This window comes from Astyanax mexicanus, chromosome 7, assembly GCF_023375975.1.
Source record: "Astyanax mexicanus isolate ESR-SI-001 chromosome 7, AstMex3_surface, whole genome shotgun sequence".
Taxonomy (NCBI): domain Eukaryota; kingdom Metazoa; phylum Chordata; class Actinopteri; order Characiformes; family Acestrorhamphidae; genus Astyanax; species Astyanax mexicanus.
The window spans coordinates 44,911,984-45,159,022 of record NC_064414.1 but is presented as its reverse complement, the minus strand read 5'-3'; the positions used below and the strand labels follow the sequence as shown (position 1 = coordinate 45,159,022).

The 247,039-nt window shown below is 38.4% G+C and overlaps 3 protein-coding genes across 3 annotated transcripts; 1 reads left to right on the top strand and 2 right to left on the bottom strand.

Annotated features, from left to right (window-relative positions):
* Window positions 1-8,719: 8,719 nt before the first annotated feature.
* On the bottom strand, window positions 8,720-107,554 carry tbck (TBC1 domain containing kinase). The gene is made up of 26 exons (XM_022684516.2): window positions 107,431-107,554; window positions 104,690-104,914; window positions 100,038-100,110; window positions 98,945-99,059; window positions 97,740-97,813; window positions 95,425-95,566; window positions 95,179-95,239; window positions 93,089-93,150; window positions 92,889-92,950; window positions 91,796-91,944; window positions 90,453-90,591; window positions 89,095-89,194; window positions 88,938-88,987; window positions 88,680-88,809; window positions 87,380-87,478; window positions 80,915-80,977; window positions 80,459-80,585; window positions 78,799-78,849; window positions 78,599-78,682; window positions 78,112-78,197; window positions 71,167-71,203; window positions 66,260-66,421; window positions 38,061-38,242; window positions 19,945-20,120; window positions 13,593-13,752; window positions 8,720-11,391 (listed from the first exon to the last, which is right to left on the bottom strand). The coding sequence occupies exons 2-26, from the start codon at window positions 104,880-104,882 to the stop codon at window positions 11,281-11,283; spliced, it is 2,688 nt and encodes an 895-aa protein (XP_022540237.1). The 5' UTR covers window positions 104,883-104,914; window positions 107,431-107,554; the 3' UTR covers window positions 8,720-11,280.
* An 888-nt stretch (window positions 107,555-108,442) lies between these two features.
* On the top strand, window positions 108,443-137,473 carry aimp1a (aminoacyl tRNA synthetase complex interacting multifunctional protein 1a). Its single transcript, XM_007234304.4, has 7 exons — window positions 108,443-108,524; window positions 117,281-117,414; window positions 117,649-117,762; window positions 124,534-124,701; window positions 129,704-129,909; window positions 133,359-133,527; window positions 137,146-137,473. Coding segments are annotated over exons 1-7 (960 nt in total). The 5' UTR covers window positions 108,443-108,522; the 3' UTR covers window positions 137,313-137,473.
* A 50,601-nt stretch (window positions 137,474-188,074) lies between these two features.
* dkk2 (dickkopf WNT signaling pathway inhibitor 2) lies at window positions 188,075-210,466 on the bottom strand. Its single transcript, XM_007234305.4, has 4 exons — window positions 209,735-210,466; window positions 195,615-195,765; window positions 194,914-195,045; window positions 188,075-191,494 (listed from the first exon to the last, which is right to left on the bottom strand). The coding sequence occupies exons 1-4, from the start codon at window positions 209,960-209,962 to the stop codon at window positions 191,244-191,246; spliced, it is 762 nt and encodes a 253-aa protein (XP_007234367.1). The 5' UTR covers window positions 209,963-210,466; the 3' UTR covers window positions 188,075-191,243.
* Between the last annotated feature and the right edge of the window lie 36,573 nt (window positions 210,467-247,039).

The window sequence follows — 247,039 nt, the reverse complement described above, 5'->3', positions numbered from 1 at the left end:
CAATGTTGTATCTAGCTTAAGGCTGGTAAAGTTCTTAAAGTTCCCAGTTCTTGGGGAATTAAAGTGTGTATGACAGTGCAGCGTAACAGTAGTGCAGGTATTGGGTGTGTAGTGCAGGTCCTTTTACAAAAGTTACAGTACTGTGTGTGTTCTAGTGCAGAGTTTCAGTACTGTGTTGGTGGGAGGATGTGGGGTAAGGATGATGAGAGTGTGTGTGCTGTGGGCAGGATTGGGATGGGGGTAGAGCAGGAAGAGAGTTCAGCATCCTCACAGCCTGATGGATGGGGCTGTCTCGCAGTCTGCTGGTCCTAGACCCGAGACTCCGCAGTCTTCTCCCTGATGGCAGCAGGCTGAAGAAGCTGTGTAGTGGGTGGGAGGGATCTCCTGCCAGACGGAGGGCTTTCCGCGTGAGGCGGGAGCTGTACAGGTCCTGAAGGGAGGGGAGAGAGGTGCCAACGATCTTCTCAGCTGTATATAATGTATATAATAATGCATATTTTCAGATCCAGCAGCTCCCAGTGGTGTATAATAACATCGCATTTGGTTTGTATTTGGTTTGTAAGCGCTGCATCGTTGCTAGGTTACCTGTATGTGGCGGAGTAATACATGGAGAGCTTCGGTTACAGTGCATTACTGACTAATAATGTCACTCATAAAACTCCTCTCAGCCAATCACATTGCAGGGCTGGAACTAACTGTGGTATATATATATATATATATATTTTTTTACATTTTACTAGCTTGGATCCAGCCCTGGCTTCTATGTATGGCAAGATCTGCGATGGTCCAGATGCTACAGACTTTGGAATAATTAGAGAATGAAGTAGCTGAAGAAGGAGAAGAACAAAGAACTTCTAATTGGTAAAGATATTGTTAATTGGTGAATGTTCTATAAATATTTACAATGTTCTTCACGTTCACACATCTCTTAAAACATCCTGGCTCTATGAAATCAAAAGTGATTATTCTAAGGCGTCGTTACAAGGACCATCTGTAGTGTGTTTCACTTCACATGTAAGACAAACAGGTCAGAATAATTAGCATTTCCTCATCTACACAGTACAGATGCCTGACCATACTGCAGAACACAGAAGCAAGACAAGGAACTTAAAATAAAATAAAACAGCTGATACATTGTTTCCAGCTTGATCCTTGATCCTTCTGCAAACACCCTCCTTCTCCACAGTGAAAGTGAAGTGCAGTTTACACATCCTGCCCACATCCTGTCAAACACTTCAACAACTACATTTAAAAGATATGCAAAGTGGGTACGGTAAACTAAATTCCTCGGTACATAATGGCTCTGCTAACAAAGGCGTGCAAATCTCAGTTAAAAAGACTAAATTTGTTTTGATTGCTTCTGTTTTCCTTTTCTGACATATTTTAGCCAACCGCAAACCATTTATATGGACAAATAAAGCCACAGAACAGTGCCTATAACTAATTTCACTAACTGGGACATTTACAATACTTTAATATACTAATACTTTTGCTCATAGTATTGGAATTATGGTTCATTTTTACAAGAATTTACAAAGAAAAACACTTTCAGGTCAAGGTGAAAACATCGTAATGTGAATTAAATAAAAAAGATTTGACTGGTGGCTGACTTCACATGTGTCGGAGGAGGCATGTGCTAGTCTTCACCCTCCTGGTGTTGGAGCATCACTAATGATGGAGGGAGTCCTAATAAGTTGGGTAATTGACAATGTAATGTTTGGAGAAAATGGGCTAAAAAAAAAAAAGCAATCTACCATTCAAAACAAATTAGAAGGTAGATTTTCTTTATATAATATGAAAATACGGATTAAATTGTATTAACTCTTACTCTCTTTTCCCTCCCTCCTCTCTGCTTTCCTCTCTCTCTCTCTGGTTATTCTACATTCCTGGTCACAAATACAGCAGGAGGACAAATAAACTCCCAAAAAAAAAAAAGAGTAGGGAATAGATACAAAAAAACCCCAGTGTCATTCCACCCTCTGGAATTCAGTTAAAATCTATTCTAAAGTAATAAAGAGCATGGCATGTATGTAAATCTGCAATTCACAGCCATCCTCACAAAGAAAGTGACCATACAAAACACAGACTAGTCTTTTTTTGTGTGTGTATGTTTAAAAAAAGCCAAATAATATTGAGCATGATTCCATTTATGAAAGCAATAACAGTGGAAATCATCCCCTGGGTGATCTCAGAACATTACATTACATTACATTACATTTGGCAGACGCTTTTGTCCAAAGCGACTTACAATAGAACAGGAGGAATGTATTCAGAATAAACCTGGACATCATCCAAAACACCAAACCCAGAATAGCACTTCCACAACATCTCTGTTTAGAGCAGGAAACAGGCCATTATCAGCTGTTAAAATCTAAATCGCGTGTCTGTGTGTCACCTGGAGACCTGCAGCCACTGTAACTCCATCCCAGTCAAATTCCACACAGAGTGCCTGTTATTCCTGGATCTCAGCACTCAGATTAGATTTCAGAGCAGAAGGCCAAAGTCTGAGAACCCCTGCAGAACAGAGAGTGAATACTCATCTCCATCAGACTGACACTTATCACACTGACACTGACCACCAGGACAGCAGCTGCAGGAGGAAGAAGAGGTCAAATCTAAGAAGAGTAAAAAGACAATAACTATTGAGAAAAAGACAGATAAGAAGAAAAAGACTAATACACAAAAGAACGATATGGACAAAAATATGATGTAAAATAACACTAGTGCTCTCAATGTGTCAAGGAGACAAAAAAAAAGAGAGAATGCAAAGAGAGAGTGAGTGTTAGTTACCAGATTTAATTCACAGTTCAGCATAAACAAAGAGTAATATACCTTCTAAAATCAGCAGTAATGCTAAATAAAACTGCTAATACATCACTACCCTGATGAAAGAAATATATATGCTTAATTGTACTTAAAACCTATTGAGAAACGTCTAAGTATGCCAGATTTATGTACTTACCTAAAACATATTATAAGTACATTAGTATTATGCTTTTATCAAATGTTTGAAAGTAAACTTTGATCATACTTTTTAAAAGTACAATATAGTGTATTTAAAATAAATAGACTACTATGAAGTACAGTTTTAGTTTAATGTAATGCAGTGTACTTTTAAAATACTTATTTCCAAATATACTTTTGTACATTTTTAGCAAAGTCTGTTAAAAACAACAAAAGTTACCGTAGTTCACTTAAAGTACAATGTATCATGTGATTTTTTAGAAAGTAAATCAAATTACTACATTGGTAAAATGTTTTAAAAATATATTTAGATATTACATTAATATATAATTAAAATGTTTTTCAAAACTCTGTAATCATAATTAGGAAAATATAAATATAGGTAAATTATAGGATACATTGTTAAGTAACATTTGTCAAATGTCAAATAAAAAAATATAGTAAATTTGTAACGCTAAAAAGTGTAGTACAGTGCATTAAAAATATACTAGAAGAGTGCTTCTTACAAAAGACAGGAACAAAAATCATGTTTGTACTGTAATGTAAATATATTTACTATCAATTCTTAGTACATTTCTAATTTACCTGGTGTATAATAGTGATGCAGTTGTAATACTCATTAAATGTATTATAATTTTACTGTAAGCATATTTAAAATATGGGGTTACATACATGAAGTAGTTTAAATGTTTATTAAGTATATTTAAAATAGTTCTATTTTAGTACAGTTAAGTACACTTAGCACAATTTAAGTAAGACTTTTGTACTATTTTTATACAATTAAAGTATAATAAGTACAAAAAAAAAAGTTGTTCCATTTTAGCACTTTTTAAATATACTGATTAATTTAGTGCACTATAGCATAATAATGCTATAAAAAAATATGGTGTATTTCCAGATTAATTTTGTTGGTTTATCACTGACAGCTTTCGATTAAATTAATATACTGTTTTTTTCTTGTCCACCTGTTTAACCTACCTGAGGATTTCACCAACACAGTGAACACGATTCATCAGAGATGACCCACATCTGATTTTTCTTTCTCTCTCTCTCTCTCTCTCTCTCTCTCTCTCCATTTCTACATGTTCATTTGTCACTCCTCCTCTCTCATCCACCTGTTCAGCCCACAGGCGAGCATGATGCTGCCAGCGCTGGTTGGGATGAGTGATAGCGTGAGAGAAGCAGCGGCTTTATCCTGCAGACACGTCCTGCTCTAATGACTAGCAGATGACAATCAGTGCCACCACTCCTTCCATCATTTACCACCCAACACACACACACACACACACACACACACAAAACACACACACACACACACAAAACACACTACCTCTGCGGGAAACAAATCTCTTGGGTTTATATTTTTAGTAAGAAACACAAAATTTCAGCAGTTGACAGGAGGTTCTTTGGGTTTGCATGTCAATCAACTGTTTTTTTATCAGGTCTACTGAATGTGGAACTGACAATATTCCTGTAATATCTGGTGTGAATCGCTCTCTTGAGGTCATGATGCCACAGTATCTCAATTGGGTTGGGGTCAGGAGGACTCTCTAGAGGCATATGTTCTTCTTTTGAAGCCATTCAGTTGTTGATTTACTTCTATGTTTTGGGTCGTTGTCCTGTTGCATCATCCGTCCTCTGTTGAGCTTTAGTTGGTGGACAGATGGTCTTAGGTTTTCCTGCAGAATGTCTTGGTAAACTTGGCATCACAAAAAAATACAGCAGTTATACGGGATTAATATTGTATATTAGCTATAATAAAACATCAATATTTTGAAACTCTAATCTATAAGTATAGTTAAGATGATGAACACAGCTCACCTTAACCTACCAACACATCTGATTACTAAATATTGTAATTCGTATATTGTACTTGTATTTTCACATTGGAAAATATGGACTATGTTCCATTTTCCCCCTTGGCGCATTTATTTGGACAGGAGTGGATAAAAAAAACACACACTGAGACCCTTTAGAGTAGGTGGTCTCAGTTTGGTTCCAAATGAACTCTGAAGCAATATCTTTTTGATGCGACCAAACTGTCAAATGCACTCCACACAGTGTTCTACAGTTGTAGTTTAATCTTGTACATTACCCAGATAATTACTACAGATATGATGAACAAATATCATCTCCGGGGGGCGCCGAGTGGTCCGGCGGGCTAAAGTGCCGCCACTATTAGCGGGAGGTTGCAGGTTCGAACCCCCACTTATGCAGCTTTGCCAGAGCAGGCAAAATTGGCCTCGCTCCCTCCAGGTGGGTAGATGGCGCTCTCTCTCCACATCACTCCAAAGGGTGATGTTGATCAGAACAGGTGTCTGTGAGCTGATGTATTGGAACCGAGTTGCTGCGCTTTCCTCCAAGCGTGCTGTGGTTCTACTTGACAATACTGCATCAGCAGCAGTTCGAAAAAAAAAACAGTGACTGACTTTACAAGTATAAGAGCAAGCATGTGTTAGTCTTCAGCCTCCTAGTGTGCTGGGGCATCACTAGTGATGTAATTAGTGGGTAATTGGCTGTGCAAAATTGGGGAGAAAATGGGGGAAAAAAATAGAAATAAAATTATAAATAAATACCATCTCCAATTTAAAGTGTGCAGAAACACTAGTCCAGAACACAGGATTTTCTTCTTGTATTTACTTTCTTGCTCCCAACCCAGACAGATCTGACCAATCAGCAGACAGAATGTAACTGTCATTATTCTAATGTATAAAATGGACATTTGTAAACATTACTAAATTTTAATGATTAAAGACGTCTTAACTATTGTCAATTTATAATCTCTTGAGACTAATCGTAATCAAACCTCTCAAATCACATTTGGATTTATTTAAAGACACATAGGACCTTATGGACATTGGACCACATTATTATAGTAGTGTTCACACCAAAGCTTGTCAATTAGCGTTTTTCCACAGGCATGGACCGGGACTGATCTGGTTTGCGAACCTAACTTTGAACCAATTTGTTGTGTTTCCACCAACAAAAGTAGGTTCTGGAAGTGAAAAATACTAGGTTCTTCAGCAGGAACCCCTCTGTTGATAACATATGGGATGTTTTGATTGTTTCACTAAAACTGGTGAAAACAGTTTTTTTGGTGCTGGTTTGCTAAAAACCACCACGAATCTTATAAGCTCGAACTGAGCTGGTTAAAGAACCAGAGTTCTTTTGGTGAATAAAAAGCGCTTATTGTGTCCACGATAGAAATGCACCACCCATATTAGCGGTTATACTGCCCCTGCTGGACCATACATAATAACCACAAGACCACACTTGAAAGAGGTAGCGAACAAAACTAGCTGCCTTATATCACTTTGACTTGAGGACTCTGTCCAAAGAAAACTGTAAGACTCTTACTGTTCCCAGCTCCACCGCCAGTGGAAAAGACGTGTATGTCATATTTAATTCCAGATGTGAAAAATGCCAAAACTAGAGAAGTCCTGAAGTTTTTAAACATTATATTTTATAGAAAAACTTGAAGGAATCTTTAGCACTTTCCTCAGTTTTTCACTGCAGAACACACGGCAGCCTCTGCTCCGCTCTCGGCACAAAGCCAATGTATATTTCAGAAGCTTTGATAAGTGCTTATACTTTTCTTTAGTGGAAACCTTTGAGAAGGGTCCGAGGGGTAAGAGCTTGTTTGAGTTTGAGACAGAAACTTCACTGAAGGTCACTGAAGGCCTTTTACTATGTGTTACACACTCTCCAGCAGTGTATTTTAACTTACATGTAATGTTTCAACACATTTAGATCCATTTTCTTTTTTTATTTATCAATATGATTGATTTTATCATACCTGTATTTTAGTAACTCCACACATACTATAAATAGTTCAGTGTCTGTAGATAAAAAGACCTAGACCTTTACTTATAGAGTTTTTTAGTGAAATCACAGTTTTCATGCATCACAGGCATGTTCTCCCCCACCAGTCTTACACACTACTTTTGAATATTTTGCCACTCCTGGTGCAAAAATTCAAGCAGTTCAGCTTGGTTTGATGGCTTGTGATCATCCATCTTCCTCTTGATTATATTCAAGAGGTTTTCAATTTGTTAAAATATATTTTTTTAAATAATCGTTTTTAAGTGGTCTCAAGGAATAGGCCTATCATATTTCTATTGACTCTGATGAATAGGTAAGTTTATTTTTTTAAAGCTAACACTAGTATTAGTAGGTAAATGTCACACTGAAGTTAATCAGGTGAGCATTAAACATTGACATTTAGATGCAGTTGCTGTCCAAAGAAAGTATAATGATCATGGCCTGATTTCTCTGAGAACTGTAACAGCTGAAAGATAATAAGAACGGTAAGTGTATCTTTTATTTTTTCAAATAACTTGGTCCAGATGTGCTAAACTAAAACAAACACTACATACAGTAATTATCTTGGGCACTTACAGTAAATACCACTTTATATCTGTTAAATAGAATACAGCTTCACCAAAGACAAATGGACATTTTTAGCACTGGAATATAATTGATTTCATTATTCGATATTATAATAACTCAAAATAAACTCATGAGTTTTGATAAACTCATTTAAAGATTTATAGAGTGGTTGGGCAATGAAACTGAAACACCTGTCATTTTAGTGTAGGAGGTTTTATGGCTAAATTGGTGCAACCTGGTGGTCAATCTTCATTAATTGCACATTGCACCAGTAAGAGCAGAGTGTGAAGGTTCAGTTAGCAGAGTAAGAGCACAGTTTTGCTCAAAAGAGGATAGATAAATTGTTGGTGCACGTCTTGCTGGTGCATCTGTGACCAAGACAGCAAGTCTTTATGATGTATCAAGAGCCACGGTATCCAGGGTAATGTCAGCATACCACCAAGAAGGACCAACCACATCCAACAGGATTAACTGTGGATGCTGTAAGAGGAAGCTGTCTGAAAGGGATGTTCGGGTGCTAACCCGGATTGTATCCAAAAAACATAAAACCACGGCTGATCAAATCACGGCAGAATTCAATGTGCCCCTCAACTCTCCTGTTTCCACCAGAACTGTCCGTCACCACAATAAATTATTGTGATCTAAAACCAGGTGTTTCAGTTTCATTGTCCAACCCCTGTATTTCACACTATAGCCAATCAGGTAAGCACTGATTACAACAGCTTTAAATATAAAATGTTAACATACACTAACATGCCAAAAGTCACAGGATGGGCACTAGTAATGTGTCCCGTGACTTTTGCCATGTCCAATGAAAGATAAAGAATATTGCACTGACCTGTGGGATATGAGAGTGAGGTATCCTGCACTGAATGTGGATGTGATGATTTCTGCCAGACACTGCCGGTCACTATCATCTTCACCCACTGCGCTGCGCTGTCCACTGTGGGTGGTAATGCCTTCTATAACATTTTTCTGGTGCACATGTGACACTATGGACTAAGGAAGTTCTGCCAAAATTCAGAAATAGACTATTCCATCTATCTGTCCTTGCTCAAATGGATAGTGTTCAACTTCACTTATAAGATAATCTCACAACCTATACAGGTTATAAATGTATCATAATAAATTTGCATGCCACTGTTTTCATGGTTTTTTGAGTACAATGCTGAACAACCATCAAAGATTTGGGTTTATAGCAAAAATATAACTTGCCAGATTCTGCTCAGACTCTGGTCATTTTATTGCCTTCCAGAAGCATTCATAACTGGTGCCCCTCTGATAAACGAATGCAATCTGAATAGGTCCTGAAAAACAGGGTCTAAACATCTTTTTCAGCTGAATAAATGCACACAGTGAAATGAAAAGAATTCATCACAGCTGTTTTATAACTGTACAGAGCGCTTAGCTGTAATAAAAAAAAAAAAAAATCACATGAAAAAGTCAATTAGAGATGCGCATGAAAAGGGCAGTTTAACCAAGCAAAGCTACTCTGTGGCTAACAGACTGTGAAAACTGCAGATTCCATTTAGCACTGTAGTCACATTAGTCACGTTAGCATTGTTCGGCCGGAGCGTCCCTTTAATAACATAAAATTAGTTGTTCCATGTCAGAATAGAAGTTCTCACACATCAATTTCCAGCGGAAACGCTGCGACAAAAAACTCAAACAGTAATGGAAACATCACACTTCAGAAATGAAAAGCTGAAGGTGCCAGACTCACTGAGCCTGAGCCTAAACTCTGCCCTGAACTTCAGAAAATGACTGATGTTAAAGCTGTCAGAACGCTCGTCTCCTCTTCAGAGCTGCTGCTGCTGCGGAATAGAAAGAGAAAACACATCTACAGCACGAGCATGACAAGCTACACACACTTCACACACCTGCACCTGCTTTCATATTCATCCTTCAAAGCACGAAGTGACAAAGCAGAGGAATTCTCTCAGGACAGATTTGATCATAAAGAGACTGCAGAATGAAACTCCTATCCTAGTCATTATCATTCATACTGACGTGCCACAAGTCATGGAACAGCAGTATGTAAACGGATCATGAAGTGTTACCTTATGGGACAGAGGTGGCTTGGAAACGTTCACACCTGTATACGTTGTGAGGTGTTATCTTGTAAGTCTTGTGAGTCTAAAAACTGGCCAGCATAGGAGAGGACTGCTGTATTTTTCACACTATAAGGAGCACCGGATCATAAGGCGCTCTATTAATGAACGTTTTTTTTTTTGGTCTATTTTCATACATAAGGCGCACTGGACTTTAAAGCACATTATGTGACACTAGTAAGGAACAAGGGTTTTCCTTCAAGGAGGTAACAAAACTCTTAATAATTCTTTAAAAAACATTTTCTTTTACAGTCAAACGAGCGCTGGATGATAATCTATACAGATTTCTCTCCTGAATAAAGGTTTATTTGGGTGAGTAAAGCACAGCAGGTTGTAGGCCAATAATAATCACCTCTGAACGGTGAAAGAGCTAGCGCTTAGTGGCTAATGCTAAAGCTGCTCAAGCAGTGCTAGACGGGGTTAGCAGCAAGCTACAGGGTGAAAATACTCACCTCTGAATGGCGAAAGTGCTAGCGCTTAGCGTGGTTAGCCATTAATGCTAATGCTGCTCTAACAGTGCTAGCCAGACTTATCAGAAGGCTACAGGCTGACATACTTGCCTCTGAACGCCAAAAGAGTTAGCGCTTTTTTATTAAAAATTCATACATAAAAATGTAAGTAAAATTCACACATAAGGCACACTGACAATTTTTGGGGAAATTAAATGATTTTAAGTGTGCCTTATAGTGCGAAAAACACACTATGTGAATTAGTGATTGGAGTTGAAGTGAGGCCTGATAGTGGGGGTCAGATGATGGGACTTTCCATTTCCAAAGATTTACAGGTGGGCTTTTAACATTCCTCAAACCACAGAGTCACGTGTGTACCAGGAATACATCACAGAATGCATTACCTCCCACAGTGGACAGCACAGTGTGTGGTAATGATCATGACTGACGTGGACACATCAACATTCAATGCAGAAGATGCCACACATATCCCACAGGTCAGTGCAGCATTCTGTAGTCATGGTTTACGGCACTCTTTCCTGTTCCATGATTTTTGGCATATCAGTGTATTTATTCAAACACAAATACATACATTCCCTTTGGCACAAAAAATAAAGTAAAAAACAAAAAAAAAAGTTCACATTTTCCATCAATAGAAGAATACAAGTGGAGGTTCAAGTTAAGGAATGGCCAAAATAATAATAAAAAAAATAATAAAAAATTAGTTCCAACATAAAAAATAACAATGTACTGTATACAGACATATGCTAAGTTAATTAACTTATGCACAGTTCATTATTGTAGCTGAAAATAAGAGAACAAGTATTCTATTGGTGACGTATTTACAGTTTTCACAGAATTTCACTTCTCTGACAGTCTGGCAATTGTTCAAAATATCAAGAAGAATGGAATAATGTAAACTGTTGTTTTATACTGAGAACTGTGGAGAACCTTAAAACTGTGGAACAAATTTTAGTGCACCTTTTTTATTAATGCATTTTTATGTTTTATATTTATTATGTATTATTTAACATTAATTTATGGATTTTCTTAATTGAAGTAATATATTACATATGAAATGTGACATAACACATTGTACATGCTATGATTAAACTCCTAATATGTTAAATTAAGCTAAAAAAACAGTAATTGTGCATTGAAATGTGCAGACGTGTTTTGTGTCGAAATTAAGTTGTGATTTTTTTTCATTGTGAACTTTTGCACATGACTGTAAACTCAAACTTTTCCTCAAATGCAACATTAATCATGTTACAAACAGGGGTTTTACAACGAAATACAAGAAACAGTGCTTTTCGGCTGACTTTTCCCAAACACACACAAACAGATACAGATTGTACTGTACATATTTAAATCTGTGGTGAGGGCACGGTAAGGAGACCAGTGGGCTTCATCTTGTTCATGCCGCCATCGAGGACACACACGCGAGGGAAGTTCACTTTTACCAGGTGAGCAGCAAACTGTGGAAAAAAGGTAAAAACTGCTGTTGTAAAAACTGCTGTATCAAAGCAGACAGTTAAAATGATGCATGTTTAAAAGCAAATCCACTAATTCCTTAGGTTTTCTCTCAAGAAAGTCTTTCTTTTAAAGAAATGGTTTACTGCATGTTCAAATAATTGATATTTATGACAAAAAAAAATCACTTCTGTTACTGGCACTCATTCCTGTTACTGGCACTCATTCCTGTTACTGGAACTCACTCCTGTTACTGGAACTCACTCCTGTTACTGGCACTCATTCCTGTTACTGGAACTCACTCCTGTTACTGGAACTCACTCCTGTTACTGGAACTCACTCCTGTTACTGGCACTCATTCCTGTTACTGGAACTCACTCCTGTTACTGGAACTCACTCCTGTTACTGGAACTCACTCCTGTTACTGGCACTCATTCCTGTTACTGGAACTCACTCCTGTTACTGGAACTCACTCCTTTTACTGGAACTCACTCCAGTTACTGGAACTCACTCCTGTTACTGGCACTCATTCCTGTTACTGGCACTCATTCCTGTTACTGGAACTCACTCCTGTTACTGGCACTCATTCCTGTTACTTTTTATGTTTTGTGTAACAGGAATTAAAGTAACAAGAATGAGTTTTTTGCATAGAATTAGCAAAAACATGAAAAATAGCTAAATTATAGTTATGCTAATAGCAGGAGGACACTGAGCACATTCTAGTGATTTACAAAAAATACAATTTGTATTTTATAAATAAACTAATAAGATCTAAGAATTAATTTAGGTAACAGGACAGAGTGCTGAGATTGACCTCCTCAGTCACAGTTACAATAAATACAATCAATTTTGGTTTTCCCGTGATCTTCAGATGAACCAGCTGATGTCACTTCCTGTTGTAGATGTGACTTTTCTAGAATGTTCCACATTTTTTTCATATGGGGTATTGTTTTATGGTAACAGGAATGAGTGAAGTACAGGGGCACAACTAAAATGTGTATTTTCATTTAAATATTATTGATTTATTATGAAAAGAATATTCACACAACAATGCAAAAAAAAGATTACACCTTTGAAGGATTTTAATATTTATATTTCAGGGTAAAGTTTATAGTTAGAGAGTGGGGACAGGTAACAAATGCTATTTTTTAATTATTAAAAAAAAATACATATCTTACTTTCGCAATTACATCAATGTACAAAATACTATGCTTAATAATAAAATGAATTTTTAAAGTTTTTTTGTGTGCACATTTATACATGTCATTTCCTGGGGACAGAAATGGCACCTATTTGACGGATATGCCACAAGGTTGTGTGTTATTGTGAATAATCACTGCTTTTATGTCAGTGTTACTCAGCTCTTGTCCTAGAAACACTCTGCCCTGCAGTTTTTTGGTGGCTTTCCTTCTTTCAACACACCTGATTCAACTAATTAGGTTCTTAATGCATCCTTTCAGAGTTATAGGGGTGTGAGAAAGCAGGCCATCCTCTAAAATCTGTGGGGCAGGGTGCTTTTAGTACTAGAGAAGAGAAACACTGATGTATGGCTGATGCCTTTGACTTGTGCCAGCAATTTAACTGCATCCGTGATGTTACTCACAATAACACACACATTTTCTGATTAATGGACCAATAGAAATGCTCGAAATTTGACATTGACTCCATTAAAAGAAAAGAATCACTTTTCTACTTCTGTAACATCAGTCTAATAAAACAACAGGGGTTTCCAAGCCTTTAAAATGTTCCTTTCACTCATTATCTCTAATATCACACATTTCTTTTCAAGTATAGTTATTTACAGAGAGAGAGGACTGGATCTTCTACAGCATCGCTAAGAAGAACCCTTCATTTGAAGAGCGTACTCGAGTCCACGATTTGATGACTCACTCTCAGAACTACACAGCTTACACACTATTCTCATGGTCATAGTAATAATATGACTTCATATTATTACTGAGTAAAAAAGGTCTGATGGGTCTGAAGCTATGCTATGTAGAATTTGAACTGAAATCTTTCCCTATTCATCAACATCTGACCCGTCAAACACAGCCGGAGGGGAACCTCCTATCTGTCTGATTCTGTGCTCTATTGAAGGGGTTGCACAGGGTCAGGGCCAGAATTAGTGAACGCTGATTCAGTAAGAGGGCAAATACCACAAATGTCACAGAGAGAGAGAGAGAGAGAGAGAGAGAGCAATACTCACAGTAGCTGCGGTCTTCATGATGTTGCTGAGCACCACGATGACTCTGCCCTTGTATCCGGTCAGTGTGTTGGTCACAGGGCACTGAAGCACCTCCCCGTCCGGCCCGAACACTGAACTGTACGGGATATTGATGCTGCCAGGGATGTGACCACGACTGAAGCTACAACACATGCAGTCAAGGGTCAAACCAACACAGTCTACAGTTTACACTAGCTCAAAATAAAAAAAACAAAGTAAGTTTAAATCTGAATAAAGGGCCCTATTTGCACTTTTCCACCAAAAGAACTCTGGTTCTTGAACCACTTCTGTCCAGGCCTATGAGAACTGTGGTGCTTTTCAGCGAACCAGCCCACATTTCCACCAGTTTTAGTCAAACTGTCAAAACGTTACATGATACGTCATCACAGCGGTGTTCCTGTACCTGAGGTCTGATCAGAAAAACTGATTCAGAAACAGAAGTGGCCCCTTAATTTTTTCCAGATATGTATATGACTGTGGTTTGGGTTTCTACTCATTTGTACCTATTTAGCCTATTATAAATGAAGTTAGCACACCACTCTCAATACTGGAAACATGTCTTACAGCCTCCTGACTGTATGTAAAAGTCTACAGAGAAACGACAGCCTCCTGACAGACTGACAGAACTTCCGGAAAGTTTCCAGCTCTACTGTAAAGTAATGGTGGCATGAGAATGAATGCATGGAGGACAGCGGCAAACCAAGATGGAGACAAATGAAAGCAATAAGATAGCCTCTTGGGACGAGGGAGAAGCAGCCAGGATGGGATTGTGCAAAATTTGACATAATAAGGGAGGGAGCTGTCCTAAAGACAGGAGAAAAGAGGAGGAGGAGGAGAAGAGCAGCAGAGCAACGTGCTGAATCACTCAAAAAAATCAAAAAGAGGGGGAAAAAAAAGAGAGAGAGAGAGAGAGAGAGAGAGAGAGAGAGTCTGGTATATCGGGATAATCCTTCTTTTTAACTACCCTGTCTCTGCAGAAGAACTTTAATCACTAGCAATTTCTACTACATCCATTAACAATGGCGCTGTGGAGCGTCATCTCCGAGACCCACTGTCGCTCACTCAGAAGCACAAAGATCTAATAACTGCATTAATATTTCACATCTAGAAAGCACAAGAGCCGAGCCCTGTCTAACACGAAGGCTTATGGATTATGAAATAATGATATATTTAATTATAAGCCGAGATTTATGAATGAAAAATGATGATTGTGTTTTACAGAAGCGCAGTACTGCTATAGAGAGTTAATGCACTTTCTACAGGGCAGGCCTGTCCAATAAAAGAAGTAGAGTTTATATCACTGTACTCTCTACTAGAGAGGCTTTCTATTCACTGACTTCTATACTTTTATAATGTACTTCTTTAAAACTTACTGAAGATGCTTCTGAAGTAGTTGGTCTACATTACTAGAACAATACTATTCTAAAGTCTGGACACACCTTCTCATTTAAAGTTTTTATTTTTTTCCTTCATTTTAAATGAATACTGAAGTCATATAATAACTATAAAGGAACACATAAGGAATCATGTAGTAACTTAAAACTTAGTGTTAAACACTAAACCACAATACTCTGAAAGGTATTTAGGTTTATCTCTTATCTGGGGTAACTCTTGCTCTTCCTTTCCTGGGTCGGTCCTGATGAGAGCCAGTTTCATCATGTCACTGCAATCAGGGATACTTTCAAAGATCCTGAAATGTTTCGGATTGACCTTCATTTCTTAAAGTAATATTTATTTCTTTATTTAGTTGAGTAGTTCCTGCCATAATATGGATTAGAGCTATTCACTGTATACCAACTCTACCTCTTCACAACTTCACAACTGATGCTCTCAAACACATTAAGAGGCAAGATATTCAAGTAATTAACTCTTGATGAGTTCAGTACAGCTGTTAACTGAGAGCCTGAATTCCAGGTGACTGTACCTCACAGTTTTGCTCAAAATATTGCAATGCACACAGCATTATGTGTGACATACCAGAGTTCAAAAGAGGACAAATTGTTGGTGCACGTCTTGCTGGCACATCTGTGACCAAGACAGCAAGTCTAGCAAGTCTTTGTGATGTATCAAGAGCCACGGTATCCAGGGTAATGTCAGCGTACCACCATCAAGAAGGACGACCCACATCCAACAGGATTAACTGTGGACGCAAGAGGAAGCTGTCTGAAAGGGATGTTCGGGTGCTAACCCGGATTGTATCCAAAAAACATAAAACCACGGCTGATCAAATCACGGCAGAATTCAATGTGCACCTCAACTCTCCTGTTTCCACCAGAACTGTCCGTCAGGACATTAAATTATTGTGGTCTAAAACCAGGTGTTTCTGTTTCATTGTCCAACCCCTGTATATGCCACTATATTTGCACTACTGTTATACAGGCTCTGTTTATACTTTTGTACTTTTTTGTACTGTCATTCCCTCTTTAATCAATCCCCCCCTCCCGCATCACTATTGCACTATTGTCTTGTGTCTCTTGTCTCACGTACGTCTATATCTGTGTCCATGCTGTATTGTAGATTTAATGTCTCCCATTCTTTTATATTTATAATCTTATTTTCTGTACTATCTGTAACTTTTGAGAAGGAGAGTAACATAATTCTTATTCCCTGTATGTCCTGTAAATATGCAGAACTGACAATAAAACTACTGGACTTGACTTCACACCACACTCAGAGGCAGTCGGATACACATAAGACATGAATTAGAACATAGACCACATTCTTAAAATAGTGTGAACGCAACAGCATCTGTACACATCCTGACAGCGCAACACTGTTGGTTTCAATTGAACTAACAAGCCTCAGCTGGATATATAAAGCAGACACCTCATACTGAACAAAAAGGACGGCGAGTGAAAAAGCAGAGAGGGAAACGGACAGAAAAGATCACAGTGTGCAAGTAATAGAGGACGTTCTCGTGAGCGTGAGGGATCATTGTGTAACCCTCCTGTTATGTTCTCGGTCAAATTGACCCGTTTTAAAGTTTAAAGATCTAGGAAAAATAGTTGTTTTTTTTTCTAGTATGAAAATTCTTCTGCTTGTCTTAATTAGAGTAATCAACATGAAATTAATATGAAATTAGTTTTTCTCACATGTTTGCAACCACTCCTCAAAATCTAAATCTAAAACAAAATTGCAATGTTATGTTTAAATGTTTTAATGTTTAACTATTGTTTTATATGTTGGTCTTTCAAAAGTAATAAAGAAGTGAAACATTAGTATTATATAAGATTGAACATATTTTTTTTCATGAAAAAAGAGTAAATTATCCTAATTAAACCATTGCCTGTTATAGGTGAGGAACACCACTGCACTAAATAATGACTATATTGATTTATATTATTAGTAATGGAGTTAGTGATAAAATAGTTCCACTGCTTGTTAGGATTTTTTTTTTCCAGATATCTTTTGGATAATTAAACATGCACCAGGTCAAATTGACCCGGGAACACCATTGTTGTTCCTGAAAAATGAACATAATAGGAGGGTTAAGCTAAATTGGGGAGAAAGTTGGGTAACAAAAAAAAAAAAAGTGAAAATAACCCACTGTACATTAAATTCAATAAATTATTAGAATTGTGTTGTAAAAAAAATGTAGAAATGTAGAAAATGCTAAATTTAAGTTTAAGTCTATACACGTATACAACTTTCTTCACCAATTGAGACAAACTTTTTCCGAACTCTTGCATAAGACTGTAAAAAAAGAAAAAAAAAAAAGAAAATTAATTAGCCTATTCATTAAAAGCCATCAGAAAAGAGGACATAGCTGCATAATAACGAGAGTCTGCAGCAAGGACGTCTGGTGCGCTGTCCGGCAGCACTGTCCAGCAGGGTGAGTAAGCTGCTGTGTAGGTGTTTTGCGTAGGGGCCGGGTCCTTCCATACCTCCTTAAGGTGAAGCTGAGAAAGCTGGTGGTGCGTGACAGCAGTACACACATCTCACGGCCCACTGGCTTCTGTCTGAACTGCTCAAGCCAGCCTGTTCTCCGGGGAACGGCTATGTCTCAAGCAAACTTCTCACTTTATACAAACACCTGACTTTAAAGCTAGTGGCTCTTATCATGACTGGTGTGCTGTGTTAGAAGTGATATACTGTACATGAGTCATAAGTCTATTTGTTCAAATCTCAGACCTCACATTTATATACCTGAGCTGAACTACCAATATTTATCTGTTTGATTATACAGACGTTGTTGTAATGGAATGAAATATATGTAAAAATGTTTGAGGGGAAATTGTACAACTGTTAAGGTACAAGAACCATATCAGGAGGCTCTAGTTCCCTGCTGGGCTGCATTTAGCCTGGACACAAGATGAGATACTGCTGGGCATGAATCCTCTGTATGGCATCCTATAGCATTTTTGCCCACAAATGTTGCAGCAGTGCCTGTAGATCCTGCACACTATTAAGCTGGCATCACAGCTGGTTCCATAAACTGTCAATCACTAAAACTGGTCAAAGAAGTGTTTAGGCTTTTAGGACATCTCTAGCAGCAGTCAATGATCTCTCATCATGAGGTACACTATCCAAAAGAGAGCCTTTATACAGGGCAGCAGAGGAAACCTTTTACAAGGTGTGTCGCAAAGCTTGTTGCTATCTTACACCCCTTAAACAGTCTATTTTCACACCTAAAGCCAACGCAGTTAAAACATCGTCTGAGTTTAGAAATAAATCTATATTGATGGCCATGGTGGTCTGGAAGTGTGTTCAGGTCAATTTTGGCGTGTTTTGCTTCACTGACTGAAATGAACCTAGACAACAGTTAATCGTCAAAGTCCATTCCTATCTCAGTGCAGACGCGCTGCAGTGCACAAACATGACTTTTAACTCAACAATAAACAGAATAAAGAAAAAAGTAACATTGCTGCCGTATCATCACAGCGTGAACACGCAGGTCAGTATCCTCTGCTGAGACGCACAAAGCACTGCACTGTTAAGATACGAACACGCCAAAGTCAGAGCTCCCCTGGCTCTTATAGGGAATGGCAAGTGAAACGCTGATTGGTTTATTTTATGTTACACGCAAAACACACCCATGATTAACTAAGAGAATTAGTTCATGCCTTTTGCGTGTTTCAAGCACAGTAAGGCGTATTTTTTCCCTTACAAAATAAAAGTAGTCTTGGGTGATTTTAACAATTGATTCAGTTCATACAGATTGCAGTTGTTATGCGATTTTCAAAATGGACTAATCGCGATTTTACATACAGAGGTTTTATATTTTTAATCTAAAATATCCAAAAGCGCTCCTCATTTCTGAAGTGTTTATCCGTCTCACCTTGGTTACTGGCGTCTTCCATAGACTAACGCGCATATTTTTGAAACATTCCGCTCAGTCCGAAGAGTGAGCTCAGCTGAAAAAAGTTCCAGCACTGTTCCAGCACTTTCAACACAAACACCCAGTGGGATAAAACATAGACTTAGCTAAAAACATATATTTAGCTCTGTGACTTGTTTAGTGTGTTATTTTTCAATAACCAGCGTTCTGAAATCTAATCCAGCGTCTGTCAGTGTGTGCGATTCTCTGCAGCTGTGTAGACATGAGGTCAGCGTGTGATACGAATGCATGGGCTTGTAAACAATGTTTTAAATCATTGATTCACTCAATGAGTCGACTCATACAGTTGACTTATACAGGGGTAAGACAATGAAACTGAAACACCTGTCATTTTAGTGTGGGAGGTTTCTAGGCTAAATTGGAGCAGCCTGGTGGTCAATCTTCATTAATTGCACATTGCACCAGTAAGAGCAGAGTGTGAAGGTTCAGTTAGCAGAGTAAGAGCACAGTTTTGCTCAAAATATTGCAATGCACACAACATTATGGGTGACATACCAGAGTTCAAAAGAGGACAAATTGTTGGTGCGCGTGTTGCTGGAGCATCTGTGACCAAGACAGCAAGTCTTTGTGATTATCAAGAGCCACGGTATCGAGGGTAATGTCAGATTAACACCAAGAAGGACCAACCACATCCTACAGGATTAACTGTGGACGCTGTAAGAGGAAGCTGTCTGAAAGGGATGTTCGGGTGCTAACCCGGATTGTATCCAAAAAACATAAAACCACGGCTGATCAAATCACGGCAGAATTCAATGTGCACCTCAACTCTCCTGTTTCCACCAGAACTGTCTGTCAGGACATTAAATTATTGTGGTCTAAAAACAGGTGTTTCAGTTTCATTGTCCAACCCCTGTATATATAATGGAAAATCTGATCAGTTGAATGGGATGTGTTCATTTGGGATGTAACCTTCTGGATGGTGAGTGTATCTTAAAAGTAGAATCAGTAAAAGTCAGAGAGAGACAGGAAGTTTAAATAGAACTGCTTAAAGGATACTCCTCAGAGCTTCGGATGTCCACGGCTACGATCTTGGTTTTGACGGGTTTGGGCCTCTTTACTGGAGTCTTAAAATGAGCTGGTCCGGTCAGCTCACACAGGTCAATCAGATCCTCCGCGGAGATACGAGGAGAAACCTCGGCCTTCAGCTCAGACAACTTTAGCGGTTCACGAGCCTGAGAGAGAGAGAGAGAGAGAGAGAGAGAGAGAGAGAGAGAGAGAGAGAAAAAATGAGAGAATGAGAGAGAGAGAGAGAGAGAGAGAATGAGAGAGAGAGAATATGAGAGAGAGAGAGAGAAAATGAGAGATAAAGAGAATGAGAGAGAGAGAGAGAGAGAGAGAGAAAATAAGAGAGAGAGAGAAAAGAAGAGAGAGAGAGAGAGAGAGAAAATAAGAGAGAGAGAGAGAATGAGAGAGAGAGAGAGAGAAAGCTTACAGATAGTACTCAACGAAATACAATCAAAACACAGCACAAAAACATGCAAAGTTGTAATTTACATCAACTAATAAAAACAATTATTAACCGCACAGCAGAACACAATAATCACCATCAAGCAAAGCATCCCACCCCCTGTAGCCCCCTCAAACAGACTGTGACCTTTATATTTCCTTCAGTTTTTTTTTTCTTTTTTAAGATGCTTCACTCAATACACAACATCTCACATCTTCCTAGATGTGAAACAACACCAATTCCAGCCAAGCTGATCTCAGAACCTTCACCACAGTGCAGCAGCGCTCAGCACAGTGTGAGAAGGCCATTGGGCATCGCTGAGGCAGGTCAGCTGGGCATGCTCGGTGGAGACGCTCGCGGGAGTCTGCTGGCTGCCTAATGGTGTTTATATGACAGTCAGCAGTGCCACAATTGGCCAACACCACAGTAGCCTGGGAGGAAGAACCCAGAGGGCAGCAGGGACAGGTGTGCCCTCTCTTTAGCACTGGGATCTGAACCTGCTAACACAACACCTGGCCCAACTACACAACATTGTAACATCTGAAAAAAAGTCTACAGGATAAAGACTGTGTTCAAAAGAAATTGTGCAACTGTTACAATTATAATGTTTATACTATTTATAATAACTGCTCATTATATCCACTTCATACACAGCTCTAGAAAAAAATAAGAGAGCACTTAAAAATGATGAGTTTCTTTGATTTTATCGAATTGAAAACATGTGAAATATAACCAAGAGGAAGATGGATGATCACAAGCCATCAAACCAAACTGAACTGCTTGAATATTTGCAGCAGGAGTGGCATAAAGTTATCCAAAAGCAGTGTGTAAGACTGGTGGAGGAGAACATGCCAAGATGCACAAACACTGTGATTAAAATCCAGCGATATTCCACCAAATATTGAATTCTGAACTCTTAAAACTTTATTAATATGAACTTGTTTTCTTTGCATTATTTGAGCTTTGTAAGCTCGGCATCTTTTTTTGCTATTTCAGCCATTTCTCATTTTCTGCAAATAAATGCTCTAACTGACAATAATTTTATTTGGAATTTGGGAGAAATGTAGTTCATAGTTTATAGAATAAAACAACAATGTTCATTTTACTTAAACATATACCTATAAATAGTACAATCAGAGAAACTGATTCAGAAACTGAAGTGGTCTCTTAACATTAATTTGGTGTTAAATTTACATCAAGAATTACAATATGTACATGGTTACAGTAATATATGATATGGACATTATTTACAAGTAACAGTAAGAACTTACACAAACGTGCAAAAGGTTCAGTAGTGAAATTATTAACATAATTGCACTACTAATAGTGGTGCACGGATAGTGCACGGATTTAGACATGTTATATGTGGGATTTCATTGCATAAAGAATCTGAACATTAGGCTTCCTGAAAGAAACTAAGGGGGTTTAAACTAAATAAATAAATTATGGGTACCCCATGTTTGGTAGGGTGCATTGTGTGTACATAACTAAATATTTATGGTGAACTGTGAACAGTGCATTAAAAATACTGATTGTGCAGTATGAGTGGGGTAGTGAGTAGGGCTGTGAGTAGGGAACAGTTTGAGACAGTTTGAGTTTTGTTCCTTCTTTAACAGCTTCAAAGAAATGAAAAATGATTCGGATTTTCTCTGTGGCAAAAGCTACCTGTAGGTCCCATGATGGCATTAAAGGACTGTTATGTAATCTTTTGATCTGCTCTTGATTGGGCAACCTGATCTGGTCATTTTTTTAGTTGTTTCAGCTGACTTCTGATTGTTCTGAGACCTTTCCAGACCACTCTCTTCTTTAAAAGAAAAAGGCCTTAGAGAGCTCTTTGGATCTGGCCATGGTGATCAGCACACTTCAAAAACCAATCAAGAACAAACCAAAATACATTTCTGAGGTTTAAATAATACAGGCTCTTCCGAAAACCTCTATAATAATTTTCTAATTCTAAGATATCTTAAGTAGTAATAAATGTCCTAGATAGATAAATTGATCGAAAGAGAGAGATAGGGGAGAGATAGAGAGAGTGAGAGGGAGGGAGAGAAAGTGAGAGAGAGAGAGTAAGAGCGAGAGAGAGAGATGGACGTATAGGGTGTAATTGTGTCTCAGGGCTGGCTGGCTTGGGGACAGGTGAATTTATAGGCACGCCACACACTGCATCATCAGTGGGCCAGGTGATGCCAGCTAGCTGGAGAGAAAGAGAAAGAAAGAGAGAGAGAGAGAGAGAGAGAGAGAGAGAGAGAGAGAAAGAGAGAGAGAGAGAGAGAGAGAGAGAGAGAGAGAGAGAGAGAGAGAGAGAGAGAAGGTGCTAAAGAAGGAAAATGAAAAGCTGCTGAGGGACATCAACAACATGAAGAAGCACTTTCCTATCATGTATCACATCACCTGTGAACTCCAGCAGTGAAGGAAAAACCCATACTCTGCTGTTGATCTATACTGAATATTCAGGGCAGCCGGGTAGTGAACTGACCGTCACACCGTCTTAAAGCAGCACATTTTAAATGGATTACTAAGCAGTTTAAAATCCATTTACGCAGTGGAACTGGCTTATATACTGAAATGACTGCATATGAGTAAGTTTTATGTACAGAAGAAGCTGCTTTATAATATATGTAGGCTGCAATTAGTCAGAGGTTTAGAGTTCAAGCAAAAAGTAAATAATTCTAGTTTATTAATTACACCAATACAGAGAGTAACATATAAATTAATAATGTAAATTAAGGTCATTGAGGAAGGAATGAGTATGCCAACTCTTGTAATAACTGAGTAAGTACCGTGTAATAACCAGTATAATCAACCTGAATGGCTGATTATAGCGCCCTGGATTACCGAAACACTCAGGGTTTCTATCAGGTGGCATTTACTAGTGCTAAGTGCTGCTAAAATACTGGACATCTAAGCTAACTGTAATTAAACGGAAGCACTTTACTCACTCAAATAAACATTTTTTGAATATTTGAATGATTGGCGGCCTGTCCAGGGTGTATCCTGCCTTCCGCCCGATGCCTGCTGGGATAGGCTCCAGCCCCCCGCCCCCCCCGCGACCCTTCGCGGATAAAGCGGTTGACAATGAGATGAGCTGAATATTTGAATATTTGAATATGAATATTTGGGAATCCCACAATTCAAATCAAAACTGATTCTTGGTGTCACAATTCCATTTTTTCCAATTCTTTCAAAATCAGTTGGATTTCTTTTTCTTCTTTTTAACAACAAACACTGTAACACGACACTACACGGCCCTCTGTAGCTTAATAAGGAGAGGCAGTAAAAGCAAAAACTTTCCCTGTCCTGTTGCTGCTGTCTCACAACACTCACCTACTGTCCCGCGGAGCTCAGCTACTGTTGCATGGAGCTTTTAACTGTCGCGCTGTGCTTTTTAGCTGTACCACAGAGCTCTTTAACTGTCCTTCGGAGCTCAACTACTGTCCTGCGGAGCTCTTTAACTGTTAAAGAGCTCCGCAGGACAGTAGATGAACTCTGCGAGACAGTTACAAAGCTCCGCGAGACAGTTAAAGAGCTCCGCAGTACAGTAGCTGAGCTCTGCGGTACAGTAGCTGAGCTCCGCGAGACAGTTAAAGAGCTTCGTCGTACAGTTAAAAAGCTCCGCACAACAGTTAAAAAGCTTCGCGCGACAGTTAAAAAGCTCTGCGCGACAGTTAAAAAGCTCCGCGTGACAGTAGCTGCACCCGCAAAAAAAAAAAAAAAAAAAAAATTGAAAATGAGAATCGATTCTGAATCGTTCAATGTTAGGAACGCGATTCAAGCTTGAATCGATTTTCCTGCACCCCTAACCCGCTGCATTGAATGAATTAACTCATGACACCATTAGGAACCTCTACAACTGAGACCATACTGAGACGTCTGGTATGTTGCATCTGGTATTATGCATACACTACACTCGAATTACACAGTACTTCTGTACATGTAGCTCAATAAATACAAATAATTTATTGTCCCTGGAATACTTTTTCTTTCTACGCATTAGCATTGCAATCCAACACTTCCTTTAGTGCACCTTAGCAATAAGCATAACTCTGTATATACACTGAAATAAACAAGCGAGCAAAAAAAAACACATCTCATCTATCCACCCACAAACTTCCCGTATTGCTGCAGAGAATCCAGGTAGTCTTTAGCAAACCATCTTCTTCTGTCTTTCTTTCTTTCTTTCTCTCTTTCTTGTTTGGAGGAGAGCAGCTCTTGCCTCTAGGGTAACCTCTCATGAACACCACTACGGTTCAGAGTTTGTCTTTCGGGAGCCGTATAAACGCAGACATTATCAAGCGAGATAACAATGATAAAAGATGCCTATATGCTTAGCTGTCACCCCAGGGTTTACCGTTTCTTATTTGAAGATTCGACAGTGTGTCCTTGCACTGATCTTTATAGGACGCCCACTCACAAAGAGAGAACCACCGCTGCTGAAAGACTTCTGTTTGTAAACTTCTTGGCTGGAGCAACTTTTTCTTTTAATGTCTCTAAGACTCACTCTTTAACTTAGTCCACCTGGATTCTACTGTGAAATCTATGTAACCAAAGCTGCGTAATTATCCTTATTTTAACTGATCAGGACCATTGAAGATGAATCAACATTCTCTATCTACCTTGACTGTTTAAACAATACTATCTAAACAAAATATAGAGTTAAATAAGATGTTAGATTTTAGATAAATATCATACATAATTTTACAGTTCATGTCTCGCAGAAGGTTTTTATTTTAAAGCATTTTACCCATTTTAATTAGTCTTAGGACATCAAAGAGTCAATGCATATGCTCATAATAAAAAAAAATTGCACCAAGACCAAAGTGGGACTCGTCACTGAAAATGACCCACTGCCATTTGACAGTTTTTTTGGTGTCCAGAAGGCTTGGTATTATGTGGTCCTATCTTACACCCTGAACAAGGTGCGTTGCGATACTAATTGCTATCTTACACCCGGTGAACAGTCTATTTTCACGCCTTACACCTGCATTGTTAAAATAGCGATAAAATAGAGTTTAGGAATATATCTACGTCGATGGGTCTATAAATGAGGTGTGTTCAGGTAAATTTCTGGCGTATTGCTATCTTGGCAACAGAAAACACAGGTGCTCCACTGGCTGAAAACAACCTAGAACACAGTGAACTGTCAGATGTTCATTGCAGTTTTGGCAATGCAGGTGCCCTGCACGCTCTCAATGCATGTTTAAACAAGCAGGTCAGTTTCCTGTGATCAGAATCGCAGAAGCACCAATCTGCCAAAAAAAAAAAAAAAAAAAAAAAAAAACAATCTGCCTAAGTCAGAGCTCACCTGGCTCTTAAAGGGAATAGCAAATGTCACGCTGATATGATAAGAGAGATAAATGCCTTTTGCACGTTTTGAGCCACGCAAAGTTGTACTTTTCTCGTCGTTACGATAGCAAAGACACACTTAAATGCCCTGAATCAAGCTGCCAAGGTTCATGGATGAACTAAAGTTGGGTTCATTGTGTGGGATGTCATTTTGTTTAGTGGTATATCACCTTTGGTTTTCCTACACTTTTTGACGCTTCAGTCCAGAGTTACTGTATGTCCTGCAACCACTGGCCCTACATTTCCTTACTCCCTAATTTACTCACTCACAAGACAACATACTGTAACCCACGTAAGAATACATACCTAAAATATAAAAAACATACAAAGCACACAAAATATGTCTGTATATCAACAAATATGATAATATTAATCATCAAAGAACCAACACATTTATGTATACATGACAATATGTTTACTTCATAAAGACATTAAACTTCTGAAGCAGTGTCGCTCTGACCGTATTCATGGCCATCTGTGAAATATTAAAACATCTGTGAAAATGACGTCCACGATTTTCCTCCTTGTTGCTGGTCAATAAACTTGTCACCTAATTGGACATGAGCAGCTCCTAATCCCCCCCACCCCCCCCCCGCCCCCGTCCGGCCTGCAGGAGACGCCTGAGTGCATATCAGAATGTTAGTCAGGATATCAGGATGAATAGAGGAGACATGCCCCTTGGGAAGTGCTGACTCATGAACCTCGCTCTGATATAAATCAATTACTCACAGCACGGCTGCAATTCTGATTAACAGACAGCTTTCTAAAGAGTGACTGCTCTGCAGGTTTAAGGACACCTTAGTGTGCAATCACACGAACAGCAGAAAAATAAGCTCCTTTTGAAAGAGAAAAGGCCTTGGCTGCTCTAGATGACAAAGAATCCACTCAATCAGTAAACTGGGGGTCTTTCAGGCACTGGACTACACTGAACTGAACTGCATTTGCCAGTTTGCCAGTGATGACAAAACACAACCCACCTTAGTAACTGGCAGTGTTGTCCGGTCCACTTTCAACAGTGAGGAGACACTGTATTCCAATTAAAGCCTGTGAGAAAACCTTAGGATTCCTCCTAATTGTGTACTAATTGCTAATACCAAGTAGTTTTTTAGCATAAAGTATGTAGTCCAGATAAAACTGTCCAAGTTTCTGCTCCAAGTGGTCCAGCAGGCTAAGCGCTGACACTATGATAAGAGATTGCTGGTCCGAATCCCGCTCATGTAGCTTGCCATCAGCTGCTGGAGCCCTGAGAGAGCACAACTGGCTTTGCTCCCCCTCTGGGTAGGTAGATGGTGCTCTCTCTCCCCTCATCACTCCAAAGGGGGGGGGGGGGGGGGGGGGGGATGTTCAATACAAGGCATCTGCGAGCTGATGTATCAGAACCGAGTCACTGTGCGATGCTACTCGGCAATGCTGCATCTGGGTGACTTCACATGTATCAGAGGAGGCATGTGCTAGTCTTCACCCTCCTAGTGTTGGGGCATCACTAATGATAAGGGGAGTCCTAATGAGTGGGTTGGGTAATTGGCTTTGTAAATTGGAAAGAAAATGGTATAAAAATGATAGCTTGTGCTGTGTCATTCTATCTTTTAAGCAACCACCAGTATTTTTTCCTCATCACCAAAAGTGACAAATTAATTACAACTTGATGACACCACATTCTACACCAATTGGCAGAACAAGGGGTCGGATTTCTCCAGCTTTCTCTCTGTGAACGTTTGACACCTGCTGTCCATCGTTTATATCCCCAACAGTGTGGTATTGAACACGACAGAGGGGATTATAACCACTGTTTTAGCTGTTTCTGTTTTGTATAATTCAGTTTTGCACAAATTCAGGGGCAATTAATGAAAAATTAAGTAGTGGAAATGGAAGAAAGTAGCGATAGCTCGAATAGCAGCTTGCTAGCAAGCAAACCGTCCACGCTGACACAAGCCAACCCACAACAGCGCGAACAACCTCGAACACACCCATGAGCGACAGACACGGGGCGACGCAAACAGCTTGTCACCTGCCAGTGTGAACACAGGGTTACACAGTTCTTGGGAGAGTCTTGTGTAGATCCACTGAAGTTACATGGTACAGAAGCAGCATTCCAGCACGGACTGGGAAACATGCTGGTGCTACTCTCCTTATTATAAGTGTGCATAGCATCAAAATGTCTCTATTTCATTAAAATAGAATGGAAAGTAATACATTTTTAGATAATACATATTTTTTTTCCATTTGTCTCACTGCAAACAGAACAGTAAAAGATAAAGAATAAACAAAGAACAGAAACCTGAAAAAAACTTAAACAGTTCTCCATGGAGAACGAGGACTAGGAGGACTAAGAAATTTAGCAAACACTGCAAAAGCCAATGTTGTGATATATAATAATGAACAAGCCTAAATCAATGCTTCTATCCAGCCTAAATCCACTGGCTACTGGTTGCTACTTGCATTAAATTCAAGACCCTTACCCTGTGTTCACACTAAAACACAACGAGTCGCTCGTGTCGCCCTGCATTGAATAGTGGCTTCACTTATGGGTGTGGCAAAGCTCAACGAGCGCGTGTATCATAGTCCAGCTTCCAACAAGAAAAAAGGCACAACATTTTTTTTTTGCTTCAACAGCCCTAAAAAAATTATTTATGAAATGTGTGTTTGTATTAAATAGGTATTTGTTAACAAAATTAAGATTGCTAACATGGTTAAAAGTAAATTGTTCTTAATTAAGACATTAAGACATGGTGAATGTTTTTTTAATATATAAATATAACATTTACCATGCAGTCGTTTTTATTCCCGCTTGCAAAATATACCTTTTGGAGGGAAAATATGGTATAAATATGAGGAATCGCTCGGCCACTTTATTCTGCAGCTATGACTCCCGAGCTTGCTAGACTCTTGGCCCTTTCTGTGTGGTAGGAAGGAAATGCGAAAGAAACCAAAAGTTCAGAGAGCAGAAGCTTGAGTGAGATAGGTCCAAAGAAATGCTAGAAGCCAATCGGGTTAGAATGTTGTTTCACCGCGTCATATTTCATTTGCATAAAGTTGAGAAAATTTCAACTCTGTGTCGCTCTGCCGCTTTGTCACTTGTCGCTTCTCGCGTGTTTTGCTGACAAATCACGCCCTGCTATAGGAAATGAATGGTCACCTGTCGTGTTGTCGCTTTCCAGTGTGAACGCAGGGTTATGATCGCCTACAAGGTGATGACAGAGCAGGATCCCTCCTACCTGTTCTCACTCCTATAGGCTTACGTTCCCTCCTGGATACTGCGTAGAGGTAAGACCAGGCCCAAAAAATCCGACCCGACCCAGCCCGAGCCTGTGCATGTTCTGCCCGAGCCCGACCCAACCCAAACCATAAACTGCCATTATGAGCCCGAGCCCGACCCGCCCCACCCCATAAACTGCTTCGGGCTGTTTGAATGAGCGAAATATGATCAGAATTATGTTATTTAACACTGTAACATATAAGCATAGAACTATTATTTAATTAAAATGATTTTTAAGAACAGCTAAACACAATGCTGCAAGTCAAACGCGAAGGAGTTCATGTGCGAGAGAGAAAGAGAGAGAGAGAGAGATTTGCGTGTTCTGGTGTATGAGCTACTCATAGGTAAAGGTTTTCACATACTGTATCTCCTATTTCTCTTTTATCTCCTCGCGCTCATTTTCTAGTACCATACATAATTCTGCAGCTCCCTCAGACTAGCGCTTACAACTAACACCGCGGACCGCGAGGTGCCGCCGCGCTGCCGCTGTTGTGCCGAATACGACTCCCTGCTGAATCCGACTCCCGCTTTGCAGACAGAATCGGCACAAATAAACAGCGATTATGAATAAATTATTTTTCTCACCTTCAGTTTTCGTTATTTGGTTCGTTTTCATTAACAATAATAATTGGTTATTTAGCAACATTGTGATTATCACACCAGAGCTTTATATAAAATAAAAATTGAATCAAAAAACAGATGCCTACATCTCAGACTATTTTCTGGAGCCCGACCCGACCCGGCCCGAGGAATGTGGTGGGAAATCTCGGCCCGGGTCAGGTCGGGTTCGGGCAGAAAATCTAAGCTCTAATACTGCGCTTCTCCAGTGAACATTGCCTAGCTTTGCCAAACATTCACACAAAGCAATCCAGACTGTTCTTATACAGAGTTCCCCAATGGTGGAACAAACTACCTTAAACTACCAGATCAGGAGCGTCCCTCACTAACTTTAATAAAATCCTGAAGACAGAGCTTTTCAAAGAGCACTTACTCTCCTAACACCTCTAACTAACTACCTTCTACTACCAGATCAGGAGAATATCTCACTATCTTTAATAAACTCCTGAAGACAGAGCTCTTAAAAGAGCACTTACTCTCCTAACACCTCTAACACACTAACTACCTTCTACTACCAGATCAGGAGAATCTCTCGCTATCTTTAATAAACTCCTGAAGACAGAGCTCTTCAAAGAGCACTTACTCTCCTAACACCTCTAACTAACTACCTTCTACTACCAGATCAGGAGAATCTCTCACTATCTTTAATAAACTCCTGAAGACAGAGCTCTTCAAAGAGCCCTTATTCTCCAATATTCCTCTCCATTTTCTTCATTTAGCTTCCTTTAGGCTCTATTAAAAAACATTTTTGCCTTGACCTTATATGTCCTTTATTGCTAAATGTACAGCATTATTTGTTCCACTTTGGATAAAAGCATCTGCTAAATGTACTGTAATGTAAATCCATGCTACTGTATCCACCAGAACACAGTATGTAACATACAAAGCTGCTTCAATATCAGCAATACTGCTATGATAAGTTTGATAAGCATAACATTTTAGGGTTCACTAGTTCTATGAGTGTGTACTTTAGAGCAGTTGAGTGGGTGGCACATTGTGGGCAAATCTCCTCCATGTGACTGACGTTTCAAAGCTCTCTAAAAGATGGAAGTGGCCATGGATGACTGCCGCAGTGCAATTCCAGCCATCAGGCTGCGTTCAACCACAGAATGGCAGAAGATTAGGCCAATCACTTCAGCACACATTAGATGACCAGACAAGGGTGTTTGTGCAGCGCAGAGTGAGGCTGGGGAGGACACCTACGGTAGGCAAACAGCAGCACTGCAAACCAGGCACACAGATAAAAGCATTCTCTGTCTCTGGAACATCAAATGAGTCTGGAAATTGGAGTCACATTCTCCCGGTATAGAGCTCCTGTAACTAGATACTGCAATTCTCAGAGCTGATTTCTTGAGAATTGCACAAGCAATTGAACAAATGTTTCCAATTGATTCAGTGGGATTACTATTCGGATTACACCATAGCAAAAGGTAAGAGCACAGTATTACCTACACACCCCAACCACCAAAGCGATACAGTGCTGGTAGAGCAAGAACTGAGGTCTATAGTGTGAGTAAATCGTACAGACTAGACAGAGACAAAAAGGCATGCTTAGTGTAACGGTACTAGAATTATTAAATGTATAATGCATTTTCACTGAAAACCATTAAATTGTAAGAACAGCTGAGCCTGTACGTAAATTTTCAAGATCAATTTCACTGACATATTACTTTATATGCTTACATCAGCAAGAATAACTAAGGTTTTTTGGGGTGTATGTTGATATGGGGGGAAATATGAGAGTTTAGGCTTCTAGAGTTTCAATGAAATCTGTGTGATCAGAGTTGAGTTGGGGTTGAATGGGGTTTCAGTAGAGTTTAAATACAGTTTGAATTGAGTTACCAGAGTCTGCATAGATATTAAATATAATTTGAGCTTATTATTTAATTTGGTGGAGTCTGAATAGAAATTGAGTAGATTTTAATGAGGTTAAAATAGAGTTTGTGGAGAGTCTGGTAGATTTTAGTTTATTGTCTGAATAAAGTTTAGATAGAGTTTTGATGATTTTAGTAGTTTTGTTATACAGCTCCATGTTTGAGTAAAATGAACATTGTTGTTTTATTCTATAAACTACAGACAACATTTCTCCAAAATTCCAAAAAATATATTGTCATATTTAGAGCATTTATTTGCAGAAAATGAGAAATGGCTAATATAACCAAAAAGATGCAGAGCTTTCAGACCTCAAACAATGCAAAGAAAACAAGTTCATATTCAAGTTTTAAGAGTTCAGAAATCTGAAATATTTGGTGGAATAACTCTGGTTTTTAATCACAGTTTTCATGCATATTGGCATGTTCTCCTCCACCAGTCTTACACCATGCTTTTAGATAACTTCATGACACTCCTGGTAAAAAAATTCTATTCAAGCAGTTCAGCTTGGTTTGATTTGATTCCAGAGGTTTTTAATTTGGTAAAATCAAAGAAACTCATCATTTTCAGGTGGTCTCTTATTTTTTTCCAGAGCTATAGTTTAGATAATGCTTGGTAGAGTCTAATTTGAACATGAGCAGAGTTCGAATGGGGTTTTAGAGTAGAGTTTGAATGGAGTAGAGTTTAAACACAGCTTGGCAGAATCTGTATACAGTCTGAGGAGAGTTTAAATAGATATTCTGTAGAGTTTAGGTGAAGTCTGGCTGAAGTTTGGATAGAGTTTGGATATAGTTCACTTCCCTTTTTTTCATTAGACCTTGGATGAAGTTTAACTGGAGTTTGGCAGGGTCTGTATAGAGATTAAGTATAGAGATTAAGTGTGACTATCTTGACCAGAGCTTGACAGAGTCTGAATAGTGTTTGATAAAGTTCAATAGTGTTTATAAACAGCTTGTGCAGAGTCTGATAAGGGTTTGGCAGGTTTTAAGTGGGACTTGAGCAGAACTTGGCTTGAGTTTGGGCAGAGTTTAATTAAAAATTTAGTTGGGTCTGGGCACAGCTTGGCAGATTTTGGGTAGAGTTATTGGGTAGATTAACGGAGCTCAAAAAATGTTGGAATCCACCAAAAAGTGGCTGGCCAAGCACAGAGTTCAAGAAGGGTCTGAGAGAAGGATTTGAGCAAAGCCTGGTAGACAGTCTGAGTAAAGTATGACAGACAGACTTGATGGAGGCTGGGTAGGCGACGAGGTTCTGGACATGTTTATGAGGGAGGTCTAGGCCCTGTGAGTAAATGTTAACAAGCTTCTGAGCCCTGCTTCCATCTGCGAAGCCTCCTCCAACTCCTCCATAAATTAAGACTTTCTCCAGCAGATTAATGGCGGTAGTCTAGCACACCGAGGCTGAACAGCACTGAAAATATATAGCAGCAACTGCTAAAGAGCAGCAGAGATCACCAGCACTGGAAAAGGCTCCGACTTTAGTGTGTAATAACACCAAGGCTAGTCTGTCACTGACGGATGTATCCACACGAAGGCTTAACCCTCTTTTACTCATCCAACAAAGTTTGACGGGAGATTTATGGCCGTGAAATACGGCCCAGTTTGACCACGCTGACCCCCACGTAGTTCTGAGAAGTCACACCTCATTAACGGATACACTTGGCCTGAGATTTCATTAGCAAGAACCGGATGGTGTTCCACAAGGGTCATATTTGGATCAGTAATTACCTTTGAACCACATCAAGGTTGTGCAAGCGCATTAGTAATTTACAGGTCTGCTTCTGCTTCAGAGAAATATTAAATGAAAACATCCAAATCCAACCCGAGTCAGATCTATGAAACCCTCATAAAACATTTCTTTGAAAAAGAACTTCTTCAAACGTTAAAATGGTCAAATTTCTCAGTGCCTGTTTTAAACACACATTTGCAGCTGTAACCTACAGAATCCTCTGTATCCTAAGCAAAGTCTTCAGCAAACCTTTTTAGAAATTTAGTGTTAAACTCCTCCTGCATACTCTTCAAACCTGTATAAGCGTTGAGGTGTTATCTTATGAGTGAGACTAACGGCGCGTGTCCACTGTTACTTAAGCCCAGACGCATCCCATTAATTTCAATGGAGAGAGCCGCAGAATGCCGCGGTGCATGCTGGGTTGCGTTGCGTTGAGTGCAGCCCCGCCCTCCGACAAGAATTTGATTTCAACTTTATTCAAATGAATCCGGCCGCCGCGCTGCGTCCAGCCAATCAGAGAACAGCAGGCTGCCATGCCACACATATATGAGCCTCCCACACACAGAACAGGCCCCTTTTAAACACAGAAGAGAGGCTAAAAATGGCAGAATATGGATTTATACAACTGTAGATCACAGTGAAGTTTACTTAAAATGAAAATCTTAAACTTATGATTGACTACATCTGTTGCTTCATTTGAATTCAAAAACGTCACGGACACGCCCACACGCAGCGAGCTGAGAGATCCAGCACGGCGACCTGCGTTGAAGAAAAGTCCTAGTGGACGCGCATCGTAATCTAGGGCTGCAACTAATAAGTATTTTGGTAGTCAACTAATTTGATGATTTTTGTTTTTTCAAATAGTCGATTAGTTAATTAATCAACGATTATTTCTGCCATGTCCTCCATCTCCAAAACGATAGAAACAGCTGATCATGGAATTTAAAATGTATTTAAATGTCAAAATGTTGTTTAAACATGGAAAGTACTGATATTTAGTGAGTAAATAGGTAATCTGTTGTGTTTGGGCACTTTTGGAGACACAGATTAAGTTTAATATAAACTGTGTGAGTGAACCATTTACCCATCTCCCACTGCACTTCTGTCTCTAGCACTTTGTGTAATGCAGTACTGTTACAAATTAACGATAACAAAATTAACAATAAAATTTGTAGTCGACACATTTAAATAATTGGCATTGTAGATTATATCGACTAATCTTTGCAATCCTAGACTGAACCCTGTTGAATATGCTCATGGCAAGGTGAGGTGAACTACTAAAGCTGGAATGAGGTCTGATAGCGTGTCATTCATTAGACATTCAACATTTCTCGACCCCTAAGTGTCACTCGAATCTTGCTGGAATTGTTAATGCAACAGACAAGCGAAATCATATTCCTCTTTAGCTTCCATGAGACATCAACTTGTCCCATGACTTATGGCATGTGTGTATACAAGTGTATACAAGATAAAAAGAATAGGACCAAACAAAAAATCATAACATTCTGGATCATTGATTTCTGTTACAAATCTTAATAAAATTATTGTATCTCAGTTAAGGGTGTGCCATATCATATCATTTACAATAATTTAATTTTCCTTTTTTTGCAGTATTGTATTCTTAAAACAATTTTTGTCATTTAACATTTTGTTATATCACCAAGAGAATCGCCATCGCGAAAATACCATGAAATATTGTGATATTATTTCAGGCCCATATCGCCCACCCTTTGGGTAAATTAAGGGTCACTGGGGCATAAAGTTAAATGGGACAGTTTTGCTATAGAAGGTTTATTTTCCTGCAAAAAGGTAAAAAACAAATGTGTTTGCAAAATTAATGTTCAATATTACAGAAATAGATCATTTGTTCTATTTGTTCAAATTTGTTCTATTAATGCCAATATGACATAATTCTAATTCCTATTTATATAAATGTATATTCCCTTGTGAGTAATTTTTAGGACACCCCCACCTTTATTACTACTTAAAAGATAGGATTAGAGAGGATTTTGGGAGGAGCCTGTTTTATTTAAATCTCAGACTTTAGCTTGCTTTGCTTTGCTATTGATTGTTGAGCTGAGTGGATCACCATGGCCAGATCTAAAGAGATTTCTGATGCCCTCAGAAAGAAGATTGTAAAGTTTGAAGATACATATGAGTCTGGGAAAGCTTTTTTTTAAGATCTCAGAGTAATCAGTTGAAGACAAATGTTTTCATGGGTTGAAGTATATTTATTTTCCTGTATATTCAATTTCTATTACACATATATCTGCAACAAGTGCTGTAACCTGTTGATATGAACTTAAAATATTAAAAAAGTGTGTGGTTCAGATGATCCCTGTGGGGATATTAAGGGGCATGGTTTACCAGTGCCTGATAACACTTTTATAATTGCAAATTTCACACCACCCCTCTTAGGGACGCTTCTCTAGACACTGATGGAGCCTAGTCATGGGCTAAATTAGATTTTCTGCTGTGAACCTGAGTGAGCTGGATGGCAATTTAGTTGAGCACTAGTCTTAATTTGTGTCCAGAAAACCAGGCTTTTATTGACTGTGGGTAATAGCCTCAATAAGCGTCTTATTAAACCCCTTAACAAGGTCCACAATAAACTCCAGCGTAAACTCCTTAACAAGCTTTACTCTCTCAGTATGGAGCTGGAGCCAAAGAGGTGGTCTGAGGCATGGTGCTACATACCACACATACCCATTTCTTTGGTTGGTATGGTGGTGGGAGAGCCCATTAAAGACCCCTAGTAAAGTGTTTCTCCAATTTTTCTCACTGTGTTTTTCGAACTATAAGGCGCACCGGATTATAAGGTGAACTATCAATAAATGTCTATTTTCTGGTCTATTTTTATACATAAGGTGCATCATTAGAATTTCCCCTCGGGGATCAATAAACTATCTATCTATCTATCTATCTATCTATCTATCTATCTATCTATCTATCTATCTATCTATCTATCTATCTATCTATCAGATTATAAGGTGCATTAGGTGACACTAGTAAAGAACAGGGGTTTCTCCATGCTTTCATGTTTTCATTCTAATTTAGCAGGTCCCTCCAATGGGTGGCAAGACCGGTAAAGCTAAGCTAAGTACATATAGCTGTAATTCTTAAAAAAAACATTTTCTTTTAAAGCCAACCGAGCACTGAATGTTAATCTACACAGAAGTTATTTAGGCATTTAGCATTCCTCGATCCACAGTTTTATAGGTGTACATAGAATATATCACATATAAAATCAAAAAAGTCAAATGAGCTCTGGATGTTAATCTACACAGTTTTCTCTCCTGTTTTTTGTGAGTATAGCACTTCCATTTATTTACAGTAAGCTTAAATTTCCAATATTTTGTCTAAGGGTGAGTTTTCAGTGAATTTTCCTCAGCATTAGCATTTGCCGCTAACTGCAGCACTAACAGGATGTAAATGATGCCTGATAGCACTAGACTGAGAAACCATGAGTATTACAGTAAGTCAGGGCGCTATCAGCTAGCGGTTTGACCCATGTAGCTTGTTTTAATGGCTAATGCTAATGCTGCTGCACCCAGCCTTAGTGCTGGAGAAACTTCACTGAAAACTCACCCTTATAACACTGTACTTCAGCAGAGTGGCTTTACTGCTCCTTAATAACTGACTGGTTGAATTCATATATAAGATGCACTGTTGATTTTTGGGAAAATTAAAGGATTTTAAAGTAGGTCTTAAAGTCTGGAAAATACGATACTCTGGTAGAAATCACATACACATTCATTACAGGAGATCCCACACACATATCCAACTGGTTATTCCAGTATTGGCCTCGACTTCAGCATGGGACATGACATAAGTAATGATACTAGTCCTATGTCCCATGATTTTGGCATATGTATATTAACTCATTTACTGTTCCTCATGCTTATGCTGTCCCAGTTTAGAGAGAATAGTAGAAAAAGAGACAAAGTTTTATCACTCAGACCCAGCAAATAGTAAAAGCAACTGTCGTTCAGCAGGAAGTGTTAAATATGGATACAATTTAGCAGAAAAAAACATGGTAAATAGCAGCAGTTTGTAATATTTTTTTTTCCACAGTGCACACCATGCTTGCTGGAAAATCATTGAGATGTGAATACCTGCTGAACTGAAATGACGGGGGTGCTGATGAGCTTGGTGAAAAACAGTAGGCAATTTAGCCTGTAATTTAAGCTGAATTCATCTCACTTTTAAACAGCAAACACGGCCAACCAGACAACAACAAAATCAAACGATAGAACCTGCAAAAAAAAAAATCACCCCTGGACACCGCGGAAATTGGTGCTGAAAATTGCTGTACAAATGCCTCAGACTCTGACTCTGACATATATCCTAATGAGGAACAAAATCCACTTTCCTAACAAGATATCTGCAAACTTTTAGTGCATTTTTAAAAACCTGACTTGCATTTGCCTTTCTTGGTCCTAATTACCTCTACTGTAATTATATTTCCAATTTAATGTGAGTTTCTTTGTTTTCTGAAACACTACTACACTACTAAACACTACTGTGTACATTACCTCAGCTGTCAGCATTAAACAATACTAAACAGCCTAAAAACTGGCACCTTCCAGTGACAGGGTCATTGGCATCTATGGCTCTTTGATGTGATAAATGCAGGACTTGCTCTTGTTCTTGCTAATGTCTTGGTGTCAGATGCCACATGACACCACAGAAAGCTTACAGGGTTCACTCATTTCACAGTGTGGATTGGTGGGCACTCTAGATAGCAGAACCACTAAAAAGTACATTTTTAAAGATATGTTCCATTGATATATGAATTTTGAGATTTTTTGAAGCATCTTGTTTATAGTTTGAGAGGTACACACTCACCAGGTCTGTGTTGGGTAGGTCCTGGTACTCTGATGAGTAGAAGGCAGAGGATTTTCCAAAGCTGCTGCTGCTGCTGTCTCCTGCTAGTTTTGGTGGTTGGGCATGCTGCCGATACGTAGCGCTCTTGGGGGTCCAGCAGAACAGGTTGATGGATTCTCGGACACAGCGCTCTATATCAATCTCTACAAAAAGACAAAATATAAGAAAAATGTAAGCTTAAGCATATACAAAATAGTAAAAGGTTCAAAACAACAAGTCCTGCTGCACAAGCCTCCAGTTGTTCTGCAGGTTTAGGTTCAGCAACAGTATGTGCTGAAAGATTGAGGTCAGCTGACTTCCTGAATATACTGAATATAGACCAGGTTATTCCATCAATGGATTTTTTCTTTCCTGATGGAACGGGCATATTACAAGGTGACAATGTCAGGATTCATGGGGCTGGAATTGTGAAAGAGTGATTCAGGAAGCATGAGATCATCATTTTCACACATGGATTGAGAGAGTTCACCACAGAGTCCAGAGCTTAACATCATTGAGAATCTTTGGGATGTGCTGGAGAAGCGTTGCTTTGTGCAGTGGTCAGACTCTACCATCATCAATGCTGCTGCAAGATCTTGGTGAAAAATAAATCCAGCAACACTGGATTTAAATGAATCTTGTGACATTGCAGAAGCTTTTGGTAACAATGCCACAGTGAATGTGTGCCGCAATTAGGGCTAAAGGCATCCAACGAAATATTAGAGTGTGTGACCTTTTGACCTTTTTTATTTGGGCCAGGCATGGTTACTTAAACAAATAAAACAGATAAAATAAAAATACTAAGTCTGCATACTGGCTAATAATATTCACATTAATGTTCTTGTTTTGCTAATTCAACATAAATCGGCAAATTGAGGTCAATTCCATATAATATTTAGAATTTTGATATCCCTTTCTACTTTTGCGTGTCTTGCCATTCCTTTTTCTCGTGTAACATACGTGTAATGAGTGGTCCGGCAGTCTAAAGCGCTGCCACTATGAGCGGGAGGTCGCAGGTTCGAACCTCCGCTCATGCAGCTTTGCCATCAAGCTGCCGGCGCTCAGAGGGAGCAAAATTGGCCCTGCTCCCTCCGGGTGGGTAGATGGCGCTCTCTCCCCACATCACTCCTACGGTGATGTCCACAGCACAGGGCGTCTGTGAGCTGATGTACTGGAACCGAGCCGCTGTGGGACTAATAAAGTATTATCTTATCATATCTTGTACAATATATCGATAATAAGTCAATAAGTCAGTAATTATTGTCATATCAGGACTAATGGAGCATTTTGTCAAAGCAAAGAAAACTTTAAATCCAACTGCACACAATCTGAACATCTGAAAACTCAAAAGTTTCTTATGAACCAGCAGAGAAAAGCTTGCTCACAGAGACAGCAAGTTTTATTCACAGAAACAAACAAAAACAAAATAACAAAGACTTTCTCAGTTTGCCTTTCATAAACCAGGATCCCCAGTGGAGCGAGCGACACTAATAAAAAGCCTATAAAGAAGTATTGTCTGTGCCGAAGTGCCTCACACTTTCCTCCGAGCTTGCCCAGACTATTGGCAGCACTGTGCTGCTGACTGGTGGAGCTGGAAAGATGCAGCGACAGACTGTCTCTTGCTAAACGGGGTGAAAAGAAAGAATACAATCAAAGTTTATTTATTTTTAATTGCCACTTAAAAAGTCCCACGCCTACAGAGGAAGTCACTGCGGAGAAATCTGTTGAGGTGCTGCCAACTACCTCTGTTTGACCTGCAGAGAGCATTCCTCAGGAAGCTCAATCCCAACAGTCTACACACAGCTTTTTCAAAAAGATAGACTGGCAAAAAGCTCCCAGTCAGCAACACTTACACGCTCTTACAATGGGGGATTATTCGGGACAGGGGGAGATTAGCTGCTTCCTCCAAACACATCATGACCCCTCGCAAGTCATGCGCTTTAAACGGCGGCTTAGAATAAGAGATTCATTGGATTAGAGGCGGATATAAACAAAATAGGAATTCCAATCCTTCTCAGTCACTCTGATTCATTCGCTTTCTCACCAGTTAATGACAAGTATGGCTAATGAGTTGCTTCGGCATGACTCGACTGCTATTTGAATTATACCAGTAATTTAGACGTTCAAGCTGTTCAATTCGTTAAGGGGAGATTGTGAAGAGACAATCTCATTTTTTGGGTCACACCAGACTTCACTTTACAAACTTCACTTCTACCTTTACTGGCTTAAGAGACAGAGAAAGAAATAAAAGTACACAAAAACTCAATTCCAAAATATAGTCGCAAATAGTGATTCTTAGGGTCCAAGCACATATCAGCCATATATGACGCTAAATAAATCAACATGGGACCATTCCTGAGACAGAAGCCACAATATGTCTACTATGTCTAATATGTGAACAGGCAGTGCAAAAACGTTGTTTCCTGATATTGTGCCATTCATCAGTGTGGAGATAGAGATATACGATTGTGGAGCTGATCATTAGGGGACCATCTGCAGCAGGGATATGAATGTAGGGGCTAAGTGGAACTATGAGAGTTGACTCAAAGTTCCTTAGTTCAAAATTGTAAAAGCTTTCAAATATTCCATCGTGTACAACAAACAATATCTTGACAAGTTTCTGAACAATCTGGAGAAATCTCTGTGTGTATGGCACAAGGCTGATGGTTAGTATTTGATGCTGGTGATCTTCAGGTCCTCAGGTGGCACTACATAAAAACAGGTATGATTCTCTACTGGATGTTGGTGATCTTCAGGCCCTCAAGTGGCACTACTTTAAAAAAACAGGCATGATTCTCTACTGGATGCTGGTGATCTTCAGGCCCTCAAGTGGCACTACATTAAACACAGGCATGATTCTCTACTGGAACTCACTGCATGGGATCGGGAAACCTCTAGAATTATTTTCTATGAACACCGTTCACCATGCAATCCACAAACGCAGAACAGTTAAAGCTGAATTATGTAAAGTTGCTGATTGGTTATCCTCTGACCATCTTTGTTTCTGAGAGACACAAGAGAAACTTTCCTGCATTTTGTTGGTTTCGTCCCAAATATTTAGATTTTTCTCGCTGTCATTGTTTTTTATTACATTTTGTGCAACTGAAATTCGTTCTACTGTCTAATGTGGTAAAATATAGGCAGATGATAGAGTTTTCAAACCAGTGCATTCTTTTTTAATGTACATTTATTTATATTTCACAAAGCATCCCAATTTTCCAGAATTGGGGTTGCAGCAAAGCTAGAGTTGAGAACATGAGACGGTTTGCAGACTCGGCCTGAGAGGGGGCGGAGAGAGAGTGAAAGAGAGAGAAAGAGAGGGCGAGAATGACACAGGGTAGAGTGTCACTGAGACAGAGACATAAAAGTGTCGAGAAGAGAACGAGTGGAGACAGAAGAAGACATTCCGACTCCCCTGACTCATGAATGTTGCATGCAATCACTCTCCCCGGCCCGACGCGCCAGCGCTGCCAATGCGGCTCCAACAGATGCCATCCAATCAGCCCACAGATCCAGCTATGCATCCCACGTCAGATTAAAAACGAGCCTGTTAAATGGTATTAGTTTGAGACATTATTCAGCGGCTGTCACTGCCAAGCTGAAAGCGGTGGAATGGAAGAAAGAAAAAAATGCCTACTAAGAATTTGCTTTCTGAAAAACTACTCAATTCAGCTCATACCTTCAGTTAGAGCCAGAAATGATGACCCAAGTGCCAGAAAAAAAGTTCCAGCCAAGAGCAAAGCTCCCAAAAGCATCATATTGTTACTACCATAATGAATATAAAGATCAAGTCATGCTTTGTCTCCTACGTCTCAATGATCTCAGCGATATGATGCTTTTGGGAGAAGCAGCTAGAGTCTGAAACAGATACAGCAAAAACTGAGAGGAATCATAAACACACGACCTGGCAAAAGTTTGGGAACATGAAGTATTTTAACTCTGAGTCCACTGTTTTATATGTGCTCTGCTTTAAAGTAAAAGTTTCTTCGGCATTCTGGTCTTTTTATTTCAACATATGAAACATAAAATTAAGTACATCTGTGGACATCTGTAGGGTATGTTTACCAAAACAAATTCAATATGCTAACATTTACATTTCACTTTAAATACTACTTAAAACTTTGCTGTCTTGTGTTTCTTGTCCAGAAATGACATCAACTTTTCTGGGCTCTGGGGTACCTGTGAATATGCACTGCAGTCAGTGTTCCGAATCAGTATTCCGACCTCCATGATTTCCTAAACAAAGATCAATAACCAAAGATCATCCAGACTGTTATCAGTCCAATAATCAGGGTCTGTCTTCCATCCATACATTTTTCAGCAAAACAATGCAAAAGCACATGCTGCACACATCACAGAGGCATGGCTGCACTGGACTGAATTGCCTACAGTCCTGACCTGCCCCCAACTATAGAGAATGTGTAGAAAATTTTTGAAGGAAAACAGGTGGAAATACCAACAACATTGTACTATTAAATACCGTAAAACATGTTAAAGTCCTGTACAATTATAGCTAGGCATACACTGTAAATACTTTCACTGTAACTTAACAGTAAAACATTAGCAGAAGAGATGCTACAAAGTCATTGCATTTTAATTCTGGATGTTGATCTACATGTTTCTCTCCTGAAAACTGTTTATTTGGGTGGGTAAATCGCTTCTGTTTATTTACAGTAAACTTAGATCACAATATTTTTCTAAGGGTGAGTTTTCAGCGAAGTTTCTCCAGCACTAAGGCTAGGTGCAGCAGCATTATAATTAGTCGCTAACTGCAGCACTAGCCGGACGTAAATGCTGCCTGATAGTCCTAGACTGAGGAACCCTGAGTGTTCAGGTAACCCAGGGGCACTTTCAGTTAGTGGTTTGTCCCACGTAGCTTGTTTTAACACGGTAAACACGCAGACTACAGTCCAATATACTTACCACTGAATTGTAAAAGAGCTATTGCTGCTGGAACCGGTTAATGCCAATGCTATTCAGGGGCCAATATGAAAGATGTTTTTTTGTAGGTCACAGGTGTTTAATTTAGGTAATATTTTTACTCAAAGTATGGGTAAACTCTAGCCAAACAAAGTAAGTATAAATTCTTGCTACAAATCTATTTCAAAGTTACTTTTTACAGTCTATAATTGTGTAAAAATAAGAACGCTTTTGCATGTGGCAGATTTTATGCAGAAAATTCTTTATGCAGGGAAACTTCTTTAATCTAACCATGTTTTTTTCCTCAAATGTTACAAATATATTTACATATGGCATCTGTTTTCATAGGGCATCCAAAGATGCATTGCATTTTACAACAGAACATCATTAAACATTTATTTACTCTATGAATTAACAGTAAAAAAAACAGCAATTGGTTACAGTGTGCATTTCAAAGCACAATTTCATGCTACAATAATAATTTAGATAGGCTTTAGAATTTGATTTTAGATGGGACTTTTAATTAATCATCAGTAGGTGTTCTGACTTCTCCCCAAAAACAAACACCTCATCATCAGACGGCAGTGAGGTTCTGGGCATGACTCTATATTACCGTGTTCACAGCCAGAATTCCACTCCGTCTGAAGCTAACAGCGCATGAAGGCCAGCGCCACTGAATCATCCACAAACACCAAACACGCCGCTGCTCCCGGCACAAGAGCGGCCATTAAAACCGGAGGTGCCGGGCAGCCCAAAGACACAAGGGCGGCCTTATATCAGGAGCCTGAACTGTGCAAATGGAATAAAATAATACACTGAAACTCACAGCAATTCAGCACACAAATGACAGCATAATTGGAGCCATACCGAAGAACAGAGACAGTCATTGAGAAAACTGGTCATTAGCCTGACCAATTGTAGGGAAAAAAGAGCAAAAACACCAGGCATCACACAAACCCTGAACAATTGCTGTAATCTCGGTTTATAAATAAGCTAAATAAGTGGTACAGCAATGTTATTTCCTCCTAACATCGCTTTTATGAACCTGGCCCAGGACAATTTATATTTAACTGAAAATATAGTAATAATTGTTAGTTCATGTCCCAAGTTATAGTAAGCAGGAGTCACCATATCATTTAAATACATTCATTCATTGCCATCCTTGTGCTTTAATTACTATGGAAAGCAAATGCATATACAGTCCAATACCAGTCAAAAATGTGGACACACCTTCTCATTCAATGTTTTTCTTTTTTCTTTTTTTAATTTATTTTCTCTACATTGTAGATCAATATTAAATACTTAAAAACAGTTAACAGACACATATGGCATTACATAGTAAACAAAAGAAAAATGGTTAGTCCTCCACATTAATCCCCTGATCTAAACCTGATGAACTGAGATGGTGACTTGAGGTGATTTGGGATGAGCTGGAGCTTCACAGTGTGAAGGAAAAGCAGCAACTACTGTTCAGCACCTCCAGAAACTCCTTCAAGATGCTGAAAAAACTATTCCAGGTGACTCTCCCTCATGAAGACACTGAGATTAAAATACCAAGAGAGAGCAGCTCTGTCTTCAAAGATAAATGTGCTACTTAGAATAATCTAAAATATAAAACATATTCTGGCTTGTTTAACACATTTTGTTTACATAATAATTCTGCATGTGTTTCTGTAGAGCTTTTATGTTTGAATATTAAATTTACAAAATTAAAAATCATAAAAAAAAGAAAACACATTGAATAAGAAGAGATGTGTCCAAACGTATTGGTACTATAATTGCAGTACACATGAATCTTCTTCTTATTATTATTTCTAAACCTTTGCTGGGGATCTCATTTATGATATTTGCCAACACTTTTTAATTTTTTTTGAGGATGGAAGCAGACAGTGTGGCAATGAAACTGTTTAAACCTATTTTTTTTTCTTTTTTATGTTTGTCCTGGTGTTGTTTACTGATTTATTTGTATTTAGCTATTGCTGTCTTCTGCATTATGTGTGTGTGATGTTTTTGGTGTTACGAGAGTTGGTGAATAGGAAATGTGTTTGTCTTTTGGGTGTATTGTGAAAAATGTTACTTTTGCTAATCAAGCAAACTAATACACTTATATCTACTATAAAGAAAAGGAAAAGACGACAGCCAACCCTGTGTGTGTTTTGGGCGTAGTGTGAATTAAACCAATCAGTGTGCCAGTTGCCATTCCTTTTAAGAGCCAGGTGAGCTCTGACTTTGGCGTGTTCGTATCTTAACAGCGCGGCACTTTGTATATCTTAGCAGAGACAGATACTGACCTGCTTGTTTACGCTGTGAAGATACACCAGTACCTTATTTAAGGGGACAGTAATTATAGTTATTTAATTCTTTATTCTGTTCATTGTTGAGTTAAAAGTCGGGTTTGCTCTATGCAGAGTGTCTATGTGTGTGTTTAATGAGCGGGGGTGTACGAGTGTTGGGAGCACCTATAGGAAAGGATTCTGATGATTGACTGTTGTCTAGGTTTATTTCAGTCAGTAGCGCACCTGTGTTTTCCACCGCCAAAATAGAAACACACCAGAAATTTATCTAAACACACCTCACTTCCAGACCACCACACCCATCTGTGTAAATTTATTCCTAAAGTCTAACACAAAAGTCTGATTTTAACAGTGTGGGTGCAAGGTGTGAAAATAGACTGTTAACGGGGTGTAAGGTAGCAAAGAGCTTGTCGACGTTCCTTGTGTAGGGTGTTCTCTGGACAGTAGAAACACTCCAAAAAGAAAAAGCAGGATAAAAGGTCTAAATGCCATTGATTTAGAAAGAAACGATGACTGAGCAGTAGGGGTGGGCGATATGGCTCTAAAATAATATAGTATAAGAGTATAACAGCATAATCATAATAATAATAATAATAATAATAATAATAATGTGGCAAAATAAATAATATAGCATAAAATAATATAATGCAGCAAAAAATATTGCAGAATATTTAGTGCATGCATATAAACTGCAAACTAAAACAATTATACAATAAATACACCTAAAGCTTCACAGTAAATAATGGACTACTTTTAAGACAGAACATCTCTATATCACAATATGGATTTTTAATATCACGATATTTCTGTGTCACGATATATTGTATACGATATAATATTGCCCACCCCTACTGAGCAGGTGCTTTTGTTCCTATAGTGTATTTCTGGATATTTTAAGGACTATACTTTAGTCACCAGCTTTGTTTTAAAATGTGTAAGAAGCACAGGATTTACATTGATGGTTTGTCCTTTACAGATCTTCACCCCAATGGAAATCAGTGGATCTGTACAACACAAATTGGAATACCTCTGATTTAGATGGAACAGTAGTAATTGGATAATAAGTGTAAAAAGCTAGAATGCAAAAAAAAAAAGATCTAACATAAAATATAATATAGTCTACAGCGTAATACAGACACTGTAAACTCCCAGTGTAGAAGATTAAGCATGAAATCATCAGGCAGGAGTCCAAATGCAAATCAGGCACTAGGGATCATCCTGCGTTAATGCAAATTTCAATTAATCAGATAATTATCTGATTTACTCAGAGCAGGGAACTCAGCAAACTGCAGCCACAGTACTGTAGGTAAAGCTGGACTGTCCCAAACCAGACAGAAGGAGCTGCTCAGTATGTGGCTGGCCTCCTCGGGTCGTATCTGTGGCCAGTGTCCGTTTCACTCTGCGCTTCGTTCCTGACAGAGGGCCGGGATTTGCATGAGCGGGAGCACTCCCGACGCCCCGAGAGTTCCCTACCTGAGCTCTGACTGTAATAGGCCTGTCAGTGGGGATTAGCGTCAGCGCCTCCATTCCAAAGTTCACAAAGCATGCAGAAAAAGAGGCTAAAAAGAGAAAAGAATGCCCGGGTCATTTACCAAAAAACTGCTTTCACGGCTTCATCCCAGCCTTCCATTCGCTTTATTCCAATCATTTTCAGCCAGTAAATCTCCTCTTAGAGGAAGAAGAAAAGAAGAAAAAGAAAGGATGGGTTTATGGAAATGGTGAGCTAAACCTTTTCCCAATGCTTCACATTTTACACCCTAAAGAAAGCGGCCAGTCAAAAGCATAGTGGAGCAGAAGCCTGACCTGAGATTCAGGGCTGAACATCAGCTGTTGAATTTTATCTCCACAAATAATTGGGAATTATGGCATTTACATTCATAGATGAGAGTTTACTCCAAAAACGTTCCCCTTTAGACAGTAGTTTAACCCAAAATTAGCCCATTAAAACGTCCACTCTTTTCCCTCTGACGACAGTTCACTCAAGGTTTCAAATTTAGTTTCCCCTTTCAAATATACAAATTTTCCTATTAGATAGATAGATAGATAGATAGATACTTTATTGATCCCCGGGGGGAAATTCTTGGCATCCAGCAGCAGGTTACACAATACACAAAGTTAAAAAAGATAAAATATAAAATATAAAGATACATATAAATACAATCAAATAAGAAATAGAATATACAGTGTAAATGTACAGTCTTCGTGTGTGTGTGTGTGTAATGGAGATGGAGAATGGAGGTAGTGCAGTTGAACACAATAGACAGTGAACACCAGTTGATGTGCATAATGTGAGGATAACTGATGTCAGCCAAACAGAAAGTGCAAATACACAGTTATTAGACAATAGGTTAGCTCTAGTTTCCTAGTTTTAGATTTAGAGCAGTGTTCAGGGTCGTTGTCTTGCTGAAGTATCCAGCCTCTACACAACTTTCTCACTGATTTTTTTAACACTGTTCTCAAGAATCTGCTGATATTGACTGAAATCCATTCGACCATCAACTTTAACAAGATTCCCAGTACCTGCCCTGGCCACACAGCCCCACAGCATGATGAACCACCACCCAATTTTACTGTGTTGGGCAGTTAAGTGTTTGTCTTGGAATGCTTTGTTCTTTTTCCGCCATGCATACCGCCTCTTCCAAATAATTCAATTTTAGTTTCATCAGTCCACACACAGCACCTTACTCCAAAATGAAGCTTTAGCATATATCATACCTGATCTTCCATTTCCCCACTGTGTTCCTCACAGTGGAAACTCTGAGATTTGAGCTTTTTGTATCCTTCCCCTAAACCATGATGTTGAACAGTCTTTGTTTTAAGGTCATTTGAGAGTTTTGTTTTCAGGCTCCCATGTTTTTATTTTTCAGAGAAAATGCAAAGAGGAGAAAAACCTGCAATTGGTCACCTTAACCCTTTCTCATAATTATATTAACCTGTGTATGTGGGTCAAGGTTAAATAATTACAATAATTGCAATAATTTGTGCTAAAGGTATTCAAATCAATAAAACAACAAGAATGCCCAAATGTATGCACCAGGCTAATTTAGTTTAAAGAATTATTGCACCCGTTTTGTAAATCCTTTAAACTTAATTTCACTTCTAATATCTTTCAAATATCACCGTGTTCGTCTGCTATATGTCATTTTTAACTGAAATTTCTGATCAGAACAACCAATGATTTATAAAGAAAAATCATGACAATTATCACAGGTGCCCAAACGTTTTATACCACTGTAGTTTCCCTTTACATGGGTACTTCACCCTAAATATCATCTTCAAAGCATGATAGTCTAGCATGATGTACAGTTCAGTTATCATCATATCAATACCTGGTTTGGTAAATAAATTAATTTAAAAATACTCTTTTATTGCACATTTCCAATAATCAAGGACACAATCTGTACAATCTGTTCTAATGTGATATGTTTCTCTTCCACCTTAAAAAAATGGTACTGCTTAGAGAAATATATATATATAAACAATGTTCTTAGGTGGCAAACATGTCTGCACAGTAGTATATAACTCTGGAAGAGTTGGCATGACAAATATTAAATCTGTGATTGGCAAATATAGTCATGATATCCATATTGTTACCATTTTTATTTTTTGTATTGCATTATAAGCATATCTTGGCTGACTTGTAGAGTAAGATGAAAACTGTGTAAATTATTCCGATTTTGTTTTGTAAAACAACTTTTTTTAAGCAGGAATTAAAAACAACGCATGGAGTAATAAAAATACTTTCCACCTTAAAAGACCCATATTGACTGAGTTCCAGCTTTCACAATTAAATCGGTAACCTGAGGGAAATGGAAAAAACAGCTAGGTTAATTGCTATTGGCAAGCAGTGAGCATTTGCTTAGAGTTGATGAGATTTACTTGGCACTCGTAGAATCAGATGATAAGAGTGCCACCTGGAGCTGCAGCACTTTAGAAGTTTGTGCATATGAGCTTAACATCTCTGCATGATACTCATACGAAGAGAACACACACACACACACATACACACATCAAGTGATTAAAATATATTAAGTAAAGTCAATAATCTGTCACAGTGAAGTTCTAAGCGAGATGAAGAGAATGAATAAAGTTGAAGATAACACATTCTAACTTCTAACATTCTATCTTTAATAATTTAAAGTATGGTTTCTTTGTATTTCCAATAGTTACAGTTTCAAATGAAGCCTTTGGGCACTCTGCATGGTCAATACTTCGCTACACCTGCTTTGGCAAGATTTTCACTTATTTTTCTTTGTATACAGTGCTCTTATGAGGCCTATCCACAGATTTTTTTTTTTGGATTTTGGATGAGGTTTAGGTTAGGAGACTTCAGTTTGTGCTTCTTGAGGTAGCCATCTGTGGATTTTGTGGTGTGTAAGGACCAAATCTAACAAGTATGACTAATTCAATCCATTCCTACCTCTACCAGTAACATATTTCCCATGCACTGGCTGCAACATAGCCAAAAGCATGATCAACCCCCCCCCCCACCCCCCCCCATGCTTAACAGCTGAATTTTTAATCATTTTTTTTAAACAAACATAATCATGCTCACTGCAAATACAATGTCTAGTATTGACTTAACTTTACAAGTCTAGAGGTGTTGAGTGGTGCAGCAGTCTAAAGCGCTGCCACTATGATTGGTTTCCGGTCGAATTCTGGTCTTGCAGCTTGCCGTCAGCTGCCGGAGCCCTGAGAGAGCACAATTGGCCTTGCTCTCTCATTAGTCTACAGAACTTGTTTCCAAAGTGCATTCAGCCTGTTTAGATGTCCCTTTTAAATACTGGACATAACAATTTTGTGGTCAGAAGGAAGTTTCAGATATTAATACTGTTTGAAGTGGTAGAGGTGAAGTGTTGATGGCACGTCAAGAAGCATGCCACACATGTTTAAGACAAAATCTTAGCAAAGCAGCAGAATGTGTGTGGATGATCTTAGTCCTGTTGGAATAGTGCACTGAAGTGGTCGTTATCAAAAGTGTTAATTTTACACTTACAGAGTTGATTTAACACTGGTAAATTTACTGTGTACTGGTAACTGACCCTCCAGGTCTAGAACAGAACAGCAAAACCCTAGTATAGATGCTTCTTCAAACTCTGATTAATATATGCATATTTTTCAATGCTGGAAAGACTCCAGACTTCTGCAGAGCACAGGAAAAATCCATCCTTCAGCAAGCTGCTGCAAAAGCATTTGTGGAGCATATATATTAAAACAGTGTTCTTTTTTTCAACTGTGGTTTATGCCAGTCTACTCTATTGACTTAACAGCATCTCAGTATAGATCTATTCCAGCAAGCAATCACAACAATCACTGGAGAATGACTGGAGGTATAAAGCACCCAGAACTATGCCTGTTCTCTTTCACTGTGAGTGTGTGAGAGAGCGAGAAAGCGAGAAAGCGTGCGAGCGAGAGAGAGAGAGAGAGAGAGAGAGAAAGAACAAGAGTGAGTGGGAGTGCACAACGGCCAAGCAAACATATTTTACCTTTATAAGGAGCTCTCTCACTTTCTCTCTCTCTCTCTCTTTCTCTCTCTCACAGTCCTGCTGAACTTCTCCAGTAAAAACAACACAAACGAACACTGCCTAGATGCTGACTGCAACGCAGCGCCCCCGTTTGGACACAGCACCGCCACCATCTGCTCATGTTCTCAAACTTTAAAGCTACTTAGCCCCCCAACCACCACCACCACCACCACCAATCTAGTCTACACCCCAACCCCCATGAAAGTGTAATAAGTGTTTGGGAAGGCCTGGAGAAGGGGGATTTAAACAGAACACGATTGAAACGTTCCCCAGATGGCAGATGATGGTCATATATTATGGATGTCCCTTAAGCCTGCTGTCAGTGATACTGTGCTGAAGCAAGCGCAGCGCAACAGGGCGACCTAGCAGCAGCAGGAGCATAGAGAGGGAAGAGAGGGAGGGAAGAGAGGGAGGGAAGAGAGGGAGGGAAGGGGGGTGATTGTGAAGGAATCCCAAATACGCATCAGGGGCCGCTGAAGACCGACGCTGTGTGTGGTATATGAGAAGACAGCCAGGGCCTCTCAGACACACAAGTGCATCTTCTCCTGTGTTTCCCCTCAGACGGCAGCCTCCCGCGGAGTCAATTACAGCAGTCACAGCGCGGGGAGGCCGCCGAGCTGACAGGCCGTGGAAAGACGCTACGCGCCCCTACAGAGCGTACGGCCAGAGCGCCTCAGCGCAAAACAGAGCCAACAGAGTCATCCACCCTTCAGCTCCCAGTCTAAAACACCGCACATATTACCATTTAGTGTCGTGACAGCCAGAGGCAAAGAGAGAAGAACAGAAGCACAGAAAATAAGAAAAGACTGCCATGACCCCTGTACGTTTCCCCACGCAGTGACTAGATACAAGCACGGCGCGTATACACGCTACTCTTCTGCTGCTCTACTGCTCTACTATGCATGAAGCTATGCACCCTTAGGGAGACAACCTCTTACACTGCAGGCTTATTACTAATTCATTCAATTCATTTTAAAGCGTATTATTCTGTAAGTCATATAAATTATTTCTGAACTGCCATGAAGCTAATCCGTAAGCGATGTAAGCAGTTGTACGAGTGAGGAGTGAGGAGAGAGGAACTACGCCAAATATGGATCCACATGTGGGCCCATGCACTCGAGACACTACAAGCAAAAAAAAAGTGTATTATTTTTAAACAATGCAAATTACAATGATGTCTCTGCTGTTGATATAACTGAGGATGCACCCTACAGATATTTTTCATATTTTTTATATTCTTTTGCACTAGAAAAGAAAAAAACAAAAATGCTACAAAATCAGCAGCAAAATATCTGTAATATAGGATATTAGTAATGCATCAAATATGTGGCAAATGAAATTATTCAGCTGAAAATGGCCAAAAAAAGTAGAAAAACTAAACTTTCGTTGTAAAAAGTGCTATATAAATAAAATTAAATTTAATTGAATTGTATACTAAACACTACCAGAACAGAAGCGTCCCTCGCTACCATTAAGAAACTCCTGAAGACAGAGCTCTTCAAAGAGCACTTACTCTCCTAACAACTCTAACTAACTACCTTCCACTACCAGATCAGGAGAATCTCTCACTATCTTTAATAAACTCCTGAAGACAGAGCTCTTCAAAGAGCACTTACTCTCTTAACACCTCTAACTAACTACCTTCTACTACCAGATCAGGAGAATCTCTCACTATCTTTAATAAACTCCTGAAGACAGAGCTCTTCAAAGAGCACTTACTCTCCTAACACCTCTAACTAACCAAATAACTCCGTCTAATCTCATTTCCTTCTTGCCCTCCTTTCCTCCTCGATCCCACTATTTCCCTTTCTTTTTTTTTTACCTTGACATTCTATGTCCTCTATTGCTAAATGTTCATCATTATTTGTAAAGACACTTGGATAAAGTATATGCCAAATGTAGTGTAACAATACAAAGAAAGAAAAACAAATTAGCATAAGTGTGCTGTATTGTTGACCGATGCACAGTGACACCATCTGCAGCAAGATGACGCTGCAGCTCTTTGGAGGTGGTCTGTGGATTGTCCTTGACTGTTCTCATCATTCTTCTTCTCTGCCCTTCTGATATTTTTCTTGGCCTGCCACTTCTGGGCTTAACAAGAACTGTCCCTGTTCTCTTCCATTTCCTTACTATGTTCCTCACAGTGGAAACTGACAGGTTAAATCTCAAGACAACTTTTTGTATCCTTCCCCTGAACAACTATGTTGAACAATCTTTGTTTTTAGATCATTTGAGAGTTGTTTTGATGAGCCCATGATGCTACTCTTCAGAGGAGATTCAAATAGGAGAACAACTTGCAATTGGCCACCTTAAATACCTTTTCTCATGATTGGATACACCTGGCTATGAAGTTCAAAGCTCACTGAGGTTACCAAACCAATTTTGTGCTTCAGTAAGTCAGTAAAAAGTAGTTTTCAAATGAATAAAATGATAAGGGTGCCCGTACTTTTGCACCGGTCAAATTTTGGTTTAATGCATATTGCACATTTTCTGTTAGTACAATAAACCTCATTTCAATCCTGAAATATTACTGTGTCCATCAGTTATTAGATATATTAAACTGTTGCAAACACCCAAATATGTAGAATTAAAAATGATTAAGATTAATAGGGGTGCCCAATACTGCACACTCTGCAATGATACTGTTAATTACGATGCTGAAATTATGTATTATGCTCCCTTACTGAGTACTATGTGGCTGAAGGGGTTTAACAGGGATCAGGCTGGGGTTTTCTCTCACTCCACTGACAGGGACTGAGAGAAGTAATGAGAGTAAAAATGAGGGACAACAAGCCACAATCTCGTCTGCTGCCTCACTGCAGTTCAAACCAGGACGTAGATCTATTGCTCAATAAATCAAACGGAATGGGGAGATTAAGATCTGTCACTTTGCTCTGACGGACATTTTTTATCTCTGCGTCTCTCTCTCTCTCTCTCTGATGCATATGCATTCTTTAAAAAAGCCTTTCTGCTTATCAGGCGCTTGTCCACAGCCATGATATAATAAAAGCTTTTTGATTTACAGAAATGCATTATGAGAATTCATTTCTGCATTTAAAGAGTGTGAACTTATTTCCATATTTTATTTTATTTTATTTCTTTTTGGCCGTTAGCTGTAGACTCTTTCTTTTTTAACAGCAGAGTCCAGTGTGTTCAAGAAGCTGCTCCACTTTTATGATTCTCTCCTGGACTTGAGTAGCACAGTAAGAAGGAGCTGACAATAGGATTTTCCGTTTAACCAGAATGAGGCCACATTTCATCATTTTCAGTAAGTGTGCCGTGGTGCAAGAGATGTTCACAACTGTGTTTCCACTAAAAACACACACCCTGGAGGTAAGCTGCTTTTCTCTAAATTCCAGCAATTCTGTCAGTATGTGAAGAAATATGTTTGTACTGAGAAATCTCTAACTCCTTTTTGTTTTCTTCTGTTGCTAGTAGTAAAAAATGGGGTTTGATTTACAAGCTATCTTACGATATAATGTTATCAGGATACATTGCCCATCATAATCATGGTATTGTAATATTGTGATTCTGCGATACCTGATACCTGATCACAAGACAATTCTCTAAAATACTTCACAGCATCTGAGTAATTAAAGAGGATAAAATACCAGTAATTATAGATTTATTTATTTCAGTTTTGTATAATTTAATAACCAATATTCTTGACTGCAAGTGTTCCCTTTTCATTTAATTATAGCGCCACCATGAGAAGTAATGAAGTAATAACTTTAGTATGTCAAATTTGAGAAGTCTTAGAGCTCCTATGTTTTAATAATCAATAATAATCAATATCCACATATTGATAACAAATCACAACCAAAAAAAATATGATATAGCGCTAGACTGATAATATCAGCAGTCTGTAAAACTAATTTTATTGAAACTTGACCATATCATCCAGTCCAAAGATGAACTAGTCCAGAGAAACAGTTTATTTCTGTAAGATCAAGTTTTTGGCATGTTTTGAGGTGAATTAAAATGAATTAACTCAACTAAGTTGTACTGACTGATTAATTAAAGAACTGATTCAGCTGATTGTTTTAATAAAATAATTTAATTAAAATATGTTTGCCGGCATTGACTTTCCCATTGGTTCCTCCTATTTGCATACTGACATGTCTTTACCCTCACCTTTTACCATCAGTGTATAGAGATTCCCCCAGATTACCTTTCCCTAATATTTGCAAAAAAAATGTTGGTATGCAATTGTATAGACTTAATGTTAAAAAGCTGTAAGAGCAGTTTAAAACTTCCTCGGCTAGTAAGTGTGGCCTTATGTTGGCTAAACGTTAAAGTGATTCACATATAATAATGCAGATTTATTAATGCAGAATGAATGCCATCAGCATTTGTTATTTTAGCGAGTACCGGTACATAAAAGTATATGATATGAGTATTCATTATAAACACATTAAAAGAGCTGCAATAACGTAATTAAGTAACAGCAAACTTTTAAGGTAACAAGTTTCCTCTGTTTATTTGAGGGGACTGAACTTATTTGGGTTATTAGTAGGGGTGTGCCATGTCATATTGTACACAATAATGTCATATATATTGAAATATTGTAAATGATATTATACCCTGAAATATTGTGACATATCACCCACCCCTAATTATCACATCATGGTACTTTTTTTTTTTTTTGCTGTTTTTATAAAAAGTGAAAATGCACACTGTTCTCATTTCCCATTATATATATACTAGAAACAGATTACATAAGTCCATTATCATTCATTTATTTTACTTTAATCCTGGATATATGGAGATATTTGCAGTGCATTATTAGTATCATGACATTCTGGATTACTGACTTCTGTTAGGAGTGTTCCATATCATATTGTATGTAATAATATGATAATTAATTTTTATTTTGTTGCAATGGTGTATTCTTGACATTTTTTTTCAATGTTTTTAATGTTTTATATAGTATAGTTATCGCAAAAATACCATGCAATATCATGATATTATTGTAGGGCCATGTTGCCCACCCCTAGTTGACATCGCACATGGCTTAACTCTTAATTTGCATTTGGGTAAACTCAAAACTCCATTCAAATCTGTTGTGTCACCGGCAGTACACACTTCACATTGCCAATGTTCACGCAGTCTTTCATCAGCAGAAAACACCGGCTGGCTGTGTTGCGTTGTGAGTTTAGTTGCTTGGAATATGAAATGCAATGTCAGAACATCAGTTGTGATGGTAACCTGAGGGGCAAAGCAGATAATTAATAAATGAAGGGGGCACTGTGAGTGCATAGCAGCTAATATGATACTAATACACTGATAAAAATGTCGGTTTGCATCTACATAATTAAAATGTGACAAGTGTCTGCATGTAAATAAAGTGTCATATATATATATATATATATATACTCTGGCGGGGGGAGCATATGCTGATGCAAATGCTGTTTAGTCAACAGCATAACCAATAAAAAAAAGGACTGGGTGGATAACATCCCCTTGCACCCCCTAGCACCGTCTAATTGTGCTAGCTAATTTAGCAATTTAGCAAGCGAAGATGTTTGCATAATATGTTAGCTTTTATGCAGTTATTTATTTACATGGCTGTGGCGCCACACATTCGCCATCACATTCTTAGCCTACACTTGGTTTAAATTATAGAGAAGGATATACATTAGTAATATAGAATTAGCTCCTAGAGACAGCCCCATTTATATAATAATATGATAACAAAATAAATAAATACAGCTATATGTTTTCTGCTAACCAGCATAACCAATGCATAACCAATAAAAAGCAAAAGCATTTTTTTATTTGCACTGGGTGGATAACATCCCCTTGCATCCTCTGGCACTGTCTAATTGTGCTAGCTAATTTAGCAATTTAGCAAGCGAAGATGTTTGCATAATATGTTAGCTCTTATGCAGTTATTTATTTAAATGGCTGTGGCGCCACCGCCATTATCAATCACATTCTTAGCCTACACTTGGTTTAAATTATAGAGAAGGCTATATAGTATTAATGTAGAATTAGCCATCGAGCTGACAGCCCCTTTATATAATAATATGATAGCAAAATAAATAAATACAGCTATATGTTTTTGGCTAATGCCTCAGTGCTGAAAGCTTAAGCTTGAAGTGTCACAGCAACACTGTGTCATCTTTTTTCTACAGCTCTCTTCCCCGAGCCTACACTCCATCAGAGCTGCCCTCCAGTCCAGCATTCTCTCAGTTAATTCCCCGGCATTAGGCTCAATCATCATCCATCTCTTCAGCCGCGGCTCTAACTGCATGCTAATACACCGTGCTCACAGCCCCCTGTGTGAATCACGGGGGAGGCCGCGGTGTTCGGCAGGGTCTGGCGGACCTCCAGTCAGCTACCACTCTCCTGCCCGTGACACCGCCAGCTGTCGCTCTCAGCGTGCGCCGCAGACACCGCCCTCAGACCCGTCACTCACAGACTCACAGACTGGAGAGATGTGCAGCCTGTAACAGAGCCTCCGCCCGCCGACACCCGGCTCGAACCGCGCACCAGCGCTGAGCTCCAGCTTCTTCACAGGGATCAAACGCTCAGATGCTGAGGGAGTCTGACAGCCGGCTTTAAGGACATCAGGAAGAAAGCTACTGCACCGCTCATCCCTTCACAGATGCTGTTTTGTAACGGCTGCCGGGGCTGTCACGGACGATTGCGGCTGGAACGCGTGCCGTCACAATATGAAAATAACCTCACGGCTTCGTAGCAGTCTTCATAGTGAGGAGTATAGAATAAGTACAGAAGTACAGTTTGGATAAATGGGCCAAGCACAATCACTGAAACATAGCTTGAAACAAAGAACTGTACAGTACATACACACAGGAAACGCAGCAACTTGGTCTTGATACATAAGCTCACATCACCCTTTGGAAAGAGCACCACCTACTTTACCCACCCAGAAAGAGCAAAGCCAATTGTGCCCTCTCTGGGTTCCGGCAGCTGATGGCAAGCTGCATGAGCAGGATTCGAACCAGCAATCTACCGATCCTAGTGGCAGCTAACTGACTTTAGACTGCTAGACCACTCAGAGCCCATACACTCCATATTTATTGCAACAGAACATTTTCCAATAATGGTGATATAATTATCACATTTTCAGATATAATTACTTCAATATCACTCAGAACCCAGCCAAGGTACGCATTAAGCCAGCAACAAAATAACTGAAGACCTGAGTAACACATACAAAGACATCACACACATATCATATCAAACAGCAGAACTTTTTCTGCATATCATATCTAACTAGCCATCAATCTGTTTTTAAAATTCAGCAAATAATCCAGCTTGGAAAAACAGTTAGCCATTAGCCAGCTCTATTGATAAAAAAATATGATCAAATATCTAAATACATCTAATATCTGCCTCAGAATTGTAAGCATTTTAAGCAGGGCTGGTTTATTTTATTATTACAGAGCAACATATAGTATTTCATCTATTAATGTAAAAAAAAATGTAAAGACTTTACATTAATGATACCTGGCATGTTTGAACCTCAAATAAATTATGTCTTCTTTTAGGTGAATAAAGCTAGATCAAATAATAAAAACTGGTATAGAGCTGTAAGAGAAATACACTATTCATATAATCTGACTACTGGCATTAATCATATTTACATTCAGTGCAGGAGGCCCTATTCGCATCTCCCGCAGGTCTTTGCAATATTCTTTAATTTTGTGGGACACTGCTAAAGTCATGGGTCACTATTAGTCCCATAATATTTGGCATGCCAGTGTACTGCTTTAAATCAAAACCTAAGTTTGCCTGTAAGCTTACTGACAAGATACTGCCATTTGTTTTTTATGCATGCAGAATTAGTTAAGATTGCCATAGGGTAATCAGGAGATTGCCAGGAGATTTGAATCCTGTTCATGTAGCTTGCCATCAGCTGCCGGAGCCCTGAGAGAGCAAAATTAGCCTTGCTGTCGCTGGGTGGGTAGATGGTGCTCAAAGGGTGATGTCGATCAGTACAAGGCCTCTGTGAGCTGATGTATAGGAACCGAATCCCTGCGCTTTTCTTTCGAGCGTGCTGTGATGCTACTCAGTAATGCTGCATCAGCAGTAGTTCAAAAAGATGAGGTGGCTGACTTCACATGCATCGAAGGAGGCATGTGCTAGTCTTCACCCTCCTGGTGTTAGGGCGTTACTAGTGACGGAGGTAGGACTAATGAGTGGGTTGGGTAATTGGTGTGAATTGGGGAGGAAAGGGGATAAAAATTTAAAAATGAAGAAGAAAAAAAAAAAAGTATTGTCATAGGGCAGACATATGCAAACTGTACACCCATATATTATCCATCACTACAAGCATAAACCATTATTATTGTTTGGACAGTTTTCTCATGATCTTCCATCACTTTTTTAGATGTAAAACTTATAAATTCAGCTTCTGCTCTATAATCCTAAAACTTGACGTTAGCCCTAATCACAATTTACAGCTTCTCACACAAGCTGGGTAGTTCAAATTTCTTCCTTTGCATTCGTAAAGTCTTTTTCTCATCTCTCATAAAGAAGACAGCAGCTCCGCAGGGCTGTCCTGAGGCTGTGCCCCCTCTTCTTCATGCCTAGCAAAGAGTAACAAGCAGCAGCAATGAACTGACTTATCAAATACATAGGCAGAATGGCCCTGCCGCACCCCATAAGGAAGAACAGGCCCTGAGCTCATATATCAATTATGTAGACAAGCTGACCCTTAGACCGAGGAGAGCTCCTCAGGCACCAGAGTCGAGCAAAGGAGTAGCCAGACCCGGCAGATGACAGGCAGTTCAACCTTCTGAATATTATAAGGTGGACTTAAGGGGAGTGATTTTATGTATTTATAAATGACGTGTTTTAAGGTCGTATTGTCAAAAACACTGGCTAGATGGATATTCTTAGGCCCAATACCATTTCACTCCTTGCCCCTAACATTTTTAATCCAGCTCAAATCTTGTTGGAATAGAGAGTTAGGGTGAAGTGTTAGAGATACATGTCCCTTCAAATGGAGGGTTACAAGAAAAGACTGGCAAGACAAATGCAGTATTTTCTTTGTTAAAAATTACAATAACTGTATAATCTCAGTTTAATGTAGTTTCAACGTACTATGACCCTTGTCTTAATAACAAGCATTAAAAAAATCTCAAGAGAGCTAGCTAGCTAAATTCCACCTTAAACAGAGCAGCAGTTACATTTTGTTACCTGAGGCTGCCCTTTGATTTAAGGTGGAATTAGGGAAAAAGCTAATGTCAGCTCCCTATCATAGCATGAATTCAGGGTGGAAGATAATCAATAACTAATCAATCTCATCTCTAGAGCTGTGACAAAATATCGATATGGTGATATAACCTTTTTTACTTGCAAAATACTTTTTATTTATTTATTTTTTGTTTAATTATTATGATTTTTTTCATTAGGTGTTTAAAGTGAAAGTCCACTTTTCTGAATGGAGAATGAACAAAATATTGTGTTAGCAGTGTGCTGGAACGACCATTGCTTTTTATTCTAAAAACTGGGGTGTTGAGTCACTTTCTGCAAAAGTTCCTCTGGCCACGTATTTACGTCCCATGTACAGCCTCTAAAATAGGATCCGGCTCAGTTTTACTGTACGCGAGCTGCTGGTGAAGCAATGGAGCCTTCAGAAGGGGACACTCAGACCTCAGTAGCTCATTCACTCATAGTAAAAACAAAGAAACGAAGGAGTGAAGTTTCAGACTGAGCGTGCTCTCTCTCTCTCTCTCTCTCTCTCTCTCTCTCTCTGACTGAACATAACCTGGAATCGGATTCATCCGTTTTGAAAGGAGACCACATCACACCCGCCCAGTTTAAAATGATTCTTCTGCATGCTGGTTGCAATTACCTATTCTCACCAGAGAGGGTCCTAAATCCCAAAACTTACAAACATCAGCTTTAACAGGAGAAGAACTGTTCTAATGTATAATAGTTTATGGCTATTTTACAACATTGGAATAAAAAGGCCACACTTAGAAGAGTTACACTCAGTGTGTGTGTGTGTGTGTGTGTGTTTAAGAGACACAAGAAAGCTAAGTCATGCACTTTATTGTATACTGTTTCATATTGGTTGTCAAATTCTAGGAAACTCATCTCATCTCATTGTCAACCGCTTTATCCGTGAAGGGTCGCCGGGGGGGGGGGGGGGGGGTTGGGGGGGCTGGAGCCCATCCCAGCAGGCATCGGGCGGAAGGCAGGATACACCCTGGACAGGCCGCCAATCCATCGCAGGGCAGACAGACACAGACAGACACACAGACACATTCACTCACACACTCACACCTAGGGGGCAATTTCTATCTGGCATCCAATTAGCCTGAACGTGCCGTCTTTGGACTGTGGGAGGAAAACCCGGAGGAAACCCACGCACACACGGGGAGAACGTGCAAACTCCACACAGAAAGACCCGGGTTGCCCCAGCCGGGAATCAAACCGTCTTGCTGTGAGGCGGAAGTGCTACCCACTGCGCCACCGTGCCGCCCATTCTAGGAAACTGACATCAATAATTTCATAATTCCTGGTATTTGCTTATTTAGGGGTCCAAATAAAAAAAAGAGATTAAGCCTTTGAGTAAAAGAAATATCAGAAGTAAAGAAGCAGCTTTTTATTTTGTGAGCTTTAAAGCTCAGGGGTGCCAACTCAAATCCATCAACCAACTTCAGCTGACAGCCCAGGACCCAGAGCTTTCAATTAGGTTGTCTTTTTATGACTTTTGTTATTAGGGATGCACAAATGCATCAATGCAGAGTAATACATCAAGTTGAAGATGGCAGTTTAAGTGCATTAATCATGGAATGCCAGGGCTGATTATAATTAATTACAATGAATAATTATTAACTACTTTGCTGGTCAAAATAAAATGTTCTGGCTATCTTTTAACACATAAACAAGGCTGAATACATCATGTTAAAATTCTACAGTACAGTATATAAAAGCCTTTATTTTTATTTTTTTAGGTGTACCAAAGGGTTCCATAGAAAGTCCAGTCTGATTTTTCTTATACTTGTTATACGAGGTGAGACACAACTGTAATTCTATCCTCATTATCTAATATGAAAGAGCAATGTTTATGAAAGTTATGAAACTATTAGAAATGTGTTATTGTATAAAATTATTACTGTTGCATTTAATCAACAGCACAAATCAGTCAAGCCTAATTTTGCTGGACTGCCATCAACTGCGTGGCTATTGTGTCATGAAAGTTTCAGGAAACAGGCACCTCAAACACAGTTCAATCAGAAATAATATCCTGATTTTTACGTTGTTTAATGTCAATTTAACGACATTCATACTGATTTTTATATTTAATGTCAAAGACTGCGATAAACATGGACACTGAGGTTACATTTCCATTAAAAAAGGCAGAAACTGTGTGTCCCGTTAACAAGCTTTAAATAGAATTAGACCGGAGGCGGAGCCAGAATCACATACTTATTTTGTAGGCCCGTTTTGTCTTAGACCTCCTTCACTGAGTTTACAACACAACTTAAAGAGCAGAAGAAAAGCGGGTATTTACTGTACACTGAATACCCAGAAAACAGGCTGGAGACTATCCCAGCCGGCATCGGGCGGAAGGCAGTATAGACCCTGGAAAGGCCGCCAATCCATCCACAGGTCAGTGTAGTGTTCTGTAGTTTCCATGGAGCATGGCATAAATCAATAGACACAATATTAGGTCCTGTCCCATGACTTTTGGCATGTCAGTGTATTGTTAACTACTACAGTATATTGTATAGGTTGGTTTGGTGTAACTTGGCCTGTCACAATAATTGCAATATCGATTTATCGTACAATAAATAAACATGACCTCAATCATTTTTGCTAATCGTGATATTGTCTATTATTGTGTTTATTTGTATGTTTTTTCACATATATAAAATATATGAACAGTATTTTAGCCAGTCATGCTTTAATAAGTGTGACTCCATACAAACTTTGTAGCCTAAGGTAGGTGAAGAAATAAGTATATAATTCCCAAACTATTAATATTAATAAATGATTAATTTCAATTTATAAATTTTGTTGTCTTTAAGACATGTATAATTGCTTTTTTTATACAATTCTGTTATCATTATGCCAGTGGCATTTAATAGTCTTAAAATTTAAAAAATATTGCGTATCGCAATAATTTCTGGGACAATATATCGTCCACAAAAAATCTTATTGTGACAGGCCTAGGTGTAACAAGTAAAACTGGGGTTTTTTTCTCCACCAGTAACACTTTGCTATATTGATTGTTGATTGTATTGATTGCACATTTGATTGCTTCTACAATAAGGATTTATTTGTTCGCAAAAGGCCAGAAATACAAATGTAAGCCCTTCAGCCAATGAGCTTTCACATCCCAGCAACATCTATCTTGTCAAACATGTCAAAAACTAGATAAAGCTGGTAAGGATCACCGGCCAAGCGAACAGAATGACCAGCACCATCACCAGCCCGAGAGATCAGAACACTGCACACAATCAGTCAGCAGGACGGTCGCTCTCATTCACTCTGAATTACATCCCCATCACAACCTAATCCACTGTTACCATCCACACGCCACAGAGACCCTTCCTGAAGAAAAATTACCTTTACACACACACACACACACACAATCAAAAAATCCTTCACTCCTTTAGTAATAACCATTACAAACAAGTAATAATGGACAATCTGCCTCCTCTCACTGCACCCGCCACTGCAGTACTTGATCAAAACATATGTTTGTGCCCACATGTCTGTTTCTGAGCAGCGTCAGCCTTTAATCACAAGCCCACAGCTGGTCAAAAGCAATTTTCTATCTATTGCAAGGCATATAGCTTATAATAGCGTCTGAATATGTGTCTGCTCCATCTACATCAACAGCACATTATGTTCTATTATGTCACACACTGTAAAACATGAAAGGCAGGCCAACTTCAAATAATAAAGTTCTACACTAAAGTGATTACAGACAGTTCTTTCTAGAGTCCACAGCCTAATTTATAGTATATAAGTTCTCCTAATTTACATTTTTTAGATCTAAATCTCAGTTTGGCCAACTATGACTTTTAAGACGAGCCTTAAAACATTAGTAAATGAGCTGCATCTGAAATAACTTAGAAATTCTGCAAGATGTTTAGTCTGAATTCCCCCCTTTAATTTGTTAACTGTTTATTATCTGTAGGTTATGACTAGGGGTGGGCGATATGGCTCTAAAATAATATCACGATATTTCAGGGTATTTTTGTGATAACGATATACTTGGTGATATAGGAAAACTAAAATAATTCATTCATTTCAGGAATAGAGTATAATAGTATAACAGAATAATCATAATGTGGCAAAATAAATAATATAGCATAAAATAATAGAATGCAGCAAAAAATATTGCAGAATATTTAATGCATGCATATAAACTGCAAATTAATACAATTATACAATAAATACACTTAAAGCTTCATAGTAAATAATAGACTACTTTTAATACAGAACATCCCTGTTATCACGATATGGATTTTTTATATTATTATATTTCTGTATCACGATATATATTGTATACGATATAATATTGCCCACCCCTAGTTATGACTACTACTACTGTCAAAGTTAAAACTCTGGTTTAAAGTATTTTGAGTCTAAACTGAAAGCAGAAGCATTTCTGAGTGGAGAAGAATATGGATAAAATATAGTGTTTAATGGTATCAGTGTGCTGGAACGACCATCCCTGCTTAAGTCTAATTTATTTATTCTTAAAACTGGGGTGTCGGGTCACTTTTTGCGAGAGTTCTTCTTCTGGCCACGTCATGCATCTTTACGTACTTACGTCAAACGCACAGCCTCTAAAAGAGGATCCAGCTCAGTTTTACTGAACGCGAGCGGCTGGTGGAGCATTGGAGACTTCAGAAGGGGAACTCAGAGCTCAGTAGCTCATTCACTCATAGTAAAAACAAAGAAACGAAGGAGCAAAGTTTCTGACTGAGCGCTTACTCTCTCTGACTGATTCATCCGCTCTGAAAGGAGACCGCATCACACCCGCCCAGTTTAAAATGATTCTTCCGCATACTCGGTGCAATTACCCATTCTCACCAGAGAGTGCCCTCAATCCCCCACATCCCAAAACGTATAGACAACAGCTTTAAATGTATACCACATCTTTGACCAGCGTGTACTTGTGTATAAAACACAGGGTGATAAAAATGCATGAACTCATCAGTATTAAGGCAGGCAGGCAGGTGGTCAACTGCATTGATTGTAGTTTCGACCCCCTGATGGCTTTACATTCTGATAAGGCTGAAGTACACAATCTAAGTACACAACTAGATGAGCACTGAAGAGAAAGCTGCTCCGCACCAACACAAAAAAGCTCATCAAAACTGTGAAGCATGATGGAGGGAGCATCATAATTTGGGTTTGCGGATGCTTTGCTGCTTCAGGGCCTGGATGTCTTACAGTTAAATCAATGAATTCAAAAGTGTTCAAAACAAATAAATGATAAGAGCTTCTATGATGCAAGGAGAAAAATTACCCAAAAACACACAAATAAATAAACCGAAAATGGTTTTAAATGAGTAGAAAAATTGCATTTTGGAACGGCTTAACTTCACCATTATCAAGACGCTGTGGAATTACCTGAAGAGGGCATTACCTGCAAGGAATTTTACTATAAATAAAGAGGACAATGTGCTCCAGTTTTGAGTCATTTGAGTTTTTTTGCAAAAACTGATAAAGGCATGCTTAAAGAATAGAACTTATCCGTTTTTGCAAATAAACTGAAATATTAAAATATTTAAATATTGATGAACTGGAACACATTTGCTGGGAGCATTTGTTGGAGGAAGTCATAGGTCTTATTTTTAGATACAGTAAATATTTGAAAAAGTTAATAGCTGCTAAAGGGGAATCTACAGGTTATTAAAATACAAGCATTTACTTACTTTTTCTAGCCTGCAGCATGGATGTTAAAAATATAAAATGAGTTTCACTGTTATACTGTGTGTTATAACATTAATAAAGCTGCTTTTTGTCTTTAACTGTGACTTAGATAAGAGCCAATCACAATTTTTAAGTAATCAATGTTGAAATCCCCCCATAAAATTCCCAAAGAATTTACTTACTGTTCTAAAAAATTATAGGTTTTGTAGTTTGTGTATTCTAGGTAAGGCTGCGCAATTATTTGAAACTGATTTTAAATTAACATTCATAACCTTTTAATTCATAGTTTATCATTTGAGACACCCAGAATTGTTTCTTAAAGGATCTGCAGTGCAGTTAAACTGCAAGCTCAGAGATTTACACCCTTAGTTAAAACATCACCATCAGCAAAGCGCTTTAAGATTCACTAGTTGGGAAGCATTCTGTCACACCTTTGGCAGAGCTTTTAAAACTGCACTGGCAGAGACAGCGCTACCGCATCACTGACAGAGCCAGATAGCAGATTGAGTGTTTTTAATAGCCGTCTTTCAGTGGAATATCGCAGAGGTATAGAGCACTTTACCTGGCAGGTCAGAGAACAGCAGGATGCACTCGTTAAAGCCGTTGGCCAGAAGCCTGTCGCGAAGCTGCTGCAGAATCGCCACTCCAATACAGAACGGAAAAGAGGAGTTCCCCAATAACAGAGTGTCCCACAGGTGAAAGATTTTATGCAGGGGAAACACGTCTGCAGAGAAAACAGAAAATGTAAAATTCATTTCATTTTCATAAACTCATATCTCACAGCACTGTAAAATAAAATGCAGGTCAACTAGAAGCAACAATAAATGATAAAGTAACAGATTTAACAGTATTTAAAATTTCCTTCCCCTATCACTACTAATACCCCAACACACCAGGAGGGTGAAGACTAGCACATGCCTCCTCCAATACATGTGAAGTCAGCCACTGCTTCTTTTCAAATTGCTGCTGATGTAGCTATGCCGAGTAGCATCACAGCGCACTCGGAGTAAAGCGCAGCGACTCGGTTCTGATACATCAGCTCACAGATGCCCTTTGCTGCAGACATCACCCTTTTAACGATGTGGGGAGAGAGCGATTGATTTTTTTTTCATTGATCAAATAAATAATAATGTAATGGGAGTGTGTTTGCTGATCTGAAGCTGGTATGAGTTCGGTGGGCAGTGAAGAACTGCAGCAGCTTCAGTTTCCATTAAACAGGCCTCTGGCCGCTCCGCCCGCTGTCTCTGAACTGTTAGAGCTGCTGCAGAGCTCAACTGAAAACAGGGCAGACAAAACTGCTCTCAAGACTAAAGCTAATAAATGTTTGAGCTCTTTCTTTGAACGCTGCAGGAACAGTAATGGAGACTGCAGGTTCACGCGGCGAGCAACAGCATCTTCAGTAAAACAGAACATGGTAGCTGATGAAAACATGTCTGGACTCAGTGAGCATGTTTAGTTGAGGGTAGCGCTGATTAATTGGATTCATTCAAATTACAGTATTAATGTGATTTTCAAAATGGAGTAATTGTGACTTTACATAGTCATTTTATCTTTTTAATATAAAATATCTGAAAAACCCTACTCATTTCTGAAGTGTTTATCCATCATACCTTGATTACCGGCGCCTCTCCCAGACCAACATGCATATATCGTCGCTGTCCTTATCCTTATCTCCATTTTTGTCGATTTTTATTTTACTACATAATTTGAACAGACAAACTGTCCCTTACACTGTGCCAAAATTTCTTGATGAACGGAACAATGGAATCTCTTCAAAATGACCTGAAATAAACTCTTTTTACATTGACTTCCATTGAAAGTTTACAAGGTTTTTTCTCTTTCCTGTAAAGTTGCTGGTTTGGAGATAAGTGTTTTTTATTGGACAGTGACAATATTTTTTTTACCATTCAGTCCGTGGACTGAGCTTGTACCGATAGAATTTCCAGCACTTTCGACCCAGTGGGATAAAACACCCAGTGGGATAAAGCTTATATTTAGCTAGAAATAAATCCTACTGCAGCATCATTGCTTTCTGGTAGATCCACGATTAATTGTGAAAAAACAATAATAATCTATATAATTGTTTTTTTTTTTTACAGGTAAACCTAGTTTTAAACCATTTCTCTGTCATCTATATTTCGATTATAATTGAAAAATCTGATTTTTTGTGAAAAAATCTAAGATATTTTTAGGCCATTATCTCCTAGCACCAGTTGAGGGTAAAACTGTATTTCAGTAGCATTTTTTTCTTTTTTTTCAACTACGCTCTGTGAATTCATGGTTCAGGAAAGAAGAGCAAAGCAATGGGAATGATGTTTTAACTAAACTTTATGGCCTGTTGCCGAGAACTCAAAAGTTTGTAAATGGAACCGGAAAGCTGAAGTCTATAGCCGAGTGCTGCTTCCCTGGACTGCAAAGCCGGATCAGTCAGGGAGTCTCAGGAGTATTCGGCCCCACACTGAGTGGAAAGTGGGGGTCACAGGGCCAGTTTCACACCGCGAGGCCTAGAAAGGCGAGTAATAAGCCGGCACTCTTCTCATTCCGCTCACGAAAAGCAATGCGAGGAGGGTGTTATTCCACAATTTCACTGAGACGTCCAATCGGGGCTGGTCACAGAACCAAATCGAAAGAGATTAGACGACATTTTTCTCACTGAATGAGACATTTCAAAAATCAATGCGAGGGTCTGAAATAGATTTTTTTTCACACTATATGGTCACGGGGTAAGCGCCTATTTAACAATTTTCAGCATAATGGAAACTATGCCTGATGAAACAATTGGTCATGATGGCCCATTAGTGAGGATTGTTTTGGAAATACACATTCTGAGAAGCAGCACTTCATACAAAAAGATCCCACGACATCTTATTGTTACTGACGATTGCGACACACAAAGAAAAGACACGGAGCTACTTATCCTCTTTTCTTTAAACAGATTGGACAAAATTTTCATACATCATCAAATGAATTGGGGGGAGGGGGGGATTAGGCAAGACGTCCTGATTAGCTGAGCAGATTTTCGATAGCCATGAGAGCTCTGTGAGCTTTCTACAACTTTATTTCCATTCAGAACAAATGGCTTAATAGGCTTGTTTTAGTTCCCAGAGTCCTAAACACAGAGAGGGCATTAAAAAATCATAACTATCAAACATGAAAATTAAGTTCAGCAGCTCATAACAAGATAACTGAGCTCCATATTTGTTTTATAAATATTTCAACAGCTCAAACAGCTCAGAGTTGAAGTTATGCATGTTAATACAATTTTTTTAATTCGCCCGACTTTCATTCTGATATGAATAAAAAGCCTGTAGTTGAGTATGAGTTTCTCTGTATACTTTATTATCCTCTTTTCACTCTGTTCTTCTATGCTCAGGATCCCACAGTATAGAAAACCACCACAGAGCAGCTATTATTATTATTATTACTATTTGGATGGTGGGTCATTATTCTCAGCACTGCAGTGGTAAGAGTGTGTTGTGCCATATAGAAATGAGTGGATCAGATACAGCAGTGCTGCTGGAGTTTTTAAACACTGTGTTTTAAACACTTACTGTTCCCCACTCTATTACACATTTCTAACTACAGTAGCTGCTCCACCTTGTGGATAAAGTAAAATTAGAGGAAAAAAAGCTCTAAATCAGTGATCACAGGATGGTGCCCACAGGATCCTGCCGATGGACTATTCTCAGTAGAGTAGTGAAAGTGAGATGTTTAAAAACTCCAGCAGCACTGCTGTGTCTGATTTACTCATACCAGCACACACTAACTCCTCATACACCCCCACCATGCCAGTGTCACTGCAAAAATTAAAATAATACATGCTCTGTGGGCGTCCTGTGGGCTCCTGACCATTGAAGAATAGGGTGAAAGGAGTATAATAAAGAATGATAATGGGTGTAGAAACAAAAAGTTTCTGCCAGTCTTCAGCAGTCCACTCGCCGTGTTCTTTGGCCCACTTCAGCCGTTTCTCCATTTGTTTCTTGTTCAGCATCGTTTTTACTGCTGGAACGCGAGATTTGAAGCCGAGTTCGCGCAGACGACGGTAAGTGGTTGATCTGGAGACGTCAGCGCCGGTTTGCTTGTTCCACAAGTCGGTGAGCTCGGAAGTGGACTTGAACCGGTTGCTGACTGCGATCTTTCTCAGCTGCTTGTTGTCGCGAGCAGAAGTTTTTCGGACGCCGGAACAGTTGGTGCGCTTGCTGCAGTTTTTCTTGAGAGCTTTGCAGACGGAAGACTGGCTGATGCCGAGCTGCTCAGCAATTTTAGTTTGGGTCAAGCCTTGTTGGCGAAGGGCTTGAATTTGAGCCACTATTCCGGTTGAGAGGTCGCGCTGCTTACCCATGATTGATTTTACAACTTAGAAATTCTACTCAACCCTGACTTTATACTGCACAGTGAACACTCTTCACAGAAAACAAAAATTCGAGCATTTATTCTAATTCAATGAAACGGTTTCTCCATTATTCTAATTCAATAAAACAACAGTGTCACAGTTAAATGGCCTAAATGGGCCTTTTGGAAAGCTCAGCTGAGCAAATTTTTTTCCAGGTAACGAGTTCTGTGATTAGTCTAACGAGTAGGACAGGTGCGGTGAACACCTGATTTGCTTTCTGCACAAAAAATGCATTCAAAGAATTTCATGATTGCACTATTTCAAATTATTCTAATTCGTTGACCAGCACCTGTAGTATTTAGAGGTAAAATATTAAAGAAAGAATTAAAAGCAGGCAGGGAGAAGAGAAAAAAAAGAAAAGTGAAAATTTAGATCTCTAAAAAAAAAATAAGAGACCACTTTAAAAAAAGTTGAGTTTCTTTGATTTTACCAAATTGAAAACATCTGGAATAAAATCAAGAGGAAGATGGATGATCACAAGCCATCAAAGCAAACTGAACTGCTTGAATTTTTGCACCAGGAGTAAAGGCATAAAGTTATCCAAAAGCAGTGTGTAAGACTGGTGGAGGAGAAGTAAATATTGATTTCTGAACTCTTAAAACTCTTATATGAATATAAACTTTTTATTATTATTATTTGCATTATTTGAGGTCTGAAAGCTCTGCATATTTTTTGTTATTTCAGACATTTTTTTTTATTTTCTGCAAATAAATGCTCTAAATGACAATATTTTTATTTGGAATTTGGGAGAAATGTTGTCTGTAGAATAAAAAAACAATGTTCCGTTTACTTAAATATATACATATAAATAGCAAAATCAGAGAAACTGATTCAGAAACTGAAGTGAGCTTTATATGAGAGCTATGGAGTTTCTAAGCCCCATTTACCAATCAATAAAGCTAAAAAATAAGTCGGTCTCGTCGATAATGTTCCACACAATGAAAATCACCTCTGTTTATGTGTTAAAAATTGTGCTTGGTGTGAAGGGCCTTAAGATGCCATAAACAAATGCAACTCATTACAACCTGAGGCTTGTAGCACTGCGGGTATGAACAAGTGAGTACGAGTGTACTTACGCGTGAACATGGTGAGGAACCAGGGAATGGCGTAAAGCTGTGGAGGCAAATGAGGAATTTGATTAAGTGCAGAAATGCTTTAATTCTGAATATAACCTCAGAAGGAGTAAATACAAACATGCAAGCGCCTGCAAACAGAAACAAATTGTACATGCAAATGCTATGGCTCGGAAAAGGCTGTTTCTAAGGGCTTCATCAGTCAGAGTGGCAGTCAATTACAGCTCTGTAACTGGGGACCAGAATCCAGGCTGAGTACCAAAGATATTAACCCAGAAATGAAAGGCTGAACGATCAAGCCTCTTCCACAGCGCACACTGCCATCATCTTCATCTGCAACATAATTAAAGTGCTGCCGTCACACAAAACAGATCAATTTTCCATGTTTCTTAAAGACGAAAGCTGCAAACATTGTTGAAGTTTCAAACTGTCCATGCACTGCCCCACAAGACAAATTTCTTACTAGGAAGCCGGGAGAGCTTCACCAACCAAGGTCAGAATCCAAGATGACTGCACCACTCATCAACAGGACTAAAAGCAGTACAATTATACAGTTTATTTGAACTTGTATCTATTTATGTCTGATTAAATCATGATTACATCTGAATAAGTCTTGTCCAATTGCTATCTGTGAACATGTTTCCTTGGTGTTCGGCAAAATACTGTGTTGTTATCAACTGGTATAGCTAACAATGCTAATCTGGATTAATGCTAGCAATGTTCACATAAAAAGTGAGACCTGCAGTTCTTTCAATGTTATTTTGGGTTCTTCTGTGATCTCCTGGATAAGTTGTCCTTGCCCTTTTGAAGTAATTTTGGTCGGTTACCCACTCCTGGGAAGGTTCACCACTGTTCCATGTTTTCATTTTTGAATAATAGCTTTTACTGTGGTTCGCTGGAGTCCCAAAGCCTTAGAAATGACTTTGTAGCCTTTTCCAGACTAACAGGTGATCAATGACTTTGTTTTTTTCATCTATTTCTTCAGATCGCGACATAAAGTGTTGCTTCTTAAGATCTTTTATCTGCTTCATGTTGTCAGACAGGTTGTATTTAAGTGATTTCTTGATCTATTTGTCTGTCAGTAATCAGGCCTGGTTGTGGTTAGTAAAAATTAAACTCAGCTTTTTAAAAAGTGTGATTAATCCCATTTTTTAGGGGCAAACACTATTTCAAAAAGGGCTAGACTGAATTGGATAGTTTTTGTATTTGCTTGGGTTATTTGTCTGATATTAAAGTTTGTTTGATAATCTGAAAATTTAAAGTATGACAAAAATGCAAAAACTAATGGTGGATGACATTTTAAATAAACAAAACTAAATTTAACTGCTAAAGTTTGGAAGTACAACCGTACTACAAGGTACTATAATGTATTTCTGACATTGGCTTAATTTTTAAAAAATACACTCCCATCCATTACATGAAATATGTTTTATTTTATATAAGTAGCTTTTAAGGAGACTAGGCAACTAAAGGGGAAAAAATGTGTATTTATAAAAAATAAAAAGCAAAAAACTCTTAAAAGTCTTTAAAAACTTAAATAACGCACAGGTACTAGAACCACACAAGTTCACAAAAGTTCAAAAACACAGCCTGTCCATTGTAGCCTTGCCACAAAATGCAACACTGCAGGTCTAGAAAGGAGCAAAGACTGTGGCTCAGTGGCCCTGCTGGGCATAAATAAAGGATAATAAAATACTACCCTTTTATAACCCGGGAGGTCTACCTCTTTACTCAGCACCTCTCCTTACCCCAGCCCTGCACTGGCTGTTTCAGCAGGGAGGCAGGGGCAGGGGTGGATTCAGTCCCAGCAGTTAATTGGTGGTTGTTGAAGCTGGCGTTCTCTCTCGGCGAGGCTCCGAGGGGCCGGGAGTAATGAGAGAGAGAGAGCTGAAGCATTTATAGTCTTGCCAGTGCAGCTCAACACGGCCCAGCTACTTCCCACAGCAGCTCACAGCTTTATTAACCAGCATCACCCTGATGGGTTTAGCCTGCAATGGCCAACTTCAAATTAAGAGCCTAATAGCAGGAACCAATCAGAGGATGCACTTCAGATGCAATGTCTCGAGTCTCAGTTTCTCTCAGGGTTTCTTTCTCTCGTTCTGAGGGAGATGTTTCTTGCTCTGTCGCCATTGTTTCAGTCACTTGTGGTTTGGACTTTGCAGCAATGCTGACTTAAAAATGCTACATAAACAAACTTGACTTGGGAAAACTCATAAAAAACGCCATGCTGAGCCTCTTTATATTACTCTAATACTGAGTACATGGGGACTAGTGTGATTGCTTCCAACCGCTTAAAGAGGTGGCACGGTTTACTTGGACTCGCAGTGTGAGTGCGATCCGTGCCTGAACACTGAACAAGAAGACATCAGAGATGCGACATTCCTGTAAACGATGTAAAAGATGGCTGTGTTGTGCCGAATTAAGCATCCCTGCCAGAAAAAGCTCCCCCTCTCGGGAATACATGCTGTGCTGCAATATAACTATGACTGAGATAATTGTGACTTTTGCTCCCGAGAGAGGGTGCTTTTCATGTTGGGGGTGTTGAATTTAGCACAACACCGGCAAGCCGTGTTGCAGTGAGTAATGATATAAGCACGCTCGGGCACGGATTGTTTAAACGCAGTGTGAGTGCAGGCCAGTGGGGGAGTGGGTAGGGGGCAGAACCCTTTGTGTTTCTATATAAAATACACAGCTAGTAGTAGCTTTGGTTCCTCTTAGCATCAAAAGGAGTAGACAAAGCTAAGCTACAGTAATACAATTTGTTGGAAATGCTTGAGTAGGTGTCTTTGATTCAACTTTTTTTCTCTAATTCACACCACTTTTTGTAAATTGGACAACATATCAGACAATCTTTGCTTAGTTTCTATAAAACAGAAGGAAATGGAACTACTGCATCCATGTGTTTTTACAATTACTGACAAAAAAAAATCCCAATAATCTTCTGTGCACCTTTTAATCCAGTGCGCTTTATGTATAATGTATGTATGTTTTACCAGTCGGTTAAGCCACATACAGAAGAACAGCGTTATACAGGATTTTCAGTTTAGTTCTCCAGCACCGCGGCTGGAGTAGCATTTGCATTAGCCTCTAACCGCTATTTCCCTGTTAAGAGGTGAGAATGATTTGCCTGTAGCCTGTTGCTAACCCCAGTTAGCACTGCTGGAGCAGCATTAGCATTAGCCACTGACCACGCTCACTCTTTCATTGTTCAGAGGGAGAGTATATTGGGGGACAAACCGCTAGCTAATATTGCACTGGCTTACCAGAACACTCAGGGTTCCTCTGAGCAGTGCTGTCGGGCGACATTAACCGCTAATGCTTATGCTTCAGCCTTAGTGCTGGAGAAATTCAGGAATCTAAGCTTACTGCAATAAACAGAAGTACTTCTTAGGAAAGAAATCTGTGTAGACTAACATCCAGTACTTTAAAAGGAAGTTTTTTTTATTTTAATTGTTTTGTTTATTTAGCTTAGCATTACTTAACTTAGTTACCTACCCCACACCACCACCCAGTGGAGAGACCTGATGACTTAAAAGTTCCTTATAGTGTCTCTTAAAACCTTATAATTATGTGTGTCTTATGTATGAACATAGACCAGAAAATAGACGTTTATTAATAGTGCGCCTTATAATCTGGTGCGCCTTATAGTGTAAAAATGAGGTATTGTTAGAGCAGCCGGAGCTAAAACCAATGATGGACTGGAGGTGTACTGTTTAAATCCACACTGAAATTAATGACCTCTTGCATGGCTTCTAAAACGTTCTCACAGCCTCAGCCTGACACAATATTATTATTTTTCAAGCGGTTCACTGTGTAGCTCTAAAACAGACACAAATAAAAAGGTAGTTAACATTGGCCATCTCAGCTCGATCTAAAGGCCAATGTTAGCGAAACCACATAAAAGCAGCTCATCTCCCAGGGAATCTTAGCATTTACACAGCCTGAAAAAAGACCAGTGCTTTGTGAAACCACCGTGAACTTAAAACATCAGTGGGAATGTATTCATGCTTTATAAACGATTCAATGAGACGGCGACTGAACGGGACTACATCAAATATTATCCAAGCCAGACTGGGAAAATAAAGCTCAGCTGCCTTTGAAAACGGGAGGCTGTTGTTTTTGAAACATGTACTATGTGTCTAGTGGGATGAGCAACTGAAGCAGAAAGACACAAATGTCTCCAAGGTGGATTTCTCTTAGAATAAAAAGAAAGAATCGATTGAAATCTATGTAAGATTCATGGAATTGTGTGAAAAGAGCGCAGAGCGAACAGAGCCGGCACATTACACATGCTCGTACAGTACAGTCTGGCTTCGTTTTTCGCATTGTGTTGAGGACAATGACGGCTGTTCAGGGACGGAAAAAGAACATCGGCTCAATGTCCCACTTCAGGCAATCACTCATTGTTAATTCCCTCCCTTCATCTTTTAAAAGGCCTTTCCCCAGCTCCTCGGATTTGACAGACCCTGGACAAGGCTGCAAGGTCGTGGATCTTTGCCATTTTTGCTCCGGTGAGGATTTCAGGAACTGGCGAGGTTACTACGTCTACTGTCCCCCAGGGAGGACAACCTGTAGAGGTCATCCATCCATCAGTGTAGGACAGGCTGGGCTGCTGAAGTCTCAGAAGCTTTAACCTTGGAAGGACTCGGAGGAAGAACCAAGGGCAGAGAGGAAAGAGGGAAGAGAAAAAAAGAAAAAAAAAAAGAAAAAAAGGGAAGGAAAAGGTAGCGAAAAAGAAGGAAACAGACTCAGACAGACAGACAAAAAGAGAGAGAGAGAAAGAGTGAGAGAGAGCTCACCGGGGAGTCCCAGAATGAGATGAGCCCAGTCTTCATTACACTGAAATGAATTATCAGCTTGTGGTGGTGGACTGTGTGTGAGCGCACTGATGTTTGCTCATGGAAAACTTGCCCGGCTTGGCTGAAATCTCACAATCTCAGGGTCAGATGCGTGCTAGAGATGCATCAGTGACAATGCCTGCTGCTGACTGCAGTGCCAAACCTATTTAATTCATCCTTTTTCAGGGTGAAAGAGTGAACTTACTTTAAAAGCAATGAAGCTTCATAAAAAATAAAGTATGTATCAATACTGATATTGCTGTAATATGCAAATACAGATTGCACTTAAATTAGTGGAGCCCTTTTGGGTAATTATATAACCATTGCCTTCAAGAAAGCTATGTTTGATTGATGCCAAACAGTTTATTTTCTTTACATTTTTGTACATTTTATTTTAAAATTCTCCCGTTTTTCTCCCAATTTAGGTAGGCCAATTGTCACACCCATTCAGCTGCTAGCCAGCTGTATATCCCCCATTACTAGTAATGCCTGAGCACACGCCTCTTTTTTAACTGCTGCTGATGTAGCATTACTGAGTAGCATCATAGCATGCTCGGAGGAAAGCGCAGTGACTCGGTTCCGATACATCAGCTCACAGGCGCCTTGTGCTGATCTACATCACCCTTTGGAGTGATGTGGGGAGAGAGAACGTCATTTACCCACCCAGAGAGAGAAAGGCCAATTGTGCTCTCTCAGGGCTTCGGAAGTTGATGGCAAGCTGCATGACCAGGATTCTAACCAGCACAGTGGCAGCCCACCAAACAGTTTTTTAGCCTGTTATATGCCTTAGCCTGCAAGACGGCCTGCAGGTAATAGAAGTGTAGATAATAAATGACAATTAAATTAAATAAGTTTTGAATAGGTTAGGAGACTTTGTAGACTCCAAAAAGAGCTGCCTGTTCACTCTCTACTCCAGCTTGAATAACTTCAGATCAGTTAGAGAAACCACAAAACATAGGACCAAAGTGACACAGATGTCAACAGTTGAACGTGTTGGATAACATGTGCTCTTTTGCTTGTGTTAAATTTATTTATATCTAGATTACAAATGTAAATTCATGAAAGCCCTTATTTTTCACAGTTTTTATCATATTTTGATCATCATAAGCCGTATCCTGACGGGATAGTTTCTCAGAGGGACGTCTGTGAAAAATATTTCATACTTCTACTCAGTGATAAAACTCTTGCATACGGACTGCAGTTGAAAAAACAGGAGGACCAGTGAGTTTTTTGGCTTTTTTAGTCACTTGACATTGCGTTCAGTAGCTCCTCCATTTCCACTCACTGTTGTGTTTACATGGAAACGTGTAAACAAGTAATTTTATTAAACAAGAGGAGACAAAACTCAGAGATGTGCGTCCGGATTAAAAAAAAAAAATTAGCAGAGGACCACAGGGTTCAGCGAAAAACAATAGGTGATTCAGCCTGTAATTTTCTCAGAGGATGTCTGACAAATACACATACATGGCTGTTCTAGATGGGAATCCCACATAAAAGAGAAAAATACCCCAGGACCCCCTGAGAAAATAACCCCGTCTACATAGGGCTATAGAATAATTTAATTTTATTAACATTAGTTAATGAAACTGACCCTGGTTTATATAATGCTTGAGCAAAAAAAAAATGAGATTTGTGAGAATAATAATAATTGTAGGCTTTTTAGGCTGGAATGTTAAATGGTTAAAGTGACACCTTCAGAACTTTTAGCAGGCTACACTGGACAGCTCTTTTATACGTTTTATATATCTTATAAGAAATAACCAGTAGCAAACTACTGGTTTTACTACTACCACAGGCTTCTACTTTAAAAAATAATCCACTTGCTGTATAATCAAGACTGAAAGGCCACCACAGTAGTGGAGTTAACAGTAAAGTTAAATTGTCTATTGTCTGTATTCAGTGTACAGTACTTTCCAACACTGGAGAGTGTTTTTTAAAGACACTCATTCAGCACCTCCAGCAGACTATGCTGGAAAGTGCTTGCGCCTGTGCAAGATCTATGGATAAATAAACCAGTAGCTGCAACAAGAATCCACGAACTGTATGAACAAGAGCCAGGAACTACAATCACAGAGGAGATCAAACATTCATCAAATCGAAGAGCACTCACATCTGGAATGAAGCCGATCTCATTCAGGTGGTTGCTGAGCTCGGGGTCGTGGAAGGCTATCATCTGAGAGAAGACGGTCAGGTACTCTGAAACAGGGAGCAGGAAAGGAAGGTATTGGCTTTGCTGAAGCGAACTCAATATTTTCTTTAACAGGGTCGTATAAACATGTGCAGACAAGGTCAGCAGACACTAACGAACGGGAAACCTTTAGCGGACATTAGTCAGCCAGACAGCTGACAGAATAAACGAGGTCAGCAGTAAAAATAAACCAAACAGCAGTGAAAACTCTTCAAAAAGAGTCTCTGAGAAGACCACAAACTCACTTAACAGCACAGCAACACCTACTGTGGTAAAAGTTCATCCTTTGCATTTGACTGGCATGTCGCGAAACGACAGCAAAAAACGTCCTGAGGCGAGCAGAGTTCATGAAATTTTAAGAGTTTACTGCAGGTTCACGAGTTTTAGTGCACAGAGACTCACGCCTCACCTTGGATGACGTGTGAGTTGTCCTTCAGGAAGAAGTTGTAGAGGTATTTAGGGATGAAGGCAGACATGCAGGCGTAAGCCAGAGCTGTAGAATAGAACAAAAACATCTCAGATTAATTGAGGGCGTTTAAAAATCAGCTCACATTGAATGAGCTACGTACTTGTACGGAAAGTCTTCTTTCAGAAGAAATAAAATCCTACCTTCATTGTTGAAGTTCAGGTACAGAAAAGGAGCACAAAGTGAATCCAAGCCTGAAGAGAAAAGCAATTAAAATGTCTATTATCTTTCTAATTTTAAATTGAGAGAACAAAAAGAGCCATTACCCATTTCAGAATGAAAGCGTCTTCACATTGTGCACATCACATTTCCTGTAACTTTGTTGTAACTTATTACATTGTGAGACATCAATGCACTTTAAACTCCACTAAATCTGAAGAACCATCAATATTGTGTATGAACTATGTCTAACAATGGTCAGGGGACATTTTACTCTTCTTTTTCTTTTAAGTAAAAAAAATACAAAGATATGTCAAAGTGTCCACATTTAAACTTAAGCCAGTGGTGGGGACATGAGTCTGAAACAGTCTGTGAATAAACCAACTGAAAGCTGGTTACATTACATTTTGCAGACGCTTTTGTCTAAAGCAACTTACAAGAATGATGTACATATAGTAATATAAGTTCAAGGTAGAAAAAAAACATCTTTAGATAGGGCCTAAAGGAGGTCAAAGGGAAATAATGGGATAGAGGAGTAAAGGAGGTGAAGAAGGAAATAAAGTTAGAGGTGTTAGGAGAGTAAGTGCTGTTTGAAGAGCTCTGTCTTCAGGAGTTTATTAAAGATAGTGAGAGATTCTCCTGATCTGGTAGTGGAAGGTAGTTTGTTCCACCATTGGGGAACTCTGTATGAGAACAGTCTGGATTGCTTTCTGTGAATGTTTGGTAAAGCGAGGTGACGTTCATTGGAGGAGCGCAGCGGCCGGGAGGTAGCGGAAGCCTTCAGGAGGAAGAAGCCTGTTCTGTCATCACCTTGTAGGCGATTGTAAGAGCTTTGAATTTGATGCGAGCATCAACTGGTAGCCAATGGAGCTCAATGAGCAGTGGGGTGACATGTGCCCGTTGGTTTTGGCTGGTTGAAGACCAGACGTGCTGCTGCATTCTGGATCATCTGGAGTGGTTTTACTACACAGGCCGGGAGACCTGTTAGTATGGCATTGCACTAATCGATATATAATAGTTTATATATAATATGGATTCAGTCATGGCACAGGACGAATATCGCAGAATGGGACCGGCCACATTACCCAAAGTTTATACATCTCCTTTTACATTTTCTGACCCATAAAAAAAACATTTATTCTTGTATCCTAGGGTCATGCTGCTTCCTATCAGCTCTCAGAATGAATGTTGGTAATGACATCAAATGACAAAGTTTTTTTTTTACAGAGCCATTTCTTTCAGGAATTTACACTGAGTATCAGAGACGGAAATTACTGCAATAAATACGTTTTTTAAAGGTTAGGAAATGTTATAAAAAATTATTCAGGACTGGTATATTTCATTACATCAAAGGAACACATTTCAGCTATTTGGTTTAGGGTTTAGAGGCTCTTTAATAAGGAAAAACACAAATCTCTGCAGAAATCCAGCCCTCCAGGATTGAAGCTTCCCACCCCAGGCTAAAGTCTTAAGGTCTTAAGGGGTTAAAAGCTCTGGCCTCTGGTTCTTCATTCATTAATGAGAATCTTTGCCTCAGCAGATCCAGGCAGATCCTGCAGATATCCACCAACCTACTGAAGAATCACTGTGTGAGGCTAGAGAGCCATCTAGTGGTGTATTAATGACTCTGCACTAAATACTCACCCTGCCAGTAGACCAGATCTGGATGGGACACCACCCAGGCCTTCAGAACCCTCCGAAACTTGATGTGTCCCTGGGGTGAAGACAGGAGTTCATCGTATTGGTGACAGCGGGGGATGTCCACTTCGATCTGAGCAAAATAAAAAAATAATAAAAAAACAGAGAGAGCTTTCATAAATCTCTGCATGCTTTAAAGATGAAGCTCACACTGTGTTTGATTTCAACAAAGCTAAATCTACAGTAATGCACACTCTACACTTCTTACAGCTTTAAATATTCAACGTCTGGCAGTGTTAGAGAGAGGCTGGCAATCACACTAAGCGCTATAAATAATTAAACAGTGCTATGAATAATACAAGACCAATAATAACCTTAAATCAGTAAGGTGACCGCTAAAGACTCTAAAGACTAACAATTATAACAACAGCAAACACCACAACAACACCAGAGTGGCTGTACCTGTCTGTCTGTGGGGATGGGCGTGTCCTTGTCAATGCCATCATACTTTGCTTGAATATCCCCCTAAAAAAACAACAGTAAAGTAATTACTTAATAAAAACACACCTGCAAAATTAGAAAAAAAGTGAGTACAGACACACTATATTACCGTAAAAGAAAATTCTGCTTAATTTTAATGTTAAGCTGCAAGTAAAGACAATCTGAAGTGGCTTGGTGTGAAATAATGCATTTAACAGAAAGAACTGTTAGAGTCTGACCTTTTCACAGTGGTGGTGAATGATAAGACATATCTGTAAAATAGCCTCTAAAAGCTACATCACAGAAGGCCACTGCACTAACTGCTTAAAAATAACATGCCTAGTGCCGAGGACACAGTGCAAAATTAACATTATAGCAAGTTAATCTAAAAATCTTAAATCTAATTAAAATTTTAAGACTATAATAAGACTTTTATTCAAATATTTACCCTAACTTATATTTATTTGTTTTAAGCCATTTAAAGCATCTACTAAAGAGTGCCTTATTCCTTTGGCAGATAATCTCGCTGGTTTTATTTTTATCTATTATTTCTTGACAAAAACTAAACGATCACATATTTCCTGATTGATTCCTGAATTAATCAAAATGATCTACCTATATAATAAGACACTTTCAGTAAATTAAATCACTTAAAAACCAAATACAATAGCGTTACGTATATGTTATTAATTTTTATAATAATATCTTAATCATCTCAAAATGATTAAGGAATATTATATAGATATTTAGACTAAATTTAAGAGGATTTCACTTGTTAAGATACACTTTTTGCAGTGCAGCACATAAAATTTTTTCAGTAGTTTTAAGATTATGTATTTAAGGAGGGAAACAGTTATTAAGGAAAATACAGATTTATATTCAGAAGTCAATTAGGCATATTTTAACATATTTTAAATATGTATTTACGTATTTATTGAAGGGTTGACACTGCATTGCCTCACCTAACATTATGAAACAAATAGGAAATTTAAAAAAATCTGATATATATATGATAGCTACATTTTTTATTCCTGGTTCCATTCACCATCGCTGTAAATCCCTGTCCAAATGTTTAGAGTCACTAAACCCTAAATATTTTTTTTTTTCATTAATAGCTTAAATGTTTCTTTGAACTGTGCTATAGGTGTGGATGATGTGTTCATGTACTTTGGTACACAGACACATCAGAATATGCAATTAGTCAATCAATCATTTATAATAATTTAATAATCAGTTGTGATTTTTCTTTTTACGAACAACCTTATATAACATTAGGATAAATACAAAGAGAATGCCTTACATCACTGTGTTCATTAAAACAACAACACTAGCTGGGCCATCTGGATTATCTAGATTATTTACTGTTTTTGTGTTAAGAGGTCTTTTGCTTTTTACAAGCAAAAATCCTCTTTTAACAGAGATAAATGCTTCTGTAAATGTACAGTAAATACACACAGACTATACCCAGACTCTATTGGTCATAGAGCTGGGCGATATGGGAAAAAATCTTATCACGATATAGTTTTCCATATCAGTCGATATCGATATGTATCACGATATAAATCAAATCACTTTGTGTCACACTTAAAGGTTTGTTTTTATTAGTGAGAGAATAAGGGAGTGATGGAAGTTTTATCACAATATTTTTTTCTGTATCTCCATAATTATTAGGGCTGGCCCGAATAGCATTTTTTGAGCTCCGGATATTTGGCAGTAATTGGTAGCGAATATTCCAATATTAGTTTTTAAAAAAAACAAATTAATCATGAACGCGAGCCAGAACCCGAGCTTGAACGTCAGCCTGACTCAGGCGCTGCATGAACTCGGGCTTTTTTCCAATTTTTTCCAATTTTCCATGACTGAAAAAAAAAACTTGGGCTATAAGCTCAATATTAAATATTTCGTTTGTTTAGAAATTATTTTATATTCTTAAACCATGTTAAATTATATTAGATTAGTAGGGCTGGCCCGAATAGCGTTTTTTGAGCTCAGAATATTGGGCACTGATTGGCAGCCAATATTGGAATATTTGTTTTTAAAAAGACGGATTAAAAACTGATTAAAGTAAAACAAAAATTGCAACTCGGCCCCTTTAATTCACCACAAAGTTTTCCAAGACCCAGCCGGAAAAAAAAAGATTTCCCACCTTTTCCTCAGCTGGGTCGGGCTCAAAAAATGATTTGTGATAGGCTGTTTTTTGGTTTGTTTGTTTAAGCACTTAGGCTTTTGTACTGCTGCAGTGCAATATTTAGATTTTATATTCTGAAATTCGTTAGGTTTTATTTCTTTTAGCATTTTGAACTTTTTTTCCAATTTCAAATTTATTTTTTTCTGTTCGTTATGTTCTATCGGTCCTTGCGTTTTTTGTAGTTGAAGTTGAATTTAATATTGAAGTTCAATATTTCTAATTTATATTTTGAAATTCGTTAGATTATATTTATTATTGTATTTTGAGCTCACTTTAGTTGGTTATTTTCCAAATTCATATCTATTTTTCTGTTATTATTAAATGTTATTAGCTTATTAGCTTAGCTTGTCATTTAGCATACAGAACTTCTCACGGATTTTTAATGAATGTTGATTTATTAATTTAAAAGCTTTACCTTATTAAAAGTATTTTAAGCCAGACAGACACTGTGTGATTTTTTAATGAGTTTATCTGCACTTTTAAATGGTTTGTCCTGTAGGAAACGCACACGATTTGTATGCTGACACTGTTGTCTGACTGAGGAGCTGCTTTCCGTCAAATGCAGCCTGTAGGCAGGAAAAAATCCAGCCAGAACCGACCATATCATGAGCCAGTTTTAAAGCCAGTAATTTAGTAGAGCATTAAACTACAAATCTGAGATGTACCTGCTGTACTTCTTAATCTCTGCCCCCAAAACGGTCCATTAACTTGCTTGACAGACGCGTCAAATCCCCCGCGAGCACGCGCGGCGCGCAGCGCACCGATTAATTCATGCGTTGAGCTTTAAACGCGCAGCTGAGCTGTAATTGGGGAAATATCACAAAAATCACAGTGTGATTTGTTACATTAAAAAAAAGACCATTTTCTTCCGCCTAATCTGAGAGGAAAGCGGTGTTCTCGACCGGCCCGAGTTCATGCAGCGCCTGAGTCAGGCTGGCGTTCAAGCTCGGGTTCGGGCTCGCGTTCAGGCAGATAATCTAAATGATAAATGATTTTGTGTTTTTGCACTTGGGCCATAAGCTCAATATTAAAAAGTTCGTTTGTTTAGAAATTATTTTATATCCTTAAACCATGTTAAATTATATTAGATTAGAGGAAAGTCATTTAGACATCATTCTTAAGGTGTTTTTGTCCTGTTACCGCTCCGCAAAAAAACCTCTTCCTTTAATCCGCGCCCCACATACACATTTTTGCAGCACCTGCCCCGAGGTCCTAATATAAATTGAATTAATTACATTTAGTGCTTAAAATTTACTTAAAATTTATTTAAAACGTGCTGAACAGTGCGGCCGTTTATTCCCAAAGTCCAAACACTATGGTTGTTTGCGTGTGTCGGGCCATACTCCACTATTCTTTAGGGTTTTTTGTTGCATGCATGAGAATAACTATTACAATTTTCTTAACTATTTATTAATTTGCTCCAGCGTCTTCTGGATTGATTACACGTTGTGTTTTCGTTGTTTGCCGCGCCACTTAGACGGAAATGGAAATGAATGTTTATCGAATTCTATTGCACAGGCTTATCATCGTCATCGAGGGAAAAATTATCGCGAAACAAATCGATATCGTTATATCGCCCAGCACTAATTGGTCACAGTCATTACAATACACTGCACTGCAAGGCAGGTCTCAGCCTCACTCACAAGATAAGACCTCTAGTGTTGGCACTCCCAAGTTGCCCTTAATGAGGCAATGAGCTAATGATCAACAAACAAAGTGGAGGAGATCTGTGGATTCTCTTATTTCAGCATATTTTGTGTATATTTAGTATATTTCTGCATATTTCACATATAAATGTTGTATATTAATGCTATTCTGATGGATATTAATTACCTAAGCCTTACCACTAACATTTAAACACATACATGTCATGACATGAAGCAAATGATAAATAAAAACCTTATCATTTTTAATTTTTATTTTGTGCAGACATTTTCACATATGAGTAAACATAACCTTATTTAGTTCAGAAGGCTAACTGGATTAGATTTGATTAACTTTACTTTTTTATTGATTGATTATTAATTTTTATTATTAATGGTCATTAAATTTAATGTTCAATAATCTCAAAAGAGACAAGGCCTTCTGACCAGACTCAGCTACTCTCTAAGGGTGTACTCACACTAGGCCCGTTTTGGTTGAATCGTGCCGGAGCACGGTTCGGCCCCCTCCCCACTCCCCCGCAGGCCTGCACTCACACTGCGCTAAACGATCCGTGCCCGAGCACGCTTTCGTCAACAGGTGACTTTTGTTTTGAAGAACAGTATGGGCGCGCAAAACAATGGAGTTCAGGATTGTACTGTTGTTTTTGTTTCTCTGGAGTCGTTTTGGGCGTGCAAATACGCAACTGAACCAGAGATTCATTGATTGTGCAACACAGCGATTTACTGCTAATCGTGCTGCACGTGTAAGAAGGTTTTTACACAAGCAGCAGACGTCCAGGGAGAAATTTGCAGCTTTACTCGCGGACTACAATTCACGTTCATCAGTAAGGTAGACGTACTTGCTATATACATAAATAGTGACCAAAGGAGCGAAACATAAAACTCAAGTAATAATAAAATGTGTCACTGACGTCATCTTGATCCGTGCCCGGGCACGGTTTGCGCTCACACTGCATCTGTACCAGTTCGGAGCGATCACACTACCCAAACGAACCGTGCTTTGGGAGGTAACCGTGCCCGGGCACGGTTCGGATTGCCTAGTGTCAGTACACCCTAATATATCCAGCCCCATGCAAACACCCTGAAAGCTCCAACCTTTCCATTTACTTAGTTCAGTTTCTCTCTAAACCTCATCTGCTCCAGTCGCTGGGCATATACGCTCTGCCAGTTAGAGATCAATATTGCTTTGATGATGACATATGACCCACTGCTGCTGTTTCCACATTGCATTACAGCTTTATGTTCTCGATTTTCTACGGTGATCCATGAGATACCAGAAGGCAAGTAAGCAAAAAATATATAATCAAATAAAGAATGAAAGCCCAAACATTTTATGCAGCACTTCGAGGCAAAGTATTACACAAATAACCCAAAAGCAAAAGTCAATAAGCTGGAAATTGCCTCTAAAAAAGATATTGGCTACTGTAAACGCTGGATGGGAATTTTAATTGGTAAATTTGTAAAACACAGCCTAAAGAAAGTTCTATCTGCTCTCATTCCTTTTAAGCCGATCGAATATTGCTGAAACGGTAAACTCTGAGCTGAAACACCCAGCTAAAGGAAAGAAAAAAAAAAAACGAAAACAAGCTCAGCTATTACTGTCTGAGGTTACTGAAGATGGAAATGGAATTGTCGATACTTCTTGATGGGCATAACACTGCTGTTCCAGCAAAGTACCAATCAATACACTATATAAATACTGCTCTGATAAAGAGAAGCTGGCAGGAGGTGAAGCTGTAGAGAGGGCACTGAGGCCAGAAAGGTAGTGAAGATGGGAAATAAGTTGTGAATACCTGTTTACAGCTTCTGCCATGTCATAAAAAAACTTGAGAGCTTGTTTAAAATGGCATAATTTACCAATTACTACAGTTTTATACTGTGGTCCTGTCACACCTGGGGCAAAAGGTCTACTGAAGCTTCTGTCTCTCTCACACTCGACCTGTTATCTCTAGGTTCCGGACTACAATACCCAGAATGCACAGCACACTGACATCACTCCCGCACACGACTGTATGACACGACACACGGCTACACCAAGAAGCTCATCACCGGAATATTGACAACACCTGTTTCACCCACTATATATACACCTGCATATCACTCAATTTAGTTAAACTGATCAGTACTGATCAATTTGTGTTTGTGGACATGTTATTATTGTGATTGGATGCACAAAATACCATAAAGCATTTGTTATCAACTGGTATTGCTAACAGTGATAATTTGGGACATAAAAATTGGGACATATGTTTTGACTTAAAAAACGATCCCAATATCAGCTGTGGGAAAATTGAAAGACATTTTGGAAATTATGTAAAATTATTTGAATGTTTAATTGAAACATAGTCAATTCTGGTGTGATGTTATTCCCAGCTCTAACAACAATATTCCAAATTCCAAAACCAAAAGTTGCATTAGACGCATTTAAACACAAATCCTTTTATCTCTGTTTTTGCTTTTTTTTTTTTACTTTTCAGTTGTTGTTTTTACATTTTACACTTTAACAGTTGCAGTTTTAGAGACGTAAGTTTATGGGGAATCAACTTTGGAGATACAACAGAAAAGATATACAGTAAATACTGTTATTTTACTCACCTCAACTCCCAGTAAAGCAGCCCAGGCCAGTCCCCTGAGCAGTGGGGGAATGTCTACTCTGGCTTCCTTCCAGACCTGGTTCTTTTTGTATGGATATGCCTGGAGAACAGAACACAATAATCACATTCTGTTCAGCTTCAGGGCAAAGCAAAATATTCCATGAAGATGTAACGGAGATGTGTGAATGTGAAGAAGCATTAAAGCCCCATTGAGCACATTTTTATATTCGGTAGTATACGTAAACTTGGGTTTTAAGTGAATTGTTTATCAAAGAAAACACAAAAGCACATATATATATATATATATGTATATATATATATATGTATATATATACATATATATATATATATATACATATATATATATATATATACATACATATATATATATATATATATATATATATATATATATATATATATATATATATATATATATATAGAATTTACTAAAGGCGATATTGGTATGCTTCTAATATTCTAATAAAGAGAAGACACGGCCACAAGAGGAGAAGACAAGGCCATAGGCTCGCACATTCTACATTTTAATAATTGTTAATAACCCTAAATAGAGTAAACTAAATTTAAAAAAAGCAAAAATAAATTCTTTGATTAAATAAACATGCACGCCCCTATTTATGGATATTACATTACATTACATTAACGCCAATGCCTGACAAATCGAAAAGAAGTGTTATTATTACTTGTTTTAAAGTTTTTAAACTTATCTTACTGTATTTGCAAAGGATGACACCTCTCCGAAACATTTCCACACTTAAAGTCAATTAAAAACTTAAAAATTAAAGGCTCCCTCAAACTGTGAGGTAAATAAGTCAGCAATGAGACCAAATCTGATCATAGTAAATATCACTTTTTTTTTAATCCTTCCTGTTAGTTTTTTCTAGGGGGTAAAACTATAAAAACTATCTTCCTGGAGCTTTAAACCAGAATGCTTCTAGAGAAGAGAAGGTAAATGGCCTTGGTGGAAAGCAAATCTTGGTATTGAACCCACAACCATGTAATCAATATCCTCAACAATAAACGCTAAGCCACCACAGCAGAATTGTTGTTTGTACTGGTTACAGCTTTTTTTCCCTATGTTTCTCTTTATAGAACATAAAGCATGCTTAATAAAAATGAAGTGTGGCAATAGAACAAATGTGCATTTAAAAATTGGTGTTCATGACAAACCAGTTATGCCATCATTAAAATGCAGTGTGTGTTTCCTGGACTTTTTGTGTGAGTGAGTGTGTGCATGTATGAGTTTTGTGTGTGTGTGTGTGTGAGCGTGTGTTCCTCACCTTGAGCAGCCTGTCGAAGAGGACGATGCGTGTAAGCTGGTACTCGGTGTCTCTCTCGCGGATAATGAGCGGCAGGCTGACAGCAGCGGACAGCTCGTTATTGCTGTTGGACTGGGGCAGCGAGCTCTGCCTGCGGGACACACAGGGTTCCAGTTAGATATCGGAGCAACACTCACCGGTGTCAAGCGCTTCAGTGTTAAAATAAGGGGAAATTTGGGCAATTATTACGCTCAGGAGAGAAAGAAAAGCGCAGCTTACTCGTCCTCCAGCAGCGGGTAGTACGCCTCTCCTGCCACGTCCTTCAGCCTCTGAGAGGGGGCGTTAATAACGTCTCAGTACACACGCTTTAACAAGACTACATTATCTGATAGGGACTCATTCACATTCATGCACATTCAGACACAGACACACTCACATTTTTCAGCTGACAAAGAGAGAGCGTCACAGTGGTGTCGTCCAGGAGGAAGCTTCGGTCCCTGCTTTGACCAAACCACTCTCCATCTTCTAGAATGAAGCTAGAGTGAGGAGAACAGCTTGTGTTATCAAAGAGAGCTGGAACAAGATTCACGTTAGACACACACAGACACTTATAGCCACAAAATAGCATAGAACAGGAATTATTACTGTGTATTACTGGTCAAATTGGCCCGTTTTAAAGTTTGAAGATCTAGGAAAAATAAATTAAGTATTTTTTTCAGTATGAAACTTCTTCTTCTTATCTTATTAGTGTAATCAAAATATAATATGAAACTGGTTCATCTCACATATTTGCAACCACCCCCTGCTAAAACACATACTAAAGCATAATCACTGTTATGTTTTAATGTTATGTAAAACTATTGTGTTTTATTTGTTGGTCTTTAAAAAGTAATAAAGTAGTAAAACATAAAAAAAAAATTCTGAACGTGTGGTAAGGAACAACACTGCACTAAATATTGATAGAATAATTAGTGATGGAGTTAGTAATGAAACATTCATACTGCTTGCTATGATTGTTTTGTTGTTTTAGACATATTTTGGATAATTAAATATGAGTCAAATTGACTCAGGAACACTGTTGCTGTTCCAAAAAAAATTAACATACCAGAAGGGTTAACACATGCAGAGTGTTTGAAAGAGTGTAAATTGGCTTTTGTTGTTTGTGTGACCAAATGGAAAATGTATTAAAAACAATGAGAACAATAAAACATTTTTATTTTATTTTTTTATTTAGGTTATTTAGGTGACTTATTAAAGAGTTGTTCACCAAGTAAAATCTCAAAAAGGACACATTTATTGCAAGTATAAAAAGCCCTTTTAAGACATCTAGGGGCAAATACCCAGTCAAAGGTTAAGCCTGGTCAGGGATTAAGGAAAGACTACACAGCACTTTAAGCACTAAGATATCCCACTGAAAGGAAAACATACAGTAGACTAGGTCTAGGCTTAATCCCTGTCCAGAAATCCGACCCTCAGTCCCCCTAGTGGCCATTTTTACTGGTTTAAACAAGTATTATGTGAGAATTGGTCTTTTTTTGGTCCTGGGTTCCTCCACAGTTAGAACATGTAGCCTCGCAGGCTCCCATTTAAAGGGATTAATGCTGTGTTTATGTGGTGTTAGAATTAAAAAATAAATATGACCTTTTTGAAAATTTCCACTAGTTCTGCATTGTATCTAGCTGGACCTCTGTGGTTAGTGAACAGTGTCAGTGAGATGTAGATACATATTAACATGCAGTCAGAGTGTGTTTGGAAGTGTGTGTGTGTGTGTGTGTGTGTGTGTGCAGTACATACTTGGGCAGGGTGCACACTGGAGGTTTGGACTGGATGATGCCTTTATTGGTCAGTTCTTTCTCCAGGTCTCCTCCTGCCAGACACCACAGGTAATACACCTCATCCACAGATCTCTCCGACAGAAAGTCCTCCCCATCAACTGCACAGATCACAGACAGACAACAGAAACAGCCTTTATAAAATGTTAAAATCTAAATATATATTTTATATTTTATAGAGAATGGATGTTTATTTATAATAAACAGGATGTTTTAGTCATCACAGGATTTATAACATACTGTTGTTTATTTTCTAAGAGGACGTTTTATCTGCTTTGAGAGAAATCAGGCATTATAAATATAATTTTTTTTGTCATTTTAAAAACATGTTATATTATACAGTTAATATCTATTAATTTAATTATTTTTTTTGTACTATGGATTTTTAACTCATTTAGATTTTCTTTTACTATTGCTATTATTATTTGTATTTTTTAGTTTTTTTTATTTATTTAATAATTTTTTATTGTATTATGTCGGTTTTAGCATAATTTAACAGTTCTTTGTTGTATTAATCGTATCTTTTTATTTTTATTTCTTATCAATTAAACCAATTATTATTATTATTATTATTATTATTATTATTATTATTATTATTATTATTATTATTATTATTATTATTATTATTAATTTATTTTAATTCAATTTTTATTTTTGTCTAATTGTATCTTTTAATTACTGTTATTTTAAAATGATTAAATCTTGTTATTATTTTCTTTGTCATGTCAATCCCTGTATTTTTAAATGCTTGGCTACACAGAAAATAAGGGTTACCCTCAATGTTCTTCCGAGTCAAAATAAAGGTTGATTGATTGATTGATTGATATTTATATTTGTAGATATTTTTTCATAGTATTCAATATTAGTAAGTACAACATTTGCTTATATTATCATTTTAAAAGCCATTGAAAACTATGGTTAATGGCTTATTTGTAATATAATACATCGACATATTTATTATGAAGACTAGCAACTGTATATAAAATAAAATGAAAAAAATTGCATTATAACGGTCCAGCAAATGTCCCAAGAGTGTATATTTTCCTGGTTTACCATAAATTTTGAGATGTAGTAACTGTTTAAAGTTAATGCTTCTGTTACTAATACTAGATAATATTAATAACACTAATTCTAACAGTAATAATACTAGATATAGAACAATACTTATTATATTAATATTAAAACAGTATAGTTTGCATTTTTTCAAGAACAGTATTACAGTACTATGGCTACAGTGTTATGACAGGCTTTATAAAGGTTAAAGAGAAGACACTCTATAGTGAAAGTGTTTTAGTGCTGAAAGACCTTTGCAGAGTTCATTGATGTCCTCGGGCAGTTCCAGGTGGGCACAGCGCAGAGAGGAGGAGAACAGATGAACTGGACTCTGATAGGGCGTGTAGAGGCAGGACACGCCCTCAAACACTGCATCCTTCAACAGCTCTGCTGGAGTGGGCCTGGGACAGAGGGCAATATCAACACATTTTACTGCTATTCTTTAAGCTGTTTACTGTTACTCTCATTTATTACGTTTTACTATGGTTGTCAGCATTAAAGTGCTAATGCACGAGGTTAATTTGTTCATATTCATAAAGTTTTAAGAGTTCAAAAATCTATATTTGGTGGAATAACCCTGGTTTTTCATCACAGTTTTCATGTATCTTTGCATGTTTTCCTCCACCAGTCTTACACGCTGCTTTTGGATAACTTTATGTCACTCCTGGTACAAAAATTTAAGCAGTTTAGCTTGGTTTGATGGCTTGTGATCATCCATCGTCCTCTTGATTATATTCCAGAGGTTTTCAATTTGGAAAAATCAAAGAAGCTCATCATTTTTAAGTGGTCTCTTATTTTTTCCAGAGCTGTATTTCCCCCAGGCCATTTAAATGCTCATCCCCCCATTGTGAGCAAGTGTATAATACCAAAAACTGGTACTTCCTGAGATTTTTATACTCAGCAAATTAAGTTCTAATTCAGAAACCAAGCTGAGATGTTTAGAATAACGTAAAAAAACAAATTCCAGTGCCCCACGCTGACTTTATCTCCCCTCAAACATATAGGTATATACTAGTATTTTAATTAACACCACTAATACAAATATAATTGCATTTTACATTTCTCATAAATCACAGAATTTTGTCGTGATTAATCAGATTAATTTTTTTAATCGATTCACACCACATTTTCCATATTGTGGATATCTGTTTTTTTTTCCTATAGCTTTGGTACTGGTACTTGGATTGAATACTATTGAAACTACTGTATTTTAAACTACTGTATTCTCCCTCATGAATAGTAACCCACAATGTCCGTTCCACTCAACAGCGTGACAAATGGAGCTTTAGCAACAGAGGAGAAGACTCTACTGAAAGGAAATGATGGACTGTTTCAAGTCGGTCACCTTTTTGAGGGCAGAAAAGTCAGGCATTTCCTCAATAAGGCCAGCACATTCTCCGGAAGCTCCTGTAATACACACAGTTTATCACATTAGTAACACTGAGGGTTATTACTCTATAAACAGCACAAAGGACAAGCAGGGTGCAGACACACTGTGTGGAACTGAGGAACAGTTATGCATGAACACAAATACATCAGATTTACCTTAATAGTGTCCAGACACCCGTGTTCCTCAGCAAGGACAGTAACTATGTCATCCATACAACCTGCAGAACAAAAGAGAAATAACTGGAATTCACTTCACAGTGCAGGCTAGAAAAAAATTAAAATATATCTTTTTTATAAAACAGATAAGTGGGAAAAATGTCTTAGTAAAGAAAATCACAAATATAACAAATATATGTTATTTTCAAAACAGGTTACAGAGACACACAATGCTGGAAAAAGGCTACAGGAGTGCAGTTAAAGACCAACAATCATGGAATGGTGTTGATATGGTTCTGCTAGATGGTTCTAGATGGCTCTGGTATCCTAGGTGGCTGCTATGGTATTGCCTTGGTGGTTATTGGGGCATCCCAGGTAATTTCTTTATCCTATTGTGTTGCTAAGGCATCCCAGCATGTTGCAATGGTGTTGTTAAGTCTTTGTATGAGGTTACAATGGTGTTGATAAATGGTTGTTATGGTGTTGCTGCTAGACAGCTGCTAAGTGTTTGCAATTTAAGCTTTGCTATATGCTATGAAGCTAAAAAGTTGTTTGCTAGGTGACTGTTTTTTTATGAAAATAATAGAGCAATACTAATTGCTTTGGTGTTGCTAGATGTTTGCTAAGGTGTTAAAATGGTTTTGCTAGGTGGTTGCTCTGGTATCCCAGGTGGCTGCTATGGTATTGCCTAGACAGATGCTGTAGTTTCCCAGGTGGCCGCTATTGTGTTGCTGAGTGGTTGCCATGTTGCTTGGTCACTGCTAAGGTATCCCAGCTTGTTGTGTGATAGGTTGGTGGTGACAATGGTGTTGATAAATGGTTGCTATGGTGTTACTAGACAGTTGCTAACTGTTTGCAATGTAAGCTTGGCTAGATGCTATGAAGTTACAAAGTGACTGCTAAGCGACAAAGGAAATTAACTGAACAATAATACTTGCTACAGTGTTGCTAAGTAAATTGCTAGATGTTTGCTATGGTGATGATATGGTGTTTCTAGATGGCTCTAGATGCCTCTGGTATCCCAGGTGGCTACTAGGGTATTGTATTGGTGGTTGTTGTTGTTTCCCAGGTGATTTTTTTATCCTACTGTGTTGCTAAGTGGTTGCAAAGTTGCTTGGTCACTGTTAAGGCATCCCAGCTTGTTGCGTTATCCTCCTAAGACCCAAACTCTTTTTCTATTTGTTATTTGGGCTAATTGGTGTTGAGAACTAAGAATGATCTTTTTACATGATTTAGTTACTGAGAAAAATTATGTCCACATATGAGGACTTTAGTTTAATATTTAGATAGAACAATGTGATAATTAGTAATGATGTGCAAAACATTTATTATGTGCCTGAACACAGTGCAACACAAAAGTAGAAACTACAATTTGAGCCCCTTTGAGAAACATGGCTCATTTGAGGTGCTGCTTCAACACGAAGACATAACAAACAATACATAAATGATTTACTGTTCATTTAAATTTCTGAACAAACTCGAAACTGTAACGTGTTAAACTCTTCTGCCACCACTAGGTGACAGTATAATGGCCTCATAAAAGGACACCGGGCCCTTGTAAAGCAAAATTGAGTGTTGTGGTCTAGACAACCCAAAATGTGATGTCCACACATGTAGATGCCAGGTCCTAGGAGGTCAAAGGTAGGTGGTTACAAAGGTGATGTTAAATGGTTGCTATGGTGTTGCTAAACGGTTGCTAAGTGGTCGCGATATAAGCTAGGTCATTTGTTTTAACTGAAAATAATAGAGCAATAATAATTGCTGTGGTGTTGCTATTAACAATTTCTAGATGTTTGCAATGATGGTGCTACGTGGTTGCTAGTTTTTTGGTAGATGGTTGCTATGGTATCCCAGGTGATTGTAAGGTGTTGCAAATTGGTTGCAATGGAATCCCAGGTGTATTATATAATACTGCAAGTGGTTAATTAGTTGTTGCTAAGAGTTTGCATTGTGGTTGCTATGAAGTTGCTAAGTGTATGCTATGTGGTTGCATTCAAAGCACAATAATTGACCAATAATAAATCCATGCCATAATGCCATGCCATGCCAAATGCCATAAGTAACTATAAGATTATGCAATATATACTTACCTAAAGTAATAATGAACTTCAGCCTCTCACTGATCTCAATATTCTGTAAAAGTTGCCTCCCCTGGTGGCCAAAAGAAATTACACAATATTTAGTACACTTCTACTAATACCTACAAAAATGTTGCTTACTGGTAAAGTGACTATGGCCAATGACATCATACATAAAGGACAATTTATTAATAAACGTATCTATCTCAGCTATGACCTTCATCTTGCAATAACTGCAGTATAGAAATGAGTACATACAGCGCACAGCTCAAACAGCAGCACCCCCAGAGACCACACATCCGTCTTAGGTCCGGAGCGAAGCGGGGGATCTGCGAGAGAACCTTCAGACGAGTGGAAGGAACCCTGAGCGATCACCTCTGGAGCCAGATAAGATGGGTATCTGCAGACACAGAAAGAGCAGGGAGGGAGAAAAGTGAGGGTCAGAATCACTCAGAGGAGACAGGAGGACAGAGGGCTACTGGAGATTAATCTACTTTAAGGACATAAAACTCACTGCAGTTTACTGCTCTTCCCTCTGACTCAGCCTGTCTGCTAATGCTGAAGGTCTGATTATTAGCTGAGCAGAGATCTTCTAACACTGATAATGTCACTTTACAGACAGCATCGCTCCTCCAGACAGAACTAGACAATGACTTTGTGACTTCTTTATACACTGTACAAGTCTTTCCACAGTTCCACAGCAACCATATCATTAGCTCTAATTAAAACTGTAGACTGCTGAGCACTCATTATTACTGAGTGTAACAGTGCACGACCATTCTATTACCCATCCAAAAAACTGACCTCGGGTTCCAATCACTTCCATGACCACAGGTGTATAAAAAGCACCAAGACATGCAGACTGCTTCCATATTATTCCACAACATTAGTGAAAGAATGGGTCTCTCTCACTAGCTTAGTGAACTTCAGTGTGGTACTGTAACAGGATGCAGCTCCAGTCGTGAAATTTCCTCAATACTGAATATTCCACAGTCAACTGTCAGTGATATAATAACACAGTGGAAGTGACTGGGAACAACATCAGCTCACTCTGTCAAGATAAAATAACAGAGAAGGGTTGAGCAGCTCAATCCTTGCTCACATTAGAGCTTAGATCGGGTCCAAAAAAATCTAGCCCGTCCCGACCCATCCCATAAACTGTCATTATGAGCCCGAGCCCATATTAAATCCGACATTTTTCAGTAAGTAGAGCGTTAAAACTGAAATTTTTAAAAACTTTCCATGCTGTTTAAATGAGCAAAATCTGTTCAGAATGATGCTAAATAACATTGCAACACTAAAGAAGCGTAGACCTATTATTTAAGAAAAAAAAATCTACTATTATTTCTAAATACTTTGCTATAATGTGATTAACACTCCATAGCTTTATATAAAATAAACATAGCTTTAAAAAACAGACGCCTACGTCACAGACCATTTTCTTGAGCCTGACCCAACTTGAGGAAAGCGGTGGGAAATCTCGGCCTGACCGGGAGCGAGTTCGGCTCGTGCATCAGGTTGTACTTAGGCAAAGAATTTAAATTCTACCTCGCATCTCTAAATGCAAGGGCAAAATGGCACAATAAAACAATGTAAAAATACTCCAAGTCATTCTGAATCTTTTAGCTTGATTCATTCTTCACTGAATTTTGACACAATGTAAAGATGTATTTTACACTTCATTACACATTCTGACTGGCTCTTACTGAGGTTAAATGTAAAAATACCAGTAGCAGCAAGGAAAGTGCAAATTGCTAAGAATCATGCTGTAACATTATGAACAGTATTTAAATATTTTGCTGAACATTTTGCATAATGCAGTGCTGTGTTTTCAGTCACCACTTCATGAGAATTAATTACTGCAGGATATTTAAAATCATTAAGAAGCTACAACTAAGAAAAAAAAAACAGCAAAATCACATCCTACAGCTCATATTGTTCACAGAACTGTCCACAAGCTGTCTACAGGCCAAGCGCAGAGAATCACTGCAGTGGCATCAAAGTCAGAATCAGATAAGCTTATTACATTTCTGGGCAGATGTGGCCGAGCAGCCAAAGCTGAAGGAAAAGGACACGCGGGGTCAGAAGCATCCACTCCCTGCATCCATCATCCTCCCTGAAAAAAGGCAATCTCCAGCCGGATATTAGGAGGCAGACCCTCGAGCACGGGCCCTGCCGCAGAGCCCCGTTATTTACGACTGCCTAAGAGGAAGTTTGCTTTGATATCTGAGACACGTTTTTGATCAAAATGAAGATGGACCATGATGACACACGTCTCATATTAGCTCATCTTGTTTCATTATGGGAGCGCAGCACACACCATTGATCTTTCCTTTTCATGAAACGCTGACGTTTCAGATCAGAGCCGTGATGCATCTTTAGTGAGATCCATGCCGAGTTTAAAGATTCCCTCGAGCTTTTTACATAATGGGAATATGAATGGGATTCCATCTGCATCCATAAAAAAGAGCCATGTCCCTAGAGCAGCTGAAAATCATACGGGTTGAATTTTGCAGAATGCATCCCGAGCGTGTGACGAGGAGAAAAGCATTATAGAGCAGAAAACTGCTTACCCGACAGGGAAATCCACATCTGCTCCGTGATCCGTCATATGATAAAGACCAAACTTGGCCAGTTTAACTCTGCCCTGTTCACAATGTAAAACAGAAGAAATATCGTGCAATGAAAACTATAACCATCAGCTCTGCACAAAACAATCATCATTTATGAGGACGTGACTCAAATCTGATTTTTTCCTCAATGTGGCTCAGATCTGATTATTTTTAATGGCTGTGTGAATGTGCCAAATCCGTTTTTTTTTTTCTTTAAATCACATTTTAGTCACTTTTTATATGTGGTCCAAAATCGGATATGTATCAGATCCGTGGACATCCAACATGAATGTGAACGCTCCATCAGAATTCATGCGTATTTTGCTAATATGCTGGGCTACCTGCTTCTCTCTCGTACTCACACTGCATCTCTTGGTGCAGCTGTGCAGCTATAGCTGCAAAAACAGCAAAAGCAAACCGCCTGGCCTTTTTTCTCCTCCTCAATCTGAGCATGAACTTCACACCAGCTTCATACCAAATATGAGTTTTTTTTTTTGTTGTTGGTGAAGAAGGCGATAATTATACACGTATCAATGTTCGCATGTGAGGCGTTACAGGGACAGATTCGTTCACATTACACACAGATACAGATCTCTTACATTTGTAAAAGTGAATCATCAAGACAGCCAAATCCAATCTGAGCAAAAAATCTGATTTGAGCAACATGGCTTGTAATAGTAACGTAGCCAAAGTAACAGATTACAGAGTGTTTTTTTAGTTAAATCAACTGTTAAATACAGTTATCTAAAGAGATCCGATTGATAATAACTGAATACCAATACATTTCCAATACATTATGTTTTTTATTGGCTAACTTTTACAAATATATATGTATTAAGCAATATTCAAAATTCATATATTAAGGTTACATTAAAGCACAGTTCAGTGTTTAAATCAGCATTATGTGGGAAATGGTTCTTCCTGCTTCTGGGCACCACTTAAATGTCGAACCACCACTATAGGACATGGTTTTCACATGCATTTCTGGACAAGCTTAACACAAAAAAACAGGATTGATGCATTTAAACTAAGAAAGGAGATTATTAACGCAGGATTTTACACAAACATGAGTTGATCTATGCAGTTCTGCACCCCTCTGAGTGCTCTCCTGTACTAAAAGATAAATACACTATTAAATCCAGCATTTCAGCCGAGGTGTACAGTACCTTGCAGTCTAGGAGCACATTATGCTGGCCCAGGGCTCGATGCACCAGTCCATGTTTGTTCATGAAGGCCAGTCCCTCCAAAACCTCATAGGCAATCTGCAGCACCCTGTCTGAGCTAAAACACACACACACACATCTCATGGTTTATGAGGGAAGCAGGAAGCATTACACATCAGTAAATAATCTTACAAAATGAGCATTAATTTCTTTATCATAAATAAATATTGAACGACCAATACACGCTGCTCATTTAATATATCAGTGCTGTTTTTATGAGCAATCTGATCCTGACCTGACATCCTGACCAATCTCAGTTCAGAAAGGGTTACTCCTATCTTCTTAATAATTAAATTAAGTATGCATTGTTTTTATAAGATTTATTTAATTGGTTTATGATACACATAAACAAAATCAAACATGCTTAGAAACATTAATACAATTAATTATGCAATTGTACATAACCAATTGGAATTGGCTTGTTAAATCCCCCCCAATGTTGTGATCTTTGTAATCTACACATATGGCCTGATATATTAAGGATTATAATAGAGATATGAAAGACATTTACAGGGAGCTAATTATTCCTTCAGTCAGGCTATTTGGACTTAGTAACAAAGACTCAATACAAACATTAAGCTGTGAACCAGTTTAGCTAGCGGTAAAAATATAACAAATCACCTGTGACCAAATATTATACTTGTGCATCTCAAAAAAATTGAATATCAATAAGAAAGTTATTTTAATTCAGTTCAAAATGTGAAACTCATATATTATACAGATATATAACTGCTGGTGTTGGTCCACTGGGTTACATCAAGTCTTACAGCACTTCATGCTTTCCTCTGCTGACAACTTTTATGCAGATTTGGATTTCATTTTCCAGCAGGACTTGGCACACTGCCCACACTGCCAAAAGTACCAATTGGTCTCATATAATATTCTAATTTTCTGAGACACTTAAAATAGTTCACTCTGTGTGTAATACATCTATTTAATATAATGAGTTTCATATTTTGGACTGGATTACTGAAATAAAGCAACTTTTCATTGATATTCTAAGTTGCGCTGAGATGCACTAGTATATATAGATTACCTGATTGGTTTATCTTGCTTGAGAAGGTCCTTGAGGTTGCGTTCATAGTGCTCAGCCACTACAACCAGCCTCTCTGCAACAAAAATACAATAAACTATGGAAAGATTCAGTAAAGAGTCAATAAGGAGCCAACATTCTAAATCTTTGCAGGTTTCCATTTCAAGACCAACACCAGTTAATTTAAAATGTATTATATGCAATATAATAATGGTAAAAATAACATGAACATAAAAAACATTTGAATTTATTAATATTCTATTATTACATAATTTCAACATATGGGCATTTAATCACATTTAAACAACCCTGTGAGATGGAGGTAACATAACTAAACACACTTAACTAATGCATTTTAAAAACATATGTACAAAATAACGAATAGAAATGCAAACATTTGCTTGTGAGGTTAAGTTTAGGACATGCCCACATTTGTTACTACTTAAAATGTGTCAAATTACAATATGGTGCAGAACATCAGCTGCAGATAATCAGAACCTGGTTAAAATAAATAGCAAAAAGAGATTTACTTTTTAAAAATAAAAAAAAGGAGAAATAGGTGCAATAAATATTCTTCTTAAATTTAACATCTCTTTCTGTAAAATAACTGCAAACGCAGTAAACAGAGAGATAAAATGGACAGGCGATATAAATCAGTGGGTAAGAAAACACGGTCTATAACGAAACTCCATCCCTTATTATAAATTAATTAATTTAGATTTTATAAATAAATATAAACACCTAAAAAATAAACTGGATTACTGAAACAAATAAGGATATATATAAAATAAAACAAGAAGCAGATTATGGTGCAATTGTTAGTTATATAGGATTAAATATTTTAGAAACCAAAAAACTGTAAACAATCTTATGAACTCATTTGTTAAGTTGTTACTCAACTTATTTTTTTTATGAAAAAATCTTTAATGTTAAAGTAACTCGATCTAAAAGCCATAAAATTTGAAATCTTTAAAGAAAACCTCTTGAGATGCCAAAATAGATTTTGTGTGGCTATGGATATGTATAGTTAAAAATAAAATGTGGAAAACTCACTGTAAAATTGCTATTGCTAACTGTGTAATTCCAGGTTTCTGTGTTTTTAAACAAGCTCTTGTTGTTTTCAAAAAAAGAAGAAAAGATTTAGAAAAATACTTGAATGATGTTTGTAATATATCCGTTTTATTTAAAAATGTTTTGAATTTTGTAACAGAAAAGAGTATGAAAATGTAACATTTTTTTTTTACTTTTACTTTCACTATTGAATGTAACAGCGATGCGATGATGAAACATGACTGTAATATTTTTTGTATGTGCTGGTTTCTTGTAAATTGACTTGTTAAAAAACTTCAATAAAATTTATATAAAAGAACCTGGTTAAAGAAGAACGTCTTATTTTAACATAAGAAATTAATTTGATTGATAAAATGAGTGGGTTATCCATGACCAGATCAAAACTCTCTAAATTTAAATATGCATATATAAAATAATACTTAATGCTTTTATTGGGGTGTCCAAATGTTTTCAAACATTTAGAAAGTTAGAACATCAAAATTATTATTGTAATTTAAAATATGTATCTTGTTTAAGTGTGCATCCTGCAATTTAAAGGTATTATATCAAAACTAGACCTGAGGACTAGAACACTGCAGTTGAATCAGCACATTGATATTGACAAACCACAATACGTATTATTGTGTACTTCTATTTCCCCAGTTATTATTCAATAAAACATTATTTAAACCTGGGAAACAGTCACCAGAATGGAAATTTAATATCTTTGAAAAAGTGAAGCATGCTGTGCATCTTAGTAATGTTTTGTCTCTAAAAAGGGAGTTGAAATCATTTTCATGTGTTCAAGTGAGGATTAAAGCATTTTCAGTAAATGAAGTTAAAACAAACATACAGCTCTGGAAAAACAAGAGACCACTTAAAATAATAAGTTTCTTTGATTTTATCAAATTGAAAACCTCTGGAATATAATCAAGAGGAAGATGGATGATCACAAGCCATCAAAGCAAACTGAACTGCTTGAATTTTTGCACCAGGAGTGGCATAAAGTTACCCAAAAGCAGTGTGTAAGACTGGTGGAGGAGAACATGCCTAGATACATGAAAACTGTGATTAAAAAACAGGGTTATTCCACCAAATATTGATTTCTGAACTCTTAAAACTTTATGAATATGAACTAGTTTTCTTTGCATTATTTGAGGTCTGAAAACTTTAGCATATTTTTTGTTATTTCAGTCATTTCTACTTTTGTGCAAATAAATACTCCAAATGACAATATTTTTATTTAGGATTTTGGAGAAATGTCTGTTTATTTTACTCAAACATAAACCTATAAATAGCAAAATCAGAGAAATTGATTTAGAAACTGGAGTGGTCTCTTAATTTTCTCCAGACCTGTAGGTACCATCTGCATTTGAGGCGTGTTGACCACTACACTACAGCAACCACAGGAGCTCAATCACAACCGCTACTTAATAAGGTTTGACCTACAGTGTGGTCAGAAAGTCATCTGGCTGGTCATTATGTTCTATACATACCCACGTAATCAGTGCAAAAGTCGGCCATTATTTAAACCTAAAAGTCTGTTCCGATGTCCATACCAAAGTTCATGCGTTTGTTACATTTGGTCCGGTTTGGACCCGTTTTGTCTATTGCGTTGTAAGACACACATATGCATGTTTCGGTCAGAGAGAAATTAGGGTCCTAACCATGGTCCCTGGCTATTGTTACACCTGTTATTTTGGTTTGGACAAAACTGAAAAGACCAGGGGTATTTAATTAGAATTTAGTTCGGTCCAGTTAGAGAAAAAGGTCTGGACCGTCGCCATTTTTAACTTGTGTTATGATTCAGAATTATATACTGTATACTGAAGAAACCTATTAGCCCTGTCAGTTTTTATGTTTTATGTCATTATCAATCTATCATAAAATAAATGGAAACACCCTGAACTTATCGAGTCTATTAATGTGCATCTGTATGTTAACTTTGTTTCAAAATGCTATATTTATTCTATTTATTTATATTAGATTTAGGCCTGCCTGTCATGATAATTACATGAATGACAAATCATACTATATATGGAGAAATATTTGCTGAACTTGGCCAACATATCAGCTTTGTTTAAAAACAGCAGTTTTATTTTATTTAATATTATTATTCTATCAGACTTTATTATGTTGTGGGTAAAACTGATGGGGGAAGTTGCCAATGCTTTTTGTCCCCTGGGGGTTGCCTTAGTTTTGAGGTAGGGTTGTTTTGGGAGTAGAGAGAGCGCGCCTGCAAACGAGGGAGTTTTTTTTTTTTCTTGCTGAGGAGTTCTGATCAGGTGGAGTAAAGTGGAATATTTTGCACTCTTGTCTCTTGTTGTTTCTTTTTAATTCCTCCAAGTTACACTAGTACTAGTATGTTTTTTAAAGGTAGTATTTAAATTTCTTTTTCTGGTGCGCACCATCTGTACTAGTTTTTCTCGCTTTATTCTCCGACTTCTCACCGCCTGCTTCGCCTGTGTGGCTCTGTGCTCTCGCATCTGCACAGATCTGATTGGTAGAGGAGAGCGTTTGGTGATCTTAAAGCACACGTGATTGGTCTGAATTTACTCCGCTGCAAAGCACGTAAACCATAAAGACAATAAAAGTTCAGCCGCTTTAAATAAATCCTTCTCTGTAGTTTATCGGTTTGGGTCCGGATTGGACAGCGTCTGGGACCGGATCCGGAGCGCGGTCAGCCTATTAGTGAACTCTGGTCTAGACGAAACAAGGTAGATGTAAAAAAGGGTCTTCATTCCAGATTTCTACTTGATGCCTCCGGCCACAGTATGGTTCAAATGCGCCAGCAGCACACCTGCTATAACTGTAAGTTGAATCAGTACAGTACAGTACAGTGAAGGACGAGGAAACTACAAACAGTACTGAGATATTAGTATTTTTTTGGGCATGCATTGAAATTCGTATGCAGGCAAATAATCCCTGGAATCTGGAACCCACTGACATCACCAAACGCTGGGTTTCTTCATTTAGAATGCTTTGTCAGGCCTACTGCAGCTGTCTTCAGTTGATGCTGGTTTTGAGGGTCTTTCTACCTTTAGTTTTGTCTTAAGTGAGTAAAATGCTGCTTGATCAGGTTCAGATCTAATGATTTACTCAGAACATGCACAGCTGTACAAGCTGGTATCTTGTGAGTGAAGCTAAAAACACTGGCCAGCATGCTCAGGGAAAGGCAACATGGATTAAGAATTACCAAAGACAGTGAACAGACAATGGACTGCTTGGTAATTATCATGATCAATGGCCTCGTTCATATCCTACAGTTAAGTGCAGCTCTCTTAAGCTTCAATGTGACATTGCAAAAGTCATGGGACACTGTATTAGTTTTTATTCCAGGACATTCATTCGCATTAGTCTAGATTTTTCCTTTCAGTGCACACACAAAAACGAGTTTTACTATAAGTAGAGTAAAACAGCATTGTATTATACTCATGCCCATAGAGACTGTATCAAACTTTTTATGATTAGTCCATAAAAAACAGCATCCTTCGTTACAGTCCTGATTATCTGTTCAGCAGGAGAAATCACTGACACAAACCCTAAACTTATTCATATTTACAATCTGTGCCTTTATGGAATCTACAGGCAAAAAAATGCGGTACCATGTTTGCCCCGAGAGATGTCCACATACTGGCACAGTCTGGGGTGGGTGATGGTCTTGAGGATTTGGAAGCGGCCCAGGATCTTGATGGAGTTGGGGGTCAGGGGGAGCCCATTACTCCCGCACACGTCATGAGGAAGGGGGGAGGCGAAGAAGGTGAAAGCCCCAAGCTCAGCATCCTTCAGGGGCTGCATGACCACACCCACCTTTTCCTGGTGTGTGCAAACTGCATAGGACGAGAGAAAAGACACTGAGAAATCTGTACAGGCAATGATACAAGCATAGCAAAGGCTAATGTAGCAGAAACCTGTGAATTTGTTCTGTTAAAAATCTGCTAAAAAAGTCTGGTCAGCTTAGCTCTTCACCAGTATAGCATATGTTTCAGTGTTTTTAGCCTGACTGTCTATGCTGGTCCAACAGTATGACCAGCTTGAACAAACTAGTTAATCAGCTCAAAAACTCTAAAGAAAAATTATATGCTAAACAAATAACCAGCTTACTATTACAGAACACATTTCCAGCTGGATTATACGCTTTTAAACACCTTGCCTATTACAGACCATCTAAAGCCAGCTACCAGCAAATGTGTTGTTCAGCTGGACTGTTCAGCAGAGATTACATGGATTCTAAAGTCATTGGTTTACTTACATGCTCTAAATCAGGGGTTCTCAACTGGTATCTGCCCGGGACCCACTTTTTCTCATGGTCATTAAATAGTGACCCACTTTTATAGAATACAAACCAAACAAATTTATTTTAGAAAAATAGCCTTCAAAAACCCATTAAAAAAAAAAATATATATATATATATATATATATATATATATATATATATATATATATATATATATATATATATGTATATGTATGCATGCAAAGAGCATTTTTAAGAAACTGAGGACTACATGTACAAAAGTTACAATAAAATTAAATATCAAAACTGCTCAAAAATAATAAGATGCCACGGAATGAGATACTTCACTTCTCTGCATATCTCTGCATTCAGAATACATTAGTAAGAAACACACTCTGTCTCTTTTTCCGCCCTAATATGAAAGACAAAGTACAAAATCAGATAAGCATTGAATATTTTACCTTTTTGTTATTTTACCAGAACATGTCCACAACCCACTTTTGGGTCCCGATCCACCAGTTGAGAATCCCTGCACTAATTACTTTAGAAAACACATGCCCTACAGCACTGTCATACACAGTTTATCAGACAATAATATGGGCACTGCATTATTGGTGTAGTTTAAGACTGTGATCTACGGTTCATCATGTAATTTAACACTTCATATTCTCAATGTTCAATGAAAAAGACGTATCTCCAAAACAGCAACTTTTCAGGAGAGAGATAAAACCTTCTTCACTTTCAACAGAAGTAAATGTAGTAAATTTTAGGTAATTTTGAAGATTTTTCATTGGTCCATTCATCAAGAAATTTTGACACAGTGTATGAGACAGTTTGTAGTAAAGAAAAACTAAACAAAAATGGAGATAATAGTTTTTCACGGGACAGCAACAATATACACTACACTTCAGCCTGAATAAACACAAGCATTTTACTAAAGACATGTGACACGTCAACATGTAAAATGGTTTTAGTTTCTAATAGTTAAAGTAAATGATCAGACTGCATAGTGTCCTGTCTTGTCACTGTTGTTATTGCTTATAAAAGTGTCTCTAGAGTCGTATATCGTAGATTTTTTCTTTTTTTTTGCGGATTCCTGTAGGAAACAACATAACATGCAACTAATAATTTCACTGCATTACTTGGTTGCATACAGCAATAAAAAGCTATATATTGAGAGTACAGTTATGGTTTTAAATTTTAACCCAAAAAAGCCCAATGCTATTTGCGAAAATTGATGTAAAACATTTCATTAAAGCGTTTGAGTTGGTAAAACTGAGTTGATCAAAGCCAAAAAACACACTTTAAAAGGAGCTAGTTTAACTTCCAGCACTAACCCAACACTCACCCAACACCACAGCTAGTAAAAGTCCTTAATAATCATTAAACAAACAGAATTACACATATTACCACCGGCTTTAGAGGCTAAATTACCTTCACAGTGCTTTAAGTCTAGTTTAAACCTATTGTCTGCCTGCATACTCAGCTGTATAGGTCCTGTGTGTTCCTATTTAGTATATGGAGTTATATATGGTTATGTTAATTTTGTGAGGATATTATAATTATGTTATGTTAATATATAGCTACAGTAACTGCAGAGCTCAGCTGTATAGGTCCTGTGCTCAGTTCTATATGATGTTATATAAGGATATGTTAGTTTTGTGAGGATAATATAACTTATATATAACAGACTGATATATAGCTACAGTAACTGCAGAGCTCAGATGTTTAGGTCCTATGTGTTAGGTTCTGTATAAAGTTATATAAGGACATGTTAGTTTTGTGATGATAATATAGTTGTATATATAACAGACTGATATATAGCTACAGTAACTGCAGAGCTCAGATGTTTAGGTCCTATGTGTTAGGTTCTGTATAAAGTTATATATGGTTATGTTAGTTTTGTGATGATAATATAGTTGTGTATATATATATATATATATATATATATATATATATATATATATATATATATATATATATATATATAGCTACAGTAACTGCAGAGCTCAGCTGATGAATGAACACAAAAAGGACGCTAAACTTCTCCCTCTGCTGCTCTCTATATAAAACCCCGTCACCAACACGAGCAGAACTGCAGCCACGTACCTTTTACTGTTATTAACCTGCTAATAATCTGTTATTAATCACTGAAGCTCATATTAGCTCTGTTTATTCCTCCATCAGTAAACACAGCCGAGTCGCTCAGAAACACACACAGCAGCACGTGACGGGCGCGTCACCGCTCAGCTGAACACATTACAAAATAAGAGTTTTTAGATATTCATGTTTATAAAATAAATCTCTGTTACATTAACAACCTTTAACTGATAACATAATTATCTTATAATAATATTTAATGCCTAAACAATATTTTATAATTGTTATATATTTCTTTTATTTTTTAACGTTTTTAATTATATTAAATGTATTTATTTATTTTTATCAAACGTTTGTATTTTATAGTTTTTATTTTGCAGATGTACAGTCACATTAAAATATGTTTTATTAATTTAACAAGCAGAAAGTTCATTCAGAACAAAACATTTTGCCTGAAGAGTGGATTTATTCGGCAAACATTCCTTTTTAAGTTAAAGTATACTATATAATTAATAAGATGTAATTAGTTCAAATGGATTTAAGCTACAGAAATCCAGACCCATATCATTATAACAAATATTTTCGCTCGCTTAACATATTGTGGTAAAATGTCTGAATTACATTTGGGAAAGTTTTATTTTTAATCAAAAGCTTCTACTGACAAATATACATAAAAATACATAGAGATGGTTGTATTGAGGAAATGTTTAGAATAAAATGTGACCCTTGCAAATCCAATTGTTATTAATCACGATCCTGTTTTTATGCATTTTAAACGAAATAAATAAATAAACAAAAATCATAAGCTATAATTTAAATGTCATTTAAAACAAGCATATAACTAAAGGAAATGTATATACATATATATATATATATATATATATATATATATATATATATATATATATATTTTTTTTTTTTTTTTTTTTTTTTTTTTTTTTTTTTTAAATGACTAAACGAAACTACGCTTATAAAATGAAATAAAATAATAAAAGTCCCGCGAACATTTACCCTCAGCGTGATTATTGCGTCACCACTCGGCGACAAGCCTGTGCGGTGTCCGCTGTGCGCGTGTTCGCTGCCCGGTTCTGCACTGCTTTCATGTGAGTTCTGTAGGTTCTAAAAAAAAAGAAAAAGTGAGAGAGAGAGAGAACGTGTGTATGTGTGTGTCTGGGTGTGTGATCACTTAGAGTATCTCCATTAATGTTTATTAGAATAAGTCTTAGTGAATGTAAGTGCGGATCCAGGTATTTTGGCTGTTTGACAGTGTGTATGGCTGTCTATTTATCTGTCTGTTTTACTGTCTGTCTTCTGACTTTCTGTATGGCTGTAAGTCTGTCTATTTGATTGTCTGTCTGTCTGCTTCTCTGTTTGTCTTTATGTCTGTCTGTATGTCGATTTGTCTGTCTGTCTGTATGTCTGTCTCTCTCTCTCTCTCTCTCTCTCTGTGTTTATCTATTTTACTGTCTGATCTCTCTAAATCAACATGTTATTTTTACTGTATTATACTGTTTTATTCTATTATACTGTAATCTCTTTTCTCAATTTTTTTTAAATATTTCTGTTTCAGAGAGGTATCAGGTTTCACTTTCACTTGATTTTTATTTTTAGAAACAAAGTCAGGAGCCTGTCAGGAATGTGGGTGTGTATCTACATTCTTTAAAGCTTAGTTTTGGATTATACTGTTCTCTTTATTGTGTGATCATCTTCAGTGTGGGAAATGAAGATAATTGTCCACCAGTATGTAGGTTTATTAGCCACCATGTTCCTCCCCCCAAACACAGAGCAAGCTGCCTGTCTGTTTCATCAGACTTTATTCAGACCATGCCTCAGAAACATGCAGCTTAAGCTTTAACGTGGTATACAACTAAACTTTATAATGATTCCGGTATTTAAGAAAGTAATCTGTGTCATATTGTATGTTGATCTAGATTATCAAATTATTATACTATAAATTCATTCCATGACTGTCCAGTTTTCATAAAATTAAATCTGCTTTAGGCAGTTATTAAATCTGAGTTGTAATGCTTTTATGAACATAAAACTCTATAAAACTATTTAGCCGCTATTTCAAACCCATAAAAATAAATGTGTATGTCAGGGTTACTCATTTACTCTTCACTTTAATGAAAAACATTGTGGCCTTAAAATAAAAAGGACCTGCAACACTTTTTGACTGGAGATATATGTATTTTTAATTAAAGATACAAAGTAGTACCAATGCATTTCAGCACTTTATCAGGGTTAAAAAACAAGATAACACAATCCCAAATTAAAATACATACTTGAACAATACAAAACAATAATCAATAAAAACTCTAAGAAGCTCACAGATTACTTGCACTGGAGAATCGTCTCCTCCGAAAAAGTTTTAAAAGTTCTTCTGAAATTCATTATTAAGAAAAGACTTAGTGGGGGTTTCACAGAGAGGGATTAATGGGAAAAACGACCCAATGTGTGAATATGTGTTCACTACACTGAAGGAAGTCAATTCTTTTTCTGTGGACAAAAATTGGACAAGCATTTAATTCTGAACTGTCCCGAGAAAGACTATTGTGATGGTTGGATAATTGGGTCAGGACATTTTTAAAACCCCAGGCAGGGGTATCAACAAAAAGTAATTTAACGTAGGGCAACCAGTGAACCAGTGGAGTTGTGGGGCCCCAGGAACACTGATACTTGTGAAGGAGACCTCACTCCAAAGCCTACAGTACTGTATCTGCTGATAATGTATTGGTGCCAGAGATTCAGAAGAGATTTGGAGTCCATGCCTTGAATAATCAGATCTGTTATAGGGACCTACTTAACATTAGGCAACTAATGTCAACTAATCTCATGGCTGATAGATATATACAGCTCTGGAAAAAAAAAAATTAAGAGACCACTTCAGTTTCTGAATCAGCTACTCTGATTTTGCTGTTTATAGATATATGTTTGAGTAAAATTAACATTGTTGTTTTATTCTATAAACTACGGACAACAAGTTTGATGGCTTGTAATTATCCATCTTCTTCTTATGTTCCAGAGGTTTTCAATTTGGTAAAATCAAAGAAACTAATCATTCTTAAGCGGATTCTTATTTTTTTCCAGAGCTGCATATACTACTGACTAACATGGTATCTAGGAAATTGCAAAGCCTAAGTCTCAACACTGCACTGTTGTGCTGTGCTGGATTTAAGAATTGCCACTTTAAAGATTGCATCACTGCTTCTGGCTATTGAAAATGCAGAATATCCACCATTTTATCCAGTAAAACTGATGATTCACTTCATGTGCTCTAGAATCATCTTCAAAATTCACCATCAGCATTGTTGTGTGACATAAATCTGGACCTTCTCCTCTTGTTTGATGGCATATTTGACTGTAAAACACCCAAAACCTCAGTGCCAGCTGTGCACCATACTGTTTTCATTTGGGTTGGCAGGCGAGCGCTTCATCCCATGCCTTCGCCGTGGTGACTTAAACGGTCACAGCACTGCAGTTTGAAAGAGTGACATGTTCTGTTGCTCCTTGATGAGTGTTCACACGATACCACCAAGTTGGTGGTAGGAGAAAGTCTTTTAGCAGATCTGAAACCTCACACAGTGCCTGCAGTCCGCAGTGATGCCCAGTGGCTGCCATCCCACTGCCACCCCTTACAGAAGTCCGGAGGGGAAATATGGAAACCACTTACATTCTTTTCCTTCAAATAACTTCGAAATGGTCCTGTTGACACTCCATGGCTGACAGTAATTGTAATTGTAATGAACTTTATTTTATTAAAACCATATTTGGTGTAAGCTGGTTTAGTACATTTGCACTGGCCTCAAAGAGCTTTTTGGCATTATCTCCAGGGTCTTAGAAAATGACTAATAGAAATGTCGTTCTTCACGCAGCGGCTGTTTCTTCTTCCATCCAAACCCAGCATTAGCTTTACCCACATGCACACTCTGTCCAGTAACTGGGAGTGTGACAGCTACTGTCTGCCAGATTAGCACAAGCTGTTCATGCTCTTTTACTCCACGAGCAGCGAAATGCTTTAGCCAAACGCAGCTTTTCGGCTCTTAACAGATCTTCAAAGACCAGCATGGCTGTTTCTCAGAGCTCTTCTGCTGCCAGAGAGACGCACATGGCCTGGTTTTAGGTCCGTAGGCCCTTGGCTGTGACTGCAGCCAGCCCTGCTAACAGTGCTGTTGTGACTGTCCCGCTGCTCGCAGTGGGAAGTGATGACCCTTGCAGGACTTCACAGCAGAGCAGAGCGGTTCGAGGCTTTTGGAGCCTGCAGGCCGAGGCTCCAGCACGACCCCCGGGGCCCGTTTTTAGGGGTTATGCAAATGAAAACGGCGCTATCATGACGCTCGTAAATTCCTCCACCACAGGCCCAGTTAAATCGATACAAGGGCTCCAGAGAACAAGAGACTTTGATCCGCGATATTATCAACTCCAGCTTTTTTGTGTTTCTAATTTCCTCTTCCGAGCCGTTTTTGTTTTCATCCCTCGCCAGCTGTTGTTTTCCAGCACCACCCTGTACTATGTGTTAAGCCGTTTTGTTCTCCTTTCCTGGGCCTTGTTACAATCCCCTGATTGCCTTTTCAGGAGATGAGTTGTAGCAAAATCTGTCATGGCTGCGTTGCTTCTAGGAGCGTACGATGGGACTTGACTAGCAGCTTTTTTGGTTATAGTTTCTTCATTGGTCTCTTTGAAGCTGAAAAAAAGCATCTCATTGTTCCTTAACCTCAAATCTGATCAGCTCCACTGAGCATATAGAAGCACTTCGTAGTTCTATAATTACAGACTGTAGTCCTGTATCTGTTTCTGTATCTGCATACTTTTATTATTATAATCCTCCTTTCACCATTTTCTTCAATGTTCAGGACCCCACAGGAGAGAAAACCACCACAGAGCAACTATTATTATTTGAGTGGTGGGTCATTATTATTCTCAGCTCTGCAGTCACAATGGCTGGCATGGTGGTGGTGTTGGTATTAATGTGATCAGATGCAGCAGTGCTGATGGAGTTATAAAAACCTCAGTCTCAATACTGGACTGAGAATAGTACCAAACCTGGACTATAAAACCGGGTGTGTAACGCTACGTTCACACTGCAGCAACACGGCATCGCTGCCAATCGCTTTCTCTGCCATTCGCTCGCCGAACAAGCATTTTATCTGCCACCAGCAAGAATGTGCAGAGTTGTAGTTTAGTGCTTTGTTTAATTGAGACTAGTGCTGGGCGGTATACTGGTTCATTCGTTTTTTCCACAGGGGAAACTTGAACCCGTATGTGTTTCTCTCATACCGCCATACCACTAGAGAGCGCTGCAAAGCACTGTCACAACAGCGCCACCAAAGAAGAGAGTCAAACACTGGTCTAGCTCCATCCTGCAGAGAAATCAGAACACCTCCTGCTGCTGTTTCTATTGTATGAGTGTTTTTATCCCAGTAAAATAGAGCAGCCCTTTTAAATATATTAATACTGTAATTTGAAGAATGATTTGAATGTGTTTTTTGACTGAAGAAAGAAGGGAATTGTGGCTGTTTGTAATACTGTAATGCCTATACTGGATTCAGGAATAACAAATAGTAAATTGATATTAAATTTGTATCTAATTTGTTCAATAGAGCTTTTGAGAAATATGTCTTTGAATAGTTAAACATTGAGTAATTTAGGTTTGTTTATTGTGGAACTGTTTATTCAAATATTTAATTTCCAAATATTTAAGGGGGCCATACAGCCCAGCACTAATTAAGAATCTTATTTTTTTTATTGCCCGTACCGTAATTAAGTGGAGGACAGTGAGTGAACATAGCTTTTAAAAACTCCAGCAGCATCGCTGTGTCTAAGGGCGTTTTCACACTAGGACTATTTGGTCCGGTTAAAACGAACTCTGGTCCATTTGTTGCAGTTCGATTGAGCAGGTGTGAAAACAGTAATAGCAATTCGGTGCAGATCAAAAGAACCGGACCGAGACCAGCTCCTCACCCAAACGAACTCTGAAGCGGTTCACTTGTGGTGAGAACACAATCCGGTCTCGGGCTGACCCAGCTATTAAATATAGTCAATTTATTTGAGCTAAACTGCTGATAAGGCGGAGTTTAATCTGATATATTAGCCAGAAAACGCTAATTACCACAGCTGTGAACAAACACTGCATCCATGCAGGCGTGGTCTGTGCTGCGTTCACTGCTCACAGCTGCGTGACTTGGTTTACTAGGTTTACATCTGCGCTGCACGTTGAAACACTGTGTTTAAAAGCGCAGCATTTCAGCGTTCAGTGTTAAAGCAGAACTATATGCGCTGGAACACAAAATCTTCTCGCTATATTTACTTCCTTCGTATATTTATATTTACTCCTACGCCAGACAGCTCTGACCAATCAGAGGACACAGCATGATCAGGGGTGCATTTAGGTATATTCGGTGCATTTATGCCTGTGTGAAACCAGACCAAACACGGGAAAAAAACGCTCCAAGTAAACAAACGCTTTAATTGATCCAGACCATAGAAATTTTCACTACTACAGGTGTGAAAACGCCCTTAAAACCTCATACACGCACAGCACACCACACACTACACACTACCCACCATCTATCTGGTGACCCAACCAAATAATAATAATAATAATAGCTGCTCTGTGGTGGTCCATCCTGTGGGGTCCCGAGTATTAAAGAACACAGTGAAAGGAGGATAATAATAAAGTATACAGAGAAACAGATACAGGAATACAGTCTGTAATTACAGAACCTCAAGTGATTGTGGAAACATGGAGTTGGTCATAATAATGTGGCTTGACTGTGTATATCAGTGCTGGTACGGAGATGGGCGAGCTGGGGCTACGGTTTTAATATTTCTGCATAACGGAGAGAGAAAGAGAGAGTGAGACAGTGAAGACAAGAGATGGCAATAAGATAGACAGCTTATTTCATTTAAATGTCATATGGTTTGCTTTTTCGCTCCTCTGTCATTCGAAAGTCTGATTTGACCAGCCTGACCTGGAACTTGTAGAGGCAGTAAAGGCAGTTTTCTCAGGCAGCTGGTGTTCAGAACCTCCCTCCTTTCCTTCTCTTCTCGGGCCAGAGGCCTTGAAGTGTGAATATAAATGGGATCAGCTGCTTCAATCATTTATATATTTGGCCTATGCCTATGACAATGGACAGCTATCCTTGGAGATAAAAGGTGTGTGTGTGTGTGTGTTATTTGGAGAGGAGCTGGTCCAGTGTTTGGACAGCTGCAGAGTAGAGTGCAGGTTGTTTCATTTGAAAACCAATCCATGGCATGGGTGATGGGTACAGACCAGCATGGCTGCCAACATGTGAGTCTAAATGAAGAGTCTAGAGGTGAGCCATATTGTATCAGACACAGAATACCGTCATATAACAGTAATCTTGTGATTTTTAAAAATCCATATGGTATAATAGCTCTATTCTGTCTCAAAGCTGTGTTATTTGCTGTGAAACGTTAAGGGTATTTTGTATATGCAGGCACTAAATAGTCTTCACTTTAGTATTTTGGTAACTAGGGATGGGCGATATGTCCCTAAAACTATATCACGATGTTTCATGGTATTTTTGCAATAACGATACTCTTGGTGATATGACAAAACACTGAATAAATTAAAAAAAAAAAAAAAAAGAATACACTACTGCAACAAAATGAAAATTAAATTTCATTATTTTATTATTGGCACACCCCTAGCTGAGATATTAAAAAACACATTTTTTTTTTTTTTGTAACGGAAGTCAGTGATCCAAAATGTCATGATACTAATAATGTACTCTAAATATCTCCATATATTCAGGATTAAAGTAAAATAAATTATACTGGACAGTAGGGCTGCCACAAACGATTATTTTTATAGTCGACTAATCACCGATTATTTTTTATGATTAGTCGACTAATCGGATCATACGTTAATTGAATATAAAACACAGTTTATCACAATAGAATGCAGCTGCTATTATACAACCAACATTAGATTTCAGCTATATGCTAACTAAAAATAAAAACAATTAAAATCATAGTTCATTAAACCTTTAATGAAATATGCAGCTTGTTGTAACAGACAATTATTTTACTGTTTAGCATAAAGTGTAAACAACTGTGTAAAATAAGGATAAGGCACTGGCATTTATGAAACATCTCAACCGTGAGGTTGTTTGAACTATTATGAAAAAAAAGTATATTAATAAAAAATGCCTCTCTGTCCAGATATTGTGTACATTACCGTACACAGGGCAGCGGTCTGCACAGATCTGATTGGCAGAGGAGAGCGTTTGGTGATTTTACACCACACATGACTGATCTGTGAGTTTACTGCACCGAAAAGCACTGAAAACAGAAGCCACTGTCAGAATGAAATCCTTCTCTGTAGTTTATCGGTTTGGGACGGCATTTGTGACAACGTCTGGGTCCGGATCCGGATCGCGGTCCGCCTATTAGTGACCTCTGTTTTAAAGCTATCAAGATGAGTAAGTTAAGTACTAAGTTAACGCTCTGTTTACGCTAATTTTAGCAGCTAAATAGCAATTTAGCTTCTTCGTCATTTAATCAGCCACAACATGCCTCCTTTTCAGGTGCTCGTGCATCGCGGTTGTGCTGCCGAGGAAGGCAAGTTCTTCATTGCAGATATTGCATTGCACGCGTTTCACTTTTATTTTCTTGGTGATCCCACACTTTTGAGTTCTGTAGCGGGGTAGCCATGAAACCAGAGCCTGTCTGTATAATGTCCTGAGATGTCGTCCACTACCTACCCCGGTTTCCACTACTGCGCATGTGCGTCCAGGACAGAAAGGCAGTCGCAGCAATTTGGAGAGAAAAACAAAGAAAAAAAAAAAAACGACTAATCGACTATTAAATTAGTCGTCGACTATTTTAATAGTCGACATAATCGTGACTAGTCGACTAATCGTGGCAGCCCTACTGGACAGATATAATCTCTGTCTAGTAGATATATAATGGGAAATCAGTACAGTGTTTATTTTTCTTTTGCTAAAAACAGCAAAAAAATAGTACCCTGATGTAATAATTAGGGGTGAGTGGTATGACACGATATTTAAGGGTAATATAGTTTTTTTTTTTTTTTTTTTTTTTTCACATTATTATTAGTCCTCTCAGTGTTAATGTGTTAACACATGTAATCTGGAAACTTTTATATAATCATTTTTTATTACCGTAAATAAATCACATGACCAATTTTGTTATTTATTGCAAGAATTCTTTTTTTAAGCTTTTAATACCATAAATAAATGTCATTACATTTAAACAATCTTACATTTAGTATTTTATTTACCTTTTAAAAAGGTATTGACGCTTACATTTTAAGAAGAACAAGTGTGAATAATCACAGACTACTGTTGTGTTTAATCTGATTATTTTTTAATCAGCTGACACCACTAGTTATGCCAACATTTATTTATACATTTGCTGAATTTTGGTACTTTTTGGAAATTTTGGTTTCCAAAAAAGACTTTTATTTTTATTTTTTTTTACACAGATGTTTGTACTTAATGATGAAATTATGTTTATAATTAATAAGACACTTATTTAGTTGCAGTATATTGCATATTCTTATTAATACAATATTTTTTGTGTTTTGTCAGATTGTTAAGAAGATCATAATCATATCAAAATACTCTAAAATATCATGATATTTTTTTAGGGCTATGTCACCCACCCCTCTGAAAAGCCGAGCATTAGTTTTTGCCAAAACGCAGCAGATTTGCATCACAGATCCTGTTTTCTGGAATCAGGACGTGTTCCCACACATGGATAGAATGTCTTCCAGGGTCTATTGAGTTTTCTTTTAAAGACGTCTTTACAAGTGACTAAGAGTTTCCGTAGAGTTTGATCTCCGCTGCTGGCTTTGTTGCTTGTGTTTCAGGTTCTTGGCGCGCTCCTTCTTCAAGATGTCAGGCCACACACCCGCACTCGCGAGGCTGGAACAGAGGGCAGCAGAGGCTGACCAGATCATCGAATACCTCAAGCAGCAGGTCCAGCTGCTGAAGGAGAAAGCCAGTGAGTGGGAGAGGAGAGGGGGGAATGGGGGGGGGGGGGGGGGGTTCTGGCCTTGTGAGTTATGATATGCTAAAACACTATGTATGGGTTAAGGTTGAATCAGGGCTATCAGAGTTACGTCACCCTGGCAGCGTGAGTTCAGATTCATATGCATTTGTCCCTTTTTCACAGACTCTGAGGTCCAATAAAATCATTTTTGGTTTATTTTTTGTTGTTTTTTTTCTCCACATGTAGTTGTGCAGGCGAGTATCAGAGAAGAGAAGAAGCTGATGGTGGAGAATGCCAAGCTGAAGAAGGATATTGAGGATCTGAAGAGGCAGCTCCTCGAGAAGGAAAGAAGGAGAGGAGGTAAAGTCATCTGCCATCACTGCTTAAAATAAATCCTAACATTAGTGGAAACACTACAATATGACACAAAATATGACCTCATATAGGAACCGTACATTTTTGGCTTTTCTGCACCATGATACTTAACTTAGACTTTTTTGAGGGGGCCTTACATATAGTGCTTTTCCACCGACGTGGAACCAGCACCGTTCTGGTTCGCGAACCTTATTTTAACCCGTTCGCTGTCTTTCCGCCAACAAAAGAGGTACTGGAACCAAGAACACTCATTCACAGCAGGAACCAAAGAATATTTGGTTCCTCAGCGCGAACCGTGACGACATCTGTGGGCGTATCTTGAGAGAGCACAGTGGTCTGCTAAGGGAAATGCAGTGTTTATTCTCAATTCAGGATAAACTTGAAGGGAGAACCTAGGAAGGAGAAACTCTACAGTGAACTAGTGGAGGAATTATCTTGGGCAGGATATGTTCGCACTAAAGAGCAAGTGATAAACAAGCTGACAGCTAAAAAAAGACTAACAGTTACTGAGACGCCAAAAAAGAGCTCTAGCGCAGTGGAGCTGGGCGGGGGAGCGTACCGGCATTTTATGATGTGCTGGACAGCGTGCTGGGTAGTAGGTCAGCTAACCAGATGACTCGGCCGCTGAATTCGGCCACAGCAGCGGACCACTGCAACCCTGGCTCTACAACTCCGTCCACATTAGTCAATAGTGCCGATACGTTTACTGTGTTTTCACTGTGTACTCTGTATATAGCTGAAATGACAATAAAAACCACTTTGACTTTGATGTGACGTTTTGGACGGTTCCACTAAAACTGGTGGAAGCACGGGCCAGTTCGCTGAAAATCACCGCGGTTCTTATAAGTCCGAACGGAACTGGTTCAAGAACCAGAGTTCTTTTCGTGGAAAAGCCCTAATAGAGACACGGCACATACTGTCTAATGGTCACATTATAACATTATACTCAATTAATTAAAAAAGGAGATGACTGGGAATCCCAGTCAAAAGTTTCTACAGCCAGTCCAGACAAAAATGTGGGCAAGGAAAAAAGTATTATTTTTCCGATTTATGTTTAAACCTAGTTTATTTACTTACTATAGAAAGCTTACATTTTAATAAAAAAAAGAGAAAAAAAGAAAATAAATTTCTGTCCCCATATGAGGACTAGGGCTGCAACTAATTATTATTTTGGTAGTTTTTTTTTCCCCGATTTGTTGATTAGATAGAAACAGCTCATCATAAGATTTAAAATACATTAAGAGGTCTAGATGTTGTTTAAACATGGTAATTACTGATATTTGGTAAGTAAATCTGTTGTGTTTGGGCACTTTTGGAGACACAGATTAGGTTGATTTGTAAACTGTGTGAGTGAGACATTTACCCATCTCCCACTGGGCTTCTGTCACCAACGCTTTGTGTAATGCAGTACTGCTACGAATTAATGATTAGTTGACAATGAAATTTGTAGTCGAAAAATTTAAAATAATCAACATTGACGTTTATATCAACTCATCGTTGCAGCTATAATGAGAACAGGTACTTCCTGTACAAAGACAACATTTAGTTTTAATACTTCGTTTGTCCTACTAATCACAAATAGTTAAGATAAATGAAAATTGCACACCAACCAAAACTTCAGGACTCAGGAGGTTAAAGAAATGAGAAACCTTACAGCTATGCACACCTACCGGGCACACCCAAACAAGATGTGTGAGAGCAGGTAGGTATGTATATTCAGTACATTCTTTATGCTGTTATTAGCTCCTCAATTGTCCTTTAGCACTGAAATCTACGATATTCTCAGAAATGTATTTGTGCATGTTGTGTAACACAGTGCCAAAAGAGATACAAAGAGAGATCTGAATCAGAGCTGAGAAGTATCAAACAGCTTAATTCCAGTAACCCGTCAGATCATGAACATCAGTAGACTAGAGTCATGTGACCAGTATTAATACTGTACATCTGGATCTCTGAATCAGTTCCCTCTTCTACAGTCAGCTTTTGTCAGCTTTTTGGTAAAATACTTAATCACCACTGTCCCCTGCTAATTCTAGATCAAAGCTAAAGCTGTTAGTCACCAAGGCAATGACTTTGATCGTGAAAAGAAATGCTGATATTGAGTTTTTTTATTTCTGTGTAATTAATTGCAAATAAACACTAATATTAATATTGTTACAAATGTCATGTGTCATGTGGCACAGGTTTGGAAGTGAAGGAGTAGTAAAGGAAGAGGGTAATTCAGGATAGGGGTGAACGGGTATTTTACACTACACTGAAAAAGGTGTAACACCATGTCATTGATTTAAAGTGCATTTTTTATGTTGGTTTAATGAAAAATTATGATTTCTGGTTCAAACCTGTTTTTCTCAGTTTGTCTGAAAGCAAATTCATTCCCTATTAAAACAACTTAAAACAAATAAATGATATTTTTCACTTCATTTCAGAGGTTATGACATCACATCAGATCATCCCTCCTGGAGTTTTTCTGTCAGTCAGTCTCATGCACTTCCCATTGGTTCCCATCATCACTGTTACACAAAGAGCGGGAGTTTCCTCACCATCATTGTGAAGTTGTTCCCCTTAGGGTACCTTCTCTTAGAATTAAAATGATAGAACTATACATAATAGGTTTTTTCTAGATTAAAAAAAGTTTTAAATGTTTTCTTTATTTTAAAATAACTTGTTAGTACTTGGGTTAAATAATATATTAATTAATTTTAAATTAAAATCTTACATTCTAACTAAATCATGAATATAAGTTTGGAAAAAATGATTAGAGAATTTTTTTTTTTTTCGGTTGTTCCAAAGTATCAAAGTGTATTATGCAAGATGGTGTACAAAGAACTTTCAGCAATCGTACTAGTAGTTATAGTGTGGGTGTGGTTGTGTGGTGCTAGAGCTGACCTAGGGAAATCGTCTGTCCAAGAATAGAAAGAATTGAACAAAAGTTAATTAATCAATTTAGCCAACATTTACGCAGCAGTTTTATATTTAAAGGAATAATGGAATACACTGAATAGTTGCAGACTGAAATATAAACATATTACAATGTTAAATCTAACATTAGAGTCACGCCTATGCCCCCCCCCCGTTCAACTCTGTGTACAAAAGTGCTACTATTTACAATACAGAGAGCGTATAAATTTCACTATTTCTTATGCTTTACTTGGATAAATAAATCTAAATAAAGCATTCATCATCACTTATCATGCTTCTGTAAAACAGGCTTCTTGTTTTACAGAAGAAAGATACAAACTGTACAGGACTAGGATAACTATTAACATCAGCTGAGGTGATTTAGCCTTAGCATTTGTTTGTTTTTCAAAAGATTGTCTTCCTTTCTCATGTAAATTTTAACTCTCATGGTGACTAGAGTACCCCTGCTGAAATAAAATTTTTGAAAACGCAAACACAAATATGCTTGTATGAGCCTGCTATCCCTGTATGGATCAGTATCACCCACATGCTTACTCCCTAGTAGTATACTATTCTTAATCTAAACAGAGCAATGCATATTTGTAATAGAACAATATTGTACAGTTATTTTTATGTTGAAATCTGAACTTTTTGCTGTGTGTGCTGTCTGGGTGTGACTGTTGTAGTTTTATGCCTGTGTAGTTCACTGTACAGGGAGTAAGGGGATATTAAAAATTCAGTCAGGAACATTTCCACATCTACAATGGAGAGAGTTTTTTTTAAATAATGCATTTTTTAAACAGTGTTTAAAAATGTCTGGATAAATGTGGACTGAGGATATTCTATTTCAGGCTTTAGATGCTGATCTGCCAAATCCGCTCTTCAAATTATCAGTATGACACCTCTAACAGTTGGTGATAAGGAGTGATCATTGACATAAATTAAATAAATCAAAATTAGTCATTTGGTTAATCGATTAATACAAAAAATAATGGCTTGATTAATGAAGAAAAACAGTCACTATGTGCAACAATGTAAGTTTATATTGTTATAGTGTTGGCTGCTGGGAAAGAGGAACTGAAGGCACAGTACTGTGAGTATATTGGTCTAATCTTCTAACAGCCAGAAGGATAAAGGAATAATTCTGTGCAGAGCTGCTTTCTAATGCAGAGCTGTGAGTTGTGGCTGTGGAGAATTAACTGAAGTGAGCGCGTTAATGGAGCTGTGTGACTGTCCCATCGAGACACTGGGCTTCTACCCCTCTGCCATGCATTAACGTCCGAACAGTACGAGCCGCCATCCCATCATTAACACTTCAGTAATGCTTTTCAGAGCGCTGAGGTTGGAAATGTGCAGGATAAGAACAAATAGGCAATTTAGCTTTCTTCAAACGGCTCCAGTGTGCTCTGTTATTTTTGGATGGCGTGTGGATTGGGTCTAAATAATGCAGGATTATGCTTTTCCATTTGTGCTGTTATGGTGTTTATGTTTTACATTTATTTCCACAGCTTAATGGGAGCATAAGAGTCTAATCAGAGATCAAGTGGAAATTTTAATAGGCGCTGTGATCAGGCGTCAGTTCGGCCTCTTTATTCCTAATTTCTAAGAGAGCAGAAGAACTGAATCACTTATTGCCTGTATGAGTCCGTTCGTAATCAGACTACTGAAGATATCTGATTACAGTATTTAGGTATTCATGTAAACGGCATATTCTGATTTCTTAGATCTACAAAATTTATTAGGTAATCTGATAAAGCTGGTTTTTAGCTCTGTAATCCTATTTCTTGGATGGGAGTAAATTCAAAAATCTGATTTGACATTCAATAGAGAGAGCTGCTTTTTTTTTCAGTAATAAGATTTTAGCAGCATACTCGGATTTGTTGGATCAGACTAAAGTAGAAAGCTGGATTTTAGCCTAGTAATAGGATTTCTTAAATCAGAGTGAAAAAAAATTGATTATGAAATCAGATATAGAGCTATATTTTAGCTCAGTAATGAGATTTCTTGGATCAGTGTAGGATCTAAAATCAGATTAAGAGATCCGATAAAGAAATCTTTATTTTAGCCTAGTACATGGATTTCTGCAGTTATATACTGATCTATTTATTAATGTAAACAACAAACTCTGATTTCTTAGATCAGAGTTAGGTTAAACAATAAAAATCATGTTAAGAAATCGCATAAAGAGAGCTGAATTTAGCTCAGTAATTGGACTGCTGCAGGCGTCTGATTATTCAAGTATAATTATACCACAGTTAGTTCCGACCCAGCAATGTGATTGGCTGAGAGGCGTTCTATGAGTGACATTTTCAGCTGGTAATGCACTGTAACCAAAGCTTTCTGTGTATTACTTACTCCACCACATACAGGTAATCAAGCCATGATGCAGCGCTTACAAACCAAACAGCGCAGCTACAAACAGAGAAGCAATAGAACTACTTTAACTCAGAGTGTTTATAACCAAACAGATTGCATTTTCCCGTCCTCTTTAACACAAAATGTTTCAATAAACAGCGATAATGGTACTGTGATATACTCGCAGTAATACACTTGAGGTTCATGCTATAACGTGTAATATTGGCATTGCAACCTCATGCCTATGACCGCAACACAGCAGTACCAATATTACACGTTCTAGCACAGACCTCGAGTGTATTATTGCTGAAGTAGATTGGAAATAGATTCTTATTTTGTGAGTTTATTGGCTGGTTGCAAAGCAGAAATCGGATCATTTTATGGTCTGACCTACTTTTTCTCTTATCTTATTACCGAAATTCATGTAAACGTGATTGGATTACTCCAATTGTTTTAAATCAGATTATGAAGTGCTTGTAAAAGCAGTAAAAGTGTTCCTCTAAGAGTTCCTGAAGCACGGCACAACTCTCTGCACTTTGCAGGGTCTGCTTCCAGTGTCCTCCAGCAAATGTTTGGTTAACGTACATTGGGAACGCAGGCGTATGGTTAACGTACATAAACATGGAATTATCGTAATTAACAAAGAATACAGACTGCCCTGCATCAGCGGTGTTTAGCATTCTCAGGAAGTCCTGACCCGTGCAGTGCAATCAGACTGTTGCACAACTCTGGCCTATCTGTCTGGGATGATGGGATTGTTTTCTTCTCTTTTTTTTTTTTTTTTTTTTTGCTGCGTTCACTTGGGCCCACTTTTCCCGTTGAGTTCGTTTGGATTAGGGGGTGATGCTCCCTCCGAGTATATAAATAATCTCTCTGTGTGTCATTTAGCTGAGTTATGCTGCTGAATTCCATTAAGCGTACGGCGAAGATCCATCATGACGCGTTTCTCTAATTCTTTGCTGAAGCGCTGGCACGGGACCTGACGCGAGGTCTGCTGTTGTGGTTTGGTGAAGTCATTAACTGTGTGGGATGTGACTGTAATCCAAAAGGTGCTGGTGTTCATTACCCTGACTACACTTACACACCTTCCCAATTCAGACTGGACTCTCACTCTACAATACTCATTTTCCTAAGAAGTTGGTTTGTTGATGTAGTGCAGTGGATAACACTACTGCCTGCCAGTGAGCTACCCTATCGGATGGATGGATGGATGGATGGATGGATGGATGGATGGATGGATGGATGGATGGATGGGCGACATGATGTATCTTCGTTGTACGCTTAATGGAATTCAGCATGTGACAAACTGGGGTATAAGTCCTGGTCTGGATGACTATGCTGCACTACACCAATAAGAGTCCTTGGGCAAGACTCCTAACACTACATTGGCCCACCACTGTGAAAGAAATAACCTTGTAAATCGGTCTGGATAAGAGTGTCCTGGAAGCGTATGGAAGTTGTATGTGGTTAAAATAAGCTGTGCGTCTTTGTTTTTCTTTGCAGTGAGAGAAGTGCCCATGCCCTTGGCAGCAGACTCCACTGTCCAGTGTGCACCAAAGCCCTCTGTGCCACAGCCTTCAGCACCTGCAGCTGCTGCTCCTGCACCCACTTCTACAGCCCCCCCACCCAGCAACAACGAGGCCAAGAAGAAAGTGAAAGCAGAGAAAAAAGGTGATGTTTTCAGTCTGTGATTTGGAGACCAGTTTATCCTTCTATGATTTAGCCTAATTGTGGTAGTACTACTTTTAGTACCAGCCTTTATACGGCATTTATTATGGAAAGTACATTTAGCTTAAATACTACCTTAATACTAATAAAAGATACTACTGCCCCTACTGGGGCAGTCATGGCCTAAAGGTTGGACAAGTGGGCTTGGGTCAAGGGCCAAAGGTTGCCAGCTCAATCCCCGGGTCTAAAATAGTAATAAAAAAAAAAAAAAAACAGCAGCAATTGTTGAATGAAGGCCCAAGTGCCGAAATGCATTGGTTATTTTTTTGTATCTCTAAAAAAAAAATCTGAAATTCTCCAGTCAACAATTGCTGCTCTGAGCTTCATGTTCTTCTTGGATAAAAAGTACATTTTTACCCTAATTTTATGTATGAATTTATTAATGGTATCATTTAGGTTATAAACCATTTAATAAGCAGTTATAACACATGAATAGGAAGGCCAACAGTGGCATTTCATGTTACAAATAGTGTTTCCACTAGGGGTGTGCCATATCGTATCGTACGTGAAAATATCTCCTAACATTTTTGAATATCGTGAACGATATTATACCCTGAAATACTGTGTCACATCACCCACTCCTAATTAGCACATCAAAGTACTACTTTTTGCCGCTTTTAGCTAAATAAAATTTCTCACTGTTTTCATTTTCCATTATATATCTACTAGAGACAAATTATATCTGTCCAGTATCATTTCTTTTACTTTAATCCTGGATATATGGAGATATTTTGAGTGCATTAGTATCATATTCTGGATCATTGACTTCTGTTACAAATCTGATAAAATTATTATTTTTTAAATATCTCAATTAGCCATATCATATTGCATGCAATGATAAAATTCTAAATAGTTTTTCTAATTCAGTGTTTTGTCATATCGCCAAAAGTATTGGTATCGTGAAAATACCATTAAAATATTGTGATATTATTTTAGAGCCATATCGCCCACCCCTAGTTTTCACATTTATTAATACTGTTAAACCTTAAAACCTTAAAATCTTACTTTGTCTTTTCCATTAGTCAACATTAACATATTGGTTAATAACTTAATTAATTTAACTATATTAAATGAATGTTAAAGTAATTTTCACTGTTGTTTTTTTTCTATTTATGTGTTGTAAGTGCTTATTAATGTTTATAAAGTATTTACATCCTAATTATTAACCAATAATGCACTCCTTTATAAACTATTCATAAACCTCTTATAAAGGAGCCTTTTTTTAAGTGGTACAATCATTTTTTTTGAAAATATACTATATATAAACAATCGTAATATATCATCTTGCTTAAAGTATCGTCCAGTTCTTGTACACAGCCATGATCTTAGATCATTCACATTGTAGTTCTGAGACAGATTTCAGCTCTATTAAAATGAATCATAACCAATTTTTTTAGGACATGAAGTTGTAGACGTCAAAGAGAAATATGGAATACGCAAAATATGTGGCATATAAAATTACCCAAACAATTGTAAACCTTCCTGTCATGTTCAAAAGAGATTCCCTCTACTTAATCCACTCTGTGTCTCAGTAATGTATTGGCCAAAATAAATTGCACACTCTTTAATAAACGTGCTTAAATCATCCCAGAGTGTCTGTAGTGTAGGCTGGAGGTGTTGACGTAAAGCAGAGACCACAAGTAAACTTCAGGCGACGGATGGCGTCTTGTTGACACTCCTCAGCATGGGGCCGTGAGCAGAACCCGAGCGGAGCGGAATTCACAGATAACCATGTGCTCAAGATGGTGTTGATTTTTCTCATTGTTAAACTGCACTTTATAACAGAGCTGTCGGAACCAATCAGACCATCCCTCTGCCCGGCTGTTTATTATGAAAATTATTCTCAACATAAATCTCACAGATTCTTCCACAGCTCAGGACCCATCTGCTCTGCTGACCCACCTCAAAAAAAGTACTGTTTATGGAGGGCTAGATTTGGTGATAAATGACCTGCTGGATGCTGGAGTTTCTGTGTCTGTATAAGTATGAGTGTGTTTGAGTGTGTTTGTGGTCCAGATGCTTAACACTCTACTATAAATATCCAGTGTGTGTGTGTCAGTTTTATCGATACTGATTATTACGAGACTCTGACTCACACCTGTAAAAAAAATAAAATAAAATAAAAAACACTGCAGGCATCAATCACTCAACACGTAAGATGCTGTATTACCTCTGACCTGTCTGTCAGCTAGCGTGCCAAAAATTCACGCCAACTGTGTCTTGTTAAGCCTGGGTTACATAACTCATTTTCTGCTCTGATTCTTTTTATTCTGATTCTCTGGCTGGTTGGGTTTGTGCTAGATGGCTCTAGTATGCTGATTTATCGGAAGTCTGAGTGGACAGTTGGAAAGAGAATTGAGTAGTGTGTGAGGGACACAGACTCATTTTTGGCCTTCTGATTGTGGTTCAGACCAATCAGAGAATATAAAAATTTAAGTAACTAAAGTGGCAGTCTGTATTATTTAGCATTTAGCATAAAAGCATTTCTGAGTGGAAAAGGGATAAAATATTGTGTTTAATGATACCAGTGTGCTGAAACAACCATCCCTGCTAAGCCTAAAATATATTCATTCTAAAAACTGTGTCCTCGGGAGTTCTTCTTCTGGCCACGTCACGCGTCTTTACGTACTTACGTCACATGTATAGCCTCTAAAAGAGGATCCAGCTCAGTTTTACTGAACGCGAGCGGCTGGTGGAGCAATGGAGACTTCAGAAGGGGAAACTCAGAGCTCAGTAGCTCATTCACTCATAGTAAAAACAAAGTGTGTTGTTAAAGTGAAGTTTCTGACTGAGTGCTCTCTCTCTCTCTCTCTCTCTCTCTCTCTCTCTCTGACTAAACATAACATAACCTGGAATCGGATTCATCCGCTCTGAAAGGAAACCGCCTCACACCCACCCAGTTTAAAATTATTCTTTCACACTCTCGGTGCAATTACCCACTCTCACCAGCAATCTAAGTTGCTGCCACTGGAAATCGAATCCCGCTCTTGTAGTTTGTCATCAGCTGCTGCAGGCCTGAGGGAGCACCATTGGCCTTGCTCTCTCTGGGTGGGTAGATGGTGCTCTCTCCCCACCTCACTCCGAAGGGTGATGTAGGTCAGCACAAGGCGTCTTTGAGCTGATGTATCGGAACCGACTCGCTGCGTTTTCCTCCGAGTGCGCTTTGAAGCTACTCAGGAATGCTGCATCAGCAGCAGTTTGAAAAAAGGCGGTGGCTGATTTCACATGTGTTGGAGGAGAAAAGAAATAAAGTGAAATTGCCTGGATTTTACTTTAATGAATCTTATTACAGATTTAATTACAGATAAATACTTAAGACAATAATGACCCCCAATAAAAGTGAGGAACAGAAAATTGTGGTAGTTTTTATTTTTACAGTCGTACTCCGTGTTGCTGCAGATGGGTTTTCTCAGCTCAGAATAGCTCTTTAGCTTTTAACTTTGTTTAGTAATCTCCTCAAAGTTAACACGTTCAAGACTTGAAAGTGGATAGAAGACTTTAAGGCTTCTTTTTGAGTTTATCGTTCGCCGCCATGAGCGTCTGGAGCCGGTGGAAAAGTAATGTCCTATTTTGGAATGCCTGGAGTGATTAGAACAAAATGCCATGCGGTGGCTGTTGTTGGTAGATTTGCTTTCTCTCTGGGAGTGGGACGACTTGGGATCAGAACAGAGACGACGAGGCCTGCATAGTTTCCATGTGTGAAGTGTGGAACATATCTCGAAGGTCTCGGGGGGAGCTAAAAAGCTAAAAATAAAACTCTCTGCTGCTGTTAAAGTACCCTGGAAAGTAAAAGCCCGGTTTCCCCCTGGTGGGCACTGGAGTTAAATTTAGAATGGAGTGACAGAATAAGGTGGTCCTGGTGGGATGGTGAGTTTGGCAGTTTTATAGCTGTATTAATATTACCAAAAAAAAAAGTGCCCAAAAGTACCTTGGCATTAAAATCACCTCAACAGGTAAAAGAATGATCTGTGTGATGCTAGAATTGTCTTTCTAATATTAATCTAGTCCTGAATACTCTTTTGATAAATAATAATTAATAATCAATCAACCTTTATTTTCAACCAGAAATATGGGCGCTGAGTGGTCCAGCAGGCTAAGCGCTCCCACTATGATCAGGAGGTCGACGATTCGAATCCTGTTCATGTAGCTTGCCAATGGCTACCAGAGCCCTGAGAGAGCACAATTGGCCTTGCTCTCTCTGCGTGGGTAGATGGGGTTCTCTCCCCACATGATGTTGATCAGCACAAGGCGTCTGTGAGCTGATGTATCAGAACCAAGTGCGCTGTAATGCTACTCTGCAATGCTGCTTTAGCAGCAGTTTAAAAAGAAGCAGTGGCTGACTTCACGTGTATCGGAGGAGGAATGTGCTAGTCTTCACCCTCCTGGTGTTGGGGCATCACTAGTGACCGTGGGAGTCCTAATGAGTGGGTTGGGTAATTGGCAGTGTAAATTGGGCAGAAAATAGAAATGGAATGGAAATGCTTTGGTATGAACATGCCAAAAGTCATAGGGACAGCAGTACATAATTTGGTCTTTAATAGTTACCTTGGGGGATGGCTTGAGAAGACCCAAAGACCCCCTTTTGTGTAAGTTGTGAGGTATTATCTTGTGAATGAAGTTAAACACTCATGGCCAGCATGCTTCTGGCAAGGTGACATAATGGGGATCTACAGGCATTTAACATTCTTCATAATAAAAGCAGTAAATGATCGTGACAGGCATCATCTGGCTAGAATTGTCTGTGCAAACATGTGAGCAACTCTGGCAGAAATCTTAAAATCCACATTCAATGCAGGAGACCCACCACTCATATCTCACAGATCAGTTAAGCTCACTTTAGCTTGACTGGGACATTGCAAAAGTCATGGGACTTGTCCTGTCCCATGACGTTTGTCAGTGTAGTGTTAAGTCTGAATTTACTCACCGTTTCTTTCTGGTCCTGCAGGAGAGAAGCAGGAGAAGAAGGGTGCAGCTCCCCCTCAGGAAGACGCCAAGGTGGACGTGTCCCGGCTGGACCTGCGGGTGGGACGCATCATCTCTGCTGAGAAGCACCCGGACGCGGACGCCCTCTACGTGGAGCAGGTGGATGTGGGTGAAGCAGCTCCGCGCACGGTGGTCAGCGGCCTGGTCAAACACATCCCGCTAGAGCAGGTACTGATACTGATCTCTCACTGGGCAAACTGCTGTTCAGAACACGGAGGGTTTTAATGTGCCTCACTGTTTTGAATAAGAAGGATTTAATAGCAGCCTTACTTATAGGGATGCACTTAATATTTGGCAACCGAAAATAATTGTCCAAAAATAAAGAAGCATTTTTAGAGTTCGGCATTTATAATAATTTATACCATAAACATTGACTCATTTATTTTGAGTCGTGTTTCATTGTTTCCTCAAAAAAAGAGGGATATTTAAAGGTTAACTGTCCAATAAAAATTGTAGTTTTGTAAAACTACTTTTCTTTAAAGAGGAAGACATTTAATGTCAAATTTATTTAATTTGTTTATTCATATTTATATTAAGTTAGAGGTGAAAGTGCTTTTTTTTTGCCATTGTTAGCCAGATAATGTTAGTTGCAGAATATTTGTTACATCCCTATTTAAGGCCATTTTCACCACTAATAATGATAATATGAAATCATAATGCATTCTAATGCATCCTAATATAAAATTTAGGATTTAATAAAAAAAAAAATAGTTTTGAGACAATGGTATTGGAATCTAAAATGAATCAAGCATAAATTAAATAAAACCTCTGTTTTTTGGATCTTAGCAAAAATGATTAGGTAATCGAACAGTATATAATAACAAAGTCTCAGTTTAATTTGTGACAGGCCCATGTTTAGAGTTTATTGATCATCAGCACTCCTGCACTTTTCAAGCAGGGTCTCTTTCCATGGCCTTTTTCTCACTGAATTTGGGCTAAAGACTGAAATTTTCTGCAGAGTCAATTCTGTGGATGTTTCACGTGCCGTAATTATGCTGATATTTCTGTGTCATAGCCTTGAATTTTGAAACACTGGGCTTGTCTGAATGTACATTTGCATATTGATTATTTTAGATATTCATTGATTTTTCATGCAATATATAGATGTAGCCTCCGTAATTTTTGTCGACCTTAATATCTTCTATTGTGTTCTTTTTTGTGTGTGTGTGTGTGTGTGTGTGTGTGTGTGTGTGTGTGTGTATTTAATATATACTTATTAACCTCACAAATATTTTTAAGTTGATAAGTTGATAGCTCTCTAAAAGGTGTGTTAACATAATGCTGTTATATTACCATTATATCAGCAAACTAAATGGTCTCAAAATGACAGTTATTTAATTTATCATCATGACGGGTCTAGTGCTTAAGTTTAAATATATTAAGCTCATTTGCATTTTATAGCAGGGAGTCCCCAGGTTTCTGATGGGCCATATGTAGAACACAGCCAAAAAAATAATAATAAAACGCACACCCAGCCCAGTGTCTATAGACGTACATGTTGATTTAGGACGTGTACACACAGTTAAACACAGTTCTATTGCTCATAGAGCCACACGCTTAGCTGCCTCATTGCCTCTCAGTCTGGCTGAACTCTACTGATCACGCAAACCCTCCACCCCCCTCCCACCCCCCAATCACTCTAAAGAAAAAGAAAGGTCTGCAGAGTTTAACTTTAATCAAGCCCTTTTTCCCGCACAAAGCAATGAGTCAGGATGGTTTTATTTGCAGATGTTTTCTTTGGAGAAAGTCATGAAATGGCTGAGCACGGTAATACATCATCACTACAGGAGCTGTTTGTTTTTCAGAAAAATGACTGTTTTGATGCTGGAGTTTTGGGTGCTAAACGTCGGGGCAGGTCGAGGGGGGATATTTCAGTTTTATTAGAGCTAATAAATCGTATGTTCCAGCGTGGTGTGTGCTGCCGTCAGGGCTCAGTTCGCTCTTATTCCACAAAGCTCTCACTAAACCAGTTCGTGTTTCGTTTTCCAGCGCCTCTAATTTACGATTTGTTTGAGACCAGCAGTTACTGTACTATTGACACTTTGTGTTTTATAAGAACAGAGATCCAGTCTGTCCTGATATGACTCTGCTACATTTGTTTTTGTCTATTTTATTGGCAGCATTTTACAATAAAGGGTACTTTCATTAACGATTCTTATTTTCTTGTATTATTAGTATTTTTTTAATCACAAGAGGGATAGCTAACAGTACTTACGACAATGGTTAAATGGTTAAGTAATGTCGCAACTAATTAATAATTGAACCTAATTAGCACTTTATTAAGAATTGCAACGTTTTTGACTAACGTCTGAATTCATTATGAATTAACAGGATTTACAACATTCTTAAGCCTTAAAATTTAGTAATGTTTAATTAAATGTTAATTAAATGTAAATTAAATTGACTAGTGTGAATGAACAATTAGTTGAGACATTGGGACTGGTTATTACAATATGCCTATAACTTGTACTTTGTTATTTACATTATTTAAATGATCTATATATTTAAAGCTGTTTAATGATAATTGAATATGCTAAATTCATTGGTCTTTGCTCTGTTGCTCTGGTTCTCTGTTATGCCTATTTATTTATTTATTTATTTATTTATTTATTTATTTATTTTATTTTTTTTGGCCTAACATCCAGTTTTTAAAAGTTCTTTAGCCGGTATTACCTAAAGTTCTCTCTCTAATTTCTGAGACAGTCGTATCATTAGCATCCTGTGTACCAGCCCAAGAAACTGGACGCTGTGAATAAACATCATGGTTAGACCAGTCTGTCATTGCAGTAATGACGTGCTTCTGAAGTGACACAATCTGAATTTGAGGTTGGCGTGAAACTGTCCTGTCTTTAAAAAGTATTCATTTCGTAATTATAACGGGATTGAAGGTTAGCTTTAGCTTGGAATGAGTTGAAAGTCCCTCTCATCTATATATAGAGTGTAAATTAGATTTCTAACTGTTAAAGGGTGTTTTTAGGAAAAGGAAGATGTGAATTTTTAAGATGGCTGTAAAGAAAGGCTGCTTGCTTCCATTCTGGGAATTTCTGGTAAAATACAGTAATGAAAATGACGTGGCTGAAGTGGATCATTCGTTTCTGTTAATTTTATTTATTTCTTTATATGATTAATTTTAATATACTTTAAAGCGTATGGAGATTTCATAATAAGTGATTTGCCAAATGCTCACTTTACCAAAGTTATTTAATTAATATTTAATCAATTAAAAAATTACTACTGTTACATAGTACATCTTAAAAGTATTTAATGTAAGTTTTTAAACATTTTAAATATTCAGAATACATTTTGTAAATAGTATATTTACAAAGAGTCAGATTTTGTATAAAATTATCATAATCTAAAACAGAAATAATGTAATGTAGCAAAAATATATACCCTATTCTCACTATTATCATGATCTAGATTTCTCGAATCGCAATATCATTGTCACGATATATCGTGTATGATAATCTGTATCCCCCTTTCACTCCTGGACCAGGATAGAGAAACACTGTCTTTTATAAATATTTTATAAGTATTATAATCTGCTTTCTCCAGCTGATTATTGTAACACTTATTAAAGTACATGAGTCGAGTTTATGACTTTGTTGTGTCCACAGATGCAAAACCGCATGGCCGTGCTGCTGTGCAACCTGAAGCCAGCGAAGATGAGAGGGGTGGTCTCCCAGGCCATGGTCATGTGTGCCAGCTCTCCAGACAAGGTGGAAATCCTAGACCCACCCAGTGGGGCAGTGCCAGGGGACAGGGTCACCTTCCAGGGCTTTCCAGGTAAAACACCACCAACCCAACACCAAAACAGCTCTACGCTCGTAACAACTCAAACAACATCCAGCACAGTTTAGTGCACCTACTAAACCTGGTAATTTCCCAGATGAGCAGGAAATCCTGAATCATTTCCTTAAGCACTGCAGGCTCAAACGATTAGTTGATTAGAAGGCTGGAGGAAAGTGCAGAAGGCTTACTAATGGCTGGTTAGTTTAATTGACCAAGTTGATTAATTCTGTAATTGATTAATTTATCAACGTAATCAGTAGCTGCACTCTTTCTGCCTTTGCTGATGAAAAGTGGGTTTAACCAAACACTTCCTCACTTTCAGCACATTCACATATATATTTGAGTTTGGGAAATGTACCTGAAGACTCATTTCTGACTCATTCCCACACTTCATCCCTCATTGAACTCTCATCAGCGTGTCCTAAATGACCATTTCACTGCTTAAACCAAGTGTGAGAGTCCCCCTATCCTGTTACCACAGAAAATACAGCACATCAAAAAAGCAGTGAATGTAGATTACCCAGACAAATGAGCAAAGTTTTCCTTACCGTCAAAACTTACCACAGAAATTGGGGATTAACGCTAAGATTCCGAGGCCAAGAACAACACTGACTACATTTACTGTAACTTTGATGGAGAGTAATCACAAAGTTCACTTTGTTCACTCAAGAATTCATGTGCACTATTTATTGGAAGGGCTAAATTGGCTATGGCTGCTAATTGGGTGACAGCCTAATCAGGGAGATAGGATGGTGCACTGTTTTCCAGCTCTCTCAAGACAGTTTTAACCTTTTAGTCTCAACATGAAACACAAACTTTATTTAGGGAGCAGCGGTGGAGTTTGGCACCAAAATAAACAAATAAAACATTTGGCCAAATATCAAACATGGATTTTTTGTGTGTGTTTTCTTTCTTTTGTCCCTTTTTAAATTAAATAGCTGTAATATATAAAGTTTTTATTCTTTCCATTTTTCTTGCTATTCTAAATGTATCTAATCTTTTCTAACAGTGAATTTACTTCAGTAGAGTTATTCTAGTGACATGTTTACCTCAGCAATGCAAGTTTAGTATTAAATTTACCTTAGCTTAGCGTGCTACTCTAATTATAGGTTTATCTCAGCATTGTAATTTTAATAATAAACTTACCTTAAATGTGCTACTCTAATTATTGGTTTATATTAGCACTGCTACTCTAATTATTGGTTTATTATAGCAGTGCGGTTCTAATCATAAATGTAGCTCAGCACTGCTACTCTAATTCATATATAATTTTACCTTAGCAGTGCAATTTTAATAATAAACTTACTATAGCAGTGCTACTCTAATTATATATTTTTTTCTCAGCTGTGCAATTCTAATCATAAATGTACCTCAACACTGCTACTCTAATTATAAATTCACCTTAGCAGTGCTACTCTAATTATAGGTTTATCTCAGCATTGTAATTCTAATTATAAATACCTCTGCACTGCTAGTCCAATAATAAATGTTCCTCAGCACTGCTACTCTAAATATGCATTTACCTCAGCAGTGTTTCTCTAATTATAGGTTTGACTCAGCAGCAGTACTCCTATAATTCTGATAATAAATATATACCACAGCCGTACCGTACTACTCATGTCACATGTGAATTAAATTTACACAAAGAAAGACAGCTGGTCTTTTGGTAAACAAATAAACAAACAAATGCCAATGCTAGCTAATGTTACTCTCCTAGACCGCTGTCCATCTTTCAGCTTTTGACTGAGTAAAGCCTGCTCTGGCTTTGTCTGCATAGTCCTGCTTCTTTCTGTGAACAGGTGAACACATCAATATAAAAAGAAATTTCAAAGTAGTCTTTAAAACATTACAAAACTGGAGGGAGAGTACTAGAGAGTATTATGTCAGGAACAGAGCGTGTGCAGTTGATTAAATGCACAATATCTAAACAGGGAGTTTCCCAGGGAGTTGGTTGAGCCTGGAGCGGGACTCCATCCCATGGTCTCCAACAGTCCCCTGTCACTTCAGCTGGGCTTTCATCTCTCTGCCTCCCGCCTTCATGGCTCTTCCTCCAGCTGCTGCTTTTATGGGTATCTTGCCTCAGCCAAAAATTAAAGCTCGTTTTTTATGACTGGGATGGAATCGGCACTCAGGTTGGATGGAAGTGAGGCGGTGCGAGCAGTCTTCGTCACCTCTCTCCATCTGCTCACTCCGCGGACCGCAGAGTCGTTAAACAAGTCGACAACGAGAAGCTGGCCCCATCAGCAGGATGTTTACTGTGAAAAATAATGGACACCAGTGTTTGTCTCATTCTCCATTCCTTCCTTGTTCTCCGTTTTTACGAGGTGTCATGGCAGAGTTGTGGAAGGGAACTAAAGCCTGGGTACATCCATAAGATTAGGACTGAGACATACAGACTGAGAAGAGAATGTGCTGAATGTGCAAAGAGTGTGCTGTCAGTGAGTTAAGCCTGAGTTAAGACTTTTCCATCACCATCCCTAAAACATCATCTTCATCCTTCATGCTCATATCTTTTTTTTTAATAAGGAACAGCTATTTTACACTGCCTGGCCAACAAAAAAAGGTCACATTCCAAAATATTTGGTTGGACCACCTTTAGCTTTGATTGCAGCACACATCACTGTTGCATTGTTTCGATAAGCTTCAGCAACATCACAAGATTTATTTTAATCCAGATCTTGCAGCAGCATTGATGATGGTAGAGTCTAACCACTGCACAAAGCAGCTCTTCTCCATCCAGCACATCCAAAAGATTCTCAATGAGGTTAAGATCTGGACTCTTTGGTGAACAATCCATGTGTGAAAATAATGATCTCATGCTCCCTGAACTCTGCACTCTTTCACTATTCCAGCACCATGAATCCTGACATTGTCATCTTGGAATATGTCCGTGTTCATCAGGGAAGGAAAAATCCATTGATTGAATAACCTGGTCTATATTCAGTATATTCAGGTAGTCAGCTGACCTCATTCTTTCAGCACATACTGTTGCTGAACCTAAACCTGCAGACGAACTGCAGCATCAACCTCACATCATTTACTTACTTAAATCCAGGTGGAGACTTATTTTCTTTTGTCCAGGCAGTGTATTTGAGTATGTTGCCACTAGGGTTGAGTACAACTCCCATTACATTTTTTAGTCCAAAATTGTGCCACCACTTATTCTGATGTGAATCAGTACTCTGTAGTACTGACTTCATTTTGTCAATACCATGAAATGTAAAAACTATGATACCCAATCAGCATCCACATCTGTAATTCAGAGTTTTTAGGATGGAAAAAAACTTTTCTTACCATTTATTTGATCTCAATGTCAGCTGAAGTATCCATACGAATTAATAAAAAAAGGTAAAAATGGCAGCTACATTGTCATCTTGGAAGTTGCATTCATTGAGTTCATGCAGAACTTTCACAGCATTACTGTTGGAACTGCAGTTAACTTTGTTCCTTCTTCTCTTAATGGCTGGTGTAGATTAACATCCAGCGCTCGTTTGACTTTGAAAGAAAATGTCTTTTTTAAGAAATACAGTTTTGTTTACCTAGGCGCTTCCCAGTGGCGAGAAAAAGACTGGAAAGATGATCACGCTTGTGTCTTTCTTTTGTCTGATCCAGGTGAGCCTGACAAGGAGCTCAACCCCAAGAAGAAAGTATGGGAGCAGGTGCAGCCTGACCTGCGTACTGATGGCCAGTGTGTTGCCACCTACAAGGGTGCTGCTTTTGAGGTGAACGGAAAGGGAATCTGCAAAGCCCAGACCATGACCAACACCGGCATCAAATAAAGAGCCTGAGCCACCCGTATCAGCTCCAGTCTGCCAGAGGAAGTTGACTAAGGCTTGGTAAAATTAATCAGGGTTGGGTTTGTGACCATGTAGGTCTTTCTAATGGCACTGATGATTAAGGAGGAATGATGTATAAAGCAAATAAACCAATTTGAATTATATGTATTTGTGTAGCCTTTTTTGTTTGTTTTAAGCCATCTTGTTTAGCAACATATCTAAAGTGTTCAGCAGTATAAAGCAGTTTCACAGAAATCAGTCATAAGACAAAAGATCAACAAAAGATCAGAACATAACATGAGTGAGCATGCCAAAAGTGACAGAGGCACGAGACATGCTGGAAAAAGCTGGAGGATGAAACCTTGTGAGGAACCAAGTCTTGGAAGATAAAAAAGGTAAAGAAATGGAATAAAATCTGAGTTACAGTGTGGCTAATGTCTCCAACAGTTTGGACTATAATACCCTAACTGAAGTGAGAGAGCCAGAAGGTAACATAGACATAAGGGCCCCCTAAACATTGGCTTTCGTATACAATCAGCAGACTAAAAGCACCAAAATCTCATTTTACCACGAATTCCTGATGTCAGTGAATGCCCAGGGACTCCATGTACTAAAGGTGCATACGCCATATTTCACACTCACGGTCAAATGTACTAAATGTGACTTGAACGTGAGAAATTGCATTTCCCCATGGCACTTTCGTTTCAGGCGGATGTATGTTTTTTTACCTATGTATTGTGTTTTTGTTATTTGCGCTGAAGTTGTTGGACATGGCAGCGTTGGCATTATAGGAAAATATTGCTTATGGCTGAATTTGTCGAGAGCGTATTTTCCATGAACATTGTTTTTTTGGCCCATAATGATGACTGATGTTTATAAGCCAGTGGCTTCTTGGTAAGCAACTCATTTAAAGCATTTAAATGAAAGCATTTACATCTTAGAATAATTTAAAACATGGGTCATTATTAAATTACTTGGAAGACAGTGCCTTGCGACACTCTCTTGATAGGCATATTTTACTCTAGCATATTATTATTATTATTATTATTATTATTAATATTATAACATTATACTTTGCGTAATTGAGGGAGGAGACATGGCAGGTGTGATGTGTTCGTGCACTTGCGCTAAGTTTCAAGTTGGTTGCGATGTGCTAAGAGAAAGTATGTGGGATTCTAGTCCACGCAAGCTTTAGTACATGAGGCCCCAGATCTGCAAACTTTGTTCTAAAACAGACAGTACTACCAAAATCTGAACTAAAAAAGTGAATCTTATAAATTCTGTGTAAAAGTAAGTATCCAATAGAAAGAGAAGATACATTTTCTTTAATCTAGGTTTGTCATCAGACTTGGCTAAGGTATACAGTTGCGAATATTTGATAAACGCTGTCCATGAGTTGAATTTTTCATTGTTATTCCTTTTTTCTTGTGAAGTCATGACTAAAAAGGTTAAGGATTATAATTCTGAAGTTTCAGTATGAGTATAAGAGAAACAGTTTTCTCCATTCTGATCTGTCCTCTTGCAGCAGTGTTGATTAATCACTTGGCTTTATCGTTCCTCTGAGAAGAACATGGTGGAGTTTCCCCTCTGAAAGTGTCGCTCCCTGCTGAACATGCTTTGAGCTAACCTTGTACCCGCTTCCCTCAGGCCTGACAGATTAATATTTCCTTTCAAACCCAATTGCGTCAACAATAATTAAGGCCACGAGTTTAGCTCAACATCTGTAGCTGCGTTGTGCTGAGCTGAACATGGCTGCCGTCTTGTTTTGATATAAATTACGGCCTTAAAGTTGAAGACTGTTAGAGTTTTATAACTATCGCTTCATTAGACCTGACCCAGTCTGGACACCGTCCACCTCAGGAGACCACCAGTGTTTCCCCCCTGTAGATAAACAGTGTTTCACTTGTAATGTCAAGGATCACGTTCATATTCAACTCAGTCTCCGCTGTGAAATACGCTCTGTTCTTTAAATGGCCCTTTTTGTAATGCATGTTATGTTTTCTATAGCTGATTTTTGGAGGCAGGTTTTCTATTATAAGAACAAAAACAAAAAGGCAGGACAGGCTATATGTAGTTTTAGCTGGTCATTAATTATGGTTGGGTCAGTCCCACCCCACTAAGAGTAAGTGGGCTTTACTAACAGGGGAACAAAACACTGAGGTGTGACTCAGCATCACTTCAGCGAATCTTAAACACAGTGTACTATGAAGTCACATAACATAATTTAATCATAATAAATATATTCACTTTAAATGTACTGAGTTTTCATCATTACTGTATGGCTTTAAATCCTTTTAAAATTAACTTGACATTTGAAACAAACATTTTGTTCTTCATATTCCCAAATTAAACATACTAGCGCATCCCACAAAAATTGAATAACATTAAAAGTTTTTTTTTTTTTTTCAGTAATTCAGTTCAACATGTGAAACTCGTTCATTATATAGATGTATTACACACAGAGTGATCCATTTTAAGCGTTTATTTCTTTTATTGTTGATGATTATGACTTACAGCCAATAAAAAACACAAAAATCTGTTTCTCAGAAAATTTGAATATTATATAAGACCAATTGGTACTTTTGGCAGTGTGGGCAATGTGCCGACTCCTGCTGGAAAATGAAATCCACATCTCCATAAAAGTTGTCAGCAGAGGGAAGCATGAAGTGCTGTAGGATTTTCTTATAACACAGTGGACCAACAGCAGCAGATGACCATCAGTAAATTTTACATTTCATTTGGAAATCAAGAGAACAGAGTTGAAGGATGTGTGGAGAGACACACAGTCCAAACTGTTTGAGGTCTAGTGTGAAGTTTCCACAATCAGGAGAGACATGTCATCTGCTGGTGTTGGTCCACTAAAGTCTAAAGTCAGTGCAGTGTTTTATTTTCCAGCAGGATTTGGGACACTGTCCACACTGCCAAAAATACCAATTAGTCTTACATAATATTCTAATTTTCTGAGACACTTTGTTGAAGATTATGGCTTACAGCCAATGAAAACCCAAAAATCAAAGAAATCAAGGCTTAAAATATCCATGTGTGTGTAATACATCTATAGAATATGTGTTTCACATTTTGAACTGAATTACTGAAATAAAGTTTCTAATTTTGTTGATATGCTCCTGTAGAGTCGGTTTCCCAAACAGGGATTAGATCTAGAAATTGGTAAAAATTTCTGCGAAACTGTCCCTTAGGGTCAGGATTTAAGCCTAGTCTTATATTAAGTATTTCTAAATCTAGTGTAAAAAGCCTAGTCTAAATCCTTGTCTGGGAAATCAACTAATAGCGTGTTGAGACAACACTACACTCCAGGCAGTTCTGCAGACAGCAGTCTGGATACGGGGGTGATGAGCCGTAAGCCAGCGGTAATTGGGCCCAGTGATTGCCGGCCTCATGCTGAATTCTAGCCGCCACACATGCTCTGTGATTAGAGAAGATTAAAAAGTCATCTCCACGTGTCATGCTTGGGCGCATCTTTGTCCATCTTCAAGTGTATTCCAATCTTTAAACGAAGACTAATTCAGCACTATGTTGTAGGTTTTGCTAAATAATGTTTCCCAAGAAAGTTATCTACAATGTAAAAAACAATAAAAAACAATGGTTATGTATATGTGTTAACATTTTCTTTACTCAAGGAGAGCTTAAGACATTGAGACAACAAGTGGGTTTAAATGCCTTGTTTGCACAGTTCACAGACAGATTTTAGTCTTACTTGTAGGCTTTTGGAGATTTTTGGAATGTACTTTTGCCACTCGCCATGATTTCCAGCATGAGGACCCAAGTTGCAACAAAAAAAGTGAACAAAACTTTTACAAAACTGAAAAAAAAAACAGTGACCTAAAATTACCAAACATTAAGCTTGACAAAATAAACTGTTACAAACATTGTTAAGAAGAGAGAGCTTGTGGTAGGCTAGAACAGTCCTCCAAAACTGATGACCAAAAAAACTCACCATAAAGAAGAATCACTTTTCAGGAGGTGGGTGTAGATTTGTTAATGACTACAGTCCACAAAAAACCTGATTGATCAGAAAAAAGAAAATACACTACAAGATGCTAATCACTCTAGTTAGCCACAAAAACAAGATGGTAAAGATACAGTTCGCTAAAAAGAAAGTACGTCAAAAGACGAAAGAGTTCTGGAAAAAGCTCTGGTAGACAGATGAGACAGACATTATCTTGTATTAGAGCAAAAGCAAGAGCACTGTGGAGACTGCCCAATAGTCAGCTCATGCATGCCAGCTCATCTGTAAAACATGGTGGAGAGGGCATTATTGTGGGCTTGTATAGCTGTCATAGGTCCTGGTGCACTAATGATGCAGAGTCAAAGTTAATTATTTTTGTGTATAGATCTCATCAGCCCAAGTTCCCTAAAATACTCAAAATTAACTCTGACTAGACAAGCCAGTATTAGAAACGTGTGTGAGTTGTGAGGAGTTTGATTAAACCCTGGTCAGATGGATGGAAACTTTAATTCTGATTCTAATTTTACATTCCTTGATTCACAGTATCACAGTAAGTGTGTACTAGGAATATATAACAGAAGTCAGTATCACTCAGTACCAGTGATGTTACTTAGTAACGCGTTACTCTAATCTGACCCTTTTTTTCAGTAACGAGTAATCTAACGCGTTACTATTTCCAATCCAGTAATCAGATTAAAGTTACTTATTTAAGTCACTGTGCGTTACTCTCTCTCTCTCTCTCTCTCCACCTCATCTCCTCCACACATACACACACACCGCTCCCTTACCCATTCCCCCTCCGCTCTTCCCCAATCACACGCGTCTCGCTTTCTCCCCTGTCTCTCTCTCTCGCGCTCGGCGTGTCTTTAGTTTCCGCCCGTTTTCGTTTTTCGCCAGTTCTCGGGTTTCGCCAGTATCTCTTTATAAAGGCGTTTTTTTTGCGGCCGCGTCCCAATTCACTAGCCAGGGCAGCGGTCTGCCACTGAACACTGTCAGAATTAAATCCTTCTCAGTAGTTGGGTCCGGTATGGGTCCGTATTGGACAACGTCTGGGTCCGGACCCGGACCGCAGTCTGCAAATATGGGATCCCTGGTCTAGACCATATACACGGTTCTGTTTTATAAAACCACTCCTTGCTGCCCTGCAGAGAACAACAAGTTCAATGTTCAGTTTTACAGTGTTAAATATGTCAGGTCAAAAAAGACTTTCTTTATTTTATATATTTTTTATAAAAACAAGTATTTATGTTTAGTAAAATCAAGAAAGACCATATATATATATATATATATATATATTTTATATGTTAAGTTATTTTTTTTATTTTTATTAAAAATATATATATATATTAGGAAATAGTTCAACTTAATAGAGATAAATTGTTGCTGTTAAAAATGAATTTTACAATAAAGGGAGTATTGGCAAAACTGGTTATAATGTTTATGTTAAGGTGGGGGGAGGTGGTGTCTGCAGCTGCTGAAAGTAACTAATAAAGTAACTTGTAAAGTAACTTAGTTACTTTTAAAATCAAGTAATCCATAAAGTAACTAAGTTACTTTTTAAAGGAGTAATCAGTAATCGGATTACTTTTTCAAAGTAATTATACCATCACTGCTCAGTACACAGAGCAGTTTTATATTAGGGGTGTGATAAGACATGGTACAAGCTTTAACTTCAAAGCTGAAATATATAATTGAAAAGTTGTATTTGACTGAAATTCACAAAATGCAAAACTACAGGTGATTTTTTTAAATATTTTGTAATCTTCTTGTAATGGATGTCAATCAGTTTTAACTCTGATTATGATTTATGTATTTTTCATCAAATGCAGTAAAATAGAGAACAGTGCTGAAGCTGGTTTTACCTTAAACCCAATTTTTCAAAAGGTCTCTTCAGACCTTACCACTAGTGTCAGAATCCCCCCAAACAATCCTAGTGCTACCTGTCTAGAGCAGCCAGTTTATGTTTGTGTCATTGGTTAAAAATACAGTAGCAAAAGTTCAGAAAATGAGAATATTATATAAGACCATATATGGTTCTTTTAGCAGAGTGGGCATTGTGCCAAGTCCCGCTGGAAAAGGAAATCCACGTCTCTATAAAAGTTGTCAGAAACCAATGACTTGGTTTTAGAGCAGACAGTGTAGGTTTGTGTCATTGGTTAAAAATACAGTAGCGACAGTTCAATTTGAACAATACACAGTCCACAAGAACAGATCACACTCAGCGAGCACTGAAGTGTTTACAGCACAATTTTCGCCTGATTGCAATGTCAGAGCAGCATCATTCAAAATTTGGTTTGTTTTGGTTTTGTGGCCTGGAGCGCTGGAGGAATGTGTGGGGGGAGTGTACGGCGTGTCACGGTGATGGATGTGTTTTCAAACCGTATTCCATCTTCCACATCGTCCAGAAATCAAGTGTTTCCCTTAATGTGTTTATTACACCGGGGAGAGGTTACTTTTAATGCATGTGGTTCTTCAGGTATCGCCTAAATACATGTGGTTCTTCAGGTATTCAGCTAAACGGTGATTTGTGGCACGTAACAGTATGCTGGTGGAACATACAGTACTGTACTTTGAAGAATGTTTCCCCTTCAGTTGAAAAATTATTTCTTTGACACTTGACTGCATTCAGACTATTCAGAGTATTCAGATTTTGGCAGCAGACACATTTATTAAATGTTTTTACTCTTTTTATTTTTTTACTGTAGTGGTTTGGTGTTGCATGACTAGGAAAATATCTCTAGCCCAGAATCCGACAGAGGTTTCTAAGACATCAAAAAGTGCTAGTGACAATAATGACCGCTTATTGATTTACAGTTTGTCTGTGATCTAAAAACCTGCAACACATTTTCAAAAGCCTTAATGTGGTTGAATGTTGTGACAACCTTGAAGAATAGTATTTTCCGTATCGCTTTTAAACTAATGCAAACACGCCTTTTGTTTTGAATTCCTGTTTCGCAGTGACATTGAAATAATTAGCTGACAAAACAGAGCTCTTTAGGGCGATTGATTTTAAAAAGGCTTTACTATATAAACAAATCCCATCAAAGCATAACTGCGACTCTTGCATACGCACAAAGGGATTGACAAACACATAATACGAGGCGGCAAGCTTTAAAGAGCCTTCTAGGCAATTCTTCAAAAGAACAGAACTGCTGACCAAACATCAATTACTCAAGACAATAGCTGACTGAATAATTACATCATTCAGGCTGCCAGAGGATACACTGCAAACGAGTGTTCAGCACCAAACCAGCAGTAGGAAACACCAGATCAGGTTTGCTCCATCCTGGTGCTACCACCCAATCACCCAACCACCCAGCAGAGTACAGCTCCACCCTCTAATAAAACTCACCTAGTTCAGGTAATTGATGCCTGACAGGACCATCTCAGTATGAGAGTCAGGTGTGTTTGATCTGAACTCTTAAGGGTGGTAGATCTCCAGGACCAGGGGTACTTCTCAATACCAATAATAAGAATATGGACTTTTATTTTAGTTAGTTATTTAACTTAGTACAGTCTTCCTCATAAAGAGTTGGGTAATTTTCCCTAAAAAGGAGGACGGTGTCATGGCTGGACAAGACTCAGATGCACTTTTTTCCCCATTTTCTCCCAATTTGGTTATCCAATTACTTACTCACTTACTTACTCACTTACTTACTTACTCACTTACTTACTCACTTACTTACTTACTCACTTACTTACTCACTTACTTACTTACTCACTTACTTACTTACTCACTTACTTACTTACTCACTTACTTACTTACTTACTCACTTACTTACTTACTCACTCACTTAGTTACTCACTTACTCACTTACTTACTCACTTACTTACTTACTCACTTACTTACGTACTCACTTACTCACTTACTTACTTACTTACTCACTTACTTACTTACTCACTTACTTACTTACTCACTTACTTACTTACTCACTTACTTACTTACTTACTCACTTACTTACTTACTCACTTACTTACTTACTCACTTACTTACTCACTCACTTACTCACTTACTTACTTACTTACTTACTCACTTACTTACTTACTTACTCACTTACTTACTCACTTACTCACTTACTTACTCACTTACTTACTTACTTACTTACTCACTTACTCACTTACTTACTCACTTACTTACTTACTTACTCACTTACTTACTTACTTACTTACTTGATATTTCTGCATTTAGCAGCAACAACACAATAAAATAAGACATATATTCAACATAAATTAAACACAGAAGTATAGAAAATAAATTAGTGTATACAAAAACTTTCTATACAAGCTACAAAACTATCTGTAAAAGGAGCAGTGCAGTAGATGTTGCTAACCGTCAATAAATAATTAACAGAGCAAAGTGACATTGGTTTTAAAAGTGACTGATGTGCCATGGAAGTATCAATATGTATATGTAACAAACATATTTCTCTAAATTGAATATGTGAATAGCCAATCATGGGTAAATGTACTTGAATGTAAGTGAGGTTGGAGGAGTGTCAGTGTAAAGAATTAAGTGGTTGAATAATGTCCATGTAGTGAGACTGGGCTTGTTGTTTTGACAAATTTCCCACCATCTAAGCTGAAGCCTTCATCTGGCCACTGCTGTCTTTGTTTGCAGTGCTAAGGATGGGAACTAAACATGGTAGTAGAGCCTTCTTTTAATTGTGCATTTTTTCCCCCAATTAATATTTTCACATATAAAGTTTTACTCTATTCCAACAACAACTTCTCTGTTCATTTAATTGTTAATAAATGCAATAATAAAAGTTTAACTCATTTTTGTAGAATTTTTCCTTTTGATACACTTTTAACAACCTGATTTCATTTCCTCAGTTTCATGTTATAATGCCATTGTGTCACAGTGTAATAAACCAGAGACAAAAGCACACTACGAGGAAGATCAAGATCCAAGTCTCAGATCTGAGGAGGCCTCTGAAGCCTCCGAGTTCTTTGCGATGCGAGTGTTTACTCATGCTCGCATGTTTGCGAAAAATTCCTCAGAACTCGTGCGTTTCTGTGTGATGTGGATTTGGCAGAAACGCGGAGCCTTGAGAGTTCAGCCACCATGTCGTTCTGACCCCAGCTTTAAATCCCTCTCCACATGAAATTCATATCGACAGACCCGACCACAGAGTCACACAGCTAAGTAATCCCCTTTTGAATTGGTCTGTGATTCAGGGTGGCATGAAGTGCAGAATCATCCAGCCTCTTTCTGCTTCTCGGCTGCAGCGGAGCCTGTTTATGAGCTCCATGCACCCTTCAGCATGACACAGCTGCGGAACACGCAGAGCGAGTGCAGCTCACGACCAGTCATCATTCCTGTCTGTCTGGTTACACGGCGCGAGAACACCACAAACCAGCCAACATGCACCAATTAGTCAAGCCTCTCATCACCAGGCCTTAACACAGGCTGTAAGTCATGCTGCTGCAGTATTCAGCCAGTTAGAGTACGACTTGTGGCAGATCCGGTTAAGATTAACAGTAAGAGTTACCAGTAGTGCTTTAACCACACTGGGATGCACACCTGGCCTTTGAAATCTGGAGTAGGAGTAGCCAGGATGACCACAGGAGGGCAGAACCTTACCATTTAATGATGTCTCCGGCAGGACCGGCTCCAATATTAGAGAGGTGATCAACAGGTTCATCAGGCCAATAAAAAAATATTCTCTGATGAGCTTGTTGTTGTTCCAAGTAGCATCTTTTTATAAATAAGGCTGAGATTGCATATCAAATAGGTGTGGGTGATTTGACCCTAAAACAATATTTTAGAAGTTTTTCTTCTTAAAAACCTAAACATAAAATAAAACAGATATACATTTAACGTATTCTATGAATCTAACTTACACTATAAACATACAATATTGAGCTGTTGAATGTACTAGGAATACTATACAAATGTGACATTGCTATTTTGCTATTTACCGGTACATTAATTTACAGTAAATAGCAAAACAAATACTTTGCTGACAGAGTAAAGACATAGTACATATTACCACAATATGTATTTTTTGATTGTTTCAAATATAACAATATTTTCAGTTCAATACAATATGGTACAACCCTATTATCAAATATAGGAAAGTCTCAATTTCTTGCAATAATTTCTTCTTTTGGCACTTTTTTTATAGATGACATTGTTCCAAAGCAGGTTTTAGAAAAAAATAAAAGAAAATTAGTAAGACTTTTAAAAAATCAATAAAACGTTAGAAATACTCTGAGAAGGAGAAGTTTTGAGAGGACCCAAGACTCACAATAAAGTGTGGGGGTGGGGGGGATGATAAATTCAATATATGACAATATATGTCACAAGATGTTACGCTCAGTAAAAGTGCTGTTAATGTTTAGTGGTAATTATGTAATAAAAAAATATATTAACCCTAGCAGCAGAAAGAGTGGGTAGGTAGCAGGAGACCCTAACGGTCCAAACTTCCAGTATCAGGCCAGAGAGGTAGGTAGCTATTTACAAGCACAATTAATTCTGTTTGAATTCATGCACCACAAAGAATGTGTTAAGCAGTTAAGCAGTGTGGCTAACGACTCCTGCAGATCACAATATAACAGCCTAGCTGAAAAAAAGGAAACCCTGAAACACTGAACATTTTTTTCCAATAATCTAATTTCTACTGCATGCAGCCAGCTCAGCATATTCCATAATTTCCATCTTCTATTACCTTATCCATGACCTTTCAGTATTTCTGAGTGTACAGTAGTTCACTGCTCTGACTCGCTGAATTCCCACCTCCTCCACTGACTTCACTACTGTCTCCCAGACGCTTCTGTCTGTATGTATCTAATCTTCTTTCCGGCCAAACCACTCTATGACTGAACTCCGGTGACTGAGCAAAGGTGTTGAGTCTCCAAGGTGGGGAAGTCCCCGAGGGGAAACTTTGAGGTGAGGACCACAATTAGCAGAAGACAAGGACATCACTGTCCCTCAGAGATCTCCAGAGCGAAACCCGAAACCCGACTGAAGGGGTAAACAGATGGCTTTCGGACAAATTAAGGCTTAACTTTAACACCTATGCTCTGTTTTAGGTTACATCCGTCTCAACAGCCTTTTTGTGTGAACCCTGACCAAAAGTGCCAGTTACTGCACCGATGGTTTGCTTGATGCGTTCTCAGGTTTGCCCGGTGCGCTTCGGCTGGGACGGTACTCAGGCGACCTCGGCAAATCATTCAGAACCTGGGAAAAAGATATTCGAATTACGCCGCTGCACTGTCTGTCATTCTCCGGGATCCGTTTGAAGTTGCTAGACGGGGCTTTCCGAAGATAGACTTCTCATATGAGAGTAATTTCTAAATGCGCTCGCTGCCAATTATCATAATGCGGCCAAGTGTAAGTGATATCGGTAGAGTTTGTCCTGCAAATTCGGCTTTGTCTTACGTTACATTGACTGTGCCCGGTGGAACAGCTGCTTTAACTATAAACAAAGGGAGAGTTGCCGTTGCCTACAATCATAAGCTGCCAAAATGAATAGGACAGCCTTGGTTTGCTCAATTTGTCCGTGCCGTTTTGGGAAACCCCTACTTACACTCAAGTTAGTGCTGATTCAATCTTTGTCCTTACATCCTGAAGAAGAGAAGTGTAGGAAACATTATCTTGACCTTTTGATTGTACTGTAGACTTCTGTAGAATTCTGTAATAAAGCTTTAAAATGATTGTCATAATAATCAATAGAACAATTAGAAGTTCTGTATACACCAATCAAACATGACACGATGATCACTATTTCACTATATCAGCTCAACTGTGCATATAAGACAATTTGTATTTCCATATTTACAGACTGTATTCTGGCTTCTGATTCTCTGCATATTTTATAATGCTTCTTTCACCCTGTTCTTCAATGGTCAGGAACCCAGAGGATATTATTTGGGTCATTCTCAGCACTGCAGTGACACTGGCATAATGGTGGTGTGTTAGTTAGTGTTCATGTATTGTTCTAGTAGCAGTGCTGCTGGTGTTTTTAAACAGCAGATTAATTCTGCATCCTTTAATCAATGATTAAGGACTAAAGAATGACCAACACAAACTGTGCAGCAACAGGCTCAGAGCTTCTGTCTCCGACTTTACTTTATCTACAAGGTGGAGCAGCTACTGTAGGTAGGAGTGTGTATTAGACTACATACACCACCGCCACCATGCCAGTGCAGTAACTGCAGTGCTGAGAATAATGACCCACCACCCAAATAATAGCTGCTTTGTGGTGGTCTATATTGTGGGCCCTGACCATTGAAGAACAGAGTGAAAAAAGGATAATGAAGTGTGTAGAGAAGCAGATACTTGACTACAGTCTCTAGTCTTATATATATATATAGCTCTGGCCCACTTGATGAGTTTCTTTGATTTTTATCAAATTGAAAACCTCTTGAATATAATCAGAAGGAAGATGGATGATCACAAGCCATCAAACCAAACTGAACTGTTTGAATGTTTGCACCAGCAGTGGCATAAAGTTGTGCAAAAGCAGTGCGTAAGACTGGTGGAGGAGAACATGCCAAGATGCAGGAAAACTGTAATTAAAAAACTGACTTATTCCACCAAATATTGATTTCTGAACATTTTAGCCATTTTAGCAATTTCTCATTTTCTGCATACTAATGCTCTAAATGACAATATTTTTATTTGGAATTTGGGAGAAATGTTGTCCGTAGTTTATAGAATAAAACAAAAATGTTAATTTTACTATGATAAAATTATAGTAACTGATTCAGAAACTGTAATGGTCTCTTGTTTTTTTCCAGAGCTGTATATAGAACAACAAAGAGTCCGGTACCACTTTAAAAATAAGACTACCTGTATAAAGGGTTTATAAATGGTTTACAATTAGTTTATTAATGGTTACTTATTAGGTTGTAAATGCCTTAAAAATCATTAATAATCAGTTATAACACATACATAGAAATGTACGTAGACCTGTTGTTTGCCAAATAGTGAACCCACAGCCATCTATATTGTTGCCCTTTCTACATACGTGTTATAACTGATTATTTATGATTTTTAAGGCATTAACAACCTAATTAGTAACCATTACTAAACTAATTGTAAACCATTGATAAACCCTTTCTAAAGGTAGTCTTATTTTTAAGTTGTACCAAGAGTCCTACTGTATATGATACAAATATGGTATTAATGTTGAGCTTGATCAGTGTAAATCAGTTACAAATATAGGTAGAATTTATAGGTGATTACAGTAAAGGGTACAGAAGCCACGCATTGATTTTCACAGCTGTCCCTGCAGTGCACACCACACGAGTCTGTCTCATGTAATGGAAAATAAGCAGCAAAATCAAAACTGAAACAGCATTCCACATGACTTCAGTGAAACGAGGCTCTCAGCATTCCAGCTGCAAACTGAATAAGACCAGCAATAACTCAAATCCTCTCAATGATCTCAGTCACACCATTCATACATTACAAAAGGACGTGTTGTGCAATGACATTATTAATTAAAGAGAAACATCTCATTCATGTTGACGTTGAATGGTGACGATTGCCAGTGCAGTCATTGTGTTTGCGGCACTACCCACACTCAGCAAATCCCTGCAATTTAGGGTTTACCCACACAGGCCCAGGGGGATTTCTCACCGCCCCTCACTGCCTCTTCCACCTCACATCTCAATACACGGGTTATGGGCTGAGTGACTATGTGGAGACTACATGCCCACATCTAATTTGTGGTCAGAATATGTCTGAGAATTACAGAATTTCACACTTTAAACATATCAGAATATGGGATTAATTTCCCAGACACAGTACAAGCTAGCATTGTTAGCATGTTGGCGTGTTAGCATGGCTTAAAATTGTACTACATGTACAGAAAGACACAATGTGAACACAGGTAAAAAATAGCCTTAATAACAATACAATAAGTACAATGGGATGTTAACTTAAACTTGCCCTCATGGTAACGTGATGTGTCACAGCCCCTTTAAAATCTGTGTAAAGTTCCATTCTTTCCATCATTGTCCTCGTTACCTTTGCCTACGTGTTCCCAGTTTCCTTTCCCGCCTTGTGTCTGTATTTATAGCCCTGTGTTTCCTGTTTCCTTTGTCGGTTCTTGTACTTGTTTGCATCGGTTCAGGTTGTGTTTGTTTTGTATGTGTCCTCAGAGTTTCTGTTTCAGGTCTTTTGTTTTTTGTTTCTTTGTTGTTTAATAAATTACTTGCATTTGCGTCCGCTCTCCGCATCCTCTCCCTGCAACTTCCTGAGAGTTCCAGTCTTTTCAACAATTTTAACATTTTAATGAAACAATAATATACATAAATAGTTCTGACCTGATTTCTAGAGAAAAAAAAAATAAATATAGGTTATGAAATTGTTGTTGTCATTAAAGGTACCTCGGGATTAATACCTTAAAACGCAGTAAGATTAAACATAAATGAGATCTTTACTGAACTTAGCTAATTTAGTGTTAAACTTGGTATTAATATTCAGAAATGTACCTGGGTTAAATGAGTAAATCAGAGTCAGTTATGTTCTTTTAGCGAAAAATGATTTGCTTGTAGGGTCACTGCAAATTTGTTGAGTATTTTTTTTCCCCTCATTTGCTCCAGGGTGACAATACAATTTAACTGAATCATGTAAATTTAGCTTAAATTCCTAACTTCATCATTGAGTAAATCAGGAGATCAAGCTGATCTTATAAGAAGACCTTGCAGCTTCCATTCTGCCTTTTATTCTGAGAACTTTCCACTGCTTTCTGTACAAATTACACTAATAACACAGTACTGTGTTACTATGTGGAGCTTAAACAACACTTCAGCTTCTACTCAAGTCCCTTTTGTGATATAGCTCTTGTACGTTTACGCAAATCTGGGTCTCTAGTATTTTATACATCTCTAATTAGGATACATTATCAACATTTCTTGATCTAGAGCAGGGGTGTCCAAACCTTTTGTGTTGGGGGCCAGAAGGAGAAATATATTTGAAGTCACGGGCCACAGACTCTATAATAAAACAAATAATGAAATATACCACTTTAAATAATACTTTTTTCCTGATTATTTCATTTACACACCATTTTACTTGGCTTACTACCTTTATCTTTGACAGTGTTGTGTAAACTAAGATTTTTAAATTGATGTTTAATTTCATGATGTCTCTTAATATTAAACTCCTTTATTCTGGCAACTTTTAGACTCGTTGCCCCGTTTTTCTGCGCTAGAAATGCGCACCCTCTCCGCTTTTAGACTCTTTGCCCCATTTCTCTGCGCTAGAAATGCGCACCCTCTCCGCTTTTAGACTCTTTGCCCCGTTTCTCTGCGCTAGATATGCACACCCTCTCCGCTTTTAGACTCTTTGCCCCGTTTCTTTGCGCTAGAAATGCGCACCCTCTCCGCTTTTAGACTCTTTGCTCTCCGTGTAGACTGACGCTTCCCGCGTAAATCACGTCTACCATGATTGACACTGCTTATTTAGTCAGCGTGCTCCACCTCACTCAATTGAACTTCAAGAGCACAGATAACACAGTTTGGGTACGGATGACAACACACTCCACTCTTCATGACAGAGGAAGAGAAATGGGAAGTGACCCCTGACCTTTGCACCGCATATGGCCTCCATTAGGCCCTCCTGATCTCCCATGTCACCAAGAACCCCCACCCTCCCGCCAATCCCGGCCCCAGCATTTCAATCACGTCCATCACTCTACCTGGTATCATCGCAATGCACTCACACACACACTACGCTGAATGGCACATACCAGGAGGACTATAGCAGTGATGCTATCTGCCGCTGCCCTGCCTGGAGCTAGAGATTCAGTTACCTCAGTAAACATCCAGCTTTGTGATAAGAGACTTCAGTGCATGCCCGTTCCCCCAAACAAAGAGCACAATGAAATGTAAATCATTTCCCAAGATAAAGCAGTTGAGCAGTTTATTGCAATCTGGATGTGTTTATCTAAAGCTCTCTTCATCTTTAACCCTTTACCATCCTCACCAAGAAAAAAACAATGCAATACTCTTTTATTTTTTGTTTGTTTGTTGAGCACAATAATAAAAATGTTTTGTGCTTTTTTCACCTTTTTTAAAGGGCGTATGATACAAGAACATCATCAGTAAAAAAAATCTTAAAAATGAAGCTTATAGAATATTATTTCTTAACAACTTGCCTTTTTAAAAGAAAATCTTAGTGAATTATGAGTGATAAGCCCAGCTTTCAGCCTGAACTCATTCATAGCTCCTGTGATTTTCACAAGAATGAAACCGAAACTTCACGTGAAGCACAGCTGTTTTGCACATTCGCATCATTTAGACCTACACAGCATAGACTCTTCAAACGAATGTCAGATAAGATGTGAGTCACATTATAAAGATTGTGTGAACAGCCTAAATCGCGAAATCAGATTTCATAAGTGAATGTAGCTAAAATGTGCACTTCTAAAAGAGTTAAGCTGCTCACCAGCCAGCCAAACACCCACCCCGCTTCCCATATACACTCTTCAAGGTAATATAAATGCATCTTTCTGTGGTATACAGCTCTGAAAAATAAAAAGAGACCACTTAAAAATGAGGAGTTTCTTTGATTTTGCCAAATTGAAAACCTCTGGAATATAATCAAGAGAAAGATGGATGATCACAAGCCATCAAACTAAGCTGAACTGCTTAAATTTTGCACCGGGAGTGCAGGCAAAAAGTTATCCAAAAGCAATGTGTACGACTGGTGGAGGAGACTGTGCCAAGATGCATGCAACTGTTTGAAAAAATATTTGGGTTATTTTACCAAATATTGATTTTTGAACTTTTAAATGAACGAATATGAATATGAACTTGTTTTCTTTGCATTATTTGAAATCTGAAAGCTCTGCATCTTTTTTAGCCATTTCTCATTTTTTTCAAATGCTAATGCTAAATGGCAATATTTCTATTTGGAATCTGGGAGAAATGTTGTCTGTAGCTTATAGAATAAAATAACAAAGGTCATTTTACTCAAACATATACTTATAAATAGCAAAATCAGAAAAACTGATTCAGCTGATTCAAAAACTAAAGTGGTCTCTTAATTTTTTCCAGAGCCGCATATATTTATATAATCTCTCCCTTTCTGCGTTTCATCTGCTCAGAGCTCAGGACTGTTCCTTCTTGTTTGGGTACAAATCCTTGTTTAATTGCACGTGATGTTCTACACATGTTGGCCGAGAAGCGCTATTTGGGATCATGTGTATGAGGAAACCCAGGCAGTCATAACTTTTCTGAGCTGTCCAAAGTGCTGAATCAGAGAGGATGTTCAATATCGGGCGAGATTTATTATGCGCGGCGCGATTCCAGCGTTCCCTTAAATCTTATAGGATGGGAGCATCTGGCCAATCTCACAGCCAATGGGTTTTTGAAGCAAGTGCCAGGCCTTGTTTGACAAGGGTGGGAATGAGGGGCTTGGCTTGTTGGGCCTGGAAGTTTCTGTAGCAGTAGAGGCCTATTAGTGGGGTAGGAAGAATGGACAGCATGGGAGTACTGCACTTTTTCTCATAGTGGGACTGTGAAAAGAGTCCCACTAAAGAATCACCCTGAACTGTCCCTCAGAGACGCTTAGATAAACACACTGGTCCAATAGGCCCGGTGTCCGGTTTCCGCAAGAGCCAAAGTGAAAGAAAAGGAGATGCGGAACATTGTGCAATGCATTGTGGTCTCGTCCGCTCCCCCTATCACTTTTTTTTGTTCCCTGTGACTTTTAACTGACCGGACACCACCATCAATTCTCCGACAAACACAAAACAATGTCCTTAAAGGAGCAAAAACAAAAGCCTCTGAGATCTGATCTAATAATTGTATGTGCTCAGTGTAAAGGGGGGTGGCGGCGGTGGTTTGTCCCTGGGTCGGGAGCTAGCCCGAGGACACACTTAGGCCGAGGTGCAGTCAGGGAAGCGCTCGCAGCTCGTCTCTATGAACGGATAGGCAAAAGAGCTCCTGACATGAAAGAGAAACCAGAATTTGGCTTGAAAGTAAAGGTGAGGGGTCAGTTACAGCCACTGTCATCACCTAAACCAATCCACACATCCACAAAGCTTCACAGGGACGGGGAGACCACAGGCTGACCCCTGGCCGGAGGAGATGAGTAGATTTCAGCTTTTACAAGATCTGGAGTTTAGTGGCTGAACCACACGCAACCACAGTGGGAAAGTAAAGCCAACAGGCACGTCATACTGACTTCAACCCAAGCTCTACTGCTTTTAAACATCAGAGACATGATTTTAAAGGAGTCCTCTTATTTTAAATCTAGTGAGTTTTAAGTTAATGTTTTTTAATCACTTTTTAAACACAGATTTACTTCACTAAATCTGAATTATTTTGAGGAAAAAAGAATGCATTAGTTCGTCAACTGCCTGCTGTATATACAACCACAAATCAGAAAAAAGTGATTTTTTTGTTTTGCATTTACTTTGAATTTTGTTTGATTGCAGACAGTATAGGCAGTCTATTCAATATACTCTTATTTATTACTATACAACCATTCTTGCATTTCTGGCCACATTCCAAAAAAAGCCAATAAAGAAAATATAATATTAACCACATTATAATGTTGCCCTTGCTTCTTCAAACTTTGAAAATACTTTTTTGGGAATGATGATACTAAGACATTATTTGTTTCATGTGCTTTTATATACATTTATACTCTATTATATATCCATCTTTGCTTGTCAAAGACTTTTGTACCAAATTCTGATTACAATCACCTGTTCATAACATTTGTGTGAAATTATTATTTACTAGAAACTTAAAATTGTCTTTAACTTTTATTTTGGAATGTGTTGCATGCCTGGAATTCAGAAATGGATGTATATTATTAAATATTAAATAAAGCTGACCAGAAAAAAACTGAAATATCTTGAGTTAATACTGTCTGCAATATTTTTTTTTGTTTGTATTTTTGAATTTTCCATACTGTTGCATCTTTTTCTGGTTTATGATTGTATTTATCTCAACAATAACATCATCAGAACAGATGCAAGTAAATGAGCTAGTTTAAATATTAAAGCACTGATTTACCAAAACAGTTGTTAGATCATAATTCTATAATATAAATAATACTATAAATATAAATTAGGATCAAATTGTTTACCTGCAACCATTTCATGTTATAGTTTTCTGTAGATATCTTTTAGAATCCTTCAGCTCTTTAGACGTGTGATTCCTATAAACAATTCTAACTATTTAAATTCCTCCAGCTTGCAGTATTTAACGTCTAACCTCCCTGAGTGTATTAATTTACTGCTTAAATATTTAATCGTGCAGAAAGTTTGAGAAGTTTACGGAATTCCTCTTTAATATCAGTATTAAATATTTCGTAATCAAGCGCTCAAGGCTGTGGCCTTTTTAGAAGCAGACCACTCATTGGGTTTGAGTATATTAGAGGAAAGCAGCAGCCATTAAAACGCTATGAAAAGCTCTGGTGGCTCTACCGACTCCACAGCCACCCACCAAGATTTGGAAACCATATCAAAACTGCCACTCACTGCGGTCAAGAGCTCAGCAGGGCGGAAATGTACACGAAGCCTTCGAAACCTCAGAAACCTCCAGACAAGTACCATTAGGAGCCCGTTTCATTTGACAAACACTAAATAGCAGCACTCCTCTTTACTGAGAGAGAAAGAGAGAGAGAGAGAAAGAGAGAGAGAATCAGAACGGGGGTAGACTTAAAAGAGAGAATCTGCCCTTCATTTTTTATTTGACCAATAATCAAATAATACAATGATTAAGAGCCTTTCTCCTCCAGGGAGAACCTTCCGGTCTCATGAGCGCCACATCAGCCACATAAAACAGCGGCCTGTTCGGGGTGGGGGGCATATGGGGGCGTGTGGGGGGGTGCTTTGTGCTGTTACGGTTAGCCCTCCTGACTTTCATTTCTCTGCGGCTATTTTAATGAGTTTCTGAGCAACTTGTGAGAGAGAGAGGGGATTATTTTTCTGCATGTTTTTCATTTTGTCAACCAAGATTTGAGTAGTTATGTTTTGAGCCATACATAATCCTCTGATTGCTCAACACAAGGCCTGACTATGCACTGGGGGCTATTTCAGGGGGACGCGAAACCCAATTGTAATTTGTAGCCCATTGCGTTCAGCTCTTTTGATCAAGCTTTTGAAAGAGCGAGTGGTCAGTTAATCTGCAGAAGTATGATCCAATATGTTGTCATTAAAAAAACATCATTCGAAAATCGCACACATGCTAACGCACAATTTTGGCTTTTTGTAACATATTGAACTGATACACATCATAAATACTAATGAGGCCTCTCTAAACTCACAGTTTCTCACACATATACACACACACACATACACACACACACACACACTCACCTCTGCGCTTATATTTCACGTGCTAGCCCCGCCCGTGTTGTCCTCAGCCCGCAGTTTGTTTTACAGCTGTTGTTCCAATTTCCATGGATACTTAACATAATGTGGGATCATTAGTTATACAGTAACAAGTGCACTGCCATATAGCCGAAAAAAGGGAGGTCTCGGGAGAGCACTACTGTTAATTTGTCATGACAGTGTGGAGCTGGGTTTTTTGATATAAAAGGATCCGTTTACTCGCCAAAGAATACATCATTCCTCCCACGGTGGGACCCGAGCCGCTGCCTTGGCTGATGGCAGTAAACAGATCATATTATTTCCAGAGGTGTGTGGAGGTGAAGTAACTTTAGCTACACTGTAAAAAATGGTTTGTCAGCTCAGCCTAAAAATAATCAGGTCATGTGGTAACATGCGATTTAAATATTTTATTTATTTTGAATCAATACTTTAAAATACTTTAAAAGGAGCAAATTACATAAAGTTACATAAAAGCAGATTAACTATCCAGAACTAAAAAAAAAGGCAACCGGTTTATAATCATATAATCGTAGTTGGTAAAAACTCTGTAATGCTGCAAAACACAAATCATATTCATGTGCAATCCTTAAATATAACAACACTATGGCCTCAATCTAATATCTAATCTAATAAATGGCCCCCTAATTTTTCTATTAAAATATAGATATATAAAAGATTTTAAGCAGTAAAAAGATCAAAACATTGTGCTTGATCTGAAAACATGTTTTAGCATACAGAGAAGAGGGAAGATGATCTTACCTCTATGTGAAGCATCAAAAACACTAGTATGATGTAATTTCTTCAAACATTATGCCAGCGAGACATTTATTACAGGAGACTAAATTACACTGTTGAATGAGGGACAGCAAAAATGCTGCAATATTTCGAAAATACTGATATATGCCCTATCCGGGCGGGATTAGTTTCTCAGGGTGTCAGGGCCAGACAGGAACCAGACTGGTGCGGACACGATAAAACAACTTTATTAAAAGTTATGGGGCATACAGGAGTAGTCAACGTAAACAGGGTCAGTACCAGTGAGACGCAGCAGAGAGAAACCATACCATAAACGGGAGACAGTCCAGAGTTCATACACAGGCAGGTAGTATCACAGGGTAGGCAAAAATCCAAAGTAGTATACACAGTCCAGAAATCGTAGTCGGTAGAAAACAAAAACAGGATCATACACGGAAATAGACAAGGGCAAGATAAACGCTTTTTATTGCAGGATAAACCAAACAGATACTCGGAAAGGTGTGAGCGTGAACATGGTCCTTTTATACTGAGGGAAATCAGTACTTGGGACTTCCTGGAGGTGTCATGTGGTGTATCATGTGATCGGGAGTGAGCGTGGTGTCATGGTGTGGTGCATTCTGGGTATTGTAGTTAGAAGCATGAGAATCGCAGATAGAGCTGGATGTGGGAGACATGGGAGCGCTTTCAGCACCAGACATGACACAGGGGGTTTGGAACGGTCATGTTTGTGTTTTTCTCAGACGTCCTTTGTAAAGATTACAGGCTAAATGACCTACTGTTTTTCGCTGAACTCTGTGGTCTTTCTGTAATTACACTTTGGCAATCCGTTTCCATTGAGATCTACATAAAAACAACAGCGAGTGAAAATGGAGGAGCTACAGAACGCAATGTCATGTGACTGAGAAAGCCAAAAAACTCACTGGTCCTCCTGTTTTTCAATTGCAGTTTGAATGCAAGAGTTTTATCACTGAGTAGAAGTGTAAAATATTTTTATTACAGACGTCCCCCTGAGAAACTAATCCCGTCTGGATAGAGCTATAGTTTAACAGTTTTTGTTTAGTACAATGTCTGTTTTTCATGTTTGCATGTTTTGCTTTTTCTGTATGTTTAACAGACTACTCAAAAATGTGTTGTCAAGGGGGACACACCAGAATGCTGAAATTTTTTAAGAAAAATTATATATTTTTATTCTATTTAGCATTAAATGCTGTAGATATGTTAATCTGTAATGTAATATGAATAAGTTACATGTTAGAGGTTTTCCTAAACGATAATATTAACCATATGTCTTAGAGACTTAGAGACGCAACACATTACCACAAGCTCTCAACTGTGTTTAAACTGTGTCTGTGATTGTTTCGTCCATGACATCACCTGAACATCCCTTGATGAGCGGTGTTTCATCCTTGCGTTGATTTGATGACATATCATGTCATTGTTTGTAGTTCTCTACCAACATTGAATTGTCAGATCTCCCTAAAACACATCCAAAACATCTGCTGAACATCATTCAATGGCATACAACGTATGAACATTAGTGATTCTTTTGAATTGTCAGTGTGGCTTGGCTACTTCCAGAGAGAGTGGCATGGCAGACTAGCATAAGTAAGGCTTGTGATTACACCTCAGCTCCAATCACTGTGACACAAATATAAAACCTACCTTCAGCTTCTCTAATTCTAACTCGAACTTTAGTGCAATTACTCACATTTTAACTTCATACGTCTCTGTTGTTTTTTCTCCAGAGGTGGTAATAGATGTGGGAGTCTCTCCTCAGCTCTCACTTCTGGTTTGTAGGAAAGTCCAGGCTGGAAATGAGCTTGGCTTTGAGTCGGAGGTGCTGGACGTTCCACTGAACACCAAATATGACTCAATCACTTGGCAATACCAAATACCAAAAACTGAGTATTTCTCACATATGATGAAAATGATGCTAATGATCTGGAAAGACACAGAAGGGGAAATAAATTTGTTTAATATGTTTAGTATGTTCAAAAACTGACTTTCAGCTGCACTGGAGCTACAGAGCCTCACTGGTGACAACACTTCATAATAAGAATTAAAGCATGACTGCAACTGGAAAAAGGTACTAACTGAAGGGTAATAAAAGTCAGGTGTTTCAATCAAGAGACTAACAAGCAGCTTTTAGCCGGCACTCCTACATTTAAAAAATATAAACCTGGGCTGTGTCTAAACTGTGCTCTATTCACTATATAGTGCACTATTTTGTGGTTGTGAAAAATGTAGTTCTAAATTAAATTATGTACCACTACTTGACATGGAACACCCATACATTTCTACTAGAGTATGTAGAAATGCTAGAAACCCATACACCACTGTGCTAAACTCTTATTAAGAGTAGACTGATAAATCACTGTGTCGATCGGGTATTCAACTCAGTGTTACTGTGCTCCACTAAAGCATGAGTATACTGATAAATCAATGAATGCATAATTGGCTTTCCTATATTCATCTTAATCAATAATATTCTACATGTAGTAAAATAATGTTAGTAAGTGTAAGTGTAAGTGTAATAACATATTATGCTAAAATGACATATTATTTTAGCATGTACACTATACAGCTCTGGAAAAACACACTTCAGTTTCTAAATCAGTTTATCTGGTTTTGCTATTTATAGGTATATGTTTGAGTAAAATAAACATTGTTGTTTTTTTCTGTAAACTACAGACAACATTTCTCCCCAATTCCAAATAAAAATAGTCATTTAGAGCATTTATTCGCAGAAAATGAGAAATAGCTGAAATAACAAAAAGATTAGACAGTTTATTCGATACTGGGTCATTATTACTTGGCCAGTGTATTCTGCTCAACTCTAGTTGTGGTCATACATTTTTATTATATAACATTGTTTATGAAGAGTGGACCACCAGTGAAGCAACATGAATAGTTAAATTCAACCAGCGAAAAATCAACAAAACTATCTAAACTGTCTTAATGTCTTGTGTATTTAATAAACAATAATAAGCCTGAATAATACGAATTACACAGTAAAACACCATTGCTTAAATAAAGTAGTTGTAGTTCTTGTGAAATTGTATAAAATCAGTGCAACTGAAAATCTTAATGGCTTTAATATTTAAAATATTATTTAGGAAAAAGTGCAAAAAAATTGTCCTGTTTTCTTAATAAATTCATTTCTCAGTATTAATGCTGTAATGTAACTTAATAAAATGATCTGTGTTAATAAAGAGCTTTGTAAAAATTGTACAGTGAGTTGATTTAAACTGATTTAACTGTCTTAACAATGATCTTACCACTTCACTGCTTCTGTGAAACTGGACCCAGATTGCTGTGGCATAGGAGATAAAGCAGGACGAGCATCAGGCGTGATGCCCCAGAGATCCGGCTCCCCGCTGATGAATGATGGGATAGTGGCGGGTGCGGGAGGGAGGGAGGAGCGGGGGGAGGGGGGTGCGCAGGTAAAGCTATCCTGTGGGAGCCGCCCCATTTGTGTGATCTGCCCATTCAGGTGGCGTGGGGGAGGAAGGATGTCTCCTGCCTTGATGAAACTCTGGCGTCCCTTTTGTTGTTTGTGAAAACAAAACAAAAAGAGTTAGGGAGCCAAAAAACAGAGGAGGAAGAGAGGAGGGGGGGCGGACGAGTCAGTCAAGGACAACAATGCAGTCTGCTCACTGGAAGAGACATGATGTCACACACCGGGGTCCCTGGTGAGGGTCAGGTAGGGCGGGGTGCCCTCTGCTCTCATTCATGCGCTCACACACACACGCACACACACACATACACACTTTCATTCATACTCATGCCACTGCCTCCATCGTTCCTTCTCTCTGATTCTCTTGCACTTTTTGCTGCCGTACACACTCTTAATCCAAAGAATGTTGCACCCAGAAGGGAGTGTTGGTTTGCAGTGTTATTTAAAAGGAAGGTAAAGGTTACCTAGAAAAATAAATAAATAAAATAAAAATGTAGACTGATATGGGCAATATTTATTAACCTACACATACAGAAAACCAATAATATATGGTCAGATACTATCAACCAATTTAGAATTGTTTTATAACAGGCTTCTTTAAAAAAAAAAACTACAAATATATATTTGTTGTTATGTTTTCTTTTTTCCCTATATTAAGTCTTAGATCAGCATTAACATTTTTATGTTAAAATGGTCTACATGGCTTGAACAATGAAACTGAAACACCTGTCATTTTAGTGTGGGAGGTTTCATGGCTAAATTGGAGCAGCCTGGTGGCCAATCTTCATTAATTGCACATTATTGCACCAGTAAGAGCAGAGTGTGAAGGTTCAATTAGCAGGGTAAGAGCACAGTTTTACTCAAAATATTGCAATGCACACAACATTATGGGTGACATACCAGAGTTCAAAAGAGGACAAATTGTTGGTGCACGTCTTGCTGGTGCATCTGTAACCAAGACAGCAAGTCTTTGTGATGTATCAAGAGCCACGGTATCCAGGGTAATTTCAGCATACCACCAACAAGGACCAACCACATCCAACAGGATTAACTGTGGACGCAAGAGGAAGCTGTCTGAAAGAGATGTTCGGGTGCTAACCCAGATCTTTTCAATAAACAAAAAGTTGTTCACAACCAAAAAAAACAATCTAAACATATAGAAGTAGTGTGTAACATACAGTATTTTTTAATGTATATTTATGCTTGTGAGACGACAGCAGTATGTGGCCTAGCATTGTCCTGATGAAATAGTGAACCGATTGCAGGATCTAAGTAACATCAAAGTGCTTGTAGTGAAGATCAAAGGGGATTGTATTCATTGTAATCTGACACTTCCTCCTGAGTGCAACTATATATTTTTTAATTCTACACTACTGAATGTATAAATACATACATACAGTATATACATATAGTACATATATAGATACATGCACAGTAATACTAAGGTATAGTACTATACAGTAGATCTTTATCCACTCATGTACTGTATGTATATTTGTACATTTGCATTGCGTTTGTGTTTGAATGCATGGTCTGTGCCTGTGTGTGTGTGTGTGTGTGTGTGTGTGTGTTTTGTGTGAGTATGCACGTCTACAAGTGTGTGAATGAACACACTGTGAGAGTTGTCGGGCACATTATGGGACTCCTCACAGCTCCACTTCCGCACTGCGGTCATTTGAAACGGCCATTTCCAGGTCGTTCATTCAAGGCGCTCCCCAGTGAACGCGCCCCGGCCTGCTGAAGCCTACTAAAGGATCGTTCCCAGGGGCCCCGGACACAGCAGCAGGCATGCGGGACAAGAGAGCTGGGCAGGACCTGAGGCCGGGCCAGCTCTACCCCACAGCTCTGATCATGCTCCTGATACTTCCTGGCTCACCCAAGGTTGCTGGCTGACTCTAAGAACACATAAAGGAGAACTACGGTGTAAAATGGACTTTTGGTGTAGTAAAACATGATAAAAAGTACTTACCTTTGATGAATAGCACACATCCGTTCTCCCACAGCTTTCCAAGATCCAGAAATTTTAACAGTTTGTCCAAAAACCCTTCAGACTGTGTGACGATAAATCGCTTTTTCCAGCTCAAAGTAGCTCCACACCTCCTTGCTAGAATCCGGAGAGCCCTGACATTTAAAATGAGGCATTAAAACTTAAAAAATGTGCACAAGAAGCTTATTAAAAACCACTGTTTACATCCCATGACGCAAGCTTCAGCTCTGAGCACCGCCATTACTGAACAGGAAATAACAGACATATATATATATATACATAGACTCCACATAGAGTAGCAGCCGGCACCAGGAGGCAGGCTATGCAGAGTCTATTTATATATATGTCTGTCATTATCAGTACAGTGATGGCAGGGCTCGGAGCTGAAGCTAGAGTTATGGGATGTAAACAGTGCACATTTTAAGATATCAATGCCTCGTTTTAAATGTCAGGGCTCTCCGGATTCTAGCAGGGAGGTGTGGAGCTACTTTGAGCCTGGTGATAAGGTGGAAAACGCGATTTATCGGGGCAAATTATGCCCCATGTCACCCAGTCTGAAGGGTGTTTGGATAAACCGTAACAATTTCTGGATCTCGGAGCACTGTGGGAGAACGGAGGTGTGCTATTCATCAAAGGTAAGTACTTTTTAGCATGTTTTACTACACCAAGAGTAAATTTTACACCGGAGTTCTGCTTTAAATTGAAGCCCAGAATGTAAAGCAGTCAGGAAATCCTGACAATGAGCAATAAGGTCTGCAGTCTATTTCACGTCTTAGAAATCCCAGGCAATACTTATCCAATACCTGATCATTGGCTTAAACACATCACCCCCACCCCTTACTCTCACACTCACTTGCTCTTTACATGCACACTCACGTACATAGGAACACAGTGCACCATTTTATTTAACTGCAGTGAGATTTTTGAGTTTTGTAAATGATACCGCATGCCTTGTCCACACAATTATCCGTTCCAAATGAACACGTTGAAAAGGGGTCAGCTGCCGGGTGGTCAGGAACAGACCTGAGACAGGAACTTGGAAAGCTGCAGCTCTGCAGATGCCTTTCAGTTGTATGTATGTGCAGACACAGGTCAGTACTGTAGATGGGTGCATTGTGAAGAAAAAGACACTGATAGTGTCACCTCAAACAGCACGTAAGTGTCACTGCCAAATACTGGCCCTCATTTACCAGCGTCTTTCTTAGAATGTTCTCAAATTTGCTTTTCATGATGTGATTTTTTAACTGTAAATTGTAAATTAAACAAATTCCAAATAAACAAAAGCACTGGTTAATTTCCCGCAATAATCCATTCCATGCAGCTCAAATGTTCCTACAGACCAAAATCACCCCTTTTATTTTTAGTCAGAGAAAAGCTGCCCATTTCATACTTTTTGAGTATTCAAGGCAAAATCTTGAGATGGCAGCAGTATGTGGATGAGCATTGAGCAGTGGCATATTTACAGAACAAGTCCCAAAGGTGGAGCAAAGCTTCCAATAAAGTGAGTTTTCAAAAAACTGTTAGGTGACAGTAACTTAAATGTAACTTAAAAGTAACTTAGTAACGTTATGGGTGACATACCAGAGTTCAAAAGAGAACAAGTGTTGGTGCACATCTTGCTGGCGCACCTGTGACCAAGACAGCAAGTATTTTTGAAGTATCAACGGTATACAGGGTAATCTCAGCATGCCACCAAGAAGGACCAACCACATCCAACAGGATTAACTGTGGATGCTGTAAGAGGAAGCTGTCTGAAAGGGATGTTCGGGTGCTAACCCGGATTGTATCCAAAAAACATAAAACCACCTACAACTTGTAACAAATGTAAAATGTAATTTAATTTAATTGAAAGAGGAAATCAGTAATCAGATTTCTTTTTTAAAGTTACTATGCCATCACTGGTTGCATGACCTCATTAATGTAACTTTTGGCTGTCAAAGTGCCTCAACTGAAGACCCAAGTTGATCTGGCATTATATCAAACTGCAGCTCATACTCTGACACCAGGCCTTAGTTATGTGTGACAATAAAAGTTTCATCTGGCCTCCACACATGGATTTGTTGGTCATCTCCACCAAGAGATCAAAGAGACCAATCATGAAAACTGTAAACTGAGTTTTAAGATGAAATTTCTTCCAAAGCATGATTGGTGAATAAATCTCATTGACACCAATTGCTATATTACTATATGTGTGTAGTCTAGAAGCTGAAATCCTCTGGAAATGCCTTCATCAAGGATTCTAGGAGACCTTACAATTCAGAATTCCAATTCAGATCAGAATTCTATGCAGGTTACTGGAGTTCCTCCACACTCATTAAATCATATCTTTATAGACCTTTTGCTTAGTGCACAGGTAAACAGCCATGCTGGATCAGGAACGAGCCTTCCTCAAACTGCTGCCAAAAAAGTTATGAACAGTAATAATTTTCTGAAGCATTAACATCACACTTCGCTGAAACTAAAGCGGCAGAGCCCGAAGCCTGAAAATCAGCCCCAGACCATTATCCTGACTCCAAAACACTTCACTGTTGGCACTGCACAGGCTGATAAGTAGTTTTCCTCTGGTTTCTTCCAAATCCAGACCTGACCATCAGACTGACTAATAGAAATAGAAAACAGATTCCCTCAGATCCAGAGTCCTGCCAACACGTGGCATGTCACATAGTGATCTTAAGGTCACTTTAACCTTATCTGCTCAGGCACATTTCATGGGGCTTTTGATGTACAGTTGCTGTTGTTTCTTCCAGAGGCAGTTTGGGATTGTAAAAGTGATGCAACAGAGAAAAGGCCATTTTTACACACGAAGCTACGCTGCACTATGTGTTTGTGTGGTCTATTGCTCTGTGGCTGAACTGTTGTGCCTTCTAGATGCTTATATTTCATATTAATGGCACTTACAGTGGACAGGGCAGCTTTCGCAAGGCAGAAATATGCCATAAATCAAGGTCAATGAGCTATAAAGTGTTTACTAGTGTTGTCTATAGAATGTGCTTGATTTCTATGTTAATAATGGGTGTAACTGAAACACCTGAGCTTAGTTATTAGATAAGATGTCCACATTCTTCTTCTAGCCATCTACATTGTGCTGGAAAGCTCTTGATGTCCAAATCTTTTACTTGTGCTGACTAAAAGTTGCATTTAAATGATAAATGATAAATTATAAATGCTGCCTGGAATTAGAACTCAACTGACAATAGATTTGGTCAGTTTAATGTATTAATATAATGATAATATAGCTCTTCACAATCATGATCTTTTTCAATGCCCCAACGTTTTGTTCATGTCTTGCCACTCCTCACCCCTCATTGCACCAAGCCATAGCATGCTAATTTATTCGCAGTCATCTCAATTACCCCCCCCCCCCCCCCCCCCCCCCCTCAATCTGAGGCGGATGCTGGCAGGCGAGGGTGATCCCAGCCCATAAATAAAAACCTGGCTACAAGCTCACATTTCTGCCCAACCAAAGCTCACCATGTGTTTCTGAGTTTGGCTTGATTGCTAACAGAGACGGCGGGCTCCAGCTTTGTGCCCAAACCTTCCTCGATCCTCTGCGGTGTGGCCAGTGATACGCCAGCACCCCGACTCCAGCTCCGGCTCCATTGTGCTCCGAGAGAACCTATGGGAGGACCTATGGACTCACTGATTCATGGAGGGCTCGGGCAATTGTTCGGTCTCTTTATTTAGACACAGGAAATTGTACCCTTTACCACCCAGAAGCACTCAATGGTAACTATCCAGTTAAACTGCTAAAGTGAGACATGGAGACAAAGGGCTCTTTCTGGGGATGAGGGACAACAGTGGACGCGGATGGAATGGAGGTGGGGGGGATGGAGAGGCCCTCTTGGGAGTAGGAGTGGCAGTGTCATCGTTTTGAAGCGTTGAAAGGTGCACAATGTGGGAGGATATCATATTTTCCTGTTTGACAAATGGATCCCCAGCAGTGACTAGGCCAAGAGCGATAACCCTTGTGCAGAGTCCGACCGTGCACCGGAACGAAAGCACAGACCGCCGGATCAAGTGAAATTACCGGCAGGCGCCTGCCACTGAGCGTGTTTCGGCAGAGCGATGTCCTCGGCATACATCAGCGAACCTCAAATTGAATGTTGAGCGTAAAGCTGCATAATGGCTGGCTGGCTCGCTGCAGTGTTTACTGAGATTCTGCAGAAAGATGGCAACACACTGGCACACACAAACTGTACACACACACACATACAATTAGAGAAAGGGCTAAAGTGCCAGCTTAACAGCACAAGGAGAGAAAAAGGCATCTGATGGCCATAAAACACCACTAAACAGCTTCTCCTCCGAGAGTGTTGATTGAGCCTTCATAACACTGGCAACCGCAGGAGGAAGACGAAGCGAAAAGCACCACAAGCGCTCGCTCCTGGAGCCATTGGGGAGGAACTCGCATAATAAATACTGGCAGTGTTTGCTTGCAGGCAGTCCCACTCAACCCCAAACACGCTGAAGATAAACGGGTGTAAACCAAGCGAGAACAGTCTGTCTCACCTGCCCAAACTGTCACAAGTCAGGGCGACAAAAACATCTATTTATTCAACTACACTCTAAAATCGAACTGCCTTCTTTACTGAAGTAATACATCTAACATCACTTAATCATGTAATTAACATCTTAAACATTATTTCTAATGCATAGGAAACTATTGTAATTTACTTCATAATCGTTTAGTTTACTACATTTACTGTAGTCTTTGAAGATTCTATTTTAGGGCCCATGGAATTGAAGACAATTATAAGATTAATGTAGTTGTGTGAGTGAAAAACTAGAGTGTATGCATGCAACAAAACATTTCTTGTTCAATTTCATGACAAACAGACCAACACAAATGCTCAAAAATAGCTTGTAATCAAATCTTTTTACACTGACTTCTACTGAAAGCAATGAAAACACACACTTTCTCCAGTAAACTTTCCCGTTCAGTGGTGAGAATCAGGACAGCTGTTGATCAAAGCGAGGCTGTGACCCTCTCACAGCACATCCTGCATTCCTCCTTAAACACATTCACATGCACTCTATCCCTCTTTCCACCACTGCACATCCATCACCCCAGTTCTCCCCACTTGTTTCTTGTATTATTGTTGTTATTATTCTGATCAACAGTAAAGTCAACAGCCTCATTTCACAGAAACTACAGAAAGAAGCCAAGCGTTTGCTTAGACTGAATATATATATATGCTTAATAACATTCCAAAGCAGCTCATTTCTGCTTATAAGCCATAACTGGAGAACGCTTTCCATAGCAGGAGCCAAAACGGGTCTTATTCCATACCTGATTGTGTCTTTGTACAAAACGCTCTGAGAGACGCTGTGAGGCTCTGAGTGCATCATAAAAAAACACAGAGTATTTAATAGGCCCTCAACAGTGTGCAAGTACTAAGAACAACAACATAAAATTGATAACAATGTTTTAAGAACCCTAGAAACGCTAGAAGTGTAGACCTTAGTGGAGCTGTGACGTAGCAGTGAAAAGATACGATACTGTATTACCAATACAGCAGGTTTAAATTCACCTCATATGCAAGATAATGAGGTTATCAAACCCCTAGAGAAAGCTAAGGTATGATTTTATTTTATTTTTTAATCCGGAGTATTTGAACTTCAACCTTTGAGAGTAAAATAAATATGAATATGAAAATTATTACTAAGGAGGTGCTTGTGTAAAAATTCACATTGTCCATTGTTAATAAGCATTTATGTGAAGGCCACCCAGAAACACATGCACAGTATTTTATTAGAGGATATTTAATCCATTTATAACACTGTTATGGAGAACTCTTAGACAGAGTCATAGTTAAAAATAATGTATATTAAGTTCTGGGAAATATTTTAAGGCAAAATATGTACGAAACCTATTTTCTTTCTACTTGAAGTAGTTCTAAAATTAGAGACTGTAGTCTTGCATATTTTCACCCTGTTCTTCAATGGTCAGGACCCCACAAAATAAACCACCACAGAGCAGCTAATATTATTTGGGTGGTGGGTGATTTATTCTCAGCCCTGGAGTGACACTGATTGACATGATTGTGGTATTTAAGGTATTAGTGTATATTGTGCTGGTATAAGTGTATCAGGCACAGCAGTGCTGCTGGAGTTTTTAAACACCACAGTGCCACTGCTAGACTGAGAATAGTCCATCAACCAGATGTATCCAGCTAAAAGTCTACTATAGGCAGCATCCTGTGGCCACTTATGAAGGACTAGAGGAGGGCTAACGCAAAGTGTGCAGCAACAGATTCAGAGATTCTGTCTCTGATTTTACATCCAGTAAACATCTAGTAAAGTGACCAACTAGTGTAGGTATGAGTTTCTAACAGAGAGGACAGTAGACTGCCGTGTCTGAAGCACTCGTACCTGTGCAACATTGCAACCATCTAAAAAAGTACAATGGTTTAGTTGATCATTAATGAGACCTTTTTTTGTTGTTAACATCACCTATGCCCGCTACTTTGGTTCTGGAACAAACTCTGAACCAAACAAGGTAGCTGTTGGTATCAAAAAATCTATAATTCTATATATAGCCAACCCAATAACCCAGAAGTTGCTGTCCTACAGCAAACCCCAGTAACTCCATTTCTCAAAGATGATGTCCAGCACAGTTTAGCAACCTCCATCCAAAAACACACTTGATTTGGCTACTGTTTAAAAAATACATAGACCACCACACTGGAGTGGACCCGAAGAACAGATATGATGGCACAACTTCAGAGAACATCCATAGTACCTTTATTTTTAGGACGGTAAATCAGGTTTTTATCAGCCTTTTCTAGACATTCTCATCCAGGATATATGAACACACTGTGAAGATCTGACAGAGAAGGTTTTGAAACCAAAAGACCAAAAGGACTAAACCAAAGATTCTTCGATCTGTTAAAGCAGGTCCTGCAGGTTCCAATAAACCTCAAACTCTTAAATCATAAGATCGTGTCTTGGATGTGAAAAAATGAATGATTACCGCGACATGCACACCACAGCAAAATCCCAAAAAGCAATGCTCTGGCTCGTCAAAGCCCATTGATTTTCATCCCGTAACAAACAGTCTGAGGCAAAGATTCTTTTTATCCTCAGGATTTATGGCCAGATTTAAATAAAGTGCAATTCCCTGATCCTTACCCCTGCACGCATTACATGATTTATAGTCTGCCAAGACAGAAATGAAATAAAAACCACCTACATCAAAGTGAGGGTACCAAGAAACAAACCTGGGACAGAACAGATCCTCTGCTCTCGTCTCTCCACAAAACAAGAGTGCCAGAGTGAAGTTTTCGCTCTAAAAAGTGCAATGAAACACAATAAGAGCCCAGCAGACTGGCGCGGCCTTGTTGAGACAATAAATAACATGCCAGGGTGAGCACAGCAGTCTGATAACTGCTCTGCTAGCCTGAGACGGTCATTTCAGCCTAAATGAAGACATCTCTTTGATGCACATGAAGACATTCCACTGTTTACAATATTATCTGTCAGTCACACTCAGCTCTGCCGGGACACAATGTCTGCTCTGCACTTGGTAAGTGGATTTTCGACCTTAGTGCCAATCTTTTAAAACGTCCACTACAATAAAGCCCTTCACTCTTCACGTCTTCCTCATGCTGAAGATCCTTTGAAATCCTGTGGACTGTCTGATCACTCAAAGATGCTGCTGTAGACTCACATGCTCCACAGAATGGGGATAATGGCTTTGAGAATGTATTCAGTTAAGGAAACAGGAATCAAGTGGTAGATGTAGAGTAAATTGACTTGAGTGAGGATTTTTGTAAAATAAAATGTAGTCTTAACGTGCAGTAGAAGAAAACATGGTAAATCTCATATGTGCTGATACCAGTCACTTCGAGAAATCAAGATGCCCTGACCCTGAGCTTTCCTGTTCTTTACTTTTATCTACTGCACCATCTACTGCTCCCAAAAAGCTAACACATGAGATGAGATTCAAACACTAAATCACCTATTTCTATAATTTTTGTGAATGATTCAGACTCACTATCAGTTTGATTCACACCATCCTCTCAACTACTTTAAGTTCACCAGTGACGCGGTGAGTGACGCAACTTCCGGCCTGCGAACCTGCTTGCTGTTTGTTTAGCTCCTCTCTGTTTTAGCTATTTGTTTACGTTTTCTACTACTTATTAACTTTTAACCGTCTTATAACCCTCCTAAACTTATAAAATCCCTCAGGTAGCCATTATTTTTGTGTTATTTATCGATTTTTGCCGTTTTTTTTGTGTGTTTTGTGCTTACTTCGAGGTAATGGCGTGTGCGGAGGATCGTGCTCTCCTGACACTCAGCGAGGAGCTCGTCCGTCTGGATCAGCAGATCCACCGCCTGCTCGAGAGGCAGTCGGAGCTCCACAGGCAGAGGACGAGGCTGGAGGAATCCCGCGACGCCGCCTTCGCGGCCGTCTCCACCCCGGTGCTGCCGGCGCGGCGGACCCCGGCGGTCGTTTGCTTCACCCCCGCTCCGGGAGGGGCCTGGGAGCGGCAGCGCGGCCGAGGAAAGCGGGTTTCCCCCCTACCTTCTCAGCCGGATTTTGCCTCCGCTAACCGGTTTGAGGTCCTCAGCTCGTCGCCGTCGCCTCCTTCACCTCCCCCAGCCCCGAGGAAAACAGATAAGGGCAGTACCCTCATTGTCGGAGATTCCATTGTTAGGCATTTAAAGGTGTCTAACGCTAAGTGTAATGCTGCAGTGTCGTGTTTTCCAGGAGCTCGGGTCCTGGACGTCGCCCGGCGGCTTCCTACGGTGCTTCGGCATCGCGGGGACCCCGGCACCGTCATCCTGCATGTGGGTACCAACGACACGTCCGCCCGGCGCAGTGAGGTCCTGAAGGAGCACTTTCGCACTCTTCTGGACACCGCTCGCAGACTGACCCGCGCCCGCCTCCTCATCTCTGGTCCGATGCCCACCTACCGCCGCGGGAGCCAGCCGTTCAGCCGCCTCTACGCTCTCCACTGCTGGCTGCGGGACTGGTGCTCTGCTAGTGGAGTTGGCTACGTGGACAACTGGGAGAGTTTTCGGGAACGTCCAGCCCTCTTCCACCGAGACGGGCTTCACCCCAGCCGCCTGGGATCCACCGTCCTCTCTGGTAACATTGAGGCGGTGCTACGCCGGGACTGACTGGCTCTAACCAGTCATACCGGCCAGGTTAGTGGTCTAAGTAATGGGCAGTTTAGTAATATACATTGTTCTAATGAGTTATCTTGCCACTTTCCTGTGCATAAGGCTGTGAGTTTTAATTATGTGCCTTTTTCAGATACAAGTGCATTTTTACCTTGTAGGATTGAGACTGTGTCTGTCCCCCGTGTCGCTCGAAACCGAAAAACTCAGAAAATCTGTTTTAATAATCTTATTAAAATTAAAACAACAGCATCCGTCTCTCAGAGTACCAGCAGCGTCCGTATGAAACTAGGGCTATTAAATATAAGATCGCTAGCACCAAAATCAGTTATTGTTAATGATATTATTACTGATAATCACCTTAATGCACTATGCCTGTGTGAAACCTGGATTAAACCTGATGAATATATCGCTTTAAATGAGTCTACCCCCCCAGGTTTTAGCTATTTTAGTTACCCACGCAGCTCTGGTCGTGGCGGTGGTGTTGCCACAATCTATGACTCAATGTTAGGTATATCTCAAAACTCACAATTGGATGCTAAGTCGTTTGAAGTTCTTAGTCTTAAAGTAGCAGGCCCGTCTCCTGCTTCCAAAACGCAGCATTCGTTCCTGCTTATAACACTGTATCGTCCTCCTGGACCATACTCAAATTTTATTAGTGAATTTGCTGACTTTCTAGCAGCAGTAATTCTTCTTTCTGATAAGATCATAATTGTCGGAGACTTTAATATCCACTTTGAAAAGGACCAGGATCCACTAAAAATTGCATTTAAATCAGTTTTAGATGCTCTAGGCTTTAAACAAAATGTAATTGGCCCCACTCACCGATGTAGTCATACATTAGACTTAGTTTTGACACTGGGTATTGAGGCTGAGAATATAGTTACTCTTTCTCAACATGACTCAATATCCGATCATTATCTAATTATGTTTGAAATAGTTTTTAATCAAAATATCCTCCTCCCGCCCCGCTATATCAGCAAGCGTAAAATAACAACCGCAATTGCTAATGAATTTGTAAATAAACTCCCAGACTTAACTATCTCCCTTCCGTCCTATGAGCATGATCTCGAGCACAAAACAGAAAATCTACAAACTGTGCTCCGCTCTAACCTTGACCGCGTAGCGCCGACAAAAATAAAACAAATCAGGGATAAAAAGCTAGCACCGTGGTATAATGACCACACACGTACATTAAAACAAACCGCTCGTAACTTTGAACGTAAATGGCGACACACAAAACTAGAATTTTTCCGGCTAGCATGGCAGCATAGTCTCACAGACTACAAAAAAGCCCTAATTAAAACAAAATCCCAGTATATTTCATCGCTTATTGAGAAAAATAGAGACAATCCTAGATTCCTTTTCACTACTGTGGCTAAACTCACCGGCAGTCAAAAACAAACTAGCTCCGTTATCCCTGTCGACATTAATAGTAATGATTTCATGAAGTTCTTTGATGATAAAATTAATAGCATTAGACAAAAAATTCAGTATCACCCCCAAAATTTACTTATAGATATTGATGAATGCTGCTCCAGCTCTGAGACACACCTAGAGTGTTTCAGCCCGGTTACAGAAAAAGATTTACTTAGTGTAATTAACTCATCAAAATCAACATCATGTATATTAGATCCAGTACCCACACAATTATTGAAACAGGCACTGCCAAAGGTGGGAAAATCATTACTAGAAATAGTAAATTCATCCCTTAGCATGGGCTACGTACCCAATTCTCTTAAATTGGCGGTCATTAAGCCCATTATCAAAAAGCCAAATCTGGACCCCCGCGAGCTTGCTAATTATAGACCAATTTCTAATCTTTCCTTTATAGCCAAATTCCTAGAAAAAATTGTGTTTAACCAGCTGCGCTTGTATCTACAAAGTAATAGTATGCATGAGGTTTTTCAATCTGGATTTAGACAAAACCATAGTACTGAAACAGCTCTACTTAGAGTAACTAATGATTTACTTTCAGCTCTTGATAGGGGCAGTAATGCCATCCTTGTACTGCTAGATCTAAGTGCTGCCTTTGACACCATAGATCACGCTATTCTACTTGATAGGTTAGAAAATCTTATAGGAATTAAAGGATCAGCCCTCACCTGGTTCAGATCTTATCTGAGAGATCGATTCCAGTGTGTTTACTTAAATAACGAATGCTCTTATCAGTCTAGAGTAAAATATGGTGTCCCTCAAGGATCAATACTGGGTCCATTACTCTTTACTCTTTATATGCTACCACTGGGTAAAATTATCCGTAGGCATGGTATTAACTTTCACTGCTATGCTGATGACACGCAACTTTACATATCTGCTAAACCCAACGAGGAGCTCTGTATAAATCAAATAACAGACTGTATTAAAGCCATTAAAAATTGGATGACACACAACTTTCTCTTACTTAATTCTGATAAAACTGAGGTCCTTCTATTAGGTCCTAATATTGATAAAAACATAAATGTTAATACTGTAGACATAGACGGTCACTTAATTATACCTGGTAAAACTGTGAGAAACCTTGGGGTCATCTTTGACCCAATTCTTTCGTTTGATGCTCACATATGTAGCATAGTCAAAACTGCATTCTTCCACTTAAGAAATATAGCTAAAATCCGCAGTATACTCTCTCTCGAAGATGCTGAGAAGCTGGTACATGCATTCATAACCTCCAGGCTGGACTACTGCAACGCGTTGTTGGCTGGAAGTCCACATAAATTACTCCATAAACTCCAGCTAGTTCAGAATGCAGCCGCAAGAGTGCTTACCAGAGCTAGAAAGTTCGATCACATTACACCTATTCTTTCATCCCTACATTGGCTACCTGTTAGATTTCGTATAGATTATAAAATACTTCTCCTGACGTATAAATCCCTTAATGGTCTGGCCCCGCATTATCTACAGGAACTCCTTACTCCTTACAATCCGCCGCGTTCACTCCGCTCCCAAGACGCTGGCCTGTTATTAGTCCCGCGTATTAGAAAAAACTATACAGGAGGAAGAGCGTTCTTTTACAAAGCTCCCCAACTTTGGAATAGCCTCCCTATTAATATACGGGACTCAGACACACTCTCAATCTTTAAATCTAGACTCAAAACATTTCTATTTGCTCAAGCTTTTGAGTAATGTCTCATTACAATTTTCTTCCTCTTACAGCTTATCCAGCAAATATAAACCCTGTCCTAATCATCTGCTTTCTTTTTCTCTCCCCATGTCCTGAGCTGCTGCTACCAGTGCCCATCCCACTCCAGCAGAGTTTTATAAAACCATTCTAACCCCTTTTTCTTCCCTCCCCTCTCTGTTCTCTCTCTCTATCTTTCTCACATGTGCTGAGACGCCTGGCCGGCCGGTCTTCCTGGATGCGTCCGTCTGTGGTTCCAGCTTTCAGGAATCAGCCCTGTCCTTCTACTCAGAATTATCACACAGCCCTTCTAACTTCTGCTTTTTGTTTCTCTTTCTTTCCTTTCTGTTTTCTCTATCTATCTCTTTTACATGTATGGAGATGCCCTGTTCCTGATGTTCCCAGCCTGGCTCTCCACTGCCCGCTGTGTCGTTCTCCGGCTCTGCAACCCTGCACTGATTACCATTAACACACTCAGTATCTGTTTCTGTATTAGCCATAGCTCTATAGTTTGTGCCCATCACATTCTTATATTCATAAATTAGTACCTGTTATATTAGCCATAGTTCACATTAATTCTCTGTACTGTTTTTGTTCTGTTATTTGTTTGTTGTTTGTTATTTGTTTGTACTGAGCGGGTCAACCCGAGTAGGATGGGTTCCTCTGACTGAGTCTTGGTTCCTTCCAAGGTTTCTTCCTCTTAAAGGGAGTTTTTCCTTGCCACTGTGTCACCATAAAATTGGCATCTCTGTGGTGCTGCTCATAAGAGGCGTGGACCTGTTTTTCCTGTAAAGCTGCTTTGTGACAACCTTTGTTGTAAAAAGCGCTATATAAATAAAATTGAATTGAATTGAATTGAATTGCAGCATCTCTGATCGCATATATTAAAGTAATTTGTGAGGACAGCTAAGAATATTTTCATCACCATTTTTCTCTCAATCACAGAAACTTACTCTGCTTGCTGCATCAATAAATCCACCTATATTGTGGACAACCCCTTTTGTTTTAATAAATACAATCTATAAAAATACTACTTTACTGGTGTTAAATACTGAAATGACATTGCATTGTGGACACGACAAGGGCCTAAAGAATTGGGACTTGAGTGGGACTTGAGAATAAATAATTGAGGCTTAATTTTTACTTACAGCTTATTGACTTATTCACACCTGTGCTATTCAGTAGCGATTCAGTTCAGATACATTAGCTCACAGATGCCTGATTAACATCACCCTTTGGAGGGATGAGGGGAAACAGCAACATTTACCCACCCACAGAGAGCAAAGCCAATTGTGCTCTCTTGGGCCTCTGGCATCTAATGGCAAGCAGCATGGTCGGGATTTGAACCAGTGATCTCCCAATCTTAGTGACAGCACTTTTTTTGGACCACTTGGCACCCCACATACTACTAAAAACATCAAGTGTGTTTATTGTATTATTCTAGTTATATGGTTAAATAACTGCACTTGCAATCATTATTGTAGTTTATTACTCTGTGTTGCATCATGGTCCCAGAGGAACTGTATTTTTTTTAAAGACAAAAGATTCAGTATTTTCAGCATTTCAGTTTCATGTTGTCTCAGCGCAGGAAACTGTACAGTACTGTATCTCCCCATTACAACAATCTAGCATTAAAGATCGGGTAATTTACTTTAGGCAGGTTTGTTTTCTGCTTGTGAAAGCCTGTGAATCTGAGTTCCTTTAATCCGAGCTGACGCCTCGGGACAGAGCATGAAAGAAAAGCCACAGAGCCGTGGTGTTAATGCAGCACGGCTTTAAGGTTGAGGTTGAGTTGTAAAACATTTCACTCTAATAATGACAGATATTCTCTTGAAACCTTCCAATCTCAACATTTTTTGTGCCCCTAATTAACAGAGCAGCTTGAGTTATTACAGGTACACTGCTTGTGTCAGAGCTTTGGTATTTTTATCAAGAGCTAATGTACCTCCTGACTGGTAATGCTGTGTGAGAAGTGATGGAGAGACGACTGGGTTGATTGTTTCACCAGGACAGGCTCCAGGAATGAGGAGTTGGCTGAACAACGGCACTCTGTTTGGATAACCTCTGAAATAATAATGGCCGGTTTCTGGGATTCAGCGTGTACAGTTCATTTGGGTCAAATAGAATTATCTGACAATTTATGAAGAAAAATGATTTACGTTCAGAAACAAGTACCTGCTAAAAGAGTAATGGAAACTCTGAGCTGTTAAAAGTATGATCAAACCTCACTAGACTCCAAGGCCCCAGTTTATTTCTAATTTGTACCCCTACCTATTTGTTTGCATGTGTAACCCTTCCCTCTCATTAAAATTGGGACAAACCTGCAAGAACCTGTAGGCAACCCTGCCAGGCTGGTCTAATAGAAGTGGAGTGCTTCAGTTTGGCTTTAGTTAAATGTAGTGGATCAGATCAGGTAGTACAGCAATTTATTATAGTCCATCCATTAATTTCTCTGTGATGAAGGGTTGAAATGATCTATTTTATTTTATTTTTATTTATTTATTTATTTTTTTATCTTAAATTATGCAACCTCTGCTGTCTGTTGCACCATATAAGGTGGAATGAGACTTTCAGCTAATGGCTATGAACCATTAAAACTAAACAATAATCATCATTTTTTACAGGAAAAAATATTAGTGGGTTTCTTTGGTCACTTGTGCCTCCATCTTGCCAGTGATTTCTCATAGCCCTCTGTTTTGAGTGTGCCTCTGAAACATCTCTGTTCAAGGGCCATATACCCCCAACACTTCCTCCTATTATACATACCCCTCCAGACTAAGAAGAATCGGGACAGCGTACACGGAGAACACGTAAAACAGAGGGTTAGGGATAAATGGTAGGGCCAAGGGGTAGTTTGGGATTGAGTCACAGCTTCTGAGTTTACAAAATTCATACTGCAAAAAAATATGTAAACATCCAGACCTTATTATACCAGGCAAATAGAACCAATAGCCTAAATATAACCAGCAACTGTGAAGATTTGCTTAATTTCTACCCACTAATTAGGAGTCATCTGTTCAAATCGCTAACATCACCGGAAACGTAATGTCTTTGGACAGTTCAATTTGTTTGGAGGAGATATCAAATCAATACAGATTGTGTATCATAAGTTGTTCTAGTGGCCTACAGAACAACATTCTGAATGAATATACATGTACATAGGTGCTTCTGCTTCACTCTGCAATTACACCACAAAACAGTACAGTACAGTCGCTACTTCTTGGATGGCAAAAAACAATGCCGGCTAAAACTGGCAGCTGGTCCACAATTGGTCTGATGTTATTTAAGGTTGATTACATTATGCTAGAATTAATGAGATTAAACTGTGTTCCATGTTTTGAAATTAAGCCATTTAACTGAGTGTAATTGGCCTATTTCAACTTGAAAGTTCTGTTCTAGCAGGATTAAAGTGCTGTTACTATGATCACTGGTTCGAATCCCAGATCATGTTGCTTGCCATCAGCAGCCGGAGTCTGAGAGAGCACAACTGACCATCCTTTTTTAGAGGTGGGTAGATAAAATTCTATCCCCACTTCACTTCCAAATCTGTTGGCTGATGTATCAGAGCCGGGTCAGTGGGCTTTCCTCTGAGTGTGATTGCTACCCTGTAATGCTGCATCTGCGCCAGTTAAAAAAGCAAATAGAGATAGATAGAACCGGTCTTCTAAAAAATAAGGTAAACAATGAGTGTATTAAATATATAGAAGAAGGTGGCTAAAAGCAAGCTAAACAAAACGTCCACATCATATTTTACTCTGCATAGAGCAATTTGTGCTCTATTGTCTCTCAGTGGTGTATTTGAGGGACACATGTACATCATCCACGTGGGTTTTGTGCAGCACCTGGTATTCCAGCAGAGATGTCCAGGAAAAGCGTGGCACACGGTCAGGGCATGTGATCAGTCGCAGCGGCGGCACTGTGAAGGCCTGCTGGAGGAGTCGTGGCCTCGCTCAGGGCCAACGCTAACAAAACTGCTCTGGATTATCATGACAGACACATTCGTCTCTGCAGCGCTGGAGCAGCTCTGGGCCACTGGCCCCGCTGCGGCCCAATTAGTGCATCGCAGCCGCTGCCGTGTGCACGTGGGTGGCCCAGTGAAGACCACCATTCTCACACCCTCTACAAAGACTGCTTTAAAAAGCTGAAGTCAGCTTCAAATTTCAGGCCAAATTTAAACTTTTTTTCCCTCCCAATTCTGATTCTTTGTAGAACAGAACCAACAGATAACTGAAGGAAACAGCTCTTACTTTCGCTTTAAACCACGCTGCTCTGCACCACCACCCCCACCGACTCCAGACCTGGTCATTATTTACAATTAAAAACACATGCAGAGGGGAAAAATCCCCCGAATCATAGCTGGACAGTTGGAGAGAAAGCATGACTTTGCTGGCCATAAGGGAAAAAGGCTGGTATTCAGTAATTACTGTAGCTTTTGCCTTTGTACTGTCAAAGGAAAGTGAGAAAATGATTTATTGTAGGTTTCAGCACCAGACACCAGGGTCTTTAAAGGACCCATAAAAGTAAAGTGGCCTAAATGATTTGAAATAGCCCCTGATTTTTTATAACCACACGCTGCTTTACAGTGACAATTTGCATCCACTTAGACACATAAAATTTAAAACCTTAATATTGTTACACTAAAATAACAGAGCTAGAACATTATAAAGCACCCTAAACTCTATATTAAAACATACTAAATAGGCTCCACGTTTTTAAATCAAAAAAGGCAGTCCTTGAATACTTCATAAGAAACTAGACCTTTAACAAGAACAGTTCTCACACAGATTAAGCCTCGTCTGACACTAAATTACACTGTCCCAGGCAACGCTGTAATTTATAGCTTTGCGGATTTTCAATTAAAACAATTTCAGTAAGATCATTCACTATAGAAAAATCTAATCTTCTCTTATACTATAACGATATATTGAGTTTATTTAGATTATTTCTAAAGTTTTTAGTTGTTTAACATGGTTTAATCTAAACATATGACATCATCCTACCTTTATTATTATAAAATGTTTTGTCCTTTTGTTCTGTAAAATGCATAATAATGAATAATGTGTTCTACATGCATTTTTTTAACTGATAATCATTTTGCATGAAATCCTACATTATTTTGTAGATGATTCTTTATATTTTTATTCATTCACTTACAGTATCTCACATTTTTGTAAATATTCTACAAAGTAAATACAAGTAATGGACTGGCCAAGTATGTCTCCAGTTAAGAGTTAAACCTTATTGAGCATCTGTGGGGCATCCTCAAACAGTGGAGCACGGTCTATTAACATCCACAAGCTCTGTGATGTCATCATGGAAGAGTGGAAAAGGATTCCAGTGGCAACCTGTGAAGCTCTATTGAACTCATGCCCAAGAGTTATGGCAGTACTGGAAAATAATGGTGGCCAAACAAAATATTGACATTTTGGGCACAAATGGCTCAGAGGTTTATTCATTTTGTTGCCAGCAGTTTAGACATAAATGGCAGTGTGTTGGGTTATTTTGAGGGCAAAGTAAATTTACACTGTTATACAAGCTATACACTGAATACTTACATTGTATCAAAGAGTCAAATCTTTAGTATCTTTTCCCATGAAAACATATGATAAAATATTCACAAAAATGTGTGGGTGTACTTACTTTTGTAAGATACTGTATTTATACCTAATAGGGAACATTGATGTGCTCTATGGGTTGTAGGTGAAAGTTGAATGAAAAACATGAGACTTAAGAACTCTATGGATACTAACATCATGTAAGCAAGTGTGAAGTTGTGTAAACTGATGTTGGTCAGATTTATTTTTATTTATTTTTATTATCAAAAATTCTATAAGGTGGAAAATTACACAAGTCAAGTATCTCTTATTTAACTGAAACTTGGGCATTTTAACTTCAGCTGCCAATAAAAAAAATACTTCTGACTTATTTCAAAGCCAAGAGGAACATGAGGCAGCAAAACAAATAATTTTCTGTTCTGTTTTACTGTTCTATTCCTTTCTTCAACAAAACCGAATAGAACTTTCCCTCCCAGCACCCAAATAATTCCAAATAATTCCATTCCATATCAGATTATATAAGTAAAAATGAAAAAAATTGACCTGGACAAACTGGGAACTATGGTTTCTGATTCAGAAACACACTTAGGAATCTATGGATGGTTATTCAACATTATTGAACATCTGGAAAGCACATTCATGCAGAAGGAAAGTTTTAGGATTTCCTACTCTGTAAAAGTGTTTAATAGCTCAAAAATATTTAATATACAAAGTTTATTACCCTGAAATAACTCAACGCTGCTTCACATTATTGTAACTTATCAGTAATATTACAAAGAAAGTGCATAAAGAAATAATTTTCCTAAATAGAATACAGGAGGTTATAAAACACAATTTCTAACTGTTACCTGTATAACAAATGTGTCCAAATATAACCATAAATAACATTTCTTCTTTCAATTTCAGAGATTTAGAAGATTTTTTAAACAGAAGAGCTGAATGTTGTATATGAACATACATACAATGTTGCACACTGTATTCACCCCCAAGTCAATATATAGATACTACGCTGCAGAAATAGACTGTTTTTAGTACATTGTCATTTAAGTCACAAAAAACTATGCATTTCTATAAAGCTATGCAATCTTGTGAAGAATACTTAAAAAGAAATCACCCCCTGTAGTGGAAATGTTTTAGTGAATCTATCATTTTTTGTTAATTCTGCTTTATTCTAAACCTAAGATAGAGACTTTGGCTGCAAAATTACTTCAGCAGTGTGAAGATATCCTAATAAAAGTCATGTTTAAAAACGTATGGAAACAATACAATTTCAAATGAGTAATGTATGAGAAATCTTTTAAAATGTATCAATTAAATTAAGGACTGCTGGCTCATTAATGGTGCACTAAGCTTAAACCTTGATGATTGTTGTTTCCTTGTATGGGGTTGCTTGTTTATGTTGCTAATTATTATATTTTACACACATTAAACCTATAAAACACTACTTATAAAGCATGGTTCTCCTTCGGCTATACCTTCTATGGCACCCAAAAAAATAAAACCTCCTAAAACAGAACAATTACAGTGCCAAATTTTACATGCAAACCTCCTGGCAAATTTGGCCAAAAAGCATGTTACAAACAAAGGTAGGCAAATGTAATTTCTTGTCGTCTTGACTTGTTCTAGGATGGAATTGTCCCCTAGCCTACCACAGTGAGGGTGATGTTTAGCTTGATCGACTTACTGTACATTAAAGCTATTATAGAAATAAAAAAGCCTGGACTTTTTATTGAACATGGCTCAGTAATGGACAGTAAATCAGAAAATCTTAAAGGAACAGTGATAAAAACAGCCTGTTCAATTTTAAAAGATTAAGGGATGTTAGAAAGTGGTCATGTACAATGAGTCCTGACTGTGTTTTGGCACCACAAAACCATAAAAACGTCATGTGGCCAAATGTAGGCTATAGGCCTTTTACATCTAAACTCTGCAGGGCAGGAATGTGGAAAGGGGTTGTTTTTGCTGTCGCGCAGTAGGAGAACAAAAACCTTGCTCAATTAGGCACCACTGCGGTATTCAAAACACCAGAGAAAGGCTTGAAGTTTATGGCGCTGGTTGACTTTGGTGTTTTCTTCCATCAGTGAGAAATCCTGTAGTTTCAAGCCCCTCTGAAGTGGTGCGAATGACGACGAATCCAGCTATTTGTTGTTGCATCCTTTATATTTGCTTCACAGCACTTCAAAAACTTCAGCACTGCAGCTGGAGATGCCATTTACAGTGGACACAATTAAGTCCCTGCCCGCGTGGCCTGTAGGGAACTGCACTGAGAGCTCCAGCACTGTTGGTGGTTTGTCATGTTAATGGCTTCTGGAATAAGCACTCAATATTTCCGCTTGTGCGTCTCACCAGTCTGCCAGACACAAAGTCCCGAGTCTGCGCTGGGTTTTATAGACGGGTCAGACTTGTGAATGTGAACCAAGTCGTGAAACAGGCAGTGGGGGCTACAAACAGGGACAAAAAAATGCACACAGGTTGCTTATTTTCAACACAAGACCCCTAACTCTACAGGCCAATAAATGTCAATTCAAATGGACTCACGAAAATATAACGCAGACACTTACGCACTAAAGCTAACGCGACAGCAGGCTGTGGGGAATGGGGCTGCCACAGGAAAGAGCTGCTCTAGGGAGAGATTCAGAATGGACCCTGGTGGATTTCACATCTGCTTTTCACCTAATAACTGAAAAACTCCTCTCAGTTTTAGATCTTCATAAATTTCCACATTTCTTTCCAGAACTGTGCAGGTCAGTGCTGAAAACAGTATAAGCCTTTCTGTTAGATTTTGGAATGTGCCCTAATTTATTTTTGTCTTGGTTGACTCTTCAATAATGTTTCTAATTAATAAATAATTAAATAACCTTTTGCACTTCAATGTTTATTGATGTAAATATCACATTTACACATTGCGATTAGTTAGAAGACATTTTGGGAAATCTGTGAATTTATAAAGTTTTAAAATTTGCATCACTTGGATTTTTAATCATGATAACTGAGAACAAACCATTGCAATAAAAAGTTAATTAAGCTTTGGTAAATGTTATCTAAGAGTTCACATAATAGCTTATCATACTGGCAGCTAATTTCAGATGATCAAAGTGGTAAAAAATTATGCCCTTATTGATCAGCATTATGCCTATTGGTTTAATTTAGGTCATGCTTGGTCATTCTGGATGACCAGCTTCTTGTTGGTCATCCAGAATGGTCATGTTTGGTTATTTTGGTTGTCTAGCTTGGTCAAGTTGTTCATGCTGGTACCCTAGCTAAGCCAAAAAAAAAAAAAAACTTACCCTGAGCTGGTCAAGCAGGTCGCCCATCTGGAGTTTTTTCAAAAGGGTGGAAAGTTTTTAATTGCATACATTCTGAGGATTAGTCCATCATCAGCTCACTGCTGTATTAACAATAAAAACATTGATTAGTATTGACCAAACTTTGAAAAAAAAACAACAACTGTAGATAGATAGATACATTTTTAAAATTATCTTCAATTTTACGAGCAGGTTTCAGACCCAAAATCTTCTCAAAACTACGGTAAAACTGTGTCTTGAACAGCAGGCATTGAATTCATAATTATTTGGTGTAATAACTTAAATAAATTAGAGAGTCTAAAAATGTTTGATTAGAACAGCAAAGTTTACTGGCATTACATTGGCCTCCTATTATGCTGTGATTATACTAACGTATTTATTAAATTAAATTACAAACGTATAGTCTTAGAATTAACCCATTTTACATTTATTACTCAGGTAGAAATATTGATACTTGGGTTTAAAACACTTCTACTTGAAGTAGAAAAGTAAAACAATGTAAGGGATGAAAATATAAAAATACCGTATTTTTCGCATTATAAGGCGCACAAAAAATCAACAGTGCTTCTTATAATCCGATACACTTTATGTTTGAATTTTACCAGTCAGGTTGTAAGGAGCAGTAAAGCCACTCTGCTAAAGTGCAGCGTTATAGTTTAGTTCTATAGTTTAGTTCTGCAGCACTGAAACTCAAGACTGGAGCAGTATTAGCCTTAGCTGCTAACCGCGCTAGCTCTTTTGTAGTTCAGAGGTGAGTATTATCAGCCTGTAGCTTGCTCCTAACCCTGGCTAGCACTGCTGGAGCAGCATTGGCATTACCCGTTAACTGGACTAAGCACTAGTTAGCTCTCTCGCCGTTCAGAGGTGAGTATATCGGACTGTAGCCTATTTGTTTATTGTGTTAAAACAAGATACGTGGGATGAAACACTAGCTAATATCCCGCTGGCTTACCAGAACTCTCAGGGTTTCTCAGTGTAGCGCTGTTTGGCCAGCCTTAGTGGAAATCTGGAAATCTAAGTTTACTGTAGAAAAACAGAAGCGCTCTACTCACCCAAATGATTTTTTTAGTAGAGAAATCTGTGTAGATTAACATCCAGTGCTTGTTTGAAATAATCTGCCTTGTGTATAAAAATAGACCAAAGAATTGATGTTCGTTGATAGTGCGCCTTATAATCCGATGCGCCTTATAATGCGAAAAATACAGACTATGACTACGAGACTATTTTTAAAATGTAAGAAGTAGAAAGTTTAAAAAATTGTATGAAAATGTAAGGAGTAGAAGTAAAAAGTCATCTGAAAAATAATTACTACAGTCAAATACAGATACTCAACAATTCTACTTCGCTAAGGTAATAAAGTATTTGTACTTCATTACTTGACACTGTCTAGAATTAAAGAAATATTGTTAAAAAATAATAATAATCAGTATTGTAATCATGATAGGTCTAGTATAGTCCTGAAGTACAGCAGAAATGCAGATGAATCTGTTTCTGCTGCTCTGCTTGGGTTTCTGTGTGCTGTTTCCCTGGCTAAACCACAACAATGTGTGAATTTAATGTTAAAGTTAGTAAAGGCTAGAAGACGTGAATCAGCTAAAAACACAATATTATAATACAACTATAAAGAAAACGAACGAAAATACGAAAACCTTCAGCATGACGCTAAACACAAAAAAAACCTCACCATTATGTTGCCTGTCAAGAACCGATATCTAATGTCTTTAATTTGGCTAATTTATTTTTTTCAGAGTCAAGCGAGTCTTGAGTACATATATCTCTTCTGACAATCTTTTTTGGGGTGTGTAAATTGCTTCTGTTTATTTACAGCTTGGTGTTGCACTTAATATTAGCTACTAGTAAATGGTAACTGCTTAGCATAGCTTATGTAGCTACTAGCTCAGCTGAATATCTATTTCAAGCTAATTCCACAACATATCTGCTACAATTCTGCTACAAATCTTTAGAAACTGACCTTTCTTAGCAACAAATAAAGTTAATGTGGATCCCTGAACAGCTGCCAGCCTCCTTCTCCTTCTTTTACTGTCTCTTCTGGAATCTGGAGCTTTTTATTTATCTTTTTTCCTGTCTCACTCTCCCACTCTCCCACTCTCCTGCTCCTACTGACATCTGTTAAACCTGCAGTTCAGACAACCTTCAGCACAGGACTGTATTAAAGAATTTGTAGAGGGAGAAGTGGGTCATGGATTGGAAAATAATTAAAACTAGTTTCATGTCTGCTTGACCATTAAAAGGTACATTTAATATAATGCAGTGTTTTAACTGTATGATATCAAATGTAGATATATACACAATATTCACATATCAATACCTTCCTAAAAGACTCTTATTTGCTCAAGTTTTGTCCTAAAATAACTATTTTTAAAATAGCTACGTTTTTCAGGAAACACAAAATAAGTACAGTTGTTATGGCTATTTAAAAATCAGAAACCACAAATTGCACAGCTCTTTTAGATTTATGAACTTATCAGCTATTTTCCTTACTAAAATTCTTAATAAAAATCTGAATAAAACTCAAATAATAAGACCTGAATAATAGATAATTAATTCTGTGAAGGTAGACTAGTCTTGGAAAGCTATTAAAATTGCCACACAATGTCACATTTAATTTATACTTAGGCATAATAAATTATTTTTAAGTCACACGTCTGACGCAGGCTATTATACTAAAGGGGCAGAATCCACCAAATAAGCTCACACTTGATTGCAGTGAACATTATGAAGCAAATGCAAGAGACAGTCATATGTTAGTTTCAAGAGATCCTATGCTATTGAAATGTCTTTATTTACCATATTATATATTTATTTTACCATATTTTGGTAAAAGACCTAAATGTCTTTTATTAGTTATTAATCTATTTATTATAACTATCTAACATAATCTAAGATTTTGACAGATTTAGCCTAGAATAGTGTTAGCCAGAGTGCTAACTGTTTTTCTCCAAACTGGATTAATTGCTGAAAGTTGGCAACAGGTCAAAGTCACTGCCCTGGTAAGATAGGATAAGTTTTGTTTTTTTTTATTTGATACGTGAATTGACATTTCATATCATAATATTATCGTTATTGAAAACAATTCTTCTGCCATATATATTAATATTGAATTATTGTTCAGCCCATTTCTATCGGTTCTCGTTTGATATTCATTTACAATTACAAAACAGCCTTGTAATACAAAATACATTCTTTAATCATTTTTAACAATGTACATATACACTGGGGGAAAAACATAGTCCATCAGCATAGTCCATCATATCTCTTTACGGAGGCACAAGTCAAGAAAACAAATGCACAACAAGGGCTCATTAAACGAAACTAAACATTTAAAGAAGTTTTAAAAATAATTTAATAGGAATAATTCTCTATGGAGATATTAATATACTGTATATGCAGAAACAAACAAAATACAATTGGGTTGAACAAAAAACAACAACAAACAAACTGAAGATGTAAACTATGCTTTCTGCTCTCAGACGCACGCAAGCACTCCGGTATAGACAGAGCTTTACATGCCGCTGCTACAGCTCCTGTAGATTGCAATGCCTGCACTTCAAAGTGCCATGCCTGACTTACAGCCTCAACACCTCCCGAAATCATATGTACATGATATACACATGTTTTTAAATACATTTCATTTCAATGTTTCCACGTTATTTACAATAAGAGCTTATTATTTTTTTGTTAACTGGTAGAACATACAAATTCACAAAATAGAGGCACACTCTGATTTTCATCAACTGCTATTGGTTATAGTTATTCAGTCTTTGTGTCACAATCGTAGGACGCTGTAGTGTGATAACTGAAGTGATGAATACCTACATGTGTATGTTGTAAATGACCCAAAAACAAATGCCTTCTCAAACTGTAAACATAATTCTCATATTTCATAGACAGCGTAGCAAATGAGCAGACTGTTCTGTGTGAATCTGGAGCACAAAGGAAAAGCTTTTCCCCAGACGTGTGTAACTTCAGTAATCAGGCCAGTTTAGGTCAGTCTCAGACATCCCTGTGACGCCAGAGGCTTTGCCAACTGCGAAACCCATCCTGCCCATGTGGGTCTACAGTTACAGACTTACGCAGGAGGCTGGGCACCTCTGGTCAAATGACACGTTTTGTTGATTTTTATTTGCAAACATGTGAACATGTCACCCTGGATACACACTTCAATATGGAATATTTCTACCTAATGTCCAAATGTAGCGCACAGCTTATTTTAATTAGTTAAATTTAACACACTGGAAAGATCAGTCTGTAGATGTTTTGTTTTCATTGTCTTCAATTCAGCAAGTGTGCGTTATATTTTGCTGAGTGTTTCCTGTAGATAATATGTTTACCTAAATATTTTTTGATGAGGAAACCAACAAAACATGTTGATGTTTGCATAAGGTTTATGTGATGAAGTTATGAGCTGTGTGGCTTCTTATTACAATCCCAGCTCAACTCCCGGCTGCTTTTCCACATCTACCACAGCTAATCTGGCATCATCTAGAAGATGGTGGCATGATTGTGTTTTGAACTCTCTTGATTGCTGCTGCTGGTTAACATGCAGTATGATTTTAAGATGAAATGCATGTGGTGACATGCAAATAAATAACATCTAAATCAGCCTGCCTCAATTTGCTTTCTGGATTGTGGAATTAAGAACATTTGAGACCACTCTAATTAATATGTCACTGAAAAAAATGATAATTTAGCAATATTGTTTTAAAAACAATATTTGTATATATATTTTTTTTTTCAATTTTGAGCTTGTTCAGAGAGCAACTGCTGTTATTCTGCTGGAAATTAATTTTGCTTGCTTTAAGCATTAATTCTTGAAACAAGCTTAATTACCTATTTTATGTAATCTTATTGTGTGGGTTTGTTAGATAGATTATCTAACGTTTTTTACATAACTGCATATGTATATGTAGTTTAAAGTCAAACATTTCAGAAAATGTAATCTATACTGAGTATGTATCAGAAAATACATTATGTTTTAACTCCTGATATTGCTTTTGGATTTTACTAATTGACTTTCCACCATTTTTGCATACGATTATAGTAGTTTTTGGTCACTTGGTCGCTCGTTTTCTTACAGCAATCTCATAATGAGAATTTGTTTATATATATTTAGACTAGACTGAAAAATAGACTGAACATTACTACTCAAATTTTTTTGACATTGACATCCACTGAAAACTAAGAAGCTAAAATTTCCATATTTGAACTACAAAGTTTTTGTGTGAGGTGGAAATATATATTTTTGCAGTGATCACAAATTATAATACATGCTACAATAAAACCCAATGTGAATCTTTAGACCAAAACCACAATCATAGATTTCAGAACATCCGAAATGCAGGTTTGCTGCTGTTATAGATCACTAAACCAAAGTGCTGATGCATGCTGCCCTTCACCATCTCAGACAATGATGGCAATTGAGCTCTAAAACAATTAAATAATCATATATCTTCCATTTATCCATTTGTAAAAAAAAAAATATTTAATTGGACTATTTAACTATTTCCAAAAAAACAAACTCAAATGTGCTTAGTTTAGACTTTTTCAATTATGAAGGCACTTGAAATTAAATTATTACAATATTACAATAGGAAAGAGAATAACAGATTTTTCCCAATAGTGGGAAATGGTTGATATATGGTTATTCGTTGAAAGGATTAACAAAATGTGTTTCTCAAATCTTCAACTGTGGCTTGTTTCTGGGCATGTTGGGTTATGCAGTCCTAACAGAACATGAACATGTGGTTATACTGTATGCTTCAGGTATTACAGAACAGTCATATATTATGTCTTTCATGAAATATGTATAGTGGTTATGTCTTATTGAAAATGAATTATTCTGAACCCTGTATGAAAATGTAATGTGCATGTGCGAATCTCAAGATCTTGAAGTTTGGAATGTATTAGACCTAAACCCGAAATGTTTAGAGAAAGTAGAAATGTTTCAGGACCTCCTTCTATCTATTGCTGGTGAAAAGCTATGGCTTTATAATCAATACAGTCTTTTTACAAAAATGTGCAGCAAAAAAGTTGCTGAAAAAAGGCTGGTTGTCTGATCACGTCTCTCTTTCATGTCTCTCAATCGAATCGTCTACCTCAAACTACACAAACATACTCACACACACTCACACAAACACACACACACACATATACATACACACAATCCTGGATTATTATTCTTTCTCTCTTTCTTTCTCTTTGTGCATGTCTCTCATCCTCTCCCTTTCTTCATCACAGATGGCCTGGGTCTTTGAAAAAAATTAAAGCAGTCCTCTCTGAAAAGAATAGGCCCCACCGCGCAGCTCGCTCACTGGGCCCTTTCCTGCACCCCTTCAGATTCTCTGGCACACATGCAGTCTGGACCTGGAGTAGGAGGTGGCGTCCTTCCACACCTTGCAGGCCAGGCCTTTGGCGCAGTCGCAGCGCTGGAAGATCTCCAGGCCGTGCGAGCCTTTCTTGCGCTGCTTGGTGCACACCTCGCCCTGACGGAGCACGGGCTTGCAGATCTTGGTCCAGAAGTGGCGGGCGCAGCAGTAGCCCTCCGAGCAGTCAGAGGAACGCAGGCATGGGTCACCATCGTGGCCTGAAGGAAGAAGAAGCAAGAGTGGTCAAATATACACACCCCAATTAAAAAAATATACCTAAATATGCACAGCATACATTAAAAAGCACAGTATACTAAAAAGAATGTATTACATGTGTTGAGACAGTGTAATATGTGTGTTTTAACGAAAAAAAAAATCAGGAATAATAATATATTATGTATCATAAATTATTTGAATAATATTGTATAAATTATGTAACTGTAATTAGATAATATTGTATGCAGAAATTAAGTAAATGTTACTCAAAGAAAGGATTGATTCAGCAAAAATAAATTAAGTAAAGTTTCATAAAAAAAAAAGATTGACTGAAGTTCAGTTCACTTATTTACTCTGTGTAACATTTAAGTCCTGAAACCGAGTTGAAGTTACTTAAATTTAGCTGAAATGAAATGTACTTAAAAAAAAGCAAATGCAGCAAATTTAAGTAAATTTTACTCATATTTTTTTCAGTGTACTGACTCTCATTCATTAATTGCTGCTGCAGTTTATCAGCCAACATATAGGGCCAACATATGGGACCATTACTGACCATATACGATCAGGGTGGAGGAGCATTATCAGCACAGCTGGGGCACTAACATGGTGGTGTGTGTGGTGCAGATACAAGTGTAACAGACCCAGGAGAATGTCAGTGTCACTTCACTGTCACTACTGAGTTTAGAATATTCTGCTAACCCTAAATACCCAGCCAGCAGTGGCTCTGTGGTCAGAAACTTAACCCTGATGAAGGGTTAGAGGATGCAAAAAGATAGCACTGCCTGTTATCCTTGTCACAGCAGCTTTATTTATCACTTTCCAAGCTGAAGTTATCATAGCCCTGCTGTCACACACAAACTGAAAAAGAAGTCTCCAAAACTGAAAAGGGAGTCAATCTTTTTGGAGAATTTAAATTTATCTATTTATCATAATGTTTTAATGTTAAAATCATGTAGAATTTACATGTATCACAGAGGTGCGCAGATCCAATCATGTTTTGTGTTTTTTTTTCTGCTAAAGCACATACAGTAATCCAACTCCAAATATTACTAAGCTGTGCAAGACCCAGTTTCCTAAATCTAGGGTACCAGGTAAAAAGCCAGTGAGTTTAGGTACAAGGTAGGTGTACCTTTCTATGAGAATTCAAGCAGACTTTAAATAATCCTGTTGTTTTTGACAATATAATTCAACATGAGCACACACACTCTCCACATGTTAAGCCGGAAAGGCATTCTGTTATTAAATTTAATAAAGAGAACTGAATTATATTGTTTGAGAGGTCTCTAGATGTTGCGAGAGGCAAACTTATCTCCCACAGATGATGGGAATGCATGTCAGCATAATGACTGTACTGTACGCAATCAAGTCGTTTCTGCCGGGGAAGTGCTGCAAATCCAAATTGTCCAGAGGGAGAAGAGGGAAATCAAACCATTACATTGTTTTGGCTCCGTCCTACAAGAGTTCAAACACATCCAGGACTCTTGCTGTTACATTGGATTTAAAATTGCATTACAAGGTTTGCATATAAAAGGGGGCGATACGGGGCCCAGAAGAATCCAGGCAAATGATTTCCTGATTTATTAACCAATTCGCCTCAGCTGAGGCAAACTCTCCACACGTGTCAGACGGTTTATATTACTCTTTCAAAGGGATAATTAGTATAGCAAATATTTATTATACATCTTGCTGTGAGATTTCTGTGAAATAATTTGGCTTGTGCACTTTCCCTGCCAAAGGCTTTAAACATGCAATCCGGCCGCTATGAGTCCCAGAACAAAACCGCAGTTTCCTGAGAGGCCTTCTTGGCTAAAGTTCTAATCAGCATTATGCGGCATGAAAATGGTCATATGGTTTTTACTCTCTGTGCTTACAGGTGGGGTATATCTGTGGGAGCATCACATTAAGAAATAGAAAGCATAGTGTTAACAAAAATGAAGTCAAAGTCTTAAAAGGAAAGGTGCTTCAAGCTAATTGTTCCTTGAACAATTCCACTACAGAACCAATTTTGGTTCCCTGTAAAGAACCATGTTTGTAATAGAAAATAACTTTACATTAAGTGCTGGTTCTCTAAATCCAACCTTACACATTACTATTAAAAACATGATTATTAATCAAAGAACCTTTAAAGTTCTAATTCGCATTATCCAGCATGCAAATGGTAATTTACTTCCATTTGTTTGTGCTCACAAGTGGGATATCTCTGCATGAGTGACACATTAAGAAACGAAAATCATAGCATTGAATAAAAACTACAAAATTGGTAAAACTATCCCTGTTTCAAATAGTTATTTGAGCCATTCCAGAGAGGAACCACTACTGGGTTCACTAGAGGTGTTATGTTTTGAATAATAAATTGTCCTGATAACAGGTTTCCGTAAAAGCTCCATAGAAATACAAATAAGTGCATTTGATTTGATATAAAGAGTCTTCACACTCTTCACACAACAAGATTTTTATAAAAACTAAAATGGTTATTCTATGGAATCAATCAAAGAACTAATACATCTGAGCCAATTAAACTGCTTACTTCCCCTCCACCATTAAATGCTAGTGACACTAGAAGAGTAAGGACAAGGAGGTTTTCTCTGATACATGTGAAGTCAACCATGGCCACTGAACTGCCACTAATATGCAGTACCACCAGGCATCCAATATGTTTGGGGAAAATTGTTGAATCTCCAGCTCTAAAACATCAGCCATCAGAGGCCTGTGCTAGCCAGCATCACATCACCCAAAGTGGAATCACATTTTATTCCACTTTGCCAATCAGGGCCCACTTCTTTTTTTTAAAGAATTTAAAGAATGCATTAAAACCAGCTATTTGACATGACTTTCTATTATGCAGAGTGGTTTCTGACTGCTTAATAGAGAGCTGTGAGCATTATTGGATAATCATTTCAATATAAGCGCTGAAATGGAAGATTTTAAATAATACGTCTCAGTCAGACTTCAATTTTATAGTCCATGTTAAAGCACATATAATCCTATGATTTGAGTTTAATGACGGTCGTTGCAGAGTTTTTAAAGGCCTTTTAAATGCCCGAGACGAGTTTAATGTCCTGTCATTTAGTTTATGATTGAACAGGGTTGTGCTGTCAGCATCCCCATGAGTGCGCCCGGCTTATATAGAAGCGAGAAGAGCAGTGCATTGTGGTTTAACTCTGCACACGCTCCCTGCTGCGCTGAAAGCTCGGGGAAGGCTGATCTACGAGCAGCGTGCAATTACTTGCGCGTTTGCGGCTTGGCGTCCCCTCCCTCCGCGCGAATAACAACCTGTGGGCAGGGTCACTGGAGATAACGCACAGAAACAGGAGAGCCTCTGCAGACTGCCAGGATTCAGAGCCCCATGCAGTCTGGTGGAGACACGGCTTTTTCCATAAGATCTTTGTTGAGATTTACAAGGCTGGAGTGAATTCCCTACCTTTGAGGGAGAGCTTGGCTTGGGCTTTCCCGATCCTCTTCCAGCTCTTGTCTTTGCTCGAGAGTTTGTTGTGCTCCTCTATGGGTGAGATGTGCGGGGACAGAATGCTCTCGGAGAACGGGGTGCAGATATCTAAACCGGGGAGAGAAGTTTGGCGTCAGTGCTTGGCTAAAACATCAAAGCCTAGCTTGAAAACAGTTATCAACAGTATCAGCAATGGAGTGGATGATGTGCAAAATAGTGCAAAATTATGCTAAATATTGCGATGCTTCAAGACAAGATTTCCATTGACAGGGATTAAGCCTAATGTTCGACTATGCAGCATTTTAAATGCAGATGCACCATTTAAAACAACAACTTTCTTTATGATTAGACTTAATCTCTCTCCAGGACACCAACCCTATATGTATTAAGATTTAATACAAAATAATTCAAAATAAATTCAACATTCAATCAGATACTCAGTTATTATTCAGTTTACTCAGATTGTACACACCCCTTAGCTGTTGCTGTTATGTACAAATTATGTCTCATTGTACTTTCTTACAATAGACTCAATAGAGTCACTATAAGTGATGTAGTAATCTAGAAGTACTGATTACATCATCCACAGTACACTCAGAAAAGTACACATAGGGTGATGTAACAGATCATGATAACAGTAACATGTCGTAATCTCAGGTTATCTCAGGAACACTTACAGTTGCTGCAGCGATTGCCAGGGCAGCACATGGAGTCTCTATTGCAGCGCTTCTTCCTGCGGCGGCAGGTGAGGCAGCGTGAGGGCGCGTGCTGAGGGCTGTGACAGTAACTCCCCACCGAGCACTCTTTGTCACTGCTGCATGGATACATCTGCACATAAAAAGAGGAAGGAAAGAGAGAGACAGAGAGAGAGTGAGGGACGAGTAATCCAAAATCCTCTACTGTAGTTTAAGACGGATGTAGACAAACGTAAAAGATGTAGAAACTGCACATTAAAATGTTCAGTAAAGTCAAATTTACATCTCAAACTCTTTTCACTTGTTTTTATTTATGTTAAAGATTTAAACTATGACAAAGTCATTGAACTTTATTACTTTTTCCCCAGACAAAAAAAACACACTTTTAACATGTATAACATCAAAACATGCCATTTTCTTCACAAAATGTTAACTCATGTAATTAGTATAATTTTGGTAGGTAATTAGTAGTTATATTTTATATTTATATATTTTATAATAATATTTTTTATTTATATATTTTACAAATATATATTCATTCGTTAAAAAAATATCTGCACTACAATTCCAACTATGTTTTTGACATTATTTCCGTTCTGACTTTTTTTTGTTTTAGTTTAGAATTTTATTATTGGGTTTTATTAGTTTAGTTCAACCATTTAAATGGTATATTCTCAGAAAAATCTGAGTATAGGTTTGGCAACATGGAAACTGTAAAATAATTGTTATTTTAACTCCATATTAATTATATATTCTTCAACAATTGGCAGCGCAATAAAGACAATAAATAGACATCAAATATACTGTTTAATTTTAAGTGCATTTTATAAATAAATATTACTCATATTTCTTTTCTACACAGGGATACTAGTTCCATTTACAAACTGTTTGACTACTTAAAAAAACTGGATGTCTCTAGAGTGTGACTAGGAACAGTTTTTGCCATAAGATGAAAGCAGAGAGAATGAGCAAGCATCACTCACTGTACTTTCCCACAAGCAAAGTCAAATAAGCAACATGAGGCAAAAAACAGCTAATGCTAACCAGACATTATGTGGAAAACATTCATTTTCTAAAATCCAACTTTCAGTCAAATAAATCCAACTCTGAGTCTCAGATCACAGTCATCACTTACTCCTCTGTTGCCAAGCATATTTTTATGTGACAGCTAGACACTTGGGTAAAACTGCTGAGACGCTAACCAGTTTAACAGAGCGTGTGTGGTGTTCCTGTGAAACACAGCCCGCTTTTATAGCCAACAGTGGAGAACAGTCCCAAAACCAGCATCATATATTTCTCCCCCAACTGCTAGTAATATTTTTAGCCATCTGACAATAGAAGCATTGTCATTACCCCACAATAAACACAGGGGAACCCTCTGGGCCTTCTAGACCTAAACCTAAAGATTTAAAGAAAAGAAGATACCTATCTGAAATGTATTTATTCATTCATTAAATTAAGGTTTTAAGTAAATGTTTGAGCCAGCATTTGAATGGACCTCCCAAGTGGCACATCTATGCATTGGTCCTATCATTGATTATATCACTGTTAGCACCTCTTATCCTAGCAGTTAGCACTGTTTTGAAAGCATTATCAGCTGTATTTTATGCACTGACATTGTATTAGCAGCTGTTCTAATCTAGACCTAATTTATGGGTGGGTTGGGAATTTAAGGAAAACTGTCCAATCTTCTGTGTGACGTCCAAGTAAGAAGGCAGAGCTGAGCAAACTTTCCAGTTTTTATTTCTACAACAGCTGGACTGAAGACGTTAAGCTTTAGGTTAACCAACATAATTAGACAACAGCAGTGCAATAATGGCTCTGTGGTAATGCACTGGGTTATTGATTACAGTTTATTGATGACAGCGTTTCCCTTAGAATTAATTTTAGCAGCGTCAGCAGGCCCACACACTTATTGTAACACAATACTTGCAGGAATTCAGTAAAATAAAGCATTTACCATCACTTATTACGCTTGGTATCAGTTTACTGCCTCTTCACAAACTGTCCACTTGTGTTTTCCACTTAGGAGCTGTGTAGGGCTGGGATAGTAAAGTTGCATGTGTGGATATGGTCTAGCCAGCCAAGGAAACTTCAACAAGATTCACCAAAACTTATCTGTTTAACCCTTGTGTGGTGTTCGTGTCTGTGGGACCCGTTTTCATTTTTCATCAAATGATACAAAAAAATATTTTTTCTAACTCAAACTCATTGGCATTGGCTCATTTTTTGTGAAAAACATATATCAAAACACATTTTCGATAAACACACTCTGTACCCCCCCCCCCCCCCCCCCCCCCCCAACCATTTATATTACATACAGTATGTTTGGCCAAGGGCTAATAAACATTACTTCATTTGTAAATTTGAAACTAAACAAATTTTCTACTCATATCTTGAGTTTAATTCATTTTCTTTTACATTTAAAAAAAACTAATAAAAAAGAGTAGCACTTTTTAAAAGAAATGTAACATAAGAAAGGTAAAGGGCAAATATTAACCATGTAAGTGTCACGCCGCCTCGTTCTCCTTCCACACTACCGGACTCCATTTCCCAGATTCCCGTTGATTATGACACCAACAGTATCCGTTCTACTTCACCCAATCACATTTCGCTCCGACGCTCTGATTCACCTGTGTTCTGAGTTAGTTCCGGTTCATACCCATCTAGCTCCGGTATTTAAGTCCGCAGTATGTAAACAAACACCGCGAGGTATTGTTAACTGATGTTGCATACTAAGCGTTCTCCTATCGTTTCTCGTTTTGGCTTTATGGTTACGACTCTCTTTTTGGATTATTGGTTTATGTCTTTTGTCTTGCCCTTATTGGATTTATTGCATGGTTGGACTGATACTCGGCTACGAACTCGGACTGTACTTTCGACTACGTCTTTGGTTTTCAGTGAGATCTTTGTTTGCCTGGCTTTACTGTTTTTTGTTATACTGCCTGTTAATAAACCTGTTTGCTTATTTTACTCGGCTTGCGTCACTCCTCACTACCTGGCGTTACAGTAAGCTGTTTATATTGCTTGCAATTTAGGTGAAGCAAGCATGTGTAAAGCATTTTAATGTAAAATTGCTTAATTTTGCTGAATTAAATACAAGTAACAAAGTAAACGAGTAACAAAAATATGAACACCACACAAGGGTTAAGCCCTGATTACCAATTTGTATAATTGTATCTGCTTCATTACAAAGTTTACTGTGGCTTTGGTACAATATATATTATCACATTAAAGGCCTTTAGCTGATGTTCTTATCTAGAGTAATTAATATTTGAATCATGTTACACAGGTAAGTGCAGTGTGCATTTTTAGCACAAGCTGTACCGGGCTAGGATAGTAATGTTAGCTTAGCTGAACTTAAAACCTTATAATTTGTTTGTTTACTAAGAAACTGTCTGCCTTTTTTCTGGGTAAATTTGTCTGCATACCTGAGCCGGCGAAGGGGCCTACTCCAAGGACTAACTTTACATAAAATGTTATCTAATACTTTGCTAATACAATAAAAATTAAAGCTGTTATTATTGCACGCTTGCCTCTGGAGTCTTCCTGGTAGAATTCTGAGGCAGTGGCAGCACAAGTTTTGTAGAGAAAACGTAAAAAAAATTATCTGTGGCTGTGTTTTCTTTTTCTCAATTAACCAATCATGTTACTATGGGTGGGAACTGCTTTTTTAAAACTCTTCACTCAAGTTCTTTTAGATCTGTCAGGGTTGCAAGCTGAAATTATCATTATAAAATCTATTTTCTGAAAAGTTTCTTAAAGTCTTAGCTCTGATACGCACAGTTGTACTGATATACATCTCTCATTTGGAGATCACTGAGAGCAGCTGCTATTTAACTTCTGTCAGTGTCTTCTGTGTGCTGTTTCTACAGATTTCCCAGTTGTTTCCATTCACCTCTGTTTGTTTCTTTAAATCTCCTGTTTAGACTGACTGACCGCTGATGTGCACTATTACAGCAGCTGTCATGTGACCACCATGTGACCACCCTGTACGAGCATAATGTGTTAGTGTTAGCTGAACCAAGATGATCGAGAGAAGGATCCAAGAATGAGTGCACGGAAACCGCAGAATACAGCGATGAGCCCAGACTGCTTTTCAAAACAAATGGATGTATACGTATGTCTGTTTCTGTTTGTGTGTGTGTGTGTGTGCGTCTGCCAGTGAGATGATACCACAGTTGATACTGTAATCTATGCTAATGCCTCACACATGCTGTCAGGTCTCTGGCCTAGAGTGAGGGCAGCAGGAATGCATAAATAAATACAGATAAATAAAAACACACAAGCAATACTACCCAATATTTACATTTGATCTAATTTAGACGCTCCAGAACGTCCTTAGGCCACTCCGATTGAGTATTAAGGGTGTGTGTTCTGTGATAAAATAGGGTAAAGTTGTACACACACGCACATAAACTGAAATCTGCCTTTCATTTTAAAACGTCAGCCCTGGCCAACAATGAGTGCACTTGGGATCCATGACAAAAAATCTAAATTTCGTATCTAATCTTCTGTCCATGAGAGTGACAGAGTTTAGAAACTGAGCTGAAACAGATTTGTTAAAAAAATCCCTAAAGTAAAGGCAGATTGAGCTAAATAGTTTAATATGCTTGAAAAAAAAAACATATTTCATCTTAATTCTAGGACATTTTAAACCAGCTGTATTAACAAGTCCATTAAAATCACATGAGACTTCTTCCTTACACTCCCCTACAGCACCAGCTCTCAGTCTGGATCAGATTCACGTCCTTTTGAGTGCTAATGTAATGACAAGTCCTGACCGTTTGATCCCTCTCCTCCGTGCCTGGAGGTACTGACAGATTCTCATCAGCTCTAACAGAGACTGAGCGCTCCTGAGTGCTAGTGCCAGTGCAGGGTTAGAGCATCAATCAGAGAAGAGCTCCAGCTAATGATGATTTACAGAGGAAAACAATTGACGTCATTTTAACAAGTCCTCTCCTCCTCCTCCTCAAATGCGCAACACATGTTCGGATGGAGTACGGCAGGCGGAATATCTCAATATCATCTAACTTTCAAAGATGTTATTCCAAAATCCATGTGCTTTGGACACTGAGATGGCTTAAGGAGATCATCCCTTTTTGGGTAAGCAATTGAAACACTGCTGTTACATTGGAAACACATGGGTGGATATGATCTAGCCAGGCGAGGAAACTTTAACAAGATTCACCAAGCACTGATTACTAATTTGCATATCTTTATCTGCTTCATTACAAAGGTTACTGTGGCTTGTGCTTTAGCTGATGATCTTATCTAGAATAACTAATATTTGAATCATGTCACACAGGTAGTGTGGTGTGCATTTATAGCATTGTGTCTCATGACTTCTGCCATTTCCCAGGGAAGCTATTCCTGCATCAATTGTGGATGTGATTTCTGTCAGAGTGGCTTGTCCGTTTGCATGGACAATTCTAGCCAGATGACACCAGTCACAATCAATACCACCCACTGCACTGTTCATGGTGGGTGGCATTGCCTTCTGTGATGTATTTACATGTTACACTGTGGATCAAGGAACTACAAATGGCCACATAATTTGATGAAACGAAATGTCAATGAAATGTACCATCTATCTGGCCTTGTCATGAGCATGCTGGCCAGTGTTTAACCTCACTTACAAGATAAGTGCAACAAGAGAACACCTCACAGCTTATACAGGTATATATAGGAAACACTACAACACATGATTAACTAACATACTGCTATCCCATAACCTTTGGAATATCAGTCTAGATGTACTGCATTACATTACCAACTATGCATTTAAATATGCATTTAAACAAAAAACTAGTAATGTGTGACGTATAGGGCCCTTAACAATGACTGCATTGTCAAATTACAGGCAGTTCTTTAAGACAGACCAGCAGCTGAACGGACCCTCATAGCACCGATATCTCATAAACCTATAGACACACTACTGTTCAGAGGGTTTACACTGTCTGCCTGTCTTTGATGATATCAGACTACATGGCTGGCAACCTATAATTGGAGAAAAACAACAAAACTGCTGGTAGTGACTGTCTCTTTCCAGGGATGCACATGTATGACCAAGCATGTTCATCAGCTTGCCCCAAATATCCAATCAAATCTGTTTTAACAACTGCCTGCCAGTAATAACTGGTCCTCGCTTTTGTGAGGCCTTACCTTTCAGACTGGTATATAAGTTTCCTTATAATATATAAGGTATGTTATTTGTCCCTGTTCATTTATTTGTGCTATATCTGAGCCGGCTCTGATTTTCTGTCTTTTGGGCTGGCCTACACAACAAGAAATGTTAAAAAACGTTTCCTTTTAGGCTGGTCTGAGACCAGTTTTGTACATTTCCTGTGATGGTGGTCTAGACCTTGTTGTGCCATTTAACTCGAAATGTACAAATTAAAGCCTGGCCTTAGTTTTGGCCTTTCAAGCTAGTTTTCTGTACGGATGCAACAAAATGAAAGCTGTTGCCTGAAACCAAAAGCAAAGGGAGAACACCAACAACTAAATGTGTTTTTTTTTTTGCAGGTTTTATTAAATTAGTCACTTTTTTACTCTTTTAATCTTTTTAAAAAGCAAAAGGAATCAGCAACAAAACTTAAATATACATCGAACATTTAACAAGTTTTCTGTTTTTTACCCCTTCTGAAAACCCTGCAACAATTATTCTTTTTTTATTAGTCTTTTTGCTAATCTGGCCGTATATTATTAGTGCTTTTTGCCATTTTCAGGTGATTTTTTTAGTTGCAAAATATTCAGTGCATAGCTACAGGTGCTGGTCAACGAATTAGAATAATTTGAAATAGTGCAATCATGAAATTCTTTGAATGCATTTTTTGTGCAGAAAGCAAATCAGGTGTTCACCGCACCTGTCCTACTCGTTAGACTAATCACAGAACTCGTTACCTGGAAAAAAAATTGCTCAGCTGAGCTTTCCAAAAGGCCCATTTAGGCCATTTAACTGTGACACTGTTGTTTTATTGAATTAGAATAATGGAGAAACCGTTTCATTGAATTAGAATAATTTTTATTATAATTACAATCATCACTTTCTCAGTATTTTGTGGCTGCCCCCTTGGCTTGTATGACTGCCTGAAGTCTCCGCGGCATCGATTTGACCAGCTTGTCGCAAGTTTCCGCACTCACAGCTTCCCAGGCAGTGGCGATGTTCTGCTTCAGTTGGTCCAGCGTAGTGGTCGCGAATTTTCCGCTTGACGATGGCCCAAAGGTTTTCAATGACATTGAGGTCAGGCGAGTTGGCCGGCCATGCCAAAACTTCAAGCTGTTTTTTAGTGAACCAATCTTTGGTCGACTTTGCCGCATGAGCCGGTGCAAGATCCTGTTGAAATATGAAGTCTTCTTCGCCGAACTGTTCCTCAACAGTCGGAATCAGGAACGTTTCCAGAACATCTTGATATACGGCAGCATTGACAGTCTTCTTGAGGAAGCAGAGTTTCCCTACACCTCGAGCGGACATGCATCCCCAGACCATAACGCTCTGGGGAAACTTGACGGATCTTTTCACGCACTCGTGGTTGTAGGTTTCGCCACCACGACGCCAGACACGAGGACCTTGGTCACCGAAGGAGATGCAGAAGCGTGATTCGTCACTGAAGACCACTTTCTGCCAGTCTTCAGCAGTCCACTCGCCGTGTTCTTTGGCCCACTTCAGCCGTTTCTCCATTTGTTTCTTGTTCAGCATCGGTTTTACTGCTGGAACGCGAGATTTGAAGCCGAGTTCTCGCAGACGACGGTAAGTGGTTGATCAGGAGACATCAGCGCCGGTCTGCTTGTTCCACAAGTCGGTGAGCTCGGAAGTGGACTTGAACCGGTTGCTGACTGCGATCTTTCTCAGCTGCTTGTTGTCGCGAGCAGAAGTTTTTCGGACGCCGGAACAGTTGGTGCGCTTGCTGCAGTTTTTCTTGAGAGCTTTGCAGACGGAAGACTGGCTGATGCCGAGCTGCTCAGCAATTTTAGTTTTGGTCAAGCCTTGTTGGCGAAGGGCTTGAATTTGAGCCACTATTCTGGTTGAGAGGTCGCGCTGCTTACCCATGATTGATTTTACAACTTAGAAATTCTACTCAACCCTGACTTTATACTGCACAGTGAACACTCTTCACAGAAAACAAAAATTCGAGCATTTATTCTAATTCAATGAAACGGTTTCTCCATTATTCTAATTCAATAAAACAACAGTGTCACAGTTAAATGGCCTAAATGGGCCTTTTGGAAAGCTCAGCTGAGCACATTTTTTTCCAGGTAACGAGTTCTGTGATTAGTCTAACGAGTAGGACAGGTGCGGTGAACACCTGATTTGCTTTCTGCACAAAAAATGCATTCAAAGAATTTCATGATTGCACTATTTCAAATTATTCTAATTCGTTGACCAGCACCTGTATTTTCTGTCCACTTGTAATGTATATAGTAGAGTGTATTATGACTTTTTGCCTTTAGGTTGGTTTGAGTCTGGTCTGGTCTAAAGTTTATAACTAAAAGGCTGGTCTGCAATACAAGGTTTATTACTCTTGCCTTTGAGCTAAAATATGACTATTTCATGTCTCCTGATAATGTAGAAGTTACATTTTGAATTTTACCTTTGAGGCAAACTGAGACCAGTTTGTATGATTTTCCATACAGTCCAATAAACATGGCTACAACCCAGAGCCTCAGACGCCACCCTCATCCCAGGGACCAGACACTGCCCTCGTCTAGGCAGCACTTACTTTCCTATAGCAACCTTAGACACGCAACCACATCATCATGTAATCAGACAGTCTGATCATGTCAGGTTTTTAATTTTGCTCTTCTGAGGGCCACTGTGCCTTTTTGATTTTTTTGATTTTACAACTTGATCCTCCTCATGCCTTTTTTCTCTCTCACTCACCCCTATATTCTCAAGAGTGTGCAGCACCATTAAAAGGGTGGAGGTGGGGGTGAGTTGCGGGGAGATAAGAAAGGAGCTGATAAGAGCCGCGACGGAGGCACGAGACAGAGGCAGATGAGGGAAGCCTTACCCAGGCCGTCACCACACCGCCGCTGTGCCGGTGAGCAGATCAAACTGTGTTTGCCCAAAGTTGCATGACTGCCTTTGAACTTCTATCCAAGCTTGTCACTCCAGGGTTTTGATATCATTGTTGTATAGTGGTGTAATACTCCAAAGCTGTGCTGTTTGCACCTCTCTAGGAGCAACATTGGAGCCAATGAGCTGTAGTCTGGATATATTTGAGTCATCCTTTAAAGCAGCAATAATTCATTTCTGCTTAAAGCTTTAAACAGTCTAAATCATTACCCAGTCCAAACAATCCCGATGACCGAAGATTTCCACAGAACCTTCCTGAGAAAAGACAATAAATAAAACAATTCAGCTGATATCAATTTTCAAACCACAGGATTGAAGCCTCGGCCTCATAAGACGCAACTCAAATCCAGCCGTATTTACACAACTCAACGCGTAATTCCAAATACTGTGCTGGTTTCACACACAGGCTTCATTTGTTTCTACACACACTCCTACTGAGCCTCAGGGCCTCACTGGATATGACCTTGAGAAATCGAAATGGACACTCGACACCATGAATGGTGTGAGTGAGCTGAGAGGCTTTTGCAGAGTAAAATAAACGATGTCACTGAACAAACAAACCCCGTACAGCCTCAAAGGGCGAGGTCCCCTGCGGTATCAGATCGCTGAGGCGATCTGTGCTTTCTCTCGCTGTTTGAAGCACAAGTTTAAGGTTAATCTCTCCACCACAAAACATGTGTGTAGCAAACCCTAAAGGGCCAATTGAATGAGAGCCTGTCAGTCATTCAACACGGCTAACATAAACGCTGAGTCGCCCTCCTGCCAGCTTTACACATGCAGGAGTAGCAGCACAAGGAAGTATGGAGCACTAGCAGATACCGCTAGTCAGCAATGAAACTTCCACTTAAACGAGCGCGAATACCAGAGATGTGTTATGATTTCCCGTTTGGTGGCAGTAATGGCGTCTCCTGGCCTCGGCGTTAGCCATTAAATGTGTGGGAGTGGGGGGAGACGTGATTAGCCCAGCTAGCGCTAACGAGCCATCACACCTCGGGCTGTTTTAGTTCACCCTCTCAGCTCGTTAGCATCACTAAACAGCCACTTAACCCCAAAGGGGGCAGGAGAGACCTGCCTTCTCTCTTTACAAGCCAGACCCAAACACCCTGGTCCACTCCTCGTTAACGGAACCTCAACATCAAATTAAATAAGGGGACCAGAGTTTGAGGGGGGACTGGGGAAAGAGCCGGACTGCTGATGAGAAACAGGTCTTTCTAACTTTCACGTAGTATAATGGACCATATCCCGCCTGAATTAGAAAAGGGGTTACAGGAGGGAAGTAGGGAAGTACACCCATGCCCATACCCATGCGCATGCCAATAGCCTACTCCTCTTTTGGCAAGCCCACAAAAACAAACCAGAAGGAGAATTCTGCTGCTGCCCACCCACGTTCATTTACCTTTACCTGTACTTTCTAGTTTTTGAGTAAAAAAAAACAACACTCTATTAGAACTATTCCAAGCGACATTTTTATATTTTTATATGATTTGTAGGTCTATAAAAACAGAAAGGAAGAAAAGGGGAATCAGAAATAACCTATCAATGGCCATGATATTCAATAACAGAAAAGCCTGCATAGATTTTTTTTTGGAGTTTTTTAGGATTTCTGTCAACAGACAGCGAAATATAAACACATTAGTGTGCCATAAGCTGCCACTGGCAAGGGCTTTGACAAGCTGGCTCAAGGCCCACCTAGCTAATGTGACAGTCAGAAACACCAAGCTGCACTCCAGCCCCTCTGGGGATGACCGCACAACCGTGGGTGGCCCATTTCCCCGCACTTCTAATTCACAGCGTCTGAGGGTAAGCCAGTGGCTATTTATTGGGAGCTTATGTTATGATCCTCCACTTATCCTTTAATGTTAGTGAGTTAGAGGCCTTGTGGGGATACTTTTCAGCAGCTTTCTAGCAACAGATAAAAATGTGGCACATTCATCTGAGAGTCCAAGCACATTTGAAGGGGGGGGGAGACGTTGAAAACAGACTAAACGGCTGTGAGGGTGAATTAACTTCTCCAAATCTTCTAGCACTTCAGTGAAGCAGAGAGTCATCAGTCACTACTGTAAAGACACCTCTGTCCAAAGGCTGATAAAAGCAGTGTTCAGCACCCCATCCATCACGCACGGTAGGCCTGCATCAACGAGATACAGTGAGCAGTTTATGTAATGTGCGTCGTCTTTACAACTGCACTCAGGCCCAGTAAGTTTAGCTCTGCTGTGAACAGTCCGCCAGCTTTGCATCAATCTATCACCTCTAAATCCGACATGTTCTCTGGCACCAGTTTGCTCACACCATCAGAGCTCATAACCACAAGAATGATTCACTATGGCACATCGAGGTGAGAGCGCCGGAGTAAAGAAAAGCTGCAGAACGGCTCCATATGAACCATATGAACTGAATTTATCTTTCATTTACACTCCCCCAGGCCTGGCCTTGAAGCTGCTGCAAATCAAAGACCACACTCTCCCTATTGACAGCACACTACACATACGTATACTAAATATACTGTGTTATCTCTTGTGTTAATCTGATTTATACCACTCATAAACAAGCACTTTAGATTGTTTCCTATGATGGTCAGTGGCACGAGCCTACTGGGCAGAGGTTACTGGATGCTGGCCATAGATTACCACAGATTAGTACTTGGCTGCAGAGTCTTAAAAAAGAAAAAAAATCAAGAATTATCAAGGCCTGGAAATCATTTCAAACTGCCAAGAGGATTGCACTGCACTTTCACCACTATTACCGCTATTAGCCGTCTTCATTTGCCTGAGAGGTTAAATGTAGCATGGCAGTGCACTTGTATAACAATGCGGTGGGCTCCATGCTTATTGCTGCGGTCAGATCAGTCAAATGGCTTGGATTTTGAAAAGCAGCAAGACTGAGACTGGAAAGAGATACTTAGATGGAGGTCTGTAAGAAAGTACAAGTAGGCCTACAGGAAAGGAGAATGTGATAAAGATTGATTGATCTTAAAGGTTCTTTTCATATTTAATCACCCGCAAGGCCAATAAACTGTTACTGCACTCTATTAGAGCAGTTTTGTGCTGCCTGCCACCACAATAAATTTACCACCAGTGCAGATTTTTACCTGAACTGACAGCATTGCTTGATTAACTGAACAGGGATTATACTGCAATGGATACAGAAGGATACAGAGTCCTAATAATACAGAAAAAAATTGATCTCATACAAAGACAAAATAGTTGATGACCAAGATGACAGGTAAGACATTTTTAAAATTTACAGTAATTAGAGTTTAAGACGTAAATAACACTGCCTTTCAATGTAAAATCTCCATTCAAATTCTGTGTAGTCCAAGTCCAGGCTTAACCCCTGTTTGGGAAACTGCCCAATATAGTCTTAGAGCATAATAATATTTCACATATTGGCTTCTTTAGAAAATGGAAAGTTTCAGCTACCAATGGGTCAGATATTTAGACAGAGATTAAGCCTAGTCTTGGCATACATTTAACTTTTACTGAAGAATCCTCATTCAAATTGTAGTGCAGTTTAGGACTATGCTTATTTCCTGTCTAGAAACTAACACAATACCACGCTGGGCAGCAAAGTTTTGGGTAAGTGCAAAAACACAGTACACATACAGTAATAATGATCTGGGTGAAATTTAATTCATTAAGACTCCAAACATTCAATCCCTTGTACTTTTTATCAACATGCAAGTCAATTTAATAGCCTGTGAAGTTAAGCATAACTTCTCCTTGGACAAGGAATAAGCCTAAACATGTAGAGATTCTACATTGAAAATTAAGCAAAGATCAGAAGTGGGGTTGAACCAAAATTAAAATTTTTTTGCAGGTTTTCATTAATGTTGCCATATTTTGCACTTTTCATAAATAAATGTAACATCTTAATGCTGGATCCTAAACAAAAGACAATATATTATGTTATTTGTACAAGGAATAGACTTAAAACAATTCTGAGTGGATTTTCTACCCTAAAATCACTAAGACTAGATTTAAGTTTATGCCAGTAGGGTAAGTCAGCATAAAATGAGACGAGAAACTTAAGCTTTGTGCCACGTTGCCTTGTGACGTCTTTCAACCTTAGATGATCCTGCATTGTAAAAATACTAAATATGAATACATGTTGATTAGATGTTAGATGAAGAAAAAGGTAAATGTAAATCTGTTGTGTTTTTATTATTAGAATTTTACACTAATACAATTACACTAAATTAAATAATACAAAATCAAGTCAAGTGTAAAAACAGAGCCAGTCTGATTTACTACTTGTGTTGAATTCAAATGTACCCAGACCCTTTCTAATCAGTGAGTTCAGCTACTTTAAGGTCTACCTACTGACAGCGAGTTCAACAGTGCTCAGCAGAGACACACATAAGCCTAAAATGACAATACCTCATGCCCAAGATTTAATGAGAGAGGGATAAAAACTTGTGGATTTAGGATGTGGAACAGTGGAAGTTCATCCAAGCTCTCTATCCATTCAATGTCTTTGGAATGTGATGGGCATTGAAGTGGCATCCATCATTATCCAACATCAAGACCTGTTCTCACTAATGATCTTATTGCTTTATGTCAGTGTTTCTTGATCTAGGTTCTGGTGCCCTGCACATGGTCATGCTGGTCGACCTGCATGGTAAGGATTGGTCATGCTGGTTGTCCATAGTGGTCTTGCTGGTTATGATAGTCAACAAGCTTGGACTTCTGGTCATGTTGGGCAACCAGCATGGACAGGCTTAGATATACTGGTCAACCTAAACGTTCAAGCTTGCTCAAACTGTTTTTTTTTAGCTTGACCAAGCAATGTGATAAAGCTTGCATGGCCAAACATCATCAAACTGGTTAACTAGCTAGCTTGGAAAGATTGATTATGTTTGTAGACCAACTAAACCATTAACATCTAAGCTGGACAGTCTTTTTAACCATCTTGAGGTGATCTTGCTGATTAGTTCAGGGGATCAGGTGTCTTAAAAACTTTAGGACACCCATAAGTTTTAGTACAGAACAGTCAGTACAGAAACGCAGTATTAGCTAATGTCATTTACCTGAACGGGGTGGACGTTGCCCTTCCTGCTCACTCCGCTAAGAGAGACCCCCGAGCGGTTGGTGGTCGCCGTTGGCGCCTCGCCGAGCGGTAACGATTTGATGGCATTCTCGGCGTCTCGCGCAGTCCCGTGCCGCGCCGTTGCTAAGGAGCTCCCGAGCGATGCCGCTGTTGCCAGGAGCAACGTAACCGTCCAGCAGCAGCTGAATCTCCGCGTGAGCGCCAGCATCCTCCCGGTGAGTATTTAAAACACTTTTTTATAGTGTAAAAGTGTGGTAAAGTGGAAAAACCAGGCTGGAACTGTGAGGAGAGCTGCTTTGTGAGAGTGGAGGGGGTTTAAACCCCTAAAGCCGGATCAGAAATGTCCGAAAAGTGAAGTGAGGAGACTCGCATGAAGGATGTTTAAATAAATCTAACTAAGTCTAATTATCTTGTTAGTTAAACTCGTTCTTAGTTAAATAACCTGCGGTGCAGGTTTTTGTTAAATTTTAAATGAAATATATAGGCTATTAGATATTGTATATCTCGTAAAATTAGGCACAGGCAAAAACACAGAAGCCAAATAAGTGTCCACAGTCCCTGCAGTGAATTTTTCCCTCTCTGTGGAAAACTCTGGCATTATAAAGCTGTGGGACTCGAGCTTATATAGCGGGCGCCTCTCTCTCTCTCTCTTTCTCTCTCTCTCTCTTTTTTTCCCACTCTCTCTCTCCGCCCCGTTTGTGAAGCGACTGACGGGACGCGGCGTCTTCCACCTCCCGCGTGGTGGCTAAAGGCAAGTCGCCGCCCCCTGCGCTGTGATTGGCTGTTAGTTCATTCCCACAAACGGTGGGTGAGGTGAGGTTGTGAAGTGAGAAAGCACTTGATGCATGTTGTTGACATGCTATACTTTAAAACTAAACCATGTACCTGACATAAAGTAGAGATAGATACCCAAAATAAAATATTACTATTAGATAACAGTGTAGGCTACATAAAAAAAGAATAAGTAAGTATTAATAAGTATTATCCAAACATAGAAAATCCACAGATTCTTCTATTATAATGACCTTCTTTACAATGATGATGTTACACAAATTGATTAGCTTTCCCCCAATGATTTATTATTAACATTATTATTTATGTCATTATTAATTAATTATTTGTTTATTTAATTTAATGTAACATATTTGTGCTTCTTTTGTTTTGATTTGTTAGGTTTTTATGCACACATATTGCAAGCCTAAACTAACTTTCATTTTTTAGATTTTGCACAGTATGGTTACCCAACATGGAAATAAATCAATAAACTTATTTCTATACTTAAGAACTGTAACCAATTACAGTTACTTCAATACTGTACGCCACTGTAAAGAAGTGATTATTGGTTTTGCTTGTATTGCCTATTCTTATTTATTTATGGGATTAAGCCATATGTTTTTATTTATTTACTGAGGCTGTGTCCTATTTGTGTTTTTTCCACTGATACCGTACTATATACTCACTTTTAATAATAGTGCGGGTGGCAGGCAATAGAGGCAGTTTAGTACACAAACTCTTAAGGTTCTTACCTATTTTGTACTAACAGGAAGTATTGAAGCATTGCTATGCCAACCTATATCACTGTAAGTTCCCCAGATATCTTTGCCATTGCACTTTCACCGTTATATTTCCCTAATATTATTCCAGATGTGAGGAGCTCCTCCTTTTTTGTACATATGTAAATAAATACATATTCTTATATAAGGGAATATATTAAAATATATTGTTACTTACAGTAGGTTACTGAATCATTTATATGTATATTCTACTAATGTAGCAAATAGTGGAGCTCTGGGTCACAGTAAGGGTGGTTTTAAAGTACCATATTAAGTGCACACTGAAATTAAACAATACAAAGTTTTGTAAGAGATCATAAGAACTGTCTTTTTTAATTATACTGACAGTTTAAAGACTTGATATTATAAACAAACCTTCTATCATATCAAACCAGCTGGAAAGATCATTGTTTTGGTTTTGTGTCAACTGTAGTTTTTCTGTTCTGTCGCTCATAACAGGATTTGGCGTACTGTAAACAGAGCAGAAAACGTGTTCTTAAATCTTTTGTAATAACAGCCAAACAAAAGTTCAGTCCTAAACCAACACAAATTGGCCGAAGGCGGAAAAAACATTTCTTCAAATGAAAGCCTACACTGGTGACAATTCCATTATGACATTTGTGCCGTCCGAATGAAAAGCAGATTGCAGTGAAACAGCAAACAATAACCCTCAAGTATGAGTGTGTAATATGAATATGATTTGCCTCATAGATTTTGCCAGTGTACAGCTGTTGTTTAGAGGAGGAATTACCGAAGAGCCGATTGAAAAGCTCCTGGGGAGAGACAGAAAATGACACAAAGCTCTGAGGAAAGAAAGCGAACTTTCATTACAAACAAACGACATGTGAAATCAGCTTCAGAGAGGCAGGGGGTCATTAGCGTCAGCCGCTGGAGACTGCATTATTAAATCAGCTGAATCTGGAGATGAATGCTTATGTGTATATCCTGGCTGGAAATCTGAGGCGGAGGTCTCGGGAGTGTGCTGACGGCCACATGGTTTTGGAGAAAATCTTCACGCAGTCAAAAGCTCTTGGACGGCTTAGAGATGTGTTTTTGAAAGCTTATATGATGAAGGAATCAGGAGCCTGTGGGGACGAGTGAGTTAATTAGCTCCAGGGACTGATTTCAGAAAAGATGCAAGAGAAAGCCACCCCTTACCCTCCTGACCCCGGTCATGAAAAGACAGAATTCAACCTTTTCAGAAAATAACCACTGCATCTCCTCTGCTGTGCTTTAGATACATATTGCTGCATTGTTTAGAATGTATACTCTCAGTGTTTTAATTCTGTATTAATGTAAAATTTACACAGCAAGATATCTTTGATGTTTAATAAGAATAACTATACATATATTAAAAAAATACAATATCATACAAAAACCTCATATCATCGCTTTCCTATGAAAAACACTTATCTCCACTTTTGTCAATTTTTAGATTACTACATAATTTGAACAGGCAAACTGTCCCTTACGCTGTGCCAAAATGTATTGATGAACAGACCAATAGAAACTCTTCAAAATGACCTAAAATAAACTATTTTTACATTGACTTCCATTGAAAGTTTACAAGGTTTTTTCTCTCTCCTGTAAAGTTGCTGTTTTGGAGATAAGTGTTTTTCATTGGACAGCAACGATATATCCAAAATGGCAAATTTACAGAAGAATTACATGAACATTAGTGTAAAAAAAGCTTTTTTAAGTCATTTTAGAACATTACTATTGGTCTATTGATCATGAATCTTTGCCAGAATGTAAAGAATAAATCCCAGATTCACATTATATCTAAAAATTGCATTTTTCCTTTACACCAACAAAGCAAAATCATGTAAAAAGTTATTTAGTGAAAGGAATCCTTACAATAAACAACTGCAGCAACTCAAAGTAACATTTTAATGTAAAATGAATCTTTGCATGAATTAATATGTATGCATATATATGTATTAATATGTATATAGTATCAAATATATAGTCCCAGAAAGAAAATCTAATAAGAAAAAAATACAATTACAACAAGAAAGAAACATGTTTTGCTACGTAAAGATCAGTTTTTTTAATTACTGCTGCTGCGGCTTCAGAATTTTGCAATTACAAATCTATACAGGGGTCATTTAATTTAAAATGATGAACACAGGAAGCACATACATGTAATGACTCTACAGACCTGACAAAAGGGAGAGAGAAATGAGGAAGACAGTGAGGGGAGACTAAATTCAGGACTAAATTAAAGTTGCTACTTATGCAAGAAGAGCCTAAAAATGAACTTGAACCTGATGTTTTTTGGCTCTTCCAGATGTGGGAATGCCACTGCTGGTGAAAAATTCTAGAGGATTTGGGTATCTATCTCTTAATAACAATCAGTAATTAAAATCATGCTACACTATATCAAAAAGTACATTCAGAAATAGCTGTTACCACAGTCATCTCTTTTCTATATAAGGTCTATAGAAGGTCATAAGTAAGTTTAATCAATCCTTTTAATTCCATTGACACAGGAGTCTTATAAAAAGCAGTTATTTTCACACAGTTTGTTCCCAAAATTGTCACAGTCTTTGGCACAGACTTGGCACAGACATGGCACTAAATTGCCAGCACTAGATTTTCCAAATTGATTATACATCTATAACAAAGGACAATATATATATTTTTTTCCAGCCCAAACAATTATTAGAATTGTTATGCAATAACAATTATAACGAACTGAATGCACATTATCACAGAAAAACAATGAAGAGCTAATCTGGAAGCTCTTTTCTATTCAACTCAAATGTTTAAAATGCTTCTCAGCAGCACTGACCAAACCGCTGGGCAGTACTCCAGGTATGACAAACAAGTGACTGAACTACATCCATCACTACTGAAGATGGAACATATGAAGAACATTTCCTGAGAATTACAATGACCTTTCCCATCATTGAAACAATACAATCAATTTGAGACAAAGACAATAAATCATCTAATCTGACACCCGGTAATTGGATTTTAGTGACCTGCTCCACTGATTTCCCATCAAAATGAGCAGTAGAATTTGCAAGAAGATACTTTTTCCTCTCACTTATTTTAAATACTATTTTTAATTTGTTCCATCTATCAAATTTACTTACTTTTTTCAGCAAATTATCCACATATCAAAGCCAAATTATTCACATAAATAGCTTCATACTATGAGGTGGATGATGAACTGAAGTGATGAACTGGAGTGGTGTTGTTACATGGCTGACAAGGTGTTACTAGGTGGTTACTATAATATACCAGGTGGATGCCATGTGGTTGTTGAGGTATATACATTTGTTCTAAAGTGGTTGCTATATGGTTGCTATTGTGTTGCTAGGTTTTTGCTATGGTAAATTAGGTGGCTGTCACATGATTGCTAGGTGGTTGCTTTGGTATATAAGGTTGTTGTAAAGTGGTTGCTAGATGGTTGCTATGGTGTTGCTAGGTGTTTGCTATGGTATAATAGGTGGTTGTCATATGATTGCTAGGTGGTTGCTATAGTATATAGTATATTGTTGTTAAGTGGTTGCTAGATGGCTATTATCTTGTTGCTAGGTGTTTGCTATGGTATCGCAGGTGGTTCTCGAGTGGTTGCTAGTTGGTTGCTCTGGAGTTGCTAAGTGGATTCTGATAGCTGGTTTCTCTTATGTTACTAAGTTGTTGCGAGGAGGTTGTTTTGGTGTCAAGCAGTTTCTAGGTTGTTGCTAAGTGATTACTTTGGTATCAAAAGAGTTGAAATGTTGTTGCTATGATGATTGCCATGCTAATAAAATGGATAGTCATTGTTCATTTATGTCATTAAAATATAATTTGAATCACCTTGATTTTAGAGAGTGTATGTGATTACAGACATGCTCAGTAGAATCTGGCTGAGTTTGCATGATGATGGTCCTGCTCAGTTTGTTTATTTAGCTAGTGGTGAAGTTTAGAAGTGAGCTGTGTTGCAAGGTTCAGTCATCACCCCGAGCATTCGTAAGGTAATTTACAGGATTTGACCTCCATCACAATGTGTTTATCCTGAAGAATCCACAAACATTACCGGCTAGCAGATTTACTGAATCAGCCTATCGACTAGTTCAGACCAATCAAATCTAATTTATTTGTGTAGCGCTTTTTACAACTGATGTTTTCACAAAGCAGCTTTACAGAAATGTGATTGCAGGACAGAGAATCAGGAAAAAACATTAAACATAGAAAATACAGAATACAGAACCCCCAGTGAGCACGGAGAAGAAACTCTCTCAGAGCGAAGAAACTTTGGGAGGATCAAGACTCACATATAAGGGGGGCATCCTTTCACTGGTCAGACAACTTTTAAATGAATTTTATAAAGTCATTATACATCCACACAGGTCTAAATTTTGGATGTAATCTGTAGTGGAGCGTGAGCAACTAGTCCAAGGCATGTGGAATAATCTGGAATAATGGTCAGCTGATCTGTGGTGGTGGTGATGTGTGGGAAGACTGACGTCCAAAAACTTGCATCAGTCTGGCCGGACAGGGGACATGAGAGCCTGAGGGCCCAGCATCCATCAAAATCAGGTCAAACAGGTGGGCAATTAGTAACTCAGCGAAAGGCATGGACTGGATTTATGGAGAACAGAAAATATGAAACATTATCAGAGTGTGATTATCTAATGACTCCAGTAAATCTGAATAAAACAGTCTAACTAAAGGGAGAAAGCCAGAAGGTAACACAGACACAGAGTTCCCACAAATAAACACAGATCAAGCACAGCATTATGAACACCCTCTTGTTTCTATAACCACTATCAATTTTAGTTAAGAGTTCTTTGTGGTTATTACAGGCTGTAGCCCTGTATCTGTTTCTGTGCATAATTTATTACCCTCCTTTCACCGTGTTTAATTATCTTGATCTATGATCTATGATCAGGACCAAACAGGATCACCATCACTATGCCTGAAGAACAGGGTGAATGTAGGATAGCAGTATGCTGAAAAAACAGATACAGAACTACAGACTGTAAATATAAAACTACAAGCAAGGTTCGTACGGTCATGAAAAACCTGGAAAAGTCATGGAATTTGAAAACAGCTATTTCCAGAGCTGAATAAGTTTAGGAAAAATAAAAATATCCAGAAAGGTTTTGATAAAGTCATGGAAATTTGCAATTCAAAAATGCGTGTTTCCATTCATTGATTGAGAAAAGCTATTTTGAGCTAACAAACACTTCAGCTCAGAGTTAATTCAGTAATTTAGCCAATGTATACACAATGGAGCTCTCGGGATGTGACACACATTTTATTATTATTGAAGATTGTGTCAACATTGCTTGTGTCAACAATTTTGGTTGTATTGTCTGTATTGCACTGATGTTTTAAAGAGTGTATGGGCATGAAAATTTGCCTTGAAAAGATGGAAAAGTCATGAGTATGTTTTGGTTAAAAAGTGAACCCTCTACAAGGTGCTCCTATGTGATTAGTGGGGCAAATATATATATATATTTATAAATATATATATTACATATATATATATATATATGTAATGGGATAATGAGTGTGAAACAAGGACGTGGTCATTATGTTATACCAAAAACAACCTACCGAATGTTTCAGACTGAATGATATTTCACCTAAAGAAAATAGAGCCTGCATGTCTGCATCACATGAAATGCCATGCTGAACTTCAGTATATTCTAATGCCAGGTTATCTTGGTTATCTCTCCAATCACAGATAAGATCTGTCAAAGACTCAAGCAGAAACATAAGTCACATGACAGCACCGTGCCAGCGAGGCCCGTAACACTTAATTACCGTAATTACAGTCACACGTCAGATTCTCTCCTGTCTTTTGCATCAAAACAATGATCCGAGTCATCTCTTGTTATTCCACATTTTGCTTAGCACAAATATACCATAGGTCAACATTTGCATCTCACCTAGCAGCTTTGGAAAATAAACTAGAACAAAGCCTCTGTTGAGGCACTGGTGCACTGCGACTCGGGCTCTGGTTCTCCGCAGTTTCTCCCTCCAGCAGGGACAGGCAGTCCGAAATGCTAAACAAACAAACACCATGTGTCCCATCTACAGACATCATATGGAATCGCGAGACTACAACCCGTGCGTACGTCTGCGAGGCCGGATTACGCCACGCTTTCAAGCCTTGTTAAAAGTCTCCGCTGCCGATTCAAAGGCTGGGAACTCGGTTAAGTAATTGTGGTCGCAGCCTTTGATGTAACCCATGTTGTTGGAAACCTTCTCACCCCAGCATACTGAACTGGTTCTTATTAATGGATCACACAGTTTGACGGCAGCGTTCTCCAAACAGGTCGGACGCATACAGTCGCCATCAATCTCCGCCGCGTCAGGCGGACGACTGCACGGTGCACGAACCGAGCCCGGCCCGGCCCACCCTGACTTTCACTCTGTTGGACTGAGGACGGGGAGGGGGAATCTGAAGCTAGAACCCATAACACATGCACACATGGGAATACACATGTGTCGTGCATGCACACACACACTCAACACTCCTGCACACAATCTTTCAGCGATCACCCCTGTCTTTCTGTTTTTGTGTGTCTGTCTGACACGCATAAACAAGTGACGGGCATTTAGATGCGTTTAGTTTTGTGGTGGAATACTCACACATAAATATGTAAATAAATACTCTATTTTGAATTTGTTAAAAAATATAAACCAACAGCCTACATTCTTTGACTTATATATTAAAGGCAGTTTTATGTTTTTATTTTACATCTTTTACATCAAAAGTTTGCTTGTCCTGAACATTTTGTAGCAGCAAAGAGTCTTTAACGCCAGTTTCACACTACAGGATCGCCAACCGTTCTTTGTTGATCGTCGACAAAAACCCAAATGGTACTTGGTGCTAGCACAGTCACATAGTGTAAAATACTGATAATCGCGAAATGATCAGCGACCAGTTGCAGACGCCATCGAATATTTGGCATGCTAGATATCTGACCCAGTTAGTGACTGTGAGTCAGGAGCAGTGGCTACATACAATCACAGACAAAGAAAGAGAACCAAAGCTCCAAAACGCACCCCCTGCATTACCAGAGCCGTTTATGGAGAGTCTGACCACTTTCTGTCCCTTTGTTTCATACCAGAAAATGGTAAACTTTAGTGGGAGCAAGTCCTCTATGAATGTTCTGAGTATGTCATGTTGTATTTCTAATTGTAGAAAGTACAAATATAGTATATAGTATATAGTAATAAAAAGGCAAATAAAGCATGCCTGTATATTTCAGTTTATCTACAGAAAACAGGTTTTACACTGTAAAGCACTAGCATTACTGCTACTATAAGATGATTGGTTGGAGAGCTGATCCTGGAGATACAGGTAGAGCATGTTTAAGAGGATTATAACTGGAGTTTAAAACAATTAAAAATAATGTATTCAGTACTGAAACATTTGATAGTTCTGTGTTGAGGACATAAGTACATTCTTTTTCACAACACTTAGAATATGTTTTGGCATCAAGTGATAAAACAGTATGCAATCCTGTTGTCACATTTTTCACACCATACCGTTCCATACATTTCCTATTAGGACAGGCCAGAAATGCATGCCACAATATATTGGTCATTTATTTGTAATTGTAATGTTATTTATGTGTCAAACCTTCCCGAATACCAAGATTTACCTTTTGAAATGGAAAGACGAATTTGTCCCTAACACAAAAAAACCCAACATGTATACTTAATATTCTGAATAGTGATTAAATGTCTGAACATGCCGGACAAAAAAAGTCATTCTTGATGCAGTGATTCACAGGTTTCTTCCTTTAACATGTTCTGACCTATATCTCTGTCTTCCTCTTTTCCTTTCCTTCCTACACACTCACAGTTACAGCATCAATCAGCTTCAATTTAGTCACAGGATGAGTCTTATTTATTTATAAATAACGTATGGTTGATGGTCCATCCTAATAAACACATGCTCACAGTCATGCTGAACACAGTCAGAGTGGAAGATGTGACTGGGAGATGACACACACTCTTCAGAATGCAGCTTTCTCTGTTCCTCATCTCTGCGGCCCAACATATGTGAGCCATTTCAAGCCAAATGAATCAGGTGCCTTGACACTTGTACCTCGGCCGGCCGGCGAGAGCGAGCTGGAGAGCGGACACAGAAACAGGAGGTACCGGCAGGCCCTGTGTTCACATACTTTTGCAACTCGAGCTATGGTTCTGATTAGGCCAGCTGGGGCAATTCCAACACTTGATGACCTGTCCCCTCATTTATTTCCCCACAAATGAGGAGAAACAGACTCGTGGCTAAAATATTTGTTTGATTTCAGTAAATCATTTTTCCATAAAAGTTCCGATAAGAATCAGTTTTCAGATATGAAAGGACGCAGGGAAGTATTGTTTTAACTATTGCCAGGCAGAAAATAACAGGCAAAATGCGTTGTGTTATGGGAAATTCCTAAACAAAAGCATACGTGGCTCAAAGCTATTTATTAGTAGAATTTCTCGGTTAAAAGAACTTCGTGGAATCGTCCTCATGCTTATGCAATGACAAGGTGAAATTTAAATACCAGTCTATGCTCATAGGGAGTCAGATTCTGGCAGGGAGGCAAAACACAGCACAACACCTCTTAAAGCAAATCACCAAACTGTTAAGAGCCGCTGTCTGAAGCACATATCTTTAAAAACCAATCAGTGTCAAGTACGGGCAGATACGTCTCATTTAGGTAATGATGAACAAAAAATAGCGCATTTATTTAACGCACTCACTAAAGTGTTTTAAAATTAAACTAATCTAATAAAATGTCTAAAATGTTGCAAATACCTTAATATCTTGGTTTAGGCTTTGAAAATGTGATCCACCATTATTAGAGAACAGCTGGGAACAAATTACATAATGAACCAAACAGCTTTTTTTTAGGATGATTCTGATACCAAAGAAGGGGCTGGACTGGCCATACTCACCTTTCAGGGGCATAACCTATTACTGCATCATCATGCAAAGCTCAAGAAGAAATGTACAGTACCTTGCTTTTTGGTATCATCCACATTTAAAATCTAGTCAAACACCACACACTCACTCTGAGTTCATAAATGTATGGACAGAACCTCAATGTTTAGCTCAGTGTTGTTAGTGGTGTTCACAGCTCTGCTAATACACACTCTACAAAGCTGATGTGATGGACTCCTAAGAGGGGAATCCTGTTAGTGGTGTTAAAAGTCTCTGCTCTGCTTCCTCCACAACAACACAATGTTTTACACATTCTACAAATATTTGAGATTGTCAGCATACAAAGCAGGGACACTAGTAGTGAAGTGTGCGTTTTCATGCAATGGTTGAATGATGAATTGTAGCATGCTGAGACTTAGCACAGTGCTTTAGAAACATGCAAAATTTGATATGACTTGTTCTTATGATCACATATTTGGCCAGAAGTCTGTTGTAGAAATTTAGAAAAATTCTAAGAAAATATCAGTGAAGGAGGTCAAACATTCTCTGTGGAATCAAAAGTGCTTCTTCTTTGGAATCCCTCAAATAACCATTTGCAGCACTTCTTTTTTTTAGAGTGTTTGTGCTATTGTGTATCACAAAGTAAAGCAGAAGAGCCACACTATATAAACTAAGAACGGCTTGAAAGACAAGAACTGGCCCGAGCACAAACTGATCCATTAACCCAAATCAGTCTGTACTACAGCGGACAGCCTGCGGTTGCAGGCGTTCAGGAATCTGACATGCCTTTACACATAAAACGCGAGAATGAAAAGCGCCATTGTTCTCTCGACATGACAGAAACTACATGCGCCTCTATCTGATCTTGGGCGTAGCCATTGAGGTATTCCATTGTTCACATGTTAATCCGAACAGAGCAGCTGGCTAATGAGCTCCCACCATTCACATCCCTTCCACTGAAGCTCAGGGAGTGGACTGGAGGGAGAAGATGCTCTGGGAAAGGACTAGCAGGGCCCGGCCAATAATTGGTGCTGTCCTCTCATTTCCCTGGAAGATGGATTAGGCCATTTCCTACAAGTCAAGCAGCGGTCGAGGCATGAATGCCCCTAGTGACGTCTCTCTCAATGACTCAGATCATTAAAGCGATAAGAATGACCTCTCTCGAGCCTAGCACTGACCACATGAAAGGAGGTTTCTGGTAATCAAAGGGCCCTGAAGGCGTTGCCTCCACACAGATGCACAGTGCCGGACGGATCCAGGCTCTGTGACTGCACCTCCATTCACTCAGACGTAAGACAACAGTGTGGGTGTGAGTGTGGAACGGACATCAATGGTATTCATCATGGCGCAAGTCACTCATGCTCCACCAGGTGTGGTTTTCCTTTACACACATTGTTTATAGTTTTGAGTGTTGTCATTCAATGATACTAACCTTAATAATAGGCGTGGGGCTGACAGCAATAAATGCATAAATCCTGGAATTTGCTTAGTAACATAGATGTTGTGACGTATCGTAAAAGTTTTCCAGACCTGTCTTGTGATTTATCAAGTATCGCAGAATCACAGTATCATGATATCATACTTATTGTGGACAGTAATACTGAATCTATGACCAGTGCATTACCAAGAGCCATCAAGGAGGCCATAACCTCCTTATAGCTACAGTATATTAACCATTCTTTAGTGGAAGAATTGCCTATACTGATGTTTCTCCAGGCATAGTACGTAAATACAAGACCACAGCCAAGACCATTTCCATAAATATAATTTCACAGAGACAGAGATCTGTCTCACAAGGGATCTGTATGTCTGTGTGGAATGTACAGTATATCTGTATGAAGTCTGAAGATATAGAACACATTCATATAGGTGTTTCAGAGTATGTACACATTAAAGGCATTGTGTATACCCATTGTAATCCCAGGTTAGCCAGTTTTACAATGTGTACGACCAAATTGTGCATCGCCTTAATAATAGGCGTGGGACTGACAGCAATAAATGCATAATTCCTGGAATTTGCTCAGTAACATCGATGTTGTGACGTATCGTAAAGTTTTCCAGACCTGTCTTGTGATTTATCAAGTATCGCAGAATCACAGTATCACGATATCATACTTATTGTGGACAGTAATACTGAATCTATGGCCTGTGCTTTACCAAGAGTGTAATTCGGGGATGAGACGGGAGGCGGATTTAAATGCGGGTAAGACCAATACTTTAATAAATAACAAATAAATAAATAAACAGACAGGGGAATAACGAATAAATATGTATACATAAACAAACAGGGAAAACCAACAAAGAGCTAAGCTAAACAGATAAGTGGCTAAACTAAACAAATAATAACTAAACAGGGCTAGGGAATATAAACAGGGATAAATACGTAAATATATACAAAATAAACAAAGAAACAAACAGGAAATAAACGTGACTAGAAATAAACAAGAGCGTGAAAATACAAACAACCAAGGAACGAGAAAAGAGCTAAAACGTGAACGTGGCGAGACAGACAACAGGGGAAGGTGCAAAGACCGACGGCTAAACATGGACTAAACTGTGCTATAAATAGTAACAAGAAACACTGAACACCTGGGGAAGAGGGCGGAGCTACAAATTACACACACGTGATGGAAAAGTACTAGAGAAACACACTAGGAAACGGGGAAAACACAGGAAAACATAGCGAGGGCGTAACAAAGAGCCATCAAGGAGACCTTAACCTTTATAGCTACAGTACATTTACTATTCTTTAGTGGAAGAATGGCCTCTACTGATGTTTCTCCAGGCATAGTACGTAAATACAAGACCACAGCCAAGACCATTTCCATAAATATAATTTCACAGAGACAGAGATCTGTCTCACAAGGGATCTGTATGTCTGTGTGGAATGTACAGTATATCTGTATGAAGTCTGAAGATGTAGAACACATTCATGCAGGTGCTCCAGACTACGTATATATATATATTAAAAGTATTGTATAACCATTGTAATCCCAGGTTAGCCAGCTTTACAATGTGCACAACCAAACTGCACACCGCCTACGCCGCTGTCGTTCTCAAGTAAACTGTGATTTTCCGAACATTCCACCGAATAAATATGGTCGGCCATAAAGCACAATAATGCGTTCCCTGTGGTATGTTAATAGCATGTTTAAAGTGTGACACCATGCGAAGAGCAGAAACGCAACTGCAATTATTGCTGCGGTGGTGTCACACTGAAGCCCTGATTAGGTTTGACAGTCATAAGGTTTTAATAGGAGACAGAAGTATAGGCCTGATGGAGTCTTTTAGTAAATTACTGTTCACACTTCACTATTCACTTCCACTTGTAAAGCGCTATGCCTCGCCAGATGTTAGCACTTGAACTACGTCTCACTTTTATTAAACACTTGGCCTCCAGCTCTGGTCACCGATTCTGTTTTATGTCCTAAAGAACGGAGAAGAGCCTCAGTGGGTTTGTTTGTAATCGCTTATTTTGCTACTCTCTGCCATGTTTGATGACATAGTGCAGTTTACACAATGCAGTTCTAGCGGTGCTGAAGTCTGTGGGATTAATGCAGTAGGAAATACAGTGAGTGCTTTACCTGTTTGATGCCAAGAAACACCAATGTGGGTGGTTTCACACTTCTAGGCCTTGGTCCTATTATGACTTATTAATAACTCAGCTGTTTTCCATTGTTTTTCGTGTCTGAGAAGCTGGTAAAAAGTGACTGGTATATTCTAAATCAGGGATTTCAAAGCCAACGTGTGCTAGCATGTGATTTTTGCAATGTCTTGTTTAAAAATGTGTAGATGTCACTAGAAAAGAGTGATTTAAAATATATAGTATATAATCCAAACCATCCCAGTGTTTTTTTTCCAGTATTTTTTGTAAGTAGTCATTTTGGTGGATTCACTAGAAAAATTGTATTTGGAAATGAGATCATATCTCGAACAAATAATTACAAATCATTGCATGCTTTAGAAACAGCACATGAAAAAACATCGCTAGCTTTAAAATATTCTGTTAATTCCCAGTCTAAATAAGCCTACAATGGCTGTTTATTCTATAAAACAGCTACCAGTAATTCTGAAGTCACAAAATGCCATTTTGATGTCACAAAAGCACATTTAAATATCTATACATATTATGTCTACAGCACTTTAGCCCCACCTACTTATATTAAGTTATAAATAATGTTTTAACAAACAGCCAGATCATGATTATGAATTAAACAAAGAGATTATGAGGAAATCTGTTGGAAAATTGTCATTCTTTTTTTTATTAGTAGTATTTTAAATAAATGCTATTGTAGGAACCAACACTGTCCTTAAAATAGTAAGCAAACAATATGCAAAATGTAATTTCTAAATTAATTTGCATTCAAACTTTTTTAAGCTTTACATACTGAACACAAGCTCTCATTCAATTTCAATTATATATGTGTTTGTGTGATTTTTTTTTCCCCCATCCATTCATTCGTCTCCTCCTGAAGTCTTACTCAATGTGACCATAGATCAGGTACTCCTTTGTTCTTTGCTGCCAAGTAATTGCAGTGACATCATTTTTTTGTGATCACTCACTGTCAGAGCTTGCGCTCCACGCTGGATAGAATGGCCTCAGCACAATGCTCTATTGTCCCCAAACCTGTGATGTAGACACAGCAGGAAAAGCACAGGGTGAGAGGCCCGTATACTGATTTCCAGTGTCGGTTTCAATCAACATCACTGTGCCCACTTGAAACCTTCAGATAATACAAGCACTCCACAGAACCTTAACATAATGCAGGACGTACAAAAAAAGCGGTATTAGGTGAGAACACTTTCTGTGCCGGCGGGCGAGAGCGGAGCGAGACGCCCCTCGTTTCACACAAAATTCAGCCATTCATGTTCATCCATTCATCACGATAACGGCCATTAGCTAATGCCTGGGGCTGCGCTGGCTTCAGGAACGGAGAAAGAAGTGCAAGTGCTTTTTCGGGGCGCTGACATGTTGTTGAGGCGACAATTGATTCCAGAGGGCCCTCAGGGCGTCGGGGGAGGAATTTTGGATATGTTTAAAATCTCTAGTCCCACATTTTGTCGCGCCACAGGCATTCACAGTGTCGCGCCTATCGCACGTCCTCGTCCTCGTGTTCTGATCACAGGTCAGTGATTGAGTCCCTGACAGATGTTTGCTAGGACTGGAATAGTTTGGAGTTTGGGGTTTGGACAGGCACACAGATATTCCAAAGTGCTCTGCAATCTTCGATCACAAACCCATCAGTCATACCCCTGGACATCATCTCCAGTTCCAGTCAAGAGGAGCGATGAGTAAGCACGCAATCACAATCACAAAAACACCAACCACCTCTTAACACACAGCAGAGTAAGAAATAATTGCAGAGCTACTCACTAAACTTGGCAACCTGCTCCCCAGCAGGAATCTCTGGCTGGCCTTGGCGGTGGTTTGTGCATGCAGTGGACACTGCAGATGATTGCAGAAAGACACGAGATAAGAATTCAGCTGACTCATCTAAAAGGATAGAGAAGAAGTGTAATATATACGTGACACCATTTTGAAAGAATGCTCAAAAGAGGGTAAGCGTTCGTTCTCTATAGGCCTTAAGGTATCAAGGCTCCAGCCAGTCTTAAACTGGATTTCATGGTCATTGACATTTTTTCTTTTGAAAGCTCTCGTCTGAAAGACGAGGCGCTGTGTGTTCAGATGTGGTGGTAAACCACATGTTGGACCACCTGTAACTAAATATCGCACAGGCTAAATAAGTAAGTAAAGTAAGTAAATAGCGCTCATGACTAAAGGGTTTGGACTGGACTGATTGGACTTCAGCTGCTAAACACACACATAATGAAAATACACTGTCTTACATTTACCCCGTATTTGGTGTGTCAGAGCTGGGAGCAATTGACTGTGTTCAAGTTAACCATTCAGAGATTAGCTATCAATGATAGCATTTTCCCAGAGTAGCATTGCTCATAATGCCAATTGATGCCAATTGATAACAATGCATTACACATATACAGTAACAGTCAAAATTTGGAAACACCTTCTTATTTAGTGTTTCTCTTTATTTATTTGTTTCCTATATTGTAAATGAATACTGAGGTGATGCAGACTATAAAGGAGCACATAATGAATCATGTAGTAACTTAAATTTACCAATTCAAACTTAAACAAACAAAAAAAAAATACTCTGTGAAACATTTAGGTGATCATGTCTGAGGTGCTGTGGTTTTTGAGGCTGGTAACTCTGATAAACGTATCCTGTGCAACAGAGATAACTCTTGCTGTTCCTTTCCTGGGGCAGTCCTGATGAAAGCCGGTTCCATCATAAAATTTTTGATGGTCTTTGCGACTGCACTTAAGGATGCTTTCTTGTAGTTTTTCAGATTTACTGACCTGAGACCACAGAATTTAAGTCATGTCCACATTTTTTTTTTATTTTGCTGATCCAAACATCATAGAAACCTGTCCACAGATAGAGGTTGGACAGTACCATGTGTTCAACTGATTTAATGAGACACAAATGGACCAAAGTGATAATAAACTGTATAATATTACTGAACTCTGCGTTGGTTAAGCTCTTCCAACTTGTTCACCTTTATAATTAATGTGATGATGGTCAGCACAGACGTCTGTTAGCTGATGTATAAGAGCTGGTTGACTGTGCTTTCCTCTGAACTCACTGGCATGTGCTAGTCTTTAGAGTTAAGATGCATTACTAGTGATTGAGGAAGTCTTAATGAGTGAATGAGGAAATTGGCCTTCTAAATTGTGGAGAAAATGTTCTAAAATTAGAGATAAATTATCGAAGGGAAAAGGAAACGTGAGTTTGGTGGAATAAGGCGAATAAACTAAATCTGTGTATGTCACAAGAATGGCATTTCTCACTGGGTCAGTAAAAAAGTGAGTGAAAAACAACACACTAAAAGAGCAGGTCTGAAATAACAGTCTGCCCAATGCAAGCTAGTCCAGTGTAAGCTAAGAAAGTGCTACGCCCGAGATCACTGTAAAAACAGCCCCGCTTGACGTTTCCATCGCTTCGCTGTTGTGACTCCAGAAGGCTGGAGGTGTTCTGCTGAACCTGGAGAAGTCCGATTTGTCTCCCTTCACTCAGAGAGCAGACTTAAAAGGAAGCTGGAGGACGAAGGCTGTGCAGGCCTGCTTGTGTTTTCAATTTCACCACAGATGAGTTGAAACCTAAGCAATTTGTCCATCTGAAGAGTGACAATGAAGATCAGAAGGAATATTATGAATGTTTCCAGGGGAAACATTTCTTCCTTTACGGTTCAAAAGGCCTCATTCTGTTATGCTGTAAGTCGAACCAGAGAACAGTATAAATCATAACTGAATAAGGCAGACATTTTTCTACGGTTTAAAGGAAAGGGCATGATTTCAATGTGCTCTATAGTCTGTGTTTTGATACAGAGTGATACTGTGAGTGATGTTATTTGTGTACATTAGAAATTACATGTCCAATTGTTTTCGTAACCCTTTCAGACAATATCTGTTTTGTTATTTCTTATTCAAAATGTAAACAAGAAAACAAACAAAGAGAAATAAACCAAAACATATAAACAATAAGTACACTGAATAGAAACTAAGAAAACCAACAACCTAACAGACATAATCACGTACAAGAACCGACAACGACACTGGAACAATGGGACTGTTTATATACAGGGGTGAAACAGGAAACACCTGGGAACAGGCAATGAGGGGGCGGAGCTACAGAGGTAAACACAGGACCATGTGCAGAATGACACAGGCACAGAGGGTAAAGGTAACACAGACAGCAACACAGGCACAGAAGAGAAACGGCAGAGAACAGGGCAAGGATATGACAATTAACACAATTTGAGACATGTTGTTCATCAGAATAGACATTTATCTATTTTTACAATTTGTTAATTGTATTTAGTCTATTTGTTGTTAATGATTATTTGCTGCAACTATGGGTCGATGAGTAACAATTTTAATTTAAATTCCCTTTATGTCCATAAAACTACTTAAATTTGACCTTGAACTTAACAGTCAATCAAACAGCATCTTAGCTCCGCCCACTGCACTGAGAAAATTAAAATCTTTAAATGGAAATAAAACATGGCAGCATCCCAGCCAAGGTGGCAGATTCAACACTTTTTCCCCATCATGTAATTCATATTTATTTTATTACCTAGGGATGATTTGTTGAATAATTAAAGCTATATAAATGTTATATAAGATGAAAATAACAATGTAAAACAACACTGGGGTTATTTTTTTTTTCTTTTATTAAATCTGAAAAAAAAAGCTTTGTTATATATTTTTCATCACTCTAACATAATTCAGGTCTAAAAGGGTTACGTTGCTGAAGCTGAGTTTGGTTATTTTATGTTATTTCTAGGATACAAATCCCCTGGTTTGGCACACAGCCTCAGTTCTCTGAGGCAGTAAAATAAACCAAAGATTTCATTCTGATATGAAATCAATATAAATAAAGTCAATATGACTGTTCTGCCAGTGGTGTCCTACCTTCATCTTCACGAGAGAACAGATTTCACCAGTAGATTTACTGATAAGAATAGATTATTGATCAAACACAATATTATATCACACGAAGGTTTGTCAGTATAATATAAGGCAGAGAAATCCGTACATATGGCCAGCAGAGCAGCCGCTGTGCGCTCCAGGTACAATACAAATGCTTTCGGAAAAAATTTCAAAGACATTTCAAAGAGATTGTTAAATGAATTAAGCTCTCATTTATGTGGTGACCAGTGGGTAAGTTCTCAAGCTTCTCTTTCTGCTTGTTTGACTTTGTGGTTTTATGCTTGATTTTGTCTTTTAGTCTTTCATTTGCTCGTTTGCTCTAGTCTTTTTTATGTCCACCAGAAATCTGTCATCAGTTACTTGGAGTTTTTTTGTAAAGATGAGATGGCCCCTACCTGTGGAGAACTAAACCAGATGGGTACTTGCTGTAGACTTCTGATGGTACTTAATGGTTTTAAATGAACCATTTCTGATGACAGAATTTGATTAGTGCATTACAGACACTGCACGAAAAGCATGCATATATGGGAATTTCTTGACTATTCTTCAAGTACGTATGTGTTAAAAATACGGACCATATCCAAGCATTTCTGTACTTTTCTTTCTTTTGCAAATATCGTGACATATATTGAGTCAATATATGCTTTATATCATACTTGGGACAATATCCTGAAATATAAGGGCTCAATATATGCAAAGTATTGAACATGGACAATATCCTGGAGAATACGTAGGCAAGAACTAGGAGAAGACATCACTGCGGACGGAGAGAGAGAGAGAGAGAGAGAACTGCGCATGCGTGTCACAAGGCGCCAAAAAAAATCAAATTAGAAGGGTTTAGGAGGTCTCTGTGCGTCTGAGCCCTAAACTGTACTTATATCTACTAAGCTAGGTTGTTCCTAAAGATGGAGCAAGCACCATCTTTTCGCCGCTACCCTCGCCCTTCTTCAGTTGGGCCAGAGGAAATGGCAGTGGCTTGGAGACGCAGCTCCCACTACCAGGAGGCACCCACCCTCTGATCTCCAGGTCCTCCATGGGACAATTCTTCGTATGGTCTAACAATGGATGATGTTTGGAAGTAAGTGTACATATTTAAATAGCTAATAAAGGTTAATATTGCGATAAAGGCACAGTATGTATGTTAGCTAGCTAGCTAGCTAATTAGCCATAGCTAGCTAGCTAGCCCAATACATCAAATGCAATATTGAAGAGGACAGGGCAGACAGGTCAAGCAATATAGCTACAAAATCAAAATATACAAACAAACAAATAAATAGATAAAAAAGGAAAATAGAATATATGAATATAAATATAATTTTATAAAAGCTAGCTAGCTAGCTAATTTGTTAGCTTCCATTAGCAATAACTTACTAGTTCCCACACTAAGTGTTCCTGCCAAAAATTAGCTGGCTGGATGCATTAAATATAATATTTATACTACAGTTCATTCAAAATAGATCCTATTAGAAACCTAGACATGGCTAGGTTGTTGTTAGCTAGCTAGCTAGATATCAAGCTAATAACAGTACATAGAGTAACATTGAACAACATAAAATCTGGTATTTCTGAAATCGTAGATAGCTACCTAGGTAAGCTAACTAGTTAGTTGTCTGTTTAGTGTCACTGACAGTGTGGTTAACCAGGTTAAGAGGAGACATAATTTATATAAGCACTGTTAAATGTAAATAGGTCAGCTATATGTATGTATGTAACGTTATGTATGTTATGTATGTAGCTAGCTAGAGTATTATTATTATTAATATTATTATTATTATTATTATTATTATCATGCTTCATTATCATCACAACATGTTAATCTAATGTAACTTACCTTTCTTAAAGACTGGGTGAAGATTGAAACTTTTTGTGTTAGACTCAATGTCCACATTTTCTGTCTGTCACCACATAGTCACTCAACTATTTATTGCTATTTAATTCATAAATAGCCCCACCTCATAACCCCATGGCCATGTGGAAGAGTTTGTTTAGGTTTTTGTTTTTTAATGATGATGTAAGGAACTTGACAGTTATCGCAGTTTTACAATCAAATTTTTTATGTTTTTCAGCTTCAGGTCAAAACACAATGAGCAGGTGACAAAGTCAGTCACTGAAGCCATTAACGACTCTGGAGATCCCTGGGGTCCAGACAGTCTGTTGAGAAGTAAGTGTGTAATACATTGTTGTATAATTGTAACTGAATATATTTTATTCAATATTTTAAAACGTAATTAAACTAATTATTATTCATAATGGGTAATAAAAGCCTTACTTTTGTCATACCATTTATGTGCAGTAAAATATATTACTCTAATGAACAAATAAATAATTTGCATCAATTATATTAAATCTAAAGGTACTTGTAAACAGGGAATTAACATTTATAGAACGTGTTTATAAATGCATAGAATACACAAGGTTGTGTGCTATCATGAATAACATTAAAGCTGTGACATCAGTGACCAAATAATTTCTGTGATGTTATTCCTGATAAAACGCAACCTGATTGTCTAGTGCTTACAATTCCAGTCAATTATTAGGTTCTGTATGATAATAAATTTGATGGTAACCTGTATGTTTTGTTTGTTTTATTAAGAGGCATGCAACAGATACTTTGAAAATTTAAAGTCGCAGAAGAAGCTTGACATGGAGGGCACAACAGAAGTGCGCAAAAGGAAGAAAATGCTTACTAGTCGTCATGACAGGGTAAGATTTTCCTGAACTCCCACATTCCAAAAATAAACATAATAAAATAAAACGCATCATAAAAAGCATCAAAATGACACCACACAACATTAGCCAAATGCGCTGCTAACTCTCAAAAACACAAGCATCAAAATGAGACTGATTCACCGAATGCACTGCAAAGAAAACACATGCAACTTCCAAAACACAAACAAAAAGCCTCAATACACAACGGAAGTGTTTCCAAGGGACACTAAAATCGCTCGGAAACACTTCAGTTGTGTTTTGAGGCTTTTTGCTTGTTTTTTGGTGTTTACTGAGCGTTTAAGACTTTGCAGCACATTCAGTGAATGGTTTGCAAGCGGTCTCATTTTGATGCTTGTGTTTTGAGACTTTGCAGCGCGTTTTTCACTTGCAGTGCGTTGGGCTTTCTCGGCCACCGTATTTTCGCTTCTAAAGTGTGCAATCCACTTTGCAGGGTGGACCAGTTTGGACTTTTGAACTAGAGTGAACTAGAGTGCTACATGACCTGTGCATCTCATTGAACAGTGCCATCGAAATTGGTCTGCGTCATGCTACACAGTAGGTTGCACAGGAATTTTCATCCTCAATGCAACGTTCTATTGAATCATTCAGATTTTACATATGCAATAATAAATCAAATAAATAAAAACATTTTATACGAACAAAAATGCCTTTGGGTCTGTTGATAAAGCGTGCAACATGCATGTAGCATGGCGGTCCAACAGTTTATTAAAACATTTTTTGTATGTAGACAAACAGAATTGCCTCCCTTGATGCGCTCATATAAAATACCATGCGTTGTAGAAGGGTGCCAACACCTCATTTTTTATTTGTGGATGTTAATAATATGAACTGCATGTATGAAGAGGTTGTCCTCTCATTTAAAAGTCTTTTGTTTCCTTAATCTATTTTTCTTCTAACACATGTAAAATCTGTGTGGTTTGATGAGAATACTAGAATACTAATACTAGTACTAATACTAATACTAGTAATGGCTTATTTTCTGATTTAGTGTCGATGTTACTCATATGCTGTTATGTCTGTCTTTATTTCAGCTGTTCAAAAAATGAGTGAAAGTTGGCCGTGAAATTCTAAGCCAGGATGATTTTGACCATCTCGGAAATGCAGATCCCAACTTTATGTCAGATGAGGAAAGTGATGAAGACGACAAAGGGGTATTCGTCGTGAAACCTGGAAGCAGTCCACCCCGTATATGCTCCTGATATACCCGGAAATGCACAGTATTTGAACATTTCCGGATATAGATACCCCCAGATACGCTGTGTTTTTGCGTAGTGAGAGTGCTCTGACTGCAGTGAGATTGCAGGTTCATTGGTTCAGTCTTCAGCAACGACACAGATCTCCCTGGGTCTTCGCCATCAGTCAGTGTGATGTTAGTTAGATGTAGCCGAATTTGCAGTTAGCATCCTCCTCTAAGCATTTGAGCTGTTTTATGATGTAGTGGTTTAGTGTGTTAAAACAATTGAGGATAAAAATCTCATGAATTTCCAACTGATTTCCAGTCATGGGTCATATCATGTTAAATATTATGCTTTTAATCAATCAACCTTTACATAAAATTCTAATTACATTGAGGATGACCCTAATTTAAACTGGACATACAGCTTGTCATCAGCTGCCAGAGGCCCTAGAGAGCACAATTGGCCTTGCTCTCTCCGGGTGGGTAGATGGCACTCTTTCCCCCTTATCACTCCTAGGGTGATGTCCGCAGCACAAGGCGTCTGTGAGCTGATGTATCAGAACCGAGTCGCTGCGCTTTTCTTCCGAGCAGTGCTGCATCAGCAGCAGTTCGAAAAGAGGCAGTGCTTGACTTCACATGTATTGGAGGAGGCACGTGCTAGTCTTTACCTTCCTGATTTTGTAACATTACTAGGGACAGGGGATATATAGCTGTGTAGCAACTGAATGGGTGGGAAAATGGGCCGAGCTAAATTGAGAGAAAAATGGGGGACAGATAGAAATAATAAAAAAAAACTCCTCTGCCCCAATTTGCCTTACTAAAGTTGCTGCTTAATTTCTACACGTGGTGGTGCTAATCAGATAAATAGGGTAAACTTGCAGTGAAGAATATTGGTTGTGAAACTAAAATATTTACTCATTTTGTGGTATTTTATCCTGTTCAGTTATACAGACGCTGTGAAGTATTGTAGAGAATTGTCCTTCAATGTAGATCTATCTACGGGTGAAACGGGAAACACCTGGGGACAGGTAATGAGGGGGCGGAGCTACAGGGGTAAACAATGGACCACATGGGAAATGACACAGGCATTGAGTATTGAGTATGGTAAATTGACAGTATCATAATATCATTGTTATTGTGGGCAACATGTGGTGATAATGTGGGATTGTGAGATGCCCTGTAATTCCCAGCTCTAATTTATAATTTGATCAAGCATACATTCAATCATAAAAATGACACAAAAATAACTCAAAACAATAAAAAATATCAAATGAAAAGCAAAAATACAAGCAAATAATATGATATTAAATCATAAATACATAGGAAATAATTTCAGTACTGTATTTTGGTATTTCTGTAGACAGAATTAAAACAGTCCATCATTATTAAACATTTTCATTAAGTATTTCATTGATTACCAAGATTAGCACTGTTTACTAAAATCAATACACAGCAATCTACCACCTCTACTGCGGTTGTAAACAAAAACATACACACAGAGAAAATGTCCAAAACCTTTAGAAAGACAAGGACTCCTTACTCAAGCTTCACCAAATGGAATCCATGTGCATGTAGAAATGCTCACTGTCACTTTGACAAGAGTTGGTAAACCTCACATGGTGTGTATACACTTTAATACGCTCCATCTGGACCCACACCTCCCCTGATTCTTCACACTGAAGACTGATTAGGCATAAACAGACACAGGTAGATCTCAAGGCTGCTACAAATACACACGAGGGGATATCGTCTGCAGCGCTGGAACAGCATCCATCAGGCCGTCGCTCTCATTAATAACAGAGCCGGGAGCTCCTGGTGGGATGAAAAGCGCAGACGGGGCTCTGTGAGCGGGACTGCGACGGGCCCGTCTGAGCGATGAGCAGAAATGGCAGGACGGCGGGATTTGCATAGCAGATGTTCCGCTTCACGGAGGTCTGAACGCATCTTCAGGAGAATGAAGAGTGTTTAATTGGAGCAATGACCCCACCCACAAACACAGAAGGTTTTGGGTTTGTCCAAACAACAGCGCTGAGCTTTTGCAGAGGAGGTTTAGATAACGAATACCACACAGGAGTAGAGATGTTAAAAAGTGAACGCAGATCACTACAAGCCTCCCGGTCTCTCCAAGTCTGAGCCTCATGCCTGCAGAAACCTGGATCTGATGCACCAGCACATATGTTACGGCGGTTTGCGCTGCAGTCACATGGCGAAGGGCCTTGAAAATGTCTCGAATGTCACGGCAACCGCACGTCCCGTAGGAGCTGTTGGAGGGGACAGATGAAGCACAGCGGAGATGTTTGGCCCCGCCGAGGGGACTCGGCCACTTGGCAGAACTTTCGCCTGCAGAAAGTGAACAAAGTGTCTGTGGTTGGGCGGAAAAGGCTGACATTCTCAGCTTCAAAAAAGAAAGTAAAAATAGAAGAAGAAAGAACGAAACAAAGAGAGAAACAATAAGACGAATAGAGATTGATGTCCCTGGGCAGATGTGAAGGGACTCAATGTACTCCCTACATTTGTACACACTGGTTAGGGCACATTTTTAGAACTGGCATTGTGTGTTCTGTCAAACAGGGTCTATGAGGCCAGATTAAACCTGCACATTTGCTTAAATTACCTAAGAAAATATGTTTTAGTTTATTTATTATTTATTAAGTTTTTTATATTGATAAAAAATTATGGGCCCAAGCCACATAGAAGCACTCTTACAGCTTCAACTTGTTTAAAATAACAGCTGTCTGCAGTAAATGTTAAAAAATGTCAATAAATGTCAATAAATGTTGAAAAAGAATATTTGAGATAGAAATATTTTCTTCAAAACCCCTAAAAAACAGTCTAAAAGCTTAAATTTTCAGATTACAAGTTTCCCTTGATCTAGATACCCAAGGCTACACATGTATACCTGCTGTTTACTATGCGGTCACAAACGCATAATGTCTGCCTTGTGTATCTTGCGTTACACACCATTTGATGTGTTGGTTCACAGCAAATCTGATGAGTTAATTGAACCCAAATGGTTTGCCTTAAACCATGCATGTTTAAATAGCTTAGATCATTTGAGCTTAAACAACACAATGAACCGAGGACAAACAAACATATTGATAATTGTTAACTTGCTCTTACAGCCTTCAACACTGAGAGCAAGCAGCTATACAACAGTATGTATTATAAGTGAACACTTAGGGGGAGGGAAAAGTAGCCTGGAGAGGGACTGACTACACACTGATGGTAAGCAATTTGGGACTACCTATCTCGCCTAGCATGGAGGTAGATAGTTCCAGGAGCTCATGGGAAAAGTGTTTTAGGACACAGATTTAAAATATGTCAAAAAGGTGAACTGAATGTGCATCTCAACTTTTCATTTTTCAAGTTTTTGAAATAAAGTGGTCCAGTTAGTTGAAACAGCACTCAGCAGCACCAACATGGTGGAAAGTTGTGACCAAGTTGGTATTTATCTGCATCTCAGTGATGTCGTGTTTGCCGCCCTGACAAGTAGAATTCTCCAGAAATATGTATAGCACTTAGGCAAGTGGACAGTTATGTTCACAACATTAACGTGTCATGAAAATAACTACATATTCTATAAAACATCCTATAAAATACGATCCCTACCTCTTGTTCATGACAAGATTTTCAAACTCTCCACCCCCCCCCCCCACCCCCCCACCCCCCATTGCCTCCTGTTATCTATACAAGCATATTTTATTGAAGAGGCAAAAATAGGGCCCCTATTTTAGTGATCTATAGCGCATCATTTAGTTGCGGCTTGCGCAGCTGGATTTAGAGTGTGTCGGTGTGTCTTTGGAATCGAGAGGGTGCAAAAAATACACCTTGTGCAGCTCAAAATACGCGTGTACAAATCCTCTTACTTTATCATGGATGTGTTTTGGGTCTAGCATGAAATAAACCAATCAGTGTGTCACTTTTCTTCATCTTCTGAAAGCAAGTAAGTGAATGTGGACAAGTCTGTAATTGAACTCCTGATCATAACATTGTTTGTTCTGAGATGTTTCCACTTCCTCTGTCCCAGAACACTGTGGTCCATTAAAAATAAGTTCTTTAAGTATAAAAGTGAGAAACATTCACACCCATGGGGTTGTTTTTTTGCGTAAATGTGTGTGCAGTGACACACTTCCAGATTCGTCGACAGTGTGTAAGACTGAGAGTGTGTGGATATCTGTTGTATCTAGTGTATGTGGTATTCGGTCTAATACTGCTGGGATGTGGTGTTTGGTATCAAGGGTGGGATTCATGTGGGTTTAGTATGATCACAACTGAACATTTACCAGAAAGCACATAAACCCACACACCAGTACACACAACCTCAAGGGTGGACTTTGGGACAGGTCTGTACACAGAGTTCTTCCTCAGTCTACTTACAACAACATGTTTGGTAGTAGTTCCATTGTTTTTCTGAAAATAAGACAAAAGACAGACTCTTAATTGACATTTTGGATGGGCACAAGACATCCATAACTAAATCCACAGCACACAACAAAGAACAAAATCTAAGCTCATATCTCCTGTTTTACACAAAGAAGCAGTAATTATTAATATAAAACCCGTGACCCTCTTTACACCTGGTCACTTCATGCGTCTTGAATATTTATATGTGGTTTATATCTGGATACTCATATATCCAGGGCTCTCAAGTTTTGAAGTTTTATTGGGAGTGAGTTTTTGGGGGTGGGTGTGGGGGGTGGCTGGTGGTGGGTGCGCGCAGTTCTTCTTCAGTTGTTCAATGGGGGGTGTGGGGGGGGGGGGGGTTGGTATAGATGCCACCGTTCTCCTTCAGTTGTTCATCGACGCGTGTTTCAGAACTTTCGAATCGGACAGTTCTTCGCGCCTGAAACTCCACCCCCTTTGACTAGGTCTGCCTAACAACAGAGCGATCTATATTCTGATTGGCTCATCGAGAGTACATTATAATTTACAGCCGATGGATTGGCAAGCGTGAGAAATACCATGTGTGGCGTGTCAAAGCGTGAGACTTGAGAACACTGATATATCTGAAAGGTCAAACCACATAAAAATGTAAAAAAAAAAGTATAAGCACACCCAAAACGTCTTTAAAACAGACACAAATCTGATCACATAGACAAACCACTTCAGAAGGTGGTCTGAGACACACTTAAGCCATGTTATAGCACTGTAAACACATCCATCTCTCCAAGATTTAAAATCTGATCAGGATATAATCCAGATACTAATCACATAAGAAGAGACCAGGTGTAAACGGATTCTTTGACCCTCTTATATTTGTATCATGTTCAGATTTAGATCAGTTTAGTGACTAAATGTCTTTGATTCTAAAGCTGTCTGTTCAGTTACTATTGTTCCAATACAAGTGGAGGATTCTAATACACACCTCTACACAATACTCCTCCTCACAGTTATTGCTAAAATGCTCACATCATTGCTGCATTGTAAGCCCGGATAGGTTGAGTTTACCTAAAAAAATTGAGGAAACCGGTTGCTTTAAAAAAGGTAAGTAATGGGTAATAAAAACTTAAGTTAGCATAACTTAGAACATCAAGTTATTACAACTAAAGGGGAAGTTGATTTTAATTTTACTTTATTTTTGTTATACTGTAAGACCGGATAAGTTGAGTTTACTTACTTACTTACTTTGAGTTTACTGAAAACTTGAGTTAGCATAAATTAAAACACCTGGAGGAGAACTTGATTTCTTTCTAAGGTAGCCCAGGAGGAATCACTACACACTGATGGTGAGTGTTAGTCAGAAACTGTTGGACACACCCAGTATGCAAATAGATTGTGACAGAAGCCAATGGAAAAGAAGCTGTTAATGGCAACAGACTAAACTCAGTTATTAAAAGTTGGTTTAACTCAAAGATCTCAGTTTGAATTTGTATATGTGCCCACAAATGTTCAACTAACACAAAATAGTTGAGTAATATTTAGAAATATATTTTATGTAAAACAGACTAAAATAGTTTGAGATCAAACAATGTATGGGTTTACAGTGTGCTAATGCAGTGCTACATAAACTCTTAAAGAAAAAGTGACTAAATTATTCTGAAAACCATGTACAAAGCAAATAATTTGTTTCATTTGTATTTCAGTTTAATTGTTAATATTTTTAAATGAAAAGCAAACATTGGTTGAAAATATATGGGCCTGGGCCTATTGGAAACAACTTTGCAACTAAAGTGTAATACTGGCTTTGTGTTTGGCAGTAGTTTGAAAATACAAAATTGATCATTTTATGGTGAATGAATTTTTATTTTCAGTGGAAATCAGTGTAAATAGATTTTTTTCTCAGTCATTTTGAAGCATTTCTATTGGTCCACAATTGTCAGAATCCCATTTCGACAAGACATGAGACTTTTGTAGTTAAGTTTAAGTGACACCAGTGAAGCACATGTAATACACTGCTTCCTTCATTACAGCAAGATGCCCCTTGCAGGTTCTGATATTTCCTCAATAATGCAAAACATTTTCACACCGCTGCAATACCAAATACAAGCAAGCTGGCCAACTCATGTGCTCTTCTGTTATTCCAGATGAGATGTCTAAATGAAACACTTCATAAGCAGCAAAAAATGTGGGCAATGCAAGCCTACCAGAATGAAAAATCAATACAAGTACATTATGTTCCAAATAACATCACACAAAAACATGATCTTTTCAGGATAGTTTTGTTGTTTATGTAATAAATACATAATTCCTGTGGTGGACGAAGTACACAATCCACGTACTTGAGGTAAAGAAGAGATACCTAAGGTAAAATATTACTTCAGTAAAAGTAGAACTACTAGAGGCTTTTCTTGTCATTACATCTGAGTACAGGTACACAGTGTAATGAAATAACATTCCTCCGGAACCATGGAGCAACATGCAACAACAATACATTAGACAAACATAAAGCGCAAAAGTGTAACGACAGCAGACGAGACAGTTTAACAGACAGGGCAGTGCAGTACCGATACGGTATAATGTAATGTGCATAGTGAGGATAAGGTGCAGAGATATGTAACATACTGTAACATATAGAACATACATGATTACAGCAGCTACTGAGGTAGAGAGTTTATAGCTATTTAAAGTGAAGCAGCAAATATTGCTAATAGGCATAGAGACATTTCATTCTCTGTGTGCTGAGAGTATGTGTGTGTAGAGTGATAGGTGGGTTCAGTACAGTCTTTGTGTGAGTGTGAAAAGTGGTCAGCTCAGCTCCATCTATGTGTGTTGAGGAGTCTGACAGCCTCGTGGATGAAGCTGTTGCAGAGTCTGGTAGTGGAGGTTTTGTGTGATAAGGAGTCAAATAAACCCAAAATAGAAATGTATTAATAAAGTAAAGATATATGGGGAAATTACCTAAAAAATACAGCAACAAACTACATTAACTTCATTATTGTTGCTCACTGCATAATTCAATCAATAGCAGTTGCCAGTCTTTCTGTCTGCTGCAGTGTTTCTGAGAGCAGTAATTCTGGGAATACAGTAAAAAAACATATGTTAGCTGAATCCCGCCTCCAGCCAGAAGCTAATTTATGCCCAGTGTGTTGGCAGTTAGCATTTGAGTGTTGGCAGAGACAGACGCTGTTTGCTACTGTCTCTCTTACTGTCCCACTCAGTACTGTGTCACTCAACACCATCATTTTTTACAAGACAAACAGCTCCAGCCTAGCTTCACTGAAATAAAGCTCACTGCAGAGATATTCAGGGCTTAACGAGGCCTTAAAAGAGCTTGAATAAAGTCATGCTAGTAAATGCTAAAGCTAGTTTGTGGACATTTGTATTACATATGCCTTTTTTTAGCAGCCAGAATACAAATAGCTTCCATCCAGGGTGGTTCTCTTAAAGCAAGCCTAGACTTAGAGCTGGAACTAAGCCGGACAGCTAATCTAGAATCCGTTTTTGTAAGTAAAATAAAACGAGAGCTTAGGCTAGTTTTTAAAAAGTTCTTCAGCTCTGAGATGCCTTGTAAACACAGGCTCAGTTCTTAATGGGAATTTTTTTAATCCTATTGGAATTTTAGCGTTTATATTGGCTTAAGTCCTGAAACAGTTAATGAAAAAGTCAGGTCTCAGGATTTAATGCTAGCCAGGTACTGATAGGATAGCTTAAAACACAATGGTTTTACTCCATGGGTTTAGACAGTGGACACTGCTCTGCAAAAGGATTAACTCAAAGTAATCCAGTGTGGGAAGAAGCTCCTAGACTAAAGCCCAGTCTACCAAAATCCTTATATTTTTAAAAACTGAATTTTTCTCATTTTTTTAAAAATAAAATACAGCGCAAAAAAAATAAAATAAAAAGCACTTATAGTACTAATAGTACCTCTTTTGGAGAGACATCAAAACACCATGAAGAAGGAAAAAGACACAGAGGTTTAATCCCAATTTACACAATACTCACTAAATACTGTACTATACAAGTCATGAAATTGTGGGTTCTAAATCTAAACAGAGTGTTATATATTTGTAATAGTAGAGTATTAACATTAATTCATATGTGCAATTTTAAAATGTAGTCTTATCTGTGTGTAGAAGCTTTGGTTGTATGACTTAAATTGGTTTAAAGGAGGTATTTCACACAAAAAACACTAAAAACAGAGTTTTCTCCAATCTTGCAGAATGTTTTCCTGAAAGTCAGTGAACAAAAAACAACACACTTTGTGTGGACAGAAGGCCAAAAAGCAGACAAAAATCTCAAAATATTTCCTCAAAGATTTTCCAGCTATCAATTTTTTTGTGGATGGGGCCTAAAAGGAAACAAAGTTTCCCAGGTTTCATAATAATTAAAAAAGACTTCATCATATCCCATTCCATTCTATTTTAAATACATAATCTTTTTAATGTAATGCCCTGCATAATATATAACTTAATACAGTGTAAATATATATGTGGATACAGCTGTAACAAACAGTGCACAGAATTTAAATTCAATACCTACAAGCTGGTGCTATCATCAGGATGTCTATCTATGACCATCCATTTGTCTAAGGCAACATCTTTTTTTCAGCTTCCTCTAATTTGAGGCGATGGTGCCAGTATCATATATTGTAACGCTCGGCTGTTAGCATTCATTTTTAAGTTCATTCAGCTGTCTATAGATGTTGTGCAAGCTGTAGACGTGTATCTACGTATATCGAGGTATCAGTATACTGAGGTTTCGTAATACTGTATTAATTCCATATAGTGTCAGTGACTGATAGTGTCATTATTAACTTTCACAGGTTGAATGTTTTTTCTGATCCCACTGTTCTGATTGGATGAAAAGTAAACTTTTTTTATTCAAATTTTCTGTATATTGGTGTTTTTTTATACTATGGCAGTTATTATGGCAGTACATTATCAAATTGAATTGAAACCTCTGTATATATGACATGCCTCTTATTCTCAGCCCTGCTCAGCAACAATTAAAAATGATGCAGCTGGCTAGCTTTCACTAGTGTTCACTAGCATTCCCATTGCTGGTGGCATTATATGAAAGAAGCAGTCCACAATGGCAACAATCTACTTTATGTTATTGTTGATATTTCCATTTTCAGTTCATGAAGACATTCAACTTCCGAAATACATAATTTCTCATAATAATTTGTTGGTGACAAGCTAATAGATTAGGTCTGAGCTTGCATGCTTACGAGGCCTGTGCGTTTTTCACAATGCTGCTGATTCTGAAGCAAAGTGGAGGCGATATTTTGAAGGGAGAGATGGTCTGCACACATTATGCAACACCAGGATAAAAACGATTCCTTTATTCGCTACAGTATGTTGACTGTATTGTTGGAGGCCTGTGCATACTGAATTGAGAGGCTGGTATTGAATGACACAACACAATAAGCTGGATTGTTACACTCCTACATGTAATCAGTCTGTTTGGAAGCATTAGATATGTGCATTAGAAGAAGGCAGTCTTTGAAAAAGCCGTCTGTTGAGCTTCAAAGTCCTTAATTCAGATTTTTTTTTAGAAAATGAATTATTCATGTTTGACTACTGATGCTTTTCAGAAATGTCAATTCAAAATTCAAGTATATTACATTTTCAGTTCAGTTTCAGTAAATCTTCTGTTATATACACTCTAAGCATAATTGCATACAGTATATGTAGTATTAAAAAAAAGCTGTTTAACTTTCTGATGCTATACTGAACCATTTTAAACAGGCATTATGTAGAACCATCTACACAAGGTATCGAACCAGTGCAACTACACTTTTAACTCTTTAAAAGACTCAGAACCATAAAGGAAATACAAAGTTGTTAACATGGATCTAAATCAGATCTCTGTTGTCAGGCTTGTACAGGGAGAGGACGCAAGTATATATGCAAGAATATATATATATATATATATATATATATATATATATATATACATGTGTCCTCTCCCTGCACAAGCCTGACAACAAAGATCTGATTTGGATCCACCGATCACCCACTGCACACCATCTATATAGACCATAGGAGCAGTTTCAGTGGCAGGTTCCTGTCACAGAGCTGCTCTACAGACAGACTCAGGGGATCCTTTGTCCTAAGAGCCATCAGACTCTTCAAATCCTCCCAGCGGAGCCAAAAGACTTAGAAGGACAGATGAGGAGCTAGCCTATTTTTTTTTCTACATTCCAGGACTCTATTACTACTTTACCTTGCAATCTGTACATTTGCAGTACTGAAAACTACTGACACTTTACGGTACACTTTACGGTACTCCTGGACTGTATTTGACACTTTACTGTACAACCTGTCATGTTTGCACTGCTGGACACTTCTGTCACTTTACTCAACATCCTCTATCTATCTATCTATCTATCTATCTATCTATCTATCTATCTATCTATCTATCTATCTATCTATCTATCTATCTATCTATAATATTATCCCATTTTCCTTCCAACTTCACTGAAGTTACAGTGTGCAGTTAGCAGCGTGCAAAATGTGCCCAGATTAACAATTATAGAGGCACTATTCTCATTATTACAATAATAGTAAAGCATTTTGATTTGTAAAATTAATATTAAGCTGATATTATAAGATAACAATGCAACATTTTGCTGCTTTAAAGAAACGTTTTCTTAAAGAATGTACCACAAAACACAATGCCAGCTTCATTTGCAGTATTGGCTTTGCATAAAGAGTATTGGTTATCAGAGGGAGACAGCAGTAAATAACTCACTAGAAAAACTGTCCAGACACATTTTTGGACATTTCAACAATGGCCTATCAACACTGAGATATTGTGATGATGTGTGTGTTTGGCTTTTCCTGTGTCTTGGCTGGTCAGCAGCAGAATGAGACTCTAATACAGAGATGGTATTCAGAACTGGATTCAGATTGCTCTCTAAGTGAATGATTATAGCTTACTACTGTCAACAATCCACACACATCCCCCATCCCATCCCACCCCATCCAACCCAGCTCACAGTCAGCGGCAATAAAACCTCAGATATATGGTGCATGTTTGCACTTAACCTCAAAACTAGCTAAGGCTTAACCAGGTGAAGGGGATGATGATTGAGTTTTAAAACATTTAAAAATCCAAATGTTAGCTTGTGGCCACAACACTGACTGATCCAATCTGATCCACTGTGATCCACTGTGACCTGTGTTTATGGGAATTTCTTATTATTGAGAATGAAAGCAGGTGGAACATGCTAAAGGTGTTAAACCTCATAAAAAAACATGTTTTAGGTTCAGGTTCCTCAGCTTCAGTGATTTGCTGGTAAGAAGTCTTCTGAGTTTAAGGAAAGTGAAGTAAAGAAAAATAGGAATAAAGCAGCAGTTTTTTTATCCAGGCGAACAGACGTAGGGTTCTTGGGGGAAACTGTTACAAGACCTGAGCTTTGGTGAGAAGTGTGAAGATGATCCAACTTCAAAGAAAATAGATATATGATATATATATATATATATATATATATATATATATATATATATATATATATATATATATATATGCGTAGCAAAATCCTTCCTTATTACCTCTCTCTAAGGTTGGTCTGCTCAACATGGAGTTTATTGTTTTTGTATATATACAGTTTTACAGATGATTGTGTAAATTTCTACAAGAGTTTATTTCCTTATTTTAGTTTAATTAAAAATAATAGTAAATAGTAGTGGCAGGTGCAAAATTCCCTATAGTAGAGCATTTTGATTATTTGAGAGATATTAAAAAAGAACAAGCACACTAGACATGGGTGAGTGTCAAGAACCTTGAGGTCCCAATTGAAAAAAAGTAGATTAAAGTATTCTAAGCATTATTATGCTATAGTGCACTAAAGTGTTCTTGTAGCCACTTTATTATTAATCAGTATATTTAAAGAGTACTGAAATCGAACAACTTTTTTTGTACTAATTATACTTTAATTGTATAAAAATAGTACAAAAGTCTTACTTAAATTGTGTTAAGTGTACCTCACTGTACTAAAATGGAACTATTTTAAATATACTTAATCAACATCTTTTTTAAGTAGCACTTCTAGTATTGTTAGGTATAACAATATACTACAATTTTTAGCGTGTTACAAGTTTACTATTAATTTTATAAATGTAATTTAATTTACCTTCTAAAAAAATACATGATACATTGTTCTTTAAGTGAACTACAGTAACAGATGTTTTTAACACACTTTTCTAAAAATGTACAAAAGTATATTTGGAAATAAATATTTTAGTGTATTAAAGTGTATTAAAATACTTAAAATAAAAGTGTACTATACAATTGTAGTCTATTTTTTTAGAATGCATTATATTGTCTTTTTCAAAAAGTATCGTCAAAGTTTACTTTCAGACATTTGATGAAAGCATAATAGTAATGTACTTTTAATATATTTTAAGTAAGTTTCTCAATATGTTTTAAGTACAATTAGGAATGTTTATTTCAGCAGGGGTGAAAGTTCTTTAAACCCTCTTTAAATCATACGTTTTAATTTTTTTTTTCCTATGGAACCAAAAGTGGTTCTTCCCAGCTATCACTTTAAAACCCTTTGAAGTTTGTTTATTTTTAGGAGCGTAGATATTGCTTTGCATACTTTACACATTGAGGTTTCCTTCTCACGACTTTAAATGCAAATCATGTTTGTTTACCCAATGCTAGAATGATGTCATTTGTGTTGCATATGCCACAGTTGACCACACAAAATATTAAACATTTTGTCTGTATATTTAATATAATATATTTAATATAAAACCATACATAAATATTTCAATTCTGTTGCTGACAAATGAGAAAAATAAATATACTGTATTAATTACATGAAATCCACTTTGAAACAGTTATGCCGTATTACAAAGCTTTATTTTAGAAACGCTAGTAAACGCAAAGATACTTAGTTTTTATAGAGAATAACTCTAGAGTATATAATATAATATAATATATCCAGAGATCTATGTAAATTAAAGCATTAACATTAGTAAACGTGAAAACAATTAAATTTCACTGAAATATAAACATAAAACATGCACTGCCAAAGCCCCCAGGCTTTTACCTTCAGTAGGCAGGAAAGAGTTAACTTTGCTTTTTATCCAGTTAAATGAATCATCGCTTGTTTTGAATCCCTAATTGCTTCTGTTTTTCCCAGAATACATAAATGAACAATTCTTCCTTATTCACTTCTCAGGTTTTATTCATCTGTTTATTTTTGTTTGGTGATTTCAGGATGAAAGGATGGAGAGGGAAGGAAGGGGAGAAAAAAAGGCACCCTCCTTCTATTTCACCCGATTCATTTACACATCCGGCCTCATTCACCGAGCTGAAAGAGGGAAGTACAATGCCTGCAAAGTGTATTGTTGATGAAAACCATAAAGGAGGCATTTAATTGGGCTATTTATCCTCTCCTTAGCTCCTATGCTGTGCCCTCTCTTGTTTTGCGCAGCGTTTTACACACACAGCCTTCTCCTGTTGCACCGTCGTCTCCTGTGGAGAGAACGGGCCCGAATAATTACCTCAATTCACCATCAAAGCCGGAACAATGTCCAAGACAAATACAATCAAGGCATCGAATAGCACCGCGTCTGATGATGTATGGGAATCCGAGACTGCCAACCAGGTGCCAGGCAGGTGCTCTGCCAAAAAGCAAGGTTAAAAACGCATGGGTAAACAGCACTAACAGTACTGACTCGCTAGAGGCCAGGTGGAGATAGCAGTGTTACGCTGTGTGTTTGTGATTAGGTAAGCAGGCCACACTGATCTGAGATACAGAAAGAGATAGCGTCAGCGCCAGGATCCAGGGTTTCCACGTTTCAGCCCCCAGGACATTTCGAGTGAGGCGGTAAAACGAACTTGTTGATGGTGGACGTGTTTATGACCTCATGAAGTCCACGCAGTATTTGCATGTGAGGGTGATGTTATCTTCATTGTGAAGCAATACATCATCTCGTAAATCCTCAACCAACCAGTTTGACTTCGCTTCGCTTTTTTTTTAGGGATGGCCTGATGCACTGCAATCGCACTGAACAGTTCAA

Excerpts from the sequence above, each read along its gene's own strand:
- aimp1a (XM_007234304.4), top strand. Across the intron at positions 117,763-124,533 it reads GAAGGAAAGAAGGAGAGGAG|TGAGAGAAGTGCCCATGCCC; the intron begins GTAAAGTCATCT and ends TTTTCTTTGCAG. Across the intron at positions 129,910-133,358 it reads AACACATCCCGCTAGAGCAG|ATGCAAAACCGCATGGCCGT; the intron begins GTACTGATACTG and ends TTGTGTCCACAG.
- tbck (XM_022684516.2), bottom strand. The coding sequence starts at position 104,882 with ATGCAGCCCCTGAAGGATGCTGAGCTTGGGGCTTTCACCTTCTTCGCC. Across the intron at positions 99,060-100,037 it reads AAGCAAGATAAACCAATCAG|CTCAGACAGGGTGCTGCAGA; the intron begins GTAATCTATATA and ends TGTGTGTTTTAG. Across the intron at positions 87,479-88,679 it reads TCTTCGACAGGCTGCTCAAG|GCATATCCATACAAAAAGAA; the intron begins GTGAGGAACACA and ends TCTGTTCTCCAG.
- dkk2 (XM_007234305.4), bottom strand. The coding sequence starts at position 209,962 with ATGCTGGCGCTCACGCGGAGATTCAGCTGCTGCTGGACGGTTACGTTG. Across the intron at positions 195,766-209,734 it reads GCAACGTCCACCCCGTTCAG|ATGTATCCATGCAGCAGTGA; the intron begins GTAAATGACATT and ends TTTTATGTGCAG. Across the intron at positions 191,495-194,913 it reads AGCCAAGCTCTCCCTCAAAG|GCCACGATGGTGACCCATGC; the intron begins GTAGGGAATTCA and ends TTCTTCCTTCAG.